Source organism: Grus americana, chromosome 5, assembly GCF_028858705.1.
Source record: "Grus americana isolate bGruAme1 chromosome 5, bGruAme1.mat, whole genome shotgun sequence".
In the NCBI taxonomy this organism is placed as follows: Eukaryota; Metazoa; Chordata; class Aves; order Gruiformes; family Gruidae; genus Grus; species Grus americana.
The window spans coordinates 38,241,042-38,529,399 of NC_072856.1; the positions used below are offsets into that span (position 1 = coordinate 38,241,042).

At 38.7% G+C, this 288,358-nt stretch overlaps 1 protein-coding gene across 2 annotated transcripts; it reads right to left on the minus strand.

The window, feature by feature from the left end:
* Nucleotides 1-22,599: 22,599 nt before the first annotated feature.
* Nucleotides 22,600-163,722, minus strand: STXBP6 (syntaxin binding protein 6). Of its 2 annotated transcripts, XM_054827905.1 has the most exons (6): nt 163,196-163,722; nt 121,084-121,269; nt 62,074-62,204; nt 60,189-60,354; nt 29,635-29,792; nt 22,600-25,760 (listed from the first exon to the last, which is right to left on the minus strand). In XM_054827905.1, the coding sequence occupies exons 2-6, from the start codon at nt 121,235-121,237 to the stop codon at nt 25,737-25,739; spliced, it is 633 nt and encodes a 210-aa protein (XP_054683880.1). In that variant the 5' UTR covers nt 121,238-121,269; nt 163,196-163,722; the 3' UTR covers nt 22,600-25,736. The 2 variants fall into 2 exon arrangements, with proteins under 2 accessions (XP_054683880.1, XP_054683881.1); XM_054827906.1 differs by lacking the exons at nt 60,189-60,354; nt 62,074-62,204.
* Nucleotides 163,723-288,358: the final 124,636 nt, after the last annotated feature.

Below are 288,358 nucleotides of genomic sequence, written 5' to 3' on the forward strand. Positions count from 1 at the left end.
TTATAGGTAGAGTGAAAAAAAAAAAAAAAGAAAAAAATTATTAGCTTTAGGTTCATGAACTGGAACATTTATTGGAACTGAATTTTTGGGCAGCCAAACGTTTTCTAACACCTGCTGTTGCTGAAGCACAGCTGTATCTGTATATACGTGGGCACCAGAAAGGAACACATCAGATGAAATAGGGACAGAATCCCACTCCCCAAGGAAACATTTACCTGCCTGTGCTCTACAGCCATCTTCTCTCATTCTCCAGCCACTATATTTAGAAGTGCAAAAAGATGAAAGCAAATTCCACAGAGTTGTTACCTCTGCGATACTATCATGCCTGGGATTAAGCCAGAGATCTGTGGAGAAAAAAAGTGTGTGACATAACTGCAAAATATCGAATCATGAACCCAAGAGAGTAAGTTTCCTGTTGATAGTACATAAACGGCCTGGCCCTTCCTAACTCTTAAATGTCTGATCTTCCAAATTTAGCGTATATACATATATATATACACATACACAAACATAATATACACATTATCTACATATTTATATCAAGCTTGCATATCCATAGAAGCATCTCAACCTTCACAACACAGACCCAAAGGATTTAACATAATTACCATTTGTTTACTGGCATAAACATCTTCTGTATAAAGACAGACAATGAAGAATATCACATCCAATTAAAATTGCAGAGAATTTTATCAGAGAATATGACTGTGGATTATGATCAAGCCTATTGAAGATGACAGTCTTGCTTGTCCAAAACGCACACTGGGATCCCAAATGACAAAAGTGGTCAGAACCTAGCTTGAACCTCCTACCTAAATGCTATGTAACTCACCATTACTATCTAGGACTACAGTGAAGTTATTTAAGTCATTGAATGGGAAAATCCTAAAAGAAACTGAGAGAGCAAGCAAAATAGTCATGTTGTTTATGCTTCATATTTGAACTATAACTTAAGGGGATGTATTCTTTCATTTCATTCATTTAATTTTCATTTGCTTCTTGGTCTATAACATATAAATTGCAATTTTATATAGAATACAACTGTAGAGTTTTCTTCTGCTTCTGCACACTCAGACAGCCAGCGAGGAGGATGATGTTCAATTAATCAAGATATCTTAAGCCAAATTCTCCCCTCATGTACATTAGTGCAAACACAGTTACTCCATCACTGAAGTTTATATGCAAGTGGGTTTAATGATGAACATAGTTAATTAAAAAGTGTGGGCTTAGTCCTATAAATACGGAGGTGATTTACGCCTTCAGAGTTGAATTACCACCTTCTTCTTAAAGGCAGGATCTGCTTTCTGAAAACAGCAGGTTACCACTGACAAGTAAAAATTCAGAATCCATGAACTCAATAAGTATTATTTGACCAAAATCACCCACCATCAGCTACAGAGCTGTATCAGGTAGAAATGTAACCCCTTAAGCATATTTCCAAAAATAGCTTTAAAGTGTTATCCTGTTAAATTTGAACCCCATTGGTAGAAAGGACACTTTTTTTTACTCCTGTTTCTCTTTGATACATCCTAACAGAAAGAAAAAATAGATTTCAGCAAATGTACCCACTGTTCCAATCACTTGCAAAACAGTAGGAGTTATTTTAATGGACATGATTTAAAGTAGACCTTTACCGAGCATGCCTTTCTATTTAAAACTGCAAAATATAATGAAGTAATTCTTACGTTAAAATATAGCTAAGTAAAATACAGAAAATAAAAGCACAGAGTTAAAATATTTAAACTTAAAAATAATTGTTTAATGCAATATTTTATCAGGCAATTAATCATGTTTTATTCAGTGAAAAAAACCCCACAATCACTAAATCCTTCATTTCTGAACGTTTATGTTTTTGTAAAATAAAGCTAACAGTAATTGGATAAATGTTTTGAATTTAATCTTTTGACATTCACTAACAACTCCATGTACTTCCATTCACAGGAGTTAAAAATATGCTGTATTTGATCACTGGTTAGAACCACATGTTTCATTGCAGGATTAATCTGTTTTAAACAGAAATATAACTGGAGGCATATGCTGGATCATCAACTAGATCTAAAGCTTGATAGAAAACACTGTAGGGAATTAACGTACGAGATACCTATCAATGGTTATAGGACTGAATTAAAATAATCAACAAACAAATACTCAGTAAAAATTATATATATGTGTGGCAGGTTGACCCTGGCTGGAGGCCAGGTGCCCACCAGAGCCGCTCTCTCACTGCCCTCCTTAACTAGACAGGGGAGAAAAGGTGTAACGAAAGGCTGGTGGGTCGGGATAAGGACAGGGAGAGATCACTCACTAATTATCGTCACGAGCAGAACAGACTGAACTTAGAGAGGGAATTCATCTAATTTATTACCAAGGAAAACAGAGTAGAGGAATGAGAAATAAAATCAACTCTTAAAACACCTCCCCCCACCCCTCCCATCTTCCCGGGCTCAACTTCACTCCCGGCTTCAACCTGCTCCCCCCTCAACGGCACAGGGGGACGGGGAATGGGGGTTACGGTCAGTTCATCTCACGGTGTTTCTGCTGCTTCTTCATCCTCAGGGGGAGGACTCCTCTCATTGTTCCCCTGCTCCAGTGTGGGGTGCCTCCCACGGGCTACAGTCCTTCATGAACTGCTCCAATGTGAGTCCTTCCCATGGGCTGCAGTCCTTCAGGAGCAGACTGCTCCAGCGTGGGGTCCCCCACGAGGTCACAAGTCCTGCCAGCAAACCTGCCCTGGCATGGGCTCCCCTCTTCATGGGTCCACAGGTCCTGCCAGGAACTTGCTCCAGCGTGGGCTTCCCACGGGACCACAGCCTCCTTCAGGTGCCTCCACCTGCTCCGGCATGGGGTCCTCCACGGGCTGCAGGTGGAATCTCTACACCCCCTCATCCTTCCTCCATGGGCTGCAGGGGGACAGCCTGCTTCACCATGGCCTTCACCACGGGCTGCAGGGGGATCTCTGCTCCGGCGCCTGGAGCACCTCCTGCCCCTCCTTCTGCACTGACCTTGGTGTCTGCAGAGTTTCTTACATCTTCTCACTCCTCTCTCTGGCTGCAAAAGTTCTCCCTAACTGTTTTTTTTTTTCCTTCTTAACTATGTTATCACAGAGGCGCTGATTGGCTTGGCCTTGGCCAGCGGCGGGTCCCTCTTGGAGCCGGCTGGCATTGGCTCTGTCAGACACAGGGGGAGCTTCTAGCAGCTTCTCACAGAAGCCACCCCTGTAGCCCCCCCGCCCCGCTACCCAAACCTTGCCACACAAACCCAACACAATGTGATTTAAGAAGTCTGAACCATATTAAAAAAAAAAAAAAAGGAAAAAAGAAATAATCCTAGTATTGATTAGAATGTAAACAAGTAATTTTAAATTACCATTTCATAGACTTCACAGAAACTATGGTAAAAAAGCCTCAAACGCCTGTAAAGCTTGCAGTTTCTTTTGTATATTTTCTTTAAAAAGTGACTAGGGCTGCTCATAGAGTATCAGATGTTCAGAAAGAAGTTAGTTTCTTTGGCTAAGGAGCAGATACATGATAGGCAATAGCAATGGAAGATTTTCTTATCTGTCCTGTACCTCAGCTCCTGAAGGCCTGTCAATGTTCTCAAGATCTTCACCTTACCTAAATTGGTTGAGATACTGTGGTCTCATATTGACAGAATAAAATACATCTGGGAGTGGGACAACACTTAGATCAAGGGATGTGATACTCCTTACCATCACTGGCTTCTGAAAAATTGCCATCAGAAAAACTCATGAACCAAAATGGCGAGCTCACTACTTTCAGCCCACTAGGCAATGTGATACACTGATTTGCACGAATTATATGTGAAACATCTAATTGAAACCAGAGTGCAAGAGCTATGGAATGTATTCCACTGCACATAGTTAAAGGTGTTTAATAGAAATGTATAAGTTTCACTCTTATCTCTGTCTTTTGCTTTTGATATTTTGAGATATAATCCAAAATACTAATTTATCACAACCTTCTACAAGTAGGTAGGAAAAATGTTCTTTTTTGGGAACTCCTACATTTGAAGTTTTTACATTCACACTTACTGTTAAATGTGAACAAAACAAGAAAGGAAACCAGAGAAAAATAAAATACTAATGCTGCTAGGCACAAAGTCATATCCATGGAATTGTTTTATTCTGTGTAGCTATGCAATGCTATTGGTCTTGGACTTTTGCAACATAGTTGTTCAGTTACACTCAGAAAGATCTTAAGAAGTCAGTTTTGATTAAAGGCAGCTGTGAACTTCAGACCCTGCTTACAGTGTTCAGTGACATAGTCCAAGATTATTCAGAAGTGTGACAAGCCAGTCAATTCTACTTTTTTTCCCTCGTCTTTGATCTTTATACTTCTCATTCCTCCTAATTTCCAAGGAGCCATAGAATTTCTCTGCAGAGAGATGTATTTCAGAGTAACCTCAATAGATTTTTCTACTGTGCAATGCACTGAACTGACACTTTAAAGCAGTCCTCAAGGAAAGGTCACTTACAATCTAATTTAATTCATGATGTAATGAGTACATTTGGGGAACCAGTGCAAAGATAATGATGATGTGAAATCCAGTTTGATTGAGTCTATTTAAGTGAACAGCTAATAGAAAAGAGATCAGAAGTCACAGAACCATAATGATATGGATGAAAAGGATATTGAGGTTAGCTGTCCCAAGAGAAGATAAATCATATCTCCATCATTTCTGGTCTTCAGAACTCTCGGTGATGCCCATTTAACCATATTTAGACCATTAAGAAATATTTTCTATTGTCTAACTTGTATCTGCTTTCCTGCAATTGTAATACCATTGCTTCTTAAGCTATTATGAAATGCTTTAATCCTCTTTAATCCTTTGTTCTTCATATTATCTTTTCATATATTTGAAAGTCATCACCATGTATTCTCTGTTTTCCTTTGCTACACTACATGACTTGAATGTATTCAGACGTTCCTCATTGCTTACCCTTCACTGATCATTTTTATTGCCCTTCAGTTCCAGTCTATTCTCCACTCGTGTCAGACCTCTCTGTGGAAGTCAACAAGAACGTAAGCAAAATTGAAATTTGTTATTTGTCCTCAACAGAAGTAGTAAAAGGTGTTTGGGACTGTGTGAACAATATTTTTTTTTTTTGTCTGGAAAGGTAAAGAGTGGAAAAAAAAAATCATAGGAACTTTACAGTTGATTTTGTAGCAAAAGAGAAATTATGAAGAGGAGAGTGCTGGGAACAGAAGGACGCCAAAAATGCATTAAGCAAAAAGAGATGGGAACAAGGATAAGGTAGCAGCACACTCTGACATTGATGTTTTAAATGTTCCATACATTTGGGTGTAAGAAACTGTCCCAGAAAAACTGAATTATTGTCAGAGAGAGGAAGTTGGTCAACTAAGATATCAGAAAAAGGAACAAGCAAAGCAGGTCAAAAATTAGCCAATGGAACTAATTTGAGAGAAAATGGTATCTATCTGAACAAATGTGTTGCTTTTTGCAGAAAAAAATCTATTTTTGTTTGAAGGTAAGAAATATCCCAAATGTTGGGGTTTTTTTCAGATTTGTTGTCATGGGGAGGCTTTAGCTACGGTGCTTCCTAGCCACGTTTTCTTCTGCAGATTAAGTACCTGAAGGAATTTTATAAAACACAAAGCTCAGCTTGGCCTCATTAAAAACAAACTTTCATGGCAAGCTCAAGAAATAACATTTGATGGACACAAGGTGGCCGTTTGGGTGAGTGTTAGAAAGGTGTTATTTTGAAGAGCTGATATGCTTCCAATATCTTGTACAAGATTCCCTGTTCAGTGTCTCAGGTCCTTCCATATGGCTACTATCAAAAATGAAAAGATTAACAACTTCACTAGCCACTCTGTCCTGGCTTACCAGACAACCTGCATGCATACGAAGGCTTCTTGGATCAAGACAACAGTAATCACAGCAATATTCCTGCATCCTCTGTACATTCAGCAAACTGCTGCACTTTGTATTTGCTGACACAGGAGAATCACCTTTCCCAGCAGTACAACACCAGGTGGTAAATGGCTTCTAACAACAGAGCAAACCACAGAGGTTTCCTGCTACTTAGCCTTGCTTTAACAGGTGGCAGCAGAAAGTTAGCCACCTGATAAATACTGTAAAGGGGCAAGAGTTAAAAAAAATAATGCAGGCTATAAGGGTATGATTGTCTACACACTAACATAGTGTTGGGGTTTCTTCAGTCATGGTATGACGATGATGCCAAGGGATAAATATCCCTGCAAGAAGCCCATGCAGCATTTTTCAGTTTGCAGATCTGTTTTCTGCAGCATATAAGAACTTAGATTCATTTCTAAAAACCAAGTGAAACAACATTGTGGTGGGTTGACCCTGGCTGGAGGCCAGGTGCCCACCAGAGCCGCTCTCTCACTCCCCTCATTCACTAGAGAGGGGAGAAAAGGTGTAACGAAAGGCTGGTGGGTCGGGATAAGGACAGGGAGAGATCACTCACTAATTATCGTCACGGGCAAACCAGGCTGAACTTAGAGAGGGAATTCATCTAATTTCTGACCAAGCAAAATAGAGTAGAGCAATGAAAAATAAAATCAACTCTTAAAACACCTCCCCCCAACCCTCCCATCTTCCCAGGCTCAACTTCACTCCCGGCTTCAACCTCCTCCCCCCTCAGCGGCACAGGGGGACGGGGAATGGGGGTTACGGTCAGTTCATCTCACGGTGTTTCTGCTGCTTCTTCATCCTCAGGGGGAGGACTCCTCTCATCGTTCCCCTGCTCCAGCATGGAGTCCCTCTCACGGGAGACAGTCGTCCACAAACTTCTCCAATGTGAGTCCTTCCCATGGGCTGCAGTTCTTCACGAACGGCTCCAACGTGGGTCCCCCACGGGGTCACAACTCCTGCCAGCAAACCTGCTCTGGCGTAGGTTCCTCTTTCCACAGGGCCACAGGACCTGCCAGGAGCTTGCTCCAGCGTGGGTTTCCCACGGGTCACAGCCTCCTTCAGGTGCCTCCACCTGCTCTGGCATGGGGTCCTCCATGGGCTGCAGGTGGATCTCTGCTCCACCATCATCCTCCATGGGCTGCAGGGGGACAGCCTGCTTCACCATGGTCTTCTCCAGGGGCTGCAGGGGGATCTCTGCTCCGGCGCCTGGAGCACCTGCTGTCCCTCTTGCTGCACTGGCCTTGGAGTCTGCAGAGTTTCTCACATCTTCTCACTCCTCTCTCTGGCTGCAAAAGCTCCCCTTATAGGTTGGTGGGGTTTTTTTTCCCTTTTTGAATCTGTTATCCCAGAGGCACTACCACTGTTGCTGATGGGCTTGGCCTTGGCCAGCGGCGGGTTCATCTTAGAGCCGGCTGGTGTTGGCTCTATCAGACACAGGGGAAGCTTCTAGCAGCTTCTCACAGAAACCACCCCTGTAGCCTCTCCCCGCTACCAAAACCTTGCCATGCAAACCCAATACACACATAAAGATTTATATGTAAATAACTTCAGTTCCAGTACACACATTTCTTGGAATCAGAGCTTAAATTCAAAAATTTGTAAAGATCAGGCACGTATCAGCTACTGTAGCATATAGTTCAAGACATCAAAGAAGTAAAGAAACTATTTTTTTTATATCGACAAGGAGGTGGTCTCCACTCTTAATTTCCCACATTGTTACTTGTACTTTTTTCCAGTTGTCTGTTCGGACCCGTAACAGTATCCTCCGAGCCTCACTTTTGAGCCTGTCTGATGCAGATACTCATCTAAGGATATCTACATCTCTCTCGTAGACACCAATGCCAAAGGCATCCAGTATTTACTAGTCACATGCAATAAAAGGACCAATATGGTCAGAAGTGGTTATTCCCTGGCATCACTAACAGTTCTCTAAAGAATTCTTCCAGTTTCAAAATGATGCCAGAGGTCATAGAATCACAGAATGGTTTGGGTTGGAAGGGACCTTAAAGATCATCTAGTTCCAAGCCCCCTGCCCTCAGAGTAAAGAATTTCTTCCTAATATATAATCCAAATCTACCCTCTTTCAGTTTAAAACCATTACCCCTCCTCAAAGAGGAGAAGAATCAGAATAGAGAAAAGATGATTTTCTCATCTGCAGGAGATTCCATATGAACAGCACAGAACAGGAAAAAACCCGATGTCTTTCTTCTCTTAAAGCAAGTTGGAGAGCTATAGCTGAGAATGAGACCTAAGCTGGAGTCACTTTCAGCCCAGAGTCACATGTTCTGCTGAATGTTAGACACTGCTCCCTTGCAAAGGACAGGGGGAAAATTATGTTAGGTTTTACTGTTGTTTCTCATCATAACACCATTTATTCTGTAGTCCACAAGACTGAAAGCAAGAATAATTAACATTGATGTAAAAACAACAACATCTAATATTGCCACTTAAATATATTTAGTAGATACTTAGGTTATATATAACAAGAAAAGTCAGCATAACCTTAAAACACAGTAAGCCAGTATCCAGGTCTTGCTTGCCAATATCCTGTCTTTTGCTCCCAGCTAGGTCTCAGCAATCTCAGAATCAGTGACTGAACCTTTTTTCTATTGTTTGCTATGCTGGCGCTTGCTGGAAGTCAAACACTATTACCATGCTTCTCCTTCACCAAAATGATAAAAAAAAAAAAAAAAAAAAATCTCTGAACCTCTCTGAACTTCCAAAGTCAAAATAGAAATTCTGAGCACACCAGTTCTAACATTTTGAAATCTTTAGAAGTCTAGGATACAATCACATCATATTGTAAGCAGGAAAATAGCTCAAGGACTTCTGGTTAAAATATTTTCTTTGTTCTTCTCTATGGATCTTGCATTATTTCAGTAATAGCAAGTCTAGCAAAACATACAATAAACGGATAGAAATGGTGCTAAATTTATCTTGGTCTAGTTTTGACCAGGGCGGAGTTTTTTGTCTTTTTTTTTTTCTTCTACCTTTTTATTTTTCCTTTCCCATATCTCCACTCTTGGTAGGGTGCTATAATCACCTGTTATCCTCCAAGTTACAGACCCAGATGGGAACATATCACTATATCCGAGAGAGTCCTCCTCGTTTTGTTTCCATACGGGAGTCTCAGCTGTCCAACCACTATCATTCTCTGCTGTCTTACGATGCGTACGACACAACATGGATACCATGATGCTTTCTAAAGGACAGTGCAGACAATCCTCTTCAAGGTTTTCTTCCTCAGTGTGACATACAGATCGAAGACACTCCCAAGATATTTTCAGGACACAGGTAACTAAACCACTTCCAATCAATTATTGCTCTTTCTCAATGACCACATTTTGATGGCATGTGAGGGTTGGCTGACAACTGTCAACTTAAATATCTCTACGTACATTCTCATTTTCTTTTGTGAGATATCCAGATATCGTTGAGCTCAATAAATACTACACTTGCTTTGACTGGTTTTTTTTCTATAACATTATTCAAGTCCTGCCCTTTATTTATGTTACTTGGATTTTTTTTTTTTTTTTGGCATTTTTCAACCTCTTTCACTCCCAAACACAATCTTAATATCTGTGGTTTTGAACCCAAAGTTATTTTGAGATTTATTATACTGAACATTCTTCCAAGAGACAATACCAATTCTATTTTCCTCTTTACTACTTTGTGTAAGTCAGTCAGGTGCCTTGTTTGCCAGAAGTGCAATACTGTCACATCAAGTTCATTATAACTTTGCCGATCTGTTGCATTGTATTCCTATATTATTTCTAGCAACTGCATTTTTCAAAAGAAGTTAAAATTCAAAGTTTCAAACTTCAGGTGCAGTTTTGGTTTTTGGGGTTTTTTTGTTTGGTTAGTTTTTTGGGGGATTGGGTTTTTATGGCTAGGCATAATTAACACTCCTTTGTAAAGTGTAAACTTTGATTTTGTAAAGCAAAGTGTAACTTTGCTGAGCATGTGTCTACAGAAACTTACATAAACACACATATAAATTTCTAAAGCTAGAGAAAATATCAATGTGATGACTTGGGTGATTAAATAACACATTTCACACAGCAGCTTGGATTGGCTTCTGAGTTGAAGGTCAGAGCTATCATCTCCTTAAAGTGCCTTCCACACATCCTGATCAATCTGTCAGAACTCTTGCATGTGCCCTTCAGTGCTGAACAGAAGCAGAATTTAACAGAGAGCAGGTAATCAATAGTATTTATGTACTGCAGCAAGGTGAGAAGACCCATTATTTGTCAAGGATGTTTAGGGAAAAATAGTTAATTATCTCCTGTATAGACCAGCTAGCTCAGTTTAAAGAACAATTAATACAACATTGTAGTTCAGAAATATATCTGAAAGAGGATATTAAATTCTGGTGGAGAAACTGCTCTATTTTTTCTACTATTTTTTTTCTTTATTAGCAATGCATTAACTGTATTTTAGTATTTCACATACTGTACTTAGAGTAAGACACTTTATTCAAAAACATGCAAAGATTTTAGAGCTTTTTCAATGAAACTTTATATCACTATAATAGGCAAAGAAAAATTATTTAATAGATGAGTACATGAACACGGCCCATTGTTTGAGAGTTAGAATTAACTAGCAAGAAAAGTCCCAGATTCCTCATGTTTCTTGACAAAAGAGCATCTGTTCCTGTTTTTTTTTTAAAAAAAAAAAAACAAACAATCATAGTAACAGAAAAAAATTAAAACCAGCCCAAGTAAAATTTGCAGAATATTATCAGAAGAACTGTAGAAAACAGTCCCTGTTATATGGAGAAGACAGCAGAGCATAAGCTAAACCAGAAGTGATAATATAAAGAATTGTATCTGAAGCAGAACCACCATGAAATAAGAGGTGATAGCTACAACAGTAAAGTTAGCTGGTACGGTCATTAAAATGGGAACCTGTTTAATTTTTTCTCCTTTTTTGCTACTAGTGACTTTCCTAATAGTTTGCACATTAAATATGGGACTCAAGAGATAAACTGCTTTTCCGGAAATGTATAATGGATAGCACAACTGTTTAACACAGCTTTGGTGATTTTTAAAAAGCCAAGATAATTATCACTGACAGCACAGTGTAGCTGTTTATCAGTTTTAATTGCTCTGAGAACTACATGTATAAATTCACATATACCACTGATTTAGGAAAAATAAAAAAGTATACTGCAGCAATATTACTTTTGGTTTTTCACTTGGATGATTGATGAGGATACTTCTTTCCTTCAGAGCGAATAGCCATGCTTGAATTCATGACAGAAAAGCACTATGAAGAAAAATGCCATGAATTGCTTTTTTCTTTTCTGTAAATTCAGTATAAATATGATATTGCTAACAACATATTTCAAAGACTATAATATCATAATCTCTACTCTGCAGCTCCAGATATTATTGGTACTATGCAGGAACAAGAATTAGTTGACAAAGGACTCTTTGCTCTTCTTCGAGTCACCATTTCTCAGACCAATTGTCAACTACGTGATTACTGATATTTATAACGAAAAGTGAATTCTAGAAATCTCTTCCCCCTGATGAATTAAAAAAAAAAAAAAAAAAGACAGGCTGGTATAGTTAGAAAACTATAGAAGGGGAAAAATGCATCCATTCAATCTGACCTCATCACTCAGTTCTAATTAGGGGAAGAATTTTCTAACATTTTCTAACACCAGTTGTGGTAGCACGTTCTTTATGTCTTGCTTCAGAAAATAATGGAATCTGAACTAATGGTTCAGCTCATGATAGTTAAGGATTTATTATCAAGTAGACAAATATCCTACTGTTTCAGAAATAATTTTCTAAGAAAATCTTTCATTTTTTGACAGTTTTCTAGTTCAGGTGACCTCATCTTTCATCTTACTGAAATAAAAAACTGGTATACAGGATACAAAAATCCTCAGAAAACAGAGGATTTTTATGTGAAAAATGAGTCATATTGTAGAGTCGTATTACAAATTAGAAACACGATGTATTGGGAGCATGTTTTGAGAATGTTGCATGTGTACATGGAACAGAATTTCTACATATTCATTTTGTGCATCTGTGAATTATTTTCCTCTCCATACAAAGCCATGAACATGTACTAGTTGGGTGTGAATGAGCCTTGTACAAGTTCACAGTCAATTCCAAGCTCCAGGGACAGTGCTTGAGAGAGAAATGTTTACACAAAAAACAGTTATTTTCATAGAAAACTTTGGATACACAACCAGGGAGATGGGGATAAAAACCTGTCTAAATCAAAACAAAACTAAACCCAAAACAGAGGCTCCCTCATGACAGTGTCATCGCAGCATTGTTTTGTTTGGAAATCAATAAAGATGTAATTTATTGTAAATTGAAACTGACTCCAGTGACAGCAGGGATTAATGATCATGACAAACTGAGCTAGAGGATGCATTGCCCTGTCTAACTCCATTGTCACCCAAAGTTACATTGACCAACAAATAAAATTTTTAATTCCGCTGATATTAAGTTGACTTTGGAATTCTAGCTTAAACAACCATTGCAGTTAAGAAAGTACGTTTCTTCATGTCTTTTCCTCAGGTGCTCCAGAAAGCCTGGTAAGTCTCTTTTTTTCTTTTACAACAAATATACACTGTGGTAATCCCTCATCTTTCAAATCTTGATCCTAGACCGTTCCTTCTTCCCTTCCTTGCCTACAGGTGGTAAGCCATTCTATGAGGCTCACAGAAGTAATCTATTTCTCAGGTCCTACTTTCTGTAATTCACACTTTGAGATGTAAAGAATATTAACCTTTTCCACCTTTTCAAAAGAGCTCTAAATGACTCAATTTATCATGTTGGGCAGAGGACTCAATCTCTTTGGTCTGCCAAGACTGAGGGAAAACGTGCTGTGCCACACATCCCACCTCCTCTTTTCCCCAGGTATCTCAAAAGGGCATCAAAATGTGTGGCTCATTTTCATCCTACATGGCCAGGTTTCGTTCTTTCAGAGGGAAAGCAAAAGAGGAGAGGGGAGGCTTGTTAGGCGACACAAGGCGTATATCCAAGCTAAAGTTCCACACCAGAAACTGAAATCGCTGATCCAGAGTTGGCCAAGGGTATCCCTGACCGTAAGTCAATTTTAACTATCGGGCTAAGAACACCTACAACAATAATACATTTCACCAGGGAATCTGTACTGTATTTGAAATTTATAAGGTTTAAGGGCCAAATTAATAAATTGAAAGTCAGTTTCTATATCATTGAATGTAATTTGCACCATTACATAAAGGACCCTCAGAATTCCATGTGCTTTAGCTATATAGTCCTTCAAGGCAGACCTCATGTGAAATTCACCACTTATTTGTGCCTTAATTATTAAAACATACACAGAAGATTGACAAATATGCCTAATACATGCAGAACAGCAGCAGAAAAAAATATATAATGAAGCACATACTGTAATAAATGAAAATATTTCAGAGAATTTATCTAAAACAAGTGTGACTGCTGAACGTGAGTGTTGTCAGGAGAAGTAGCAATGAGATTAGGATACTCCTTTTCAAAGAGAGTCTGAAAATATTTTAAAAAGTGTAATTGGTTATTGAAGAGGAAGACAACTTGTACTAATGCTGACACACATATGCTTGATGTTATATATTGTCACATAATGACAAATACTGGGATGATAAATTAGTACCTTGAAAAAGAGTGAGACTATTATCTTAACGCAAGTAAAAAAAAGTGGTAAAGAACATAGACAATTTCTTAGCATTGCAAAGTTTTTCACTTTCCCTTATACTTAAAGGGAATAATCAGCTGCTTTAGCAATTCCTCTCACATGAAAGAATTGTATCCTAGCATGCAGCTGCCTCAAATAACTTCTAACCTGTGATAAATTATAAACTTCTAAAACATCCCTCCCATACTTTCAGAAGTCAAAGTATACTTGCACCTTCTTTCAATACCAGTAAATGAAGGATTAATTTTTTCTGTAAACAGCAGTCCATGTAGGACATTAAAAGTCACTGTGGAAGTATGCTCTAAGTTTTCAAGTTAAGAGATTTAAATTCTTTTCTGACTCTCCTCTAGGATCCCATTGCCTACATAATAGACAGTAAACAAAGTGCACCATCATTATTGCCCATATTAATCAGCATGACAGAATTAACAAGAATTGTAAGAAATTGATTTTCCTTTTAGCTTTTGTAAATAGGCTAATTAACTCAGTAAGTGCCTTTTGACAGTAGAAATGGTTTCTCCTCACATTATTTTTTTTTTTTCAGTTCAGTTCAAACTTCCTGCACAGATCATTGTTCACATCATTCTTCAAAACCCATTTCTGAGAGGGTCTTGAAAAATCCACACAAATACTGGGCTTACATGGACAAATAGAGTTTACTGCAGCAAAACCAGCTACATGTTTATTTTGATTACATTTGTGGTACTAATGTCTGGAAAAAATATACAACTCCAGAAATCTGTTACCTGCACTTGCAGAGGGAGAACAGAAACACTGTATTGAGTGATGTCGTGGTTTAACCTGGCCAGCAGTTAAAACAACCACACAGCCATTCGTTCACTCCCCCCACAGTGGGAGAGGGGACAGAATTGAAAAGGAAAAAAAAAAACAACCCAAACCAACCAAACCAGCCCTGTGGGTTGAGATAAAGGCAGTTTAATAGGACAGAAAAAGAAGATGATAATAATAGTAAAAGTATATACAAAATGAGTGATGAACAGCACAATTTCTCACCACCCAAAGGTGATGCTCAGCTGGTTCACAAGCTGCCCAGCCCCCCAGTTATATATAGAGCATGATGTCATATGGTATGGAATATCCCTTTGGCCAGTTTGGGTCAGCTGTCCTTGCTGTGCTCCCTCCCAGCTTTTTGGGCGCCCCCCACCTTCTCATTGGCAGGGCAGTATGAGAAGCTGAAAAGTCCTTGACTGCTTGGAACAACTAAAACATCAGTGTGTTATCAGCATTATTCTCATCCTAAATCCAAACCACAGCACTACACCAGCTGCTAGGAAGAAAATTAACTCTGTCCCTGCTGAAATCAGGACAAGTGGAAATTCAGAAAAGGGAGAAAAAGAATGATAATGCAAACTACTTTAATTGCAATAACTAAAAGTTATGGCTATATGACTTCTGCCATACTGTGCCAAGCAATCTTAAATCACTAGTCAAGCTATGAAACCTGGCCAGGTAGATTCTCTTAGACTTCCTATTTGTGAAATAAACCATGCTCGCTTAAAACACAAAGGCTGGGTATCCACAAAAGTAGTTTAAACAAATTTGTTTTATTGGCCAAGTCTGAACCCAGTTAGTTGTCAGAATGTAACTGAGGAATTCATTAAACCCTGGTATCGGAATATGATGATTTGCCTACAACATTTTTCTAGGGATCAGCTACAGCTGATCAGATGAAAGCTATTGGACTTGCGTCTTCTTACTGGAATATGTTCTTCTGATTCATTTGAACATACGATTGCATTTTTATAATGAGTAGTTATTCCCTGGGTATGTCTGGCAAATAAGTATCTTCAGATACTAATGTGATTTTGCTAGCTTGCTCCCTTAAATAAGTTTTTAATACTTGACTCTACACATGTTCTAGTATTCATGAGGACGTGGTGTATTTGCATATTTTCTTTGTTTTAGATGTGTCATACGAAATCTTTGAAGGTTTTCTTGGACAGTATGCTGGTTTCTATACATCTCATTTAGAAATGCCTTAATGCATTGTGCTGAAACTCATAAAAATCTCAGCGCTAAAGCTAGGGCCCAAAAATTGTCTAGGGTGTCTATGATGATACAAACAAGCCTACATCTTGGCTTATACAAAACAACCCTTAACTATCACCACCTCCAAGAAAGCCTCTGCTCTGTCCTCTCTAGGGATTCCAGCCAGACCTTCTCTTCATTCCCTTTAATTTAAAAAAACAAACCACCTTATTACTACCATTCCCAAAACCTTTCCATCATTGTTTTAGATTGACTTTCTTAGCAAGAAAAATCCTGAAGCTATTTTGTTTGGAGGGATTTCTAGATTCCCCTGACACAAGTAGCTGCACTTGCAATCTGACTTGGGAGATCACTGCCTGTCTGGCAAAGTGCTGTTCTGTTGCTGTACAATCTGTGGAATGTCAAAAGTATGACAGATTTTAATACAATTTATATTGTATTAAAATATACTAAGACAGCAATTAATATTTACCAATCTAAAAAATTTGATTGGAACTTGGTAACACTAAAGTGGTTTGACAAGTCACTGCAGCTCATAGCATGAGCTGTCAGCCACTAATCCCACTATGATGCATTTCAGATAGAAAATATGTTGTAAAATACAAAATCGAGATAAAGGCTTTGTGTCATTTTAGTAGTAACATTTTTACAAGCCTCAGAACTGAAAAGTTCCAGATTTGAAGACAGCAGACACAAGTTTTCACTTAACCCCACTACAGGACAAGGGAACTTAGCAGAGCTGGTGAAATATTAAACTACCAACACTACAAAGATCTTTTTGTGTGAAAGAGATAGCCAAAGAACCGTTTATTGTATTTTTTGATCAGGTAGAAAGAAAATTAGGACATCTGTTTACCTTTCTTTTGGGTTAAACTAAGCCTTCTGACATTACATTAGCATTTGATTAGGAATGGAAAAGTTGCTTACAGCTTAGGGCATGAAACTTGAAAATGGTTGAGTTAAAGTCATTAGGAGCATACCTCAAAATGAAACCCTACGCTGTTCATTAGAGACAGCTAAACTATTTGATGTTAAAATCCGCCTGCTTTTCTATTTGTAAATTCTCCGCACGATCTTATGAAATTTAACTCTACATGACTGCCTTGCTTACCTCTGGCGTGACGACCACGTGTCACATCCTTTTCGCAGACTATCGCTTCTCCCCTGAAATGCCGACTTCTGTTGCCCTTTGAGGGTCAGGGTGGCACACTTGATCCTCACTTCTTTACTGTGACTTTTTGGTCTTTCTGTGCCTCCTGTGTTCACTGCACGACTTCCCTACTAGGTGTCAGGCATGGGTAGTGGGAAGTCTTGTTTCTAAAAGTACTTCTCATCCTATTCCATGTTGTTCTTTTGTAATACAGCCTCTATCACTTCAGCTCACAATCCCAATGCCTGATTTCTAAATTCCAAAAGCAGGGATGGGAAAAAATTTGACGAGCTTTATGATTTCATTCAGCTGAGTTAAAAAACCAGCTCAAGTTAGGCTACTTGAAATACTGTTTGCACTATGAGTTCCTATAGCAAATATCATTACACTATGGCAGAATATGAATATTTCTGATGCTTTATTAGGATTTATCATCTTTTCCTTGAATTAATTCTTCCATGCCTTTAGGAGTGAGGGTTCGTATCTTTCAAAAGGGCAGTTTAATGAGAGCTGACACTGACAAGGCGGTCTGCGCGGCTCCGACACAGAGATGCTTTTGTTCCTCACCCTAGACCAGAGAATGTCAGAGAACAGTTTGAGCACAAGACAACAGACATTTTTTCCTCACAGTTGCTGAAGCCTGTGACAAAAGGCACATATACACAGCATTCCCTCAAATACCTTAAACTGGGTTCTTTCATTGCATTGATAGAAACGCTTTCAGCCTGAAAGCTGACAGCTTCTTGCAGCGCTTGTAAAATCCAAGTAGAGAAGCAGTGAGATTTTATTGCCGCCTTTGCCCAGCTTTCCTTTGGTGTCTCTCTTTCTCCAGAATCAAGTTTGGGCTTTGCAGGTAGTGTATACTGCACACCATGAAAGACGCTACTTTTTTCCTTCCTGCTCTAACAATACAGTTGTGTTGGGTTTGCGTGGCAAGGTTTTGGTGGCGGGGGGGCTACAGGGGTGGCTTCTGTGAGAAGCTGCTAGAAGCTCCCCCTGTGTCTGACAGAGCCAATGCCAGCCGGCTCTAAGACGGGCCCGCCGCTGGCCAAGGCCAAGCCAATCAGCACCTCTGTGATAACATATTTAAGAAGGGGAAAAAACAGTTAGGGAGAGAGCTTTTGCAGCCGGAGAGAGGAGTGAGAAGATGTAAGAAACTCTGCAGACACCAAGATCAGTGCAGATGGAGGGGGAGGAGGAGCTCCAGGCGCCGGAGCAGAGATCCCTGTGCAGCCCGTGGTGAAGGCCATGGTGAAGCAGGCTGTCCCCCTGCAGCCCATGGAGGAAAGATGAGGGGGTGTAGAGATTCCACCTGCAGCCCATGGAGGACCCCACGCCAGAGCAGGTGGAGGCACCTGAAGGAGGCTGCGGCCCGTGGGAAGCCCACACTGGAGCAAGTTCCTGGCAGGACCTGTGGATCCGTGGAGAGAGGAGCCCACGCCAGGGCAGGTTTGCTGGCAGGACTTGTGACCCCGTGGGGGACCCATGCTGGAGCAGTTTGCTCCTGAAGGGCTGCACCCCGTGAGACGGACTCCATGCTGGAGCAGGGGAACGATGAGAGGAGTCCTCCCCCTGAGGATGAAGAAGCAGCAGAAACACCGTGAGATGAACTGACCGTAACCCCCACTCCCCGTCCCCCTGTGCCGCTGAGGGGGGAGCAGGTTGAAGCCGGGAGTGAAGTTGAGCCCGGGAAGATGGGAGGGGTGGGGGGAAGTGTTTTAAGATTTGATTTTATTTTCTCATTCCTCTACTCTGTTTTGCCTAGTAATAAATTAGATGAATTCCCTCTCTAAGTTCGGTCTGTTTTGCTCGTGACAACAATTAGTGAGTGATCTCTCCCTGTTCTTATCTCGACCTGCAAGCATTTCATTATGCCTTTTCTCCCCTGTCTGGTGAATGAGGGGAGTGAGAGAGCAGCTCTGGTGGGCACCTGGCCTCCAGCCAGGGTCAACCCACCACAACAGTCTTTGTCAGAAGCCTACTTGTTTCTGATGCTTTTAACAAAACAAGAAATTTAAAATGTTTCCATTATAATCCTGACGTTTTCTACTAGGAATAAGGAGATACGGAGTTTATGTTCTCAGATCTCCATTCTATTCCTGCCCATTAATTTACTGTAAATTACTTACTTCCATGCCTTAGTTTATACCTGTATGAAAGAAATTTTAGATTTCTCTTTGAATTCTTGTTAAAGAAGGGTGAAAAATACTACATTCAAGATAAATACCTTGTATTATTACAGCTTCAGCACAGACTTTGGAGAAAAACCTCTAGCAAGATTAAGGAAGAAGAACTAAATTGGTGATCTAACACTGTAAGTATCTGAATTTTATTAAATCTTGTCCTCAGTTCTTTCAGACGTGCTGAAACACCTTCACTACAACTTTGCCCTTGTGAAGTATCCTCATTTTACATGCAGTGCACGTCTACATCTCCATCTACAAACAGTAACAAACTGCAGTCAATAAATAACGCAACAGGAGCTGTTCAAACCCAAAGGGCAAGGGCTAAACATTGTACTTTATGTTGGCCTTAATAAAAGGTGAGAGTTTAGCTGTGGAGCCACCTCTTAGGATGAGGGACTTATAAGTGAGCTAATTAAGAGAAAAGCATGATACTGATTATAGACTGTACAAAAGTGGGAACTAGGAAAGACAGTTGGGGTAGTAAGAGAAGCCATAAATAACCTTGCACATTCACTGTGCCAGTGAGAGGAAGAGATCCTATGAAGCATACCCAGTCAACGAACACCAACACATAACCTCTTCCTTCCCACCTACTTTTCCTCTTCCAATGCCATTGCAGAGATTGCCACATAGAATAGAGACTTCAGAAAAAAAGGATTTAAATCTAACACCTACTAAATTGAGATAGTTAGCAAAATCTACCAGTTAATGATGCTTTCCTCATGACCGGAAGCTAAGAGTTACGAAACCTTGCCTGGCAGATAAATGGTACCTTTCTCAGCCATCTGTCTTACAAATGATCCTATATGTACAGCTGTTATTTCAGTCAGACACTGGCAGCTCTGCAATTGTTCACGGCCTCGGTGAAGAACAGTACCTGTCATGCAGTTTGAGCGCTTCGACTTTTAACAGACCTGTTTTCAGCTTGTCTGAAATGCTGAACTGCACATGGGGAAGCAAAAGAAAAGGCCAGGTAAGATAAACAAAAGTACTCACGTTTCTCTATACGTAGATTTACAATCCATCAGGACTGTCCTGAACAAATTTTGCTAGAACTCGCTGTGAAAATTGCAGGCAGTTCTTTACCCACCTGTGAGAAACCACTAATGGCAAGCTCTCCACCCCACTGCCCTCTTCCCCAGGAGCTGCATCATCCCAGGGCTCACCGGGCGGTGGAACTTCATCACCTCTTCTGACTTGCTCACGTGGTGAAGTCCCCAACCCTCCTCTCATCTTGCCCACCCTCCCCATAGAATTTAGCTGCTGTTCAGCTGCTGAAGAGCAATATTGGGATGCTTCTGACTGAGCTAAACTCTCTTACAAGCCTCAAACAAATGTAGCAATCTATTATTAAAGCTAAACGCCTTTTATCGGAGTGCCACCCATACCTACAACACTAAGGATCTCACAGCTTTCATAAATGTTTCCAGATGCTGTGTTTAATAAAACAGGTAAAGGTTTTGAAAAGAAGGATTCTCATTAAAATCTTAATATATCCCACATGCACTTTTTGTATAAATCCTTATCTCCTGATCATGCTAATCCAAAGGAAGCTTTACTATCTCTCGTTTCTGAAATTGGAAAAAACCCAACTCACTGATTTGCTGCAAACCAGCATGTTGATTAATGTTAGTTGCGCATGTTGAAGATTTCCTTTTTCATATAGGATGAAACACTTAAAATTTTCTAGTTTATTTTTATCACATTTACTTTCTGTTCTATCCAGAAGAGAACACTTCAGACAGAAGAAAACTCTTTGTCCTCCCATTTTTAGCAGCAACAGAATTTCAACACAATACAGGCCTGAACTTCAGTTCCTCTGCAAAAGTTATCACCATTTTAGCTACCAGAGACCTGTGAAATTGTTTAAAATAGCAATTAGTTTTGTTAGCCTATTCTCTACACTCCTAAAGCCATTCGACTTCCCTAGCTAACAAACCTACTTTTATACACTTTTATACCCCAAATACTTGGCTTTAACACTGAAGATCTGCCATACCACTATGCCTCCATGAAACAGTACCTTTACACTCAGTTTAGAGTTGCCGTCAAAATAAACAGTAAATTACTTTTTGCATCTGTAATCCCTAGCCAGTCCTTGCCAATGCTAGCCATCATCACATTAATTATCTATTAAAAAATGTAACCATAGTTCACAATTCAGATTGCTTGAGATGACAGCAGACAAAAAGACAGTAACTCAAATAATAAAAACCAGTATAATTGAAACATGTAATGCCCGAACAGCGCTTCCAGATGAGGCACAAAGCAAGCTGACATGACGTGCTATGAAGCGGATGCTGAGGTTTCAGAATCATTGGAAAAATTAGTGTCTGTAGAAGGTCATGTCATTATCCCACTGGTAGCTGACCACTTTCATGAGGGACTAATTTTGAAAAAAACTGAAAGCATTTTTAATCTGAGATGTTGCAATACTTAGTGAGTACTGGATAGGTCTACTGATCTGCACGCTACTTTAAGTTAGTTACTTCACTGATATTGTGACTTGCAGCTGAAGGTGACAGGCATCTTAGTTTGATTTTCTCAGTCAAATATTGTGCCTTCAGGAGTGTGGGAGCAACAACATTCTCCAACACACTCAACATACTAGCATATCTTTTACTTTTAGAAATCCTAATATTTTCAATCAGTAAACATTTATGCTTGACCCTCTTTCATGACCCAAAGGTAACAAATAAAACTCCATCATCTTTATCATAAATTACACACAGCAGCAGATCGGGCTGGTGATTTATGAAAATCATAAGATCAAGAAAAAAATGCCAATATGGTGAAATTGATCTAAAAAAATGCTCAGAAAATGAACCAAATATTTTCTTTTTCTATTCTTACAGGATAAATTTGCAATAATGATGGAAAACAACTGCCAAATTGTTATGTGTAAACTACAACAAAATGCTGTTCTGCTCAAGTTTGCTTCTGATCCACCAGAGAGCTATTTCTTTTACTAAAAGTTGCATATAGTTTGGGCACTGGGCAGGTATGGCATTTGACATCAGACAAATGACACGCATGCTAGCAAAATTTACCTATTTTATTTACCTAAAGTAACTAATTTAACCAGTTGATAATATTTGTCAACAGGACATTTTTTAGATTAGGATCTTAGGGACCACATTTAAGCCTGAAAAAAAAGAGAAGGCAGCAAAGCTGGTTCACATTCTTCTGCAAGTAGCTCTCATTTGAATATATGGGATTGCTTCTCTGTGTGTAGAAGAATTTGACCTTTATAGTTTCATTCCTTCAGGGCAGTTAAAATTGCTTTTGCCTTGATAAAAATTTATCAATAAAATTAGATGGCCAAAAGAAAACAATAACAATTTGAGAATAAGCATTTCATAGCAAATTGAAAGCAAATTAACACAGACGTTCTTTTTAACCTGTACAGCCTTTACGCAGGACGCTAACTTAAACCTGCCTTAACCATTGTCTGGAATCTACTTGGACATGAAATCCTCCAATTACTTCTTTTTTAATTACAGTATTCTTTCTAGAGAAAGTTTTCATCACTACAGTGGAAACTAATTTTTATTCAGTTTTGCTAGAGTGAAATATAGTTCTGCTAGAGTCAAATATAAAAGTCATTTACAAATAATTTATATTTTGAATAGACAAATAATCCAAGGACAGTTTTCTTTTCATCACAGTTAAAGTATTTAATGACAAAATCAGGGTTTCCAGTAATGACTCAAGAGAGCAGGTCCCACTTTTTTTTTTTTCCCAGAATGGCACAAAATAATTTCTACATCTTTGAGAACTTTCAAGGAATTGATTACAACAGACACCCAGCAAGTATTACAATTCTGGCATATCATAGCAAAACCTACCTACCTTTAAGATCACTTTTTAGAGAGCACATTTTTGTTAATATTTCACATAATGCACAACTTTTGCTAGACACAAAAGTAGCCTTTTAAGACAGAGTTTGCAGTACAGTAGTCAAGTCTAACAATACATTATTTTTATTCTTTGCAGAACTTTAAAAAGATAAAGAAACTATTGATGTTGCTACAATTTACAAATACATTCTTTCATATGAAACATCAACCTGAATTATAGTATATGTTATGTACATGACTATCTAATAATACTAAGTTGTATACACTACAAGCTAAGTTCCAGAAGGAAATTGCAATGCTGTAAGATTTACCTTTGGATAGACATTTATACACCTCTGATTTTTTTTCTAAAAACTACCAGATCTTGTAGTTTAATGAACAGCAAGAACAAAGTAAACACAGAGACAAACCGCTTTTCCTTCATTCAATAACACTAGGTTACTTAGAATTCCTATAGTAAATGGCTTTTGATGGTTGGATAGAAGTCCTGAGTTATGAGATGTAACACAATACACTTAACCGGAGGATATAAAAAAAATATGCTGAAAAACTGTCAGTGGGACTAAAGTAATGTTTTAGAACAGTTCAACTCACAAAAGGTCTGGAACTTAGCAGTAAAACTGTGACCTTGTCCTGTCCAGCTGATATTCGTGTAAGCACCTGAAAACCTATGCCTTTTTATCTGAATTCAGACAACTAATTCTTTTCAGGTTTATCTGATCTGGAGTTTAGACATTTCTTCTAAATTATTGACAAGCTTAGAAGACCAGCTAGATGGCAGCAGTTCAAAACCTATTCCTTCTTTCTCTCAAGAGAAAGACGTGAGGTTAGCAGCAGAATATAGTTAAAAAAGTAAGAGTGGAAAAGATGATGACCCAAGATAGCTATGTGGTCAAAAGTGTACTCCCTGACTGATTTCTAACAACGCGGCTATTTTTAAAAAACAGCCTAGCAATTTTGTCTCTAGCAGAAGTTTAATTTCTAATGAGGGACTGTTTTCCTGTTAATTTGCAGAAATACCCATAGTTGTTACAATAGTGCTCAGAAAGCTACTGACATTTCCAGGGCAAGCATTAATTGTACATAGCTCAACAGAGTGCTCAGAACTCATGTCGCTAATGAGCCTGTTCTGATTTATAACAGATGTGGCCAAATTCCTTTTCAGTTGACAGTGCTGGATGTAGTAAGTGTTAGAGCTGATGCTAAATAGATCTAAATGATCATATGGTATGACACAAATGACAAATTTACCCCTTCTCTCAATTCCCAGTGTGAAATTAAATAAAAAGCTTCAGACAAAACATTTTAAATTACAGGGAAAAAAACCCCCAAGATGTAAAGTTTGAATGCAATCAGTTAACTAGACAGTGTCCTTAGTTCAAATGAGAATATTTTCCTAAAGCCAAGCATCTTTTTACAAAATGGGCATTTCCAGGAGATTTTCAGTAATTAAAATATTCTCAATTACTACAGAAGCTTTTATCTCTCTTACAAGCACTGCTCTGAGGATTTTAGACTGTTTAAAGTGTCATTAATAATGAAAAATCTTATTCTACATTGAAAAGTAAAACTACAGTACATTCATATAATGCCAGTTTTCTGGCTCTCCGGTAAGATGAGGACAGAAATGAAGGGCAGGCATCTTCAGAAGATGAAGACTGAAACTTCTCTGCTAGGATTTCTGTTTCTAGCATACCGGATAAAGAAAAAAAAAAAGTGCAGCATCTTTTTTTTTTCTTCTTTTTTTCTTCATTCTAGAAGCATATTAGAACACCTTAAGAAAAAGTTAAGAAAAGAGCTGTGAAGAAAAAGAGTAACTTACTTATTTTTGTAAGAGAATACAGTGCATATATTGCATACAGTGAATACAGAATGCGGTAGGGAGTCACCCTTCCAGTGATAATATATACTGAAAACTGAGACCCAAACTAGAATTATGATTCTAATGTACCAAGACATGCTTTTTGAAAGACTATTTTAAAAATCAGATGACTAGCTACCACAAAAGTCATTCTAATCAGACAAATTTCTGAAGTGCTTGCAAAAATTCTTACTGTAGAACTTATGAAAATAGATGACTTGGAAAATGGTGCATTGTCATTTTCACAGGCCTCTGCATTCTCATTTACATAAGCCTTTAGCCACAGAATCACAGGTAAAAAGAAAATGAAATGTTATTTTATACCAGATTGCTAAATTCTAGATTGTGTTTGAGGCACAGCTATGTGTGTATAGATGTAAAAATTACTTTTTTCCTCAATTTTGAAACCTCAACCATACATTCTTAGGTTTCATCATACTATTCAAATAATCAATCTGGAAGGGAAAATAGAAATATTCAAAATGCAGCACTGGTAACAGATTCCCCTATGAAATTCAGATACGCACTTCTGAATGCTGGTGATGGCACATGCAAAACTCCTACATTGGCTAGAAGAAACAAGTTTTTCTGTTTCCCAGGACAAAGAAGTCTATTCTTCTCTATAGTTACAATCCCAGGTGTTTAATTCCAACATTCACATTCTGCTGATGCTACATAAAATGAAAAGTGTACCCCTTCTTTGGATTTTATTTCCTCACACATGTCCATAACCAGTTAAATAATTTTCTGTACATCTGGGGAAGCATATTACTATTTTAAGCCTGATCAGCTTGTCATTTGGTCCAGTTCCCCTGTTTGCTTTCACTCCTGTAACAACTGAAAAACAGGTAGAAAGCACTGCAGGACTGTGTAGCAATATTACAAAAGAGGAACAAAAGTAAGTCAAAAAGGTAGAAATGCAACACTTTTTCCTGCACAGAAACTGAAAGAATGCATCTCCGCTGAACTGGAAGAAAAAAGCACACAGTAGTCTGGATCTCCTGTAAGAACTGCTGAACGTAGCCTTTCCAGTTTCTCTCGAGAAGATTTCAACTTTGGGCAGTATCTCAGCATTTGTGCTTCATGGCAAGCTGAAAGAGAAAAAAAATGAATTAAAGAGAGATCATATGTAACGATAGCTGTATGAAGCTAACATGGCTACTCTGGATCAGAAGAGCTTGTAAACCGAGTTCTCCAAAAGATGCCTGAAATCTCTGCACACAGACATGCAGAGTTGTTCCCTTTGCTGTGACCGATACGCAGTGTCTCCCTTTGCCGTGCTGAGGAGGCAGGATTTATCTGCTTTCATAGCTGTGTTTCCCAATGCTCCACTATTTTGCTATCTGTGAGGAGCTAGAAACAAAGAGGTGCTTAAAAGAACGGTTGTTCAGACCTAATGGTTTGGACTGTTGAATACAATCAGGAATTCTAGACAAGTAATTCAAACCACACCCTTCAGCAGCTCTGCCACTACATAATGATGAAAAATTAAGGATTGATTGCCTTTCTACCTCTGTGATTACTGATTATTTCAATTTCAAATAATTCAAAAATGGACTTAAAACTGGGAACGAGAGGGAGAAGAAAGAGCTAAAGTGGGTTAAATCCTGTATAAAAAGCGTAGACAACCCGTCTTTGGCAAACCAAGCACAGAACTTAAGTTTTAGGCTCTGTGTAATAAAAAAAATTGATATCTGTAGATTATAGCATGCTACACAAAGCTGAGATGAGTGAACCCTCTAGGAAGTTACCTAGAAACCAGAACAGGTAGAGGCAGTTAAAATTTCCTTGTTTGCTACCAGTGAAATGCTGGCCAATAAATGACTCAAATGTAATGGACGTAAGCCTTTGATACTCAAGGACCTGGTCATAAATATGCCATTTGAAGAAAAACATTATTTGTAGAGATATGCTGGAAAGGCATTTCAGCATGAAAGAACTCAAATCAATGTTTTTTTCCCCCTCAAACAGTAATTTTTTTTCAGAAATATATGTCTTTAGCAGACAACCCCGACAGCAACTTTTTATTACACAGAATCCATAACTCTGAGCTCTCGTGCCTTACCAATAAAGGCAAGGAATTTTTAGAGGCAAACAAATAAAGCGAAGAAGGTGTCGTAAGGAGGATTTTATAGATATCCTGAGCTAAGTTCCAGTCTTTACACAACTAAATATAGATATGTGCTTTAATTCAACAAACTTTGATAGCCAAAAAAGAAGCACTCTGAATGCTATTGTTTCTGGTGCAAAGTAAGTGGTTTTTTATGGGGGTTTTTTGTTTGGTTTTTTTTCAGGTAAATAAGGTGTTTTTTAAAGATGCTATAGAGAGTATTCCTATGCTACGCATGTTCCCGTGTCTCCATTACGTGTTTTATACCTTAAAATAACCTGACATACAGCTGAAGTAATGTCCAGACATACAAATTAAGCTGTAAGAGAAATGTGTATCCAGTCATTATACTACAGTGGTGAAATTAATTACGGGCTGACAATAATTCAAAGTACTTTTACTGTTTTACTGAAGGCAACTATAAAGCAACCAAAATGGGAACCCTGCTTTGCTGCACAATGTGCTCACAAATACTAGTAGTGAGAATGGGTGCCTTTCTCTTCACTGTCACTGTTTGGCCAGAAAGTTGCAATTTTGCCATTTAAGCAACACTCAGTTAGACCTCGCTTTTCTGATTTCACCGGAGTAGTGTGCTTTCTTTTCTGTACAAACAACATCTAAGGTCTGAGTAGCAGCTGCCCCTCAAAGCCTTAACCAGCAGAACATTAACAAGAAACAATACTGTACTTATTCCTAAATGTTCCACCAAAACCCCAACAAAACTCTCTTGCAAATCAAAGCACACCACCATAAACCAAAATCTAAATTAGTCTCTAAATTAATACATTCCTGGGTGGCTGCCCTATGCATTTTTGTGAGATAACAGTAGAGGAACTGCAACACTACTGCACCTCTCAGATACAATTCACGACTTGGGGCACCAATACAGGAAATTTTGCAAGAAAAAAATGTTGTTAACCCCATTTTACTCAGATCATTAAGATGACAAGTGTTCACCTGCAGTCCTGTAAGAACTAAACTATATTTTGTTTTCTCCAAATGATGATGTTATTTTACAGTGATGTTATTTTCTTGTTAAAAAGACAAACCCCAAGCATTTATTACAAACCCTTAACTATCATTCACTGAAAGACTGTCACACTCCTGCTTCAGGCAGCTGGTAATTGGGATAGCTTCAACAGCACATGGCCTCACACTCAGATGAGGAAGACTGGTCATCTGCAGAATGACTGGGAGGAAGGTTTCATCAATCCCAGCCCAGCACACAGTCCAAATGGAGATTATCCTTTTCTATTCTGCATTACTTAAACATTTCCTGCAGAAACTGTTCTAGCTTACTCCCACAGAGAAATGTAAACTCTAATGACCAGTAAAAAAATCCTGACTGAGAATTTTCCCATATTTTTTTATTTGACAAAAAAATTAAAATACTTGCATTGCGGATGTTTTCAGCTTCTCCACCATTCCTGCTATGTCTCCCTCCAATTTTTATTTTGAATTATTAGATCAGGATTTTGTAAAGTTTTATTTTTAATGTGGTACATCACAGGCTATCTATCAAGGATGGTATTTTCATTACAATACTGCATACTTCAATCCTGAGATTTTTTAAAATAAGATTTCCCTAATAAAACCTGTCGAAAAGATTTATTTCTGCTTTCAGCATGTCTTTGTACGTGGTACTGCTGCTCTGCACATGTGGAAGATGAAAGGGCAGCACATGCTAGCGAAACCTATTTGAATCTTAATCAAGATTCACAGCGGCCCAACCGTCAGTGGCTCTCTTCATTTTTGAACTGCCTACCAAACAGCACTCTGCGCATTACTCTAAAGCAGCAAACCTGTTTGTTGCCCCCTATCCTAGAAGTGCTGGGAGCTGCCGTATAAGGTTGGTGTTCTGAGCTGGCATAGTTATCATCACTGCGGGGTGGGGCCGGGTAAGAAAAAAAGGTGGTATTAGAAGAAAAAAGAAGGCGGTGGTAGATGGAAGAGTCCAACAGCAGGCTTGTACCATACCCACGGCATTAAGCTGAACCATGCTAATCTAAATGGACCACTAAGTACAGGATTATCCTCGTAAATATTAAAATGGTTGCTTTGTGACATTTTCAAGACTATGTAAGACAGAGGCTTGTATAGAACTGCCAGATATCAAACCAGGATTTCTAGTGCTACTGCAGTAGCCAGGCACTGTTTGGCATAAGCATGATAAAGCCTAACGTATGTGCTAAGCAGCAAAACTGTCAAGCTTGAATGCTAAAATGGTTGCTCATGTGAGAAAACTTTTAACCTTTTTTTTTTTTGAAAAGCATTCTGTCTGCCGTCGATGTGTTACACAGCCACCGAATCAAATGCTGTGGATGCCTAGAGTTTCTGTCACAGAGGTGGAAGCTCAGCACCGTTATACAATGCAGAAGCAACAGGCACAGTACTATCAATACCTTCCACCAAGAATAGGGAATATCCATACATTCCTGAGACAAAATAATTCTTCAAAATCCTCATAAATAACTTTCCGACGTAAAAAGATACCTCTTCAGAAATACAGTCGCAGACCTATTACTGCTTATCAAAGGGGACTAACAACAAATTCACTATACTGCTGCACAAAGTATGAGGAATGGTTCCAAACAGTAGTGGGAAGATGGATTTGAAATATGCTTCAGTAAGGTGAAGATAGGTACTTTCAATTCAAGTGGGAACGCAGCAAACCTCAGATCTATGCATAGCAGAAGTCATATAGAAGAAAACCGCCGAGTGAGGAACGGTGTCAAGGAAAACAGCAAGCTGTTTGTAAACACCGACTGACGGCAGTTCTTTCTAGAGCTTCCTCTCCTCGCAATAAAGGAATGTGCGACTGACTTACCGAGAGCCTTGTTCCACCAAAATCTTACCTTGTGTGCAGTTTCTGCAAACTGCTGAGCACTGTTTTTCAGCTCCTCTGTCTTCTCTTCTGCTCGACCTAGCCTTTCACCACGCTCATTCAAAGCCTGACTTGCCTTCTGTACGGCACTTGTCACACTATCTGCTGCTGAATGGAGTATGCTGTTTCCTGCAATACCGAAAGAAACTATTAGAACATCCAAATATATATATATATGCTTTGTATTAAATACAATTATTTTAATTTATAATGTACTAGAGCTGATGTGTTATCTGCTAGTTTACCACCTAGAGGTATTCTGGATAATGGGATAAGTTACTGTTTTCTCACTCAAACCATATTATTAGCAAATTATAAACAAGTACCATATGGCAACATAATACTTGGGGACTATAAGGAAGCAGTAGACATAGCCATGTATTACTTTTTTAAGCCTTACGCTCATACATCATCTCAGGAAGCTACTTCAATAAAACCAATGAAACCGTTCACAAGTGCACACAGCTTCTTCACAACACTCTCATGTTAATATAGATTAACTTTCTTTGGAAGTTATACTATTTCCTTAGAGAATAAATGATTGACATCATGGAACACGTCTGTAGGAATTCACCATTTTTTCCTGTATTCTAATTATTAGAATAATACTTCATTTACAAGTGCACCCCAAACACTATCACTACAGTTATTTTACGCTGCTCGGATCTATCTACCTCTGACCCTTCTCCACATGGAGCATCGGCCATCTTTCATGTGACAACATACTTTATTTAAACCTCAGTATTTTAAGTCCCAGCAAGGCTCAGTATCTTCTAAGCCTTTAGCTTTACCATCCAAATCAACTCACCAGTTTCTCTGTTTCTTCTCTGGCACACAATGTTTCTTCAAGTTTTCAACAGAACTGCATTTCTCCTCTACATTTATCCCTTTTAAATGCTCGCTCTTTACACTACTCCTTTCTATACTGCTTCTCAACAGGTTTATCCTCTTTCTGGAATGAACTGCCAATGAACATTTATAATCTGAACCACAATACAAACTGAAAACTCTTCACAGTAAGTTACACGTTATCAATATGAACTGGTATGTATTAAAATACACGTAGGACAAAAGAATTATTTTGTCCTATCCTTTAGCCTTTTGAGCAAAAGGACTACTAAAATTCAGCTTTTCACAAGACAGTCCTCCCTTGGTGTCTTCCACAAGCTTTAAAACTTAATTACCTTACAGGGAATTTGTTACCTAGAAATTTGTTGCCTAGACATATACAACAGCACTGAGAGCACCAGAAAGCAGATACAGAGTATTAACCACTGCCCGTTTCCTAAACTGCCCCAAATATTGTCGTCACACAGAGCCTTTTTTCACAGCATTAAAAGCAAATATGTAATGCTTTTAAATGAATCATGCTGGTAAAGGTACGGAACTAGTTCAACACATGAAGCAGAACCGAGCACTAGAGCAAATCTCTGTTCTAACCAAGTCTGTTGCTCTTACGGACATACAGAGACAAGTGAAAATAAACACAAACCGACTGCTTTTATCGTTAATCTGAAAAGCGTATCTACCTCAAAAATATTGCCAGGTTAAAAAATAAAACCCAAACATTTAATCCAAAGGGTTATTTTCTTAAGGAAAAAGAACAAAAGACCCATTCAGACTCATTTTACAGATAATGCTCCTTTCCTTAGAAACCACAAACAAACAAGGAGTGAAACTGAAGGCTGACCCAAGCACCCTGTGGAACAACAGTACAAGCTGCAGAGCATGAACTCCTGAGACAAAAAAATTGCCTTAAAACTTTATTAAACTAAACCACAACTAGTCTCACTCTGGAGGTGGAGGAGGGACCCAAGAACCTACACACGGTGACTCACATATGATGAGTCAGTATGAGAAATATGAAGCAGAGAGCACCCTGGCCTCCTGTATATCAATATTGTTACATTTTTCACATCAGTAATTAAAAATAATGCATGTATAGGATGCGGAACAGTCACGGGCTTGTGTTTGGTTTTTTTTTCCCTATTGTTGCATGGAACAAAGAGGATGCATGTAGAGAAGGAAAATAACGATTGGCATTAATGTTGAAAAGATGAATATCTAAGAATATTGGGAGTTGGAATTTGCAGAGACAGAAATTAAACTTTATCTTTTCAAGTGGTGTCTTTCCTCAGACACTGAGGAGCCTGATAAAACCGAACAACTTGAAATATTGTACACCTTCTTACTTCAAGATTTTTCAGTCAATTGGTATCTTACTCATAATTTGCTCATTCAAAGCCAGTCTTTAGGAGATTATTTTGGCTTCCGTTCAGGTAACTTTTCCAATAAACATGTGTACTGGGCAACACTGCACTGGAAATAGTTTTCCTTTTTTGGTGGTGTGGTTTAAAGGCTTTAACCTCTTGTATAAATCAGTGCTAGTTTCCTGGAGAGTTTTAAAAGCTGTCAACAGTGGATTAACTCTGTTATTGCTTTACAAGATCACAAAGCTTCTGCTGAATTCAAGGGAAGCAGGGTACAGGGAGAGCTTTACAAAACTAAGCATCTTCTGAAGTCTCAAAATGTGTTTGGGACTAAAAGTTAACACAGGCTGCTGACCTTCTGTCAATATCAACAGGAAACTGCAGAATGAAAATATTCTGTATTTTCTATATTCCTGAAAATATCAAGATTTGTGGCCAAAGACTGATACCTGTTTTCAGCAGAGAATAAAGAACTTGGAAGTTTGACTCAATGATAATAATTATTTTTCTTTCTACCTAATACAGTATCATGTTCTCTCCAGGTAAGATCTGCGGTATTTTTCTACGGGCAGTGAAGCTGCTATTCTGAGACTGTTTTGGAGAACTACTTTTGAATAAACCCCATTAAAAAAATCCACTCTAATCTATGAACAACACAGAAACCCATGTGTCAGTAGCCTATTGAATTTCATCAGTGTATTTCTAGAGCATGTGTAGGTGGTTTCTGATATGACTGATTATGCCTTGTCCTTATATTAGTATCACTGCAAGAATAGCAATGCTTGTCCTGGATGTATTGGAACATCGTTCCTATGGACAAATCACCTATAACCTGCCAAATTTTTAAGCTGCCCAGGAGATAACTACTATGATTCAAGATCTTTAGAGAAGTTTGTTCCACGACTGAACAACAAAACTGCCTGAACTATACCCACTTAGGTGTAAACTTATGCCAACCACCTGCACTGAGCCACTGAAGAAAAAAATGTCACAGTCAACGTCTTTGAGTCTGGAGATCTTTGCTTAATTTTTACCAAAGACGTGACAACTGCTGTTAATCACGTCTTTTTTTTTTTTTTGGCTCTGTGAAGGGTCTGAGGGATTTCAGGACTTCTCATCTACTAGGTTAGAGATACAAGCTCCTCAATGGAAGACTTTTAAGAGCTTGTCACATACATCTTCTCAGGAAAGAGATTTTACAATACTTGCAAGATGAGATAAAATCCACCAAAATAAGGGTATGGGCCAGCTGATATTCTGAGTTGCTTTTTCTAGGAAAGCACTCACATTATTCCCAAGATGCTCAGCTCCAAGGGCCTGTGATCTCAAATTTTGCATGGCTACAGCCTTTACTGAGCAGAGTTGCCTGCTTGTGATGCTGCTTTTTCCAAGGTATACAGAGATGCTCCTTTTTTTGGAGCGCGTATATCTTTCTGTACTTCTGCAGAATAGATCCCAGCAGTTGAGACTACAGACTTTTCTCTTTCAAATAAACATGAAAGGAAAATAGAAAAGGTTACATATTTTGTCACTTTATTAAACAGCTTTTTGAAGTCTCTATTAAGGGCAAGCACACAGCTTTTCCCTATCTAACAGTATTTGCAGACTCACTGAGTAAGTAGAGCAAATATTGCCAGACAACATGGGGAAAACATGTATTTATACTGAGTTTAATATAAAGTATTAAGATAATATTAATTTCTAGTATCAGCAAAGAATGTATGTTTAGGCCAACTTCAGCTAAAAACTAAACAAATCAAGCTTAATTCAGTGGATTTCTTAGGTCTAATTTTGTTGTCTATAAAAGCACAGAAACATAGTGCTAATTTATTTTCAGTTACTCAAGTGGTTTAATAAGGTCACTTCTAATACAGCTATTTCTTCTATAATACTTTCTTGTCTTATTATCTGAAGTTGTCTACCCAGAGGAAAGGAACATGCAGATTTCCAAATCAATCAATAGCTACACAGCTGGGTAATCCAATTTGCTAAGCAAATTATACATTTTATTTTGAGCTTGCCGTAGTGAAATATAAACTATTGGAATTAAACTCCCCTCTCTCCTTAGAAAATTCAAGTAGTGACCTGCATAATTATACACAACCCTATTGAGGCCCAAAGGTGCAGAAATAGCAGAAGGGCAGTGGTCTTTGGATGAGTGCTTTAGGGCAGTGGTCCTAGAATTGTTCCTTGCTTATGGACATAAAAACTGAAGAAATAACACTTTGCAGGAAGCTCCTCTCAGACTCATTTTTAAATTTTTGGTTCTTATGATCACAAGCTATATCAGAGGGTCTTGCAACCCATGAAATCAGGTGACATTGCTTTAGGCCTTTTATTATGCACAAGAGAAAAGTGTATCCTTAACCCACCATAACCAACAGCTGAAAGATATAGAAATACTATCATCAATCACATGGGAATTGGTCTATTTGTTGAAGAAACTAATTGGCCTCTAGAGATACCATTATTTAGTTTGCATGATTTGTTTTAACACACATTCATGAAAGGTTCATGGAGTTCTCTATGAGCCACATCAAATGTATTTCAGTTCAATGCCGTGATTTATCCATACATTAGCGATAAGGCTTTACAGTGTCTGATTTGTAAATGCAAGCATTTACTTTTTAATTGTATATGCATTAACATAGCATTTAGCAACTACCTTCTTCTGAGAAGGAAATAAATGCAATTAGCTATGATAATTAAGAAGTTCCGTCTGTCACATGAAAACTTTTTATTTAAAGAAAAGAGATATCATGGTTCCCATTGAACTGCATAAAACCGGGCCTGTGTCACTGAATAAAGGTTAAAAGCATAATGACAATCAGTTCATTAACAAGACCACCTCTATCACAACATAATTATTCTATATGCCTACACATACTAAAAGTTCAACAGAAGTTTCAAAACAGTGATTGTAAATACAAAGAATGGGGTTTTTTCTCCTTCACTATTTTGTGTTTTGTTAACTTCCTGTGCACTCCTCATGTAAGAACTGAAAGCATTAACAATTAAAATAGCAATACAAAACTACAGGACTCTAAGAAGAAAAAGGTGCTGAACAACTAAGAATGAACATATCTTTGTGAAAGAAGGGAGCGTCACAGAGATGCTTTCTGTAAGTGGGAAAGTGGTCTGAAGAATGGAAGAGGCTGTATAGTATTGTGTTATTTCTCTTTCCAAATTACTTAAACACTGAAAAAATGGTTTAAATTGACAAAAGCAAAATATAAAAAAAAACAGTAAGAGGGGAAGAGATGAAGATAAATTCCGGGTTTCCTGACAAAGAATAGTGAAAAAAGCCTTGAAACTGTATTTCTATTTATAGCTAGGAATTAAGATTACTTTACAGTTTATCTCATCACTCCTTAAAAATGGAGGTGACAAAAACAGAATATAGCTTCAAAAACAAAAACAGAATATAGCTTCAAAAAGGAATTTTGTAAATAAATCACCTTTTTAATTTCCATCTAAAATTAATGGTGAATGATTTGACTTATATAACAGACCAGCTTTAAATGCTTTGTTTAGTTATAACAGCTTTCTAACCCTTCATACCAATTATTATTATTATTAGACTCTATATACATACATCAAATTTGACTAAATTATGAAGAAAATTACAAAGAAAAAAACCCCAGTTTGCTAATATTTTGATCTTGTGTCTGCATGTTTCAAATCTCTTACTGCCAAGTTACCTAAGCATGGGAAAAATGCTCAAGATAAACAGTAATTTCAGGTCAAGCAGTTCTGTGATTTTCAAAAATAATGCATCCATTTTTCAATGAACTTCAGAAATATAATAAATTTTCCCCTTAAAGAACCACAGTTAATTTCTTAGGTCTCTCATAGCATTTCATCCTGCCATCCAGGCTGTTAATAATAAATAGCACGGGCCTTGGTGCTGACATAAAAGGAATGCCAACAGTAACTGGCTACCATTTGCACTTTGAACTGCTGACCATTACCCTTGATGTCCACCCACCTTGTTGTTCACCTATCCAGTCTATATTTCCCCAGCTTTGCTATGATGATGCTAAAGGAAAATGTGTTGAATGCCTTGCTGAAGTCAAGGAAAAAGGCATCTGCTGTTCTCCCTTCATCCACCGAGCCAGTCACTTCATCATAGAAGACAAGCTGGTCGGGAGCAATTTGCTTTTAACAAATCTCTGGTGCCAGCACTCCTTGCCCTCTGTGTGTCTAGAAAAGTTTTTCACAAGGATTTGCTCAGTAGCTGTACAAAGGTAAAAAATGTCTTTCAAGTTAACTAGCAATTGAAGTTTTCAGCACAGAATTATTACCTGGTTCAAATAATTGTTAAATACTAAAGCTTCTCTATGCATGCAAACAGAATTCAAACTCATGAAAATCTCACTTAATCTTCAGCCCTACACATAATATGGCTATTCATGTTGGATGTTGTCTTAGTTGTCAATGTCAAGCATTCATTTTCAGATTCCAGGCTTGACAAAAATTACTAGTCATTTGCGTGTCTCCAAGTTGAAGTGGTTTGGGGTTTTTTTTTGTTTGCTTGGTTTTTTTCTTTTTGAATTGTCAAACCTTTTTTATCCACCTCAATCTTGGTTTTCGTAAAAAGTTTGGAAAAACACTTACTCATAATTACTGTACAGCAAAGATCCACAGCATTTCCTGGATACTAACCTCATTGACTACTACTTTAAAAAGTTGTAATAGACTGGAGAAAAAAAAAATATCAAATCTACCAGCAGGGCAGCTCATACCAGTCACAATGAGACTTTTTTTTACCTAATGCCCTTTTGTGTCTTTTTGTCAGTAAAACACTGCTATTTTAGCATTCTGTTTCTGGTAGTTATCTCTCTGGCAGAGATAATATTTGTTACGCTAAACCTGAAGGTAATGTGGATCAAGCAGCAAAAAATTGAGGGGGAAGAAATCCTCTAGTGTGGGTTGCTGTGTGGGAAGTTGTAGTTGTTCCAGCTAAATATCTCTACCAGCAGTGCTGATCGATAGCTTGCCCCTAACCAGGCTCTGCAGTCTGCAGCCCATGAACACCCCTGATGCAGGCTTCCCTAAACCTCCCCTAGATCTGCTAGATTACAAGCAGCTCCACTGCAAAACTTCTCTCCCTGTTCAAGGATGAGAGCTGGGATTTGCCCCACTGAAAAGCTAAAGTGTTTATGAACTTAGCAGAAATTGGATGATTCCTACATTACTTTGGACTCAAACCAGCTAGAACAAGCCACAGAAAGTCTCGATCCCAAGTTAGTTAGTAGTGCTTGCCAATAGTAACACATCTTATGCCCATATTATTTAATTTTACTTTCACTTTAATTAATCTAGCTACAGGCAGGAACCGTACTGAAGCCAGCTGTTTGATGACCTTCAGACAACCATGCTTTAACCTGTTTCAATGCTTTAAACCTTTACTTTAGAATGTGTATCCCCCCCTCTCCCCAAAAGCATTGGAAATTGGCAATTTTGTTTGGCAAATAATGAATTAAGATCGGTGCTATCAAAGACAAAATACTAGGCTAAATAGATTTTGGTCTGATCGGGTTTGAATGCTCATTATGTTCCAAGAAAACTCCTGAAGATATTGTTTAACAAAAATTGATGGACATTTAAGAAGATGCTTTGAAAAAAGTTTTAGAGCAAGGTAAATATATAGTGATACTTATCTAGTATATTTTCCAAGTCTCCAACTATTTGCGGCTTTGGGGATTTCATGAGAGAGTATCGTTGCATGTATCATCTTGATTGAATTATTTTCATACACTTCTCTAAGAAAAGAACTGACCCTACTTTTATACCTGGCCAAATATTATTATCTCCAGATATACCAAACACATGCATCTGAATGATTTCTGCTGTTTAACTCCCCTATTTCAGCATATCCTAACCAGAACCACATAAATTAAGAAAAAAATCACAGCAGACCAGAACCCGAAAGCAGCACATGAACAGAATGACTTCTGCAGAGCACAGGGAATGAAATTTAATCCAGTAGAAAAGATAAGGTCTTAAAAAAAACCCATGTCACCTTAAGGGTTCAACAGTTCAATATTTTTATTGCTAATAAGCAAGGTGTATCCAAATTTCTCAATGTGGCTTTCAAAATCTTAGATTTAGAAAGAGTTGTATTACATAAAGCCAACCCTTTTCATGGTTCTCCAAGGGACTATAAAAAGCCCTTCCATGGACAGCTGAGTAGGATAAACTTTCTTGCCACAGTTGAAAGAAAATGGAAGTATTATCTCTGATGCTAGTGCCCTTTTATTTTACATAGTGACATTAAACAACACAGGGGCCCATTAGAATTAAAAAAAAAAGATTTTTCATTGATGAGATCTCTTAATGAGAATACCTCCTGATCTACTGAGACTCTCTTCTGTTTTATTCAATCTGCTATAGCAATTATGTCAGGTAAATTATTCATACTTTTGAACAGCTGAGCCAATATAAATGCTTTTATAAGCACAGATTATTTGTGTTGACTGAAAAAATAAGTGTCCTTACAGATACTAAAAGAAAGCTATGTTGCATAGATGATACGTGAAATATTATGTTATCTAAAGCTTCACAAGCATTACTCTGTTGGGTCACCTAAGACAGATCAGATTTCTCCACAGAAAATCTGAAAAAGACCAAGAAAAGGAAGAAAAACTGCTTATGAAAGGTGTTTCTTAAGATTGCCTGCATTAGGCACAAAGATATTGATCTGATCAAATTACTGATTCAAATTTCAAACAGTAAAATTAGAAAAATTCATTTAACATATCTTTGCTTCAATTTATTGTAGGAATTTGTCTCCTATCTTTACTTTGCTCAAAATGTTAAGTTAATCTTTGAAGGCTGGGAAAGGGGATTATGCTGTTACTTTTGCTGTATTTTAAGCAAATATCTTCTTACAGATAAATCCTGGCATATTAGAATCAGTTTTAAATAACATTTAATGGCAATAGGTAATATTAGTGCTCATATTAATGATAAATAGTTAAAGTCAAGATTATTAACCCAGTACATCAAATACAGGCTATATACATAGAAATTTGCACTTTTGGGAAAAACTTCCTATCTGAAGATGCAAGCTGGAAAAGACTTTGAAAACCTTGCAGGAAGAAAGGAAACTGGAAATGGGATAACTTCCATGCGGATTTTTATTGACATTGATGTCATCATATAAAGAAAAAGTACGGGTTTTTGGGTTGAAACCTTTTAGCCTTTTCTGCCAGTAGGCAAAATCCTGTATTTCCTCCATTTCTTCATGACCACAAGCTGAAATATTCAATCAAATTCTAGTCAGAATCAGAGTATTTTTCTGTAAGGAATATTCAGAAAGAGGAAGCAGATTCCATATAGAATAAAAAGACAGTGACTACTATAAAGAATTACATTTAATATGAAAAAAAAAATCTATTTTGAATGAAAGCCTGTAGTGGGTTGAGCCTGGTTGGCTCCCACCCAGCTGCTTGCTTACTCCCACCCAGAGGGATGGGGGAAGAGAATCAGAAGCACAAAAGCAAGAAAACTCAAAGGTCGAGATAAAAACAGTTTAATAAGTGAAGGGGCGGGGGGAAGGAACCCAAAAAAGAAGTGATGCAAAAACACTCACTCACCGCCAGCTGCCCAATGCCCAGCCAGTCCCTGAGCAACAACCCCCCCACTCCCAGTTCTTGCTGCTGAGCTGTTCCATGGCACGGTGTGGCATGACCAACCGCTCAGTTTGGGTCAGCTTTCCTGGTTGTATCTCCTCCCAGCCTACTCGCCGGGGGCAGGCAGAATGAGAAACTGAAAAAGCTTTGACGCTGTGTAAGCACTGCTCGCCTAAAACACGGGTGTGTTATCAACACAGTTTTGGTCACAAATCTAAAATACAGCACTATACTGGCTGCTATGAAGAAAATGAGCTCCATCCCAGCCAAAACCAATACAAAGCCTAATTCACCTTTTCCCTGTCAAGGCAATCCAAAGGGTTTGCACATCTCCAGATGCAATTTTTTTGTTTTGTTTGAAATTTGATTCACCAAAGTATGAACATTTCTTTTAGGGTGGCAGAATCAGGTAGCAACATGCCCTGAAGATAAACCACAGGTTCTTCTAAACACAGGTACTGCTTATAGTCATTCTGTCAATACTACTGATTGATCTTCTGATTAAGTAGTGTTTATTATTATTGAGAAACATACTGCACTAACCTGGTATAATGGAGGAATGGAACACGGTATATTTATCAACAGATTCATACTTCTAAATCAAGTAGGTGACTGCATATTCTGTGTTTGCTACAAACTCAATCTGTATATTTACAAAAAAGACTATTTAAGTAAGTAGCATATTCAAAATCACCACCTTCTGTTACCACATAGGCTGAAATAAAGTTGTAGCTCATGAGTAAGAATGAAGAAGACTGAGTGAGAACTGGTCAAGGTCAGGATGAGTCAGTCAAGGGCAATGGTTTGAATGCATCAAACGGGAAAAATGCAGTGTCTGGCTTGAGACCGATTGCCTGTGCAAGAGCAGCTGCCCTCACGGAAAATGTGACCTGGTAGCCTAGGAGCTATACATTTAACGGCGATCTTTTAGCAGCTTCCCAGTCACTCAGGACTGGTATGGCTACGTTTATGTCTGAATGTTTTTTCTGCTAATTGTGCACATTTCTCCCATCTGTTTTGATCAGCTGCGGACAAATATCAACTCGAATGTAGCTTGTATCTGATTAGTCACTCCTTGTGAGCACCTTGGAAAAGCCACCTCCTCCCTCTACCCTCCAAACTGTTCTTAACTGCTGAAAACACCACTTCAGAAAAAAGAAAGCAAGCACAGGAAGCTCTTTACCTAGTATTTGTTCAAATGGGAATTCAACTCCCTAGAAAAGGAATTTTTTCCAAGGAAAAGGGGAAAGTGGAAGTCACATGTTTTCCTAATTTGAAAGTCTCCCTTGGGCTGTCAAGGCTAATACCACATATTAGCCAGATTCAGCAATCAAGATGATAAATTTTGTTAGGAAAAATTATTATGCTATAGAAAAAAATACATAGAAAAAAATAATTAAGAGCTGTTCATTACTGCAACACATTAGAGAAACTGAAGACATGAAGGAAAATTTCTTCATCCACTAAAACTGTCACGGAAAGTGTTCACAACAAGGAACAATGACCCACCAGAAACATCACAATAGTAATAAAAGACTAAGTGGACTCTAGGCTTCTAACTCAGGAAGCTTAGTTATTTCCAAATAAAAATATTTAGACTGATGAAGTTCCAACTGATGGTGGTACTTCACATTTCCATAAGCTGCCTCTCCTTACTGAGCATACTTGTTTTGCTAAAATCATCATTACCAGAGAGTTAGTTCCTAGACTACCATTAGCCCAAGGCTTTCTGTAAGTACCGTAATGTAACAGCTGATAATAAAGGTCGACAGGACGAACATGTTCTTCCCCTCCTTTTTTCATCCTTCTCACCTCCTGCCAAGTGACTGCTACACATCCTTTCATGTGTATCGGCACTGGCAGCCTTGTTGAGGAGCTCTTCTGAATTAAAGAAGAAACTGCTGCAATAAAGAACCAAACAGATAAAACGTTTCTGAACTCTCTTAAATAGCCATGTGGAAGCCTTATTAAACAGCTAGAGTTACTAAGTAGAAGATTACAGAAATAGTATTTCTGTGATTGTAATCCTATAATACCCTCTTACAACTTAATGAATTCCTGTATCACATGAATGGAATGTTCTCTAGATAATTTCAATATTTAAATTATCAGCCAGAAAGGATGACTAAGTGATCCGAAAGAAAGAACATTCATAGAAATTAGTATCTTTACTGGACTTATTAATTTAATTATAACTTTGAAATACTTGAGGCTTCAGATTTAAATCTGAACATCAATTTCTCAATTTATCTTTCAAGGATAACATCCTTCCCAACTTAAATTTGAGCCTTAAAATCTGGAAGTCTCCTAACTCAGTCTGAACAGGAGGATTTCCATGGACTGCCACCTTCTTTGAAAGTAAACAAAACACTTCTGTAGGTCTTTGCACCTGAATCTGGAAAGTTTATGACCTTCAAAAGAAGCATTAGTTACCAAAGTCTGGTAACTGTTAGCAAATATTGCCTATTATTTTGAAGCGGAGAGACTTATAGATTAAAAATCTATCTAATTCAGGATTTTGTCCAAAGCGTATAAAATAGAAAGAAAAAAGAAAAAACAACCAGTAGATTATAAGCACTCTTTAACTCTCTATAAACCTCTTCAAATATGACCCCATACTTTTCAGTCTTCCTGATCTGCAACATCTGAGACGTAGCCTATAACATTAATTCTAGTAATTTAGAGTATTTTATACTGTAACAACATGTTCTAATAGAACCCTAGCTTGTCACTTTATTGCTTTTGAATCTGTTATTTACATTTGCATACAATTTCTTTTTATATATCTGTAATCTTGTACTTTTAAGGCAAAAAAAAAAAGTTTAACATATCTCAGCATGTTTTATTGCTGCCACTAGTTAAGTAATATCTACACCCTAAGAGTTAAACAGATGCTTCCAAGTTATTTCTAACAATAGCAAAAAATTCCTTGCGAATCATAACATTACACTTTTAAAAGGGTCCTATTGATTATAAAGAACATAGGAGGCAAAATGATAATCCTAACTGCTCAGCTGCAAAACCTTCATCAACAAATAACAAAATAAGATAAGCTTTATTGACAACTGAGATCAGTTTTTACCTCTGCTCTCATTAGGCCTCTCAGCTCTTTAGATTTCCACAATACATTTTAAGTTCCACAAAAATATCTCAAAACACGCATACAGACAAAACCCCCACCAGTATAGTGGGTAACATCCCACTTTTTTTTAGCCCTATTTAGTGGAAAGAAAACTGAAAAAGGAAGCTATGTACTCTTTCTGGATTGACTGACTGAAGAATGTGTCTATATTTCAGAATCCTGCAGCGACTGCAGCCTACGTAGCCATTCCAGATCTGGACTGCTAGCTAGCCAGCGTCTTGCAAGTAATATCATCCCAGCTGCACAAAGCTCTGAAGAGGCTGGAAGGTCCACCTGAGGACCTGAGTAAACGCTCTGATTTCAAGACTGCTGTAACTAGACTACTGATAGTACTCTACTTACTAGTATGCTCAACTTATCTGCATGAGCGTTTTTTCTCAGTTTTGTGGAAATGTTCTAAATAAGACACGAAGGGAATAAAGTTTCTTCACTTTTGCACCACTACCAAACATGAACCACACGGAACAATCACAGTGTCCAGGTGCTCAACAGCTAAGTAACTTAGAGCTGAAGTTCATAGTGAATGAAGAGGAGTCTGCTATGGTTTCTGAAGGGGTGTAATGGAAGTCTGAAAGATACTAGTGACCTTTATTCAGCAGGAGTGGAAGGATATGCTACTAAAAACCTGTCCAGGTCAGAATAGCAACGACTCCTAACAGAAAGCATAAGTCAACCCTTGACAGAATTCTACCTTCTGTCCAAATACATAGCCAGCTTTAAAGCATCATTTCAGCACTAGTCCTTTAGAGGGTGGGGGGAGGAGAGGAGAAGGAAACAGAAGAAAGAACATCATTTATATAGGTGTACAAACTGAGGGTATGTACTGGTAAGCAGAAACAGCAACCAGCCAAGGTACTAATTTCATATTTTTGTCAAATGCAAATAAAAGCAAAGAGGGAAAGAAATCATTTGATGTTATATCCTGTTAGTGATCTGGTAGTGCAGAGAGAATGGAAAATATTACATAGATCCATCAACTATGTACTATTTTAATGAAGAAAAATTTCTAACAGAATGTATAGATGAGACAAATGTCTTCACAGAATTTGTTCACAGCCTGAATAGCAGCACAGGAACTATCATGATTAGCCAGTATAATCGGTCTTTCGGTAGCTTGGACCAGCTTCTAACCTTCAATAACAGAAAGTGATTTTAGGAATTGTCATTTCAGACTTGATTCCCCCCCTGGGAATCAAAGAAGTGGCACATCCATATCCAAGCCTCTTCTCCTCTGAAGATGTTCTACAGCTGCACAGATGTAATGCAATGCTTTAAAGTCTACAGCGAGTGAAGGTGATGTAGATCCAATCTGTTTTACATTTTATGAGTCAGTTTAAATACTGTGAAGAGAAAGATAGACAGAAAATTGATAAATTATATCCTTCAAAAATTACTATCAAGCCACAGTGGGCATTCTGAAACAATCCTTTTGTAAAAGAAGTATTTCTGAACAGCAAAAACCCAAACACTTTGGTCTAAGACATCATCAAGACTACATACAGTGTTCTATTTCTTAATGTTTTACATTAAACAATAATGCTAATCCATGAAAAAGAATCATAAAAATATTAAATCATTGTAACTAAATTTTATGGGTTATTTTTCAAATGGCTTGAGTAGCCTGGAAGATATTTTCCTATTTAATCTGCTACCTAGACTTATGGTCTACAACTCCGTACTTTAATTTACCTCTTCCAGGTTAGAAAACTAAACAGTTTAGAAACCTGGGTTAGGAGGAAGTTTTTGTATCTATGTTAATCTGGAGACCAGATGAAAGGTGCTAGACACCCAGAAACTAGCTTTTTCTTCCAGCCAAAGAACAGGGACTGACATTCTATTCAAGTGTGGACGCTGGATATATATAATTAAGGTAGGATGGAATGGCTGTTAAAATCACGGCGTGGAAAACAGAATTAGACAGAATTAGAATGGGCTATTTTATCCAACAGCATTGCCTGCAGACTCTTTCTTTTTTTTTTTTAAACAGTTACGTACACAGAATTGAAACAGAGAATAGATATGAAAACATGGAGGAAACGTTGTTCAGCAATAAAATACTTATTAGTATTTCTTTGTTGTAGATTTAGTTTTGCTGAACACAAAATTAACTATGCATTAACACATAAAGAAGCTATTTTAGTTGTTCTATTCCTTCATTCCTCTAATCAGCCTCCTGAATTTGGAAGTTCTACTCCAGGATTACATTTTATTACCTTGTGGAACAAAGGGACCACTTCCCAACATCCCAGGTGCTGAATAACTTTTTTTTAATCATTCTTCCCCTCAGTTCCTGGAAAGTCTAGAGCTAGAGAATGTAGTTTAACCAGTATCATTTGCTTCATCTTCACATAGATTTAGCATGGGCTTTTCCAACATGTAAATATTATTTTCCAATTCATTTTTTTGAAGCTCTGAACCTGGGAATGTCAGCCATATTCAAAGGCAGTGTGAGCTGCAAGAACATAAATTAGAGGGAAAACAATGCTGATTTTTTTCCACTGTATTGGTGTATTCAGAGTTCTGTGTTTTCGAACACCAGGTTTACAAGAAGGCAATATGTAAACCGTAGTCACTCATAAATAAATAAAACCCCCCCACAAAACACAAATGAAAAACAAAAAAAATACAGCCCATATACTATAGTTATTACAAATTAAAACACGGCTGTCAAATTAACATCGTATCTGAATGACCAGAAAGAGCAATTACATATTAGTAAATAAGACTATCCAAACAAGGTCTTCTACGCATTCTTATGTCAACATGGGAACTGCAAAAGATGATGGAGATGTTAAAATCCTTCAGAAGAGAAACGACCTGTGCTATCAAATCAGAAAGCAAGCCATTGCTGTGAAACCACACGGTGGGGATATATACACTGAACTGTTCCTATCTGTGTAACAGCAGAAGTACAGAAGACTGAAAATATCAACACTAATGAATTCCTGCTAGTTATGAAGGACTACACTGTACTAAATTTAGAATGATTTTTTGAATGGAAACAATACTGGACAACAAGGACAAGATAATTTACACTTCATATTTACTTCATTCGGATGTATAGTAATGTTATTGTCTTATGACTTTGACAGGGACCATTTAAGAAAAATATGGCATATAGGATTTTTACCCGAAAAATCAAGAAGTGATTCTGGAGGCAGATCAAATCCTATCCTTTCTGACCGAAACTGGAATGAATCAAAATTCAAAAAGATAACAAAAAGATACTCTGGGAAGGAAAAAAAAAAAAAAAAAGCTTTTAGCACCAGATGGTTCTGAGCACAGCATTTGAAATGAGCTAGCTGGCTGTGTGATTTTCAAACAAGATAAGGTCAAATGGTTGGAGCACTGTCATATTAAGAAAAAACTGTTATTTAATGCTTCATTTAAGTTTTCTTGTCTCAAGCAACTTAAAAATTTATACAAAATTCATTCTCAATGATTTAAGAAGCTCACAAATATTAAGAAATGGATTTGGATTCACACAAAAGCATGCCCCATAGAGGTATTTCAGTAGTTTATTTGCAGTTATTACTATTGATGCACCACTTGCATTTACTTTCCAGACTGGGAAAATGGCTGCATTAAATGAAGTAACAGTGACCTAAAGGAAAAAAAAACCATAAGAAACATTGGGTTGCAGGAACAGAAAAGGAGGATTTTAGTTTTTGAAACAGCTGGGCATTCAAATGGTGCAGTTTTCCTTCTCAAAGATTTCATTTAACCATCACCCACAGCTGCTTTTTTTTTTTTTTTTTTTTTTAAGGAATAAGAGAAACAATTCTGTTTTCCATTTCTAATAGTTCTGCAGTCATTATGAACATGGACGATCAACTTTCCATGTCAGAGTACAGGGAGATCAAAAAATGTTCCATTAAGGATGAAGAAATTCTGGTTGGTCTCGCATGGTTATTACACACAAAGGTGACCAGAAGACAGCTTTCACTGATCAATTAATGCACAGCACAATCAAAACAGAACAAGCATCCAGCTCATTTTAAGCACATACTGATCACCTCCTTATTTTCCATGTGCCTGAGCATAGTCTCCAGGAGGGTCTGCTCCGTAATCTTACCAGGCACAGAGGTGAGACTGACCAGCCTGTAGTTCCCTGGGCCTTCCCCCAGACTTGTACCTTCAAAACCTTGCCCAGGAACTAGCAGGGCTCATCAACAGAGCTTTAAACTAGGCTCAAAGGGGGAGGGGGATAACATCAGGCTTGCCAGCGACGTGTTATGGGATGATGTGCCCAGGTTGGAGGGACAGGGCGCTGGTGAGGGCCCTCAGCCTACTGCTCAGAGACGTGCTGGACGTACTACAACACACTCAAAGCCTAGAGGAGATGAGCCGGGGCTCTGGATGCAACAGGAACCAACAGGGTAACACTGGGAAGATACGTCAAAAGAATTCCAGCCACCCCAGCCAATAAGTCAACCTCAACAGGGGGCACAACTGAAATGCCTCTACGCAAATTCATGGAGCATGGGGAATAAACAAGAGGAGCTGGAGATGTGTGTGCGCCTGCAAGGCTATGACCTTATTGGCATCACAGAGACATGGTGGGATACCTCCTATGACTGGAGTGTAGGGATGGAAGGGTACAGGGTCTTTAGGAAGGACAGGCAGGGCAGGCGAGGAGGGGTTGTCGCCCTCTACGTCAATGACCAGCTGGAGTGCATGGACCTCCACCTGGGGATGGATGAGGAGCCGACCGAGAGCCTATGGGTCAGGATTAAAGGGAGCGCTGGGGCGGGGGACATCATAGTGGGGGTCTGCTACAGGCTACCTGACCAGTGGGACCGAGCAGATGAAGCCCTCTATAGGTAGATAGGAGCAGCCTCACATTCACAAGCCCTGGTCCTTATAGGGGACTTCAACCACCCAGACATCTGCTGGAGGGACAACGCAGCAGAGCACAAGCAATCCAGGAAGTTCCTGGAATGTGTTGATGACGACCTTCTCCTCCAAGTGATAGAGGAGCCAATGAGGAGAGGTGCTATGCTGGACCTTATTGTCACCAATAAGGAGGGCCTGGTAGGGGATGTCAAGCTCAAGGGCAGCCTTGGCTGCGGTGACCACGAAATGGTGGAATTCAGGATCCTCAGGGCAGTGAGGAGGGCGCACAGCAAGCTCACTACCCTGGACTTCAGGAGAGCAGACTTTGGCCTCTTCAGGGATCTGCTTGGTAGAATACCATGGGACAAGGCCCTGGAAGGAAGAGGCAGCCAAGACAGATGGCTAATATTCAAGCATCACCTCCTCCAAGCTCAGGAGCGATGCATCCCAACAAAGAGGAAGTCAAGCAAAAACACCAAGAGGCCCCCATGGAACAAGGAGCTCCTGGGCAAACTCGAACAAAAATAAGGAAGCCTACAGAGGGTGGAAGCAAGGGCAGGTAGCCTGGGAATAATACAGAGAAACTGTCCGAGCAGCCAGGGATCAGGTTAGGAAAGCCAAAGCCCTGACAGAAACTAGTCTGGCCAGGGATGTCAAGGACAAGAAAAGCTTCTATAGGTATGCTAGTGACAAAAGGAAGATGAGGGAAAGTGTGGGTCCCCTCCAGAACGAAACGGGTGACTTGGTTACCTGGGATATGGAGAAGGCTGAGGTACTCAACTCAGGGAGCACAAGTCCATGGGACCTGATGACATGCATCTGTGGGTCTTGAGGGAACTGGGGGATGAAGTGGCCAGGGACTCCCCATCATATTTGAGAAGTCCTGGCAGTCCAGTTAAGTTCCCACCGACTGGAAGAGGGGAAACATAACCCCCATTTTTAATAAGGGTAAAAAGGAAGACCCAGGGAACTACAGGCTGGTCAGTCTCACCTCCGTGCCTGGCAAGATAATGGAGCAGACCCTCCTGGAGACTATGCTCAGGCACATGGAAAATAAGGAGGTGATTGGTGACAGCCAACACAGCTTTACTAGGGGCAAATCATGCCTGACAAACTCGGTGGCCTTCTATGATGGGGTTACAGTGTTGGTGGATAAGGGAAGGGCAACTGATGTCATCTACCTGGACTTGTGCAAGGCATTTGACACTGTCCCACATGACAACCTTGTCTCTAAATTGGAGAGACATGGATTCGATGGATGGAGCACTCGGTGGGTAAGGAATTGGCTGAATGGTCGCACTCAAAGAGTTGTGATCAACTGCTCAATGTCCAAGTGGAGAATGGTGACAATTGGCATTCCTCGGGGGTTGGTACTGGCACTGTTCAACATCTTTGTTGGCAACATGGACAGAGGGATCGAGTGCACCCTCAGCAAGTTTGCCGATGACACCAAGCTGTGTGGTGTGGGCGACACACAGGAGGGAAGGGATGCCATCCAGAGGGACCTTGACAGGCTGGAGAGGTGGGCCCGTGCGAACTGCATGAAGTTCAACAAAGCCAAGTGCAAGGTCACACACATGGGTCAGCGCAATCCCGAGCATGACTATAGGCTGGGCGATGAATGGATTGAAAGCAGCCCTGAGGAGAAGGACTTGGGGGTATTGGTGGATGAGAAGCTCAACATGAGCCGGCAGTGTGCGCTTGCAGCCCAGAAAGCCAACCGTGTCCTGGGCAGCATCAAAAGAGGTGTGACCAGCAGGTCGAGGGAGGTGATCCTGCCCCTCTACTTGGCTCTTGTGAGACCCCACCTGGAGTGCTGCGTCCAGCTCTGGGGGCCCCAGTACAAGTGAGACATGGAGCTGTTGGAGCGAGTCCAGAGGAGGCCACGAAGCTGATCAGAGGGCTGGAGCACCTCTCCTATGAGGACAGGCTGAGAGAGTTGGGATTGTTCAGCCTGGAGAAAAGGCGGCTCCGGGGAGATCTAATTGTGGCCTTCCAGTACCTGAGGGGGCCTACAGGAAAGCTGGAAAGGGACTGTTTATCAGGGAGTGTAGTGACAGGACAAGGGGTAATGGGTTTAAGCTGGAGGAGGGTCGATTTAGATTAGAGGTTAGAAAGAAATTCTTTACTGTGAGAGTGGTGAGGTACTGGAACAGGTTGCCCAGAGAAGCTGTGGATGCCCCATCCCTGGAAGCATTTAAGACCAGGTTGGATGGGGCTTTGGGCAACGTGGTCTAGTGGAGGGTGTCCCTGCCCGTGGCAGGGGGGTTGGAACTAGATGATCTTTGAGGTCCCTTCCAACCCAAACCATTCTATGATTCTATGATAAAATCTATTAAAAACACTAAACTAATGAAGCTATGCAAGGTGAAACAGTAAAAGATATCTCAGTATAGCAAATCAGAGTGAAACTGGCAGTGAGTAGCTTTGCCACTATTATCACAAATCACATTCAAGATAAATTCCACCTCTGGGGTAAGAAGCACTTTAAGTAGTCCTTGAGGTGGGCTTACAGGACTGACAAACTGAGTAAATAATAACTCAGGTGTGCAAAGACCAATCAGTAAAGAAGAAAAACATTCACTTTTCTTCAGCTTACTTATCAGCAATTTTCTTTAGGGAAGCACAGCAAATACCAGCTACCTGCAGCGAGCATTTCCAAAACATTGCAAACTTCTTATCTATGTCATCATTAGTTTATGAGTCCAGGCAGTTACATTTAATCTGAAATATAGTGACCTTTATAGCTGGAGGATGTGATCTCTAGTGTTCACTGCAATGCAACAAGGGACCCACAAAAGCCTTTTCTTGTCATAGGTAGCACTGTAACACTGTGCTTTCTCCTGGAATCAGATTCCTGACCTGACTAACATGCAGAAACTTTTTCTATCGAGTATATTTTTACAGGCTGTTACTTTCTTCCACAAAAGCACTTTTTCAAGCAGAACTCTAATGCACCAAAAGTGACAGTACAGTAACTTGCAAGCTACAATAAACAATAGATTCAGTTTAAATGCAGTTTCCTAGGAAAATATTTACCAAGACACCCAGTGAAACAAAATACACACAAGCCTATGGCTCAAAGGTACTGGAAGGCACTACAGATAGGACAGCAGTTCAGCACAACTGCATTATAAAGCAATTGTATTTTATTTATAGAGGAGTGAAGTGAATAGAACTGCCACAGCAGATCAGATTAGCGGTCTGCCTAGCTGTATGCATTACCACCTTCTCAAAGGGATGTAATATTGCAGCAGGCTAACAGGAGTAGCTGTACAACAAAGACATTCCCTAAGCCTCAATAATTACTGGTTTGCTTGATGATCAGAAGAGCAAGAGAATAATCGATTACTGCCTGTCCTGGTTTTCAGCTAAGAGTTAATTTTCACAAGAAGCTGGGAGGGGACACAGCCAGGACAGGTGATCCAAACTAGCCAAAGGGGGTATTCCATACTATATGACATCATGCTCAGCATATGGGGAGGAATGGTGGCACGGGGATGGACTGGGTGTCCAGTCATAGGGTGAGTAAATTGCATTGTGTATCAGCAGCTTCGTACATTCTAAGTACTGCTGCTGTTGTTTTCCTCTTACTTTGCTGTCCCAGTAAACTGTCCCTATCCCAACCCAAGAGTTTTACCTTTTTCTTCCAATTCTCCCCATCCCACCAAGGGAGGAGGGGTGACCAAGTGGCTGCGTGGTGCTCAGCTGGTGGCTTGGGCTAAACCACGACACTTCTGATCTTTGCTTATTAATAAAATCATTATTATATTCATACCTTCAGACAGCTACTCTGTTAAATGTTTTTACATAGGCAGCACATTAAATAAGGATTTTCATAAGCTAAGCGCTTTTTATTTTCTTTCTGCCTTTGATCTTTTTGTCTTGATCTGGTTTTAGTGCTAATAAATGTTCTATTAAAGAAAAGGATAAGATATAATCCGTAATTTTTCAAGCCAATTACATTCACACACTTTGGTTTCTTCTAGGGTTCAACATCACCATATAGTTTGATGTCCCCACCCTCCTGCCACCAAAATACAGTACTGAAGCTTAAAGTGTAGTTGAAATTACAGAAATTAGGAACTGATAATTAAAATTTGGAGCATATATAGCACAAAGATTAAGAGCCAAATTGACAGGTCACAAATGTCTTTCAGAAAAAACCTTATCTTCTCTATTTCAACTCCTGTTGATGTTTTTAAATACTGGCATTGACACCAGGACAGGATGTTATTATATAGTGCGGATCGGCTATAAATTAAGGAAATATCCTAATTAGGATCCATTTTATATTATCACAACCTTTATGTTCTTCCAAACTGAGAAATTAAACTTGAAAACTTTAAAACTTTAATACATTTATAAAAATCAATACTAACTAACATTTATACTTAATAAAAAATCAATACTAACTAATATTTATACTTAATAAAAAAATCTAACCAACAAGGAACTTTCAGAACCAGTAATTACTACAAAAGCACAGAACTCCATTCTGGCTCGGTAAACACCAAAATCTGGGAATTTCGACACAATTTTTTTTCCTATTTCTATGACAAACAGTAATATTCTGCATCTTGATGATAACACCTCACTTATACCTTCATTCTTCAGAAAAGGCAAGAAAATATATTGCTTAATACTTTCTATATTATCTTGTCTCAGTTATACAGATCAAAAAGGAACCAACCTTTATAATGATATATGTCCTTTCTCATTTTATGTACCCCTACAGATTTTACAAGAACGTAATGTTCTTTTTGCCCAAGATTCCCATTTTAGAAAGCTAATTTAGAGCTCTGATTATATGCAATATTTCTGTGGAACAAGCACTCAACTATTCTTATCCATTCTGATCTCAACACATGGCTTTTATGCTTAAGATAACTAAAATCCATCCAGTTAAATAAAAAAATGGTAAAGCAGAATTAATCTTGATGTGAACATGCAGAGCATAAAAGCAAGCACCTGAAATGGTTTTTGGCAGCAGAAAATGTATTTCTAATATTTCAGTCTCTAGACTGACACTGGCCTTTAATTTCTCTAAAGCAAACAACTGAGTATTTGGTATACATTGGCCGGAAGTAACTTCGTCAAATGCAAAAAATTTCTTGTTCCTGCTTGGAAGCATTGCTAAGATTCATCTGATTGGTAATTTCAAAATGGCAAAACACTGCCAAAATAGCATGGTACATATTTCTTTTGTTCAAATTCATTAGCATCAGAATTAATTTACAAGTGAAACTCTGTAAGAATATGTTCAATTACACACTTTTTTCAGTGGCTATCAGGTAAGTTGAAACCAAAAAGTATCAGCTTCACATTCCCCACCAGCCCCTCCTTGTTGGTGAAAACAAGGTCCAGCACAATGCTTCTCCTCGTTTGGCTCCTCTGTCACTTGGAGAAGGAAGTTATCATTAACATATTCCAGGAACCCCCTGGACTGCTTATGCTCCACTGTGTTGTCCATCCAACAGACATCAGGGTGGTTGAAGTCCCCCATGAGGATCAGGACTTGCAATGTGAGGCTGCTTTTATGTCTGTCTACAGAGGGCCTCATCTGCTCAGTCCTCCTCGTCAGGTGGCCTGTAGCAGACCCCCACTGTAGTGTCACTGGTCCCTGCCCCCTCTTTAACTCTGACCCATAAGCTCTCGGTTGACTCCTCACCTATCCCCAGGCAGAGCTCCGCACACTCCAGCTCGTCATTGACATAGAGGGTGACACTGCCTCCTCATCTCCCCTGCCTGTCCTTCCTAAAGAGCCTGTATCCTTCCATTCCAACTGTGGTGGGTTGACCTTGACTGGATGCCAGGTGCTCACCAGGCCACTCTATCACTCCCCTCCTCAGCAGGGCAGGGAGGGGAGAAAATAAGATGGAAAAAAACACCTCGTGGGTTAAGATAAAGGCAGTTTAATAGAGCAAAAGCAAAAGGCCATGTGGAGAAGCAAAGAAAAAACCCAAAAGATTTATTCTCTACTTCCCATCAGCAGGCGATGTCCGGATGCTTCCCGGGAAGCAGGGCTTCAGTATGTGTACCAGTTGCTCCATAAGACAAACGTTGTAAATAACAAATACCCTACTTCCTCCTCCTTTCTCTCAGCTTTTTATTGCTGAGCAGACGTCATATGGTATGGAATACCCCTTTGGTCAGTTTGGGTCAGCCATCCTGGCTGTGTCCCCTCCCAAGATCTTACCCACCCCCAGCCTACTGGTGAGGGGGGTGGGGGAATGTTGGAGAGCCAGCCTCGGTGCTGTGCCAGCACTGCTCAGCAGGAGCCAAAACCCTGGTGTGTTACCAACACCAGCACAGCACTGTGGGGGATGCTATGGGGAAAATTAACTCCACCTCAGCCAGACCCAATACATGAACACTGTAGTCATAGGAGCCATCCCACTGAGTCTCTGTGATGCCAGTAAGATCATAGCCCTGCAGGCGCATGCACGTTTCTAACTCCTCTTGTTTATTCCCCATGCCACATGTGTTGGCATAGAGGCATTTCAGTTGGGCCCCGATGAAGCTGACTGACTGGCTGGAGTGGCTGGAATTCCTTTGTGCTGCCCTTCAGGTGCTCTCCTGCTGACCTGTGATCCTTCTCCCAGCTCTGGGCATCTATTGCTGGCACTGGCACCAAACTGGTAGGAATGGGATGGATTGAGGTTCCCTTCCCCCATCAACACTGCCTTGGCTGCACTGACCATGAACTGGTGGAGTTGAAGATCCTTAGGGCAATAAGGAGGGCACACAGCAAGCTCACTACTCTGGACTTCAAGACAGCAGACTCTGGCTTCTTCAGGTATTTTCTTGGTAGAATACCATGGGACAAAGCCCTGGAAGGAAGAGGGGCCCAAGATAGCTGGCTAGATTCAAGGATCACGTCCTCCAAGCTCAGGAGCGATGCATCCCAACAAAGAAAAAGTCAGGCAAAAATGCCCAGAGGCCTGTATGGATGAACAAGGAGCACCTGGGCAAAGTCAAGCAAAAAAAGGAAGCCTACAGAGGGTGGAAGCAAGGGCAGGTAACCTTGGAGGAATACAGAGAAATTGTCCAAGCAGCCAGGGGTCAGGTTAGAAAAGCTAAAGCCCTGATAGAATTAAATCTGGCCAGGGACATCAAGGGCAACAAGAAAAGCTTCTATAGGTACATCACTGATAAAAGGAAGACTAGGGAAAATGTGGGCCCCCTCCAGAAGGAAACAAGACACCTGGTTACCTGGGATATATGGAGAAGGCTGAGGTAGTCAACGACTTCTTTGCCTCAGTCTTCCTTCACTGGCAAGTGCTCTAGCCACTCCACCCAAGTCGCAGAAGGCAAAGGCAGGGACTGGGAGAGTGAAGAACTGCCCACTGTAGGAGAAGATCAGGTTTGAGACCATCTAAGAAGCCTGAAGATGCAAAAGTCCACAGGCCCTGACGAGATGCATCTGTGGGTCCTGAGGGAACCAGCAGTTGAAGTCGCCATGCCACTATCCATCATATTTGAGAAGTCATGGCAACTTCAGTGAAGTTCCCACTGACTGGAAAAGGGGAAACATAACCCTCATTTTTAAAAAGGGAAAAAAGAAAGACCTGGGGAACTACAAGCTGGTCAGTCTCACCTCTGCCCAGCAAGATCATGGAGCAGATCCTCCTGGAAACTATGCTCAGGCATATGGAAAATAAGGAGGTGATGGGTGACAGCCAGCATGGCTTCACTAAGGGCAAATCATGCCCAACAAATTTGGTGGCCTTCTATGACAGGGTTACAGCATTGGTGGATAAGGGAAGTGCAACTGATGTCATCCACCCGAACTTGTGCAAAGCATTTGATGATGTCCCACACAACATCCTTGCCTCTAAATTGGAGAGGCATGGATTTGACAGATGGACTGCTCAGTGGATAAGGAATTGGCTGGATGGTCACGCTGAAAGAGTTTCGTGATTTGACAGGAAGGAGGAGGAACAATTGTCTGTCTTCCCATCCTAATTCGAACAGCAAGATTTTGTTCATCTGCTTTAGTCATTAATGTTGCACAATAAGGTAAACACACCACTATATGCTCACTAGATCTGAAATGTGGTAAGCTAAGATGAGTCAATAGCTTATAAAAAAAGAAGTACTCATTACCGTTCTCCAACTAGCAATATATTCTTGGAGGAGAAAAAGAAAGATCCATTAATAACTCCTGCCAGATGTCCTTGCGAAAAGGTTACAGAGGCAAAGATGTCATTACTTTGGGCTTCTAAGAATATTTTAATTAATTCAGCAGAATGACTGTTAAAACCGAAGCACTGACATAGGACAAAGCTTAAAAGAAAAAAATAGCAAGATCTATCTTCCTTCAACCTGAGGTCTTGCTCCTTTCCAAGAATTATGCATTTTTAATATGTATCTAAAGGTGGCAGCAACTGTTTATTCTTATAAATAAGAATTAATCTTTGAAGAGCTTCAAATGTTGTATCACAGGGTTCTATCCAGAAAACAGTCAAATTCATCCTCAGTGTCAGCCTAATATTATGTCAAGAACTAAGTTGTTCTAATGAACAGAACCTGTAGATGACAAAATTTCTGCACACCACTCACCTCCAACTTTGTTTTTTACATTACTGCTGTAAAAGCAGTACAATCTGATTGGCCATTGAATAACAATTAACACAAAGAGGCTCCAAATTAGACACATTCCAGTATCAGAACCTGTATTTTAGAAATATACAAAAATGGAAAGTATTTCCTACTTCAGTCAAAAACCCCTCTACCCAAAATGCCTGCTTTGCCTTTCCTCTCCAAAATAACATCCAGAATGCACGTAAGCTATGGAGGGGTCTCTTCTAAACAAAAGACAAACTTGAAATGTTTAGTACAAGATACCAGTGGGAGGAATTTTGTTACAGTCTTCCCAAATTTGAATTTGTTCTTTGTTCTCAGAATTAACACCCACACCTTTAATCAGTTCTCATTATTGATGTAATTACTAATGTCATTAATCAAGTTACAGAAACACTTTAGCCTATTTAACTCTACAGACTGTATCCTTACATGATACTCAAATGAAAATGAAACAAAAAATGGTTCTGGAAAAGAAGAACTGGGGCAGGGCTCTGACCCATAGGGGAAGTGTGTGTGTATGAGAGGTAAAAGGTGGAAGGCAATGAAGAGGGTTCCACAGGGACACCTATATTTACTTATGGCTAAGCTGTCAAGCACTTCCTGCAGAAACAGGAACAGCATGAATTTCACTTTCTTCACTCCTATCCTTTAGGAAGGAATAAGGCTCAATAGGATAAGTAAGTTTGTAAACGAACCCTTTAAGTTCTTTCATCTTCAGTTGCACTTGGGAGGAGTGTTCTTTGGTGGCATTTTTTTGTTTGTTTTTTTTTAAAATATGCATTAGTTACAAGATACACATTACATATATGATATGCGCATCCATATCAGTACATACATAAGCATATATATGTGTGTGTATGTATTCTAACAGTTTATTAAAAAAATATTTGTAGGGTATTAGAAGTTAAACTGACTAACCATCCAAAAAGAGTATTACATTGAACATCCCCCAGAAAGTTCAAAAGAATATAACCTAAACCACAAAGGCTACCTTGGTAGAGGGGATGAAGTGACATGCTGCATGCATAATATGGTTGCACTAAAGTTTAAGAATTGTTTGAATATACTGCTTTGGCTAACTTGCAGGAAAAAAACCCCAAACCAACAAAAATAAAGCCTAAGCTGCAAATTCTGAACTGAATTTAATTAATTTCAAGATATATCTTCAGGTATATGTTCTTTGGTTTGCTTGGCTGCATTTGAACCCTACTTTTTCCAGTCAGGATGAATTTGAGATCCACAACACACTCCACTGTACTTTCCATAAAAACCTCTGATACTGCAGGTTTCAGACTACGTGGGTTCTGACATGCAGTTGGCCCACCCCTGGGCTTCAAACGAGGACTAGCAGAACTGTAGGTATTTCCCCAGTGTCTGAGCCAGCCAACTACCAACTCACAGAACAGCTTCTAAAGTCAATGAAAGGTGCTGCTTCTGGTCACTTAATTACTCCATTTGCCTCAGAGTAACAGACCATCTAACATAACCTGGTGACTGAACTAATTTCACAGTATTACATACTACTAAGGAGGCTTGCCTTTAATTGAAAGGTATTTCAAAGTTCTGTGATAAGTGTTCATTTATTTTTAACCAGTGGAAGAAGCATGCCTCCACTAAATAAATACACTGTAATACATTTAAATATAAAGCAAAAGCTTCTGAAGACAATGAAAAGATTACTGAAATATATTTCCCATGTATACTGGAACATTAGGAAATATGCTGAAAAACATAGCAAACTCAAGAATTTTTCCACAACTCAAAAAAAAATTTAGTTTGAAAAGCTAATTTCATCTATTTTTCATAATTCATTATCTGTATTTTCAAGAAGTATCAGCATGGGTGCTAGAACAATACTTTTGGAACTGAGTAAGAATTTGTCTGTATTTATGAACACACCAATAAAGCTTGTAATTATAGTATAGATATAGTAATACTGTAGAAAACCTAGCATTGCATTAAGAATATCGATCTGAATATTTAAAGGAACAGCAGATGTTTAAACAGAGTATTTCATCTTACATATTACAATTTCCAATTATATAATTGCATTGTCTTTTATAATAATTGATATAGCTTATGTGCTAATGAGGACTTTTTTTTTTCTCCTCAATTTTTGATAGACATCCTGTTGGTCAATGAGGCAGACACACAGAAGGGCACTGGAATTTAGGGTCAACTACTACTTGGTTTACAGTTATTATAGCTTCTGTCAAATTTAAAACTTATCCACAGGGAGTTTGTAACCCAGTGTGAGAAGAAAGTTGACAGCGTGAAGAACAGCAGAAGCACTGTATCCACAAGGAGATTTATTAGTCCCTGGCTCTGTACTGAATCCACAGTCTGTACTGTGTGTGTACACGCACAGACTGTGTCTGTGCACGCTCACTATGACAGGCAAGGAATATGGAAACAGTTACCACGTGGTATGGGAGGACGGTGGAAGCAGCCTATTTTAGCTATGAATTTGTAATAGAGAGAATATGGGTATGCTTCATGGGACATCAGAGGGTCTAGTGTGTGTTAAAAAAGTAAAAATCAAGCAGAAGCTTATGAATCTCAGTGGTAATTTGTTTTGTTTTGTTTAAGATAAAAGTTAATATTTGGGTCAGCTGAATCAGGAACTCAATTTTGGACAGGTCAAGCTTACGAGAATAATTTTGGAGTCTGTAATGTATGCTGGTTTATTAACACTGATTTATTAGCAGGAAGGACGGAAGTGAGCATCGTTAGCAACAGATGACAAAGGCTTGATAGGACATTTCTTCCATATGAACTGGAAAAATTGTAGAGGATATCTTCTCCCATCAGTACAGAAACTGCACCTCCCTCCTCCACCACACCAAAAAGAAAACAAAGGAAATCCTATTAATGTGAAGGGGGAAAAAACAAGAGAGGAAGTTTACAAGAAAGTTTTGTGCCTTTTTTCTTAGTTTGAGAAGATACTAAAAGAAAAGGATGATTGACAGAATAGTTATGACTTATGACCTTGAAGTTAGTGGTAGTCTCAGTGTCAGAAGCCAAAATGTAAACACCAAACTGGAGATGATTTCCCTCTTGCTCAACTTTACCTTTGGTGCTTTAGAGAAAAGGAATGCAAGACAAAAACAACAGCCAGAATAAAGAGCATATAAAGGTGGCTGCAAAGTATAGTTCTGATAATAGTGTACAGGAACATATTCTAGATTTATGAGAGAGGAGAATTAACAGAAAGAACTGAGTAAGGGTCTCCATATTTATAACTGATGTCTACTGGGGGGAAGAAAAAACAACTAAACAAAACCCCAAGCCAGCTTGCACTTCTCTTTTACAGTTTGGAGACATGAAGTGTTAGGAGACTCATTGAGAAAACCAATTTTTTATTCCAGCTGTGAACATGGGAGGTATAAGAGTTTTTAAGTGTTCTGTTTTAGAGCAGACAAAAAGGAGACTATTTTCAGAAGTTTCAGTCTAAGGGAACAACTAAAATTGTTTTTCCTAAAGAGTACTTGTGAAATATGTGAAAATCCTCCCCCACAAGTAGTTTTTTGTTGCTTGGGAAGTGGATGGTAAATACCAATTTCACATTTTAACCAGGCTTTTTTTTACCTAAGCAGACTTTTTTAGCTTAATCCTGGAAATTCACCTTAAAATATGTAATTTATGAAACACAACAAAACTCTAAACTAACTGATTTCTGTCAAGATCAAAGTAAATTCCAAAAAAACCATGGGAAGTTTAGTAATAACCACTTTTTAAACAGACTTGTGGGGAAATGGCAATGCAGAATAGACTTTTAGAGGGCAATGTTTCAGGCCAACCAGAAATGTTTCTGAACGAACAAAAGTAGAGAGACAAATCGAAATCAAGGTTGCTAAAAAGGAGGAGAACAACTTCTCACAAGGTGGGTAGGGGATGCTGTCTCTAGAACTGAAGACTAGGGAAACAAAGACAGCAGAACAGTGAAGTGGTGCTTGATGGAGAAATGCTGAAGCCTAGAAGTTTGCTACTGTGAAGTCAGCATATTCAGACCCATGATTTCAAGATGTAACTAGGCTGCAACGGAGAGTAACTCACATGCAAATCATTTCATGTCCAACTGTACAAAGTACTCCAGCTGCGATTGACTTACCTGCCATAATTTTAGATTGGCAGTTGATAAATTCTGGCTTCTTATCTGTAAGGTATCGCTGACAAGTGTGATGTAAAACCTGAAAGAATGTGCATTTTTCTGAAGCTGTGCTTGCTACCCATTGGTCAAAAGCATTTTCAAACAGTAAATCAAATTCTGGGGAATCCTAGAAGAAAAAGACACGCTACAATTATTCCAGTTTTATAAATGATTTGGAGAAAGATATAGAGCTATTACTTTTTAAAAGCTATTATGTTGGAAAAAGCAGAAAGGTCACGCAAAACAAGACCATCCTGGGATTATTTTTCTTTGCATGTTTTTGGATGCAAAAAAAAAAAAATGCAGGAAGTTTTTTTTTTTCCATGCAGGTATTTTTAATGAGGATTAATCAGCTATGACAAAAATACCTTAAAACAAAAATTAAGAGTTGGAATCTCATAAGAAATCCTTGTTATCTACAGACATATAGTTACTTATGTCTTCTATATTACACAAGGATTTGTGCCTCTCAGCACAAAACTCTACTTTCATACTACACTATCGAAGAGGTGGTTTTGCTCTCAATGCTCAACCAAAGAAGGAAAACAAATAGCAAGTGCTAGTTATTGTATTTAATGTATTATCATTAAGTGTTGCTTAGGGCTCTGGATAACATGAACAAAAGAGCATTTCTGGAACAACATCAAAGCCCAGCTCTATACTGTGCATCAACTGCCAAAAGAAATTGAAGAAGTATTGCTATATATTTAGAAATATTTGCTAAAAATAATTTTGTAATCTAATCTAGTAAATGCTGTTTTGAATTGATGACACTAGGAATCACAGGAAGACAAGTTTGAAAGGAACATATCTAAGATTAAGAACTTGATAGGACTTTCATTCTGAGAGTATCTGAAGTATCTGTTATTTACATAGCTGCATAGCAGATGCTGGGAAAGGGCCTAAAACTCATATCCCTTATCTATTGCTGTCACTGCTCTCATTTTCATTGTCTCTTTACCCAGAGAAAATATAATTCCACCCCTTGCATTTCATAGGGCAGTGGCCTAAGGGCTGCCTTTTTTTGTACAGAAGACTGTACTGGGTAGTAACAGAATTTGGTGCACCATTGCTAAGATGCTTAGGTGGCTGATCACAGCACAGCTTTGACAAACCAAGGGGGTTGCTCACAAACATATTTTGTTGTACAATCACTTTGTGATCACATAGTATGAGCCACATTTCCAACTTCCAATTCTGCTGGTTTACTAATGAGGATTTGTATTCACAAGCTTATTACATGTTAGTACAACTTTGTCTTGAGACAGCTCAAGGTGGGCTGTATATTCCACATCAAAGGAATTCCAGACCTATGTCGTGGAGGGTTGGTTTGTTTGTTGTGTTTATATCAGCATTCATGTGCCATTGGCAACTAAGCTGCCTCACCAGCCTTTGTAGGAAAAGATAAGAAATGTAGAAGGATCTGAGAAAAAACACAAGGTTTACAGTATTTCACAAACTTGAACCTCAGTAACCTCTCCTGTCCTTGCTTCTACTTACTGCTCTATCTTACAACACAGCTGCATGCCAAAACGGACCCCAAGAGACTTATATCTGAAGACAAGGCAAACAAGGCTCTTGTTTTTATCTTTACAAAGAAGAGAGAGAAGCAGCAAGAAAAGTAGGGAGAGACAGGAAGAAAAAACCCCAAATGATTATGAGCTTTGGCTTCCTCCCATCTTTCCCATTAAAATCTATTTCATATATTCTACTGAGTTATTTCTTTTTTGAGAATTTGCACTTAAACCTGCATCTTATCTTTCCAGATGCCTTTTGAATAGTGAAAGAATGCCTGATTCGTAAATCAGTTATAAAAAAAGCTCAGTTTTCATTTTCTAAAACTCACCCGATTAGGGTCTATACCATTGACCTGGCGAAGCTGCTCAAGCATCCACTGCGTTCTCCTCACAAAAGACGTAGAGCCTTCAAATTGCTTCACCTTCGTAATAGACGCTTGAGCTGGTTTCTTGTTTGTCACTGAACATATAAAAGAAAAAACATAGAACTGAAATGGACTTAATGTTTCAGGAGCGTGCTGATTAGCTCACTGTACCAGTAGCTGGTTTGCTGGTGTATTTACTATAATGCCCCACAAAGCAAATACATGTCACTGATTCTGACAGCAGAACGCTTTCCCTTTCCCAGATAACATACTGAAAAAGCACATTCCTTATTGTCAGAATGATGGTACAATGCCAAGCAAGCATTATACTACTCAAGAATGGATATATTTTTGCCATTATCAGCTTAAGTTGCCAACACCATGTAAAAACAGAACTAAAATGAAGGTCTTTCCACCTGCATTCTTACAACCACCTTACTGTTCTTTTTTCCCCACGCTAATTAGTAGAGGTTCCTCATACCCAGACTCTTATGCATTTCTTTCTCATGATTTTAGACAACAGAACACCAAAAAAAAAAAAAGAGAAAAAAAAGACACCTCCATGTAAGTATAAGTCTATTTATATACCTTTTTAAAAAAAAACAACAAACCAACTGCTATTTTAGACTGACTTTCATGCTGGTGATTGATTGAAAAAACAGGCTTCTCCAGTCTTTTCACAACATGTCACATGTAGGTCATGCTTGTATAACACCACCGCCATATGACATTCAATTTCCAATTTCCAGTCAGACTGAAATATATGTATTATGTACTTACTTATTTACTTACAGTATATGCACTTACTACATTGAGAAAGTAAACCTACCAAATCAGACAATAGTCTGAAAAATATAAGAATTAAGGAACTAAAGATTGCTTGACCTCCCAAAAAATATTAGGAACCACAAATAAAAACCATAAATAAGAATGATCTTACTTGTTATAAACAAAACACATGTTAAAAACTGCAAAGTCAGTCATGCAAGACAGCTGTGCTTTTGAAAAAAACCCAACCAAAACCAACAATATAAACCACTTCAATTAGTGTATCTTTAACCCAGCTCAGGTTTTCAAAGAGTACATTAAAGCTAACTTTTTAACAGCAGGAAAATTGACTCCTTGTATTAAGACTCTTTCTCTAAACAAATTTTCTTTTTCTCAGTATAACTTTTAGCCTCCATGAAAATTTTATAAGCAGTTTTGGCACTTTCTATAGTCATATCATGTATTTTATTTGCATGTTATTTATCTGTTGCTGTATGTTAAGTCACTTCCAATCACATTTCCACTTTCTGTGAAGAAATAATTTGTAGAATCATTGTACTGCACAATCTACTAAAGCTGGTGTGTCATTTATTTTTCTCCTTAAAATCTATTTCCAAAAAATCCTTTTATTCATATGGTCCTCCAAAAAGAACATTATTGGAAAAGTCACTTTTCTCTGCTTTTAGATGATGGCAGTTAAAGAAGGCTTTTAAAATATTCAAGACCTGAATGGTAAAGATTGCTTTTTTTGTGCACCCCCTTTACCCCAATAATCAGGAAAACTAACAGGCTTCCCACTCCAAAGATGCAGGCTGCATATGCTTCTGCACTCAGGGGCACAGTTATACAGTAAGTAAACATTCCTGTAATACCTCATCATTCCATAAAGTTAAAAAGTTAATACTGTTTCTTAGGATGAAAAAATTACCAATGCACAGATCGTTGTCTTGATGTTAAATGTACTTTGGAATAGATCAGCAAATTCAGATTAATACGTAACATTTTTTTCAGTATGCCACATTTACACATTTTCAGTTCAGTGTGTGTCTGTGTATGTGAAAGTCCAAGCACCCTTAGGAGAACTTAATTTGATAAACAGAAAATTCATTTCCAAGGAAATTTTAGAAGGTAAAAAAAAGTTTTTAAAAATCAGATACATAACATTCCAGATGGCGGATAATTGTTTTTAAGAAGTTACTTTGGAATAGAAAGCACAGACTCAATATTTTGACCAGACTATTGATAAGAATGTAATAAACAGATTGCCAGAAGTCTCTTAATCAGCAGCTGAAGCACTGAGAACCAAAACTGGTGCAATACGCGAGTCAGAGTTGCACATCAAATGGTACAGAATAGAGAAAATCAACGTAGTATCAGAAAAGTAGCAGCAAAACTAGATCAGAACAGCTACTGAAATGCAAAGACTAGATATTACTAAGAAGTCAGATTAGTATTAAACATTCATTGATTGCTCAATGGCCTACGCACCCAAACCTAACAATATCAATAAAGCAGAGATGACAGGCATCCTATCTATACTTACATAGTATGTACAGGTTCTGTTTTTATTCCAAGTTTACACACCACTGAGTGGGAAACAAATTCAGAAATTACATGGGCAGGAAGACTGCAAACTTATGTCCCTACCCTCTCTGAATTCACCCTTTCTCATATTCACTCGCATCTTTTTTGCCAACCCCAGTGATCACTTGGGCAGACTCTGCAGCACTCCACTGGACCGAGTTTCATATATTTTCTACAAATCAGTACTAATAGAAGGCTACCTAACAGTGGCTCAAGTTTTATGGTCTGTGGATTATTCCCTTTCCATGCAAAACAGGCAATAATCTACTGATGAATGAGCCATTCATCGAAAAGAAAAAATTGTGTATACTATACATAAGCCACATACAGAATTAACACTAGTAGCATTGCAAAACAAAGCATTCAAAACCAGGAAGTACTAGACAGAACAATTATGTCAAACACTATTTCTCCCCCCCCCCGCCCCCGAATCTCATGGATAATCAATTACAAGATGTATAGCCTTCAACTTTAATTCAGTAAACTTCCCACTGCTCTGAAGGCTTCTACATGATGTCGTTTCAAGGTCAAAATATGAAATTTTACAGATACGACAGGTGAACACTGAATGTCTAATCTCAACATCTCCATAAATTGTTTGGCTGATTTGACATATCCAAAATCTAATTCTCCACGCTTGTCTATACAGCACTTTTAATAATCAATGAACAGCAGCTTTGTCTTCCACTGGAGCTGTTAGTGCTCCGTACTTCAGCAAAAGAAGATCACATTAAGTGCCTAAACCTTGTAAGCCTATTAGTGATCAACTATAAAAACATCTTGATTAGAAGACTGTTTCCATATCATCTACCACACAGTAATTCTGGGAGCGCCTGACAGGCTCCTGTTCTATAGAAGGGCTTGTAAGGGTCTTGGGTATCTCATCTGTCTTAAGTAGAAATTCAGTCTCAGGTTCACTGGTGAGACTCTCTTGGAAAAACCACAGTTCTCCCTTTAGGTCTCACACTCATAATCATTGCGCACAGCCAAACAGATCTAGTTGCATTTCACCTTTCACGTCTTGGTATTTTAGGAAAAAGCTAGCATTTCTAGAACATTCAAAAAACCAGCTACCCACAAACCCACCAAACGTGCTTTAAAAAACCTTCATTTAGTCCATGACAGCTTGACAGAAGTATGGCAGTCGTTATGACTCTGCGAAACCCTGTGGCAGCTGGGGAAGCCATCCTCACTAGCTGCTCATTATGTTGCTCTGCAAACTCGAGCACTTCCACACAAACTACTGAGTGGGTGTTACCTTGCAAACATGTAAAAAGTCTTTTCTTGAATCTGAAAAAAATTGGAAGCAATTACATGCTCCTAGCCACATTCCCTCTCTAACAAGTCATTCAGATGTGTTTGCTAAAATCTTCCACAATCATTATCTACCTTAATAAAACAAAAGACAATATTTAAGTGATGCTTCAATTTTAGGTGGGTTTTTTTGTTTGCTTTGCTTGGTTTTTTTTGGTTTTGTTTTTTTTTTGTAATAGAACTTAACATTATACCTTCAAAATACGAAGCTGTAGTAGTGTGGATGAAGCACATTTATTTGGAACCCATCAATAGATGGTAGGCCATATGGTATTTCTGTGTGTCATCAGATGCAAATAAAAGAGCTTTTTACATTTTTATTTATTTTTTAAAGGAACATACAGTTATTGGCAAAGTAAGAAGGAATGTGTGAGGAGTCAGCTACAGCAATATATGATGGAAGACATTGTGAGCTTTTTTTTGTAAATGCTAGATTAACATATAACCAAAAGTTGCTGAGTCAGAAACAGCACTATTTCTTCTGGGATTGAAGACATTACTAACCATTTTCCATGGTAAATAAAAATAAGTTATAGTATTAAGTTTCAAAGAGGTTGTTAGAGTTTGAAAGGCACACATTAAAGTGAAATACTCTGTTTAAAAAGGAGATCAGAGAATATGAGGCAGAAATACTCAGATCAGAATTAGCTTTAGAGAGTGCTGTGACAGAGTCAGGAAAGTCACTGTTCTCATCATTTGGAACACACAGAAACAAATGGATTTGAATTCCAGACCTCAGCTAGAATCCAATACCACATGCATGTCTAGCATCTTAAGCAGAAAATCAATACAGCTCTTCACACAGAAAGCTAAGGGAGACTAAAATCACAGTTCAACTTCATCTCATCTGCAGTCCAGAATATATTTTATTTTTTTCAGCCTTCTAAAGTATCTTTACTTGAATGCAAAAGATAAAATAATGAAAAATGGTTAATTCCCTAAATACCTACCCCAAAATACCTGGCCTTGAGAAACAGTCTGAAAGCTCTAAACCACCAATATTATGAACATTTATCAGATTTGAAAAACATATTGAAAAAGCAGCATCTGTCGTTGAAGTCTTGATTCTGGCTATCTCTGTTTGGTTTGGATGTTCTTTAGATTTGGATCTGTGTATTTTAAAACTCAAACTCTAGGTAATTAGGAATCTTACAACAAATGGCATGATTGCCTCAAAGTTTCTGGTTATATTGCAGTGTATTTCTAAAGTGCCGAATGACTAAAATAACTACTGAAGGGAAAAATTAGAAAGTACAAAGTCTTGAAGCAGGCAGTGACTGTTGCAAGTGTTCACATTATAACATGAATTTTTTTTATCCGGGTACTGCACAGATTAATAAATTAAGCAGCCTTAACTTTTGTTGCTGTTTTGTCACTAGCTCTTGAGAAAAAAAAAGAAAGGAAATAGTGCAAATGAAGTAAGACCACTTAAAAAGTTACTGTCATCTATGAAATTATTTCATTTGTGAAAGTGACAGACTGAGACTCACTCCTGCAGAAGTCTACTGAAGGCATTGCCTGTCTCTGTAGTTCAACCCAAAACTATTCATCAATTTAATGTTAGATCAGTACAAACGATCTGTATGTCAAATCCTGTGCAGTAGATGCTCATCCCCAACTCACAAATAACCAATGATGAAAAGTTTGTCAAACTGGCTGTTAATAATTAATGATGAAAAAGGTCTTTAGACTGCATTCAGACAATCTAAAGCCTTTTAAAAAAAGACCTCTGATGAAAAAGTTGTTGAACTCAATACCATGGCAGTGTGATGTGATTTCGGGGTCACTGTATCTAGAATTTAATCATTCCTACCTTCTTGCAGAAACATTGCCCTAAAGCAAAACTCTTCTTTTCACAGTGAGACTAAGTCTAAAAACAGCCAGGAGTTTCCTAAACAGCTTTTAAGTCGGAATAAGAAGAGCAAATTTAAAAGCAGCAGCACATTTTAATTAAAAATATTATTTAATATCAGAGAGAGATTTTATTAGGAAATAGATACAATTATGTATTAGTATTTGTGGTAGAAATGCGATTTTTTTCCAAGCCGGTTCTTAAGGAAAAAAAGTAGGTTATGAACAGACTGTGACAGAGATAATTACTCCTTTATACTTTCCAGTTCTCCAGAGTTACATATTGAAAAGCTGTCTTCTCCCTCCAGACTTCTCTGTGTGCAATTAAATCTAACTCTCATTCCACAAGTCCCTTCGCTCCCAGCCACCAAGGAAACAACTACTTCATAAACTTGCAAAAGCTCATTGACTAAAATCCTGATAGCCAGGTACACAATCCGAGTAAGCTGTGACTACCAGTTAGGCTGACGATCTGTGGTTTCTAACAGTCAAAACAACAGTGACTTTTTTGTTTTCTTTGACCAATTGCTACTCAATTCCACAACATGTTTGAGTTTTTCTATTCAGAGGACAAAGCACGAGTAACTTGTGGAAATGCATCAGAAGTTTCAGGAAACCCAAGACAGATTTCTTTCTTGCAAATGTCATAAAGTACAAAGGCTCAAAGAAAAGACAACATCAACAAGATATCTATGAGGACTGACCCTCATTTGCTATTCTCACCTACATAATTCCAAAGCAAAAGTCAAGAAATGATTTATCTCTATTCCTCTCACATGAAGAACTCTTCCGTCAGAAGAACAATCTTACAATTTTCACACATATTTCAAAATCATACTCTCCGTGTTTTCTTCCCAGAGTGAGGAAATCGGGATGAGGCAGGGGAAAGGACACTAAATAACACATCCCTCAACCCTTATGACAGTAGAAGCTTGTATTATTGCTGTTATGCAACACTCCAAGATAAGGCTGAGCTACTACTGTTCAGCTCACATGGTCCTATAAGCAAAGTGTGGCCCTGGCAAGCAACTTCCAGAATTTCCTAAAGCAGCTTTCCTACAATACGAATGAAGCTGAGAATTAAGTAAGATGGAGCAAATGGGTACCTTCTGACCTATTTAGCTATTAAAGAATAAGGACTAGATACATGAAACTGTCTTAGTATACCACATGGATTTCAGGAAAACTATTTCCAGCTGCCCATCAACTCCAGCTTTGAGTTTGAACACCAAAATCTGTAGTATTTCATGTTTTCTCACAGCAGTTTCAACTAAACACTAATTTAATTCCAGAACTTTAAGCCTTCCCACTGTGACCATCCCACTGCTACCTCCTGCAACCTTCATATCTGCCATGGTTCTTAGACCTCGGCTATCTATTATACAAAGAGATGCTCTCAGAAGACAGTGCTAATAAGAACCCAGACTTACATTGTCCCTTCCAGGATTAATTTTAGGTACAGAAAAAAAAGGATATGTTTGCAGTGGAAAACTGTTAGCCTCACTGAAAATAAACAAAAGCAGCCAAAACTAGGCAGGTTTAAATCCCCATGTACTGGTCAAGGTTTGCCAGGTGTCAAAATGACTGATAAGTTGAGGCTTGATTTCTCAGAATTGCATTTCCTACTTTTGCCCATATTTCCTCTTTCCTTCCTTTGACAATGCTGCTCTCTCTCCATCTGGGATCTGAGGAACTGAAAGCAGGGAGAAGCTGCACAGTTCCCACCTTCTCCACTTGCCAAATAGGACAAGGGGATGTCAGTGGCCCTAAACACACAGCAGTTTAACCCAAAATTAATTCCACCTGTTTCTTTAGGCACATCCCCCATTTGTTCTGACATCAAATTCAAAAATACAAAGAGAAGCTTTCAGCCTCAGAGGTAAACTACTCATAAATCTAAACACATCGTGTATTTCCCAGGGCCCTTCCCAATAGTTCAAATAACAAACAATTTCCACATCTGTCTGCTTAAATCAACATCACTGTCCATAACAAGTTGCCAGCCTCACTCTCACTGCTTTCCAGATAAAAATGTACAAAGTATGTATCTCTTAATTAAGGTTTATTTATATATTATTCAAAATATAGTTTTGTTTACGTAATATTTTTTCTTTCTGCATGCAAGTTATCTTTATCTGCTGAATAGTAACAGAAAAATCAAATAGTAAAAAAATCAGTTACCCTGGAAATTCAGATTGTTAAGGTACGTGGTATCTTCCCAAAAAGAAAGACTAGACAAAACAGTTTTTGCTGTCTTCAAATAAAAAAAAAATTGCTTTGTGTGGCAATGAAAAAAATTTTGTTTTCATGTGCAAGACATCAAAAAGTGCTATAAGCCTGAAGTGAAAGCCTGTATGTTTTCCAAACATACCACTGAGTGTGCTAATAACAAACTGCTGCTTACAGGCAGAGTGCCTTGCCTTTCAGTTTTGCACCTATTTTTCCATTATATTTACTTTTCACAGAAGCATGTAAATACATGTCCTTAAAAATAGCTTTTATGCCTATTCAAACACTTTAGGCCCCCGTCATACCATATGCATTACAGTCTCTACAGTTTCTTGACAGACTTATTTTTCATTCCTATCAAATTTTTAAAGCTAGAAAGATAGAAGTATTGAAGTTATAAATCAATAGCTTGCTTAAATTATTCTTCATATACTACAGCAATATAGTTTAAGGTATTGAAACCAAAGCAACTGCTTTTCATATTGGCACGGTTATATAGACAGATGCAGTTAACAGTGGAAAGAATGGCAGACTTCATTTTGTAGCCAGAGAGAAAGCTTCTGCTTAACTGTAAATATTTGGAAAGGAATCTTATTAAACACATATTCACTTCCAGAATGATGACTGAACTTCCAGGTTTTGTTGGAATTGCCTTTTACTCTTCCATATTGCAAAGCAGCCAACTTTCAAACTTTTCCCACCTCCTTTTTCCTGCATACGGATAGTCAGCTGCATTTGAAGACTCTTGAGATATTTCTAGTCAAATATAGCAAATTTGAGTTGCGTATACACTTTTAGTTCAAACCTAGTTGAGAGGACCGGATGGTGCTCTGACAGATCTACTACCAAGGCACTGTTGCTGCAGAGGAAGATAACAGGTATTCCAGCCAGCTCCCAGGGAAGAGAGGTGACTTCCTCACAACCCCGGGACTAAAGTCTTCATCAGGGACCTCTCAGCCAGCGCAGAGCTCCTGCTGATCCTGGCCTAGAGCATTTCACATTAGCATTTCACCTTCTCCTGGGATGGTAGAGCCTCAGCTCTTAACTGGAAGGTATTTGGTGACTGAGAAGTTCAGCCCACCATAGCATGTGCATTACTCTGGATCATCTACAGCTTCAATCATCTTGGCTGTCTTTTCCTTGAAAGGAAGACAGCATCCTACACAGACTTTGCTGAACAGGATACTTTAAATAGCCTTGTAAGCATTTACGCACACTTCAGAAAATTCCACTTCAATCTAGTTTAGAAATCAAGGCTCAAGATACAGATCATAGTGACTATCTGTGTGGGTGGCTTGAGATATTCCTTCTACCACATTCTGGTCACTTCAGCACCTGCAACTATGGAGAACCAGTTAAAGTCAATACCATGAAAGTACTACTCTTAATAAGTGGAATTTGGCCTAATTCCCATACAAGTTAACAGATGTGCATCCGCATGCAGAGAGTACGCTAGGAATTACCTCACCAGCCTGAAAACAATGTTTGAACTTCACAGCAAGTGTCCTGAGGGGCAGGAAGAGGCTCTGGAAAGTTAAAGTTCAAATTTGTTATGCAGTAACTTGCACAAAAAGTATGGTATTAGGAAACAGTTCTCCATTTACAAGCTTGCTTGACAAGCTTCAGGTTCTGGAGCAAATTGGCCAATGACTAAAGATCCTGCAGTCTAAGAGGACCCTGTTGTAACCGGCTAGAGTGTTTACTGGAGCTTTTAAAGAACTGACTTAACAAAAATGTGCTCTTTTCTCGATTTTATACTGAATCAATCACCTCAAATAGAGTAGATGAGACTACCACTAAAGAAAATACCTTGTACACAGCAGATGCAAGAAAGGACTCTATTACACCTGTTCAATACAAATTCCCTAGCTTTTGCTATACAACAGCCTAAGTCAGAACAGCAGTGGGCAAATTATTCTATATTCTTATGACTCAAACTTTCAGATGGACACAATTCTACAAAAACCTTCACATTCACATGTGGCGTGATAACATCCAAGCCTCAATATAAGCAACTAAGAAAGGCTGGTAGACTCTGACCACTTCAGATTATGAAGAAATTAAACACACAAACCAAACCAAACCAACAAAACCCCCAGAAACACATCTGTGGGGATGTACAGGGGGTGACTAAAGGAGAGGTCAAGCAGGAAGAAAAACAAGCAAGTGGGCCAACCGCTGCAATCCCAGTTTTTCATGATACATTACTTTAACTGAAGCCAGTTATTTAAATCCTACCCATTCCACAACAACAAAACGCAGTATCTCAACCTATGAGGTACTCTACCCACAATACATTTACACAGCAGAAGCCAGATATCCAGCCTTTCTCGCATATCATTACTGGAAGTGCAATAATTACTATGAAGGGACATTTTTACATGCTGGCGATTTTTCCTGAGTTATTTTCTGCAGACAACTAAAACAAAATACAGCAAGCAACATGTACATTTCAGGTAGCACTTAGCCTGAGATGTAAAAGCAGGAAAAAAATAATCTCTAAAGTATGCATATTCTGAACTTGATTTAAGTTCATAAAAATAAGACTACCAGTACTACTGTTTTTAGATCTGGGAGAATGCTCACATTATGTGTCTCTTACTCAAATCCAAAGGATATTTTACATATCAGCAGGTCCCCCATCTTTATCCCACATATCCAGTAGTAGTCCAGAGTAATTTTTTTCATTTCATATATATATATATATATATGAATGAACATACTTCTGAAATGCAATCCTAACCTCCCAATTTTTTAACTGCTTTAAGAAAGTGTGAATGCATTAAACTCTCTTAAGGCAGTTTAGAGGTATGACCAAAAACTTCCACGGGACAGAATCCTGTGCAGTGTTTTATGTACAGCTGAGCAGACGACATCCTTGTCACACTTCCAATGCTGATCATGCTTCTGGAAATCAGTTCTCTGCCCATCTGCCACCAAGGTTTTTCAAAGCTTGCTCTTGCACACTGAGTTCAGTTGTTAAGTCCTCTTTCTCAATGGCATCAACCAACAAGAATTTTTGCGATAACCCACAAAATAAATAGACTTTCTTAAACCTTCACAAATATTCCCTGCAACTTCCATTATCTGAAGAGACACAGTCTGGTCTCTTGCCAAGGTGTTCACTACTGTTTCCATGTGCTGTTCAACAACAGCATTTCAGGGTCAGAAGTCACATCCACTTATTTTTATGCCAATTTGGTTTGCAAAGCACTTTGAGACCATGAGACAGAAGGTAATATGTGAGTAATATTTAAAATTTTCAAATCTTTAAGCATGTGAATAGTGATTTGAAAATAAGTGAAACTGAGATCCTAATGAGGCTAACTTAAAACGTGCTGAAAAAATTCATTTTACAGAAATAAGCATCTTGCTGAACTGAGACCCAACACTTAGCTTGTGTATTTACCCTCCATCCTTTTCCACTATACTTTATTCTCCTGCTCCATTTTAAATTTGTACTATGATAGCATTTCTCAAACTGCCTTTTTTTCTTTCAACTATTGATTTATTGCAGCTACCCACTGAGCTTGTTTCACTTCAAGAACAAGATGGAAGTAATTAAAGTGTCTAGAAACTAAAGTATATGTGTACTTTGGTACTGTTACTATACCAAGGCTTACTTACAGACTGACATCAAAAGGCCCTACCACAATAAATGGAGAGCAAACAGCTGCAGGCAACACCAGAAGGAGACATTGACAAACACTGAACAATTGGTTACAAATGTAAAAAATATGGGAAAATAAACATGAAGAAAAAACATGGTAGAGTATTTAAAGCAATAATTAGTTATATTTATTTCTCTTTAGACAGCAAAAACAGGGGGAAAAAAGTCTAATTCAGTTCCCCTCTCCCTGTCTCCCTGGCTGCACACTCCAAAATAATCAACATGATCCTGATCTCACTGATGCCACACGCATTAAGGTGGTGTGATTTTTGTGGGAAAGAAATAATTATCTGCTCTAAACCTACAAGAGTAGGTCAGTGAATCAGATGATGAACATATCTTCCACTGTCACACTAAAAGGTTATAAAGAAAGAGTGAAATTAAAGTATTTATGGTATGAACTGGGGAAAGGCAGCCTTGTACTGGTATGGAAACAAATAAAAAAGCCCCCACAGCAAACTCTGGAACTCTTGTGTATTTGTTATTTGTGTATTTGTTAATACACAGACAATTCTTGTTAAATATATATTCAAGAGTAATTTGAAATGGTTACTTCACGACACTTACTGAAATGAACCGCAAAGCAAATGTGTACTTCATGTTATGAGAAATAATTTTCAGAACTTCAGGATTATAGCACCTGAATGTATTTCAGCAGGACCATTTGAATGACTTCATTTTTAACACGGCAAGTATCAATTGCTGATTAATTAGGTTGGTATCCTCAGAAAAGCAAAACCAATGCAGAAAGACCTTTGGCAATATACTTTGACTGTGTAAACATATATAATTTCTCAAGCTTTGAACAGACACTCAAATCTGAGTATCTTGGCTTTACAGATTTTACCCATGTTATAAACAGCCACCCATTTTTCTCAATACTTGGATGCTAGGTATGCTCACAGATCAAACATATCCAGTAGGAACATATCCCTCACTAGACTCTGTAGAAACATGCTTGCACTGCAAGAGAGGTTTTCATTCTATATTCTACACTACAAAATTTCACATTTGTGGTGGACTAGATTTTATTTGAAGGTGTTATGTGCAGACAGCATTCAGTTACTGTATATAGTATCTTCAATGGTAATTTTAAAAGGTACTCCACCAAAGAAACGCCCATCAGGGAGCATTTTGTGTCAGGAGAGAATTGTGCACAGGTAGGTCTCACTTTGATATACAATTAAGGGACAGTTAAAGGACTTAACAGCTTCCACATCCCAGAACTTAGACTACATAACTAGCACAAGCTTAAGGTAAAGATCACCTCAATAAATTGGAAGTATACATAAGCCACATCTTGAAATCTTTACATAGAAGGCTAACTTTTCAAAGTCACATGGAGAAGTGGTTTATAATGAAATATTTGAAAATGTATTTTGAAAAGGTACATTCTCACACTGCTCAACTGAACAAAAGCTGAATATCTAAAATCATAGATACAAGACATCACAGTAAAATAAATTTTATGGAAATATCCAGTATGTTGTCAGAAAAGCCAAAATCTGCTGTGGCAGATGCATGGCTTTCTGCACCCTTCTTCCAAGAACTCTCAGCAAGTCGGTTACAACATGTATTTTTAAAGCGTCCGTATTTGTGCTTCCCCGTAACTAGTTACAAGAAACCTCAGAAAGTGCTTGCATTGTTTAATGTGGTTAGGTGTAGATTTAATCTAGTTTAGTAGATTTAATCTATGCTATTTAATATAGTGTTGTATAATGAATAGCAGGTGATCAAACTGGTATTCAGTCAATCTGCTATTTCCATTTCCTAAAGCATTCGCTGAAATAGGTAATTTCCATGCAGAAAAACACAATTTAAAAGATATTAAAGCATAAAGGTGACCTTATTTACCATGAAACATTTGGGTACATCTAACTGAACTACCATCCTCATGATGTTTGCGTGTGGGTATGCGTACAAAGGTAAGACTAAACACCTCAAGTACATGCCACCAAATTTTTTTCTCACCAGCTCTTTTTTCAGTTTGCATTCTTCTCCATTTGAAGGAAGCCTATTGATTTGTGTATCTTCAAATGCACAGTTCTTATGTTACAAGATTAATTACTGCTGCTTCATAGGCATACATCTTACAGGAATATACTCCAGGTAGTTCTTATAGGCCCCAAATTTTCTTCCCAATACTGTGGAAGACTGTGCTCTTCTAAATGAAATTTGGCTTCAGATTTAATCTCTCAGCTGTTAAGCTATGAAAACCTAACCTGAATGTGCCCCGGCTATTACTTAACACATGAAATTTCAAACCAAAGAAAAATCTGGAAACAAGTTTAAGATACAATTGATGACTCATGCTTAATGAGCAAAATAGATACCCTACATAGAAATGTCTCAAAAAAAAAATCTAGAAATAACTCTTACACATTTTAAATATAAAATAGTATCTTAAAAAGCGTTCAATGATTTACTCTGCTAATGTAGCATTACTTTTGAATTTGCAGCAATATTTTACTGCTTATAGTAGTGAAAATCCTTTGTGAAAATCTTTCCTCTGAAAATTACTCCAAAAAATGATCTATACTGCCATTGTGGCAAAAGGAATTTTCTTCATGAATTTATTTTAGAGCACAAAAGATGAGCAACTCAACCTTATTTCTTTGCACATTATAGATCCTGATAGCAAGAGGCCTTTGTAGCTGACCAGCTGTTTACCGATCTTATTTTTCTACCCTACTGTAGACATTGTATGGCACTATTATGAGAGACAACATCCTTGTCATTACATTTCATAAAACCAAACAAAAACAACTGTTAATATTCCACATGATCCCCCCCCCCCCAAAAAAAATGAGAAACTCATTACCACCTTGGAGACACATTACTAGACATAATTGAAAAAAAAGTTTCCAGTAATTGCAATGATCACTAGCAATGTCTTTACTAAACATTAAGATCATAATTTCCTTTACTTTTTTATCAAACAGGATTGTTAAAAACTATGTAATGTAAGTATGTTTCACAGCAATATTGTCACATTCTACATCCCACATGATTCAGTTGGGATGCGCCCACCATTTTACCTGCCTAAGGAGACAACTGCTTCCAAAGAAAAACAGAACACAGGAAACAGCCCACTGGCCAAAGTACTAAACCCACCTAAACAGATAAAAAAAGTCTCTTACACTTTTGTTATTTTACATACTACTGTCACTATCTTGCTCCTCCCTGTACTTTGTGCAAAAAAGCCCCAAACACAAAACCAACCCAACCCCCTCAAAAAAAAAAACCAAACCAAACTCACAAAAAACCCTAACCAAGCAACCACCAACAATTATTTTCTCCTCTTTAGCTTGGCTTGTAACTAAAATACTTTTCAGGTTAACAGACGCTCACTAAAGCCTTCTAAGCACTGTGATTCTACCCAGATAGATACAGAGCAGAGAAGGAATGCTAACAGACCTAAAAGGTCATGAAATAATTTTTGATACACGAAGTGATACATTCAGAAGCCAGACCTAAAGTCATAGCTGAAGTATGAAGTAAAGCCAAAAGAGAAAAGATATTTCAGTTTGGAAACATTTTCAAGTTTCATTTTGGGTCCCAGGTCAATACTGAAGAGTTATTTCACAATCTTTATTGATTGCACTAATGTCCATCATCTGCAAACGCCAACAACAGAAGCTACTACAGACATACATTCCAATTTCCCTCTATCAAAGGCACAAAACCTCCAAACTAACAAAAAAAGACAAAAAAATATCGTTAAAATATATGGACCCCCAGAAGCAAAAACCTCATTGATACTGTAAATAAGTTAAATAGAAACCCAGAGAACTGATGACAAAATGAAGTCAGAACTTTCAAGAAGTTGTTTTTATACTATACATTAGTGTTCACCATTCAATTCAAGATAAATAGGAGGCATTCAGTAGTATAGCACCCGAGTGTTACAGCATGCACTTCTTTAAAGTGCCAAAGACAATTTTGATACTGTCTAGTAGATTTCATTGATGTGTCATTTTTTCCTGACAGACTAAAAGCAGTGACTCTCTCCCTTCTCCAGTAAGGTACAACCACAGAAGTCCTTCTCTTCCTTCACAGGGCAAGAAATTAGCTAGTATTTTCAACACTTCCAATATATAGACTAAAATACAAGAACTTGGTTTTTTTAGAGGTTGAATGATGGAATCAGGAGATAATTAGCGACGTGTACATCTCAAAAGAGCAAAAGAAGACATCAACATCCATGATTTATGAACTGACTTGGCCTTTTGAAAGGTTATTAATCATCACCACAGAGGGCCAAATTGAGCTAATGACTCAGGTCCTCTCAGTTAAGCCCTATGGACAGGGAATGCATACTAATGCCTGGTTTGAAACACATCAGCAGATTAGTGTTTGAATAGTCTCTCATCTAAGCTTGGTCTGCTGTGGCACACTTCATAGAAAAACAGAAAAAGACAAAACCTTTTCCTCAGCAAAGTTTAAGACACACCAAAACTATTACACATCTAGCCCATGCATCCACTTTGCAAAACAACAAAAAAACAACACAAACCAAAAAACAAACAAGAAATAAACCCACGCCTGCTAAAAGCACTACTGCTTGTTTGTGGGTGGGGTTTTGTTTGTTTGTTTGTTTTACCATCTGAACAATAGGATTTTATCTGCCCAAGTAGATAACTATGAATTGTTTGGCTGGAAGTGTGTATTTTGCGTGACTGAATTGGATCAGTTTCCTACCAGAAAACAGCCAGTGAAAGTGTAAATGAATTGACAGTGCACAAAGGATAAGGCAAAGGAAACTCAAACATAGGGGAAAGAATATTTTCTTTATAGTAATATCCATAGTGTTCCCAGAGACAGTACACTAATAACAGTCTTTGAGAAGGGAAAACCAATTCTTTTCTTTTGCAAATTGTGGGTATGCGTAATGCATTTATATTTATAGCCAAATTAAAATCAAGTGGAAGGAAAAGAAATAAAATTGTTCCTCAGCTCCTGATTTCCTCTACCTTCAAAGGTTAAAACTAAAGGTATTTTGAAGCAGATAAATGCAACAGTTTGAAGGATCTTGAAAGGAGAAAAAAATATAATGAAAAGTACAAGCGTGAAACATGAAGAAAGTACAGATCACAGAAATCAAGGATCTTAAATATTTAAAATATTGTCACTATCTAGCAAAAGTTATACAACTAGGACACTCAATAGTTCGAACTTGTGCCAGCAGGTGTGCCCCCTCAGCTTACAGTCATGCCGTGATTGTTGGTATGAGATCTATAGTGGAGTGGAGCTACCTGCTGTCTTGGTGGGTGGGCGGTTGTACAGAGGACATTAGTGCTACTGCAATCAAATTAAAAAAAGAGTTATTTCCACAGTCACATATCAGGTGAGGAAAAATACAATGCTACAATAGCGCAAAAAAGCCCTAAGCCATGGTAGTATCTAGAGGACAAATAATTCCCCCAACCAGTAGATATACAGCAGGATCACTTTAAACTGAATAAAATAAAAATCCCAAAACCAAACACCCCCCCAAAAAAACCCTAAGAAAAAATGCAGATATGAAGAAATGCTGCAAAAAACCCCAATAACCTGCATTTCACCGACTGTCTCATTACACAAAAACAGTGTCTGAACATAGAGAACTGATACAATCACCACTGTAACTTCTTGCAGGTTTGTTCCTACTGCTGTCACTATGTATTCATTGCACAATGCAATGAGAAGGATTTATTTTAAAATGGATGAACTGCTCATTACGTCTCCCTGTACTTAATTCTTCTGCCTGATTTATAGCTTCTCCAGGGTAAGAAATGAGGTGCAGACCAGCATACAATCAGGCAAATTTAGTACTCAGCAAGGCTGTTAAGACATGAAAAAACACAACAAATTCCAGATGGTTTTCTGAAAGCATATATTTGAAATTATGATCTGTAAACTCAATGACCTCTAAAGAGATGCACAACCTGCACACTGAAATCTGACAGTGCAGCTTTCTCATCTGATGACTTGTACTGTCTCATGACCAATTTTTTCTGTCCTTCGGCACTGCATTGGAGGTAACAAGATGGATAACCTCTACCACGCTACATGTTTTACAAGAAACTCTGGAAACATGCTTGATATGGAAAATGCATTTGGTTTCTTTCAGCCAGACACTAGAAGAATTAAACAAGACCAGATGAAAAGAATTATTCTGACTTCTTTAAAATGGGAGTCCCCAAATAACATTACTTACTTTTTGTGTCTACAGTAATCTAGCAAGAAGGCTCAGCATGCTTGCTGCAGAAGTCATGAGAAAATGGGTAATTTGTGTTGTTTCATACATCTGTTGCAACACTTGCCTAAAGCAAAACACATTAGGTCCACCCATGCTGTGCTAAGGTACAGAAACACCCCAAATAAAACTATGTCCAACCAATAGTTACAGAATGAATACACAACAGCTACCATTGAAAAATAAAGTAAGCTTCAAATATCAACTTTCATAAATAAGACTTTACTGTGGAGTTTCCTCATGAGGGAATTTAATCTGGGAAGGTTAAAATCAAGTGCAATTTCCCTCACAGCATGACGTTACAATTTTGCCACACTTCACTGCTAAATTTTACAAAAGATAATCAGCAAACTTATGACTGAATAGTGATACTTTTGGCAATACTGACCAGGAGCAAGAATAAAATCAGTTTAGTTTTATCTTGATAGAAGCTTCCCTCTCTCACTAAATGCCTTGTATTTACCAGCATCCTAGTTCTCTGTAATGTACTTGTCATTAAAAGCAAAGTTAATTCAGGACTAAGAGTTCTCCAAACCCAATATTCAGGAAAAGAAATGTCCACTGATAACACTGACAGCCTTGGGAAGCACCCAGCATTGAATCACAGAATTGTTTTAATTGGAAAAGACCTTTAAGATGATAGTTTAATAATTTCCTCTTCCTCCAGAATTTTTTTTTTGCTTGTTCCAATGCCATTATGAAGCTTTAAAGAAGCTCCTGTTGTACACAGCACTCACATTTCCAAACATTTGTAATTTCTTGACAAGACTGGAATTACTTTGTCTAAACACGCTGTAGTTCCTCCACTGCTGCCTGCTCATTTATACAATTCAGGGTCACAGAACTGGAACAGACCTCTCAACCAGAAAGGTCATCTAGTCAAACCCCTGCTCCAAGCAGGGGCAAACATTCAGTAAGGTTGCTTAATGGCAAACCATAGTAAAACTAAGCGCATAACTTCACTTTCCCATAGTGATTTTAATATTTTTTTTTCTTTTCTTTTTCCTTTTAACCAATTGGGATTTCCCCAATTGTGACTTGACACCTGTGCCTCCTAGTTTTCTACTGTACACATCTAAGAAGAACCTAAGAGCTACCTTCTCTACAACCATGAAACGTTTAGGGAGTGGAAAGCTGCAATTAGGTCCCCTCCAGCCTTGTCTTGTCTTTTCATCTTTTCTAAACAAACCCACTTTCCTCAGTCTCTCCTCCTGTCATATGCTACAGCTTCCTAAATGCCTTAGTTGACTCTTGCTAGACTCTGAAGTTTAACAGTACGTGCCTTACACTAGGAGGCTGAAATCATGTTTCCAGATGCAGTCTCCTATGCCCAGCAGAGGAGAACAATCATTCCTGCCGATGATCTGCAGGCTACGCTCCTGCTAATGGAGCTCAACATGCAGTGGGTCTTCTCTACTGCAGGAGTGGTCCAATCATCACTGTCCAGCCCGACTTTCCCATGAGGCTGCTCCCGACTCAACCGGCCAGCCCCCAGCCCAAGCAGTGGATTATTCCAGCCCAGGTCCAGGATTTCGCATTTGTCTTGGCTGAACGTCATGGAGTTCCTGTCGTCCCATTCCCCCATCTAGAGTCAGCTTATTCAAAATCCTATCATCTCCCTCCCTGCATACCGACTGCTCCCCTCCAATGTGGCATCACCTGCACACATGAGGGAAACACAGCACATCCCGTCGTCCTGGTCACAGGCGGGGACGTGAACTAGGATTGGCTCCAGCAGCAGAGCACTGAAAGCTGTGCCACGCTTCTACAGGACTGCGTTCCCATACGATAACTGATACTAGATTTACTTGCGGATTCATAAATCCCATTACAAGCATCAATACATCAATTTACCGTTGTAATGCAAAACAGTGAGCTAGAGATCTTCTGTGTTTCGATGTCAGTTTTATATAATACATAATTTTTACCCTCACCAACATTCTATTTTAGCATTACTTAATTATAGAAAGCTCAGGGCCTAGCACTTGAAATCAGACCAATTATATAAACCAAACACAGGGTTTAAGGGCCTAGCACTGAGCAGATTTGCAAATGAAATTTGATTTGCAAATTTCCATTTAAGTAGTGTTTACATAAGCTTATAGTGAAAGCTTGAATGGACTCTAAACATACATAGAAATTACATACCTATTACTCAGAAATAATTCTATTATTCAACGTAACTACCCTCTTAGTTGGTGTCAGCATTTTCTTCTGATCAAATTCTATATTCTTAACATTTATGCTACAGTCATTATTAGGGTGCTGACTACTCTTTAAAAACTGCAAATACTTCAAAGTGACAGGATTAAGTAAAAAAACCAACCACAATATTCCTACCAAATTACCCATTCCTCTACTCCTCCCCACTCACATTTAAATTCATACCAAGAAGCAGAAGAGTTTCCAAACACCAGGACTAACAACTAGAATTTCAACATATAATTAACCAATTCCTATTTTTCTTGTATGAAAATGATTACTATGGAAGTTACACACATTTTTGCATTTGTATTTGCCTTTTTGGACTTTTTTTTTTGGCTTGGTGATGACTTTTTAGAGTTTCTTTCTTATTCTCTGCTTTACATACCCCTAAACCAGACAATTCCCATCCTGAAAGAAAAGCTCCTATGTCTAATCTGATATTATATGTATAATAGAGCATTTGCTTGATTTTCCTGTTCTCTAATACACAGTATTAATATATTCTGTTATTCTAAGCCTCATTGCTTGTAAATTTGCTGTTAATAGCTTCTTCTCACTGCATAGTTTAGAGCCAAAAATCACCATGAGGGCTGGCTTGTCTGCTGGCTCCTCTATGAAGGCTATCCTGCAATTACCCTGTTAGAGTCATCCATAAATACTCATTGATAAAACCAGTTAAATGGTGCAGCAAAGAAGAAAATATATCTGCTGTCCTTACTGTAAATTGCTTAGTTTAAATGTATCAGCGTGTTTCTCAAGGGCTTGAAACTATGCTGAAATTTGTTATTTAAGATGTGAAAAGAACGGCCTTGAACTTGAACTACAGTAGTGGCAGTAACAACTCCATAGCTTTTTCAGTTTTCTTAAGCCTTTACCCTATGTGAAGTAATGAAGTCCTTTTGAAGCTTGCTGAAAGTCTTAAGCACATTAAACACTTATAGTAGTAGCTAGAGAGACCAATAATTAGCCATGATCTTCTCAACAGACAATAGTTTGCCTTTTTAAAATAAAAAGGTCCAATATAAAATTACTTTATGAAAATTATAATAAAGATGCAGTTGTAGTTGTTAAATTAATAATAGACAAACCAAAAAAAGTGCGATTGTGTCCCGAATGATGCATTCACAAAGTGACTCGACATCACTGCAACACATGCACCTGTACTCAGCTTTGGCAATTCAGAGTAAATTCTGAACACTGAACAGAAGTTATATTAAAGTACCTCATTAAGATATTCCTCAAAGTATTTCTGTTTATACTACATAAATTAAGAATATATTTTAGAAGATACTTACAGATTTTACCACATATTGCCAAGTGTACAAACGTATAAAGTTTGTTATTCTCTCATCCAGTTTTTTAGACTTCCAACAGTCTAAAAATAGACTTTCCAACAGACAGCATCATGAAGTAAATCGTCACTACTTCCTTCATCTCCTGTTAGCAATACTACACATTTTCATTGCAGATGAGGAAAGATTTCCTGGCAAATCAATTAATAATACACATCTTAAGTTTGTGTAAGAAAAAAGTCACTGCACAAAATCCTTTGAAATTACATTTGCCATGTGGTATCAAGATGAACCAAGTACTTAAATCATAAAATTCAGAACATCATTTACAAGTATTGACTTATTAGTTTAAAAGCATTAAGAAAGAAAATGGTACACTTACAGATCAATGACAGGCATAGCCACATTTTTAATATAAATTCAGAAATTGTACAAGAGCTGACCAAGAAAATAAGGGTCAAATCTGCCTAAAGAAAATAATCCTCCCAAAAAATACCAGCTTTTGTCACTAAACTCAAGCTTCAAAAAGTTTGTCCGGTCATGTAAAGTGATTTACATGACCAAAATGACACCTCAAAAGTACTCATTTTAGTGAATAAAGCTTTTGTAACTCCACAAAACCAATATGACAGTCTTAACTCAGATTTACATTAAAGAATTAAAATACTGTGAAGCGATAAGCTTTTGGTATATCACTACACATCTATTAGAAGCAGAAGTGACTTACCAAAAGACACCCTATTCTACTGAGAACTTCATCACTTATTGAAGACAAAAGACATGAAGTCCCTCTCCATGGACTGTGGTATATCAAGCAGTCTGTCCAGTTGGTCAATAGGCTGTCAACAGGGCATAAGTCCCAGTCCAACTTCAATTTAAACATATGGTTTTTAAGACCACTCATCAGCTGATGCAAATAAATACAAATCCTTTGATGATGGTCTGTACTGAGGCCTTAAGATCAGATGTCTTACATTTAATAATAATTATTTATTTATTTAATTTATTTAATAAAGAAGAGGACAACCATAAAGTTCTGCCAAAGCAAGAAGAGAAGTGACTTCAGTATCACTAGTGGTTCCAGCTGGTGGTTTCTTATATTTATTCAGAATCCTCATTATTAAAAAAAAAAAAAAAGTGTCCTGCAGAACACTGTAACAGGACACTTAGCAAATAAATGTAAGCATTACAAGCAGAAAACATTTTCCATAAGAATCTATTTCTAGAGTTTTTAAATGCATAAATGCCACTTAGAGGTGAACCAGGACTTATTTCCATAAGAATAGCTACTTGATATGAAAGTCATAGAATGGTTATTTCTAATAAACAGATTTTAGACTGTTCTCCCCTTTACCCCAACCATCTCTATTTAGATGGGGGGTGTGTGTGTTAAGTTTTTTGTGAATATAGAGAATTTAAAATTTATTTATTTGCGCTTCCCCAACCCCATGGATGAAGAATTTATTAATTAGGACTGTTTTACCTCAGTTAGTCTTCTTTTCTCTGTACAACTTTATTAAGACCACTCTCATTTAGATTAAAAAAACCCTTTTTCTTAACTAATATTCTTGTATAATACCTTTTTCTCATGCAGAGACAATGTTAAAAAAAAAAAAAATCACAAGAGTGTTTCTTCTAGCTTGGAAGCTAGCTATGCTGCTGAATCTTCTCTGGACATTATTATTACCACAGCAATTAATCGATATAACTCCACTCAAAAAGTTCAAGTTTAGAAGTAAAACCAGATATACTAAACCCAATAAATGAAACAAAAGGTTTGTAAAGGCTGTGCTATCATCAGTTTTAAAAGGAATCATTGACCATTTCAACAAAATATAGTATTATCTGATAGGAAAAAGGAAAGAGAAATGCAAAATGGAGAAGAGATTTAATAACCATCATCTGACAAGATTTTATCTTAAATTAAACTTGTGGTAATAATGACCTATTTAAGTTCCAACTCACAAGAATAATTTTCCTAACTACATGTCTTATAACACAGTACTTGTTTCTATCTTACATATTATATAATTTGATTTAAATATATTTTACTTAAGATATTTACAACATAATTAAGATACCTATGTATGCATTGAATAGTACTGTAAGTGTACTTCCATATCATACAAGGTAAAGTAAATCCAGAAGCAATACAAAGTAACATAACAAGAATGATCAAAGATTGTGCAGGGAAATTTTGCAATGAGAAAATAAAAATATCATTTTTCAATCTAGAAAAAGAGCACTAAATGCTGGGAAGGGTGAAGGCTGCAGAGGAGTATAATGTAAGTAAGTCCTAACTTGAAGGATGGCATGAAGATGATGAATAGGGAATAACTATTCTGTTTTTCCCTCACAGTTTCTCACAGTAACTACAAGGTATTAAATTAAGTTAATCAAAAAAGGAAACACATGCAATTCAAAATTAAGACATGTAACTATTGTTATAAAACCCTAGAAAACGTAGATGAGTTTAAACATTGATTAGACACGCTTGCAAAAAAGGATCCTCAAAAAATTAAGTATAAAGATCCAGTATCAGGTTCAGTACATCTAAGATATAGGAAGGAGACAGAAAATACATAAGTATATTGACTTGTGTTCACCCTTTCCTTATCTTTGCTCTCCAAGTACTCATTAGCCAGTAGCAAAGAAAACAGGGCTAGATGGGTCCTTCTCAGTATCACTGCTACAGACTAACCACAGACAAACTAACTCTTCCTTACAGACAAGCACTGAGCCATTCAATCAAAACTCACTACAGAATAAAATCCAAACCTGTTGAATCATGTGTTTCTTTGCAAGTTACCAAATGCTTAGTTGACTTTGAGGGAAAACAAAAAAAATATTGTGAGAATTATTTCTCAGCTGCCTTCTGTGAAGTCCTTAAAGGACACAAAATGGTTAAAGCAAGATGCCGAGCAGTGAAAAAGCATACTGTAAAAGTCTAAAGCATAGTGGTATAAGCAAGTGAAAGTCTCTTTCATTTCAAATCAAAGGTTATTTACTTTACTGGGCTCAGCCATATGCAGTTTCAGGAAGTGGGGCAGGGAAATTCAGGATTGCAGCCCATATATCACTGTTTCTCAATGCTTAACTGAACCACACATTTGTATTACGGACCACTGCTGTCTGCAGAGTTCAGACTTGTAACACTCCCCTTTCCTATCAGAGCCCCGCGACAACAGCATGACAACCTTCTTAAGTCAAGATAAAAGGAGAACATGACAAGAAGCTTTGGCACAATCTATTTTCCCTCAGCAGTTTTCCACACCATTTCGCGGCCAGACGTCCCCAGCCATCAAGAGATAACTATATCCGAGCTCCACGTCTTTGGCTGATGTTTCAGGAGGAAAACAGTTCCAAGCCACTGTCTCACACACGTGGCCTAAGGCTAATATTTTTTTGGTTGGTTGTATAAATCGAGGAAGATTTCAACCATGCAGTGTCAAACTGTGTCCTGCTTCAGTAATAAATAACCGCTTTCATTTGCTCTGCCTGGAAGAACTCAGTACACTGTACCAAGACCTGTTTTATTATTGTGGTTAACAATTTGCAGTTAGTGTACTAATGCTAGGAATCATTTCTTGTACAAAAAAGCTCTAACCAATGAACTGCGTAAATGTTTTGTTTCCTTCAGGTAAGCACACATCGTGAGGAGACAGAGATAATTCAAAGCAAGTCAAACATGGTACATCTATAGCTGGCTTCTATCTCTGTCCTCCTGCACCCACCAGGGAGCTACAGTGCACTTCCATATCTTTTTCTTCTAGAAAAGTCAGAAATAGTATTTATTACATTCCTTTGAAATGAAAGAAGAGACAGAATCGTTGCTGAAGAATTTCCAGGGGGAGTGGAGATTAAAAACCTCATTAGTTTTTCACATAAGCAGTAAAAAAATAAAAAAAATAATTTTCACAGATCAGTCCCTGCAAACACAAACCCTACTCAACAAACCTTTATTTTACATAATAGAACCTTGTTGTGTAAATAAATTTAAATTTCAGAATAGTGTTATAAACTGGAAATGAACTGAAATGTAAAAAGTATTTGAAACAAAAAAGCAAAAACCTGGGTACTTAAAGAAGTTCTCTGAGCATTTAAGTTCAGTTGTCAGTTTCATATTAAAAAGAAAACAAACACACACGCACAGGGTTTGCTTCACACCATAAGGATTCAGTTCCACAACTTCAAAGAATTTACAATAACAGCATATTGTCAACAGCTACCGCAATTCCTGCTGGTCTGACCCTGCCTCCCATTCAAACTAAGTTGGAAAATCACTTTGGAAATTTACGAGTCCCAAACCTTTGCAAAAAATGAAAACAGAAAAAAGCTGTAATAAAGCCATCACATTATTTAAGCTGCTTTCAGAGTGAACTTCAAGAGAAAAAAACAGCACAGAAATCTCCTAGAAACACAAGTTTTAAAAATTTGCCAGCATTCATTAGCTTAATTACATATGGACACATTAATAGTAGCAGTTAGGCACAGAACCTTGGGGGGGCCGGGAAGGAAGGGGGGAACACCCTACCCTACAGTTTCTCTTAATGAGAAACGTTTCATTGTTTCACAGATGTCCATTGCCATTACCTTCTCCATCTAGTAATTACTCCTAGTTAGTGATCTGTTGCAAACACTACCCCTTTCAATTTATGTTCGCTCAGAACATACTTTTCTTTCAGAGCTCAGTCTCCATTGATGAAACAATAAATGGGACATCAGAATATCTGGGAATCAGTAATTAGTACCCATCATCTGACCTGCCTAACTACTGCAACAGCTGTTGATAACATCTGCTGGCAAAATCTCCCATTGCATCGCTGAGAGACAACCCCTGAACCCTTCCGTGCTTCTCCCAAGCTGGACAATACTGAAGTTGTTTGCTCTCACTTGAACTAGAATCTTGTGTACGTACGAACCTAAAAAAGTTTTTGCCAGCTAAAGCGAGCTCTGTAGAAGCAGTAAATTGCTGTATCAGTTGGTTTAACAGTTCTTAAGCAAACACATCTGCATCCCAGTTCCAGGTTTCCACAGACCTACTCCATCACAGCTGTGAATACGCTATTTGAAACTAAAAGAAATGAGCACTATCCTAGAAAATTTATACTGCGTAGGGACAGGTATTCAGACACTTAATTCTCTGGCACTGCCAGAAGTGCAGGGATGTGTCCCTATTAGCGTGTCAGGACAGAAACTGATGGTAATGAGGCCTTCAAAAGGCTCTTCAGAAGTCAATTTAGCCTTGTCAGAGATTTCCTGAATGCGGTGTAATTGCGAAGACTGCCAACACAAAAAGTTTAATGTGATCCAGAATAGCTATAGAAACCACAACATCAGGGAAAGAAAGCCAAGGCATTCAGACTGAAAGGATGCAAGGACTAAAATTACAGGGGAAGGGAGCAGAGCAGCCCTATCCCATTCGAAGGATTTTATCTCAATGTCTCACTCTCCCTACTCAAACTCAACAGCACGAAGCATAACAGCAAGTACAGTACTGATGAACAGACTGGTTAAAGAAGCTTCCCAATAGTTTACAAATGCTCAGAGATTACTGGACAATACCATGGGAATAGTAAGGCTTTTTGGGTTTAATTATATTTTAAAGGGAAGTCTGATTCAGTTGTATTTTATTTGCTGAGTTAGGCCAGACCATTCTCAGAGCAACAGGTATTGAATATGACCAGCAAGGTTGTAAGAAACTAACTAGGATCAGATTACTTTAAAGCAAATAACTGAACCACATCAATTTCTCTTAAGAAGAGCTGAAATGCATCATCAACCAAGTGATGTTTCACAGCTACATCACCCACACACATTAGGCATTACAGGAGTGATCTAAAAAAAGGGCAGAAACTTTTCCACCCTTCTGTGTTTGTCAAATTATCCAGACATAAGAGCTATTAATTTCATTTTAAACAGACCTTGCGGAAAGGTCATCCATGCAGTAATAAAATACCTTCAAGCTACATAGCTTTCTTTCCTACCCATGGAGCACAAACACATTAGCATCATACTTCCATAAAAAACCCAGGAAAAGGGATGCTATCTGATGCAACACTTTTGCTTAAGGAGGAAGCAGTTCTTTACTTATATCCCACCACGAGATACTCACAAGGATTAGAATGTGACAGGAAAAATGATACTGCCATACGTTCTCCCTAACCCACCTGATATTGCCAATCAGAAACATTTGTCCTGAGAAAGATGAGGATGGAGATATTACACAGCTACTTTTGCATTAAAATAACATTAAGTTCATTAATTCATTGCAATAAATATAAAAACAAAGATTCGAGACCATCTACAATGTTGACGCTTACTAAGTCTTCAGTTAGTGGCAAAAAAAGAACAATACTCCGAGGAAATAAATCACATATTTCACATAAATCTGGTAGAGATAAATGCCTATAACACAGCTATCATCTTTACAGTGGGACACAAAGAGCCATCTTTGAGAGGCTTGGGTGACAGAGCTGGAACACTTATTTGGGTTATGAGCTGCCATTCTGTGGCTGAGTGTGCTGAGCAGCTCGCTAACATCTCCTTTATGTAATGGGCTGTTGTGCCCCTAGCTTCCTCTGAACGCATATCTTAGTAGACATGGCTCAGCGGGAGGCTGTGCAAACTACTGTTCTAGGCTTTGGACAAAAAGCACATTTGAAGTAAGTATTAAGGTAACAGTAATAGCTACTGCTTAGGAAAACCCTTGATAATACCTCAGCCTTGTGAATTTCACTTTGTTCCCATTTTGATTATTTACACACAGTATTTTTATTTTACTTTTGATAAATGCATAACTTGTTCATTAAGATCTCACAAAGCTCAAATACAGCTTTGCACAAATGCATGGAATCGGTTTGTTCAAGATCTGTACCAGCACCAAACAAGAGCTGCAGAGTGCAGTGCAGGCTATGGTTAGAAGCTTGGTACCTCTACAGCTTAAATCAGGTACTGCTGCCAGCTACCTACTCCCATTGCCTTGGCTCTCACTATGTCCCATGCTGTGGGTTTCACAGTCACACAAAGAACCAGACTGCAAAGTGAGCAGGCTGAAAAAGAATACAGGAAAAGTCTTCTTTTCCTAATTTCAGTTGAATCAGCTCCTGACCTGAGTCAGTACAGGACCGCACAAACTGCAGTGTCTTTGGAGAGTGAGAGAATGGCAACTCCGTAAACTGCCACCAAAATGTTAAGGGTGAAGAATTGTGCTGAAGAACCTGTTTTGCAGACTCCTTTCAGACCTGTGGGTTTTGGGTTTGGTTTTGTTGTGGTTTTTCCTTTTTTTTTTTTTCCCCTCCCCATATTCTGACACATCCCCCAGTACATTATTGAGCTAATTCCACATCTTCCATAACCAGGACTGTGTCGGTGCCCCACTACACTGGATAAGAGTTGACTAAATACCAATTCAACCTCAATTTGCTAGACAGTATTCTTTCTGTGCTACAGGACAGGTGAGACTAGAGATTAAAGATTGGGTTTCTATGTTTTCTAAGTTCTCGTTTAAGCTATGGCCTTCCTGTTGATTTAATGTTTGGTTGAAACTCTTTCAAAAAAACAAAAATAAAACAACTAAAACTCTGCAGCTTGAGACAGAAGCCATGAAATTGTCAAAAATTAAACCACAGTAATTCACTTACGTGAAGGAAACGGACCCTACTGACTAGTTTAAAACAGTTTCTTGACCTGTTTCCTATTATACTTTTCAAGCTAGTATATATGACTTGAACTATATCTTACAAGATTTAATTAATTTAAATATTTTACCTAATGACTTTATCTGAAATTATGGCAGCACTCGCAGTTCATCTAACACACTTCAGAACTTGCAATGTGTGCACTTTCACACGTATTTTTATGGAAATCCCACGTAGAAACACAGGAATTCTGCTTAAGATTGCCTGGAGTCCTCCAAATACCACAGAAACCTCACTCAAGTACTCCTTCACTGAGAAAGAGAGCTATCAGAGTTGTATATACTTCTCTCAATGGAACAAGTAAACATTGATTCAAAAACCCATGGCCTGGAATGAGATCAGCTAGTTCAAGTACCTGGAGTAAAAACAAACGGATAGATACTTAGCTGACTTTCTTTCCCCACTACCTCCCTGCTTGTAGCTGTTGGAGAAAAATCAACCATCTCAACATCTACTTAAAGTTCCTGTAATTCCTTAGCCTTCTACACATGCAGTGCAGACCAGCTCTCAGAAAGGGTCATATCTCAAGAAACTGGAAAATGCACTCTTATAGGTAGGGTTTTGCAGGGCGGTGGCTCTTTTGTTTAGATTTTCTATGAACAAATAATAAATCCTAACACCCAGTATTAATAATATTTGGATTTTTTAATGGTTGATTTTTAAACCAGAATTTCATGCTGTACTTACCACCATTGTCCTCAGATTAATATCACTGAGAGCTTTCTTTTGCCAATACAGTATACTAATCAGTTAGCTTTAACAGGAATCCCAGCCTTTTACTAATTCATTCTACCATACTATGAAGCTCAGCCTTAAATTTTAGAAATTATACATCACATTCACAGTAGATTCGTGGTATATTAATGATGCTGAACTTTAAAAATAAACACAGCACACTGCACAATACTACCCAAATTGCAATTACATAACCCCAGACCGCAGTAAATTCTCTTGGCATTGTTATTTAACCTATTTGTATTTATCCTTCCATGTGAAAAGGATTTAGTAACATAAGAAGCAGCTGCATCTTGAAAGCTTACACAAATGTTACCAGCAGAGATCCCGTGGAATACATAATAAAGACAAGACACAGCCAAGAGTGATTATCATGTGGATGACCCTGCAGAGTTAAAAAATACAGCAATGCACGAGTAGGAAATTATTAAATTTTATTACTGCATTATGATAAACAATGCTAATCTGTAGACTGAGGTTACAGATTACATAAGAGATCTTGCTGATGAATGATTTAACATTATGGGACCACAAATATGGTATTGGTATCACAGGTGGAGGTTCCGGCTAACAGGATTTGGGGTTTGGTTTTTTAATGTTTATATATTATCTACAACGGAAAGTAAAGAGTTCTGAAATTACAGTCATATAGGAATCAGAATAGCAGGACCTTAGAGGACAACCACCTTTCAGTCTTCAAAGCAAGATTTTCCAGACAGTATGTCAGAGTACATTGAATAACCAAGTATTTGGGTACAGCGGTGGTCCAGTATTCTTGGGACTAGGAATTACTGCTGTGAAAATGTAAACTACTGTTCTTCTGGAGTGCATCAAAACATTTCTATGAATGAGAGGTCAGTTTTCTAGAACAATAAATACAAATTTAATCTAATAAGTGTGTGATTATCCCTGTTAGCACTTCTGTGGAACACTAATAACCAAGTTCAAATGCAATCCAACAGCAGGTCAGGCACAACAGACACCTAACCAACTGTGTAATAACGTTAATGATGTTCTGAACAAATGCAGACACCATATCACATATAAAATATGACTTGGTTGAACAGGATATGGTAATATCCACCTAATTTTATAGATCAGCTGTACTGTCAAAAGGATACACTGGCTGTAGATAGAACTATAGCTCTTTTCTCTATCTCCACCTGCCCTTGCGTGGGTTATGCTTCCTGATACTTCACCAACTTCCTTGGACAGTGCATCTCAAACAACTAACACACTGAACCTGGAAGAAAACAATGTTAAATTCTTTAGAAGTTATCGATACCATTATCAACCGTATAGCAAGCACTTACTGGTACAACACATAAGATAGGAGAAGACAACAAAGTCATTTTAGAACATTCTCTGCATTTCAGAGCAGCAAAACAAACCCAAAGGTGCACAGGTGGAAAGGGACAACACACATCACTTAGCATTGGCTTTGAGAGCACATGCAATTTTTTGAGATGTCCATAAGAATCACCTTTTACTGCTCAAATATTATGACCCCCTCCAGATTCTAGATCCTATCAAGACAGAGTTTGCACGTATTGACATACATCAGCTTAGTAAATGAATCTCCTTTTACCTGCCTCAGTCTGCTCACTCAATTCATTATGGTCAACACCAAAGGGAATGCAAGCTAATTCATTACTTCTATCATTTGTTCTTTTCATACTGTATTATAGCAGTGAAGAAAATCCTGCAAATCCTCATGGTATTTGAACTATCCAGAAATAATATCTTGATGTCTTGCTTAATTGCATTTTGGACATTCCACAGCCATCATCTTTCCCAGTGAAATTATTTTCTTTGTGGTTCATTTTAATTTACACCTGCTACTCCCTTAATCCAGATTCAATTTCAATAAAATAACTACGAACAGCATTAGCTAAAATACCAGATCTATGAAAATGTGCCCCAGAGGCTCTGAGCCTCACTCTCCTGTGGCTGGTGAAACTGCCAGCCAGCTGATGCGAGCAGAGCAGTTGCACAGCGGCACCCTCCTCACCGTGGAGGCTGCACACCGTACTGTGCACAGCTTGCACAGGGTAGTATCACTGGTCCCCTGAGACTCCCTCTCCTCTGCACCTCAAAGATCCTGCTTCCGTTTGCTTTAAAAATCAAAACAAAGCAGCGGCCAACATTTTGGGTAATCAGGTAATAGCATTCCTTGTCGAAAGGTAATCCTGCAATCAGCTACATTATGATTCAGGGGTTCTTCTAACAGATTCAGTAAGACAAAACTAATTTCTGTACAAGTTGCAGCCACATCAGTGTGAAAGAACTGAAAAGTTAGACAAGAATTCTTAGAATACTAGAAGCATCAGAAGTGGGCAGTCTATCCCTTTTCCTTACGCCACTACCCCTTATGCAAGCTTATAGTCACTTAGCAACTTGGTGGTAACTGCCTTTGTTTCAAGAATATTGATAACTAGATTATGAAACTACTGGTTCAGTAAAAATAACATCTTAAAATAAAGGACATGTCAGTCAAGTTATTCCTATTCTAGGAAATTCTATGTGTACTCTGAGTCAGATTGCTTTGACAGATAAAAACCACATAGTCAAGACATAGCTTGACAGAGTTGCATGTGCATATATTAAGTTTCCAGAATTTATTAAATATCAATTCCATCTAGTTCTTGAGATATTTGTATTATGCTGAAAATGAAACAAAATCCATCCTTTCAAAACCATTTCTATACTTAGGAAAAACAAATTTAAAATCAGTCCTCAAATTGATGCATTCCTGTTATGATTTAAGAGAAATTGTCTGCTTAGGCAGCACTTCAAGGTGCAAAGAATTTGCATTTCTTTTATTCTATATTCTATGTACATACAAATGTTTGACGAACTGTGTTATTAACATGTCACACTATCAGAGATAAAGCATTTTATGAAAAAAAAAACCTTAAGTCACCATATTACTCAACTTTTATCTGCACTCTTTTCCAAGAAAAGCTGTGAGACTACTTATAACAAATAGAGAAACTAGGTCTAAAGCTAATTTTAAAACATAGGAGCTTGGATGTGTTGAAAAAGATAAATTCGTATTCCTCTCTCTTCATTGAAGCCTCAACATATGGAAAATGTAATATATTATTTTATACATATATGTGATAGTATTTATGGAGAACACTGTGCAAAAAGAAGGGAAGAAGGTGTAAATTCTCTCCCTGTGGAGATTAATACGCAAAGGAGAATGAAGTATGAGCAACAGTGAAGCCAAAAGGTTCTGCTTCAGGGAAGGAGTAGTATGCTTTAACAGGTGAAGAGGAAGCCAGAACACAACTAGCTAAAGCAGAACTTTACAGCTGAAACTCAAACACTAAGAGAATGCAACACAGCTGTTTCCAATGATCCATCCCAGAACCGCATCCTAATGACCATTCACAGTCAAAAATACAGATCTGCAAAGCTGCTCTAATAGTCATTGTTTCTTGGCTGTTCTGTGCACTTCTTATTTTTCCAAATGGTTTTAAAATCAGTCTCTGTGGCAAAAAAAAAAACCTCAAACCATTTTTTAGAAACAATTTCTCTGCCTTTCTGCTACGTGACCCCCTGACAAGAGAGCTGACAAGGAAGTGCTAGGACTGCTTTAATCAAATATTACACAAATCAGCTGAATGATACCTTTTGATCTCCCAGCAGACACTCACTAACAAAGCATGGAGTTCACAAAACCCAACAGAAACAGCAAACATTCAACTGGAGGCAAAGCATGAAGGGAGAATAAGAAATAGGAATTCTGCACTCCAAATGATTCCTCCTGAGCAGGGAACGAAGCCAAGTGATAGGATATCAAATTTTCACGGAAATGGCGTAACAGAAGGTTTACAGCTGTAGCAGGATTCTAGAAACAAAGGGAAAGAGAAAAAGAAGTAAAGCCAAACAAAAATGTGGTCCAACAGAGCAGATGAGGCATTGAGAATTAAAGAGCTTGACTGTAAGACAGAAAAGTCAGAAGAGCGGACTGCTTAAAAAGAGCAAGAAGGTAAAAGGAGATGGGATAATCATGGGAGGTTAAAAGACAATCAGCAACATTACTAGTCTGTGTTAGGAACAGAAGAGTTGGCATAAGTTATGGTTAACAAAGGAAGAATAGTGTTATGTTTCATTTGTTTAAAAAAAGGGTAGATTCTTGCGTAGAGCTGGACAGCTGGAAATTGAATTAAGCAGAAATAGCGGCACGTTGACAATGGCTTGTTACTAGTGAATATTCACATTCAGGAAGGAAGTGCGCAAAATTAAAACAAGAATTAACTTGAAGTGAAGGAACTACGTTTAGTGACTGAAATTTCTGCAAGAAGGTGGTGTAGCCCAAGAGAATGGCAGAGACAATCAGCTGACAGAAAACAGTTGATATGGAAAGAAGCAATACAAATGGCTGCGGAAAGAATCCAATTAATTAACCATTAAAGGAGTATTTTAAAAGTAATGAACAGAAATCTTGCCAAAGTAAAACTTCCACAAATAAGACTAAAAGAAGCTGTCCACAATAGGTTTGTTTTAAAATAGGAGCTACTTACAGAGAAAGGACATTTTGAACATTTTTTCCAGCATTGCATATTAGATATGCAAAAACAGAAAAGACATCATGAAAACAAATTGATTTCCCAAATCATGTAGGGTTTTTTTTTTTTTCAAAAAAGAGCAAATTGAAAGAATTAATGTTTGAATGGGTCCACAGTAAGCAGAGAGGTGAGCACAGTCTTTACGAAATCCATTAAGTGACCAAGACTGAGCTGAAACTGTCCAAAACCGTAGGTTGAGGGTAAATGCTTACAAAAAGCAGAGCTGTAGAAAGTCACAATACAAGTAACGCTTATGAGATTTTCTCCACTTCATTAAATTTTGAGTCCAGAGTGATACAAAGCAATAGTACACCTCAAGTCTTTGAGACTGTGCTATCTAAATGAATAGTTAATTCAATTCTTGACAATAATTCTACTGTTTAGACTACTGCTCTGAATAATTCTAGCAGATTGCCTGAATGACACCCCTGTCTCACTACACGCTAGTTTTTTGAATACACTCTTAACAAGTAAAGGTTGGACCAGATGATCTTTCAAGGTCCCTTCCAACCTGGGCTGTTCTGCCATTCAATGAGTAGTGTAACATAAGGGCTGAAATATGACTTAAACAAAAAGACATTTTTGTCATATTTAAAAGGCAATTAGAGCCTTTAATGAAATCCATGTTATTTCTCATTACCTGGCTCACAAAAAACCCACTACCACTGGAAGTTAATGATAAAGCACTTTAGTCCTCACAGTATCTCAGTATGGATTGAAAGACTCGTCTTGCCAAATGGCAACATCATGCTGCAATACATCATTAGAGTCAAGAGAAGCCTGTAGTTCTATTAGCTTGCGTAGTCACACACATTGATTCTTTCCATTCTGCTCTTCCCCTCCTGACCCTTTCCCCTGATCAAGAAAAGAAGCTATTTGACATTAGCACAAAAATATTTTATTAGGCTACAGCAGTTTCTAGCTAGGAAACAAACAAACCTCACCTTTGGTGAAAACTGCTACACATTGCTGGATACAAATCTGCTATGAACACAGATTAGTACTTCAAGAAGTTGACACATCCAAAGGCAAGCTTGGTTATGTTGGTGTTTTGGTTTTTTGAGGGGTTTTTGGTTTGGTTTTTCAGGCAGGGGTTTTGGGGGCTGGGGGAGGCAGGGGGCAGGACATAACAGGAAAACATGTTTTAAAATTTAAATTTATATAAAAAAATGGACTTGATTTGAGAGTCTAACCGAATAAAACATTAATACCTCACGGCTTTATCAGTTAACACACACAGTGGTCTATCAGTTTACAATCTTTTAAATACCACAGTACAAACCATGGCTTTTTCCAATTTCTGACAAATTTCAAAGCATCCCTTCAAGTCCTTTCCAATTTTGTGATTTCCATAGTTAAGGACGACTTTTGTCTTTTGCTTCCCACAACCTTCCATTACAGAATGAACACTGGCTAAACAACCAGCATTCTCTCAGGCAGATGGTGCAGCTGAAGGATGGTTTGTGTGTATTTGTATGCTAAATTTCTGTGGCCTAAACTTAAGAAAGCTACTTTTTAAAGAAACCGTGATATCTGAATATAAAAATAAAACAGAACACAAATTCCAGAACTTTTTAAAAAGTTCTCTGCTTAGCTCTTGTTGTTTTCCTTTTAAGTAATTTTAACAAATTTCAGCTGTTAAGAATGTTATCGGATAGTATTTTACACAACTTTAGACAATCCCAGATACTTGAATAGTCAAGCTTTCTTTAGGAATCTGTCATCAATGCAGGTGAACAAACAATGACTGGAGGTTGAAAGCTTTTGGTTATTTAAGCTTTCAATTTTCACGTCACTCAGAAAAAGCATATTTTGTGTAACTGCTTCTCTTGCTACAAGTAAGAGACTATTCTTTTAATAGCTCTGTTCTCTTCCAAGTCATTGATCCAGTCACAGAAAACTGCTCTTGCCATTACTACTATATTCCACAAAGAGTGACAAGAGGCAGAGATTTAAGAAAACTAACACAGCAGGGGCTGATACATTATCCATGAAAAGTATTTACTAGTTATTTCATCCAGCAAGAAGCTTATGTTGCAGCTTCCCTTCCAGCTGAGCCTGTCCTCTGAAAACATGTCTGAGGAGACAATACAGAAGGACAATTACATGCTTAAAGCATTTTTCCAACAGCCATCTAGATTGAGGGGATAAAATTGCCTAAGAAACTTCACTGCCTGAGATGCGTATGTTCCACAACATTATAAAGCCACCTCAGACCCACTCCCTAAAATTTCACGTAAATGAAGTTTTCTTCAAAACACTAATGTTAGAGAATTTGAGCTGCAGTACGGTTTTAACTCCATCATTCCCTCAGGCTACCGAATGTTATCGTGGGCTGCAGAGCTCTAATGAACACAGCAACAGAGCAGCTGACAGGGTGTGCCAGACTTTCTCTATGAAGTTGTTCCAGCTAAACAGTTACTAGAGACTGTTTTAACTTGGACTTATGGGTAGGCTCCTCCCTGATACAAGGCCAACAAAACTGCATAGTTTATATTCTCCCAGCCTCCCCACCCTTCATATGTTGTTTTTTCCTTCTTGTTAGGATATGCATAATCAGACTACAAAAACCGAGTTACGTAAAAATCTTAATGTAAGTAGGCTGGAGGAAAAACACTGCCTGCTATAAATGCAGAACAGTTGTTTGTGGTAGCATGTACACAGGCATACATGAGGACCATGAGCTTGTTTTTATTGCTACAGTCTGAAATGTTCAGACATTACACCAGTGAGGGAGAATTGGACAGGATTAGTTCAAAATTCCCTCCCTATTGTATTTTATAGGTGGCATGCTATTTGATTGGTATCTGAGCTCCCGTGGCAGCAGTTTGGATAAAGTGGGGGATGCAGGCAAATCACAGCAGATCACGCATCAACTCTGATCTGTTCTTCTATTTAACTTGCTTTTAAAAGATTATTTATAGATTAAAGTCACAAACAGACAATATTTAGAGATTGGGACTGCATTATTCATCTTCTTTGTCACGGCAACAAGAAAACCTACCTAATCATAGAGAAGCTTGATGTAATATTCTAATCAGCTTAGCAATTCTTTTGTTAAGTACTTCTTACATGCTGCTCTGCACTGAAAATTATTTCATAATACAGTCTTCAAAGGTCAGAAGTGTGATGAAAACTTACAGGATTTGACTCCTACAGCTTGGACTACTATAAAAGGATAAGATTTTAATCTGATATTTATCTACTAAGAGTATGTAATATGCCAACCACTGGTCAGGCAGAAAGAGAACTTTTTTCTTCACAAGCTGATAAAACTACTAAGAGCAAAGCTACACAGCAATTGACAGAAATGCTTTCTGAAGTGCAATGGCAAGGGAACAATCCAGATGTTTTCTGCCCAGTATGATTCAAGTTCAAAAATCCACAATGCAGTGAGTCAGGGTATTATAAATACCATTCTCCAGTACCATAAAAACTAAGAAAATCATCCAAAATGAGTCCTACCTCAAAGGAAAACACACCAGTTTTAACTGTTATGGTACAAGAGTGTTTTCCACCAAAGCCAGCAATTAGGGGATACTCACGCAGGTCTTAGGTGCACAGTTGCTTTACTTCAACTTGAAGGAATAGTTACCATGCAATGCTGTTTAGCATATCCTTACTTCTAGCTCTGCATTTTTATCACATGTAAGATAGCACCAAGCCCTGCCAAAAGCCTCACTTGGACAATGTACAAACAAACTGCTTCCAAAGACAGCATGACATTCAAACACTTTAACCTGGCATTAAACTTGATGCAAGCATCTGCCATGTTCTGGGCAAAACACTGCAGTGAAATATGCTACACTCACTGAAGGAAGTTACTGCCAGCTCTTGAGGAAGTATCCAGCACAAGTAATCCCAGCAACTGAACAAAGCACTACAGAGCCAGCATCCTCTTCTTAACACGAGGGGAGAAAGGGAGTCTGCAACCTAACTACATTGTGTCAGCCTTCACAATAATATTTAGATGCCTCCATGGAAAAGGCTACAAACTCCAACTAAGAGTAACCTCATCAAGCTTCCTTGAAGATGAATGGGGCAACATACAGCTTCCAATGTACAACTTCCAACATACAGCTTTCCAAACAACTTGTTTTATGAATAAAAACTTATTGCATCAATACAGGCTTCATATTTATGAATATGAAACCTATCCCTTTTGATTACTGCAAAATTACATCTGACTAAATAAACAGATCTGATGCCTCGCTTTTCGTATCAAGTTTACTATGGGGTTTTTTTTGCTCATGTTTTTTTCTTTCTTATTTTTCCAAGATAATCTCATTTGGGATTTTGGAAATCATTCCAAGGAGTCCATGTATGCTTGAGGTGGCAGGAAAAGCAATTCCAAAAGCTCAATTCTGAATAAAACCGAAGGCAACATTAGTAACACAAGTTCCCTGCATCGACACATCATTTTATAAAACTGAAAGTGATGCACAAGAGTTAGCTGTTAAGCTTTATCAATCTGCTACAATTCTATTCTGGAAAAAAAGAAAAAAAGAAAAAAGAGCTGAACAGCAGAGACTAACTGCACACCTTCAGCTTGCAGTTTAGAAAGTATTTCCTGCATGCCAATTAAATCAAGTAGTGTGTTGGGAGGATGCACTGCAGGACATATACGTTCTTTCTCCAGTTTAAGAAAAGAATAAAAACCACAGCACTAATCTTAGACCAGATGCTTCCAAATACACAATTCTGTAGCTTTGCTATAACAACACAAAATTCTTGTGAAAAAGGACTGTATACATTAAGTTGAACAACTCTGAGTCAAGACAGATCAGAGCATCAACATGTATTAAGGGTATTATTATGAATACAATCAATACGTATAGGCTACCTGCCAAAGTTGTTCACCATTTCCCCTCTTCTATTTCAATAAATACAGAAAGATCAATAATGAAGAACAGAAGGTTAATCTGGCTCTCATCCGAAAGCCACCGGTTTTTCACTTCTCCAATTCGATCACTGGTAAAGTTTTTGAAAGACACTTAACATGACTTCAGGTTTTTAAATTCCTTTTATAAAATGGAATTTGGCATTTATTATCATTGAAAGCAAGTGATAGTTGAACTTCTAAAACTCCTTTTGGGAACAGAGTTAATATATCAGAAATACCTAGCAAAGACAAACCAACAAGGAAGCTGTTTTCGAGGCAAGCATTGCCCTTGTCTGTGCTGCCAGTCTTCCAAGCCACACCAGGAGCTATCTCTGAGCACAGCCAGTTACAACCAGCCAGCGTTACTGGAAACAACTGCTTCCACCCTTTTTGCAAGCCCTGAGGCTAGCAGCTCGCAGCAGATGGCAACTTCATAGATATGCATACATTTAATATATGTTTCTTTAGACACACAGTACACTACACCAATGTAACCCTGTTGTAATAAGTAATTGGAGGTAATTTGGTGATCAAAATGGGTTAGATGAGAAAAAGCAATCTTTCTGCACCATGCTGCACCAGAGAACATCCTGTTTGGCGAGGCTTAACCAAAATGTTGCAAATTGCAGTGCTATGTTACTATGACAACTTGTATCTCTGTAACAAACTACCCAGACTTGGAGGAGCCACCATAACCAAAGAAGCAGAAAGGCGCGAAAATCAACCTATAAAGGGGGCTGCTTAGCTTGTTTGAATTTGCGAGCCCTTGGCGGAGCCGCGGCTCCCCGGCCGCCCAGCGCTGCTTTTGCTTTTCTACCTGGCGAGCCTTTGGTGGAGCTGCGACTCCCCGGCCGCCCAGCGCTGCTTTTGCTTTCCTACCTTAATAAATACAGATTGAATTTACTTTGGACTCTGTTTGTCTCAATTCAACTATAACACTGTTAAGCAACAAGTAAAAAAAATAATCAGTGCTCTCCTTTACCCAACTTAATGGTCAATTCAGAGCACTGAATATGGGCCGTTGAGCACATAGCAAGAGGAGCTAGACCTTCACTTGCCCTACAGGTACCTGAGTGATTAAACCTTCATTTTAAAGAAACCATTACCAATATGAGACAGTGATGCTTACGAACTTTACCCTTGGAAGAAGTGGAAGGAAGAGAAGCTTGTTTGGTTTTTCCCCCCTGCTCGGGAGTATGAAAAAAAAAATTTGCATTTTTGCCACAAAACACACTACAAAACTTAGGTTGTTACTGTTGTTTAAAACAAAACACACACACAAAAAACCATCTAACACCTGAACCCAGAGCAACACACATGCATGGTTAGAGGCTCATGGTAGGGAAGACAAGGACTGAAGCATCTCTTGGACTTTATTTATTTTCTAGTTCTCTTACAACAGAAAACATCAAGGTTGTAACAGGCCTTCATTCACTCCACAGAAAGGCTAATGATAACATTATGCCTCTGCATATGGGGGGGTTTTGCACAGTATTTAATGAATTTTTTGAATTTGCTATCATCACTGCAAAATCACTTTGCTAAGCAATAAATACAAGCACCAGCCTAACACACACTCAGTGGTAAAGGAAAGAGTGATCTGCCATGTACACAGCCCCCATGAAGGCATTATCTCATTCAGAAATCAAGCAGATAAGCATTCCAATGCTTAATTTTTTTATTTTTTTAATTTTTTTAAAATTTACGGAGCAAGGCAAAGAAGAAATTGGAATGAGCCTGTTCCACCCTCCAAACAGTGAATTTCACTAAGAGCTTACGTGTTTCAGCTTGTTTCCTGGAAAGATTCTTCGGTGAATGAAGTACTTCCCCAGAGGAAGAAAGCTGTTTTTTCAAGATTGAACCATGGCTAGGACTAAAACTAAGTATTCAAATGCCTTCTACAAGCTCCAGTTATCATGCAAGTATTAGACAGTATGCTTTGCACACCCGGAAAATTGTTTCCCTAACCTGAAAACACAAACAAAGAAATGGAAATGCAGAAACAAGATACAGCATATCTGACATGGCATATAAAGGCTGACAACACCTGTGTGTATTTAGTTGCTTTCTGGTGGTGAAACAATTACTGTATGAAGACTGAACAAAAGTAAAAGCATTGAGTATGACTGCATTTTTACACATCGTGACGTGGCTCAGCCCCAGCCGGCAGCCGAGCACCTCGCGGCCGCTCGCTCACCCCCCCACCCCTGGCGGGAAAAACAAAGGCAAAACCCTGTGGGTCGGGGTAATGCATGGGGCACAACAACAACCACCACAACAACAGTACTGATAACAAAACACACAACAAGAGAGGTGATAAACACCAGGCAACTTAGCGACCTGACAAAACTACTCCGTCTGTATTTTTCACTTATTCTTCAAAAGTATGTGGTGGCAATGGTTAAACTAGATAATGAAATTTTGCCTAGAGTTCAAGATTGCATTCCCTCCAGCTGCATGCTAAAACTTAGCATCATCCCCAGTGTTAACACTGCAGCACAGAATGGCAGTTACTGCAGAGTTCAAATTCCTCTAGTTTGGTTAATATATACCTCTACATAGACATATGTACATATGCAGATATTAACGTACTTTTCCCTTTGGAAAAGTCTCACCTAAGTACTTTTACCAGGAAAAGATTGCAGTTTGGATAGGACAGATGATACTAAGTCTACACTAAAGATGCGCTGATCTGGGAAGATGCACATAAGGACTGTCTAGCCAAATAGACTCAGCAGATTCGGAAAGAATGAGAGCTTCTATCTAGCACTAAACAAACAGAAGTACCAATCCCACAAACTTTATCGATGAGAATAAAAGAATAAAGGCTTCATGCCAACTTTGCAACTGCTAAAATGCCCATCCCCATGAGCAAGGTAGGAAATATATGACCAACCTGGTTCATTAGTTCTTATTGGATGTTACATGCCTGTGTAAGGTTTTAGTGATCTTGGGTCCGGTTTAGTGGCTTGCAGTGAAAAACAGGTTTCGAGATGCCACCACTGCTCCCCGTGTGTTGGAGGAAAAGAGCGTCACAATGGTAAAGTGCCCACTACAAAGGCTGTTGGAACTTCAGCAATATGCAGTACTGCTCAATTAGAGCATGGCACCAGTAAAACTCAGGTTGTCACCCACTGACATTTTGTTCAACACAAAACTGAAAGTAGCAGTGTCTGCCCTCTTAGTTGCTCATGCATCAATGATTTATAGGTTTACAAAAAGCAAGCATAGTGTAAGAATAGACAAATACATATGTTCAAGAACTCCATCACCTGCAGAAGCAGCTGGGTATTCTTAAAATTAATTTGTGTGGCAAGGTTTTGGTAGCAGGGGGCTACAGGGGTGGCTTCTGCAAGAAGCTGCTAGAAGCTTCCCCTGTGTCTGATAGAGCCAACACCAGCCGGCTCCAAGAGGGACCCACCGCTGGCCAAGGCCAAGCCCATCAGCAACAGTGGTAGTGCCTCTGGGATAACAGATTCAAGAAGGGAAAAAAAAAAAAACCCAGCCTACAAGGGGAGCTTTTGCAGCCGGAGAGAGGAGTGAGAAGATGTAAGAAACTCTGCAGACACCAAGGCCAGTGCAGAAGGAGGGGCAGGAGGTGCTCCAGGCGCCGGAGCAGAGATCCCCCTGCAGCCCCTGGAGAAGACCATGGTGAGGCAGGCTGTCCCCCTGCAGCCCATGGAGGATGATGGTGGAGCAGAGATCCACCTGCAGCCCATGGAGGACCCCATGCCAGAGCAGGTGGAGACACCTGAAGGAGGCTGTGACCCTGTGGGAAGCCCACACTGGAGCAGGCTGCTCCTGGCAGGACCTGTGGCCCTGTGGAGAGAGAAGCCCATGCCAGAGCAGGTTTGCTGGCAGGACTTGTGGCCCTGTGGGAGAGACCCACGCTGGAGCAATTTGTGAAGAACTGCAGCCCATAGGAAGGACTCACATTGGAGAAGTTCGTGGAGGACTGTCTCCCATGAGAGGGACCCCACACTGGAGCAGGGGAAGAGTGTGAAGAGTCCTCCCCCTGAGGATGAAGAAGTGGCAGAAACACCTTGTGATGAACTGACCGTAACCCCCACTCCCCGTCCCCCTGTGCCCCTGGGGGGGGGGCAGAGGTAGAAATCAGGAGTGAAGTTAAGCCTGGGAAGAAGGAAGGTGGTTTAAGATTTGATTTTATTTCTCATTGCTCCACTCTGTTTTGCTTGGTAAGAAATTAGATTAATTTCTCTCTAAGTTCAGTCTGGTTTGCCCGTGACGATAACTGGCAAGGGATCTCTCCCTGTCCTTATCCCGACCCACCAGCCTTTCGTTACACCTTTTCTCCCCTGTCTAGTTAAGGAGGGCAGTGAGAGAGCAGCTCTGGTGGGCACCTGGCCCCCAGCCAAGGTCAACCCACCACAACAGAATAATTCAGTGACTGATGAGCACCTCAAAACATTCCTGGAAACCTTCCTTTCCCCTTTCATTGATGACTTCTAATGGAAAATGACCTCTCTGAGATCCATCAGACAGATTTACTATGCCCTACCCGCACTTTACCTTCATGGATATTTTTATGCTATGTGCCAAGAATCCCTCAAAGCTGGTTACAATTATGTAAAGTCTTTGTATAATCATACCTTTTAACTAAGCAAACAATTAAAACAATTATTTGCAAGCTTCTTATGCAGCATCTTCAAATTACTATTTGCTACCTTCTAAATCACTTCTCTGCTCATTCTTATTTTGCCTAAGACTGATGTGAAGATTATGTGACATATCACACCCATTCTCAGTTTTGACACAAAATTATGCCTCTTCTAGGCTGCCAAAATTTCCTAACCATTCGAGAATTCATTTTAAAAAAATCAAGAAATATTTGGTCTCGATGGAAGCATCTCAGTAAGAAATGCCTTTCAGAAAGAGGGGTAGTGGATAAAAGGCGGAAAAGGTGTCTAGCTTCCCTCACACACCAGTTCGGGGGTCAATAGCACAGAGATTAGCCCAGGTGACTTCACACCAGTCAGCTGGGAGCAAGAGAAGGAACTACCATCAGGTTTGACCCCCAGTGACACCTAAAAGCAGGGGACAGGTAGGAGTAGAATGCAGCAGGATTTGCAAAGTGTGTGGTTGCTGTTACCTGTGTCCACAGGTTGTGGGACACCTTAGAGAGAGACCAAAGGGACAGATGTGAACAGCAAATGCAAAAGTATATAAACAGGGGAAAGTCCAAACTGCATGGAGGGTAAAGGGGGCTTGGGGAGGGTGGTTGGCAGAGGTGCTGCCTAGGAGGTCTGCAGCCCTGGGTTTGGGAGACTGTACTCCTGGACAGTCACTGGGGTGGTGTGAGGTGACCTTGGCTGGCTGCCGGACACCAGCCAAGCTGCTCTTTCACTCCCTCTCCTCAACAGGACAGGGGGAGAAAGTAATATAGAAAAGCTCCTGCATCAAGATAAAGACAGGGAGATCACTTACTAGTTAGCATCACAAGCAAAACAGACTTGCCTTAGAGAAAATTACTTTAATCTATTGCCAATTAAAAACAGAGTAGGATGATGAGAAAGAAAAACAAACAAAACCACCTTCCCCTCACCCCACCCCTCTTCCCAGGCTCAACTTCACTCCTTCATTCCCAAGTCTTCTACCTCCTTCCACCCCAAGCAGCATGGGGGGGTGGAGACTGGGGGACTAGGGTCAGTTTGTAACAGCTTGTCTCTGCCACACGTTCCTCCTTACACTTTCCCCCCCTTGCTCCAGCTCCTTCACAAACTGCTCCAGCATGAGTCCTTCTCCACATGCTAGAGTCCTTCTGCCGCTCCTGCCAGAAAACACCATCCTGCATGGGCTCATCTCCACAGGCTGTAGTCCCTGCTGGAAGACAGCTCCAGTGTGGGCTCACCATGGGCTGCAGCTTCCTTCAGGGTATAGGCACCTGTTCTAACGTGGGGTCTTCCAGGGACTGGAGTGTGGATATATGCTCTCCATGGGCTGCAGGAAGACAACCTGCTTCACCATGGTCTTCTCCACAGGCTGCAGAGGAATCTGCTCCAGTACCTGAAGCACTTCCTCCCCCTCCTTCTTCACTGACCTTGGTATCTACAGGGCTATTTCCTCACATATTTCTTACTCCTCTCTCTCACAACTGCTGCACAGCATTTTTTACCCTATCTTAAATATGTTAACACGGAGGCACGACCAGCATCACCGATGGGGTCATCTTTGGCCAGCAATGGGGGTGGTTTTGGAGTCAGCTGGAACTGGCTGTCTCTAACATGGGGGCAGAGCCTGGTCTCTTCTCACAGAGGCCACCCTCTCTGCAGCAGCCCCCCTGCTACCAAAACCTTGCCATGTAAACCAAATACAGCTGGAGATATTTGGAACTCTTCCACCAGCAGCACCAGCAGCACCAATGATAACAAAACACACAAGGGAGGTGATAACACCAAGCAGCTTACCAACCCGACGACCAACGGGACTCTCAGCCCACACTCCTCCCGTGCCCCTGCCCGAATGGCCCCTTTTATAGTCACAGCGTGGCCTCACATGCTATGGAGTAGCCCCGGGCCGGCTCCGCTCACCTGTCCTGGCTCCGTGTGAAATTAACTCTGTCCTAGCCAGAACCAGGGCACACAGGTATATACCAACACACTTATATCTAAGCACATCAAAAGGTATCCAGCAGTAGAATGGGGAAAAAAAATCAGTAGCTTATTCATCAGAAAATAGTAATACTATTGATTTTTTCTTTGTGCTGAAGCTACTCTGAAAAAACTAATCTATGTAATAACGTATAAAAAATTAAAAATCTATCTAGAAGTAAACCCAAGTGATCTCTCAGAGCATCTTCTTATCCTAAAGGCAAAACCAGTCACTTTTAATGCCATTCCTGACACACTTCCACAGCTTCTTCCCAAAGGTCTCCAATGACATACTACATAACTTTTCAAAGCTTGCTATACCAAAGACTTGCTATTCTTACTGTTAAAAAATTTTAGTCTTAATGGTTTCATATGAGAGAAAGTCAACTGAAGTTTTTCATGTTTGTCATGGCCAGAGATTCTTGCTCACAGATTTGCAGCAGTTCAGCTGCATGAGCACTGGTAACAAGCTTCAGTGAGCTGCTATGGTCAGCTCACTCTACAGACACATGAACATCAGCATAGGCACTAGGAAGGCAGGCAGAGGCATCAGCCCACGAAGTCCAGGAATAAAGATGAAGTTGCCATTAAACTCGAACCTAACTACATCTGGGTGGAAACCACAGAATGTTACATCAGCGAACTCTACCACACCAGCAAATTGTATCACTTTGACTTAGTCACCATGAATACAAAATTTGCACAAAATCTGTGTAGGGCAGATCGCTGAGTAAATGGAACCAAAACAACCACTGACTCTGCACAATGGGAAGGTTTCAGAGGGATCAGTAGCCAAGGACAGTCTTCAATGTGGCTGTGCTTTGACATTAAAAAAGCCAATAAAGAAGGAATAGTACAATTATTTTCTGGATTTTCTGCGTTGCAGAGTCCTGTCCATTGAATTCTGGAATAGTTTCTCCATTGGCCATCAGAAAGTTATCAGGTATCTTCAGATAAAATGCAAAAGTGTTAGGCAGAGAACTGGTGATGGCAGCCATACTTTTTATACTGATGGCTGGTACTCAAGGAACTCATCCAAGACATAAGAATATTTAACATGCCTCTTCTGAGGGACAGAATGAGTTACAGATTCACAGATTGGTAGGGGTTGGAAGGGACCCCTGAAGATCATCTAGTCCAGCCCCTCTGCTAAAGCACAATCACTTAGAGCATGTTGCACAGGATTGCATCCAGGCAGGTTCTGAGTATCTCCAGAGAGCGAGACTCCACAACCTCTCTGGGCAGCCTGTTCCAGTGCTCTGTCATTCTCACAGTGAAGAAATTTTTCCTCATATTCAGATGCAACCTCCTGTGTTCCAGTTTGTGCCCATTGCCGCTTGTCCTCTCACTGGGCACCACTGAGAAGAGTCTGGCCCCTTCCTCTAGACATCCACCCTTTAGATATTTATAAGCATTAATAAGATCCCCTCTGAGTCTTCTCCAGGCTAAACAGACCCAGCTCTCTCAGCCCTTCCTCATACGAGAGATGCTCCAGTCCCTTAATCATCTTTGTAGCCCTTCGCTGGACTCTCTCCAGTAGTTCCCTGTCATTCTTGAACTGGGGAGCCCAGAACTGGGCACAATATTCCAGATGTGGCCTCACCAGGGCAGAGTAGAGGGGGAGGATAACCTCCCTCGACCTCCTGGCCACGCTCCTCTTAATACACCCCAGGATACCATTGGCCTTCTTGGCCACAAAGGCACATTGCTGACTCATGGAGAGCTTGTTGTCCACCAGGACTCCCAGGTCCTTCTCCACAGTGCTGCCTCCCAGCAGGTCAACCCCTAATCTGTACTGGTGCTTGGGGTTGTTCTTCCCTAGGTGCAGGACCCTACAGTTGCCCTTATTGAATTTCATATGGCTCCCCTTTGACCAGTTCTCTAGTCTGTCCACATCTTGCTGAATGGCAGTGCAGCCTTCTGGTGTATCAGCCACTCCTCCCAGCTTAGTACCATCAGCGAATTTGCTGAGGGTACACTCTGTCCCCTCGTCCAGGTCATTGATGAGTATGTTGAATAGGACCAGACAAAGCACTGACCCCTGGGGCACACCACTAGATACAGGCCTCCAGCTAGACTCTGTGCCACTTATCACAACTCTCTGGACTCTGCCATTCAGCCAGTTCTCTACCCACCTCACTGACCCCTCATCCAACCCACACTTCCTAAGCTTGCTAACAAGGATGTTATGAGAGACAGTATCAAAAGCCTTGCTGAAGTCAACGTAGACAACATCCACTGCTCTCCCCTCATCTACCCAGCCAGTCATGCCATCATAGAAGGCTATCAGGTTGGTCAAGAATTATTTCCCCTTCGTGAATCCATGTTTACCACTTCCCAACCTTCTCCTCCACATGCTTATTGATAGCCCTCAGAATAAGTTGTTCCATCACCGTTCCAGGGATGGAGGTGAGGCTGACTGGTCTGTAGTTTCCTGGGTCCTCCTTCTTGCCCTTTTTGAAGACCGGAGTGACGTTGGCTTTCCTCCAGTCCTCAGGCACCTCTCCTGTTCTCCATGACCTTTCAAAGATGAGGGAGAACGGCCTAGCAATAACATCTGCCAGCTCCCTGAGTACTCGTGGGTGCATCTCATCTGGGTCCATGGATTTGTGGGTGTCGAGTTTGCCTAGATGTTCTCTAACCCGATCCTCTTCGACCAAGGCAAGGTCTTCCTTTCTCCAGACTTTTGCTCCTACCTCCAGGGTCTGGTTTTCCTGAGGGCCAACCTTAGCAGTAAAGACTGAAGCAAAGAAGGCATTCAGTAACTCTGCCTTCTCTGTATCCTCCATCAGCAAGGCACCCGCCTTATTCAGCAGCAGGCCCACATTTACCCTGGTCTTCCTTTTACTGCTGATGTATTTGAAAAAGCCCTTCTTGTCCTTGACTTCCCCTGCCAGTTTTAATTCCAGCTGGGCCTTAGCCTTCCTTGTTGCATCCCTACACACTCTGACTACATTCTTATATTCCTCCCAAGTGGCCATTCCCTTTTTCCACATACTGTAAACTTCTTTCTTCCCTTTGAGTTCTTCCAGCAGCTCCTTACTTATCTGTGTAGGTCTCCTTCCTCCTTTGCTCGTCTTCCTGTTCTTTGGGATGCACTGATCTTGAGCTCGGAGGAAGTGGTGCTTGAATACTGACCAGCTCTCTTGGGCCCCCTTACCTTCTAGAACCTTAATCGATGGGATTCCCCCAAGCAGGTCTTTGAAAAGGCCAAAGTTAGCTCTCCTGAAGTCCAGGGTTGTAATCCTATTTACTGCCCTGCTCCTTCCATATAGGATCCTGAACTCCACCATCTCATGGTCACTGCAGCCAAGACCGCCCCCAACCTTCAGATCTTCAACCAGTCGTTCTTTGTTTGTTAGTACAAGGTCCAGCAGCACCCCTTTCCTCATGGGCTCCTCTACCAGCTGTGTCAAAAAGTTGTCACCAATGCCCTGCAGGAACCTCCTGGACTGTGCATGCTGGGCCGTGTTGCTTTTCCAGCAAATATCACGGTGGTTGAAATCCCCCATGAGGGCCAGGGACTTTGAGTCTTTATGTTAAAGCTACCATCTGCAACACATAGTCCTTTCGTTAAGTACCAGAAATATTTCCACTGATCTCCTATAGAACATACCCAGATGTTCAGCCTGCTGTGCCAATCTGGGTCCATGGGGCTAAGGAAAGCACCACACCTGGTCTGTAGTTGTCTTCAAATGGCTGTCCAGGTCACAGCAGAAGACTGGGCCACCAGTCAGACTCAAAATGAATGCCCTATGTCTGACCATGAACTTCTTAATACAACACTTAAACATAGGGGAAATGCACCCCTCCCCCCCAATGCAGTAATACCTCAATACACCCTGTGAGGAGGTGATTACAGCATTCTCCTGGAAAATCAGTGGAAAATGAAGTTTACTTTGGTTTCTCATGTTCTGAGAAGGAACCATGAGAATCCTTTGCACTATAAGCTCCTGAAAATGGGATGTTTTCTTCAACAAGAAAATACAGAAAATAAATTGGGAAATTGTCACTCACAGTACAGTAGCAAAACTCAAACAGAAAATGAGAACACATTAGGACAAAACTGAATTATTTTAATATGAAGTTCCTTCTCACTACTTTCCAATTTTCAGTTCAGCTACCATGCTGAAAACTCAATTGTACTTAACTTGCCCTTGAACTCCTCATGAAATTATGGCCAATTTCTGCCAGCCATGTCAAATGACCTTCAAAGGAGCAAGAGATATAGGTCATTCCTGGATAATATCCTATTCCATGACCAGCCAGTATGGGAGGAACAACAAATTCATGTTTGGAAAAACAACTTCACGGCACCATTGGCTCTAGAGGCAAAAATACACAGCTTATGTTGGAAGTGTAACCAAGTGTTGTGGTTAGATATCTGCTGAAGTAAGTGTGCTGAAAGAGCACAAACGAGAGTATTCATAGAACTACTTAAGCTAGTAAGGCAAGCCTCTGTCTCTCTGTATGTTTAGAAATAGAAGAAGAAAAAAAACCATATCAAAACGCAAAACCTTCTGGGGTAACTGCAAATACCTTTCTAAGCTATTTACTGCCTGTTTTTGAAGTCTGTGACTTGGTCAAAAAGGTTAAATCTTAAAGAAGGAAGAAAAATCCAGCACACTCTCCCCCTGCATGTACATCTTGGTTTTGTATATTATTTCCTTGCATTTCCTTTTGGTTTTTCTAACGCCACTCTTGATAGATTGTACTTTTGCATAAAAGCCACCCAAGAAAACCCCTGAACTGACAATATGTTAATAACACTATTCCAGTCATAATCACGGGGGGGAAAAAGTTCCACTTTTAAACAATTTTAGCTTCACAGTCAAATCCCAAGCTTTTCAGCTGAAAAACTAGAAAGAGAGGTGCAGCTAAGCCGAGAGTGTTATGACACCCAGGAATTCAGGTTCAAAAGGAACCATCTGGTTCCTTCAGTTCATTGCAAGTGCAATAGATTTCTAGTCCTGAAAGGTCAATGCCACATCCATATGTACAAACTGGAACACTTCCAATGCACTATAATAAATTAAAAACCTTTTCAAATATTAGAATTTACTTAGAAAACGTAATGATAGGGTGTCAAAGGAAATAACACACACAGAATTGTGCACAAGCAAGCAGGAAAGATCGCCAGTGTCCTCTATTTCTGAAGTGACCTTTTAAGTATTTTATACTTAATTCAGAATTCTAAATAAGACAAAGAACTATTTAAAAAAAATGTTTCAATTATATAAGACAATGATGACAAAATTTAAACTTAAATCTGATCCAATAACTGTCACTAGTTCTGCTAGTGTGGAGGAGGTGACAAATATCCACTCTCGGCTCTGAATTTCTTGTCTTTTCTCTGTTAAATCCTCTTCTAACATTCAAGAATTAAAAAAAAATAAAAAAAAAAATCCTAGTTTTCATCTTCTCTGTTCTGCCTACAGCCACCCCACCTCTGTGTTTCCCATCTGTCTACTCCTTTCTTGCTGTTCTTCAACTGAGTATCTCCCAGAAGATCTCTCTTGGCTCTGCTTGCCAGTCTAACTTGGCCAGCCCCACCACTACAGCAGGCTAGAAGGTTGTAGGTAACCCAGCTGCTCAGTTTCTACCAGTCCAGCAAGCAGTCTTGCTGCAGCTTTCTTACCTTAACCTGTCTCTGGTTTCAGACGACAGGCTTCAGCTATACCTTTTTGGAGCACTAATGAATATTTCCCTCTAACCAATTCAGTATTTAGTATTGTCAAATAAAAAAATCCAGCACATACTTCAAATACAAATTTTAAGGAATAATCTCCCTTACTCTCCCACCTTGCTCTGTTCAGTATTTGTTTCTTTTAATGCTTCACTATCCCATCTCTTTGAGGCCTAAGGGCATTCTCCCTCCTCAGCATCTCTATCCAGGCTTAGAAAATTGCAGATAGACAACAAGTATGATATAATGTATCTTCAATTCAACATAGAAAGGAAAACATTTAACTGATCATAACAATTCGTGCAATTACTCAGTTACAAACTCAGCAGTAAATAAAAGTAGCTATCACAATGGCTGATGTTTAATTTTTTGTATCCTATCTTGAATGAAACTACAACTAGGCAGGATATTTTATATCCCCAAATATTTGTAAGTCCCTTAACAAGTCAGTTTCTGTATGTATTCTTTTAACTTACAAATTCACTTCTAAATAGTAACTTAACAAATTCCTTTTAGCAAAGGCCAAACTGAATTAGTTCAGGGAAACTAAGACACAAAGATATTCCAGTCACTATGTTTAGCTAATACACAGAGAAAACCTGGGAAAAATGAGACAGGAGTCTGTCATGGTTTAGCCCCAGCCGGCAGCTGAGCACCATGTGGCTGCTCACTCAGTCCTCCTGCCCTCCTGGTGGGATGCGGAGGAGAATCCGAAGAAAAAGGTAAAACTCGTGGGTTGGGATAAGGACAGCTTACTAGGACAGCAAAGGAAGAGGAAAATAACAACAGTACTTATAACAATATACCAAGCAAGTTGTATACAATACAATTTGCTCACTGCCTGGAAACTGATGCCCAACCCGTCCCAGAGCAGCGATCCCTCCTCCCTGGCCAGTTCCTGCCCTTATATACTAAGCATGACATCATATGGTATGGATGGCTAGTTCGGGTAAGCTATTCTGGCTGTGTCTCCTCCCAGATTCTTGTGAAAATTAACTCTATCCCAGCTGAAAACAGGACAGAGTCAAAGGCCGATAAAGGTGTTTCCAAGATAGATGTTGCAACAGTCAGCACTAAAGGACGCACCACCTGAAACAGAAACTAAAATCCAGAGGTAGCCACCACTGTGTCTCATTCATTGTACCAAACTGGAAGGTCATCAAGTACATTCTGTTATCCCAAGATATAGTTCATCTTGGACCTTTTGGGGATACAGCTAAACTGCCACCTGTGCATTTACTTACCCTTACTAAAGGAAAACTTTTTATTTGCAACACAACTTTTTTCTGCAACTGAAACAATTACTGCTTCACAGCCATCAGGAACAGCAAACCCCACGGTTTATCCTTGTCACAATTTCCTTTAACCACAGTGGCAGAAACAGTTGTTCCCTACCCCTTAGTTTTGTGCTATTGTTTATTCCCACCTAAATAACTAATTGCACTTGACCCTATTGAATTGCATCATCTTTCTGATCAGACTCGAACTCTAATATTGCCCTCAAACAGGCAGTCCTCTCCCTAGTTACTTCGTTGTCTGCTGAAATTACCAATCATACTGTACATTCCATAATGTAAACTATAAATGTATATGAAACAACTGGTCTCAGATCCCTGCAAAACCCCAGTAATAGCGTGCCATGCGTAAGGGCTCTCCCAATACAATTATGCAGCTTTTCCATGCCCACCATACAGTAACTTTATTTAGATTCTGAATGCTTCTCCTTGTCATCAGTTAGAAACTCTGCTGAAGTCAGGACATCTGCTGTTTCTTCCTTACTTATGTTATCCTGTTGCAGAAAGACATTAGATGCATCTAAGATCATTCGCTCTCTTAAAATCCGTGTTGGCTGCTACACATCAACATGGGAGTGGAGGAGCTGAAGGAGGGCTAGGTTCCCCAGAATGGCAATTAAAAAAAAATTTAAAAAAAATCTACTGAATGGAGTTAGCATACAGAAAATTATAAGCACAGATCACACCTCTAACCTTTCTTCAAGAACGTGTGCTGGTTTTGGCTGGGATAGAGTTAGTTTTCTTCACAGTAGTTAGCATGGGGCTGTGTTTTGTATTTGTGCTGAAAACAGTGTTGATAATACAGAGATGCTTTTGCTATTGCTGAGCAGTGCTTACACAGAGCCAAGGCCTTTTCTGCTTCTCACAGCGCCCCACCGGCGAGTAGGCTGGGGGTGCACAAGGAGTTGGGAGGGGGCACAGCCGGGACAGCTGACCCCAACCGACCAAAGAGATATTCCATACCATATGATGTCATGCTCAGCATATAAAGCTGGGGGAAGAAGAAGGAAGGGGGAAACGTTCAGAGGGATGTCATTCATCTTCCCAAGTAACTGTTTTGTGCGATGGAGCCCTGCTTTCCTGGAGATAGATGAACACCTGCCTGCTGATGGGAAGTAGCAAACTAATTCATTGTTTTGCTTTGCTTGCGCGGCTTTTGTTTTACCTATTAAACTGTCATTATCTCAACCCTAGAGTTTTCTCTTTTACCCTTCCAATTCTCTCCCCCATCCAACTGGGGAGGGGGAAGCGAGCAGCTGTGTGGTGCTCAGTTGCTGGCTGGAGTTAAACCACGACAACATGGGTATCAAACACCTGGGTATTCCAAAACTGACTCCGCAGCCCTAGAACAGGATTGTTCTTTAAAATAAGATGATGAAAAAAAATTGACTGCCAAAACAAGAAGAGTTGAGCTTTGCTTCAAAAGGTTAGTGATTTGGACATTTCTTTAAAAGATAGGAGACCTAGATTCAGTTTCCTCTGCAACTTGAGACAATTGAAACCTGCAGTCCTTACATCCAAAAAAGTGTATCCCAACCACAAGTCTAGGGAACAGCCTCAGGAAGCCAATTTTTAAATCCTTCCTTGAAGCTCTGTATGTGGGGAAAATAACAAGCAGAACACTCAGCTGGAAATGAGAAGTCTTCTGTTTTGTCTCACTGTCCTCAGTATGTGTGTCTCACTGTCCTCAGTATGTGTGTGCATATATCCTGCAGCTTATATTTTAACATAAGCATTTGTACATATGCATACAAATAACATTTCATTCAATAAAATTCAATAAATGTATACGTTGTGTGCATGTGTGTGATGTCTTATATCAGTAGTAGAGTCACTGGGTTTTTTCTTCTTATGTTTTGAAAGTTTTAACATAGTTTTCAGTGGAAAAAAAAATTGAGAGTTCACAAAACACTATTTTCCATGTAATCCAAAAATAATTGCAGTCTTCTGAGATTTCATTGAGCACTTCTTGCTTTTCCATGTGGGTGGAAATGAAGCAGTAATGCATAGTCCAAGGGCAATCAAAAGAGATCTCAGGGCCTCATGACACTTGGTAAAGGAATCTGGAGCACAGGTTGTATTTTCTTCTGCCGGTTGTGGACAACAATACTGGAAGAAACAGATGGACTCGGACTATTAATACATGGCTCCATGGCTGGCATTACCGCCACAAATTTGGGGTTTTGATAATGGGATGGTCTACATGGCACCAGGTCTACTGACATTGGATGGCATTCACCTTTCTCAAAGGGGGAAGAGTGCCTTTGCTCACGAGCTAGTGGGGCTCATTGACAGAGCTTTAACCTAGACTTGAAAGAGGAGGGGGTTAATATGAGGCTCGCCCATGACAAGCTGTGAGATGACACGCCAAGGTTAGATTGGGTGCTAGCGAGGGCCTTCAGCCTGTTGGTCTGAGATGTGCTGGATACACTGCAGTGCACTTGAAGTCTTATGGAGATGAGCCAGGGGCTCCAGAGGTAATAGGAGCCAACAGGGAAACACTGGTGCAGTACCTCAAAGGTGTGTTCCTCTAAGAAGGTGACATGACCAACAGCCCAGCTGAAGTGCCTCTACAGCAATGCATGCAGCAAGGGCAACAAACAGAAGAAGCTGGAAACCACTGTGCTGCTAGAAAGCTATGACCTAGTTGCCATTACTGAAACCTGGTGGGACGAGTCCAATGACTGCAGTGCAGCTATTAATGGCTACATGCTGTTCAGAAGGGACAGGCAAGGAAGGAGGGGAAGAGGAGTTGCCCTCTACATCAAGAAATGTATAGATTGTGAAGAGCTGTCTCTGAAGAATAGCCACGAGCAGGTTGAAAGCTTATGGGTAAGAATTAGAGACCGAGGCAACAAAGGGAACCCTGTGGTTGGTGTTTATTACAGGTCGCCTGATCAAGGGGAGCCTATTGACAAAGCTTCTTACTCCAGCTACAGGATGTATTGAGCTCACAGGCTCTCATCCTGCTGGGGGACTTCAACCACCCCAACATCTGCTGGAAAAGTAGCATGGTGAGCTGCAGGCAATGCAGGAGGCTCCTGGAGTGCATGGAGGATATAGCTTCTTAAGCCAATTAGTATACAGCCCTACCAGAGGGGATGTGATACTGGACCAGATGGTCACCAATGCAAGCGAACTAATCGGTGACATCAAGATTGGAGGCAGCCTGGGCTGCAGTAATTGTGCACTGGTGGAGTTCGCAGTCCTGAGGGATAAGGGTCAGGCAAAGACCTGAATTTTAGGAAAGCAAACTTCCAGCTGTTCAAGGAGTTAGTCAATAGGACCCCCTGGGAAACTACCCTCAAGCACAAGGGAGCAGAACAGAGATGGCAGATCTTTAAGGATGCTTTCCATAGAGTGTCCCCAGGTGTAAGAAATCAGGAAAGAAAGGCAAGAGAGCAACATGGATGAGTGGAGACCTGCTGGTCAAACTAAAGGGCAAGAAGGAAATGCACAGGCAGTGGAAACAGGGACAGGTATCCTGGGAAGTGTGTAAGGATGCTGCCTGGTTATGTAGGGATGGGGTCAGTAAGGCCAAAGCACAACCGGAGCTGAACTTGGCAAGGGACACAAAGAATAATAAGAAGGGCTTCTACAGGTATGCCAGCCAGAAAAGGTAGGTCAAAGAAAGCATATCGCCCCCTGCCATGAACACAACTGGCAAACTGGTAACAATGGACAAGGAGAAAGCTGAGGTACTCAACTTTTTTGCCTCAGTCTTCACTGGTAATCTCTTTTCCCATATCCCTCGAGTAGATTGACTGCAAGACAGGGACTGAGGGAGAAAAGTGCTCCCACTGTAAGAGATCAGATTTGTGACCACTTGAGGAACCTGAATATACATAATTCTATGAGGCCTGACAAGATGCATCCCAGAGTCCTGAGGGAATTGGCTAATGTAGTTGCCAAGCCACTCTCCATGATATTTGAAAAGTCATGGCAGTCAGGTGAAGTCCCTGGTGACTAGAAAAAGGGAAACATTGCACCCATTTTTAAAAAGAGTAGAAAGGAGGATCCTGGGAACTACCAACCTGTCAGCCTGACCTCTGTTCCTGGGAGGATCATGGAACAGATCCTCCTAGAAGCTACGCTAAGGCACATGTAGGATAGGGAAATGATTTGAGACAGCCAGCATGGCTTCACCAAGGGCAAGTCTTGCCTGATCAACCAAGTGGCCTTCTATAATGGAGTAACTACATCAATGGACAAGGGAAGAGCTATGGATGTCATCTTAACGGACTTCTGTAAGGTCTTTGACATGGTCCCCCACAACATCCTTCTCTCTAAATTGGAGAGATATGGATTTGATGGGTGGACTGTTCGGTGGATGAGGAATTGGTTGGATGGTCGCATCCAGAGGGTAGTGGTCAACAGCTCAACATCCAGATGGAGACTGGTGACAAGTGGTGTCCCTCAGGGGTTCATACTGGGACCAGTACTGTTTAAGATCTTCATCAATGACACGGACAGTGGGATCAAGTGCAGCCTCAGCAAATTTGCAGACAACTGCAAGCTGAGTTGTGCGGTTGACATGCCTGAAGGACAGGATGCCATCCAGAGGGACCTGGACAAGCTCAAGAAGTGGGGCCATATGAACCTCATGAGCTTCAACAATACCAAGTGCAAGGTCCTGCACATGGGTCGGGATGACCTCTGGTATCAAATAAAGACTGGGGGATGAACGGATTGAGAGTAGCCCTGAGGAGGAAGACTTAGGGGTACCAGTGGATGAAAAGCTGGACATGACCTGGCAATGTGCATTTGCAGCCCAGAAAGTCAACCGTGTCCTGGGCTGCATCAAAAGAAGCATGGCCAGCAGGTCAAGGGAGGTGATCCTGCCCCTCTGCTCTCGTGAGACCCCACCTGGAGTACTGCATCCAGCTCTGGAGTCCTCAGCACAGAAAAGACATGGACCTGTTGGAGTGAGTCCAGAGGAGGGCCACAAAAATGATCAGAGCGATGGAACACCTCTCCTATGAGAAAAGGCTGAGAGAGTTGGGGTTGTTCAGCCTGGAGAAGAGAAGGCTCCAGGGAGACCTTATTGTGGCCTTTCAATACTTAAAGTGGGCTTATAAGAAAGATGGGGACAGACCTTTTAGCAGGGCTTGTAGCGATTGGACAAAGGGTTGTAGTTTTAAACTAAAAGAGGGTAGGCTCAGACTAGATATAAGGAGGAAAAGTTTTACAGTGTGGGTGGTGATCCACTGTGGGCAACCTGTTCCAGTGTTTGTAGATGCCCCATCCCTGGAAACATTCAAGGTGAGGTTGGACAGGGTCCTGAGCAACCTGATCTAGTTGAAGATGTCTGTGAACTGAAAATATCTGCCTGAAAGTTGTATATGTAAGTACTCAATGAACTGGTAACACACAGAGGCAAATACGAAAGAAGAGGAAAGCATATTTGCTTCAAAGAAAAAATTTCAGGTCATTAAAAGGAAATACATTGTAAAGTTTATCCCTCCAAGAAAGATCTTGACCTCAATAAGCAACGACTGTGTCCTGTCTTTGGCCGGGATAGAGTTAATTTTCTTCCTAGCAGCTGGCATAGTGCTGTGTTTTGGATTTAGGACAAGAATGATATTGATAACACACTAATATTTTAGTTGTTGCCAAGCAGTCAAGGACTTTTCAGCTTTTCAAACCAGCGTGCCAATGAGAAGGCAGGGGGCACCCAAGTGGCTGGGAGCCAGGACAGCTGACCCAAACTGGCCAAAGGGATACTCCGTACCATGTGATGTCATGCTCCGTATGTAACCGGGGGATTGACCGGGGGGATTGACCGGGAGGCAGCGTGGCTCAAGAGCTAATTGAGCATCAGCTTTGGGTGGTGAGAAGTTGTGCTGGGCATCACTTGTTTTGTATATTCTTTTATTATCATCATCATTATTATTATTCTCTTCCTTTTCTGTTCTATTAAACTGTCTTTATCTCAATTCACGAGTTTTCCTTTTTTTTTTTCTTTGCCATCTTCTCCCCCATCCCACTGTGGTGGTGAGGGAATGAGCAAAGGGCTGTGTGGTTGTTTTAGCTGCCTGCCAGGTTAAACAATGACAGACTGTTACCAAATATTCTATTTGTTCATACTCTGTAGCTATGCTGTGAGACAACACCTAATTTTTTTAAACAATGAAACCACCTGTTCAATTTATTATATGGCATAAATAATAATAGCCTTGAGCATGTGGTTTCTCAAGGTTAAAGATACAAGTGCCATGATGCTCTGGTTACATTATTAAGATTCGAGTCACCCAGCTCCTTATGGCTACAGATAACATCTAATCAGTTAATCAAAGATAAACCAAAACAGATAACTGGATGTCAAAATCATTAATCTTACCTGACAGGCAGATGTAAGTTAAATATTCACCCTGACCTCCAGTAGCTAGGAAAGGAATCTTTTTTTTTGTTCTTCTTTTAACTTGGACAGCTCCCAGCATCCTTTCATCGTGTGGGGCAAAAATTTCTTTGCTGATTGCAGATTTGGCATTCATTGTAGATCACAGATATAGCAGACTGCTGCTCTCTAAAAATAGAATCATAAATAAAAGAAAAAATTAGAAACTCCTAAGTTATGTGAAAGTCCAGCTAACTTACATGGGTATTAGCAGCTCTGACCTTCAAATAAAGTTTTTAATGATTGAAAGAATTTAGAAGATGACTTCATGCACTTAGAGGAAGAATTTTCAAAGTATCTAAGAGTATTCACTTAAGTTCTCCACACTTCTTAAATTCTCTTAAACTAGCTTAGTTTATTTTGGGCAGAAGCTAGTGTTCACACTAGCACTTCACTATGATGCAAAAAGTCTTCTCAGAGGGACACCCTGTAACTTCCGGCTGCATAAAAGCTTCATTAATTCCCTCTCTGGTAACTGGAGGGAAGCTCATCTGTGCCACAGACAGGGAAAGCACTGCAAGGGCATAGGGAAGAAGAAGCACTGTTGAGTTCATCAGTGTCCTCTCTGAGCTTGGTTGTGCTGGCAGGCAAGAAGTCACCTTCACAGAAGATACAGAAAGCTTCAGACTCAGTAAAATTGTTCCTTCAGGAGCTCTGCTCTTGGTGACAATACTTGATTAAGCAGCTCCTGCATCTCTTGCAGCTTCAGCACCTCATCCTCTCAACTCCTCTGTAATTACCAACTGGGCAACTGCACAGAAACAGTGTCACAGAAACCAAACGGGTTCATGCAGACAAAACCACAACTCCTCTTTTCTGCTAAGTCATTTTGAGACAGGTCAGTTCCTCAATGTGGTGCATAAGAAAACAGCACCGTCAACTTTTGGAAGAGAAAAAAAAAAAAGTAGAGAACAGGGAGGGAGAAGGAGGGAAGCTGCTTATTCAGGTGTGTGCAGCAAAAGAAATGTCGATCTGACCACAGCTCAGAGGAGCCTAGCTAAAGGAGAGAGAACTCAGTTACAGAGGGGACATTAACAGGCTCTTCATGTAGACAGCATCACAATTATAACTCCAATTAGTTCTGCACTGAAATCTGTTAGTAAGTATATAGGACCCACTGATAGAGACTGCAGAATGCCCCTTTAAATTGTTCAAATACAATGATGCTCCAATACACATACATTAAATTCCACATCTCCATATTATTAAGACTTTGAAGTCCACAGATCTTTTTTGACATCCTTAGCTTTTTGACTATGACTAAGATCATATTCAGGTCTCAACTACTGAAGCCAGAAATTCTGCCTGTGGGATCACTTGATATTTGCCACAATTTAACTATTAGAAAACATAGATAAATCCCAGACAAATTAGATTATGAAGCCAATAGAGTCATGGATCCATTATTTTTAGTGTGCATACTACCAGCAAAGTAATTGTCTTAACACCTTCAATCTTAACATCTTGTTGGCACTTATTTATGGTATTCCCTTATCATAAAAAAAAAGAAAAAAAAAAAGAAAAACAGAAAGAAAGAGCAAGCAAGCTGTATTCATCGAGGTGTGAGAGAGCACAACTTAGTCCAAATCAAATTCAGCACCTACTTCTTTTGGGTATCTATGCAAATATAATCCTTTGCCAAAATAATCTGTAATAGTATACCTCAGTTAACCAATATAGAGGCAATGCTAAAACTTGTCAGAATTTGCCTAAGTCATTTAACACACACCTTTACAAAAGTCAATTGCATTTATAAAATGGCCCCATCAAAACAAAAATCCAGATCAATTTCAAAGGAAGAAAGAATCTGCAGCTCCTGAAAAGATGTGATTTCTTAACTCCTGCCGTATAGGTTATCTATCCTTTAACAACAAATATATCAACAACAAAAAAAAAAAACCCCAACCAAAAACAAAAGAATAAGTTTACCTGCTAGTTACTTAGAAAAGAATGTTTTCACATTCATGTTCATTACACCATAATTTTCTTCTGCTCTGTGTTATGAAAATATTTGCAGTATATCTTACACCAGCATGTGAGCTGTTGGCACATTATAACTAGGTTTTGGGTTGATTTAAAAAAAAATAATTCAAGGCCACTGTCAATGACTATGGGTTTAATCACAGAGACCTCCTTCTGACTGAGATAGAGACTGATAAACTTTGCAAAAATAACTTCAGTCTCAGACCTTCACATGCTTAAAGAATTTTCAATAAATAGCTTAATGAGAAAACGTACACAAACGCTGTCAAGTAACAATATGCTTGAGTTACATACAACTGGAAAAGTGCTCTCCAGCTTGCAATGATCTGATGCTGTTAATTCTGCAACTGAGTGGTTGAATAGATGTTCTCAGACATTTTCTTGAGGTTCACACACTGCAAAATAAAGTGTGATTTCAAATATATACTCAGTGATGTAAAGGCTTCCTGGATTAAGAGAGGATGTAAGTTTCCCTTACCTACAGTTGATTATAGCAGAAAATGTTATTGGTTTATAGCTGCAAAACTTTCACACAGTACTTCAAGATTTACTTTAAGGATATTACAAGCAATAGATCGCACTGTATATAGCTGGATTTGATAAGGCTCTGCTGCAAGCCAAACAAACAAGAGACACTATCCAAATCCTATTTCATAGATTTCCCAAATCATTTTGCTTCATACGTGTACTGCAACTTAGAGCATGAAATCTGAATGATTGCCACATACACAGTAACCCAAAATAAATGCAAAACCTAGGAGATTTAATTAACATATCTATGTAGACATATTCTATATCTCTCAATGCAAGTGCTTTTATGCATGAACAATATACAAATCCAACTTTAAATAAAGGCCAGATCAACTCAGTATCCCAAGACAGAATAGATCTCCTCTTTTAGTACAGGTACAGAAGAAAATAACATAGAACAATCAAATATTGCATTTATTGCTGCATGGTGTTATTTGCTTTGCAATTAAGCTGTTTTCATATACATCCACGAGAAGCTGTACATAGACAGACACAGTAGACACCAAACGTTGTAACTAGAACCTCCGACTAAAGTGTGTGCTCACTGCCTAGGAGGTTGTGATCTTTCCGTCCCCAATACTTGGTTTACAACAGCCTCAGATGCGAGAATTAAGCTATAAATCTAATGCAGCATACTTGATGTGATTGCTGAAGCTAACATGGAAACTGACACTAGCACAAACCACAAAAGCCTATTTATTTAAAAAAGAAAACAATTAAATGTGCCTGTGTGCAAACAGACTTCTGAGACTGAGCTGTCAGTATAGTTTGGATGAAGTTGTTTCCCCTAAGTTAAAAAAAAGGAAAGCAAAGGTTATATTAAAGTCTTATGTAAGCAAAACACTCCAGCACTCCTCTTTTTCAAAAGCAGGCGTAATGCGATCTTTTTATTAGCCTTACTAAAAAATATGGAAGACTTGCTCAAGGAACATGAATAAGTCCCTTTTTTTCCCATTCTCCAACAAAACCAGCTCTTTTCATCTAAAAAAAGAGATGCTGGCTGTACACGCAAAACTTCATGGAGTACATGCAGATTCCCTTACACAGTAATGCTTGTTCTCGGCACACATTCCAGGATGAATTCAAACCACCAGCAGTTTCCATTCATGGCCCATGCAGACTCACACACATTGGAATGCAAACAGTTCCCCCCATGCTTCAATACAAAATGCCATAAAGAAGAAACTTTTATTGGAGGATCTCATGGCACTCCAAGACGGTGCATTACTGCTCACAACGTTTACCCCTCTGTGGCAAGAGGGATTTAAATGTTTCAGTAAATGTAAGAGTCTTTAAAGAGAGCCCACATTTGCTGCCTGACATGCTTTCCTTTTTCCATGTACTTAATTCCGTTCAAATTATTATAATGATGCTTTTGGCTGAACGAAGAAAATTCCATTTTCCTCCCGTAGATTTTTATTCCAGCCATCTTAGCCTTATGGAAGAGGATGTCAACATTTACACTGTGCCCCCAGCACTCAACAGAAACACCTGAGAGTGAAGATTTCCCCTGTGGATTTGAACTAGTGTCTGCAATCCACTACCCATTTGCATCTTCTCAAATCTTTATCTGCTCCAATTCTTCTCACTGATATTTCTATCACTAAAAACTCCTCCTAGGAACAGCTGACCATTCCTCTACATGTGCGTGTGAGGGGATGGGGATTAAAGGTAATTTCTAAAAAAAACATTTAAATAAAACCAAGATATTTAAGCTGATGACTTTACAGATCCCACACATTTAGTAACAAAAAATTTGGACTGTTTTCTGGTCAGCCACAATTTGATTGTTTTTGGGCAGACAGCCACTGAGCAGCTGACTTATCTTTACATCCAGATGTTTTATAGCACCATGCAAGTAAGTGGAAAAAAGGAGATTTACAGTATCTTTGTTGAGGTACTGGTACAGAGAAGGAACTGGGGAAACTAATCCTCAGCATGCAGAATTTAAATAGCAGTAAATTAGCAAGGAAAAATGAAATAAGAAGCAAAAGAAGGAAGAACAAGTAATGTTTTCCAAAAAAAGAAAAAAAACATTCAGTACGTTAAGTCTTGCTGTTTTCATGGATCTTTAGTTTAATCACAAACAGGGATGGGCTCATAGGAGAGGCTAACCACTGAAATGCTGCTTGCAGTGTGAAATCTCAGCAACCAACTATTGCTGGACTGCACTGATAGCTCTAGCAAGCACTCAAATCTGCTCTTAATAAAGCCACCATCCTGACAGAAGACCTCTACTTTAGGAAATCATTGCAAAACACCATTATTAAAAGCCCAGCTTCCACTATTGTGATATTTGTCCGGTATTTACTTGCTGAAAGTGCTGAGACTACATATTTGATCATTACCATTCATCAAAATTTTGTATTTGTTGTTGTCTCAAACAAATAGCTAGCAGAACTCTAGAGAAGTACAAAATCATTGTTAAACCAAGACAAATAGCAAAAAACAAATATTAGAACATACAATTTCTAGAGTTGGTTTGCAAGAGATTTATTAAGCTTAACTCTATCCTAAAAGCTTAACACCAAGTTTAATTAGCTCTGCAAACAAGCAGATCAACCTTACTTAAAACAGTTGAGGTAAAAATCTTCAAAAGGCTTGAACGTAACAGAAAGATCGGAGTATTTTCTCTCATTGTTCTGTTTGAGAAATCTATTTTTGCTTGAGAGATTTTTATTTATTTAAATTGGGACAGTACCAGAAACCACTGTACAGGCGAGAAAAATTCCACTACAGCCTACTAGCATGAGTTCATGATTTTTCTAAGTATTTACTGTGTGTGTGTGGGGGGGGGAAATCTTTCCAGAGTTATTTGTAGGCAGTGACATTTCCAATTCACTTTTTCAAATAAGCTTTCTGTGATAACTGATTCATTTGAATAAAATATTAATTCTAAAATATGAAAATTATGAAATCATAAATGTATCTGTGGCAACTTAAAATAGAAACAAGAAACATTGGTTTAATTACATATATAATTACAAAGTAAACTGCCCAATCAAGCTGAACTGGACATAAGCAGACTTTAGGGAGCAGTGGCTCCTAATTCTAAGACTTGAGTGTCTTTCTTGCAATAAAATGACTTTTTTTATTTCTTTTAAGTGGACCCCACAGAGACTTTATACTGTAGCCCACCTGATCCAAGAACAATGTTTGGCAGAATGTACTGCAAGTTAGAAATACAAACCTTCTTAACTTTTTTTTTTTAAACAAGCGAAGAGGTCTAGTTACAAGGGATTTAATAGTGTTTCAGCATTATTTACTGACCCATTATAGCCGCCTGGTTTGAATGATCTAAGAATCTCTCAAAAGAGTCCTAGAACAAGGAAAAGGAATGGGCAAGGATATACTGGGTACCATACTTTGTGGTCTTAGAACATGTGATGTTTTCATCAAGAAAAAAAAAGAAATAAAGAGGAGGACCAAAGTGCAGAGCAGTAATATGTTAAAGTCAGGCAAAAGTAGTTAGTTAGTGCCTAAATATTGATGTTTCACATGTTTCTTCGCCTGAGGCAAGCAGCCTAAGGCCTTAGGCAATTCCTACAACCTTTCACCCCAAAGGAAAGTGGTCTGAGTTCTGTGCAAGTTGTATGGACCTGTGGATCTAAAGGGATCAAATGCATCAAGAGCTCTGAATGGAATATGTATTTATAAAGAAGCATGAAAAGAGGTATGCAGAACAGAAAGGTACCTTTGAGTTTATATCATCCAGTGCCTCAGTCTGGCAGACCATAACACAATCATTTTAAAAAATGAACAAGGTTCACCTAGAAGTTTTGTTTACTTCCCTCCATCACCCCCAAAAAATCCCAAACATCTACTTACAATGACAGATTATCAAGGACGTCACAGAAATCCCACAAGTGGGTAAATGAGAACCAGCCCCACTTTCACGTAGAAGACAAAGCAGCTGTTTTCATTCCTGCACTCTGCTCTAGAGTGAGAGAGTGAGAGGCATACATTATCATCATAACCAATACCCTTACTTCCTCAAGCCAGATGGTAGCAAAAGCAGAAGATGCAACATCACTTGATTCTTTTGAGACTCTGTGTCCCCAAACTCTCCCCAAGAGATACAATGAAGTAGGAAGTGGTACAAGAAGGCACCAAAGAGGCACACTGATGGATGGGTTACTGTATATTCTAGGTCAAACAATTTTTTCTTGTTCTGACAAGAAAATAACAACTCCAGATCTAGCAGCTAATGTCCTAGTAAAGAGTATGGTGGGTCCCAGCTAAACTATGCTTACAAGAGGATGTTAATTCTGAGGTGAACCTACAGTATTCCAAGCTGAAAAAATCCAACTCAAATATAAGACGCATAACATTTCTGTACCGGAATTCTGTGTATGAACAGCTGCAGACAGTTACTAAACAGGCATGCAAGAAAACAACCATACATTCAAGAACTGCAGCAAATTAAAATGAATTGCTGCTCATGTCTTCTTAGTATTTTGGATCAAGACTATACTTATAAGAAGTTGATAAAATAATAATGCAAGAATTGATGGACATCATGGACATGCATTCTCTCAGCATTTTCTCTACAGCCAAGAGCAGCAGTGTTCCCTAAACGTGCTTTCCCCGGGACCCCATATGGACAGCTGGGGGTGCTTCTGAGGGATGCCCCAGGGAGGGAAAGGCACCTCAGCAGAAGGTGGTACAGCCCTGTCAGGGCCTCTCCGAGTGAAGAGCAATGGCTGGGGACCCACTCAGAGAGCTGCTTATTACAAGAGTCCCTAAATCTGAAAGTCATCATTGTTTGGGAACATATGAATTTGAAAATAATGATGGATAACGTCACATTAAGTGGCACCATCCACACAACGAAATTGTTTGCCATAAGGTAACCGAGAACTGCTTGGGAAGACTGCTGTTGGAGTCATCTTGCTGAAACGGAAATGTTTTGAATCTCACAAACAGATTCACAGAGAAACTTAGGAACTGCCAGATGTTATAACAAAGCCCCAGAGACACCACATTTGCATTTGTGGGAAGTTGTATTTATTACTTCAGGACACTGGGACATTCATAGCAGTAAGAACTACTACTTCCACATAGCAACATATGAAAATCATAGTCTTAAGAGGTCAGCTTAATTCTTATGACCTTTTAGATATTTTTAGATGTTAAGACCAGTTATTACATCTGCCCTTAGACTTTTATTTGCAGGCTGAACTATCACAGTTTCTTCTGTCATTCCTCACAGATTTCTTGTTCCAGACACCTCACCTCTCTAGACTTTTTCCCATGGGCCTACATTTTTTTTGAAATGCAATCCTCAAACCTGGACTCACAGCTTCATTTATGGTACTGGGAGTCAGCTGGAAGAACTACTTGGTCGGTCACTGGAACAGGATCCCCAGGGAAGTGGTCATGATGCCAAGCCTGTCAGAGTTCAAGGAGCATCTGGATGACGCTCTTGATCATATGGTTTAGTCCTAGGTAGTCCTGCGAGGAGCAGGGAGTTGGACTTAATGATCCTCATGGGTCCCTTTCAACTCAAGACAGTCTATGATACTTTATAGACCTTACAGTGAACGCTGTAGCTTATAGAGCTACTGCCATACATGGATCTTTTGCAACTGGTCTTTTGCTGACGAGAACTTTAGTTGAACATCTACCATGTTCTTCAATCCTTTTCTGAAAAAAAAGACATCTGACATCTGAGTAACTAATTATTTCCAGTAAACTGGGGATTTTTGTACTTACTACTTTCAGGCTATTTCACCAATACCGTAAGGTCATTTTAAATTCCAGTCCTGTCTTTCATCACTTGCAGGTCTCTCGATTGACACCCATCAAAAGTCAGGATGTACATTCTGCGTGCCATCACTATAGTCAGTTAAAACTGTTTGAGACATAAGACAGCATCTCTTCACTCCTCCAGTTAGAACTAGAAAGATCCTAACTCCTTTGAATACACTTCTACAATCGTTTGTGTGTTCCTACATCTTATGCTACTTCCATGTAAACTTAATTTCCTCAGTTCACTCATGACTAATGTCACATGAGACAGTATCAAAGGCACCACTGAAGTTTAGATATATCTGCTAGTTTCAACTTACTCATATGGCCTAATACTTTATCACAGAAACAAATCAATTGGTTTGAATTATTTTATTTAGTCCTCTCTCCATTTGTTCCATTGTTTGTCCAATATTTTGGCAAAGAAAAATAATTTAAAAAAAGAAATTAAAGAATCTTGGTGAGAATTGTGCGGCCCACATCGCACAGGGAATGAGGAACTGAACTGAAGGACTGCCGTTTGGAGCATGCAGAGTTTATTTCAGCAATTCGTGTTGTTTCACATTTAATTTATGCCCACCTCGTGTATTTGTGCTGGCAGAAATTATTTATTTCACTGTGCACTTTTCTTCCTTATCACAGCACAAGTGCTTATGTGGTAGTGCAGTGAAGTAGACAAGAGAATTAATCCAGGTTTAATCCAGTTTACAAGAAGAAAAATAGTGATTAGTTTTGGTTTTACTCATACCAGCTCCCTGACTCAAGACTGCTGCAGCTGTGTGTCAGCACATGGGAAGGAAGAGCAGGGGTAAGGTTAGGGTTGCCTTAGGCACCAGCAGCATTAGATTACAAGGATCATGAAACTGTGGTTTAGAGACAGAACCTGAAATGTCAGGAGCTTTCATCAAATAGAGAAATTGGCTGACTGAAGACATGGCACAGAGCCAATCTAGACAAAACTTGCAACAAAGAACCAAACTGAACAAAGTGGTAAAACAGAGGAGTTCATATGGGGCTTCTTGATAAGAACAAACGTGTCTCAAGATAGGAGCAAATTTCTTGGTATACAGACTCCATTATTCATTGGGATAAACAGAGGCATAGCAAAAAGGCAGGCTGAAAGTTAGGCTCTGTTAGCATGCAGTGTGATTTCTGCACTAAATCAGAACCTGCTGCATATAGGAATATACACAAATATTATGCAATGCTATTCCTGCAGTATATCCTACATAACTAGAACACACTAAGTCACGGCAGCTACTCTGGCAAGGCATCTCATAGGAACGTGATTTTGCCTTATTAGCATGAACAACCACAGATGCTCAATAAGGACAAACTGCAAGTACTAAGCACTGATCACTGAAAAATCAGATGTTAAACGGATTCCTAATTCAGTGTACAGGTTGCCAGAGAGATAGGGTATTACTACAGTATTAGTTGAAGATGTTTTAAAGAAAAAACAAAACCCAACAAACTGTTTCAATTAACAGCTAGCATATAGTACTCTTGCCACTGGCTTACTCCAACTAGAATACCTCAGTACACTCTTAAAACATGTTTTTCAAATCCTCACGGTTCCATTTCCAGTCCTCCTCACATAATTGGTATTGGTACAAACTGCAAATTTCTGCACATTACAAGCATCTATTAGATGGAATATTCCAAGAGAAGCAGGGAACAAACCTGCAACACCCACAGCTGAAAAAAGAGATGTAAGCTCTCTACCACTATGTTCCTTTATATTACTTTAATGCTGGGGAAGAGTACAAAAGCAGAGTAATATAATGGGATAAGATGAAACATCAAGGGATTAAAGTGTTCTATTTCATCCATCCAAGGTGAATCAACTTTCTCTGATAAGTATGAATTTTTTTTTTAATCACTCCAAATGTGTGAGCAAAATCACTTACTAGCAAAATGCGTAATTCTTTTAAGAATGGAATATATCAGGTTCTAAGGATGTCAGAATCTCTGTAAGGGCAGAGAGACCTCTGTAAAGCATTACGCCAATGTTTTACTTGAGAGAAAACAAGAACTTGTAGTAAACCATCTGTTGGCAGTGTCCAGACATTTTCTAGCAGTTAACTAAATACAGGTTTTTTTCTGGCAAATAACACAAGCTGAACATATTTCTGACATGCTGCATACTTCTTCCCGGGAATCCTCCAACAGTAAGCATCACCCATTTCAAAACAGGTGACCCAATAAAGTTTGCAAAACTGTGAAGAGTCCCGCAAGCTGAAGAAATTATGAAAAACTGGTCTGCTCCAGTTCAAGGGATATTATCATCTCAGGAATTATTAAAAATGCCTGTGTTGGGTTTGCGTAGCAGGGTTTGGTAGCGGGGGGGGCTACAGGGGTGGCTTCTGTGAGAAGCTGCTAGAAGCTCCCCCTGTGTCTGACAGAGCCAATGCCAGCCGGCTCCAAGAGGGACCCGCCACTGGCCAAGGCCGAGCCCATCAGCGCCTCTGTGATAACATATTTAAGAAGGGGAAAAAAAAACAGTTAGGGAGAGCTTTTGCAGCCAGAGAGAGGAGTGAGAAGATGTAAGAAACTCTGCAGACACCAAGGTCAGAGCAGAAGGAGGGGCAGGAGGTGCTCCAGACACCAGAGCAGAGATCCCCCTGCAGCCCGTGGTGAAGGCCATGGTGAAGCAGGCTGTCCCCCTGCAGCCCATGAAGGAAGGATGAGGAGGTGTAGAGATTCCACCTGCAGCCCGTGGAGGACCCCATGCTGGAGCAGGTGGAGGCACCTGAAGGAGGCTGTGGCCCATGGGAAGCCCACGCTGGAGCAAGCTCTTGGCAGGACCTGTGGATCCGTGGAGAGAGGAGCCCACACCAGAGCAGGTTTGCTGGCAGGACTTGTGACCCCGTGGGGGACCCCATGCCGGAGCAGTCTGCTCCTGAAGGTCTGCACCCCGTGAGAGAGACCCACTCTGGAGCAGTTCATGAAGGACTGCAGCCCGTGGGAGAGACTCACGTTGGAGAAGTTCGTGAAGGACTGCAGCCCGTGGGAGAGACTCACGTTGGAGAAGTTCATGGAGGACTGTCTCCCGTGAGAGGGACTCCATGCTGGAGCAGGGGAACGATGAGAGGAGTCCTCCCCCTGAGGATGAAGAGGCAGCAGAAACAACATGTGATGAACTGACTGTAACCCCCATTCCCCGTCCCCCTGTGCCGCTGAGGGGGGGAAGGTTGAAGCCGGGAGTGAAGTTGAGCCCGGGAAGATGGGAGGGGTGGGGGGAGGTGTTTTAAGATTTGATTTTATTTCTCATTGCTCTACTCTGTTTTGCTTAGTTATAAATTAGATGAATTCCCTCTCTCAGTTCGGTCTGTTTTGCTCGTGATGATAATTAGTGAGTGATCTCTCCCTGTCCTTATCTCGACCCACCAGCCTTTCCTTACACCTTTTCTCCCCTGCCTAGTGAATGAGGGCAGTGAGAGAGCGGCTCTGGTGGGCACCTGGCCTCCAGCCAGGGTCAACCCACCACAATGCAATTCATGGCTTTTATCCCCCCCTCTATGTTTGATTGCTTAGCTCTGTGCTCCTGACAGAATTCAGGGCAGGGGTGGGGGGAACCAAACCAAAACCGACAAAGAACCCCAAACAACACCACCCCCACTGCAAACAGATCTTGTATGAAGTCTGTCTGGGTGTGAGCTGACTGCCCTTGTTGATACAAGTTCTGGTGATCTGGTGGACTTGATGATCTTAAAGGTCTTTTCCAACCTAAACAATTCTATGATTCTATGTTTGCAGACTTTTTTTTTTTTTTTAAATGCATGGCTCATTGTTTAGTCTCACAGAAATGTAAGAAAAACCAGAATGTAAACTACTGGCTTTTTCCTCTCCCTTGATGCTTTCATAGTAATTTGCAATCAGTGGTAGAAGTATTCCATTTTAACAAGTAGAAAATTTTCATTAAACATCTAGGTGGTGGGGAGAAATCATCTTGTCAAGTGACAGCCTGTTAGGCACAAGACATTCTTCTTTTAAAGTAAAAAAAAAAGAAGATACCACTTCCCCATCTGCACTCCTTTCAATGACCAAGAAGTGACTTCTTGAGGATGTGAAAGCTCTCATCAGGTTTATGAATCTGGACAAACCAATAAGTTTTCGATTAAAATCTCTCACAGATCAGTGTGGTATTAATCAATGTATGGGATACCTGTAAAACACATAGTAATATCTTATAGTTCTACACTAAATTCCGAGACAAATAGTATAACAGCACAGTGAGAGATGAAAGAGGGGAACCTAGATAGCCAAAACAAACAAAAATCATCCCTCTCTAGTTCTTTCTATTATGTGTTTCTACATTTTCCCAAAAGAGATACATATTGGAATACCTTTCTCAATGTTTTCACTTCAAATAATTATGTGTGTTTTGCACACCAACTGAGGCAATACAACATGGAGGCATAAGAAGGTGGACCAAACAGTGGCACCTAAGCTTGTGTGAGAAACATCCTATCCAAGGAGGGGGCGTTGGACAGGATGATACAATGCAATCCCCCCGCCCCATCACATTCATTTCATAAATTTGGGAGTGATTCTATGTTTCTTGCACACAGAACTTACATTTATAACCCTTAGGCATTACCTATTTCATGTCTCAAAGTAGGAGGGCTATTAAAAAAAAAACCCAAAACATACAATGAACATCTTTCATCAGACTGATCCCAAAAGATACCAGCTCAATTAGTGTATCAGATGTCCTTTCAATCTTAATTTCACTTGCAACTTTACTGTGAATAATTTTCTCTAAGCAGCAGGCACAGCTATGGACACTGAAATAACATCATCTCTCAATATACCTTCACACAAAGACAATTATAGGACCAAATGTACACTGAATTTAGAAATATACATTTTCAAATGGACTAAGAATTTAAATCTTCCCCCTATCAAATTCAGAAGTATAATAATTGATGTCCACAGCAACAAATTCTCTGCAATGATTCTGTGCCAAAATCAACTTAATGCATCCCACATCTAGTGCTGAGCTGTAAACATTGATATTACAAACAAAATGACACCTCCAACCTTCAAACTGCTTGCTGCCAGAAACCATCTAAAAAAATACAAAAAGATATTTCACATGGCAACACTCTTAGATAAAATGGCATCCAACTGAAAGAACAAGCACATATCCCATACAGTCTTATGATTTTTATCCCACAAATACTTTCTGCAAGAGCAACAGGAAGAAATAGATTGCGTCTTTAACTAAGACATCTGAATACAACGTAAGAGAAAACAACTGCCAGCCACGCATTCCCAGTTGTGGTGTGCAGCTTAGAAAAGGAATCCATGTAGATACACATCTGGTTTTCTCAAATGTAATATTCTTTTCCCAGCATAAACAGCCTCATGAAAACCCTCCACATGTGCAAAACCAAACCACCACTATACAATAGTAGTGACCCATACACTTGCTCAAGGACAAAAATATCCAGTTACAGGTAGGAAAACTGTTTCACAAAGAAATCAATCTAGTCCTGTCCTCAGCCAAAAGCAGTTTTTCAGCACCAGCTTACGTCAGTTTAACTGCGGGATGCTACCAAATAAAGTGGTCAACATCCTTCACCTCCCAACTTTTTGCCAATTCATCAGAACACTAATCCGATACTAAAATGTGCAGCTGCACATCATTAGTATCAACACAGCGAAACTGGTGGGAATATGCACTACTTTTGGCAATAATGTACAGTTCACTGTGTTAATTCATTCTTGAAACCTTACCCTCACCTCTGCAAATGCCTTTAGAAACAAGCCTGAAAATGACATTCTTAAACTTGATTATTATTGAATCCTAAACTGATGTCTCAGAGACAATGACGTGACGTGGCCTGTTACAATGAACCTATAGACTCCTCTCCACAGCTTGCATCTTTTTCTTTCCTTACTCAACAGAACGTGTAACCTCTACTCATCCTAACACCATGCTTTACTCAAAACTATTAAACTATGCCTTTCAAGTCATCTAACAATCATCATAACTAGTTAAAAGCAATTAGGTTCAGTCAGTAATTATCACACCCTGCATCCAGAAAACTTTACAAGCATATCTTATGTTAGACCAAGTGATGTCTTTGTTATAGGCTTTTCCTTTCACATATTCTGCGGACATAGAAGAACAATGCAAAACAAAAAATTCATAAAGGTATCAGTAACATTATCTCCAGACTCCTGAAAACCACCCACCTACAAAATCAGCTACATTAAAAGAAAATGGTTAATTTAATAATATGAATGATCCTTCACTTTACCTTTTACTTTACTTTTTATTTCACACAGTCAGTATGCAAATAAATATGGCTTCAGAACCAGATACTTGTCCATTCATTCAACTAAATCACTACAACAATTTACCTCAAACACGTTCATTTCATAGTGGATAACAAGATTTAGCAAAGAAGCTTGAGAACTTACACAGATGGCTTAAATTCACAATACACATTTACAACTTCTACCACCTAAGGCTATGCTTGCATGTTTAAGGTAACTCATAATACATATAATTACAAAAGAATGACTTGTGAAGACAAACAACATACCGAAAAACTTTAAGAAAATGACAATAAGGCTCATTTCTGTGCCAGGTTCATCCACACTGAAAACAGCACTTGGGCAACATTAAGTGCATAATAAAGAAAAAGCTCGCTACATCCGCGTTAACAGACTTGCAATCTAGATGGTAGCCAGCAGTTACCCTGCACACACTTACAAGGAAGAAAAGATATAGGTGAAACAAATGTATGTTTGTCAATACAGTATGGATGCAGTCAGGAAATTTACAGAAGAGACGAATCCCAGCTTCCTCCAGTGAAGAAGGGAAGGGATACATAGAGAACATTCATTGAAATACCAGTAAAAAATTAAACAAGTACAATAACCAAGTGCAAGAGGCCCTTGATTTAGAAGCTCTTGGCAGGTGGCACATTTTGCCACAAAAGATTAAAAAAATATGTTCTCCACATTCCAGATGAAAAGGTAAAATTTGTTTCTTCAACCCATGTAACATCATCATCTCCTAGCAGGAGAGCAGAGAGAACCCAAAAATCTACCACGAGAAACAAACTGAGTATGAGCTATGCAAAAAACAAGGCAGGGGGGTCGGGAAGTCTCACTTCTCAAAGCACTGTGATGACATCAGAAGAGGAATAAATAAATTGCATTTTAAAATGAGAAGCCTTTCTATCCAACAGTCTGGGAACTCTGCTTCTGTCTGATACAACATGTTGCAGTTTCTGCAATCAGTATTTATCCTCAGAGTTTATTCTGCGAGCAAGAGGTGAAACAGCTAATGCTGATATCCAATGCTGTTTGGACAACAATGCTAGATAGAGTTCAGGATGTAAGTTTGTGTACAGTCATTACACTATTTTGTTTCATAAATAGTAATTTGCCATTTCCGGTTAACAGTGGCTGCAAAGTGGAGAACTTCACTGAGGGCTATCCTCACTCAGTGACTTCTCAGTGAAAAAGTAAACCCATTGTTTCAAAGCTATTGACTTCAAATGGATTCTGCCCTGAAATATCTCTTTTGGACAGGGAAAAGGAAAAGCATCCCCACTTCTTTGCTTTCCATCCAAGTACAAGATATGAAAGTAATTCTTTTCTTCTCCTTCTACCTGACCCCCCAGGCTGAGACAATATGTGAAGAGGTACAATTCTCCCATCAGAGTGCAATCATACATGCTCAGAGCCAGGAAAAGAGGGCTCCTCCTAAGGACTTGAACAAAACACACCAGTTTTGAAGATCCCAGCCCAGCCAGGAAGAAGAGACACTTCATTCTTCTCTGGCAATGAATATGAAATGGGGTTGTAGAAGAAGGTAGCAGGATCCCTGACTAGATTTCAGATATCTGAAAGGATACTGGGGAAAAAGGCTGCTCCCTCTCCAACACTGAACTGAACTTATAAAACACCAAACCTTGATTTTCAGAGCCTAGGAATTATTTTATTTTTGAAACCTGCAGTGTCTAAATAAAACCACGCCATTGATCCAGGAGCTGAATTGCTCATTTCCTTTACTGGAGAAACCTAGGTGCTAGTGGAGGCCAAGCCTCCACGCAGAACTGAAGGCGCTCCACAAGGTCATATTACGGAGTGTGGTTAGGGTATGGTGAAATCCAGGCTTGGGCTTTACCAACCTGGACTACAGCTATGCCAGGAGCTGGCTAGACAAGGGGACCACTCAGATAGACATGGGAAGCCATTCAGTGATAGACTGTTGTGCCCTAATGGTCTTGCCAAGTACAAAAGTAATTTGTTCATGCTTTAAGAGTCTTAGGATAAGCCTCCTTCCTCAATTTATGTGCAGCTGTTTCTTAACACATTAATGTAAATAAAAGAAACTTTGAAAATTAAAACTCCCACAGAAAATCAGACCCTGAAGAGGAAATAAGACCATGGGTGGGACTATGACTAATAGCTGGAGTACAGGATCCCACTGCTTAATGAGATTGCCAGACAGAGAATCTGAATGTGGGAACATATGCAAGAGACCCAGAGACAGGGCCACTGACCACGGTGGTAGCAAAAGATCTCAGGAAGCACGTGGGATCCAGCAGCTGAGGTATGAAACAAATGAGATTCTTTGAAGGGACTAGGACTGGATCAGTTTCCATATAAATCAAATTTAGAGATTTTATAAAGTGACAGAAAGAAGAGCTCAATGCAAGGTGATGACGCTAACCCAACTATGTACATTTCTGCCAACACAATAGTTGCTGTTCTCACCTTATGAACTACAGCACCAAATCAGAATACAGTTACACAATATCCTTGCTAGACAGTATTTCAAAACCTACACTACATCTCCTACAAAAGTCTGAAAGAATGGACTGAAGCACTGAAAGAGTCACCTCAATTTCTTCTTGCAAATTGATCATAAAAATAAACTAATAGTTCACAAATAAAACCTCAGAAAAAAGCAAGTGCAGAACAGAACAGCTTCTTTTTCAACAACCATTTTCCATCTACTAGTGCCATAATACTGCTTTTCAAGTAGTTTGTGTTTAAAATCTGATTTTTTTTGAAACATTTCTGTACTACTTTTTGCAGGCCACTCAAAGTTTTTTCCCTCAGTGATGGTATTTACCCATATATAAATTTAGGCCAAAACTCAACTGGTAGCAATATGCTGTTCCTCACCACTCTTGCCATATTGTTCATTCCCTCTCATTGTATTCAGATTCTTTCTTTTACTAGTATAGAAAATTTTGTCCGGGTCCTTTCAATCCATTTAATGGGGAAGAAAAGGAAACTGCTGTCCTGGAGGAGAGTTTCTAGTATCATAAAGGCTCAAAAGTAGAAGGCCATTTGCAAGTGCAGAAAGAAGGTAAGTTTTACCCACTTCACAATATAATTTTTCTTTCTGGAAAGCACAATGAAAACCCTTAAGTGTTCTGGTGATCACATTGCACTGAGACCAGCACAGTTCCCAAACCCATGAGTCATTCTGATCTCAGCAAAAAAAATTGCTGGGGAGACAGATGTTTTGTTTATGATGAATTCCTTCAGCACGTCTCACTCATAAAAGTATGAGGCTTCACTTTGCATGCGGAAGATAAAGCACGACAGTCATGCTCCTGCCTTACTCTTTTCTAAATGCTGTTATGTGAAAACTGAAATGGCAGTGGATGCTGCCAATGCTTGAACAACTTATTTAGGAAAAACAGTCTTGCCAATAAAGATTTAATTTCCCAGTTATGATCTGTAAAAATTTATAACTTCTAAATATTCAGGTTTCTGGCTTTAAAGTTTACTTCCATAGGTGTTATGCAACACAATCTATTATTATTTATTTCTTATGACATAAACTATGGTCCAAGTACACTTTATTAACAGATAACAAAATTGAAAGAAAACTTTCAGCACTGTTCAGTCTGACATAAAACTCAAAACAGTAGTGTTTTCATTTAGGAAGTTTTGTTAGTTAACCAATTTTTTAAAAGTCCTTCTCACTACACACTTGAATAACATCAGTGGAGTTACACTAATTTAAGAGAAGTAACCACTACATAATGTTTACCTCTTCCACCTGTAAACAAAATATTTATTTTTGTCTACCCCTAAAATGCCCAGAATCCCAATATCAACCAGTTCAACAGAGATAAATTTACTTACGATGCACATTTGTGTTCTCCTCCCCCACTCTCTATAATCACCCTATCCTCCCTTGCACATGGCTCATTGTTTTCTAACATAATACTTCCTCCTTCCTATCCGGTTTCTTTTGTAACACTACTCTAAGGTGTATCTAATTTGCATCCTAGTGAAGAAAGCGTGGCACTTCAGAACATTAATGGAAGCTAAGTATTCATACCTTAGTGAAATCCATTGGACTGGAAACCAGCTCCAAACACACTGGAAGAAACTCCTCACTTCAAATTAATTTATTTATGCTTAAATATATTACATTTCACTTGCATTTAAGGGGATCTCTGGTCTTTATTCAAAGCCCTAGATACAGCTCAATACTGCAGAAGAAAGATCTTTCTCGCAGCTTTCATACCAAATGCAAGAAGAGACCTGCATCCATGCAGCTGAAATGTTAACAATCTGGAAAAACCCTACGGCAATTAACCAGCACGCGTATCCCTTTACCCATCCGGGCTACAGATGTAGCCCAAACTAAGACTAATAACTCTAAGAAACAGACATAACTTGAGCTGGTGATGTAAGATGACTGTATGATGCATGTAACCAGCTCCTTAGTAAACTGTATGCTTATTGTGATATGAAAAATACAAACCCAAAAAACTACTATAATCACCACCTCCCTACCATCCTTGATTTTCTACTTTTGCAGCAAAGCAATCAACATGCAACTGTTAGATTCAGGTCTATTAAGAGCATTGTCAGCTATCTGATAAACATACAAAAGTACAGAACATAATAGCTAGAAGTCAGTTGTATCATAACAAGTTCAGTACACCAACCTGTCCATCAGCTGGTCACTGCCTGATAGCCAGAGAACTGCTGGGTTTACAGAAGTCATTTTGTCACACTCCCACTGCATTCTTCCCAGTAAATCTGAGATTAATCTAGTTTCAGAGCTATGAAAAGCAATATCAGAATTATCTCACTTTTCATCTACCTTCTACCTTAAACAATATAAATCAGCAAGCAAATTTCTCCCAAATAGAACTGGTAGTTGTGGTATATCAGAGAAAATACTCACACAATTTGTTTTACATAGTGCCTGTAATAAGATAAATATATTGTGCTACTAACTTCATTTATTTATGTACAGCCAACAGCAAAAACCAGATCTTATTATGCCACAAAATAAAATGAGCGCGGAAAAACTCTTGGACTTTTTGTTGTTACTGCAAACCACATGAACTTTGGCACATCAATTAGATGGACAAAGTTCTTCACATACTAATTCTTATTTAGCATAAAGGAGAAAGAAAAGACATAGATAGAGAAGGGAATAGTGGAAGTAATCCTCTTTTCTCAGCCAAGGTTTATATGTAGACTACAATTTTGCAAGAAGACATCTGCAAACAAGCTATGACAAGCTTTTCTGTAACATTCAATCTGACCAAAAAACAAAATTGTACTTTGAAAGTATCATCAAGGGTGCTTGAGTAGAAATATTAAAACTGTACAGCACCTCTTATTGTTATAGAGACGAAATTTACAATAAGCATGTCAAAGAAATAGCTAGTCAGATTTTTAAAAGCTATGTTTTATGGTGTCAAAAAAGATTGTCAGTATGTTCACAATCTTTTTGTTCTAGAAAATATCCTCAGTCCAAACTTCTGCACATCAGACAACCACCAGTGCTTCTGCTACATTTTACTCTTTTCTTGTAAAAACCCCTCATATTAAATAGGCATTTTAAACTGTTCTACTAGGTATTTTAATTTTACATCTAAAACCTTGTATAGGTTTTGTCAGGACCATGACAGGTCTTACTGGCCCTGCCTAGTCCCCCAGAGCTCCCCCACCTTGCTCACAGCCCAGGACCCCACATCAGCCCCTTGGGGCTCCCCCCACCCTGCCCAGGGCCCAGGACCCCATGTCAGCTCCATGGGGCTCCCCCCAACCTGCCCATGGCCCAGGACCCCACATCAGCCCCATGGGGCTCCCCCTACCCTGCCCAGGACCCCACATCAGCTCCATGGGGCTCCCCCTACCCTGCCCAGGGCCCAGGACCCCACGTCAGCGCCATGGGGCTCCACCTACCCTGCCCAGGACCCCCTGTCAGCCCCATGGGGCTCCCCCCACCCTGTCCATGCTCAGGACCCCACGTCAGCCCCTGCCCCAGTGATGCCACAGCAGGGCCAGTCTCCAGCTCACCACAGCCCTGCCCTGCCCAGCCATGGGCGTCACCAAGCCAGGCCCACCCGTGGGCCCACATCCTGGCCCGGCCCTACGGCCCTGTCTGACCACGGTTCCCCTCAATGGACCTGATCCTGCCCAAATCTGTTGGTGGACTGATGTCCCGCCTGGCCTCAGCTTGTCCTCATCCCCAGGGAGGTGCCCAGTGCCCCGGGTTGGGGCAGGGTTGGGGTTGCCCCCTGCCCTGACCACAAGCCACTGGGGAGCCCCTGGCCACAGGGAGCCAGCAGCCCCTAGGGCACCTGGGCAGGTTTAACCAACACGAGAAATAAAAGAGCAACTCAAAACCATGAGCAGCTGTTTGCACAAGGAACTTTAACAACAGCTTGAGTAAACTAAGCACCAGGCAGGATCCAAAGCCCGTACTGACTCAAACCTTTTGCTATCACAGAGTTATTTCAAGTCTCACTGTGACAGGGAAAGGGAAAGACAAAGGAATCGAGCAAACAAAATTGATTTTTACTTGCTTTCAGAAGGTTTTAAGTAATGGACTGCAGAGCACGAGAGAGACTACTGCAGAAGCTACCATGAAGGACGGCCAAGCCTTGAGAGCCGAGAAGCAGAAGGAAGGAACCAGAAACACCTAACCATTGCTTGCACACAGTAGCATCTCCAATTTAGCAGCACTAGCCATCCTGAGCTATTTTTCTTTTTCAAAGAAAAGGTAATTATGCAAGAGATTGCCCAGCACAGCAGCTGAGCGGCGCGAAGGAAGACAGCATTCATCTGAAAGCTATACCACTGAATCAAAACCTTTGTGGTTAGCAAGGGCAGCAAGGACTTCAGAACTGCAAATGGAAATCTTCAGAGGGAGAAACTTCTGCAGAACTGCAGTAGCAGCCTGACTTGACTTTGACCTAGAAAGGCTACACCATCCCCCTTAGTCACCGTGCCTCCGGTAGGCAAGCCTCAATGCACAGAGCCCAAGTGACTGATGATGTTCTGCAAAACGTTCACCAGCATCACAAGAACGTGCTTAGGCCTTCTGACAAACTCTGAGCTGAGATTTAATGGGAAGGAAAAACAATCCAAGCCATTCTAGTCTAATAACAGCACATTAAAAAAGTGGTTTGGTGACATTGGTAAGAAATTCAAATTAGGTAGGAGGCAAAGGCCCTGCCAAGCCTCGCCAGTTCTTCCACTCTAAGTCAAGATGATGAGATGATAACCACTTTTAACAACAGTATGATAACTAGAGAGCTCAACACATCATACCAATGTCAATAAAAATTCCTTCTTATTCAAACACATAAAAAGTAACTGCTCAGACTGCAACTGATCTTTACCAATATTTATCAACATCCTGGGCCATAGTCCCATTCTAGTGAGATGATAAACGGAGCAGGCCAGAAAGGAGAATTATGCATGAAATGTTCTCGTTCCATGGTTCAATATGGTTCCCTTTTTATACAGGTCAGCAAAAGGCAATCTTCTGAATGTCAGGGAGACTCTAGTCCATAAACTTGAAGAAATTAAAAAAGAAATCCTTGAACCTATAAGCATGTCTTAACAGGAGAAAAAAGTTCAAATAGCTAGCATTGTTATTGTACAAGTGAAACAGTGAAATTAACATTTTAAATCAGATTTTTGAGCAATTTGTACAGTTGCTGTGAAAGAGTTTCACAGATCACTAGTATGTGTAACTATTGATAAGACATTTGCAACAAACCTTTAATTAACTTTAATTAATTCTACCTCTCAAAGTACTGGCTATATATAAAATAAGAGACTGCAACTTTTTCCTGAGCAGTTAAAAGAAATTTTGAGGTCATATTTCATAATAACCCTTGGTGAATTTCAAAGGTTTCATTATTTCCCATAGGTTTTCTCCACTTTTGGTCAGTGGATGTATGAAATGAAGAGCACAACTGCCCATTGTAAACAAGCACTGTTATACACACTTACTGATAAACTGATTCTTCCCAGCCTTCTCTGTTGCATAAGGAGGCAACGTTTTGAGGTTTGAAACAGAAAATAGCAATAAATCATAAATAAACTAGAACCACTGCCAGGCAAACTACCAGTTAAGAATTACTGACAGTAGAACACCAAAAACAACAGATCAACTTATTTCTGGGGACAGAACTAGAGTGGGGAAATAGATCTGGAAAGCATGTCAAAAGATCCAATCCCTCCTGGTGACAGCTCCAGCACGCATTTACAACTGGTATTTCTCTAAGCAGTTTTTAATGCCACCCCAAGCTAACCTCCTTCTAGAGGTATTTTTCCCCCAGGAGATGAAATCAGGAAATGTCATTCCTAAATCTGTCTAACCAAAGGAAACCCATCACTTCATGAATACCAGACATAAAAAAACCCAAAGGGAACAAGCTATTCCTTGGCTTGTTTTAATATCCTTTAACCCTACTTACTACTAATGTCATTTATACCACTCAAGTCTCAACTGGTTCTGCATAACAGTTCAAACACTGCCAAAGTGTGTATCTTAAAAAGTAGTAATAAAACTAGTAATCTGACTTTTTAAGACCAGAAACTATTATCCATGTGTTGACGTAGAAAATTAGTTTGAACAGCATTAGAAGAAATACACATCTCAATCTTCTAAACTCAAATTTAAAACAGAAAAAAATTAAGTTTTTTATTTAGTACTTGATAATCTTTATAATATTTGACAGATAAAACACTAGACATCTGTCCATCCGAAAGACGACCTTTTATTTGTACTATTTTCAGAAGACACAGCTCATGTTTGACAGATACACGTCCTGTTTGCACCACACTTAATTACATCGCTCCAACAAGTGTTCCTCTATTACATGAGCATTGTGTATTACACACCAGGTTTGTGCCCATGCTTGTGACACATAAGCATGAGGTAATTGCAGTGCTTATGCATAGGATAAAGGTACGCAACAGACTCATAGGTCACATGTGTCCATGCTAGAATAGCTCAGCACTTTAGCAGCAAGCAGTAGATGGTATGCTGTATGAACTATAAATGGTGATGCTGACAAGTGTTACAAGACAGACTCCTTTCCAGCTGCTAAAGAGATCCCACAAACCCATTAAAAACAGTGCAAGGGGATTAATGCAATCTACAAGCAATTGGACAAAATTCATGTCAATTTAAAAGTGGATTTGAAAACCGTAATTTATACTGAAGTTGTCATTTTCACTTAACTAAAAATCCACAGTGAGAGCCATCAAGCACCCAAAAGGAGAAGGAGACCAGAGACATGGTTTGAGCATATTCATAAAGATAGGTCAGATGAAGCATTAAATGAATCCAGTCACTCTCCAGTGACAGTTGAAATCAAATGAAAAATGTAAGATTCCAACTCATATTAATTTCTTCCTAATTTCTCCGAACACAAATTACACGTATACCTTCAGTTACAAAGTTTCTGCCCCGTAGCAAGGAAGTTCCAGACAGAAACAGCCAACTTTCCTTCTTTTCCAAAATTAGGCTTAGACTGAATAGAATTTCCAGTTTGATGAAACATGCCTACTAAGCACTGCCAAAAGAGAACAAGCCATGTAATATTCCATGTAACTGCCTTTCAATTTCTTGTGAATTACTGAATATGTTAATTAGTTACCTTGAAGAACAGCAAAGGAAATTAATTAAAAAGCATTTCATACAGTTTAAGTATGAAAAAGCAAGGTGCCAGTTACCACCTTCTAGCACAATCACGCAAAACAAAAAAAGTCATCTATAAGCAGAGAGCACACCTCTTCATTTAAGACAAAGAAGCAAAAGATATTATGAATTTCACTGACAGTAATATTTTAGGCTAACAAGTGGTTTAATAATACAAAGTGCTCCAAAATAAAAGAGAGAGGAGAGAGGAGGAGAGAGGAGGAGAGAGGAGGAGAGAGGAGGAGAGGAGGAGAGAGGAGGAGAGAGGAGGAGAGAGGAGGAGAGAGGAGGAGAGAGGAGGAGAGAGGAGGAGAGAGGAGGAGAGGAGGAGAGAGGAGGAGAGAGGAGGAGAGGAGGAGGAGGAGAGGAGGAGAGAGGAGGAGAAAAGAAAGAAAAGGAAAGGAAAAAAGTGAAAAGGTCAAAGTAATTAGTGGGTAACTCTGTTGCAAGTAAATAAACAGATGCAAACTGAAAACATACTGAGACGAAACACCAGATTTGGAAGTTCATGTTCATAATTAGTATCTTTCTGCTGTCCCACACATGTTTCCTTCTTCCCATTTTTCTTCTGAGACAGCATTTCCACATATGATGGCAGAAAGGTTACATGGCTTGTCTCCAGTATACTAACACATATTAAACCAACAAGAAAAAAAAAGGGGAAAAAAGAAAACCCGTATGCAAAGGCGAGACTTCCAAGCTGTTCTCACCTGGGCATCGTGACGATATCCATCGGGGAAGATTCCCTTTCTCCTCCTGCTCTATTTCAAAATGGTCTTTCTTTGATTACCTTCATAAACTTGTTTTGCCAAATTGGAAATATCTAGGAACAATGCTGTGGCCACTGGCAGAAAATGGTAGGCAAATGGACCTTCTTCAGTTACTCTGAAACTAGGATATGGAAAATAACGCAGAAAAGAGGCTCCCTTCTGTTTCCAGAAGATGCTGTGAAGTATCTGCACTACCAGCGAAGTCTAGAATTTAGAGTAACTCATAGAAATAATCTGCATTAAGCAACCAGCATTGGCATCATACAAACCAGTATGACATCAATGCTCTTCTTTTAAAACTTAAACAATCATAAGCTCAAATCACTAAACAGGAGGGATGCCTATTGACTTGTACATTAAAAAAAACTGCTTGCAATGAAGCATTCAGTTGCCTGAAGAGATTGCATTTTTAGAGAACCTTTTCCTGGCAGTCTCGCTGTTGCACACATTAACAGAAAATCTCAGAAATATTGTATGAAAGGAACCACCACCTCCACCTCAGAAAGGAAAAAAAAAAACCCAAAATCATGCAACTATCTTTATCAATATAGTCATAATTCTAGTGTCTGCCAAGAACTATCTGTCTTTTAGAAGTTACTGCAATGTTTCTTTTTATTAAGCAGCTTAAGAAAAAAGTTCTTCTCCATGCTAAATCAGTACCACCATCCTTTATCTTTTAACATTATTATGATAATCCAGACAAAGGAAAATACTGGGTTTTTCGCCACTGTACTGCATTCTGTTCAGCACCTCTACTGCAACTCAGTTGAGCCATAACTCCTGTCCTGCGCTTACTCTTTGGATATACTTTTGAAGAATGTCCAGAGCAATTCAAATCCCCAAATTTCATTCCACAACCTGAATACACAGAAAAGAAGAAATCATGCTCTTCGCTGATACAGGAGATTAAATCATTTATCAAATTCCCCAATTTATGGATCTTCAGTACATAACTTTTTTATTTTTGGTGGAGAGGAGGGGGTGGCAGCACTATACAGGTGGTATAGAAGAAAAGGAATTGGGAGCAAAGCATTGGATCTGAATGCCATAACCTTGGACCATTACCCACTCTGATCCACACAAATCTGCATTTATTGGCTTTTTGGGTGTGCTCCCTGAAGGAGGAGAGGTAACAGAAGTGACTGACTGCCACTTCTTACATAACTTTAGTTCCAAAAAAATGCTTAAACTAACCAGATCTTTGAGCCTATTTCTTCCAATTCAAATATATTAGTAGACCACATTTTTGAATATGTCATAAAATAAGAAGCATAAATCCATTTTGTTTGAAGAACAGTATTTTGATGAGAGAGCAATCTAGGACAGTTTTACATTTTTAATAAAATGCTCTCATTGCTATTACTCAACAACACACTTTCAGGGAGAACAGTAATTACCTTCTTTTCCTTACCTTTATTTAAGGAGTGAGGACAAAGGGAAACCTACAACACTGCAATCAGACCTGACTGAAGTTGGGGATACAATGCTGGTGTAACTTCAAAATATGAATGGAGGGGGTGTAGGTGAAAGGGAGAACAAAGGCTCTATGTGAAACAAACAGCCACAACTTCTTCAAGTCACCGGCATTTCATAAACAAACTGGTGTGTTTCTACCTCTGTAGGGGCTTTTAAACTGCACAGTTTACTTGAACTCAACAGGCTATTCTGGCTACTACTGCTGTCCTTGGTGAGGATGAAATCAGATGAATTTCATCTTCCTTTCAAGCCTGTGTAATGCATTTTTCATTCTCATGTTTGTCGACGCCCCAAACAGATTAAGAGTAGACTTCAAGCCCTACTCCCTGGCTACACCATGACTCTGCCAGCAATTACAGGATTGTTCATACAATGCTCTCAAACCTCATCAGTGTGGGCTCTGAAGCTCCCACAGGAAGGTTGCCCCAGTCTCTTCTCCTCCCTTGTACTGCAAAGACGATGCAGTTTCACATCCAGAGAGACAGAACTAGGTCCTTCAAAGACCACCAGGTTTTCTCTGCCTTCTCTTAGGAGGACTTGCCCTTCTCAGAATCTTATTTCCCGGTAGTCAAGAAGCCAGCTCTTACAGCTGTATTCACACTGAGGAGACATGTTTTCAGTGTACCAGCACATTAGGTGCCTTGTAAGTTTATTCTGACACCTGTGAGCTTACCTAAAATAAAAGGCGAATGTTTACTGAGCATTCAGGTGTATGCAGTATTCCTTCTGGCTTTTGCAAATATGTGAACTGCTTCAAGGTATCTGACATGCAGTAAACCCAAGGTACAAACACCTGAGGAAAGCATACATGGAAACTCAAATTGCTACTCACCTTAGAATTGCCACAAGTTCCTGCTCTTCTACTCTAAAATCAGGTAGCCTTGTTAAATAAACTATGTAAATCAGATTCAAGATCAAACCCAAATGTTTACTGTCCTTTAGTTGTCTTTGCTGCTACACAATAGAATTATTTACTGCTCTGATGCCTTTTCACAACTGCAATGAGAACAATTCAGATCTAGTATTTCCTTGTACGCAGCTCTAGAGCTGTCTTCACCAGAAACACAATTCTCTCCTCTGTTCATTTCTGAAAGGAAAGAAAAATGGCTCAACTAAAGGTTTTTGAGCCGTGTTAGGATACAGTGGGAAGGGCAGAGAGCTGTGAGAATGTATGCTGAAGTCAAAAGGAAACTATTTTTAAACGAATTTTCATCAACTAGAAACTTGTCCTGCAATTGTTAAAATATTATTCAGACTACTGTTATTAATATCCTGTTGTGATCAGTACTCTTCATTGCAATGTGCACGGCATTCTACACCTTGGTAAACATCAAGGTTTTGTACATTTTTGCTGGTAGCTTAACACTTTTTTCTTTCTTTAAAGTCTTCTCCTCTCAATATTTTCACACTAATCATGCTGTAACCTGAGTAGACATCCTGCTGCAACTACAGTCTTTTTAACCACTGGTACCCAAGTGAAATTTGGTGAAGGGAGGGAACAGAAGATAAAAGAAAAGCAATCAAAGTACATGACACCAGGATAAGGAGAAGGAAAATTGAGAAGGAGGAAAGAAGAGAAGGAAAGGAAGGAAGTCCTATTAATTTTCATAGGAAGACAAGCCTGCAACAGGGACAGGACAGACTTACAAGAAAGGAGAAATTTCTTCCTCCGAGAGAAAGAAAACCCATAAATGTCATGCATTCAATGGAGAGCCAGGATCCTGTTCTACACATGAAGTGTCTTTAAAGTTAATGATGTTCTGTGCTCATTATGTTCAACAACTGGAGAAATCTCTGAGAAAGATCTTCAGGACAAGTAGTTAAAGCCTCACAGGTAACTCTTGATAATTAACAGCTCTTCCAGCAGCTCCCCCATTATGCAAGGAGGATTCAGCCATGCATTTTATCATAGATGTTATCACCAATATAATGCATTAAACACAGTATAAACAAAAGACAAAAGCAAAGAAGCCCAACCAAACAAAAAAATTATCCATACCTCGCAAAGACAACAAGGCAGAACCATTCCATTTTGCACATATTTGCTTTGCAAATAACATTTTCATCCTTACTCTGGTAAGGATCAGTTATTGTGTTACCATCACAACACTAACTTTCTGAGATTTGAATATGGCAAGCTTTAGTCTTTAAAAGAGACTACCGGGCTTACAGAATTCTTCCATCTTCATCAACACCTGACGTCAAAGCAGGACCCACATTCCTCACTGCAGTTTCACAACTGATTCCTGAACTACAGCAAAAAAAAAACAAACAACAAAACCCAAAACCAGAAACTCAAAAGTCTGAATTCAAGCCTTAGCAGATATGATAAATATTAAAATGCGTTTTATGTGCAATGCAGATATACAGCATGTATTTGAGGAGTGATGCTGAGCCAAAATATAAACTAGCAGGTTATATCCAGCATAACAGGTACAGCGAGGCCACCAATGAATCATAATACATACAGATAGGCAAAGAAGTTTCAAAAAAGAGAACCACTAAACATGTATCATCCTTAGAAGGGTCTGATGACACAGTGGGTACATGCACATATCTGCATGTGCTTTCTTCTGGTCCTTCTCCACTACAGTAGCTGAACCTAGTTTTTCACAAGTTCAGACGTTTTCATCAAGATTCCAATAGTACTGAATGCTTTTAAAAGACTGGGATACTATCAGAGTTGCAGTACTTAAAAATCTTTATTATTCCTGTTTCTATGTTAGAAACATTTCAAAGAAGAAAAATGGGAGTCAACTAAATTTTCAGTTATCTCCTAAAATGCTTGGGGGGCAGGGGGAAGCGTAAGATTTTTTTTTCCTTAAAAAAACCAACAACAACAAAACACGCAAAAAAAACCCCAAACAAACAAACAAGCCCAGAAATCCCCCACGTTACTCCATTTGCCTGAAGAATGAAATAAGCATTTGCAAAGTATACATGTCTTAAGGGCTACTGGATCTATTATTATTTGAGAACCTTCTGTCTCTCCAGGAAAATTCCATACAGGAAGTACTGCAAGAACAGACAGGCAACTCTGGAAAAATCAGCATTTATAATGCAAGAGCCATGAGTGTAGGCACACGGCATGATACAAATGTTGTTCTCACAAATTCTTAAAAGGCTTTAATTTCATTTTTACAAGGATGCCAATTTGTCAAAAGATACATCATTATGAGAGCTGCTTCTAAATCCATGAGACAGAGATTTTGAGATTGAGAAGGACACAGTTAAGTGCATTCTGTGCTTTTAGCTACTATGCCTAGTGATGTTTCATTCTTTCTTCAAAAAGCAATCTTTTGTATGGCCATCTGCACAGCAAGTGAAGCAAGCTAGAGATGTTTTTCAACTAAGGAGGATGATATCAGAAAAGTGTGGGTATAGCCCTAATAGCCAGATGCATACTTTGAATTTTTTGTAACTCATTATTTTTAGTTGCTCGCTCAGCTTGACAATTCTAGCATCATTTATATATTTGAGAGAAACTATTTGCTTACTGTAGGGAGGAACAATTTCATAGGAACCCCAAAGAGAATTAAAAGATTTCCATCTGGAATCAAGCAAGAATCTACTGTCAATAAACTTTCCAAAAATCTTCCAAGAAATGCTTTTTGCCTCAGCTGTCCATTCAATCCAAAGACAAAAAAAAAAAAAAAAGTATTTATTCTATCAACACAGCAGACCAATCAAATAAATCATCTACCAGGATTTATATTATCAATCCAAAACATAATAATGCTTAGGCTACTTCCATTCTAAGGTCTTCTGCGTACTGGTAATAAAATGAAGCTCTGCAAACAGACCATTGGTTTTATTCAGCTTCATAGTCTATATAAGAGCAGATTTTGAGAGATACCTGAAGTTAAGACGATTCATATTTGATTTAAATCCCACTTTTCAAACTAATATCAAACACCAAACAAAAAACTGTACACGATGGATATGCAAAAATACAAGTTCACCTCTTAAAAAGCAGAGGTCTCAGATATAAATATCTAATTAATTTACAAATTATGTATACTAAAGTTAACTCTTAACAAATAACTTTAAAGAAGCACAATAGGAAATTCAGAAGTATGATAGATATTACCAGTATTTAAAGTGCTTAGACTTTTTGGAACAAAGAAAAACACTAACCAGAAGAGGAGGTAGCCCTTCAATGTCCTGTATCTTGTTATATAGGTAATCCTACTCTGAAATCAATTGCTCCTTTCAATGAAAGATTAAAAGATAACTAACATCTACTTCTCTTGCTTTTGAATGTACATTGCTCCAATTTAAAGCTTTATTACATACAGAATATTCTGCAAAGTATTAAAATATACATACTAGACTTGCCAGCACCCTACTCTGAGGCAAACCACCACCCACCATCTTAAATTGGTCTTTTTCTTATTTTTAGTGACCATTCAGCACTGGCACAGCATCAGCTTCTTTTGCTCCACTATAGCATAAGGACCAAACCTTTTAGTTACCTAATATAACTCCAGGGCCCTCCCTCTATTCAACTCCTTATTCTATCCATACTTTCTCCAGCTTTTTGTTTTAGGATTTTCTGGAACAAGTTATCCAGCTCTGCTAATTTAAAAGCATTTATTCCTAACAGCTATTATTTACTCAATGTGTGTGAAATATTTCACATCTTCCTGTCACAGAGTGTAATAACATATCTGGAAAGACCCAGAACATACCACAGTGGCATTTACGGAACACTTACTTTTTATCCCTTATCATCAGCAACTTTATTGTTTCATTTAAGGCAACTCTCACAAGAACGAGAAGAAACTTTGTGAAGGGGAGGAAAAATTGAAAGTAGAGAGAAATGGAAGCTAGAAAAGAAATGTCACATCTTACTGTCCCCAGAAGATACGTTGCTTTCAAGGTAAGCTGGAAAAGCTTGATTATTTAGATAAGGAAAAAAGAAAATGAAGAAAGGGGAGAACTAACCTGTCAATGGAGGAAATCAATTTCTAGTCAGATTTTTTTGTCCAAAGATGCAGAAGTTAATGTTTAAGGTGAGGCATGACAGGGAAATACACACCTACTAAGTCCCTTAAGAAGTCCCAGGGACTGCTAAATAAGGTTTGAAAGAGAGCACTCTGATGATTAAAGACACATACAAAAGACACGAAGATGAGAGATGATGAGAAATGCTGAAAGAGTAGACAAAATAATAAAGGCAGAAAATCTAAAGAGTGAGATTAGACAGAGTAACACACAGCTGAGACCAGGTCATGGGAATAATCCTTGTCTGAGGAGGACAGCTGAACCAGTGCTACTGGTTCATTAATCAGATAAATACATCCAACAGCTTCCACACCTCGGTGTTATGAAGGCCACTCATTGCACATCTCCGTGTTTCAGTGGTACTGAAGTCTCACTTCCTCCCATCTCAGACATGTCTATAGGTGAACTGCTGCACTTCTCAAAAGTCCTATAGTATCTCTTTTCCATTTTCAGAAGAGTTTATTCAGAACAGCTTATTACAATACATAACACCACAGTCAGGGTTCCACTTTTCTGATTCCTACTACCCCCTGCCCCAGGGTAACTCACTGCATGAAATAAAAAGGGTATTTCTTTTACTGCCAGCAAAATTATTATTTACCCCCCTTTCAGAAGAACAAAGTTCCCATTCAAAGCCATACCGGGTATAAATTGTCACCTCTATCTCCTATTACCCTTCTGGAAGGAGGGGGGAGGATGTTGAAACAATAAGGGAAAAATTAATATAAGCACTGACATCAAAGCTGGGCACATCTTGAGGTTCAAACAAGCCTATGTTGTAAGCACATGAAATAAATCCACATAGTGGAGGGAACATACAGAAAACTAACTCTGGATTTACTGCTTTGTTACCAGCAGGAAGTGAGCAAATCCACTCGTGTAACTCTGGCCACCAAACCAGGTCCCTACGAAACACGCAGGCATTACACTTTCACATGGGTGACTTTTATTGCTCCACCTGTGAAATTACATTTCCTTCTGGTGCAGAGACAGGGTACATGTACAAACTATGTCAGACTACAGAGCATGACACAACAGATGCAAAAAGAAAGAGACAGAAAATATAACAGTCCATACACACCTATTTTACTCTGGAAACCTAAACTGGAAAGAGGAAGAAGTTTGTGTTATGAACTGGGCAAGATTCTCCATGGCATAAATCCACAAATTCAAATATCAAGGGACTTCAAATGCAAACTGAGTTTTTCAGTCTTTAATTGAATTGCTTAAAGGATAAAAATAAAGTCTGATACACTGGCAATCTATAAAAATGAAAAGAGAAAGATGGATTATTATCACAACTTTACCACATGACCTTAAACAACTCTCATCAGGTCATTTACTTCAGCAGCACAGGAGGGCTCACCATACCCAGCTCACGGAGGTATGGGAGAGCTCAGCATCAGGCAAGCACTTGTGGGACCGCGGGTGCCAGGTGCCGCCCAACACCAGGTCGGTGCTACAGGGTTGCACAGCTGCATTCCTCAGCCCCATCACTTCTCTCAGAGGGGGCTGTAAGGAAGCCTCACTTCACACTCAAAGTGGTACCTGGGTTACCAGCTAAGACAACCCAGTCCTGCACTTTGCCCAGTAATTAAATGGAATACAAAGAATTAATCCCAAAGTGCACCAGTTAGCTTTTGAATGAATAACAAGACTACTTTCACACAAAAAAACAGTCAATATTTAAAGTTACTCCAAGGTTTCAGATATACAGTTTGAAAACATCAGCTGTTACTGTTTGAAACAAGCACCTAATCACAAGCTATTTCAGCATCTTGACTATACACTGCTTCACAAGCTTTCAGAGGGGAAAAAACACAAAATAAACAAGTGTCTAATACCACTGGAGAATTCCCAGTTTTATTTATCCAAACATGCAGAAAACTGAGTCAGCTCCCTAATAAACTAGTGGCAGGTAAGAGGAAGCAGAGTCACAAACATGTTCTTATCATCCCCCTGATAGCAATGTAGAAGCACTGTTACTGCACTCTAAGGACGACAGGATCAAGGCTTACCTCAGCCCAGACCTGCAGACTCTCATGCATAAGCAGTCATTTCCGTAAGAAGAATGAATTAGAAAATTTATACCCGAGTAACCAGAAGTAGGATTGGACCCACAGACATCTGGAACTATGACAAAGGTGTTTACAAGGCCCATCATAAGCACTTATTCTCCCATTCCAAAACATTCCTGTCTCTTTCACAAGAATAACCACCACAAAAAAAGAAAAAAAAGTTTTATTTTACATGACATGACTAAGTCCAATATGTATGTGCGAGCACACATTATAAAAATATATATGTACACATACATGCACTTTTTCTTTTATGAAAAAAGTAAATAGAATCAAGATATTTCTTAGCTGGCAGAGCTTATCTTTGAAGTTTTCTTTTTTAGGAGGTTAAGATGCATGATTTTAAAAAAAAGTTTAAAAGCTACTACAGTCTAAAATATTTTAACTGCTACTTCTTGTCCTCTAAATTGAAACATTGTCTAGCAACTCAACAGAGCCTGAAACTAGTTTTCTTTTATGTAATTCTTTTGAGGATCTGAAGGTGCCCTATACATTGCTCACATCTACTAGATTCCTTAATGAAGGTACAGACAAATTTGTTTTCTTACTCGTTTAAGGGCTGGCATATTAATCTTCTGTCAGAAAGGGCTTTGACTTAAAATATCATAGCGGACACAGAGGTTTTACTTTTATTTTAAGATGTTAAATGTCACATTTGGGATCCCATCAAGGCATTAAAAATAAGTTACAGGTCTTGACTTCATCCTGAGAATGAATTCTCTTATTTTTGCAAAGCTTTCTCAAGTGACACCCCCATGCAACTGATGCCCTGGGCTGGGGACAAGAGCTACCCACAATTCAGCATTACCTTGGTAAGGTGGGGCATGCAGGGACGGCGATGTGCTAAGATGTGTAAATGGGATGTTACCCAACAGACATAGCTAGCATCATCTAACGTGGTACAGTCACAAAATTGTATTGCCTTATTCCCAACTCACATAAAAGCTATTTCTGTTCATGCTTTCCCATACTGCTTACTGAAGTAACACCATTGCTATTTTGTGAAACACTACAATGCTCCGACTCGTGCCCTCAGGGCTTCAAACTCCTTCCACTGACTAGACAGGAAACGTGGACACTGCAGGTCAGGGGATAGTCAGGTGCCTGAAGTAGACAGTGTCAACTCACGAGAGTCAACGCAAGGCCTGACATAAAAGACTCTAGTTTTAAGCACAGGCTAAAGCACAAATGCAATTTGTGTCTAACTGCAGGTTAATTAACAGCTTTGTAAGATACAACTAGTCACCATGAGAAAAATTCTTAATCTTAGATTTGGGTATTTCAAGAATAGATTATATACTTAGCATCTGAGAAACGTATAGTCACCTAGTCCCATAGTTAAATATTTAAGAAATGTCTGAAACCTACCTAAGTACATAGAAGATAGAAAAGTAAAGCAACTCCAGGAACAAAGCACGCCTAGTTGCTCTGTTCGAGTCCAAGTGAAGTCAACTACAGCCTTTTCTTTAATTTCCATAGGAGTTAAATTAAGTCAGAATCTTCAAAACCCACACTTCAATCATTAATTTCTGTATGCATATTTCAGGCCCTGGTAAATTGAAAGTGATCCGAATACCCTACCTTAAAGCAACCTCAGTCTGCTAACATAACATAGTCAAACTAGTTTGTCATGCAGAAAAATTATTAAAAACATGTAAATATTCAGTCTTGGTTGCATGCTTCAAATACAAATCTTACTACCTTGCCAGCGATGTGGGAAGTATCCAGCACTTCATACGCTAGTGAATCAGTCTTTGCTCCTCTGACAGTCACTTCTGAACAGCTGCAGATGCATACAGGCTACAGTAAAACTAATGTTTTCAAAATTTAAATGAACAACTGACCATGATTTCAACTCTCTTAAGTTGGAGTTTTATTAAAACCAGTCTAGAGTAATCCTTCCCCAAAGAAGGTACTGAAAATACTTTTATACTGAAACTGAACTTCCATACTGATCAAGACAAAAACAGATAGTTTGGGCACAATTTTAATTTCTTCAGGTCTAGTAACTAAGAACTCTATTGCTTCTGTCTAGAAACGGAACCATCTTTCCACCATTTCTAATACAGTATGGGCTGTTAATGCAACCTGCTAACAACAGGAGAGCAAAGCACTAAGGTCAGAAGCCACAGGGAAACAGGAAGGAAGGAACATGAACATTTCTGACAGGTGCTTATGGATTACTGAAAGGTCCCAATTTAAGATGGGGATGTAAGGTAGGAACATTTCAGGTCTAGAAAACAAGAACTCCATTCCACCTGCGAATGCCTCCCTGACCTCACTCGGATACCTGCTTACCAAACAAAGGGAAAAGAATAAAACAAAACCTCCTGAGTTAGATATTCTGCCTTAACTAGTGGAACATTTGAATTTACAAGCAGCAATTTCCTTTCTACATCTTCCAAAACAAACAATAAGCTAATCTTAACATAGGGTTTTTTTCTAAAGAGACAGGTATGATAGATCTGCAAAAAATCTGCAAAAATCCTTAGCTGTTCTGTGATCTTCTGGGGTTTTTGTATTTTTAAGTCAGATTGTTTTCTTCATGCAATCACTTTTGTGTAGATATAGACTTTAAAATGACAAAATTGAGTTGTGAATTCTGAGTTTCAACACCTACCTCTAAATCTGTCTTTAAGACACTAAGGGAAGCTGAATGTAAATTCTTTTGCTGGTCTTTCCCAATGGAAAGATGTATAGTGACACCAGACACTTTTTTTGGCTCCCTGCATCTCATAACTTGAATTCCATGAAGGAAAGTGGCAAAGGTACACAGCAACTGCAGTAGCTGCACACCGGCAAGGAACTGATGGCATCAGGAAGCCAGTAAGAAGTCCCTTTGCATTTCCAGGCACAAGTGGAGCACATTTCTGAGCATGCATCCCTTCTCCAGCGCATGCTGCCTGAAAAGCTAATGACTCAACACCGAGTCCTACAGAATAGCAAAGTGAACACTGTTAGAGGGTAGAGCTGTTCATTAACCAACACTGAACAAATCCCCACTTGATATAAAAGTCACAAAGGTGCTAACAGACTAGTCACTAACCTCTGGGCATATCAGAACATTTGGACACTTTTTATTACAGTGTCAGAAACCTGCCATACAAGCTCAAGAAAATAAATGAGCTAACAGGAACTCACTCTAACAGAGTAATACCAATCTGTCAATAATTGATCGTAGTCTTTCTTTCTATATATGACTAATGATGATGACCCGAACATTGTGTCTCTAAGTGAAGACAGAAAGTTGACATGCTCAGATAATGGCCCACAAAGGCAAACAATTCAAGAGGAAGCTTGGGAACATCCTAGAACTTCTATTAATTGCCAAGAGGGAGTTTCCAAGCATGGACTGCATATGGCAAGTGTTTGTTCTTCCCCTCCTCCAAAATACACCAGCAGGTGGAAAGGTAGAAATGGAATTGAAACACTTTCCAATTTTGCACTTCAACAAATAGGAAAAAAACTGCAAGCAAACTTAGGGAATTACAGCGTAGGTTCTATGAGCAAGTAATTGCAAGATACAAGAGAGTATTTTCTAAAACAGCCTGCACGCATACCACAGAACTGCCTGTGAAAAGGAGACCCAAAACCAAAATGCATAAATAACAAACTTGTTGGCCAGCGCAGTTACCAAGAAGAAATGGTAAGTATTTACAAGATCTTTTTTGCAGATGAATTGCAATCAAGCACCAAATTTTATACATTACCGATTTTACCGTGTGGTGATGCTTCAAGCAAAGGAAATTGTTTCCACAGTGGTACAATTTTATTCATGATTTAACCAGGTTTATTTTAGTTCAGTTTAACTGGAGTAGGAGTAAGTTAATTTCTTGTACTGAAAACTAATTCAAAACAAGTTTATTATTTATTACTGATACAGGTTGAACTGAACTGGTTTACGCAGAAACAAGACAAACTGAACCTACCCAGAAACCTGTTTTGCAGTCTCTCCATCTGAAGTGTTTGTTCATACAGATATATATAATTTGGGATTTTCCCCTATTATTAACAGATATGGCTGTAATTACACCCCGAGTTTTATGCTACTTGGAAACTTCACAGATCTAAAAATCACACATAATGTCCAAGAAAAGAAAATGAATAGAAAGTATCTGAAGTTTGCCACACATTACAATTGGCGGGGCGGGGGTGGAGGGGGGCAGGAAGAGACTCTTGGAGCTGGCACTGCTCTCATGTCTACAGTGAGACTAAAACCAAGTTTAAAGGGCAAGAAAGAGTAAGTTTAGCTTTCAGTGCTGGACTTTAATCCAGATCAGCTCACGACATTAAAACTTTTAATACCTCGTGTTTGTAACCATTGGTAAAAATTCTGCACAGCTGAGCAATCGTAAACGCTCATAATGCTCCTCTTTTATTAAGGAAATTAAAATGTTACAGATCAGAAATGTCTAGATTTTTTTCCCTTGGGTCTACTGTAATTGCATTACCACTAACTGTGATCTACACATAAAAGTCAGGAGCTCACAACATTAAATACACACACATATAAATGTGGGCCTTCCAAGCATCAACAATCCAATGTAAGTGCTATCTGGTAAAGAACACAGCCCGCCCTTCCAGGAACATTACGGTCCAAACTGCTCCCAGACCTGCAGCACTCCAGCACAGCCGGAAATACTTTCCTAACACTATCTGCCAAAGAAAAATTATGAAAGGTGAAGTAGGAACACGTAATACTATTGAGCTAACCTACAGCCACACAATCCCATTTTCAAAGGAATTAGTATCTTTTATACTTATGACAAAGAAGCCCCACAGCATCATCTGTGTCAAAGACCTCAGGTGCAGAGGATGTCTGCCTAAGCTTAAGATGGAAAAAACCCACACCTTAATCTTCAACTATGAGCTCTCGGGTGTCACAATGAACAACACGTGCCAAACGTCAACTGGGCCTCCAGAAAATGCATGCTGGGGAAAAAAAAAGGACTACCAGAAAAAGATTTTTCAGGATGGAAGGAGGGTACTGGCAGTTTTGAAAGAGTTTGAATACAATGACTTTGTAAAATGGTCTCGTCTCTTTTCTCCCCTGAATTACCCACTGAGTATATTTCATGAGTTTATTTCTGCTATATATAGGCTTAGAAATGCATTTGCTTCCTGAGAAACCATCATTCACTTCTGTGATAGCAGCTTACTCAGAGGAGGGGAGGAAAAAAAAAAAACAAACCAGTAAGAGGCAATGTCCTTCCCTGCACCCCTTTAAAACCACAGTTCCCCCCTTCACATCACAGCCTAAATGTTCACTGACATCATTTGGATAGGAAAACCAATAGTCCCTTCTCTTGTTAACTTATTTCTTGGTTTGAATTGTTGTTACTATCTTGCTCTCCTTTTCTCAAAGTCCAAAAAATTTGTCTGGGATACAAAAAACTGGTTTAGTTGTTCCCTATTAAAAATTTGTATAATCAAGGAATGCTACACAAGAAGCAACCAGGAACAATCAGGTGATGTTTACTAGCACCAGATACTAGATTTACCCTAGTTTGTGTGTCCTGACTCAGAACAACAAGAAATAGTCAAACCAAAAGCCGAAACCCTAAATTTAAACATGCTTCTATACAGTTAACACAGCACTGCTTGCTGCAGTCATATGCAAAAGCGTATTAATGAATTCACTGGCATATCTGGCAACAATACAAATTAATGCCAAGGCTTTTTAGTTCATCCATTTTTCAAATCCTCAACATCACTAGAGACTGCCAATCAAGGACTAAGCAAATTAAGTGTTCTCTTGAAGGGCTTGATTTGTCTCTGTATACATATTAGCTATAGCATTCCAGTTTGGTTAAAAACAGGAGGAATCAATTTGTCTTATCATCACGTTATTCAAACATAGGCTTCCAAAACTGTGATTAAAACACTTTTGTACAACCTTGGCAATGTTAACTTACCAGCTGTACACTGGAAAGGAACATTTAAGTTACAAAGAAAGAAAAGAGAAAGAAAGAACAAAAAGCACTATTATTTAGACAGCATACCTCCCCCCAAACCAGACCAACAGCTACTATTTTCCAGAGTCAGCATTTCACAGAATTCTATTCATAATAAAACAGAAGTCATCTTCTCCCATAGTTTTAAAAACTTCATTTTTTTAAAAAAGGTATTTTTAAGTTTTCTAAAATGCACACTTTAATCTACTAACAACAGTACAAACACAAGAAGTATCTACTGATGAATTCATCTTATTTAAGAAATGAACTTCCAGTATAGGTAGCCTGAAGTAATATAATGAAAAAAATATTCAACTAGGAGGGAAAAAAACCCCAACTTCATAGTGAGGATTTTATAAATAGCTTATTTTCATATTACCCTCACTGTCTAAAAATAACACATGCACACAAGAGTGAGGTGATGTGAACATACATCTGGAAGAAAAAACATAAAATATTTTTGGGGGGCCTTCTACAGCACACGTTATTATGTTTCTGTCACAATTCCATGGCTCTAGATGTTCAGATCCAGACCACGTCTAGAGAGACACTCAGAAACATGAAGATAAATGAAATGGAGATGAGAAGTCAATGTGCAAGTTAAGGCAACCTCCTTCCCCACGGCAAACACTCTACTCAGGGCTAAAGCACCCCTTACTTTCCACAGCACAATTCTTCACAGACTTTTTTCCACCTGGAAATTCCTTCCCCTGGGGAAGCTATCACAAAATGGTGATTGGGAGGTGCCATCCAACTTTTAAGGCATATTCTTAAAGAAAATCAAGAGTATGCACAAGGGAAATTAGCACGGCATGACTACACAGTAACTGCATTCCCCCAGGCAGAAAGGCCCTAAAACATTTCATTGAAAGAGACCTTTTTCAAGTAATCTATCAAGCAGACGACCATCAGCCCCAGAGGGGATCATTCTTCCTAGGGGCAAGAAACTGTAAAATTTTATTTCACAGATGGTGGGGGGCGGGGAAATCTCAACTCATCGTCATGACTATTCACACTCACAAACTACCCCAAGTATTTATTTTGTGTTTATTACCTCAAAAAGCATCATGTCTGGATTTTTAAGGCCTCATTAAAATAACTAACTACACTTACAGAAATATTCAGGAGTCAAAGGGTGCATGAAAACTACAGATGTGGAAAAGAAACCTATGACTTGCTAGCTCAATGCAAGGCACAATGTCCCTGCCCTCTGCTTATTCCTCTCATCAAAGAGATGGCAGGTCAGAGACCTCCTCTACCGTTAGATACTGCAGCTTTGATTAGATGTCGTAATCAAAAGAGAATCAAGATACCACATTGCTATCTTCCAGTATTTCAGTATGGCAAAGGATAAGGTCCTGTTCGCTTCAGTAAGAAGCACAAAGAGCTCCCAGATGATCCCCATGACATCAGCAACAACTCTTAAAACTCTTAAGAGAGGTGTCATGGGTCTGTGGAGCCTGTTCAAGCAATGAAAAGCAGTAACACTAGTTCTGACTCACAAAAGGAAAACAGCCAAGGTGAAGACATCCTAAAAGACGGCTTATATTTAGAGAAAGATAGAGGGATTTGCAAAGTGATGTAATTCCTAAGACACAAACTCCGCTGTTTGACAGAGGGCAAAATAAGATGAAAAAAGAATAACACATTTCTCTAAATAATGGTAAATATTTCCTTGAACTTCAGACTTTAGCAGCAGCAGTGCAACACAAGAGCATACAGAAGACAGATGATGTAAGTTTTACTTTTCCATTAGCAAACCTAGTTCAAACAGAAGGCAGGGAAGGCAGTGGTGGCCCTTTCATTTGGACTGTCAAGGTTACGCCTAAAACATTCCGTTGGAAGGAGACCTCTAGATCTGCTTAACGTTTGCTGCCCGGTTTGTGCCGCTCTTCACCACCAAAAGAATTTCCCCAGGAGGAACGCCGGGGGAACGACCACTGCCGGGCTGCACAGCGGCTCCCGGCAGCGCCCAGGCTTTTGGGCCGGTGTCAGAGCAAAGCCTCCGGCTGGGGGCGGGGGGGGGTGACTGCAGGGCCGGGACCCACCCCGACTCCCCGCTCCGACAGCCTCCGACGGCGGGGGATGGCTGCGCTGCCAGACGCACCTCTCGCCTCGCCTCAGCCGCCCGGCGGACGGCGCTCCGCGGCCGCGGAACTCCGCGGGCTCCGGCAACGGCCGCCCCCGCCCCGCCGCGCGGCCGCGGAATAGCCGCGTCCCTCGAGGGTGCGGACTCGGCTGACCCGGCCCGGCCCGGCACCCCCGGGGCGCCCACGGCGCTCCCGGAGCCGGTGTCGAGGAGGGGAACGCCGCTGGGGAGTTAATCGTTAACTCTCTGCCCCGCTTCCTCAGAGAGCTCCTCCCGCCGGCGCCGTGGCAGCCACCAGCCCCAGAGGGGCGGGCGCGGCGCCCCCACCGAGGGACCCCCGCACCGAGGGACCCCCCACCGCATCCCACGGCTCCGCCGCGGGCGGCACAGCCCCCCGCCCGCTCAACAGCGACCGCGACCCGCAGCACGGGGGCTACCTCCCCCACATCTACCTTCCCGCCGGCTCGGCTCGGCTTCTCTCCTCGCCGCAGCGGCACGGGCGATGCGCGGAGACCCGCGCGAAGTGCGGTGCCGTGCCGTGGCCCGCGGCAGCGGCCGCCGCGCTGCCAGCACCGAGGCGTGAGGGCGGCCCCACGTGCGCCGGCTGCGCCAATCGGGGCCGCCCGCGGGCCGCCCCCCGCCCCCGCCGCCGCCACCGTCCCGGGCCGCCCGCGAACCGGCGGCGGGGCGGGCGCGGAGAGGCCGGCGGGCGGGGAGAAGCGGTGGCAGCGAGGGCAGGAAGCTGGTTTGGGAGGCAGGAGGAAATAAGCGCGTTGGGACGGGAGTTTGGGATCGCTGGAGGGGAGGGAACAAAGAAAGCCCAAACGCTGCTGATCGCGGGATCGCGCCTCTTCCGCGCCCGCGGGGCCGCCGCGTAGCCGGACTGGCGGCGGCGCCAGCGCCGCACTGTGGGAGCGCACCGTGGGAGCGCACCGCGGGAGCGGACCGCGGGAGCGGACCGCGGCGGCGGCCGGGGGAGGCCCCGTGGGGCTGGATTTCCCTGCGGCGCTGGAGCGGGCGCTGGGCGGGCGGAGGCGCCTGGGTTAAACGAGCTCAGAGGGACGAACCTCCAAAATGAATTGGTAACGCATCCTTTTAGCTCTCTCACGAGTTTTGCAGCGCTAAACGTGCTGAGGGAAACAGAAAGCCGTTCACACCTTGTCACAGAAAGCCAGCAGCGTGGGACTCGGGTCTGACTCGTCTGAACGGCCCGAAGGGAAAGCAGCGCTGAAGAAGGGCTGGGCAGCCCCAGGTCCCTCAGGTGGGGGAATGCCGTGGGCTTCCTGAAAGGCGTTACGTTCTGCGAAAGCATCAGGCTTCAAACAAGTAATGCCAGAGGGCCGTTAATCCACGCTCAGAGGGTATGGCTGGAAGGGAATTCTGCTACTGGACTTTCTACTTTGGGTATTAGTGAGATGTCCAGCTTCTGCGCCACGTTGCTGGAATTGCTGTGCGTTCACTGTGGCAATACTGGGAATGTAATGCTTGAAAACAATAGGCTGGTTAGTACGAAAATAAACATTCCTAACATAGCAAAATATTTTTGTACTTTATTTTGCAATGTTTAATATATAACACTGCATTTTTGTGTGATTGTCAAGGTGAACTGTGTTTAGTATAATTTCCGTTAGTTAATGGCAATGTAAGTTGATTGTTTGCTTGGGGGGGGTGTGTGTATTTTAATCCCATCATTTAATCTAATGGTTGTTGATGTTACACACTGGCAGTTGTTCACTACCATGTCAGTTTTTCAGTCCATTACACTCAGTTCTATTGCTGCGCCTTTAGATCTCTCTTAAAAATGCTCTGAAATCCATTCAATGACTCATATTCATTTCAATAAATTTTGCATTGGTGTCATGGAAAAAGCCAATCTACTTTTGTTGCAGGCAACAGCCTCCCACAAATGCCTTACTGCCTCCCCATCATATATAAAGAAGTTCAGCCCCCAGTGGCCTTCAGTTTCCCCTGTATATTAAAAATAAATTTCCAAAAGATAGATCCCTTTTTTGTGTGAGTCTGGTTGCCAATAGAGTTCAATGTCTCCAGGATCCAATGCACAGCCATGAAAAGAAAACAGGGAAGACAGGCCACAGTTCTGAAAGGCAAAGTTGGAAGCAAGGTTACTTTTTCATGTAGTAGTCGGGGAATCTGAGCATTGAGACCTCCAAAGAGTTCATCATTACCTTTTTTAGAAAGATAAACTTGGGAACATCCAGATATGTGATCCATTTTTATGTACTATCTAAATACCATGTTTTTAAAAATGTCACTTTCTAACTTCTCTGCAACCATACAGACTAGTAACACTGAAGCTGAGATGGTCATTTAATTACCTGATCCAGAAACCAAGAAGCAAAAAGGCTGAATATGCATTTGGGACCACTAAAAATTACACTTTTCAGCCCTTCAACCTTTTTTCTCTTTTTTTCTTCTTTTAGTGAGGTTTCATTGTTTGGCAGGTTCCCCCCACCCCCCCAAGGGTCTCTGCAGCAATATATTTCAGATAAGAGTAGAACCTGAAGTCTGGCTTTTATTTTTGCATCTACTTAAGCCTTTCAAATGTGTCTCCTGTTTGCATCTTTTGAGCCGATTGTATGTAATTTTGTTAAGTTGATTGTTGCTTCTAGAAATGCTAAATTATGTTCATGGCCTTTATATTTAAGCATAGCCTGTCATTTGCAATGACTTGTACTGTTCTTGTAAAATGTCTTCTTCACTGTCCTTGGGCTTGTCAGACTGAGTGGCATGCTTGTGCTCAGCCATTGTTCTCCTCCTATGACTGGATAAATTTATTAGTTAGACAGATTTAGCACACCAAAACTGTCCAGCAGACTTCAGCCTTCATGCCAAACAGATCTAGGCAAGCAAGCAGGTTTACACATGTAAGTAGCCATAAACAACTCAAAAAAGATCTGTCAGACAACCATGTAAAATTATTTGAGTGCCTAAGGGTTCTGACAAGTAATATCTGGTGGATTTAAATGAATAAATTTGAGAGATTAATGCCCACAGAAGAAGGCTTACCGTCTTCATAGTAGGACAGGACATATGTTTGTATCTCTCCTACCCCAATTCATAGTCTGTTATCTCAGTACAAACTAACCTCACCTCTAGCCTAAACATTCCTTGCAGCAATCTCTGGCCAGGAGGCAGAGCTTAAACCTGGGAAGCAATACTGTCTTAAACCATTTTAACTAATTCTACCAAAGCACATCTCTGAGACCCAAAAAAGAAGCTCTGAGCTTGCCTGTATTTTCTGTAATCCCATGGGATCAGGAGGGAGGTCCAGATTTGGAAAGGTTCACACTCCATCAGTCCCACCAGAATAGAGATTAAATAGTATTCAAAAGCAAAACTTAGCCTTTGCTCCAGGAGCATGAGACAGGAAATGGCTTGTGTGCAAGATACTTAAAATTACATTTCAGCAGCCCTGAGGAGAAGGACTTGGGGGTGTTGGTGGACAAGAAGCTCAACATGATCCAGCAATGTGCACCTGCAGCCCTGAAAGCCAACTGTGTCCTGGGCTGCATCAAAAGAAGTGTGACCAGTGGGTCGAGGGAGGGGATTCTGCCCCTCTACTCGGCTCTTGTGAGACCCCACCTGGAGTGCTGCATCCAGCTCTGGGGGCCCCAGTACAGGAGAGACATGGAGCTGTTGGAGAGAGTCCAGAGGAGGCCATGAAGCTGATCAGAGGGCTGGAGCACCTCTCCTATGAGGACAGGCTGAGAGAGTTGGGGTTGTTCACCCTGGAGAAGAGAAGGTGGCTCTGGGGAGATCTAATTGCAGCCTTCCAGTACCTGAAGGGTCCTACAGGAAAGCTGGAGAGGGACTGTTTATCAGGGAGTGCAGTGATAGGACAAGGGATAAAGGGTTTAAACTGAAAGAAGGTAGATTTAGATTAGATATTAGGAAGAAATTCTTCACTGTGAGGGTGGTGAGGCACTGGAACAGGTTGCCCAGAGAGGTTGTGGATGCCTCATCTCTGGAAGTGTTCAAGGCCAGGTTGGATGAGGCTTTGGGCAACCTCTTCTAGTGGAGGGTGTCCCTGCCCCTGGCAGGGGGGTTGGAACTAGATGATCTTTAGGGTCCCTTCCAACCCAAACCATTCTATGGTTTTGTGATGATTCTGTGATAATAAACTGCTTCTGAGAAATATGACCTCAGAATTTAGGCTAAAGAAATGTCATGCAGGCGTGGAGAGCAGGAAATCCATTATAGGTATGTAGTTGAACCACCAGAGTGCCTAGGAGTGTCACTGATAAACAGCTTGATAAAGGAGTAATTAGCAGGATGTCTGTAGTCCATCACGGCATTAACAGGACTATGCAGGACACCTGCAGTATAATATGAGAAATTAATGTTCAAACATAACTTTTAAAGATAGGTAACAGAAACTGAATGCATGAAGCTGCTGATGACAAGTGCTGTTGTTCATGCTTAGTGCATACCTAAACTCATTAACCAATTTAAATGCTTGACAGATGCAAGACAGAGATAATAACTCATAAGAAAGTGCATGATAACAGCGTATTGATTAGCTATATGGAGGGGGGAGCTGTGTCCTGGACTTTTGGATTTCTCAGGCTGCAGTGCTATGGGAGCCAGAACTGTGTTCTGCTGTCACCTGCATACGGTGCTCCTCTTGCTAATTGCCCTAGCCCTCAGATCAGAAACCCCCACGTAGCAAATCCAAGCCTGTGATTAAAAGTAATGGGGTTGCAGCAGCAGGCTCTAGAGCAGCCCACGTTCCTGTCGCCTAGTGGGACGGCAGCCAGCCTCCAAGAGTCAAGAGGTGGGGTCTGTGGAGAGCTGACAGCAGGAGGGGCAGAACCTGGTGTGACATAGGCTAAAGTAGAAACTAGGCATCAGTGACAAACAGCATGTATACTGCAAAACTACAGCACATCCCCCATGGGTTGTTTGAAGGATCATAGCTCTGTTTCTCTTTTTGCTTCTGAATGAAACAAGCAGTATTGCTTTTTCTAATGATGAAAGAATGCATCCATATGTAAGAAAATATATTGACAGATTTGCATCTCTATTTTTTAAAAGGTACAAATAAGTTTTTAACAGAAAAGTATACTTCCTGTCACCCTTGCTGAGTCATATTTTCTTCTGGAAGTACTCAGAATTAGCAAGTGTTGCCTAACAAAAAGAAAACTGGAACCATCTGAAGCACAGAATTAATAGGATTTACTAATGTTTGCAAGAAAAGCAGTATGCATCTATGCACTGCAAAGTTGGTAAGTCTGTGTTAATAGATACAGACTTCTGGATGATAAGAAGGTCATTTAACAAATTGCTCCCGCTGCTTTGTTACCCATGGAGGGAGCATTCAGGAATTCTGCACTTCTTCAGCAGCAGAAAGTATTGGCAGATAGCAAAGGAGGCATTCCTCCTCTCTGTTGGACTCTTCCTCTCCTACGTAATAAAGAACCCCCTAAATACCTTCTTGAAAGTATTCATTCTATGAGGTTGAAAGAACAACCAAAAGATTGAGGCTGGGAAGCAAATCAGACAACGGTTTATAGAAAACAGCACAGATATGGGATATTCCACAGCAGGATCTATAGGACATGTAAAGCAAAGCAAGTATTTCGTTGAGGGACTCTCATCTGACAGAACCATAAAACAAGGGCAGGAAATTTCAATACTTCAAAATATCAATAAAAGTCCAGCATATGGAGGATGCTGTTCTACAGGATTGTTTTATCTTTCTTTAAGACAGACTAAATGAAGCACTGCAAAAAGTTGAATAATATTTCATCATAATTTTTCTGTTCACTCTGTTTCTGCACTGATGTCATCTGATATTTATTAATTTCCTGTTTACATTAAAATAATATCCCTAACTGCAAACTCAGGTCTCCTCTAAGCCTCATCTCCAATTGAAAATTAAAATGTTTAATGAAGTATAAACACTGTCCAAAAGAAATAGCCCTTAATTAAATTATAATTAATATAACATATATATATATATGTATATGTTTGTGTGTGGAAAGCCCAAATTCCAAATTACCAGGATACATTAGAACTGTCCAGCTTCCTCAAATGAGGTTATTGGAGCTTGTTGTCACAGAACATGCATGGACCACTTTAAAAATAGCCATGTAAGAATGAGATGAAGAATTGTTGCCCATGACTGGTGATATCTCAGAAAGCTTTCAGACAGACAGCAAGGCAGTGGGGAGCACAAGTGAACCTCAAATATCCTGGAATTCTTAGTGACGTTTTCCTAAATTTTCTGAAAAGGTGCACTTTTCTGAAAAGACATACAGTGGGTTAGGCAGCAGTGGGAGCTTTAAAGGGCTTTGATTAGTGCTTGCTTATAGGACTTGGAAGACCCTAGCATTTTATTAGATCTGGTTGGCTTAGTCACTAATTACAGGTTTCTCTTGAACAGCAGATAAAATCTCTGTATAATGTTTATGATTACCAGGGGAGTGACGTCACATGCTGCCTGGCCTAACAAAGTGTATGACTTGACCACAGAAATTCTAGTGTGATTCGTAATATGGTATGGGTAATGCAACATAAAATTATATATCATTTGCATGGCATGCCTTTCTGTTTATCATCACTGAATGGTTAATATCATAGCCATGTGGAGACTAGTGTTAAAGATCATGGGGCTGAGTATGAAATTCAAGGATTTTAGAAAGGTTAGAAACATACTTTCATAACAGTTAATTCAAAAATTTTTACAATTGGGGATTTTTTTGCTTTGGAGTCAAGAGTACTTACAAAGTTCATAGCAATTTTTTGGAAAATGCCCTTCATGGTAAAGTGGAGAAAAAGCAGACAGCACTAGATGATTTACTGTGATGCCTCTACAAAGCACTTCTGTAATGTTTTATTGGCTCTGTAGTATTCTTTCCTAAATCATGTCCCAGATTAGCTAATACAAATATGTTCGTTCCTTAGAAACAAATTTCTTTTTCAATTCAACTTGTAGCTGTGAATGAACAAAAAGGAAAAATCTTATTGTTTGGGGAAAGTTTTGTTCTCCCAGAAAACCATTCAGTTTATTTTTTATTATTGCATTGATTATAGACCCTAATTTTGTTTAAGGTTTAAATCATTGTGTAGTTTTATATTTGAAATATAAAATGTACACAAAATATATTTTCCTCAAGTTAAATATTGTATTTGAAACAGCTTGATAATAATGAGGAGGAGGATGTTTAAAGACCATATAGATAGATAACTGAAGATAAGCGTATGGAAGGAAGCATTGAAAATAGATTTTTGAAAACTGTGGTATTTTTATCAATATTATGATATTGGCTTCACAGTTGTTTATGAAGATGCAAAGTTTTCAAAAGCTCCTCAATCTGACTTCTATTTTTGCATATGCAAATGGCAAAACTAAGGTCAAACTACCTTGCCTTTCAGTTGACTGAAAGATAGCTGAATGCTGTCACTTGTGTGTGCAGTTGTCTGGATCCATAACTAATCACAGACGTGCACACACGTACACATGCACACACCCTAAATTCCAGTTTTCTGAAAGAAATTGTTAGCCAGAGTCTTACAACCAGTTTGAAGAAAAGTGTAATCCTATGAGAGAGTCAAGGCTATGAACAGAAATCCTTGCAGCAAATTGGCAATGCGATGGAATCCATATCTTATAACTCATTGTAACTGAAAAGAAAGCATGACGTACTTCATGCCTGATTGATTACAACTCAGAAATAGGACAGGACCTTCTACTTCCTAAAGTTGCAACAATAACAGTCTTGCTGATATAAGTGGAGCTCTGGATGAGATCTGTGAACAACATAGGTTCCAGGGTCGTGATGGGCACTTTTGAAGATGAAAAGAGTGCTTTTCATGGAGATCCACAGGTAATGACAGTTTAAATTCAACATTCTAAACCAATAAACAGAACTATACAGATCGTGGCGATTAACATGCATAATACTCTATGAAGTATATTCTAATGTTTCAAGTGAAGAAGTGAGGTCTAGAGATACCAAAAGCTGCATCTTCAAAAGGGATCTCAAACTTCTTGGTGTCTCAGTCTTGAAGAACTATTTAAAGTGCCCAAAATAATATAAATGAGAGAGAAATATAAAAATAGAAATCATTTTTAAAAGTGTGACCATGATTGCACAGCAGCTGATAGGCTTGGAACAGAAGAGGCTTTGGCCTGTATCTTTGTGCTTTTTTAAAAAGGGGCTGCTTTTCTTAACAGGTCTTACTGATGTAACTGTAATAATTTTGTCACAACTACAGTACTGTATATAGATACAACTGGAAGGAAATTCTTGGTGATAAGAGTGATAATACACAGGGAGAGGTTGCTCAGAGGGGCAGTGGAATAGCCATCATTGGGAAGGCCAAATCTGTCTTTGAAGTTATCCCTGCTTTGAGCTTGGGCAAAATGACCTCTAAAGGTCCCAACCTAATTAAATTTTCCTGTGATTCCATGACCGAGTTAGATGAAGAACTGGGAGAAGGCTCTGTCTGAGGACAGCACAGAAATTCAAAACCTGCCGGAGAAGGTTTTATCCGGACATGGCACTGGGGGGTGTGTGAGGAGGTGGACCAGGACTGTGGCAAGCTCTGCAAAGCTCTCCTCTGTCCTCGTGCTGGTCAGATCGCTGGTAGGACAGAGAATGTTTCTTGTAACCTGCCATATCAAATTCTTCAAGGAACTGCTATTGTACTGTCTTTTCTAACTAATTTGTGTATTGCTGAATCTTCAAAGTGGAAATAAGGAGTAAAAAAAATTGCAAGGAGGTATTTTATTGTAAAAAAAAAAAGTGAAACTTCTGCTTATAAAAACTCATCATAAGCAGGATGTGATAAGGCATGCTTTTGAAATGGACACTGAAAAATGAAAAAAATTTCACTCACCAACATTGCTGCTTATATCTTCTTTTTTTTTTTTATAAGAATCATCAAATAAAACCATAAAAATCAGAAAATCCATATCTGCAGAGCAGTTGATTCAGCATCAGTCAAAAATTGGAAGAACATAAATCTTAGAGAAGCTTCAAGATATTGCCAGACTTTGTTCTTTGGAACTCAGATATGTCGTTCTAATGATTATGTTTACCTTTGTTTCTGTAACCAGTCTTGACAAAGATACAAGAAAGCAGACACAAAAACCTGTCCCAGAAATAATTGTGCGCCACTGCTCCTTGAATTGTTTTGATGAAGTTTTTTTCCTAACATGAATCTGTAACATTAAAATAGATTTCCTGTGGGATTTTTTTTCTTTATTTTTCTACCTCTGGCCATATGTCTGCCTTTTGTGAGAACACATCAAATTGAAAACAGTTTCCAAGTTCTTTGCATCATAGACTTAATATGTGAAATAGTGTTAAATTCAGGGCTAGACTTGAGTCTGCCTCTCGTAAAATCAGCCACAGGCTCTGTTAAGGAGTTGACACTGAAAGAGGTTCACTGATTGGCAATGCTAGAGGTTGTACTGAAATTATATTACACACAATTTGTATGGACAGGTTGTTTGGATAGGATCGTATGCATATGAGCGAGTATGTTTTTTAGGAATAGTAAGGATTATTAGGTAAGATTCAGTTACAACCTGAAAGCTGTAGGATACGTTGCCCACGTCAACGACAATAAATTAAATATTGTCTTCAGAGGCAGAAAGAATCAAATCAATGGTCTTAAGAAAGAAATTAATAGGCTATTTAATGAACATATATTTTTTAATGTTTTTATGTATATCTGCATCTATAGCCTATACATACGCATATAGATAGATATGTATGTTTCTGTGGAGATACTGTTTAACATTACCACCCTGCTGAAATAATCCCAGTTCTCAAAGACACAGTACAAGTGCCCTGAGAATTTCTGCAGGTGAAATAGCCTTGTGCAGTGAGGTCTAAATAATGCAAAGCTGTGCACTTACTCATGGCATGGGCTCTCTGTTGCCTACCAAGCCTGCAAGGAGCAACAGGGCTTAGAATCCTTACTTAGAGAGAAAAGCCTCGGAGTTCAGTCAGCGCCAGCACAGTGAACATCTCAAACTTTCAGAGGGTCTCACTGCATACAGCAAAGCACAGGAGCAAGCATGCATACTTAATAACTTTTGTGTTTCATTTTGTATTTAAGAAAATCAATTTTCAACTCATACATAACATAGGGCCCAGCCTCTCCAATCATTTAAAAAATCAGCTAGGTGAAATGGCTTTGTGTATTCTGACAATGAATTAAATGCCCAAAGGACAATTTTGCACTCATGATTAGCTGATTAATGGCTCCATTCCCTGAGGGAGCTAGTCAAACCATGCTTGTCAAAATAAGCAGCTATGCATCTATCTATCTATCTACCTATCTATCTATCCATTCATCCGTCCATCCATCCATCCATCCATCCACACACATACATATATGCACAGAAAGATAAAGCAATAGATGTTTGGTTTGTTTATTTCTTTCAAAACTGGAGTCTAATCAATACAGGGTCTTTTGACTGAAATTGCTTACCAAATAATACAATTGATAGCACTGTCGGGTTTCTTTAAATACTAAAAATGCTAATTCAATAGCTGTAGTCAATACACAGAGACATAATAATTTTGGGGGTGGGGGAAGTTAATGTATTTATAATACAGCATTTGAAGGATTTGAGCATATGTAATGCAAAGTTGCTTTAAAAATTAATAGTCTTGAGGATTTAAAAAAGAATGAGTGCTTTTCCTTCATATTAGAAAATGAATTCCACTACACACCGATATATGGCCAGTGCTGTTAACTTCCGAAGAGGGATTATAAACTTCCCAAGTACTTGAAGTTTGCTCTTCTGAATACCCAGAGTTTAATTTTAAAGTGCAGTTCATTCTGAAAAGCTTTCATTCTCTGAATAACCATAACAATAGTCGAACTAACTTCCATTCATGTCATTATGACTGTTCATTATAAACATTTCTTAGGATAAATTGGGCAGACCCTCTTTGCAACATGAGCTTTGTCTTCATTAGGTTTATTATTAACACTTCTGATAACGATCTAAAAATCTAAAAAAAATGGATTCTAGATTGGTTTCTCTTAGATACTTTTTACTTTCTGCAAACTAAGGGAAGAAAAACCATAGTAAGCATTCTCTGTCTATGAAAGATAAGAGATAACTAAATATGAAAACCAACCAGTCTCTTGAATAAATTCAGTTCTCAAAGTACATTCAGTACTGTTAGTATAAAAGTTTCCTGTCACACATTTAAACTAATGATACAGAAAATATTAAAGTTGCCTTTTGTTGTTAATCTATTAAAGTGAAATTATGGTGAATACAGTCAATGAATAAAATCCAGAATTTGTTTCCAACAAAGCAATCACTCTCAACTGCTGAAACACCAATGTCAGATCTAGTAGTGTATCTCCAACTTGAAGTTAACACTGCATTGTTAACTATTCTCCTTTCAAGTATTATACTATACTGTAGGATAATTGAGAAAAGAAAATTTGTGTAGAAAATGAGAGCATATGAGAAGAAGATATTGTACATATAGTTCATTTCTATTCCATTTCTATGCTATTTAGTTGTCATCTGGCAGACTGTCATCATGTGTTTTGTTTCACTACCATGCTATTTTTAACCTGCATATCTCTGGCAAAGAGTTACGATAAATTCTTTTCTTTGTAAGCACTTTAGTGTCTAGATGAGCGGTACTAAAATCAGCTTTCATTGATACTATCTTGCCTAAGTGAAAAGGTTTTGGATATTTGTTGTATTTGCTCAATTTTGTGATTAAAGGTAAACTTTTTTAACTTTTTTTTTAATATTAGAACAAAAAGAAAGAAAATATCCCTGCTATGCAACTTCTGTCTCTTAAGACTTGATTCCCTGTAAGAGGAAGGAAAGTAGGCCAAAAATTCCTAAAATAAAAAGGACAGTTGAAGAAGAGAAAATCATGAAATGATATGCTCTTGTTAATATCCAAATGCTAGTTTTAAAAGTTAGTGTTCTGTGAGTGAGAATTTTACTGCAGCTAACTTGTGTTTTCCCATTGCATGATCGATGTTAATGATAAATATTCTGCAGGGTGTGCTGGTCCTGCTCTGAAATGTGCACTTTGACTTCACTGTGTTCTTGTAGCTGGCTAATTTCAATGAGGTTACTTCTCTTTTCATCTTGTAATCTTTCCAAAATTTTCTATTCATTTTCTTTTCAATGAAGTAAATGTTTTTCTTGTGTACCGGTGAAAAATATTTCTAAGACTGGAAAAACATTTTTTTTGTTCAGCTCAAGGTTTTCACACATACACAGGATTAAAAATAACAAAAACTCCCCTACTGCTTACAGCCTGTAGACCAAATCCAAAAGACATTTTTTCTTTTCAACTGTCATCTTTTATCTGGATGTCTTTAATATTTTTTCTGTGCAACAGTGAAGATGCAAGTACTTATGATGGTAAAGGCTTCTCCCCAAGATAATAGAGAGTACACTGCAACAATACATAGCATGTTATACAGATAACCACACTGTGTCCTTTAAGAGGTGAAGGCAGTTTAAATGAAGTAAATTGAAAACTTCATGGATTTCAGTGTATTTTTCAGAACATATTTGATTTCAAAATACTCAGTAATCTGTGATTTTGTTCTCAGGTGTTAATAATGAGAACTCTGAATCAGGGAATTATAGCTAGAATGAGTGTTTAACATAACAGAAAGCTAAATTAAACTAGGGAAAAGCTTTTAGGTGAGAAAGGGTTCTGTTTGTACCTAAGACCATGCATCCATGTTCATTTAAAGGGGATCCCTGTGGCCTCAGATCACTAAAGTAGTGCAGATTTGAATAGGACCAGGTATGAATAATGAGAGCACATACTATGGCATTTACATCTGCATGCTCCGTGGGCACGTGGGCTGCTATTCCAGATTGCGTGGTGTTTTTCCTCTGCTTATCTGCATGGCACACTGAGGAGGCTTTTGGCAGCTGGTTCCTGGGCTCTCCTGTTTCTGAGCTCAGCCTTGCAAAAAGCCCTTGATAAAGAACCACATCACTATCAGGACACCATTACCTTTCAGCTCAGTCATTTCCAGAGTGCTTTTCAGAAGCCTTTCTGGTCTGCAACCTGACAGCAGCCCGACATTGGGAATGGAGCTGTGCGGTCACTGAACGGTGAGCACTCTTTCCTGCTGTCCAAAAACTGCTGAGCGGTAGGCAGGGAGCAGAGCTGGCAGTGCAACCAGTGCATCTGACTGCCAGATGTCTGTCTCATAAACATCCGGACACCTACACCAGATAGTATCTGGACACTGAGGAAGATACTGGCTGAGCACTGTAGAGCAACCAGCAGCGAAGGGACAGCTTCCAGATGAAAAAGTCAATGCCCATGCATGTAAGCCTGTGCTGAGTTCACCCTTTAGCTGCTGAAGTAGACAACTGACCTTAGAGAACCACAGGCTGTTGAAGAGACATTTCTGGAAGCCGGTAAGCTTGCCATTGACTATCATCTGATAAAATAATTGAGGAGGTGGCATTCACCAGTTCAGAAGCTCTTGCCCATCATCTTTGTGACTGGCGGATACAAAAGGGGTCATCCCTTGTGCTTTCTCCCCCTGGCAGTATCTGGGTTATGTACATGATGCTGCCCATGATATCTGTTCTTAATTCTCAATTCTTCACCAATCAGCACCCAGAAGGGGGGGAATCACTTACTCAAAAACTAACAACTTACTCAGACAATAACTGGCCTAACCCAAATGTTCTGGTGTTTGTCATAATTCTCCCAAGTCTCTTGAAGAGTTATTTATCCTGACATCCTGAAGCAAAGCGACATTAAAATCACTCAATATTTATTGGGCTTTCTATGTTCAAGATGTTAGTTAAGAGGAGTCACTAAATTTTCCTATGGCCCTATAGTCAAACTTAAGGTTTTACTTAATATTTATACAGATTTCAGTGATGAGTGAGGAGATTTTCAGTACATAAGGATTGGTTAAAAAAAAGTGCAAGATGTCCCAACAACTCTGGGACTCTACTGAGATTATGCAAAACCCACAACTGATCAGCTAAGACAAGTGTTGGAAATTGAAACCAAGCTGAATAAAGACAGTATATTGAATTGACATAGTAGCTAGTAAATATTAGAAAAGTATGTTCTCTTAAGTTAAAATTATCAAAGTCCTTTACATAAATGGTACTGATACTGATGCCAGTGCTTTTGGATAATCACTAGAAGAAATAAGAAAGAAAAATACCTCGTTGATTTTAATGTAATTTTTATTTACAGGACTTTGCAGGCAGGATATATGACAAAGGACAATAGGTATATTTCCTTAAAAATATACTATCGCTTTGTAGTGTGCACAAAATATTTAAAAAATCAAGAGTGAAGACTGTGAAGGTTTCAAGGTAGGCACTTATTTTTAGGTGAAAACTCCACACAAGAAATATATTAAATTGAATAGCACTTAAAATTACTCATAAAATTATGTTTTCAGTAATGTCATTGCAGAGGAAAAAATACTTAAAATACAAACATAGCAGTCATGTTTTTAACAGTTGGGAATTGACATTTTGTGTTATCGCAAGTCAACTAGGAAGAAACATTGTGTAGAGAAAATAAATGTTATTATATAATGTGATTTTTATTTTAATGAGCATATCAAAATCATGTTTAAAATTATGTTTCTGCTAAGATGCCACATTTGATTCTCATGTGCAGAATAATTAATTCCATTAGAACCCAATTTTGCTGACTGGGCTGAGAAAATACTTGTTGACATTACCTTGTATATGAAAACCCCTTCTCAAATGTTAAAAATACGATTTGGTTAATGTGCATACAAGAGGACTAAACCCTGAGTTTTGCATTGCTTCAGAAATGTGGAAACCTGCAAATAAAATGCAATTGCTTTAAAAACACATTGTGTTTACAATAAACATACACTTTCATGAGCAAATGAAGGATGGAACAGGAACTCAAACTCTCAATTTTCAGTGGTAGACAAGTCTAAGAATAGAATATCTCACATGATTTTAAAATCACAGCACAAAAAGCTAAACTTCCATACTTGAATAAATGAAGAGAATTTTAAACCAGAACTGTGTTTGTTGGTTTTGTTTTTTTTTAAAATGTCTTCACAGGCTATCGTGTCTGAGACAGAAGTAATTTCAATACGTGGTCATACTTTGAAAACATTCCTTGCATTGCCTTAGATGATGACAGAGGACTATGGAGGCGTATTTTTATGTCCAGTGAGAAAGCTTAGATGCCTGTCTTTTAGGTAGCTGAACTCCACGCTGCAGGTTTGTGAAGGAGACAGCATGGTTATGCTAGCTGTTCCTCTAGAGAAGGAAAGGCTAAGAAACGTAAGCAAAGGGGAAGGGGAGAGGAAAGGTCTGCTTTCTCTTCTCTTGGTCTAGGACAATCTGCTAATCTGTTGTGTCTGTCCTAGTGAGAGAGAACGGTGAGCTCTGCACAAGCTCCTTGCTGACTCTTGCCGTCGTGGAAACTAGCATGGACATTGGAAATCAGCGTCTGTACCTGCACCGTGTGCTTTGCATGCTTCTGTTCCTCAGGCGGACTGAGCCATCATGCGTATCACTTGCTACTTGGGAATTTTTCAATTGTTTTACATTTTTACAGGCTTCCATGCTACCCAAAGTCGCTTCTGCATGTTAAATCCCTCTCCATAGGGCAGGAGTTCCACTGCGGGCCAGCAGTGTGGAGAAGCCATGAGAGAGATTGCTGAAGTATTGCTCTCAACCTGTCCCCAACACACTGTCCTACTTTTGGTGAAAAATATAGGTGAATTCTTCCTTGGGGAATTTGCTGCCAAATTTGGAGATGTGTCTTGGCCATTCTGGAAGTGGGAAAGAGGGAAGAGAGATTTGGAGAATAACGTGAAAAGCCCTGTGGGATTGACAAGGGGACAGAGAAACAAACCCAAGTTCTGTAGAGCGTGTTCTCACACCACCACGTACATCAAACATCAGAGCCCTTGGATTATGTTTTGCATCTGCAGTCCCTGCACAGAGCAGATTGCTACTGTGTACAGTTCAGGTTTTGGTGAAAGGTGGAGAGAAAGTATGGTGTTGATCAAGGTATCTGTGGGGACTGGCTAAGAAATTTTTGTATGCCAAATATTCCCATATAGGTGTACGATGCAGGCATTCATAGCCTGAGTAAAAAAGCCTGTGCATGTCAATCAGTTGCTAGATACCTGAAACATGGGGTTTGCCTCAGAAAGGAGAGGGTTGTTTTCCATCCTGCTCCTGGGTGGCTTTTTTGGTGCATGTAAGGGTAGCTGGGACTGAAGTGGAGAGGGGAGGGTCATGAGGAGGTCATGAGGCTTTGGGGATACTTCTGCAGAAAGCAGGTCTTGTTGTCAGATGGATACTACTAACACCGGGGAAACAGACTAATGAGCACGTTTGAGCCTCTGATAGTATGGTAGAGTAAGACATAGCTATTGAAGAAGACAGCAAAATTACCACTGATTTGACTAAACCAAATTTTCTCTTAATGCTCCAGACTAACAATACATGGACACGTTTTTTGCAGAAATAAGCTAAGCCGTCTCTTCGCCGCTCTGCCAAGCCCAGTGTTTACAGAATGGCAAGGGTGGAGAGAGAGCCTGTTCACAGCGATTGTCTCTGCTTCAGCAATGAGAACCACAATTCCTCACACTCACTCTGCTACAGTGCTATAATTATCCCTCAGTACTTGATGACTAATTTGAAGCCAAGCACTCTTAGAGGCTGCCCAAGTAATATTTTAAGAATATTTTTAGAATACATGGTTTTTTGGTTGGAAACAAAATTAATGAAACTCTGGTAGCTCTTACTATCTACCCCGATACACACTATGGATACAAATGCAGCATCACTTGATTCCAGCTTAAGTTTATGAAAAATGTTTTATTCTGGCTATGTAGGCTGCAATTTCTATAATCGGTAAGGGCGCTTTTCATTTCAGTTGTATATTAATCTGAATAATTCCAAAGCATGTTGCTAATAAATCTCTGCCTAGAGCCTCTGTAAGAATAAATAGGCTGTTTCCTAAAGAGCTTAGATTAAGGCATAAAGGTACAAAATGGGAAGAGAACTCTGAATTCTTTGAGTCAGCTAGTGTACAACCCTTTTCCTTTTGTGCGCTTTGCAGACAGTGAGGTGTGAAATACTAGCTTACAAGGTATTTTGCTTTCTAAATCCAACTAAAGTAAAAATAACAGTTTGTAACAAAAACCTGAAGAATTTATGGTGTACAGCACAGTGTAGCAAGTCACAAATAACCTTCCACAGTTTCTAAAAGCATCAGCGTAATACTTCCCAGCGGCAGAGGCAGGACCTTTGTTTTCCCAGTGTATAGATTTTTTCCCCAGAGGATATCTAGGACTTCGGTATTCCTCTGCGAATGCAAAGGAGCCAGAGTTCTTTCTGAAAGCAGGCTGCGGGCGTGCAGCCTTTAGCAGTTTACGCTCCACCAAGAGCAAAATCCTGAATCTTGTGTTCCTTGAAAGCAGTTGCTCTTCTGTGACCCAGAAGCAGGCCTTCTGTGGTCAGAAGAAATTTATATCCGGATTTTGAGCCCTGCCAAGAGCCCATTTTGGACTATAGAAATAGCTTTTTACATATCAGTTCTTCTAGGTGCTTTGACATTGCTTGATGGATTCACAGCTTCTGGGGCTGTTCTTTTAGGGAATTGTACAGTCATCTTGATTCAGTCTCTAATATAAAGGCTTAAGGGTAAAGTGCTATAAGTAAAAAATACACACAAATCTTTTTCATATATTAAAAGACAATAGGAGAAGGTAAGTTTTGGAAGATGGTTCCACCGATAGCTATTAGACCTAAAATTTTGCTTTTAAACCTCCAGCTTAAGTGATCTGCCAGAATCCAAAAGAGGAAGGATCATATAAATGCCCCGGTTCTTGTACTCTTCTTCCCTTATGCATGTGCTATCAGCCACTGCAAGGATTAGATAGACCTTTACACTAAACCTACGTAACATTCCTTATATTTCAATTTTCAGCTCCTGCATGAAAAATCAAGTGAAACACACAATATGAAAAGTCACAATAAGGACAAGTAAAATTAATAAATTATTTCAAGACTAATGGTATACAAAACTGGAAAAATGATGAAGAATTTTAAAAAGAAATTAGATTTTTTTTTTTTAAATTCTATATTAAAGATGTAATGCAAAAGTGGCAGGCTAACAGAAAGTAAGTTTTCTTTCTTAATATCTTGAAATAATTCTGTAGAGGCATATATTATTGTGCAGGATTAACTTGCTTAATTTCAAGATAATCATATTCCATTTCCTTTCAATCAAATGAAAGTATTTTTTGCATGCCACTTTTAATGAAGGTCAGAGTCTGGATCATAAGTTGTATGAAACAATTTCTGTGAGATACTTGTACTGTGAATCTTCAAATGCCATAAAGTACTGGAGACCTCAACATACTGACATAAAGCTATTTATTTTGGCTAGCATTTATTTTACCTACATATACTCTGGAGGAGCTTACAAGCCAGCTAAAGGCTGTATCATGATACACTATAATCTGGAAGTATATATATTTGTGTATATGTTATATATATTGCTATATGGTATATATTATATTTTTATATATAGTACATATATGTCTATATAAATATCTAGGCAAATTCAGAGATGGGAACGCAACAGACTGCCTAGAAAATTAAACTAAAGTAAATTAAAATTAAATCCAGACATATTCAAATGAATGGAAATACTTCAGCATGGTCAGGGATTTCACTTCAATTGTTCCCAAATAGGACTGGAAGGAACCACGTGTAATCTAGTTCGTCTTCCTACAGTGATGGCCAGCCAGGCAGCAAAATTTTAGTTCAGAGTTCCACAACTGCTCCACAAACCTGCTCCACAAACCCCCATATGCTTCCATATACCCCACCTCTACCTGCTGCCACCAGAAGTGTTGCATAGCTGCTTAGCTAGGATTTGCAGAGAGCAGATATATCCACATTCTTATGCACAAACTATTAAAGGAAATTTGGTTTTTAATCTTATATATTTCATTATCACATGTTCATTTTTTTTTCCATGCTCTTTCCTTACCTTTTGCTTTTCAAATACATTTGGGAAATATAGAAATCGAGTGGCTTGTAGTCTAAAGCTTAGCTTTTAAGCTTTCAACCTGGCTTCCTTTCCATCTCCTCCATTATCCGCAAATGTGCAAAATGGAAAGTATGATTTATACAAACTAACTGCTGTATTTATTTAAGTCCAGTTCATTTCAGGATAAGCAGCACAGTCAGATGTGAAGCAAGCGAGCAGACAAGTATTGACCTGAAGCTAAAGGGCTACCTAGTTAGACACCTGTGCAGTGTCATCTAATATCCATATCTGGAAAATCACAACCTCATGCTTGCAAGCTCAAAAAGGAACTCAGCATATTAAAAGCTATGTGAAATCTTAAAAAATTAAGTGAAACAAAGTAAAAAGTGCATTCCGTGTGGCCCTTGTACAGGGCCATTTGATGCCTGAAAACACATTAGGTGACTGAATTTTAAAAACAAGCAAGTAAGCTGTATCTTAAGATTCATATTTCTATACCAGAGAAACATTTCATACATGGAAGGTACAGGAAAATTAGGTTCAAATGAAACACCTAATAATGCAAGTCTTCATGCAAAGTAATTTATTCATGGACAAGGATCTCAGATGTTATTCATCTGATATATTTACAATTACAGATGATCTGGGTGTCAGTTAGAAATATTTTTAAATGATTAACCCCCCCTCAAATGCTGTTAAACTCCGGAAAGGTAAAATATACAACCTGGTTTGTCCAATATTCATTTTCTCAAGACTTGCTAGATAGATTTTTGTCATTGCACAAGTATGGAAATTTTTCTTTCCCACTCATTTCTCTTTCCCACCTGTCAGATTTACAAACTCCATCTGGAATCTGAAAAAAGCAAGCTGTTCATTCCCTCCACTCCCCTTTCTAATGAGGATTCTGCAGACAGAGCTAAGCTGACAATTTGGATGATATAGAAGGAAAGCTGCAGTCCAGCTCATTCTTCCATAACTGTATTGATACTATAACACAGAAGTGAGGGGGGAAAAAAGTCTTTGTCATTAAAGTAAGTATATTTGATTCCATCGCATTCAAGGATATAGATTCAGAGTATTAGGACATCACTCTTTACAACGTCATTTTTCCTGAACATATCCTCTGCGGGTTGGTTTATCAGTGAATCTTATTTTATCACATTCTAAAGATGCCTACAGGTAACAAACTAGCATGTATTTATTTTTTTGTATCAAGAAGAAAATGTTTCTGTACAGCTTCAACATCAATACAAGACTACTTTAGAAGAATAAGAATGTCTTTTTTCCAGGAAAAATATACCCTTCTTAATTTGTCCATATAGCATTGTTGAAACATTTATCTGACGATTGAGCTGTGCTGTGAGTAGAAATATTGAGCTCTGCTGTGAGTACAAATACCACACTCAGTATTTAACAGTGAAAAAAAAATCTGATTTATGAAATCACAAACTAAATAGGAAAGAAAAGATGGCTGTCATCCTAAATGACAAGCTCATAGCAGCTAGGCTCTTTTGGGAAACTGCCAAACATCAGTTACCTCCCACATACGTGACTGCAGTTCTAACATTAAAAAACAGACATTAAAATCATGTAAATATAACCAACTTTCTGAGATACAACAAGTATTAACAGTTTCACATTCATTCATTTAAAAGCATATTGGAAAAATAAATCCAATCTGCACTGACATCTGTTATTTTTACAGTTTTTCAGTTAATGCATTGCAGCTAGAAAGTGGATTATTTTACCTTTCTGAAAACTACTGAAAACTGTAAATATTCTTTCATCTATTAAAAAAAGCAATAGCAAAATAGTTTACAGAGATGACATAAAAGGTAATTAGGAGATACTCTCTTTTCTGTCTTTGATGTATATTTGTGGGTGGAATGAACATAACAGACCAGATCAGAAATGCCTGACCGTATTCATAATGAAATTCTATAGTCTGTATTCCCATAATGTGAACAGAGGTGATTTTACATACGATAAGCACAGAGAGGCAGGTAAGAGACATAATTGGAATGGTAATAGGGTATTACTTGACTCATATCAGTAAGTGATAAGCAAAGCATTAACATACATTTTATTTTTCCATTTCCTTGTCATATACATTAATGGATGTGGACGGAATTCATAAAACTTCCTTACATGACAGCTGTGCCCTGTGCCTGTACACCACACTAGCATTTAAACTCAACAGGGGGAACAGTGCCACCTTCTGAACCACCATCTTCACTTTCAACACCTGTCTCTCATATCTGGTGTTTTCTTTAAAAAAAAAAAAAAAAAGGGAATGTCATTCTTTTTCATGGTCTGCCAAGATTCCTTGATTTGGCTGTAAAACGAAAGCTTTTTCCATTTCAAGTTGCTAAAGATAAAAATTCCTATTAAAAATTATTCATATAGGAAACAAGGTTTTTCCACCTTAGGAAAATGGGAAAAAAACAACCAACCAACCAAAAAACTCCAGGTAGAATAAAAAAAAAAATCAACTCTTTTTTTTTTTTTCCCTAGCACTGCAGGATTTTTTCATTATCTATTTTTGTTTATTTTTCTCTTTCTTCTGGGGAAAACTTGTATATACGTGTATGTAGACAAGCTTGTATGCTGTTTACTTTTTAAATTTTAAAAACCCCACAAAATATTGGCTGTAGAGTTTCATTCTTAAATCTATTTTTTCAGTCTATTTTGTATACAGAAGAGGAGAGGCCTGAAACAGAAATTTTGGAAGCTTTGGTCACTGCCTAAATCTGCTCCTTTGTATTGTTAACTTTGTCAATAATACATAATGGATGCATCACAGGTATCTGAACTAGCAAGATTCCCAAACAAATTGCATTTTATCCTCTCGCATCATGTCAGCTCCCTGTATCAGTGGATATAAACACCTTTCAGTTATACATACTTCAATATTATCTTCCATGAACAAGGATTAATATATTATTAGCTGACTTCTAATAATCATTAAGTAGTAATTCATCAGTTGTAAATTGCTGATACTTGCTATTAGTTCTCTGAAGATTTCTTTCGTAGCATATAGCCTATTACACAGACAAAAATAATTCATAAAAAGGACATTTTAAGAAATGATTTTCCATTAATTTCAGTGTAAGTGCCATTCACTTCTTAGGTGCCATGGCAATTAACACATGGGGAAGGCAACAATAGACTAATAGGCTAAATCAGATTCTGAAGATACTTCCTTTGGTTTTATTGAATTTCTAAAAAGCCAGTCCCCTTGGGGGATTAAACTTGATTTGTTCAGACAAAAAATTATTCTAATATTCCATATAATTTAAGGGCTTATTTCATCAATTGAGCAACTTTGTCATACTATAAATTACCTTTTTCAGCTCACAACTTTTTAGGATAGGTGATAATAAAAGATCAAAAGCAGAAGAAACAACTATTTGCGAACTATCATGTTAGATATGTATTGTAAATGAGTATTATTTATTTAATCATTTGGATTCTGTTATCCGATGAAATAGTTTTAATTCAGAAATATTTTAATAAAAATATTATTTGCTGGAGAAATTAATAGCATTATTTCATAAATATTTATACTTTCATTCCAAGCGACATTATAAATTTAAATGTAGTCTGCACAATTTTAAAAATAGTTTTACAACTAGTCCTCCTTCCTTGTATACACAAAAATGCCTTTCTTCAAATGTAATATAAAGCTCATTCAAAAATCTTTATTTTAAAATATTTTTTTCACTCATATTTTTTCTAGTTAAAAAAATCAAGCCTTATTTTTTCTAGTTGCAGCTCATCTATCACTGTAAGATCAACCCAAATTTATCTGTGTTTAGAAAAATTCTCGGACAAATGTTTAGAATTTAGCGAAGCTTAAAAATATGCACAATTTTTCCATTCTGGCCCCACCTTTTTTTTTTAATCAGAAAATTTTTTGTCAGTTCAGGGAATGCTGTAATTTCACTTACTTGTGCCTAACTGCCAGGGGACCAAGTTCTTATTATTCTCACCCCAAAATAAATGCCAGGTTTGATATAAAATTTCAAAGCCATTAGTTCTGTTGTGAGAGCAGGATGAATTAGCAATACACCCGATTCACTCTCCTTCTTATGCATTCAAGCACCTTTTTGTCTGATCAAGCTATGGGCAGGACAGAGAGAGCTGCGAAGGCTGGCAGGGCTGGCTGGAGGATGTGATCTACTGGGAGGAACACAAAGAATTGGGTTTGTTCAGCCTGGAGAAGAGAAGGGCTCTGAGGAGACCTTACTGCTGCCTACAAACCCCCCACGGGAGGATGGAGAGAAGATGTAGTCAGACTTTTCTTGGAGGTGCACAGCAGTGGGATGAGGGGTAACAGGCACAGACTGGAACATGGAAAACTCCAATTAGATATAAAGAAACTTTTTTACCAAGAGGAACACGTTGCACCCAGAGATTGTGGACTCCCTACCTTCAGGGTGTTCAGGAGCTGACTGGACTTGGCCTGGAAACCTGGTAAAATTAGACCTGCTCTGAGCAGAGGGTTGAGAGAGATGGTAATGGAGGCCTTTTAACCTAAAATATTCTGTGGTTCGATGTGAGAAATGGCCAAATGACAGCAGTCAGAACAGGGTGGAGGGGTGCTTCCCTGGCTGGCAAGGAAACACCTGGATGAACAGGTCAGGTGTTCTGGTATCAGAGTGCCAGTGCCATTCCAGCAGCTACGCATTACTTGTAACAAATATAAACATGGCCCGTGCAAGCCGCATGAAGTTCAACAAGGCCAAGTGCCAGGTCCTGCATGTAGGCCGGCACAATCCCAAGCACAACTATAGGCTAGGTGAGGAATGGATTGAAAGCAGCCCTGAGGAGAAAGACTTGGGGGTATTGGTGGATGAGAAGCTCAACATGAGCCGGCAGTGTGCGCTTGCAGCCCAAAAAGCCAACCGTGTCCTGGGCTGCATCAAAAGAGGTGTGACCAGCAGGTCGAGGGAGGGGATTCTGCCCCTCTACTCTGCTCTTGTGAGACCCCACCTGGAGTACTGTGTCCAGCTCTGGGGGGCACCAGTACAGGAGAGACATGGAGCTGTTGGAGACAGTCCAGAGGAGGCCACGAAGCTGATCAGAGGGCTGGAGCACCTCTCCTATGAGGACAGGCTGAGAGAGTTGGGGTTGTTCAGCCTGGAGAAGAGAAGGCGGCTCTGGGGAGATCTAATTGCAGCTTACCAGTACCTGAAGGGGCCTACAGGAAAGCTGGTGAGGGACTGTTTATCAGGGAGTGTAGTGACAGGACAAGGGGTAATGGGTTTAAGCTGGAGGAGGGTCGATTTAGATTAGATGTTAGAAAGAAATTCTTTACTGTGAGGGTGGTGAGGTACTGGAACAGGTTGCCCAGAGAAGCTGTGGATGCCTCATCCCTGGAAGTGTTCAAGGCCAGGTTGGATGAGGCTTTGGGCAACCTCTTCTAGTGGAGGGTGTCCCTCCCCATGGCAGGGGGGTTGGAACTAGATGATCTTTAGGGTCCCTTCCAACCCAAACCATTCTATGATTCTATGAAAATACGCATGAATCAGACACAGTTTCATGAAGTTGTCATTATTTCTTTCTATTAAAATGTGATTAATGAGAAATTATCAGGGCTTTAATTTTCCAGAATATGAAAGACAATTCCTGTGACAGATTGGAAATTTTGTTTGCAAGCCCTAGATACTTGTTTCTTTTAATTGCAAGCACCAAATTGTCTGTACCCTACCTTGAAAATTACTCCTGCTCTGCTTTAGCATATCTATGCTTCAGCGCTTTTAGTCTCTATCTCAAACCAGTACAATCTATGTCGGAGCTGATATGGCTGTCTCTAAGACCAGCAGATAACCCACAGGACTCCTGAGGGGCCAAGCTGCAGCTGTCCTTGTACAGATGTTAATGCAGAACAGCAAAGGACACAAAAACCACTCCTCACTTGCTACACACTATGCAGACTCATAGGCATTATAGTCTTGAAATATGAGAGTGTCACAACATGGTGCTCTGCTGCCAGAAAGTGCAGATTCCATTCTCTCGGCTTCATACGGTATCAGAGAACAAGCTGTATAGGGAGAAGCACACCCCCTCTTCTTAAAGGACTATGTTGCATTTTTGAGCGTGTTTTCCTCTTAATATGTGGATGGCAATTGTTCTATAAGGGGAGGCCTTGTGCTTAATTCGGTTAGAAGATATTTTGATTTTTAGCCTAAGCCTGAAAGATGTTGAAAGGAGTCTCCAACAGTACAGAAGCACAGTTTTATATTTTGAAGTATTTTGAATCATAGAATCATAGAATGGTTAGGGTTGGAAGGGACCTCAAAGATCATCTAGTTCCAAACCCCCTGCTGCGGGCAGGGACACCCTCCACTAGACCACATTGCCCAAAGCCTCATAGTTTCATTAACTATAAAAATAGTTTAAAATAGTTTCATTTCTGTTAAAAAACACTCTTAAAACACAGCATCTATAAAAAGTGGAATAGTACATCCTGTGTGACTTCTTAAGAACAGGAAACTGAAACTCAGCTTTTATTTGAAATCCTCTTTTAAAATCTCCTGAAGAGCCATTCTACCAGTGGTAAAACCAGACTTAAAGAAGCACTTCAGTGCCAGGAAGCCCCACAGCAAATGGTAGCATTCTTCATGTAACAGAATGAACTAAAACGTGCTTAGCCTGGGCTGACCCACGTCTCAGTACAGGAAGCCTAAGATAACAGCTCACTTATTCCTTTTCTCTGTGTGACCAGATGTACATCCTAACCTGGGACCACAGAGGTCCCACAAAATCAAACTGTCCTATAATTGTGTGGCAGAGGGCAGAAGACTACAGAGGAGACCTGACCACCTTCTTTGCATATTTTGCCCACTTTTCCAAAAATAAATTTGATGATATTTGGAGAACTCTGATGTGTACTAATTGTTCATAAGCCATTTTCTGGCCTGTGAAGTTCCACATTGCACCTTGTTTGCCAGCATACACAGCAGCAAGGATACCAAATCAGTTTTAGTGTGAAACTAGATAGCCACTTCCCAGTTCTGTTCTCATGTACAAAAGACAAGAGCCAGCTATGGTGAAGTTCAACAATATCTTTCTGACTCTTCAGTGCCACAGGAAATCTGAGCGGGTATGTTTTATTGTGATCAGTTACTGGCATGTAAGAATGAAAATATACTTGGTTTCATTTCTTCATACAATGTTTTAGTCAATAAAGGAGGTGATCAACAGTATGAAATTGCTGTCTGAAGAGAAAATATTTCTCTTCCTAAAGGAAGCTTTATGCCAGACTAAAGTAGCAAAAGAAAAAAAATGAAGGTTTCAGTTAAAAATTTTTTATAGATTGTGCATTGGGCTGTAGGAATTGTATTTTGCTGTTGGAGCTGACACTGCTAGAAAGAAGAATCTCCTGCAGAAAATGTTATCATGAAAGAAGAGAGGAAAAGGAAAAGACGATCTGTTTCTTCCTAGACAGAAGCAATGACCTGTATTTGGCAGCTACACACAGAGTGCAAATTGGCATCATGATACATTCTTCTAGCTTCTGCAACGGCCAGAAATAAGTCAGGTCAAAAAATTAACATAAGATTGTTGCCTGCTCAACAATCCAGTAAGAACCACTAGAAAACAAACATTAGTTTTCATTTGATACGTATCTGTTGAAGAGGTTTCACTATAGCTCATTACTCACAACACTGGACTCTGAACAAATGTATAAAAGGTAAATAATTGTCATGACCAACACGATGCCTGGATTCATCAGCTGACCAGGCTGGGTAACCTGCATATAGCTGAGGAGGTTAATAGAAGATCTTAAATCCTAAAGTATAATTGAATAGATGAAAATGATGCAATTCAAGCTAAAGTGCAAGAGAGAAACATGTAACATAGCAGAAAAAACACCTAACAGTAAGATAAAAAAAAGTTTATTGTAGCTTATACTTTCTGATCCTTCCTGGATGTTTGTTTGTTTTACTTCCTTAGCTAATCCTGCTACAAAAAAATACTGCTAATAAAAAGTCAACCTGTCAATTTTTTTTAGAAAATATTTGAACCAGCAGAGTAAGCTCATACCACAGTCTGAATCTGGCGCTTCTCTGACTGGAATTTCTCAGCAGCCACTTCACCTCAGGAAGTCCAGCTCACTCCTCACCTACGTGCTACCTGCTCTCAAGGCTCAGTTGTGTCAGAAAATTGTTCATGTGTCAAAGTAGTGAATTGGATGCAGGATCTGATCTGACAGAAAATGATTGCTCCCTCTTCCTCCTTTCCATTTTTATCTGCTCAGCTCTCTGACCCAGTTCACTGTATAAACACACACAATCCTTTGTGCTGGTATAAGGGATGGGAGGAATGAGGATAGGAGCACGTTTTTAGTGGTGACCAGGAATGCTTTTTCCAATATCTGTGCCAGTTTATGCTTACTGAAAATGCTTGTTGAACAACCTAGGTGATTCTAAGAAATTTGATCTAAAATTTAATTAGTGCTTTTACTTTGTGCTCATATACATTTTCAGTGATGTTTTGATCAAAAGATTTACAAATTATAGAAGTTGCCAAATGGATTAAATATTATTGATATATTGTATCTAAAGATATAGCATATCATAGAATCACATGAATCATGGAATGGTTTGGGTTGGAAGGGACCTTAAAGATCATCTAGTTCCAACACCTCTTCCATGGGGAGGGACATCTTCCACTAGACCAGGTTGCCCAAAGCCCCATCCAACCTGGCCTTGAACACTTCCAGGGATGGGGCATCCACAACCTCTCTGGGCAACCTGTTCCAGTGCCTCACCACCCTCACAGTAAAGAATTTCTTTCTAACCTCTAATCTAAATTGACCCTCCTTCAGCTTAAACCCATTACCCCTTGTCCTGTCACTACACTCCCTGATAAACAGTCCCTCACCAGCTTTCCTGTAGGCCCCCCTTTAAGTACTGGAAGGCTGCAATTAGATCTCCCCGGAGCTGCCTTCTCTTCTCCAGGCTGAACAATCCCAACTCTCTCAGCCTGTCCTCATAGGAGAGGTGCTCCAGCCCTCTGATCAGCTTTGTGGTCCTTCTCTGGACTCGCTCCAGCAGCTCAATGTCTCTCCTGTACTGGTGCCCCCAGAGCTGGATGCAGCACTCCAGGTGGGGTCTCACAAGAGCCGAGTAGAGGGGCAGGATCCCCTCCCTCGACCTGCTGGTCACACCTCTTTTGATGCAGCCCAGGACACAGTTGGCTTTTTGGGCTGCAAGCACACACTGCCGGCTCATGTTGAGTTTCTGATCAACCAATACCCCCAAGTCCTTCTCCTCAGGGCTGCTTTCAATCCATTCATCGCCCAGCCTATAGTTGTGCTTGGGATTGCGCTGGCCTACGTGCAGGACCTGGCACTTGGCCTTGTTGAACTTCATGCGGTTCACACAGGCCCACCTCTCCAGTCTGTCAAGGTCCCTCTGAATGGCATCCCTTCCATCCAGCATGTAGACCGCACCACACAGCTTGGTGTCGTTGGCAAACTTGCTGAGGGTGCACTTGATCCCACTGTCTATATTGTTGACAAAGATGTTAAACAGCAATGATCCCAATACTGACCCCTGAGGAACGCCACTTGTCACTGTTCTCCACTTGGACATTGAGCCGTTGACTGCAACTCTTTGACTGTGACCATCCAGCCAATTGCTTATCCACTGAGCAGTCCATCCATCAAATCCAATTTAGACACAAGGATGTCATATGGGATAGTGTCAAATGGTTTGCACAAGTCCAGATAGATGATGTTAATTTCTCTTCCCTTAGCCACCAACGCTGTAACCCTGTCATAGAAGGCCACCAAAGCTGACAGGCATGATTTGCCCTTAGTGAAGCCATGTTGGCTGTCACCCATCACCTCCTTATTTTCCATGTGCCTGAGCATAGTTTTCAGGATGATCTGTTCCATGATCTTACCAGGCACATAGGTGATACTGACCAGCCTATAGTTGCCCAAGTCTTCCTTTTTTTAGCTTTTTAAAAATGGGGGTTATATTTCCCCTTTTCCGTTCAGTGGGAACTTCACTGAAGTTGCCATGACTTCTCAAATATGATGGAGAGTGGCTTGGCAACTTCAACTGCCAGTTCCCTCAGGACCCACAGATGCTTCTCATCAGGTCCCATGGGCTTTTGCACCTTCATGTTGCTTAGATGGTCTCAAACCTGATCTTCCTCTACAATGGGAGGTTCGTCATTCTCCCAGTCCCTGCCTTTGCCTTCTGCAACTTGGGTGGTGTGGCTAGACCACTTGCCAGTGAAGACTGAGGCAAAAAAGTCATTGAGTACCTCACTTTCTCCATAAATCCCAGGTAACCAGGTGTCTTGTTTCCTTCTGGGGAGGGCCCACATTTTCCCTAGTCTTCCTTTTATCAGTGACGTACCTATAGAAACTTTTCTTGTTGCCCTTGATGTCCTTGACCAGATTGAATTCTATCAGGGCTTTAGCTTTCCTAACCTGATCCCTGGCTACTTGGACAATTTCTCTGTATTCCTCCCAGGCTGCCTGCCCTTGCTTCCACCCTCTGTAGGTGGAAGGAAGTGTTTTAATGTACAATTGACTTCAGAGGAAAATATGTGACACATAATTTGCCCCATTTTGCAATAGCAACCAATTTCATCCTACTTCCAGGGCTTTTATTCTCTTCTTTGAAAAAATTCTTTCTTTTCTGTCTGACATTACCTGCTGAACCTCCTCAGAGAATAACTGTTCTGGAGAGACGTCTCTTACTCATCTTTTCAAGCATTCACCCTTCTCAATTTCTGCTCTGCAAGCACCATTATTTCACTTAAAGTCTTGAATGACTATTCAAGTTACAGAAGTGCCCTTTTCTACGTTACACATGTCTTACTTCAGTCAAAGTCATAACTTCTCCCCCAAACAAGGAAAAAAATAAAATACAAAACAACAGTTGTGGCTGTGGAAGCTTGAATCTAGCATTGGCAATCCCAAAGCTTTCTAAAGCTACTAAATTGGCTTACAAATCAGTTTGGGTTCCAGATCTTCCTTTTTTTATTTAGATTTTATGGAGTTGTTCTCTGAAGTTTTTCACTGAAGCAATGAGAACAAGAATCCTACTTTTTATGCCATAAAAACTGAGTTTCCTAGTTAACATAGATGCTAATTGCTGTAGAATTGAAAAAAAAAAAAAAAGCCTGCTAGATAATGTAGATGTCAATGTAAATCACAAAACTGTAATTTTACTAACATATTGCTATTATTATACGTAGGAAAACACTGTGAAATTGCTAGTAACCAGCAGAATGAATATAGAATTTCAGATACCATCTGGACTGTAGCTTAATAGTTCTGCCTTCTCAGTAACTCTATTTAGAGTGCTACAAACAGTGTCCATTTACTACAGCTACAGTTATGCACCTGAATTTCAAATTTATGAAACTCCTTAAAGCTTGATCAAGTCTGGAAAAATACCATCCTGGAATGGGGGAAAACTAAAGGTAACCCTAAGATGAAGGTCATGTGATAGAGAAAAAGTTAACTAAACATATGTAATAAACACAAGATGAGTTATTAGCATTACAGAACAAAGATTCCTTCTTTGAACTGAGTTGCTTTAAATTTTCCACAGCTCAGAGCAAAGGAGTAAAGTTGAGCATGGGAAAGTGGGGAGGAAAGGTGTTGGTTTAATATTTGTCTGAGTTTCTCACTACCTGAACCTATTTTAATGGGCAATAAATTAAATTAATTTTCTTCAAGTCACTAATTGGTAAGAGATGTCCCTGTCTTTATCTTGAATCACAGTCTTTCTTATCCTGTTTTCTCCTCGTGTCCTGCTGAGTAGGGGGAGCAAGTGAGCAGCTAAGTGGGAGTTTGGCCCTTAGCCAAGCCACAGTAAAAACAATTAAACGTACAATTTTCAACTTTTATAAGAGTTCTAACTTTTGAACAAATGTATCAGAGCATTAGAAATAAAACTCCAGGTTGTTGCACAGCCTCATTACAGTTTTCCCCAGAGTACTTATTGACATACTAAATATGTTGATTAATAAACTGCAACAGATAGAGCTAGAAAAAAAGATTCAAAGATTGATAACCTCATTTTTTCATCACTGAACCCTTCCTTAAAGAATTTCTTTTGTAGAGACAATGGAAAGAGAGTTTTATGTATTGAGCTATGCTGATTGTATATTATAGCGAGAATTCACACGTGATATTATTGCACATGCTTTTGATGACTTTCTCCTGCATACACAAATAGATGCTTTATTTTAGAGAAATATGGTCAGTTCTGTGGAGAAACTGCTTGAAGAGGAAGCTGAGTGAAAAAGGCTTTATATTCTGCTTTAGTTTCTGAGCACAGGCAATTCTTGAGAAAGAATTTCTGTAGGCATTGAATATTGAAGCTGATTTGAGATATCTCAGGAAATGATTGTTTATGTGATGGTTGATCACATAGGTTGGAAGTGTGGTTTGTGCATGTAAACAAAGTAAGATTATACTTGGAATCAATTACTGAAATCTGGGTATTGCCTTTTTAAAAAGCAATTTGTTATGTGCAGATATCTATGACCAATAAGGGAAGAACTGACTTTTGTTTTAGAATGAGAAGTGAAGAAGAGAAAAAGTATTTACATTTCTAGAGAAAATTCATTTATCTAGAAATAAAAGTATTTGGATTTCTCTTTTCTTTTTGTACCTGACATAGGAAAGCATGTCGTGTAAGATAGCACTGGTCATATCTGTTGTATGATACTAACCAAGACACCTTGCCTCTCTGTGCTCTACTACGTAGTTGGATAAAAAGTGTTTTGACATTTATTTCTAAAAAGACCTATATGAATTAGCTGCTGTTATTAAAAACTTACTCTTACCTTTTATGTGCAAATTGAACTGTGTATTAATGACAGACTACAGATCTGCAAGGAAGTGATAATGAAATGAAAGTTCTGTCTTGTTCTTGAACAGAATTCCTGTTTATTTGCATTATTTCAACAAGGCAAGGGACATACCCACAAAAAGCAATACATCAAGGAAACCTTTTCTTCGGCATATTGGTAAGTATACCGCATGATCAATTCTCCTTATCCAAGCCTCATACTTAGGGATGAGATATATGAATATTTAATTGTCTAGCGATGAACCAATAAACTAGCTGGTGAGAAAAAGATCAAAGGAAAAACAGGCGTAGTGCTTAGAAATCTGCGGCAGCAAGTTCAGGCGCTGGGTTACCTTGTGTATGCGTCACAGTGGAGTCCTCCAGCTATTGATTATGGGCTCTGGGGACAGATCCATTCAGCCCACCACCTTTACAGCTGCTGCTTCACACTGGAACCACGTATGGGGGAAATTAATAGTTACTGACAGGACATGAGATCTAGAAATTGTTTATCCCATTTTACACACATAACTATACCTAAAGTGTAATGACAAGCTATCACGTGAGAAGAAATTGCTACATGAGAATCTGGTGACACGGCTGGACAGTTGCTGCTCCAAGTAATAGAAAGCACTAGGATGATAAAGGTTTCATCAAAGTTCTAAAGAGTTCTTTGGGTCCTCCTAAAATATTTATCCCACCGCTTAGATCATCCTGATTTATTTAATACTATTGGTTCTTAGACCTTATGAAAATGAGAGACTGAACACAGAATTCTGTATGAACTGTGTAAATATACAAGCAACCTTCTCTGTGGCCCAGCTGCAGCACTTGAATTTTAATTTATAAAACATTGCTGCATTCTTGTCTGTTAAAAGTAGATGTAGAGGCTAATGCCAAATTGGGTGGTTCCCTGATGTGAGTTGTAAGTGTAGTTTCAGTAACTCATTAGGAAACAACTCAAGGAAGTTAGAGTAATTTAAGATGTAATTTAAATTATTTTTTCCACAGGGTAGGTCTCTAAAAGAAACAATTTAATCTGTACCAGTTAGTCCTGATTATTTTCTTAGAAGAGACTTATGCTTTATTTCCTGCAGGTTTGGTGCAGTAATGCAGTGGAAATAGTCTAGTATGAGCAACACCACTCCTTTGGTGATGACTTTTGAAGAAAGTCTTATTGTGGAAAATCTATTCTGCCAAATAAAAACATTTCTGCTCTGGGTCACTTTTCTTGGTAGCAGAGATGTGTTATTATCCAATAAAAATATTTTTCATGTTTGGCAATATACTGAAAGTAATACACAGAAAAGTCATTACATTCCACACTTTTAAATGCTCATTGAAGTAGGAGATTAATGTTCTCAACCTCTAATATTAACAGCGTCTGCAATCAAGTCAAGCAAATCCATTTGTGGTCATTAGTTTCACTAATCACCATTAAAATTTGGGGAATGCTGAATGTGTTTAAAATATGAGATGTATACTGAAGTTATTGATACTATTTTTCAGATGGAAATTAGGAAGCCTGTATAATTGTGCTCCTGGGCAATGTCCAAAAATGTCTCTTAGATAAATCTCTGCTTAAAGAAATGTCCAAGGAACAGAAAGAAAAATCTATTGTCCAAATTGCTGCTTACAATTACTGCTGCTGAGCATGGGAATTTTGCTAACGCTGCAGCTTCTCAAGGCAAGTTCCTCAGAAAGAGATCGAGTCTATATTTTTCTGACAAAGAATAGCATAAAGTTACATTCTGTGTCTCCAATTGAACGTCTCTCTCCTTTTTCCAAAACGTAACATTCAAAGATGCCTTTCAAATCCCTGAGAAACTCCATTGCAAGGAAATCTGCAACCGCAACCACACTTGCAATGCCTTGAATTAGACTCTTTTTTTCCCATCCTTCTCCAATTCCCTTTACTTATATCAGAAGTCCTTTCTTCGGATATAAATGAAAATAATACAGATATTTATTTCCCAAGCATTAAGTTGATTTGATCAGATAAGGGTCTGCTCCTTAAACGTGTATGACTGCAGACTTGACAAGCATAGGTCATGTTGAAGACAGTAGATTTCTGAGGTGAGGGACTGTCGTTATGGCAGGTTTACACACATTGCCAGCGGAACAGAACTGTGACTTTTCTCTGGGGTTTCTAAGGAATAACAATAAAAAGCCAGTGCTCACAAGATGTCTAAAGTGACATTTAAAGGTTTAACTGTTTAAACACCCAGGCTCCCATCATACTTGTCATTGTCCACAGATGCTGAGGATAAGTTTTTTAGTTTTTTAGTTTTTCACTATAAAACATTTCAGAGTGAAAGAAAAATTGCCTCTACTTACCTCAGAGCTGAGAAAGACTCACAACAAAGTAAAAACCTTGTGGCTATTATATCCAGCTGTCTCCCAGAACATTTTTCTCCACTTACACCAAAATATAACTGCAAACACCTGCAAAATCACCAGTCCCTCACATTTTCCCTCCCACCCTCTAAGTTTATTTGTCCTTACTTTTTACTTAACAGAATGTGGGTTTTGGGGTTTTTTTTCAACCCTTGTGTAAAACTTAAACTGATTCTGGTAATTTTTTTAAATTAAGTCTAGCAATTATCAAGAAGTCTAAGGAGGTCAAAGCTTTTACTACTGAATTTTACTGAGGAATAATGGTACATCTAGGAAACTTAATTAGATACTTGAGCAGTTGCAGTATGCAAGGTAGATTTTAAGGAGAAATGTTTTACGGATCTTTTAAAAAACAAAAAAGTATTAAGCTACAAATCTTTCTTCTGCAAATGTATTTGAAACAGGCACAAATGGTTCTCTTAGCCTTAGAACTGAAAATAATTTGCAGAATAAACGTTCCAGAGTATAGAAATATAGAATATAGAATTTGCAGGATATGGATATTCTGGAAGTGAAAATTCACCAGTTTTGAGTCCACCTTGGCTTATATTTCAGTGAGTGAGACTTTTGAAAATGGAAAAAAGGCAAGTTTTCTCTTGAAGGATGTTCAAGTTAAGATAGTACAAATACTGCATAAGTGAACAAACACAAAATGCCTACTAGCTTGAAAAAATCATTCAGACAGCTGATAAATATTACTCATTTCTGCTCTTTTTATCTTCCTTTAGTGTTTTCCTCACATGAATACAAAGTTCCTTTTCAGAAACTGTAAGATTCCTGTCTGGTACAAACATTAACTATGGAGAAGAAACAGGCAGTGAGTCCACATGTGCGAAGTTTTAAATTGAAACAGAAGTTTAACAACATTTGCAGCATTAGTGCTTTCAAAATGTCTAATTCTCTGCATGTTCCTGTTATGCTTGAAAATGCGCTGCCATTACAAAAAGAAGAAAAACAAAACACAAGGGTTTTTAACATCAGATGTAGTAAGTTTGCAGCTTACAGGCACACTGCAGTGCCTGCCCAAGGCCTGCTAAAATTCAGTGGGATTTGTTTCTGAATTATTTAAGGACATATATTCTCTTAGTCACATTTAAAAATAGTAATGAAATTGAATTAATGATCTACAGAACCATGAATTTGCACCTCAGATCTTAAAAACATTTTCACATACTTACATATTTAGGAGGAGAGCACCACATTTTACACTATAATGCTTGTGCAAGACTATTTAAGTGGTATGACTTTGAGTTGTAATAAATTTCACTTTAGCAGTTGCAAGATTGTGAGGTATTTTCTGTTAATTGGAACAGAAAAAAATGGCATGTTGCTGACATTTTCTGAGACACTCCTTTGTATGTAATGTGACATAAGCGATGTTCTGGGTTATTATCTGGGATTCTGAGAAGTTTTCGCGTTGCTTTATTTCAGTCCCTTTTATTACAAAATAATTCAAACTCCAATCAGTTGTACAAGCTCACAACCAAGAAAGCTTTGTCAAAACCCAAAAGTTTACCAAAACAGACTCTTGTTGTGTTGTCTTAAAAAATCCTAGGAACATAAGGATTAAAATCCCCACTAACCTGCTGAGATATTCTTTCATACTTAATGGCAATAGATAATCCTTTGGCTAAAGAAATATAGGTGACAACTTTGACTGCTGGCAGGTCTTTTGGGTGAGATTTAAATGTGTAAACTAAAAGGCTGATGGGTTCCTGGTCAAATCGCCTGCAGCCGAGAGGCTACAGAACACAAATCTGACTTTCTAGATAGCTTTTTTTATCTAATAAGCAAGCACATAAAAGGAAAGCAATGTCCCCTCTTCCCCTTCTCTGGAAATTGTTTTACAAGGAAAAAGTCAGATACTCCTGTGCAAAAGAGAGCCCATGTAAAAAAGCAGTTTCATGATGCGGAATGCAATCTCACACATATACTAAACTCAGAGCTTCATGCGCCTAATATATCAAAAACATTTCAGAGAAAACCCTCTCTTAAGGGTTCATTTGAAGATTACACATCTGCTCCAAAGCATGTGTTTCCTGGGAATCCCAAACCTAGTCAGTTAATTATCCCTCTTCAGTCTGTGGTGAACTCAGATTCTCACCTTAAGTGTTGCTGAAGTCAGATATCTGAAAGTAGGTAGATGGTTGTGAAGTTTGACTGCAAGGTTTAGCTGTAGAAAGTTAAGGATAGTGTTAATCCTACCCAGCTATAGAAGTTAGCTGTGTAAATATGTCCATCTCAACTACTCACTCTGTCACATTTCTCATGCCAGGTCCTTCAGCGGATTATGTCTGATACTCCCTTGATTGTTTAACATGGAAGACTTTTTGCCTCAAACCATATGAATTCAGTCCTTCAAGTTATGATTCCTATTATCTAACTTTAGCCATCTAGAAAATACCTTCTAGGCTAACCTAGCTGTCAAAACTGTCTATCATCAATGAGGAAAGTCAAGTAACTCCAAATAATAGTTTATTTCACCTGTCCTAGTCACTCTTTTAATCTGAGATAACAGATAACTGTTAGAAATGCTCCTCCTCCACTGATACAGATGAACCCTATAAAATAAAAACTTCTACAGAAAACGAACCGTATTATTGACTTCTGATGCTAGATGAGATATTGACTAAACAAGTAAATACATTTGAGCCTGATTTCACAGAATCACGGAACAGTTGAGGTCGGAAGGGACCTCTGGAGGTCATCTGGTCAAACCCGTGCCCTGCTCAAGCAGGATCACCTATAGCAGGTTGCCCATTACTATCTCCAAACAGCTTTCGAGTATTTCCAAGAATTTAGCTTTCAAGAGGTATATTACATGTATTAGTTTCATTTCTAAATGGTAGTTGTAAGAGATACTAGATTTGTTTGCTCTTTGGAGAATGAACTTTGCCATCATTCTGTATTTCTATCAACAAAATGCATTTTTCTTCTAAGATGGACATATATAATTTGAATTGCTCTTAGGAACAAACACATTACTCTTGCTAGAAAAAAAACTGTCAAATAATGGTGGTGACTTGTTGCCATTGATTGGATTAAATAAATAATAAAAAAAGGAGATAAAGAGTTCATGGTCTCGAAAATTTTTTCTTGCTTTTCTTGTCTGAAGAAATCATTATGAAATCTTCTTTTATCTGTTCTTCTTATATGATTCTTGTAAATTTTTCACTTAGAATTATGTGACATACCATTGGGACTATTTGTCAAGAAAAGAATGTTCTTTAAAAAATGAGTAGTTTAGTCTAATAGAAATAAAACATAAGAAGTAATTATGCTGACAGAATGTTAATGCTGTGATGCTGAGAAAGGTATCTAACAGCCTCTTTAAACAGATGCTTTGTTAGGGATTAAAAGCATTGCACTTATTAACTAGTTAGGATTGAAGATCTCTGTGAATATCAGAATAATGTGTGCTGTAGTTTACATGTGAAAAATCAGAATAGATTGATTAGATTTCTGTGCCACTTCTTCCCATTTGAATTCACTGAAGAGTATAGGGTTTTGATATAATCAAATAAATGAATATCATTTATATAACAATACAATATTATGATAATATTTAGGCTTAAATATTTGCCACTTTATTTGTTTTATGGATCCTGAACTTTCCCTCTTTTAAGTAGGTTGCAAAACATATTCTTCGAATCCAATGAAATAAAAAAATTGTGATTACTAGTTAACATTTATATAGCAGTTTGAATCAATTAGGCCTTAATAGCTGGGCACTCACTTTCTTGATTCAAATTCTTCCTGATAAACAGAGGATTTGGCGAGCAAATGACCTGCCATTCTGAAGTGGAAAAGTCTTATTCATGGTTCAGAACAGTAGCTTGAACATTTGTCTATATTTTGCATATGAAAAGATATACATTAGATGGGATAGAGAGCTTGTTCAAGGCTTCTGGTCCTTCATTATTAGAATGAAAGTTGAGAAACTACTTCATTACGTATTGTTTTGTTGATCAGCTAGAGGAACTAATTCTTTCAGAAGCAATTACATACTTGCAAAAACAGGGAGACAGTTCCAGTGCAGAGTCAATACGTGATTATGTCTCGTCATTACATGAAAGCCCAGCATTACTTTCCCAGCAAGTACCTAGTTAAGCTACAGCTTGATGTTTTTTGAAGTCTCCCAAAGCGTAAGGAAACAAAGTAGTAGAAAATCATAAAATAGCATTAGAAGTAGCCCACAGCACAGATTGCAATTAGTTTTCACTGAACTGCTTCACAGAATTAATTATTAGCACATCAGCAGCAAAATTATTACTCAGTCTGAGAATAGTTTCTTAATGCCAATGGCTATTTTGTGTTGCTGGAAAAAAAAAAAAAGAAAAAAGACAGCGTAAGAAGAAAATGCACAGATGTAGAATAATATAAGTATATGTAAAAAGGGCTTTCCTAAATGTTCTGCCCTTGACCTTGGCTTTTTCATGACCTACCCTTTTGTTAGCACATCAACTTTCAGTCCCATCACTGTCACCTATTTCATGTGATGTTTCCCACAGAATTGAGCAAATACAATAATTTCAAAATCATTAATACAATACCATTTTACCTAGGCGAAGGGCTAGTCTCCTATGGGATTCTGATTTTTGTTCAGTCTGTTTCTGCTGCTGTTAATTCAAGCGTTGCTTCGGTCCTCACTTAGGTTCACACAGAAGGACTCCCTGTGCCTTCAGCCCAGACTAGCTGTCAAGCCTGGAAGTGGATGTGTTTGACCTCAGCGTTACTGTTCGCTCACATTAACAGATCATCCTCTTTACAGTGAAGACACAGGTTTTGTCACTTCATTGTTGCTAATCACTCAGTGTCCTCCCACAGTTTCCTCCCACCCTCTGACTAGGAGACCTCTCTTATCTGCCTTACTTTAATGCATTAGGAATCCACATCAAAGTTTCCACTAGACAGCTTTCTGATCACGTTTACAAAAAGGCAAGTAAGATACTTGAACAAATTAGCAGCTGACATGAATAGACAGATTCCAGCATCTTTAGACCAGTTTGAAGGGATTGTTTTAATCAGAATGGCTCAGTTCTGAACAGTACAGCAGTTTACTTACTTCAAAGTCCTTACAGTCAGGCAAACTTGAGCAGCTGGTTATTACTTGAGGTTCAGGCAAGTCTAAGGCTGAAAGGGAAAGATTATAGCCAGCAGCAGCAGTTCTCCTTGCTCTCTTATAGAACATATCAAACATATTAAAATATGTTCTGTAATTGCAATGCAGTTGTGTGGTTTGGTTTGTTTTGTTTTGTTTTAGCAACAGCATCTGATATGAAGCGATGAAGGGTGTGGTTGTGAACTCTTTTTCCCATTTCAATCTTACAAACCAATGATATTTTTACTACAGATGTTCTAAACCCTTCACATAGGGCAATATCATATCTCACATAGAGACAAACATATGAAAAGTTAAAAGGCTTTTAAGAGAGAAGTATATGCAATACTGTGTGGACAGTACATGGCATTCCATTTTTTCCCTCCATACAATTCAGCTAAAACAGGAAATTAAAGAGTCAGTATACCTAGGACCATGCTTGTGATGCTGATTACAGAGAACACACATCTTTGATTGCTTCCTATGTGACAGGAATAGTGACTGAAAATACAACTGCCAAGAAAGTATGTTACATCGATACTTCAGTCCTGCTCTCAATGAGTGACATACGCTTATAAAAGAAAGTTCTTGGCTACATTTGCATTTTTTCTACTCAAATATCTGCAAATCAGTTTAAAAACATCTGTAAGGTTTTGCTTTGATCAATTATCTTTACTCCAAGGTTCAGAAGATTAAGATGTGGAATATCACTCCAGACAGATATCAGCATTATCATCTGGAAAAAGAGTAGAGCATGAAACTGGTTATTATAAGACACTAAGTTAATGAAAACAGAATCGTTGTCAATACTTTTTCTCCTGAGAAACTAACAGCACAGGCCACCAGAGCAGAATATAGCCTGACATTACAGAGTTTAGTCATGTGGACTGTAACTCTGCTGAGATATTACATAGAACACAGAGGCGTATGGAAAACTGACAATTTTTGCCCTTAAAGAAAAAAGACATTTTTTCCCTTAAAGGAAAAGACCCCAGCTGCTTAGCAACAGAGAGATCAAGCTGGCTACAGAACAGGAGACTTGAACATGTGGGACCCAGACTTGCTCAGGGGCTCAACAAAAGAACCTAACTTTGGTGGCAAAACACCCTCTTCTAGAAAATGAATTGAAATTCTCCGAAGGAGAGAAAAGACAATATGACAAATATTAATTCAATTCTACTGTAAAGACTAGAATATTATTTCTGGTAGTTTTGGGGTGGGAATCAAGACTGGAATGTCAATATTGAAGTACACCTCAAGATAACCTGTCACATTGCTGAAATTGCCAGCCCTGCATTAATGCTTTGTACAGGAAATGCATTTGGGCTTTTTACAATCAATATGAACTATTTATTTTAGATTCATAAAGGAAGACAGATGCATGTGTTTTGATTAAAAAAAAATAAAAAAAATCAAAGATTAAAAGCAAACCTGATTTTCAAAAATAGATTTGCAAGTTCCAGAGGATGAGTGACCAAACTAAAAGTTAGAAACCTCCTTTGCAGAGTCGTTCCCGTTGCTGTGGGGGAAGGCTGAGCTCATGCCTCCCTGTAGCCAGGATGCAGGTCTGGCAGGCTTTCTGGCCAGCTGGCAGCTTGCTTGATGTGATCCCTCTGTATATGGGGCTGGACATGCCCTCTTTGCCCTTTGGGACCAGGGCTGCCCTGTAATGCAGAGCCTGGTTGGCATGGCAGAGATGGAGCCCCCTCGGTCATGGCTTTCCATGCCCAGCCAAATGTGCCCAGAGTGCCAGTGCTGGTGCCGCCAGCGTGAAAATAATGAAATAAAAGAAATGCAAACATTTAATTAGACTCAAATATTTTCTATTTTATGTACTGTTTTTAACTTCTTTCATTTGGATTGTTTTGGAAAAGAAGCCTCATTTTCTTTTATATCTTCAGAAGTAATCCAGTGTCAATGCACTGAACCCTTCTACATGAAAACATCCTGACAGATCTGTTGTAGAATCAAGTCTTAATATTAGAAATTGCTAGTGGGAAAGCCAGTTGATGTTTTACTTAATAAAATAGCTAGCATTATACAAATAGAAAGTAATGACCAGGATATGAAGTAATTTAGCAGTGAAAACCAGGAGGAAACTATTCCTGATAGAATAATTAAAAGAAAAAGTTGGTTTTGATTGCTTGGATTATTTTTATTTGTCTACGCTATATAGACAAAAGCTTTGAATTTTTTTGCTACAGCATGTATGATAAGCAAAGACAGCATCTGCTGTAGAGAAAGAGAGTAGACCCGTCTGTATATTGTAAGTACTATATATTAGCTATGGAGGGGAGCAACTGAAAAACTCAAAGGCTTTTGTATGTCTGCTCAGTGTGTACTGTAGGCCCAACTTTCATGGCAGCCTGTGAAGGAGTAACCCTTTATGTAAAAAAGTGAGTGAACCAAGCTGTTTGATGCCAACAAGAGGTAAATTCTGTATTACTTAAATCAGATAAGGTAAACAATTATACAATAAATCCATCAAAGTCCAATGAAAAAAGGTCAGTTTGGGATCAGGCCAAGAACAGGGTTGCAGTCTTCATTCTGTAATGAAGAACTTTTAGGCACAGTATATACAAATTAATATAGCTAGCTACAGCTCCTGGCCTATGAGCATAGGACTGGCACATATGTTTCTTCTCTTATCATCACAATATTCATCTTTGTGTGCATGGATGCACAACAACCCTATAAGGAATTTAAGAGTTGGTTTCAAATAAAGGAATCACACTTGTTACATAATATTTATTTATTACATGCTGCTTTCATTGCATTATATCCACTGCAGGTCATTGAACTCAGAACAGCAAAGAAAGATGAAGGGAATACCAGTGTGGATGGACTCCACCCTCAAGAGCAGGAGTTGCCTCTGCCATGATGACAAGTGCCTGTGTTCACATACTAAAAGAAAACAAATGCTGGGTGGGCATTCTTTACTGTGAGGGTGGTGAGGCGCTGGAACAGGTTGCCCAGAGAAGCTGTGGATGCCCCATCCCTGGAAGTGTTCAAGGCCAGGCTGGACGGTGCTTTGAGCAATCTGGTCTAGTGAAAGATGCCCCTGCCCACAGCAGAGGGGTAGGAACTAGAGGATCTTTAAAGATCCCTTCCAACCCAAACCACACTGTGATTCCATTCTATGACATTGTGACTGAAAGGGGTTTATGTTAGTGATAAGCTTATATTTTCATTTCATAAGCTGCTGTATGTAATTGGTTATCTGATCATTTGAGCCAACTCATTTTCTAATTTATCAGGTTTACCCAGGATATGACCGCTGCTATGCTTCATTTTTAGTTATTGTAATATATCTTTCTCAATAATATCTGTTATAAAAAAAAAAATTACTACCCAGCACTGTTTCATCAGATCATAAAATAGGTCACAAGTTATTAAGCAACAATAAGTTCAAATCCATTTACCTCAACTTAAATTTATTAATACAAATGCGCCTGATGGGTTTTTAGAGGAGTTTCAAGACAAGAAATATTAACAGAGACAAAAAGTGTTGCAAAGTCAGACTTGCAACCTTCCTACATGTCTTCCAATTAGCAGTGAAGAAATTAGTGAGCATCTTCCCTTATGTATATCTACACAGGATCCTTTCAGGGGAAATACCTACAAACCTCACATCATATGTTGTTCCTGAATATGTAGCAAATCCAAGAATTGGTCAGTGCAGAGGAGGGCCACAAAAGTGACCAGAAGGGTGGAACACGTCTCCTGTGAGGAAAGGCTGAGAGAGTTGGGGTTGTTCAGCCTGGAGAAGAGAAGGCTCCAGGGAGACCTTATTGCAGCCTTTCAATACTTAAAGGGGGCTTATAAGAAAGACGGGGACAAGTTTTTTATTAGGGCTTTTTGTGATAGGACAAAGGGTAATGGTTTTGAACTCAAGCAGAGTAGATTCAGACTAGATATAAGGAAGAAAAGTTTTATGATAAGAGTGGTGCAACACTGAAACAGGTTGCCCAGAGAACTGGTAGATGACCCATCCCTGGAAGATGTCCCTGCTCATTGCAGGGGGGTGGGACTAGATGACCTTTAAAGGTCCCTTCCAACCCAAACTATTCTATGATTCTATATAAACAATGACACCAAAGTCAGAAATAGTTCACATTTACTCCGCTAAACAACATTTGTGTGAGGATTCTGCTCTAAAGCAGTCTTAATTTTTCATACAGTTTGGAATGTGGGTCTTGCAACATGTTAACAGCAATGACTGGTTCCTCGTTCACAAAACTTCTGAAGGCAAGACACTTGTAAACAGGCTGAATGGTGTAGACAGGAAAACAACATGAACGTTGACATGTTTTCAAGTGTTTAGTGTTACACAAAATCTTTATTTGATCAAGGGAAAGGATACAAAACAAGTATGACCAGTAGAATTCACTGCTGCTTGTAACAAGCACCATTAAAAACTAAAAGGTGATTAATTTTTTTATTTATTTATTTTATTTTATTGGTGCTAATGTTTCAAAAGCTTTAAGCTCAACAAACTCCAGGTTTTAGGTCTGTCTATCATGGAGATATAACAACTGCTGTGGTGTAGGCCTGGCATGCTTTCTCTCTGCCACAAGATTCTTATCTCCCTTCCTGCATACCCAGAATTATATGCAAGATCATGCTTCAGTAGAAAAGAAAATAAAATATTAATAAACTCTTATTAATAAACAGCTCTTGGTTAAAATCACAATGAATCAACAGATCAAGGACTGTGAACTGGAACCAGTTTAACAATTTCAGCACTACCTGCTTTTACATCACTTTTGTTCACAACTGATAGAAAATTCTCTTGTGGTGCTTTAAACCATGTTCTTTCTGCTTCTCCTAGAGACACACCAAAACTTGGAAAAAATTGAAGGGCTGTATCAAAACTTTCCATTATTCCACTCTGTAGAGGCATTTTTAATAAGACTATATGCTTTCTGTAGTGTCCCAACCAATGGTGAAACAGTTCAGTCATTAAGGAATTCACAGCAGAAGCTAGCATGAATGTCAACAGCCCGGAAGGTGTATTCCAGTTTATACAATTTTTTTTCTACAATTTAGTGTAAATATGGTGAAGGCTTATATATTTACAAATTGATGACTAGTATCTCTAGTCTCACCTCACTTCCATACATTTTTCCCTTTTTGTCCCAATATTCTCCTAGCATCTTTTCCCACACTTTAGATTCTTTTCCAGGGAGTTAATTACAGGGACAGGGAGAAGGAACCTGCTTTATCAAATATGAAAATTGGTCTCTAAGTATTTTTCTTTGGATGAAAATGAGTTAGAATTTCTTCATTTAGGATCAGAAATACCTATTGTAAAGGGATTTCTGCTATAAGATGCATTTTTATTTTTTTTTCTATTTTAGGTCATGGTTAGGAAACACCCCTTTTTACGTAACCATGCCCCATTCTGTCTGTGCTATTCCAATGATTCCTCTCCAAGAAGCTTACTACTCTTATGTGGATTCTATTAAAGAAGTCCACTGAAGAAGTAGAAGAGAAACTGCATGGGGATAACATTCCTCTCTTCTAGCGTGTTTGGTTAAGCAATATGTAAACTTGCATGATCAATGTGTTAGGAAATTCCATGTGCTGTGGTAGAAGAAGTGGGGCATTCCTGGACACCTGTGTACCTGTGTCATGGTTTTACCCCAGCCGGCAGCTGAGCACCACGCAGCCGCTCACTCACTCCCCCCACATCGGGATGGGGGAGAGAATTGGAAAAGTTAAAGTGAGAAAACCCATGGGTTGAGACAAAGACAGTTTAACAGGTAAAGCAAAAGCCGCGTGCACAAGCAAAGCAAAGCTAGGAATTCATTCCCCACTTCCCATGGGCAGGCAGGTGTTCAGCTGTGGTGGGTTGACCCTGGCTGGAGGCCAGGTGCCCACCAGAGCCGCTCTCTCACTCCCCTCGTTCACTAAACAGGGGAGAAAAGGCATAACGAAATGCTTGTAGGTCGAGATAAGGACAGGGAGAGATCACTCACTAATTATCGTCACGAGCAAAACAGACCGAACTTAGAGAGGGAATTCATCTAATTTATTACTAGGCAAAACAGAGTAGAGGAATGAGAAAATAAAATCAACTCTTAAAACACTTCCCCCCACCCCTCCCATCTTCCCGGGCTGAACTTCACTCCCGGCTTCAACCTTCCCCCCCCCCTCAGCAGCACAGGGGGACGGGGAATGGGGGTTACGGTCAGTTCATCTCACGGTGTTTCTGCTGCTTCTTCATCCTCAGGGGGAGGACTCCTCTCATCGTTCCCCTGCTCCAGCATGGAGTCCCTCTCACAGGGTGCAGACCTTCAGGAGCAAACTGCTCCAGCGTGGGGTCCCCCACGGGGTCACAAGTCCTGCCAGCAAACCTGCTCTGGCGTGGGCTCCTCTCTCCACGGATCCACAGGTCCTGCCAGGAACTTGCTCCAGCGTGGGCTTCCCATGGGCTGCAGCCTCCTTCAGGTGCCTCCACCTGCTCTGGCGTGGGGTCCTCCACGGGCTGCAGGTGGAATCTCTACACCCCCTCATCCTTCCTCCATGGGCTGCAGGGGGACAGCCTGCTTCACCATGGCCTTCACCACGGGCTGCAGGGGGATCTCTGCTCCGGCGTCTGGAGCTCCTCCTCCCCCTCCACCTGCACTGACCTTGGTGTCTGCAGAGTTTCTTACATCTTCTCACTCCTCTCTCTGGCTGCAAAAGCTCTCTCTCTGTAAGTGTTTTTCTTCTTCTTAAATATGTTATCACAGAGGCGCTGATGGGCTCAGCCTTGGCCAGCGGCGGGCCCGTCTTAGAGCCGGCTGGTGTTGGCTCTGTCAGACACAGGGGGAGCTTCTAGCAGCTTCTCACAGAAGCCACCCCTGTAGCCCCCCCGCTACCAAAACCTTGCCATGCAAACCCAACACATCAGCCATCCCCGGGACAGCAGGGCTCCATCACACATAACGGTTACTTGGGAAGACAAACGCCGTCACTCCGAACGCCGCCGCCCCCCCCGCCTCTTCCCCCAAGCTCCTTATAAACAGAGCATGACGTCATATGGTATGGAATATCCCTTTGGTCAGTTTGGGTCACCTGTCCTGTCTGTGCCCTCTCCCAACTCCTTGTGCACCCTGAGCCATCCCACTGGCAGGGCAGTGCAAGAAGCAGAAAAGGCCTTGGCTCTGTATAAGCACTGCTCAACAATAGGTCCATAGAACAGAAACATCTCTGTGTTATCAACGCTGTCTCCAGCACAAATCCAAAACATATCCCCACACTAGCTACTATGAAGAAAATCAACCCGCTCAGCTGAAACCAGGACAACTTGGTTCCTCTGAGATAAGATGGGCTGTGATCACTCACACCCCTTGTCCAAAAGATTTAAGAATATTGACATATCATGATGATTTTATGGTGCTTCCTAGAAAAAGAATTCTGTAGTGCTCTAGAAAGTTTAAATAGAGGTATGGGAAAGAAATTCAGATAAATTTTCATGGGTAATAGCAAGAGCTGTACTGCTATCATGTATTTTATAGAGAAGATCCAGTTGTCCTCATATGAAATGTTACTTTTAGACTGACTAGTGTACCTTCCAAAGAGTTAAAATTAAGACCCTATAAAGGACCTCAAAGAAATTTCTGGAAACAACAGATATGACCCAATTAACCTTTTCATTTCAGCTCACATGCTTTCTGCTTCAATGACTTATGGATAGATGTATATAGAAATGTTGGAGACATTAGAAGTGTACAAGGAATAACAGGCAAGATTCTTTTTTTTGATCCAGTATCAATGGTCTTTTACATTTCCATATTCAGGAATGGGAGATTGATTGGTCTTTGCAATCTCAGGATAGTGAAATTTAATATTGCCGCCCTTGCTTTTGTACTGGCAGTGGCACTTCATTAGGAGTGGTTGTGGTCCAAGAATCAGAAGGATAATTTCATGAGAAGCAGGAAGAAACTCAAGGCTGAAATTCCAAAACCTGCATGTTAATTTACAAAGTCAGTGTGGGTATGGAAAAGTGATTAAATAAGATTTTTTTAAAAAGGAAATCTAATGGTATATTTTTAGACTGCTGGTTCAGCTCTATTGACTTTATTTTCTTTGTAAATCAAATAGGGAATAACACCACTGTATAACAAATCAGTTCCAGAAAAGAGTCAAGAAAACAATACACAAGAAAGCTTCCCTCACAGCAGGGATTGCATTTGCTGCTGTTGTATCCTTTGAGTAAAGGGTTAGCTGGCTCTTGTTATTTTCTGCTGCTGTTGCTGTTTCTCAAATTAAGCTGACAGCTCAGTTTCCACAGTCTACATCTTTTCATGCTGAGAAGCTCAGTAAAATGGTCTAAAAATTGTACTGCCCGTGCAATAGGTCAAAAGTTATCTATAAGTATTTGATCTTAAAAACATGAACAAAATGGAACGCCAATTGTATTTCTCCAGCCCAGAAAAGTCACTGAAGACAAGTAAACAGAAAGACAACCACAGAAGAGTCTAAAAAGATCTGTGAAAAATAATTTTGCAATTTAATGGCCTTTAATAACAAAGCAAGACTTCTGACAGGAACAAGAAAAAAACTGACCTTAAAGCACTTTAACAAAATGTTCTCTGCTTTCGCCTTTGAAACCCTGCTCTGTGGCTTGGAGACCCTAACAGAAGGGAAAGATACATTATTCTGTGCTATTTCTACTAACCAGTGTCTGAAAGAATCAACCTAAGAACTGTGTTACCACCAGCCTTCATCTACCATTCTCATTTTCACAGAGGGACTCTCTTTTATTGACATTTCCATAGTAGGTGTACGGTACTCAAAGTACCACATAAATTGGTATCCTGTGAATAGCTCATAGACACTTTTCAAAACTTGACAACTATTAGGCAGCTTAATGTAATGCCCATCATGCTGACATGGTGATCGTCATTCTCACCTTTGCTGTTCCCATTTGCCTCTTATGCTCAAGATTGAAAACGTGATCAGGAAGGAACCAGTGCTGATTATGCAGTTATGCAGTGTCTGGCACACTCTGTATTGTATGGTTGTGACAGATGATGACACCAAGCGATTTCTCCTCCACGTTGATTATGAGGTGATGAATTCTCAAATGTTGGTCTTTCATAAAACCCTTAGAGGCTCTGTCTTAAGACCTCCATCATATTCTAGGTGGTATGTATCCTAGGTGCTACATTAACACTTGCTGAATGCCTTACGGCTGCTTGATGGCAACCACAACGTGGCTCTAAACAAACAATCATTCTTAATTGACTGCTCATTTCAGATGTCTGGTGGACGAGCAGGGGATAGCGCCATGGTTTTTTTAAAGCATTCATTCTACTCTCTCCTGTCACCTAGCTAATTCAAATTCACTTCAGTCTCGCTTTGGTAACCTTTGCTGCACAGAAACTAACTTTAATTTCCAGATATTTTGATTCATTACTGTAATCTGAAAATATCCCTGATGAAGCCCAACGGTTGAAGCTGTGTTGACATTGGCTCTCTACTTCCCTCTTCTGTTTAAATATGGGAATCTCAGTTTGTTAAGTTTAATGTGGATTTGTTTTTCTATTTTCCCAAGGAGTTTAGTCTTTCCATGAACAAGTTGTTTGTAGAATGCTGTGTAAACATCTTATTTGCCCTCAGAGGTGACATTGAATAAAACATGGTCTGTAACGTATTTTAGGCAGATGTGTTGCATTACAGTGTTAATTTTCAGTGGGACAAGATTTTCAAGATGAGACAATTAAATATGAGCTAAAAGGGAGTATTCCTGAAGTTTTGATTTTACTCTGTTCTGCACTCTTGAAAACTAAGCATAAAAAATATGGGCTCAAACTTCTGGCTTGGCTATTCAAATACTGCATAAGGTTCTACTTCCATGCTACATTATTTTAGACTTGCATTTAAACTGAAGCTTATATCTTCTTATGTCCGTGGTAATTATGGAAGGATAGACACTTGGGCTTGACTCCAGAATAAGCCAGATGGCTCCTGGGGTTTTCAGAGCTGCAGCTGATTCCCTGATTTAGGGAATCAATGCAACCTCTGAGCCCACTGTCTTTTTCTGTTGTTTTTTTTTTTCTTCCAGAATTTTTCCTTTTCATGAAGCCAAACTGTAGACTGAAAAGGTGTGCAGATCATTGTTCCCCCCCTGCCCAAAAAAAGAAGCAGAAGACTCCTGTGGGGAAAAAAAAAAAATCCGCATATTCATAGCAAAATAAAATCCAAAGATGTGACCAGAATGAGGTTATAACTTGATATTGTGCAACAACTGATAGTTTCATGTATGGGTTGACTACTAATGAATATAATGTCAGGTCAAATGATGATATAATGCCACAGAGTGAAGGTGATGAGTTATTAATGCTGTTTATATTGTAACTTCTTTGCTTCACATTAGTTCTACTTCTTATGATGAAGTCCAAACATTTTTTTTGCTGTAGTAAAAATTACATAATAAAAGTCAAATAATACAGTTGAAATAATTTCAAACTTGCTAAACTGAATAATTTGATATAGTGGGAGTGTTCACAAAATCAGTTGAAATATTTAGATATTTTTAAATTAACAGTTTTCAATGGAAAAATTGAGAAATCTTTATATGAAATATTTTAAGCAGCTGCATTACAGAACTTGTGCCAAAGCCTATAAACTGATTCCCTGTAAAATTTGGTACATCTTAGTGATCCAAACATGTTAGAGTTGTCTTCCAGTTTTGCTGTTGATTACCAGCTGAACTCCAGTACTATTAAGAATATTTAGCTATTTCTATCATCTTTAGGATTAATTAGTTGTCAGGAATTATGACAGTGGTTTCATTGCTTACTTGTTTAGTGCATAGCCTGGAGACCATGGAGAAAGGGTAAGAACATGGCAATTGCAAGTAATGGCTCCCCAGAAAATTCTCCTGCATTTTACAGCTCAGAGACTCTGAAGCCAGAAGGGGATCCTTTTCACTCAGTAGTACTTAAAATTATTTTTTCTTCCATGGATGCAACCTTTGGCTTTTTTGACTCTTGTAAACTTTTAGCATCTACAGTTGCTTGTGACAACTTAATTACATATTGTGTGAAGAACCAGTTCCTTTCATGTGTTTGGAGTGACACCCCATAGTTGCCCTCAAAGCCCCCTCGTACACTCTTCTTGTAAATGTCATATACCTTATTAAGTTGACAGTGTGCAATGCACTGATAAAGTAAAGGGAATTAGAATTTTTCCCTGGTTACATATGAAATCAAAACTAACCCAGGTTGTCAAGTAAGTGACTGTAAGTCAAAGTTGGGATCTGTAAAAAAAAATTAGTGCTTACAGCTCAAACAAAAAGTTCTGCTGCAGACCTACTTAAATGAACTTGAAATTCGCTTTGATAATCAATGAAGCAATACTTCTGAAAAATCTTATCAGTGAAGACAGAGGCTAAATAGGCAGAGAGACTAACAAGAAGGGTCCAAACAAGACCATGGTGTCAACATCTTTTGATGTTGCAGACCAGCACTAGCAGAATGTGCTAGTCCCTGCTCAACAAGTGTAAAACCTCTTACTGCTTCGGAAAACTTAATGGAAATGAAAAATTCGTATGGAGCAACAGGAATTTATGGAGCAGGAAAAAGAGCAAGGAACCCATTTCTTTAGAGTAACAAAGAATGAGCTGTGAGAAAACAATATAAGACAACAAATTCCTCACAAAGCATTTTGGCCGTAATATATAGATTGCCTAGAAACTAGCAACAGTATTAGCGTTAAGGGGCTGAGACAATATTTTTTGTAGACTTCTTTTATCAGTCATGCCTGATAAGTAAATGCAATAAACTCACTAATTTAGAAATTCCATCTTTTTAATCTCTTTTCCTTGTTTTACACAGTTGTGTATTTCTTACCTCTCCTATTGTTTCTGTGCTATATATGCTTCGCTACAATTTTTTTCATTCTTTCCTTTTCATTTTCCATTCTTCATACTTAGAAAAATATTTTTCCCTTGTCCTTTTCAGCATTCGTCTTTGACTCATACTTATATTTCTTCAGTACCTTTTGTTCTCTTTACCTCCTTTTTCCCTGGCTAGTTGCTGTTATCAGTTTCATCTGTCTCTAATAATTAACATATATATAGTGCTTTATAATAGTGAAAATACCCATTTTCTTGCCTGGAAGAGTGGAAAAATTTAATCAATCTACAGAAATAACAGGGGTCAGAACTGTAGGCACTGGAGATTCGTGCTGCCAAATCAGTCATTACTGGGTTTTTTTCCATGTCTGCAGAGACGTCCTTCTTTGTAGCAAGAAATACTACCAGCTTTTGAGAACAGGACTTGGCTGATATGCAGACAGCTGTCTAAGAGCTGAGAGGAGGCTTGTCCTGAGTCCTGTCAATGGCAACTGAGTCACCCAGTGCAATTCATTGCCCTGGATTTTCCTCATATTTTGAAGAAACCAGCCACACAGCAACCTGATATGGGTGACTACAGAAATTCAAGACCTATGAAAAGTCTCTGAATTTGGAAAAAAAAAATTCATGGTGATTAGTCTGCTGGACCTACAGTCAGTTTTCATTAACAAAGGCATTGCATAAGTAAAGAACACTCACTGGCCACTTAAAAAAAACAAAAACAAAAACAAAACAAAAAAACAACCAAGAAAATGATATTGAGAATGTCTGGTCCTCTGTTTCTCAAAGAAACACTCTACTGATCTGATTCACTTTCCTGAATCAAAGTAAACTTCTTTAATCTTTTAACAGGTGGTGAAAGGAGTTTGGCACTTTCCCTAATAATACCTAGTACTACAGTGGGGAAAGTATACAGGCAAATACAATCCATTTTATTAAAAATAAAGATTAAAATATTCAGTAACAGGCATGTTTTAGGCAGGATGAGTTTAAAGTGTTTATAATGTAATGTGTTCGTACTGCAGTGTAGCTATATACATGAGTAACCTCCAGTATCTCTGGCCCAGGGGAATGCTAGAAAAATTTGTTAATGCAGTGATGATGTTTTCTGAAGAAGTCTTGGGGTTCAGACTTTTATCATAATTTCATGTTCAACAGAGAAGAATGTGAGTTTTCAGGACATGCTTTACAATAACATGGGTAACATCTTTGATGGGGAATAGGAAACTAAATTAGAGGTAGGAGTTTACACTGCAAGTACCTACGTTTGATCAAATGAGTCTCACACAAAATGTCTTCACCACTGGGAAGCAGTGGTCCTTCCTTTGTATTTGTTACCATATCATCTTATCTGTCACTTTGTTGTCAGTCATTAGGTGTTATCAGTGCAACACTTCAATGTCAATGTAAAATTGATTAACCTGAATAATTTCATATCAGCAGCAAAAATTATCACTTTGCTATTCCAAATATTTTGTGAATATGTTGAACTATGAGGAAGATCTCGTTCCTTTGAACTCTCAAGGCAATTCCTTAGAGTACAAGAACTTAAACATAACTTCCACAGCTGACATAACTGAAATTGTTAGGGAAACTTGCGGTCTGAGGGTTTTGGTCACAAGGACAGTCTTTCAGATTTTGAAGGATCTATACTACCCATTACACAAGGGTAATTATATTTAAAAAGAATAAGTCTTTCCCTACAGTCAATGCTTAAATGAATAATAAATGTCACGTTCATCTTCACAAACTAGTTCCTCAGATGTAATGTTAAGAAACAGTCCTTGAAGTATACCTTCGGGGAAGTCTAGCTGAGTTTCTGTTCATACATAGGTAGCTATTAATAATGCACATGCTGCTGTGTATTATTCAGTACTTCATAAATGGCATAACAGCTTTTAAACTATTTTGCAATTGTAAAGGATAGCAATAAACCATTGGTTTTCACTCAGGAACTTCTCATTTAGAATGTTTCCTCTTTAATTGAGGTCAGATCAACTAACTTGTACATTTCAACAAACATGGCTACAGTTGTAGCAATTGTGATTAAAGTATTGAACAGGCTACCAGACAATTCATCGTCTATCAGTTCTGATTCATCCAGGCATGGAAGCATGAGGAAATAAAGATGGCTTATCTGCGTTTGGACTAATGTCTGAATTTAATGGTGAAACAGCAAAACTGTCTTTATGTGCTCCACAACACACAATACCCAAACTCCAAACATACAGAAATTCTGTAGCACCTTCATGAACCATGTGTGTGGCCTCAAGATAAGCATATGTTGACTGGTCTGTAGAATTACAGTGGGATAAGCTGGCACTGCAGTGGATGGAGTGCTACTAATATGAGTTAAACGTGAAAGAACTGCAGCAGTGGCTCGAAGGAAAATGCTACCTACATTGCAGCACATCATCTCATTCTACATTGCTGTATAAACAAGACTTTCATTTACCCCTTCATGGTTCCACGTGAAGGCTATGTATTTGGGCCTTACGTGGCTCAAGTGGAGTTCCCATCTCATGAAAATATTATAAAGGAGACAAAAAATGAAAATCAGCTTTTGCTTGAAACAATAGCTAAACATTTAGGACTATATCACAAATGAGTGTCACAAACCACTCTGTCCCAGCCCTACTCCGTCTAATCTAGTTTCTGCCAATTCTATCCACTGCATACAGGTTCTTTGTACATAACAGGTTCGAACACAGATATGACACTGAAATAACAGCAGTCAAATGAAGATACACCTTGGCATGCTATGCTGCAGTGTTATGATCTTTAAAGGAAAAATCTTTGAGAATACCGTGTTCGCCAAAATTATTCTGCAGCCAGCCCACATAACCTAAGCAAGGGTATGGTTTTCCTTTGTGGTTCCTAAAGCAGGTCCCTTCAATACCATCACTCGGCTAAGGCAAATATGTCCCCTTCATGATATTTCTGCTGTATGACTTTATGGGAACTTTGTTATCACGCTGTTACTCTGCTTAAATCTTAGCTGCAAATAAGAGTTTAGGTGAGAGTTAGTTAAGCACAATAACGTTAGTGTTCCCTACTACAGTGAATTTCACTGTTAGTGAAGAAGGAAAGCTACATGCCTTATTGCCGGAAGTATTTAAAAACTTTAAAATATAAATTGCTTGTTTTTTTACCTCAAGTTCTATATTCCTAACTTGTAAAGGTGTGCAGAACTGTAAACCACTATCTACATTTTTTACAGTCTTGCATTCCAAATTGTCTAGTATCATCAGTGCTATCACAAAATTGCATGATTTGAGTTTGCTCAAAACGTCATTTGTTTGAATGAATTGCTCTACAGTGTATGCAAAGAACCATATAGTAATTGCTATACCTGTTTAGTTTCAAATAAACATATTTGCATGTGATTTATTAGGTGAACAGGATTTCTATTTTTCAAAGCAAACTTTTTAACTTTCTTTATCTCTTTTTGTCTTTTCTGTTTTGGAAATTAGGGTTAGCCTGTCATCTTGTTCTTCTTGTATTTCTTGTAGATAATTCAATTTAGATAAGAGAAAGAAAAAATAAGCATCAATGATTAAGCATTTCTTACAAGGATGTGGAGGCTGTGGAGGCAGATGGGGGAGTGAGGAATGCAAGTAAAAAGAAGTGGCTGGGGAGGAAGAAAATTAGATGAGGTCATAGGATACAGCCAGGAAATGTAACGTAGAAGTACGACGCTGTTATCACTTCCACCCAGTGGCTTCATGACTGTTTTCTGCCTCAAGATAAATGCCATGAGGGGATATACTTAACAATTTGTGAAGCAGTGGCTAAGAGATATTGTAAGTTTTCCTTCAATACCTAGAAGTTAATGAGATGTAGCTTTGGCTTATACAGGTGTCGGTAAGAAAATTAAACTAAAATGGAAAAACCCCAAAATCCCAACACTGATGTAAAAAAATGAGATGTTTTACATGTCCCAGCAAGTCTGAGAACAATCTCGGGTAATATAATTTAGATATTGAAGCAATGAATTATTGGTGGGTATTTCCATTGACACCAGCTCTGTTTGTTTCACTTGTGTGCTGGTTTTGGCTGGGATAGAGTAAATTTTCTTCATAGTAGCTAGTATGGGGCTGTGTTTTGGATTTGTGCTGAAAACAGTGTTGATAACACAGGGATGTTTCCCTGCTGAGCAGTGCTTACACAGAGCCAAGGCCTTTTCTGCTCCTCACACCACCCCACCAGTGAGTAGGCTGGGGGTGCACAAGGAGTTGGGAGGGGACACAGCTGGGACAGCTGACCCCAACTGACCAAAGGGATATTCCATACCATATGATGTCATGCTCAGTATATAAAGCTGGGGGAAGAAGAAGGAAGGGGAGGACACATTGGGCGTGATGGTGTTTGTGTTCCCAAGTCACCATTAGGCGTGATGGAGCCCTGCTTTCCTGGGGATGGCTGAACACCTGCCTGCCCATGGGAAGTGGGGAATGAATTCCTGGTTTTGCTTTGCCTGCACGTGTGGCTTTTGCTTTACCTATTGGGTTGTCTTTGTCTCAACCCACAAGTTTTCTCTCTCTTACCCTTCTGATTCTCTCCCCCATGCTGCCGGGGGGTGGCGAATGAGCGAGCGACTGTGTGGTGCTTTGTTGCCAGCTGAGGTTAAAGCACTGCAACTTGGTTTTCAATGTCTACTGTTATTGCAGTAAAGGTACCCCAGCAAGGTGGGGTATTTGAGCAGGAGATTACTTCAGGCAAAAGATTGTCTCGGACATAATATCTCAAGGCTGACAGAACACAAAGAAAGTGATACATACCATATTACATACAGTGTAGAAAGGCATGTTAACCACAGTTTAGTTCTGTTTGTCTATTATTCTCCCAGCAATTCCCTGCTCAGTTTTATATGCTCCAGTACACTAAAATATAATGTCTCTCTACCACATCTACCAAAGAAGTCTATGCTTTTCATCTCTCCTTGCAGCTTATATATTAACCATAAACCTCTCACCCAAATGACAGCACCTCTTGGATTAAAAAAGACAAATGCATTCATTGCACACAGAAGACCAAAAGCTATGGAAAAAAATGTACTTTAACTCACAGTTTCATCAGCACCCTGAGAGTTTGGCCACCTTTACGTGTTACAAAGTAAGGTGCTCAAATTAGGTTAAAGATGTCTTTCAAAATCAGTAGAACTCATAGGTATCCACAGCTGGTTTTAATTATTCCCTCACCATTATTAATCTCTGTAATTTAAGATAACATCTGCCAAAGTCTGTTTGCTTTGTAGTACACTGTGATGTGTACTAAAGCAGGTGATCCTGCTTTAGTAGGGGGGTTGGACTAGATGATCTCCAGAGGTCCCTTCCAACCCCTGCCTTTCTGTGATTCTGTGGTTCTGTGTTTGGGAAAAAAAAAAATATTTTGGGAAAGCTATGGTTTCAGCACTCCAGAGGAATCACCTGTATTTTTAATATAATCACTGCTCTCCACTATGCTTCCAAGCACTACTGATGCGATCAGACAGTGACAGTAATGGAAACTTAAAGAAACAATTCTGTTGTCTCTTTACATCATAGTTTCTTTGCTTGTAGATCAGGAAGGCTGTCACTACAAGATCAGAGTATGAAAACTTACAAGCTTATTTAATAAACAATTTACCACATGAACTCATGTATGTTCTTGGTTTTATATTCTATTGATGACAATAAAGTATCAACGATTTTTCTAGAAATGTTTCTTAAATGAAACACATTATGTACAAACATTCCATATTTTCTATATTAAATGACTTTGAGAGGTAAGTAGGTTTTTTATAAATATTTTTCTATGTTCTGTGCTGCTTGAAGCATAAAATCCTTAGTACATCTTTCTTAGCCACTGAAAGGCTCAAAGCACTGTTTAAGCCATAAAAAAGTTATTATATGCTAATATTAATACTACGAGCAATAATAAATTCCAGACTGTATATCTACAAGGCAAATATTTATTTTAAAATACAGGGATAAGTGGAATAAAACTGCTGAGCCATCACACAAGAGTAATCTTTATTTACTGAGATATTTAATGGCAACCCACAGTAGGAAAATCCTGCCCCCCCCCCCCCCCCCCGGGATTTTCTCAGGGCAAAATTTTACCTTTTTTCTTCATGTTGAGAATACTTTATATGGGAAGGACTTCTTTGTAATTTTAATGGGACTTTTTACCATATATGAAAGTGGAGGCAGTGGGTTATGAAGATAGATGCATTCTGCAGCTTTGGTGGAAAGCTGAGGCAACATCGTCTCTGGTTTTTATGCTATGAGCTACAAGGGCTTGCAATGTACTAGGGAATGCCCAATGTATTTGCCCCTGACTTTACACTCCAATGGCTGTACATGGTATAAAATACGTTATTTACTGAGACTGTAAAGACAGTTAAAAAAATTTCTTCAGGGTTATGACTTCACAGAAAAAAAAAAAAGATGGTTTTGTTGCACAGTGAAATTGCATTAGAATTCCAGTATGGAGATTTTTCTCCATGGTGAGGGTAGATAACTCAGAACAGATTAGGTTTTTAACTATTTACATGGAGGAAAAATGTCTTTAGGCTTTTCTCCACTAGGATTTTACATGGAAAGAAGCTAGTTGTATATAAAAATCTATTGTGATTTGTGGAAAGAACACACTACTAGACAGCCACTACAAAGAAAACATCATTGGGCACTGAATGGGAAACAAGGTATGAAAACTGTCTTCCCAAGATTTTTTTTTCCTTCAGTGAAGAAGGGAAGAATTTTTCAAGGATAGAGAAAGCACTTAAAATCTGCAAATATTTTGGATTTCAACAGCCTTCTAATATAAGGTGGCTTCCTTCCTCAACCAGTGCCAATGTTAGGAATGCTTTTGCATTTGTATGCCTGTGGGTTGGTATGGCTAGTAAGGGTGCCAGATTTTATTCATTTTTTTTCTGAGAATTACTTGTATATAAGCTTTTATCTAAATATTCATGTTAGATTCTCTTATCTGAGCACCTAGGAGAAGTCTTTAGTTTTGTCTTGGAGAATTGACAAAGGTTGATGACTGACACTCTGGGTCTGAAGGTCACGCTTCTCTCTCCTCTACTGATTCCTACGTTAAAAGAAGAATAGTTGCCTTCTCCACTGGCTTCTTGTTTTCACGTTGCTGAACGTGCAGTGTAAGCGGCAGGAGACTGTCTTGGAGGCTATGCTGCATCACTGAGGTCGTGCTGGAGGGGAAGGAGAGAAGGGAAGACCTTGAAGGATCAGTCAGGATGCTTGGCAGGACCAGTGGCAATTTTTAGCCCATGTGGACTCTGGACTGACACAGGCTTGGGAGTGTGAGGCTCTGGAGAGTTGGTGGGAATTTTCCATCTCCATCCAGAGTTATCACTGTTGTGATGGGTTAGCTGCAGATGAGCTGGAAGAGAAAAAGAGGGTTGGATCCAACCATTACACAGAAACAGTAGCTGCTAACAGAAAGTATTACAGCTTCTAGCTGTTCATATAGGGTGGCACTTTTGAAGTCTTACTTCTCAAAAAAATGAACTTATCTGTAATTGTTAAATTACTTAAAAAGAGATTCCAAAGATTAAAAAGGCACGTTCATAGAGCCAGCTACCCTCTAATGCCTCAGAGACTGTTTCTCAGGCTACTTAGACAGACTTATTCTGAATATTTTCTGTTTCTAAATGAAGAACTTTAGACTCTGCAAATTCCAGATAAGCAATAAAAAATCAGAATGTCTGTAAAGAACAAATTAGCAATCATAGTATAGCTAGTTTCAGCTAGGATTCAGGGACTATGCACCATAGGGTATAACATTGATAGTGGATGAATGGGAAGAGGATGTCTTAAAAATAAATATGGGCAAGTGCATTAGGATGACTGAAACCCACCCAAGACACTAGTGTCGTTGGCAAGACTGTCTGAGAGTGCCCAGTGGAGTGAGCACTGACAAGAAATGCAAGTGACGCACGTCTCCAGTTACATATGCTATGAAAGGGACTTCCTCAGCTCTACAAGACTCCTGCTCTACGTGATTTCTGATCCATGCACAGGCAGGACACTGATGCAAGCTTTCTCATACAAAAGAGCCAAGCAGTTGGGGTTTGAGAGCAGAAGGTAGATCAGGGTTAGGCTCCAAGGTGTCCAGCTGGGAAACATGCTCTTTCTAGGGCATGTCACCTCTAAAATCAGGTGCCTGGAAGCACCTATTGCATGACCCACTGTGTGTATATCTCTCATGCAAGTAGTTTCGTATACAGTGTTCGGTCGTTCCCCTTATGAGAGATGTGCCTTTGTCTTCTTTCGTTATGCTTTACTTGTTTAGTCTGTGATTTCTCTTACTTTTCAGTGTTTTCTGCTGTTTGCAACTTTCAAAGGTTAATGCATTAAGTAATAACGTCTTTCAGACTGTTGTCATACTTTATAGAAATGGATAGAGCAATTTCAAGTGAAAATCCATAGCTCCCAGAGAATCATTAGCAATTACTAAGCCTTTTCACAGGGAGCAGTAAGGTCAGAGCAGATGAATTAGTGATCCTATATGTGGTTTGGTCTGAGCAAACCAAATATTTTTTCCTAATATTATTCCAGCATTTGAAGTTCACCTTCAAGTACAGCATTGTGAAAAATTATACTGCCTCGCATAACTGCAATAGCTCTGAAAACTCTGTACTGCTTAAATCCTTTTCTAGCCACTCAAGGAACAATAATCTAGAAAAATCAACTTTTGACATAGAAAACCATCACAGCAATATTGTTTTGCTAGTACCTTGACTAGCTACAGAAGGCACCTAATTTATCAACTACCATTCGACTTGCTGATCAGATATAAGATGTGTATATACATACAGAAACCTCATATATGTTCACACATACACAAGTCATTATTTACATTTTCAGCTAGTAGATATTTATTTCTCAAGCAAATGGTTTCCATTTTCAAATAGTCACTGAAAAAAATCACCACATTTGAATTGTGTAATAGCAATACCGATACAAAAAGCTGAAGCTTAACTTTTATGCAGTGTCTCATCTCAGTATTGCTTCCTGCCTTTGGGATGCTTAATGCTTAGTTTAAAAATATTACACTGCAATAAATTTTTGCTTTGTAATATGATCAACATTATGTTTGCATTTACTCTACTGTTGGAGGGAAGAAGAGGAAATTAAGATGTTGGAGAAAACAAACACATCCTGCTTTACTCATGACTTCTACCATGATTAAAATGTCCCAGTGCAGCTCTGAGATTGTCTACAGAGACCCCAGGCCAGGTGCTAAGGAAGTGGATCCCACAGATTTTCCCAGAATTGGATCTACGGAGGTGACTCAAAGCATCTTGATTCCAAGGAAGCAAGACATGGTGCTGGATATTTGGTATCTACTTAACTCATTGAAAGTTAATGCCTGGGAAAAAAATATTCTTATAGTTATTTTTATGAATATAGATTTTGTAAAATGCATTGTAGTTAACATGCTTGAAATGAACATTGAGATAGGCTCAGCATTCAACTCCTGCTTTTTAAATTTACACTGCTTAGATTAAGATTGTGAGAGTAGAAGCACATAAACACAGATTTTTAAGAAGCTGGTAGCAGTGCTAGTGATTGGCAGAAAGATCAGATAACAACCATACAATGGTAATGATTTCACTTCTTGTTTATGAAGTCCATATGCATGTATGTCTGAGAAATGAGAAGAATGAGAAGACAGTTAACATTAATAGATATTACTGGCATTTTGTTCAGTCTCATTAGTGTGTCTCAAATAACTGTTTCTTAAGGATCAATGATTTAATGATCAGTTTGATTTTTTGGTTTGCAGTCAGGATTCAGTTCCAGTTATCTGATGTGCAGTCCTGAGCAACACAGACTTTGTACTCAACTGCTATGTTAGAAAAAAAGTTTTATATTATTTATATACAGGAAGAGACTTTTCTCTTTACATTGCAGAACCAGAGATTTGATCTGTGGTCTAGCTCTCAATTTTTAATTACACAGTAAAAAAATCAGTTTATTAGCTCAAAGGCAAGAAGGTTAAGGTCACTTAATTAGTTCATAATTACTTTGAGAGTAGAAGGTATCCAGTACTATAAAGCTTTTTTTGTAGTAATCGAAAGCATTTACAGATTTGATGGCCAAAAATGAAATTCTTTAAAGTTGAACTAGAAAGAAAATTCAAATTATTAACAGAACACAGTTGACAGGGATACTGTAAAAGGTATATCATCTGAACTCAATCAACAGTCTATCTCTTCCTAAAATGGAAGCTTCAACTTAAAAAGAAATGTTGAGCAAGCTGGAGAAGTCACTTGGTAAAATTTGATTGTCTGTATTTTTCAGATCAGATTAACTAATTAAAAATACCCTTTTAGTCTTTAAAAGTTATTGAATACTTGAATCTCTCAATTTAAGCAAAGACAAAAATCATAAGAGACAACGAGACAAAGTTATGAGAAGAAATCCAAAATAATACACCTCAAATAGGTAGGTAATTTGTATCTTGATAGTTATTCTTTAATTTAAGATAATGCAGAGGTGTGAATATGAAAATAATAATGGACAACGGATTCAAATTATTTAGAAGAAATATTAAAGAAAGTGGAAGGAAACAAAGGACTCTAGGTAGGAAGATGTTTGGTTGTGTCTGGCAGAAATGAACGGCTTAGATTTGGAATGAACTAGTAGGGCAGTAACAGGATGATCTGTAAAAAGATTAGAAAAGGTGTTACAGTCAGAGCTTGTCTTAACTGACAAGTCAATGGCTAGATAATGTAATACATATGGCTATGTTCATAAGAATACAGGCAAGGTCAATGGCAAGCAGGAATTCTGTTGCTGACTTCACTTAGTCACTGACATCTATGCTTGCAACAGCTTGTCTTGCTCTAGCAATTTAACAGCAGGATAATTTTGCCTTATGAAGCTTATCAAGCCTGACCTTCTAAAAAGTGAAAGAAAGATTTTCCTAGCTGCAGATTTAGCAGAGTTCTGAAAGACAGACTTAGTAATAGTGCTTACCTCAGAGACCCATCCTGCGTCTTAATAAGTTTTTTGTAAAAAATGTAGAAATAGGTAAATTTAAATCATATCTTTTAATTGGCAGGTAGCTTGTAACTATGGATTTTGTTCTTGCAATGTGACAGCACATAGAATAGTGCAGCAAGATGAAATTTTTCCTAGTACTCCTAGCTTAAACCAAAAAAGCACCAAAGGGCAGCAAGGGAGGTCTCAGTCTCACACAACATGTTTTTCAAGAGATGGAATGAAAAGAAACAAGCTAGAATTCTCTTCGAACATGGTGCCTGTTTGCTAGTGGTGAATGTATGTCACACTTCAAATCAACTCATCAACTTAAAAAATAGTCATCACTATAAGACTGTTTACATATGAACATAAATCTTATTTCCAGCTATAGGTTGTTTTTTCTTTATTCCCTCCAAATATAAGAACATTCTAATGAATATTTTTAAAAATCTTGTGTCTACCATGACAGAATGCCATGAAAACCTTTTGTGCTTTCCTGTGCTCCTTTATATTTTGATTTAAATGAGGAAAAATTTTTATATAATAATCTGTTAAATGTATATGATAGTGTAATTCTCAATTTTCTTTACAATTTCTGGCACAGGTTAGGATATATATTTCAAATCTATGCATTGATTTTTATGAAAGAGATAGATAAACGTGCAACAGACATCTAACAAACATCTTACAGATTTGTTCTCCATTTGAAAATGCCCACTCTTATAGTATCTTTTTATTTATCTTCCATTGTCTATAGAAATTTTATCGTGCTTATTCATCTTCCTTAAGTTACAGTACAACATCATTTCTTCCTTGGTATGGCTCCTCAGGAATCCAGAAATTGAGAATGTCCCCTTAAACTTGCACTAACCAAACTTCAAACCCAGTTCTTCTCATCAGATTACAGTACCAGTCAAAATGGATCTGGTAAGTGTAGCAAAAATCATTGCATATGCACAGGGAAATTTTGGCAGGAGGTTTAAGGGAGAGAAACCACTAATTCCCTTATTTCTTCTCGAGTCTTTCACAAGCCAAGGAAGATGACTTTGTTCACTTCTCTCCTCTGGGAGTGCTGCTAGAGCTTGCTTCCAGAGCTGTTGTAGTCACATACAGAAAGTGCCCCAACACTATTATGGACCTGGCTCTGGGCACTGCCCTATACTTCTACCGTAGTGGCTCCATGGACCTTCATGGGTAGTGCAGGAGAATCTCATTTCTGCATCCAAGCAGATGCAAATTGTTTTCTGCATGATAATAAACTTATTCATGTAAATAAAGATACTCACAGATATGTGTCTTCTTATAATGTAATGTGTCATAGAATTATAGAATGGTTTGGGTTGGAAGGGACCTTAAAGATCATCTAGTTCCAACCCCCCTGCCAGAGGCAGGGACACCCTCCACTAGACCAGGTTTCCCAAAGCCCCGTCCAACCTGGCCTTGAACACTTCCAGGGATGAGGCATCCACAGCTTCTCTGGGCAACCTGTTCCAGTGCCTCACCACTCTCACAGTAAAGAATGTCTTTCTAACATCTAATCTAAATCGATCCTCCTTCAGCTTGAACCCATTACCCCTTGTCCTATCACTGCACTCCCTGATAAACAGTCCCTCACCAGCTTTCCTGTAGGCCCCTTCAGGTACTGGAAGGCTGCAATTAGATCTCCCCAGAGCCGCCTTCTCTTCTCCAGGCTGAACAACCCCAACTCTCTCAGCCTGTCCTCATAGGAGAGGTGCTCCAGCCCTCTGATCAGCTTTGTGGCCTCCTCTGGACTTGCTCCAACAGAGCAGATCCTGCAGATCACAATCATACCACAAAAATGGTGGATGTAATGGACTTCAGCAGTTTCACTCTGTTCCTTCTTGCTGTCATTAACAGCACATTCCGTCTTTGTTAATGTTTGTTTACTCCATAGTTACACAGGTAACTGCACCACACATCCTGGCTGATTTCAGTCTGGATCAAAAATACACAGTTTAAATGTCTGCACTCTTTGGATATTCCAATTTATTCCAGACATTAAATTTTAATGAACGCTACAAAATACAATGAATGAATATCTCAGGTAACAGGAGAAAGGCACAATTGGTACTTGTGCTACTAAATTAATTCCAAACAGAGCTTGCTTTATAAAACAGATGAAGGTTTCAAGTCATTTGGGAACACTCACAAAGGAGTGTTATAAAGCACAAAATACAATGACATTGAGAGGACAGCAGCATTATTTGTTTCTAGAATGCAGAATTTTTCTGAGTGATTTCAGAAATCACTGAGATTTTAATTATGTAGATAACAATTTTTGCTAAATTATCTTTCGAGTTGAAATTTGAGAAAATATGCACGGAAAACAGTTGTTATGTCACTATTATGTCAACCTCCATACTTCACTTTCCTGAAGCTTCAGAATACTACTAAGATCCTTGTGAGATTGTCTTTTTTCCCTGCATTTTGTAGTGCATTAAACTTGAGAAAGACGACTCTTTAAGGGAATTAGCTGTTATAAATTACTAGTGTAAAGAATTAATACAGAGCTGAATTTTAATTTCCTGACTTCACAAATTGCCTTCAATAAGACTACTCACAATGAAAAATATTCAGGATCTGGAAGGCTATCACAATGAACTCCTAAATGTTCTGCTTGTACAGTATGTTCTATTTTATATGGTGTATGAAATGTGATTTTTGTTTCCTGCCATGTACTACAGACAAGAAATTAAAAATATAGGTAATACAGGGTGTTCACTGCAGAATGGCACTATTTTTAGCTCTGAGCAAATAGAACATGTTATGCTGCCCTGAAAAAACCTTTCTGCATTGAATGGCACTATGAACTCAACAGTTTCTGTAAGACAAGCTACTTAAAAATGCTGCTTTTTTCTGACCAAGTGGTCACAGTAGAACAATAACAAAAGTCAAATCAACCTTTTGCTAGTTTGAAAAGTTTATATTAGAGTTTTTGCTTTTTGAGTTGTATAACATTTTAACAAGTAACCTTTTTTTTTTAAAAAAATCATCTACAGTACATCCACACACTTTGGACACATACTAGAGTATCGTAATAGAATATTTATGTAATTTATTTTTGAATGAAATTTTGATGGCATTCATTAATTCTCCAGACAACTAGAGTAATTTCCTCTTTGGTGTTCTACTCACAAGGGCAAAAAAAAATCAATAGTATGCACCCCTAGATCTTGTGACTTTAATAATTCGTAAAAGATTGCAGCTATTGCAGTTTAGCAGATTATCTGTTCTTATGATGTCCTTCAATAGATGAAGAAATATTCTGACTTCTGAATTACTGAGATTTTGAAAGATGATCAGTAGCTTTTATTGCTTGTTCTTTTGGACAGGCACTGTCCTGTCAAACTCCTCTTGGTCTGAACTGTTTCTTGACCCTTATTCTATGCATACAGCAAAATAGGGTGTAATATTTTGTCAAAATCTTTAAAATCAATGGTAATGTCAGATCATTTAAGCCAGTACAGATACATTAGAAACAGCACAGAGGATAAGCTCTGATCTGTGAATTGCAAGACAAGGTAATAATGAATATAAACCTATGTTTAGCATATATAGAGAAGCTATGTGTGCTTAGAACAGATTTACAGAGAAGCTAAACACACTGTGGTCTGAAGTTGTTCAGCTGGGACAACTTTTCTGGCTTTTTAAATTGACCTTCCTGCATTTGAAACCATTACCTTCACTTATTCCTCTCCAGTATCTCCCGTACCTGATCTCCCAGTCAACAAAGTTTTTAAATGCATGAATAGCAAAATGCATTTGAAGTTTCAGTGATTGGAATGAAATGTCAATTTGACTTAGCTGTATAATTATCAGGTGAAATAAATGCAGAAAGCCAGTGGTGGAAATGTTTAACAGCTTATTTGACCTGTATTTAAAGGTAGACACTTGCTTAGACTTTTGTTGAATTGAACCTGATGATTGTATCACCTTAAGGAAAGTTAGAGGCAGATTGTTTCACGTGAAATAGCTTGATTTTCTGTAGTAAGCAGTTTCAATCCAGTAGTCTGGGAATAAAATGAAAAGCCCGCAATTCAAAAAAGCTGTGCAAGTTAAAAGAAGTTGATATTGTTCCTATTTTGCAAAAAAGTATCTGTAAAAGTGATATTTTGAAAATTAAGTATCCATTGTTCCCCCTGGATAGACTCTCAGAAAACTTTCTTTTTTCCTTTTTAGACATTTTCTTCTGTATTGCTATTTCTATCACTGGCTTTGGCTTTTCAGCAGGTGCTTCACCTTTCCCTGCGTATTGATCCTGCCTGGAAGACCATTGCACATCGAGGAGTTAGTGACCCACATAAAAGTTATCCTGAGTATGCCCAGGCCAGCGTGGCCGTCAGGACTGTGTGGTGCAGCACAAATCCCTTCTCTGCAGGATGACCTCAGCCGGCTCCCACTTGATGTCAGTGATTACACCACCTGCGTGGCCTTGCTTTTATCTAAAAGTGCAGCAAGAAGTTCTTATGCGAACATCACTTCTGTTTGACTATAGAAATGATAGGTCGAGTCATTTCCTTGCAAGATAATCCAATAATAGCTCAAATGACCAAAAGAGGAAACGGGATCTGCATTGCATGCTGCACGTGGGTTCCCAGTAATCAAGGGGCCCTAAGATTATCTATGCTATTCTCTCCTTATATTTTTGGCTCTAATAAATCGCATTTAAAATGATACCATACAGAGTCTGAATGTCTTTCTTATGGGGACCGTAATGGACCAGCCCCTCCAGTTGCAGAACACCCTGTAAGACAATAATTCTATTTGCTCTTTTTCCCAAGATTACCTTAAAGGATTAAACTATAAACAATTATTTTAAAGATAAACATAGTTGGAATGCGCCGACTTTGAAGAAATCACTTAAGGGGAAAGTTAAGAGATTAGAAATTTTAGTAAGACAGACAGTAAGGAAGAAGGAGATCCCACACCACCCCTATTGAAATGGAATTGATTCAAGCCTCAAGACACAGAAGTTACTCAACTATGTAACGTATTTCCACAAATACAAGGAGAAAACTGTGTGATAACACCTGGCTATATTTCATGTCTTCCTGTATAAGTACTGTGAAATACTGAGGAATTTCCCGGATTTGGGCTGTTCTTGTAAGAAGCTAACTCAGCCAACAGAGATTGTTACAGCCTACTTTAACTCTTCTACTTGAGGAAACCGTGTCAAATGCCCCTGGAAGGGAAAGTCTGGGCTTCCACACTTGTACCAATTACATGAACGACTAGAAATTAGTTCCTTCCCAGGCCAGCAGTAAAGTCCATTACATACCTATTCCCCATGGGGTTCTGCTGTGAACTTGTAATTCCATGCTTAGGCCACAACTTGTCCTCCTCTACCCTCTAGTAACTCTCAAAAGTTGTCTTTTCTTACTAACAGCCAGTCTAGGGGTTTTTGTTTGCTTCTTCACTTAGTGACTTTGAGGGAAAAAATGAGTAGAGATCATCTTTAAATAAAATGTGGTAATTGTGCATAGTTGGCAACCTTTTAATAACATGCAAAGTGGATTTCCCATCCATATTTACACCCTTCTAGTGTCAAAAAAGGACAAAGCAGGCACAGCTGAAGTTATTTTTAGATCTGCAGCAGGCCTTGTAGAGTGTTCTGTAGAGCCGAGACTGCCTCAAACTGAAGAATAATTACAATCAAGCTCATGAAATTTTAACACAGAAGTGGCTGCATTATTTAGAACATTAATGTGGTTTCAGGAAAAAAGTAATTACTGGTTATCTATTGCCAGAGACATCGCTTGCTGTCTAACTCCAGGGGTGCTGTTTATGTAGGAATTAATGCAAATCGTTTCAAATATTTTAAGTAAGTCTACAGTAAATATTTTTTTGTGTGCTTCAACTGCCTTTGGTTGAAGAAACTGGACTGGTACCAAACAGAATACATGTAATTTCTCCCTAATTATGGTGAATCATATTTCTTTCAGTCTTCTAGAGTGATTTACATTGCAGAATTTTCCCCTTTATAACAAATTCCTCCCCAACTCTGTTAGCGTGCCAGGCTGAGAAAAATCTTGGGCTGCTCAATACATGAGGGTGCCTGTATCAAGAATAAGAAAAAAAATTAATTGATAACTACTGCCACTTGCAAATTATGACCACTCAAAAGATGAAGAAAATATGTCCTTTCTCATATTGTTGTGTGTTACAGCAACATTCAAAGCACAGCAAGAGATTTAAAAGTTTGGAAGATACGGAGTTAGTCTATGTGTTCTGTACGAGGGTGGTGGATGAGAGAGGGAGAAAGAGGTGGTGCAGGGTTCTTTCTTTATCTCGAGAAGAAAGATCCAAACAAAAAAGGTGTAATAAAATAGCCGTTTTAATAGGATAGAATACAAATATAGCTAGTGAGTAAATCTTACCTCACCTCAGATGCTGGGAGCCCTGTGGTCATGTAGCATCAGATGCACCCCGGATGGCTTTCCCACACCATGCTGTACAGATCCTCTGCATTGAAAGAAGCTCCTCCTTTTTGGTCATTCAAACTATTATATAATTTTTACTCAAGAAAACAATTCTATTCATAAAGGATGTTTGCATGAGAACCTCTTACTGCATTTTTAAATAAAAACAAGGCCATGCCTGTTCAGGTCCTCATGTTTATATTCAAACTATTTCAAGAACCTAGAAGTTAAAAGAAGAAATGTGAAGTCATTGTTTGACTTACATCCTTGCTTGAGTTGTCAGCTGAGACCACAAGGGAACCCTCCCATGTGTGTGGCAGTGAGCACGCTTCCCAGGGAACTATTCCCAACACCCACAGAATAGCCACTGGACGGAAGAGCTGCTGGACCAGGCTTCTGCAAGGCAAAACTCTAAGCCATTGCATCACTGCTAGATTCAGCTTAAACACCACAAAATTATGTTTTGTATTTTTAGTAAACACCTATCTAGATGTGTGCCTGACCCAGCTAGAAGTACTGTACTGCAGTTTCTGTTCTATGCTAGAAAGTTGGCAGATTGTGATCTAGACCTTTCTTATCTTTCTTTTTTCTATAAAAAAATTTCTTCATTAACATTATTTATAATCTAATGAAAAGAATGAAGAATTATGATGTCAAGAAAATAAACAAAACTCACACAATGCTGGCTAGAGCTGGTTGGAAACATTACATTGGAAAGGTTTCTGTTAGAAATTGCTGATTTATTAAACAAAATCATTCCAAGGGAACATGTCAATTCAGATAAAGTCAGAAGTAAATCAAACTGATTGTCTGTTGGAAACACATTTTGATTCCTGATTAGTTCTAATGTAATGTAAATAACATCCTGGCTTTCTTAAATTATGCATTACTTGATTTTTATAGTGGCCTAACTGAGCTTGTTTTATTATTGCAGGTGGCTTTTATTAACATCAGATAGCATATACTAAATGAGGGTAGTGAAGCAGTTCATAGAGAATTTCCAGCTTTCCGCCCCTTATTCCAGAAGTGTCCTACCATTTTCTTTTTAATTTCCCATTGAAAGGAATTTTTTTTTTTTTCTTAATACTAGTTCAGCTGTATTGGTCTCCATTGAATAGATCTGTAATCTCACAATAGCAAAACTGTGAAAAATCTCTGCTTTTCAGTAGAAATAATTTTGTATATGTTTTGATTTTTAGCAACAATTTGTCTTCTTGAAATTTGATAGGCAAAAATTTTTGACTGAAATGTATCTTCCACTCTGGCTTCTGATGCTAAGTTTTAGAGATCCAAACAAGAACGGTAATGTTCTTGAGCCAAAAAGTTAGTTCATGTTGAACATTCTCTGTGCAGCCAGATGCCAGTGTTTGTCCTCTTTTATTTTTAAAATAGTTTACTGTTGGAAGGTAAAGCAGACATTAAAGATGATATAAAGTTGTAGAGAATATAAACAAAAAAGTAGAAAAAAGTGGATCAGAAAGAAGATGTGAAGACTGAAATGCATTATTCAGCTTCACTTCATGTATGCTCTGTAAAGTGACCTGCATTATGTAAAGCTGCTATACAATTTAACAGATGATAGTTTCGTAGAGTTCCTCAGTGAGTTTAAGTGTACAGTTGCTTACTAAAAGGAAGTATAAATGATGAGATGAAAGTTCATCACTAACTGTTCATCAGATTACAGCATTAATATGTCATATAACTAATAGCACATAAAAATTTAAACTTGCCTATAATGATTTAGAGTAGCTACAGATTCACCAGCAGAACTGATTAAGCCCCTGTCAAGCATTACTTGCATCACGCATGTCATTGTGCTAACACATCAGTTTTTAACAACTGTATCATGAAAAGTCAGGGAACTTTTATGTTTGAAAAATAACTGTTTTGGTTTTGGCTGAGATTGAGTCAATTTTATTTTAATTTTAATTTAGTTTAATTTTCTGTTTACCAGCCAAGGTCTATACTTTTCACTGACACCTGAGATGAAAACCACTTTTACCATTCTCATTGAATTTATCCACAAAGAATTAAATGTTTTCAAACATTTGCCATGCAGAGAGGTGAAAGTGATTCCAGCCAGCCAAACTCATTCCTTTTGTCACACCTGCAAAGGTGGTGCTGTTTCACTATTGAGCCAAGTAAAACTAAGTGAAAACAAAACACCCAGAAACTCTAAATATGTAGTCCTAAAGGAAAAAATTAATTTCTTGTTTCTTTTCTGTTCTTCTTTCACTTCACTGTCTTCTACAGATCAAGTTAATTTGTAACTGTAGAGACATTTTTAGATCCTCTCAGATTTTCTAAGCTTTCAGAAACATTACCACATCTTTAGTTAAGCGTGCAGTAATTAATGCAGACTGAGGCTACAGCTACATCAGTGATTTTTGATCTCTCTCCTTTGTCCATATTTTTGAGGGACACTTCCGTGGAGTATGAACAGTGAAACCCCACCCCGCCATGAATATATCTATATGGGCCTGAAGACAATATTGTACTATTTTGGGTTTAGACTAGTTACACCTAAAACAAGTTTTGGAAGAGCCATGATACTGTTTCCAAGAATGGAACGGGGATTCACTCAAGAGGATACGAGAGAAATAAAAGAAATAGGCGTTCTGTTGCATAATTAAATTATAACTGGAAACCAATTATTTCAAGTACTCCTGCGCACTACTATTGTTTAGAGTTGCCCGATAGGACAGCCCTGTTCCAGAACTCCTCCAAAGTCTTCCGCGCAGATGGATAAGTAGTGCGCGTCTATCTGAAGGTATGATATTTACTTCCATTGTATTCTGACAGCTACCCATATGATTATGCATTATGATTATTCAGTCTCTCAAAGCTGTTATCAGCCACTGCAGTTTTCCCCCAGTCGTTGCTTTCAGGTCTCTTGCCTGTAATTCTGTTTTCCCCAAACAGTAAATGCAGCCAAACAAATCCGTTCTGTTCCTTGGCATTTTGGTTTTCTGGCAGAGCTACTGAGTTATTTAAAAACAGAAATAGAGCCCTGAATGATAAAAACAAATGGGATGCAAAAATAAGAAAGAACACTACAATTTCACTTACAAACCAGGTGAATGGTAAAATCTCAGGGAAAAATATTCCTTGTTTACCTAGCAGTCGTCAACTATGGTGCAATTCCCGTCTTGGTAAGCGTCTTGAAGGGCATCCAAGGAAATGCTATCGTAGTATTTTCTGTGCTAGGCTCCTGAGCAATTGAATTGTGAACCAATCGCTTCTCAATGGACTGGTTTCCAGCTGGGAAAATCACTTTGAATGACAACCCAGCCAATGGCGGGGATGGGGATGTGAATTGCCTCCTATCCTACTGCTATGAGACATGCTCTAATGTAGATTATTCTATTTGCAATAAATACCTGAGTAATTTTGTAGCACACACCGACCGTTGTCATGTTTTCCTGTAATGAAGACATGACCTTCTGCAGTCCCATGGATTACCCTGGTATGTCTTACAAAGGGCACAGAGAAAGTAAGTAAAAAGTTTGTCCTGTTTTTGGCTGGGATAAAGACAATTTTCTTTCTATTGGCTGGTATAGCGCTGTGCTTCGGATTTAGTGTGAGAATAATGTTGATAACACACTGATGTATGTAGTTGTTGCTGGGTAGTTGTGGTGCCTACACTAAGTCAAGGACTTTTCAGCTTCCCACGCCCTGGCAGGTGCCCAAGAAGCTGGGAGAGCACAGCCAGGACAGCTGACCCAGGGTGGCCAGAGGGAGATTCCCTACCACAGAACATCACGCTCCACATGTAACTGGGGAGACCTGCCGGGAGGCGGCATTGCTGCTCGGAAACAGGCTGGGCATTGGGTTGGTTTTTCCCTTCTCTTTGGCAAGCAATTGCATTTGTGCATCATTTGTTTTATTAAAATTTAAATTTTAAATTATTATTATTGTTATTAATATTATTGTTATCTTCCTTTGTTACCCTATTAAACTGCCTTTATCTCACCCACGAGGTTTTTTTCCCGTTCTCCTCCTCATCCACTTGGTGGGGAGGGGTGTGTAAGTGGCTGTGTGGTGTGTGGTCACCAGCTGGGGTTAAACCACAACAATAATACTATGGAAAAAAAAAAAAAGGAAAGAAAGTAATTTTTCTCATTTTATTTACCATGAGGTCTTACAAATGGTTCCAGAAAAACAGAGGAAATTGGGATTGATGAAACCAGCTTTTCTGCTCCCCGCCCTCCACATGTCTGCAGCCTTAGAGTAGAAATATTCTGTCATAGGATTTGACTGCAACACAACTCTTCTTCACTTCTGACCTTGCATTGTGAACTCTCATATTCTTATCACCTGTCTTATGAGTTTTAAAACACCCCTTGGATTCATTTAACCAGTTCTGAACTTTCCTTTATTAAAAAGAGATTTTCTCAGTTCTCATGGCTTTAGAAAAATTAAGCTTAACTGAACGATACTGAATCCTAAAAATAAAAGACTATTCAAAAACTCCTTGAAAACTGATTTGGTATTTCTGGACACTTAGAGCTGGCAATACTGCTGATGCTCATATGTGGGTGAACAGTTAGGTCAAAGCTATTTTATGGACTGGCTTTTATGACAGCTTTATACCACCTGGAGAGTTTCTGCCAACTGCTCATTGACAGCGCAACTTGACAGGAACAAAGAATTAAAGTCTCATTCTTCATTTCAGCCAGTTTAACCAAAAAACTGCCACAGCATCTTCACTGAATGGAAAACTCCTCTGTGAGGTTCTCTCTAATAAAAAGATGTTGGTTTATTTTTTTTCTTTAAAGTAGAATGCTAATGAAGTGCAATGACATTTGCAATGTATCAAGGTTTTCTCATCCTTCTGTTGTATGAAAAAAGCAATAGGTAACCCAGTTATTTTGGAAATTGAGTCTTCTGTGAACTCTAAAGAAGAAATGACTACATTGATAGTAATTCCAATAAACAGGCTTAAAGACTTCATGTAAGTTACTAATCAATGTAACCAAAATGATGCTTGTGACAATTTGTGCTGTTTAATTGTATTACTGGCTGTGTATACCCAACAGTATTTTGAAGATTTTGGTTGCAATTTCATAGCAAAATGTATTATCAGTCTTTATCCTTGTGTTTTATGTTTCAATTTAGTCCTAAATCATTCTTTTGAACTGTAAATGGTGACATCTGGTATCTTTTGTAAAGGTGAGTCAATAAGATTTTCAGACCTCAAGTATATGGTGCTCCAACAGATCAGAAGCAGAGCAGTGTCTTAGAAACATTTTTCCTGAAGCCATTGAAGATGAAGTGATATCACCACCCTTTTGAACAAAGAAGGCTAGTAGGGCAGACAAATGAATGTTGACATAGGAGAGAATGAAAAAAGAAATGGTTTTGAAAAAGGAAAAGAAAAATATTTAAATATCTGAGATGAAACTGTCAAAGGCTGTAGAAGACACCCTCTCTGTACCTCGTATTACCTGGTCTCATGCTGAGTTGATGTTCTGTAGTCATAGAAGACTGACAGTCTTTCAGAAAATGCTCAAGAACTGTGAAGAAATTATACATATAATATTGATTTTGTTTACATCTCTATACCATACTTGTAGGAAAGAACACTCCAGCCATGCTTTCATATTATGATTTTGACCTCTACACATAGGACTTTAAAATATCTAATATCTGGACTAACACACAATTAAGCAAATCCACACAAAAATTTTTTTTTCATAGTCTCATGTACAGACTTGAAGTTGGCTGGATGAGTGTGATCTGCAATCTGAAGGCCTTGTACCCACTTAACATGGATAGCTGACAGCTAACAATGTTAGAAAGGAACTTCTGACATCATGTGCCAAGCAACACAGGGCACAGCAGAGGCTGGGCTTCATGAAAGACAGGAAAGCTGAAAGCAGATGGAGTTCATTGGATGGAACTCAAATGCTACAGATGATTGAGTGCCTAAAAATGAGTCTTTGGCCAGGGCTTTGACAAATTTGCAGACAATTTTTCACGGAATAGCTTATTTTGATCCCTGCCATTTTATCTTTCTTAAAGGATTGCGTGTTTTTACGCTTAGCAACACTAACACTTTATCTTCTTTTGTAAGATTCAGGAAGTATAGACTAAAAATTGTTTGCATGGAAAAACCCACACTCTTCTGTTAAAATCAAAAGCAAGTTTGTATGCATTTTGACTTCTAATGAAAAACATATTCTAGAATATAAACAAACTGCTTGAGAAATTGTCATATGCTAGTGTAGTAGGCATTTTCAACGATTTCCAAAAGTGAAGTACTATGTTCCTACAGCTATAAGCTATAATATTCTCCTCTGTCAAAGGAAAAACATTTGGCAGTTAGAAGATAATATTTTATGTTAAATTCATGTTTACAGAAGAAAAACTGCTTTATTCATCCAAGTTGCTATATAAGGATTCATTCTGTTCACATCTCGTGACCTTCTGGATCTTTGGAAGACTTTCTGAGGCAGTTGAAAATGAGAGATTTGTTGTAAAAGGAGTGGCAAAATGAAGAAGCGGGAAGGAATTCTGTGACATGTCTCAAATGGGTGCTTTCAGGAGGTATTGAATTATGCTAAAGATACCCATCCATATGCTGTATGCACATTTCTAAATAAAGTACTGGAGGATACACTGTTTTTCTACAGAATAAATGTATTTTACACTTATGGCATGCTGCTCCTTAACTGATTTTGCCTCGTAGCATTGTTGATTAATGTATTATTTGTCACCTTTGACTCCATGGGAAAGATTTGAGCATTTATAGACGCTGTTTTGCTGTTCAGGTGATAGGAAATATCTGACAAAAGAAATGTGTCATCTTTCTTATTAAAGGTTTATGAATAAAAGAGTACTGAATGACTGAGATATATGAAGCACATTGTAGAAAACTGTAGCAGATTATAAAGCATTTATAAGTATAAAAGTAGAGGGTTTTACAAATATTAAAAGCCAAAGGGCATTGATAGATTACGTATGAAGAATTCCAGATATGTTACATAAACTGGCTCGTTCAGTAATGTTTTCAGTATCTTTAGATGACACTGCACTCTGCTAAGTTAGTGTACGTTTGAACCTTCTCAGACTCAGAGATGCGGATACATGTGTAGAACATTTTGTTTGGGGTATTAGATGGTCCTTTAACCCTGCCTTGTAGATGTATTACAAAGAATTGGTTCAGAACATACATCAGGCTTCAGCTTGTTTTAGGCCTCAGCAATAGTCTCAAAAAGACTTGGACATCCCCCTGGCTATGCTTCTTTTCCTAGCAGCTGGACAAAGGTATGGTTAAATAACCTTGTGCTGTAGACTAAAACTATATATATTTGAATACGGTTCTCATTACTGTAGTTAGAAATGCAAATTGAGACACTATAATTATGGTTATCGTATGACATAGGTTTCCATTAATGATAATTTTAGGGGGTTGTTTTTATTGAATTAATATTAATAAACCATGGCTTAGTCTTTCCGGGAATATTATGTATCAAATAGTTGCTTTTGGTACCATTATATTCTGCTGCAATGATTTACAACTAAAAATCAAATGTCCCATCTGCCCCCTCCCTAGATCTGGTTTCCAGCATCTCTAAGTAGCTAGATATTGACTAGAGTTAACCTTAGCAGTGACGCTGAAATGAAGCTATGCTTTCCAGAGTCATTATGGTGCTGTGTCTTGTGGCACTCCTTACTTGGCAGTACAAACTCTACATTGCATACCCAGACTGGCTTGACTGATGCTGGATGAAGGAAGAGTTCCAGGAAGCCTCAGGTTTGCACTATACCCGTGATTCCTTCTTGCTGCTTTTAATGTAGTTGATTAAACTGGCAGAGTAATTTTACAGAGGATCTGGCATATTGACAATAACTCATTTCAATGAAGAAGGACTCCTCTCACGATGAATTTACATTATAGTAACTTTTATTATTACAATTTTATGTCACTGCAGGTTAAGGCTAGAAATATTTTGGATCTGGTAGAGAATTCTGCTTTTTTTTTTGTTTGGCTGGTTTTCTTGGGTTTTTTTGTGTTTTGTGTTTTTTTTCTTTTTTTTTTCCCTGATGCTGTTAGTTGAACAATCACTAAGGAGATAAGTAACTTAAGTAGAAGACCAACAGGTAAATGGGTTATTGAGTGTGGTGTTAAATATAAGCTCTCAAAGACTGCCTTAATAACTGTCATATGTTTGTCTCACTGTTTTCACTATTTTCCAGCTGCTTTTCTATGGCTGTCTAGACTAGATGGTTGCTGTAGAGGCTGGAATGAATGACTCAAACCATCTCTGCATAGCTCATTTCAACTAACAGCATTATTGGTGACAATGGAAAGAAAGACTGAAGAACGTTTGAAACAAAAATGCAGATTAATCTTATTTTTTTTAGCTATGTATGCATAAAGACCTTAGTACAAATAATAAAATGCATTTATCTTCTTCATGCTAAACCTTTTCTGATCCAGTTATGTTATCTCTTCATAGAAGAGACTTTTTAAAAAAAAAAAAAAAGTTTCTAAATATTTGAGCTGAAACTTTAGTTAAGATGACTACGGAATTAACACAACCTTTATGAATATAGGAAATCAGAGTGAGCAACACCAAGGAGAGAAAATGAGTTATTTTAAAATCATGGAAAATTGTCTTGATGAATAGACTGTAAACTATGTAAATGACTGTAAACTTAATAATTTCTCTGGAAATGAAAGGTTTAAAATCTCTAATGAAGTGTCAGAATTTGAACACAGATGAACAGGAAACAGGTTTTGGCTTGACTGTGGAGTTATTCTTTGATACATGAAAAAAGCTGTGAATCAGAAAACTCATCATAGAATGGTTACATGAGTATCTTCTTCCATGACAAAAAGAAGACAGAAACACGATCAATCAGGTCAGTCCCGTTTGTCTGACTGTTCTTAGGCTTCTTCTGAATTCAACAAAATTGCTTATTAGTTATTACACACTTGACTTAGTAGACATTTCAATATGTATTGGGTAATAACCCACATATTGGGTAATAAGCTCTCTACAGTTATGAAGGTATGCAATAAACTTATTTTTATATAACATACTAGAGCTCTAAATCTTGTCTGTGAAGAAAGACACTTTGCAAAGTTACTAGTGTTTGGAAAAGCACTGCAAATGTTTTGACTTTGAAATTTATCTATTAAAAAATACACAATCCACTTCATCCATTTCCTGGTACAATGAAAACTGCTACACCATGATATAGTCCCAATCTTTCTCTCATTGAATTTCACCTGAAATGACAACACAATTGAACCTCAGATAAAAAGGAAGTTTAAAATCTAAGATTTCTGTGCAACATAGAACAGATTCAGGTAGCACCCTCCTTCCTCTTGGACAAGTTTGAAAATACCCCAAGAGAGTTACAGGTCTTTCACTTATGAAAATAATAAGAAAAAAAATTTAATCTGGAGGTCCCAGAGGGTAATATCAAAGGGGACAGTATAAAACAAGGCTGTGGTATGTTAAAATAGGTTGTGATTTAAACATCAGAAAAAGAATATGCTGGTATCGATCATAGCTTGGAAAAAATGTATTTAAATGTAAATACTGACTTCCTTGGAAGTTCCAAATAAAGCAGAAGAACTTTGATGAGTCCTGTTAGAAAAGTCTTGGATTGAAATTTAATTGAAAAAATAGCAGTGTTTCAGCTTTTACAAGTTTTATGGAATTAATATTTCAATTAATTCTTCATTTCTAAGGACAAATATTCCATAGAAAAAAATCCCAGCCTTTTCTGATGAAATAAATAAAAAACACACAGACTGCAGTCTAGCTTGAGGAAAAAAACTTACTTCATTCCCTTCCCATGTTGCTCTAATCAGGGCTTTTGGGGGGATTGTGGTTGGGGGGGAGGAAGTTTAATACATGTATTGAAAGTTCTTCCAAAGTTAGGCTGCTGCTATGGTATCATAATGCCATAGTTCAAAATTCCTGATTGGTTTAAAAAGGTGAGGAGAAGAATTTCAGTCTGATATAGTAAAATAAAAGTGCTCTTTTGCTAGGAATGTAATTAATACATTACTTTTGTCACAAATAGTAAAGGCAATTCTCTTGAATGAGTAACGGAAAGAAATAAATGAAGCTAAACCTTTCCGTTTCTTTCATGTGAAACATGTCAAATTAAATCGTGCTAAGGAAGACTAGAAAACTAACTTTACCCCCCCCCCCCCGCAAAAAAAAAAACCCAAACCAAACAAAAAAACCAAAACCAAACCAAAAAATATTTAACAGGATAGAAATAAGTTGATGAAATGCTTTTAGGAATGCTTTCTACCGAAGTCGCTATTGATCTCTGTTGATATCTGTGAGATTTTGCACTGATGAGATCTAAAGGACATTTCCAGATTTGGGAGTAGCATTTTGGGTTGCCTACTCATGCTTTAGTTAGTCTTCTAATCTTGAGAGACACTCGTGAAGGCTTTAAGAAATGTCAACGTAACTGTATTTTTCTATTGTTTGGACTAGATATTGCAGCTAACAAAGTAAATTCTTTTCCAAGAAATGTATATTATTCATATAATAACAATGCAAAAATGAAGGTATTTTGCTTCTTTATATATTTTGGAGTTGATTTTTTTTGTTTTGCTTCGTATTAGTTCACTAAATGGGAAAAAATGAGGACTATTAGAAGAGAGATTGTGTTTCTTTTTATGCAGGCTTGTAATTCTCAATATCAAATACCTTACTAAAACAGTTCTGAAATCAACGTTATCTCTAAATAAGCCCAACTTGGAGATCTGTGTTTTTGAAGAGTCACTTTCACTGTAAAATATGCATGTTCCTTTCTACCAGAGGAAAGATATATTCTTAACAGTCAGCAGATATTCTCTCGGTACTCTCAGACTGAGTATTTAGTACTCAGTCCCTTTTCTGCTGAAATGGGATTCTAAGTAATTTTGCATTCGGTGTTTCCTTTATTGGATTTGATCAATTTATCACTGCCTCTTCTCGTTGTAGTGCAAACAGCTTTTAGCTGCATACTGGCCTTGCTGTGATTATCAGTAGCAACCATTAGACCAACCATTATACTAATTTAAAAAAATAGAAAAGCTTACAGAATTTTCATTGAACTTTCATTTTTGGCAAAACTTATTTTTTAAAAAAAGTATTCTTTGAAATAACTCTATTGCAAGAGATATCTAGAAACTTGTTTAGGAAGGTTTTGTTGCAGAAAAAAAACCAACGTGTACTTGAAAATTACATTCTTTGGATAGGTATTTTGTTATTCTATGTGACTGTTAGTATTTTTCCATTTTTTTCATGATGTCTTTGTTGTAAATGCATATAGTAAATGTTATGTCACATTTTACCCTATGATACATTATGTGAGGACAATGAAAAATAACTTAAATATTCTAGTTTCTTTTGTGTCTACTTAATTTAAAAAAGAAGGGCAGATGTCACATAGAACAGGTCAACATATTTTTTCAGAAGTATCATGTTGGGTACAAATTCAGAATCAAACTATTTCAAAACATGAATATTTCCCACAAATAGAAACTCTCAGTCTCACTTAAGTCTAATTACAAGTGTAATAGTGCATTCAATATTTTTTTTCTTTTGCAGGGTATAAAATCAGATAACAATGCATAATTAATAATGGACACCCATCTCCTACACTGCATAAAACATTGTAGTTGTATATACCTAAGAAGGAGGAGAAAGGTAATTTCTGCTTGCATAGGGAGAAAGATGATGCGGAAATATTGGGGAAGCTTCTGAGGATAACAGAATTGCAAAATCTAGAATTGAGCTTATCGGACTGCTGAGGTTGGACTGTTAATGTACGCTTCTGTATCCACACCTCTACATTCCTTTCTTTTTTTTCCAAACAACACGTACCCAACAGAAAGTGTACTTTAAATAAGATTTCTATTCCACTGCATTTTTTGTTCACTTTGCCTGGTTTCACATCTTCAGCACTGTATCTGTTACTTTCATTCTGCTACCCATGGCCTTGCATGAGCATACAAACCTTCCAGCTGTTTCCCTGGGCTTCATCTGATTTTCTAACCTGACAGAGTACTGATTCACTCAGCATGTTTTCTGCCTTATTACTTCTCTCAACAGCATTACTTACTTATGTTCCCCATACAACTATTATTTTTTCCTTACTAGATCCGTTTTAATTTTCTTTAAACCAGGATGTAAATTATAGAAATACCTCTTCCTCCCCTTTTCCAGATTTCTTACTGTCAGTTGTGTCAACCTCTATTCCAAGTATGAACCCAGGTGATACGGTTCCAATTAATCCTGGTGACAATATCCATAAAGATGAGATCCTTTTTCCCGCTTGTTTCCCAAATAGGTCCTTAAAGCTTTCTCAGAGAATCAACTTTTCACGCTAGTCTTCATATTCGTGCAATGTTTTTTTCATTTTTTTTTCTTTAGGGAAAGAAGGCATCAAATAAAAATAATTCTTCTCTTCTAGTCCTTCATCTGGTCAAGTAGGAGTCCAGTAGTGTTTTGCACAAACGTAAGGGAAAATCAGTAGATATTTTTCCAGGTCCTAATATGATTTTTAAAAGACTCATGGCTATACCTGCAACTGTTCCTGTGGTCACCCACCACGTATTCCCTTTCAGGAGCTTCAAATGTTAATAATTTTTATTAAGTTCCCACTAGCATATTTTGAGATCTCTTATTATTTTATCCTTTGTTCTTCCTCATGAGAACAGTAACAGTGCCTGTGTAATTATTAAAATGTTTGAATGCAGGAGCAAATAACCAAAGAGCTGACAGAATTAGACATTTAAAACTCATCAGAGTAGTGCAGAAGAATGCACCTCAGCATCTTGACTCCCTACGTTCTGCACTGGGGGTGAGTGAGAGAGACGTTGCGGGGCTCTTACTAGATCTCAACAAGAAAAGCATGGCAACAAATGGCATAACAAAATCCCCATTCTAATAAGAGAGAATAAAAAGAGGAATATAGGTAGCAAATAAATCTTATGTCCTGTCAGATGCTGGGAATCCTGCATTTGTGCAGCATCACATAGACCCTAGATGATTTTTCCATGGCACACTGTGCAGATCCCATCCGTGGAGAGGTTCCTCCTTCCTCCTGTGCTGTGGCACCTTTTATTTTGCGCAACAAACAAAACCATATGCCATCTCTGCTATACCAGCCACCCGTGTGCAGCGCAGGCCCACACGGGGTGTTCATTATACGGGGCTCCCTTAGAGCATCTGCTCACGCTAACGGGCTTCTCAAGCCTTAAGTACAAGGCCCTGTAGAGCAGGCACGGTTTGCTCAACATCACTAACTCCTCGAATGCAGTGTATTCCACAAGGCTCCATATATGAAATTTTCATTTTATAGGCCATTTTGTAATAAATGCTTTCTCAACTTATTGTTTTTTCTTTCTATGATGAAATCAAAGCAGAACTCAATCATTTTGTGCAAATTTAATATGATAGCAATGGGTTTTCGTAGCTCTTTTTTTCAGACAATTAGTTGAACTAGCACTGAATAAAACTATTAAAGGCATAGGACAATTGATATGCTTGGTTCTATTAGAAATTTTTTCTGTTGACTATATTCACTTTGACTTTTTCATTTCACTGTTGTCTTAGTGGTATGAATAAGTGTTTAGTACACTGGAATAAATAAGTGGTACATTATATTTGTACATGTTTCTATAAATTTTAATGGTCTAAGCAGTATTCAGAGAGAAAACAGGAGAAAATCATTTGGGACAAGAGCTCATTAACTTCCTTTCTTCTTTCCAGAAATTGCTTTAAGGAAGTTGTATGCTCAGATACACCTAAGAAAAGCAGGAAATTCAATGGAATTAAGTATTCTGGGCTACTTAATTAGTTTGTAAGTGCAGGAGTTGTGTATTCAATTTAAATGAGTCACACTGGCAGGCTGATAGACTTCTTTAGAAATGGGGGAAAGAACTTTGAAATACATGAACGCATATACATGAAACTGGGAGGATGTGAAAATTATGTGGGGTTTTTTCTTTTGTTTTGGGTTTGTTTGGTTTTTTTTTTCCCTACCAGACAGGATATTTGGAGTGAAAAAATGGAACTAATGTTTTAAAATGTGGAAGGACGAGAAGAAACCGTGAATGCAAAATATCTTGCTGAGTTATACGTTGCATTTTTTATTTATTTATTTATTTTTTAAGAACAGTGTCAGCTTTGTTAGCCTTTAAAAAAATCTGAAAAGGACAAGGATAGGATAAGTATAAAAGCACATCTAAATATTATAGTAGGAATTCAGAATAACTTTTAAAGGAAATAATAAGAAATTCCACAGAGGTAGTTGGAGAAAGGACTAAACTGAAGTTGGACCTTATTAAAGCAGAAATCCATGGAAACAATGTCAGGCACGCAAGATAGTAGAATAAATCAGGTTGTACTGAAAAGGGAGTTGAGTAGAAGGTTACTTCTGGGAACCATTATACAACTTTCACTAATCACATTGGCAGAAAACCTGGGATCTTATCAGTTAGAAATGACAGATAATCTAATTATCCTAAATGTGCCAGCACTGATGGCAGAGATTAGTGATAAAGAAAAAAAAGGTTTACCATGGGGGACTTGTGAGGAAAGTAAATTAATTTAAAAACTCTAGATGAACAAAGCATCAAAGAATACATTTATCTTTAGACAAAGAAATAGGTCCTATCTGAAGTTAAATCTTTAATTAAGTAGTTTGTTAAATAGTCCTAATAAGACATAAGTAGGAAGGACTTGACAGAGCTGTGCACATTAGTAAAGGGGAAAAAATCTGTACCAGCTCCATAAAGGTTCTGAGTGCATGGACTACGTTCCTTCTGTGGTAAAAGAGCCTCAACTGTCTCACTGATGATGTAAGTAGTCCTCTTCTCAATATAACAAGAACAGTTTAAAGCCACCCCCCACCCCCTTAACTTTCCCTATGTCTGTTGATACTCTGTGCACTTTGTATGCAAAATCTGTTTTGAATTCTGAATGTAATTATTTGTTGTCAGCACAAATTTTCTGTATACTTACTGGGTTTATCAATATAACATATTTTAAAACAAGAGTCTGAAAACATAATTGGATGATGAACTGATCTCTCAAAACATATACTTGATACTTGATTTCAAATTGCAATTGAGAGCCTGGACTGAAATCTTAACTGCCTTCAGGGAACACTACTTTTTTTTTTTTTCAGTTTGGGTTACCATATATAGATGACACTCATTATTTATTAGCTGTTATTAATTGCTGTGTATTTCAGTTCAGAGATCCCTGGAAGTGGGGATTTTTAGTTCAGCATTTATTAGACATGACAGACACTTGCTAGAGATATTAACCATTAATATTTCAGGAAATCTACTGCTAATGACTCTGCAATTATAACACACCATATTGCGGAAAATTTTACTTATAAAAAAGCAGGAAACCTCTGCAACATGGTGATGTATTAGTCACTAACAAAGAATGAAGATCCGCTCTATACTTTAAGATTTAGAAATTGTAGCTTGCTCATAAGACTTCAACTGTTATGTGTTGTAAAATGTTTAAACTTTTGATTATCCCCTCTCCTTTCTATTTTTATTAAACAGATTATCAAGAGATTAAGTTTTGATATTTTTGTTCTTATTTTTATATAAGAACAAAATAATGAAGCTTAAAAGATTTAGAGTTTGTGATTGTGGAAATCTGTACAGGTACATTTGTAAATATGTATAAACGGAGAAACAGTCTTTTCCATAGTATGTTCACCGTCAGCTTTCCTATCTCTGCAAACTTGCTTTCTTCCTGCTAGGCTATGTGCTAAAAGCTGTTAGCACACCCGCAGAGGAGCACAGAGAGACAATGGCAGGGGGGAGCCCAAGTAGCACCTTGTCCTTGCTCCTCCCAGGCTGACCAGAGGAGCCACCAGCCACTCAAGGTCCATCTCCACAAGCCCAGAGGAGCACATTTACATTGGACCTCAGGCCATGCATTAGGGAAAATGTCCATACCATAGTTAAATATGACATAAACCAGATTACTAAACCCCAGACTTAGATCAAAGGTTATGAGCAATGTAAAAAAATCGGTGTTGCAGTGTCAGAAGCAGAACCCATCCTCAACAAGCATTTTAAGGAGCCCGAGACACAAGGCCCCAATAGCTCCTTGACCTTAATATGAAGCTGATAAAATTCTGCTGCCAGTGTTCAAGTCCCACTCTGTACTTGTGCTCCTGACCAGGTGTACCAGAGTATCTATGTCTTATTCCTCTTTGCTGGAGTTTGTGATTTTACTTTCTATTAGCTACTCTACTCAATTGCCAACTTTTGCTGTACCTAAGACCAGTCCTATTATAACCAGTACCTAAGTAATGTAAGTAAGCTGGATGATTTAAATAACACATCCAATGTCCCAAAGCTACGAGTGGAACCAATGACCATGTGAATCTTAGTCAAGTGCTTCAACCACATCATTGTATTTCTACAAGTTTTCAAAACAATATTGAAGTTAACATCATATTAATAATATCCTTGGAGGCTATTATATAATTTCATTTACATAGGAAACAAAACTTAACTCTGAGCTTCTTTGCTTTCTGTGGTTTATAACAACCTATTAGTTGAGTGGTACAAGTTTGCTCAGAAAATAAATAAATTCATTGAATAAAAAAAATAAATTGGCTTACTTCATCTAAGATCTTATAGTAGAGTGGATAAGTCTATTCTTTTGATGTAAAAGCTTTGAAAATTCCATCTCATATGCTTTTCAGCTTCTGAATATTTGAACTATAATAATCAGCACGTAGGATGAAAAGAGTAACAGCAGAATTTTTCAGAAGAGGAGAGAAACTGTGTAAATTAGAAAGGCACTGTAAATAACAGCATTCTGAAGAGGATGATTATGACATGAGAAAAAAGAGGTAATATTGTTTTAATAATATACTGAAAGTACAAAAATGTCATTATTAATGACATTTCAGCCAAAAGCCATCCTAAGGAGCAATATTTCATTGCTTAGCTGTACCAGTAGTTGTACATAAGAATATGCAGTCCAAATATGATCTGTAAAAAGGACTACATGTTTCATAACTGTGTTGGGTTTGCATAGCAAGGTTTTGGTAGCGGGGGGGTACTACAGAGGTGGCTTCTGTGAGAAGCTGCTAGAACCTTCCCCTGTATCTGATAGAGCCAACACCAGCCGGCTCCAAGATGGACCCGCCACTGGCCAAGGCCAAGCCAATCAGCACCTCTGTGATAACATGTTTAAGAAGAAAAAAAAACAAGCTAGAGAGAGCTTTTGTAGCTGGAGAGAGGAGTGAGAAGATGTAAGAAACTCTGCAGACACCAAGGTCAGTGCAGAAGGAGGGGCAGGAGGTGCTCCAGGCGCCGGAGCAGAGATCCCCCTGCAGCCCGTGGTGAAGGCCATGGTGAAGCAGGCTGTCCCCCTGCAGCCCATGGAGGAAGGATGAGGGGGTGTAGAGATTCCACCTGCAGCCCGTGGAGGACCCCATGCCGGAGCAGGTGGAGGCACCTGAAGGAGGCTGTGGCCTGCGGGAAGCCCACACTGGAGCAAGCTCCTGGCCGGACCTGTGGACCTGTGGAGGGAGGACCCCACGCCAGGGCAGGTTTGCTGGCAGGACTTGTGACCCCATGGGGGACCCATGCTGGAGCAGTCTGCTCCTGAAGGTCTGCACCCCATGGGAGAGACTCACGTTGGAGAAGTTTGTGAAGGACTGTCTCCCGTGAGAGGGACTCCATGCTGGAGCAGGGGAACGATGAGAGGAGTCCTCCCCCTGAGGATGAAGAAGTGGCAGAAACACCGTGAGATGAACTGACCGTAACCCCCATTCCCCGTCCCCCTGTGCCGCTGAGGGGGGAGCAGGTTGAAGCCGGGAGTGAAGTTGAGCCTGGGAAGATGGGAGGGGTGGGGGGAGGTGTTTTAAGATTTGATTTTATTTCTCATTGCTCTACTCTGTTTTGCTTAGTAATGAATTAGATGAATTCCCTCTCTCAGTTCAGTCTGTTTTGCTCGTGATGATAATTAGTGAGTGATCTCTCCCTGTCCTTATCCCGACCCACCACCCTTTCGTTATGCCTTTTCTCCCCCATCTAGTTAAGGAGGGCAGTGAGAGAGCAGGTCTGGTGGGCACCTGGCCTCCAGCCAGGGTCAACCCACCACAATAACACGCTAATGTGATTGTATTCAGGCACAGAACAAATGCAAAATGTATTCATCAAAACCAGCAGGTGACTGGCACAGGGTGAACGCTTGGAAGCCACATAAGTTGCATCAAATGGCATAAAGGATCCAAAATCCTCTCTGCGTACTGCAGGATCCACCATTATCACTATATGTCCTTGTTTATTATGGACTTGACTCAAAGTATGTCAGCATTTGCCAATGTCTTGGCCCTAATTTCAGTTACCATCAGAAGAATTACTAAATCAGGTGGTGGTTGTAATGGATCTTGGTGAAAACAACAAGAACAACAACGACAGTCATAAAGCACTAGCAGAAAAGAAAGAAGTTGTTGCTGGAAATTTGTCTTTAAGCATCTGTCCATTGAGAACCAAAACTTGCTCTATAAGAATGGGAACCAGTCAGATTTTTACTCCTGGTGAAGGTGCATTCACTAGAAGAGTGTGACAACAGCTATAGCTTGATTAGGAGTCACACGATAGGGTGAAAAGTAGCAATATATTGCTGCCTAAGAGCCTTAAGAGCACCTCTTTGTTGTTGTGGGGCATGGCTCTAAGACCACTGAAAGGGCAGTGATGTATAAATTGACCATCATGACTGTGTTTGGGTTCACTGTCTGTGCTCTTAGCGTTAGCTATGTTTTATAAGATATAACCCTTTATTCTGGATATGCTGACAAATACGTGCCTACAGTAAGGAGAAAGTGGATACATCTGCACTGCATCTTAGAGACGTCACTAAGGCAGTCCTCAGGATCAGGATCATGTGCCGTACAGTTGATAAGCCTATAAGCATGGTTCCAGGCATGGCTAGAGGCTACTTTTCAGAGCAAACAAGACTCCATATATATAAAAGATGAATACTCTAAGAGGCAGCAAGTAGGTGGGTTTCGAAGTATATTCCACATATAACTCCTTCTTCCTGCCAATCAAATGCTGTGTAGGTACACTTTGGAGTGCCTAATTTTTCCATCCAGGATGTTGGCAAAATTTGTTCAGCAATTCATGTTGTCTTAATAATAACAACCAAGTTGTCCAATTGTTTGGTTTTCTTTTCTCTTCTCCCTAGCAGGTATTATATATTTTAGCACTGCAGTCACCATTGTATTAAATAATTTACAATTGGATACAATTTCTTTTCAGAATTGGTAGTATCTGTAAAACAGTGAGAGTAATTAATCACTGGCACAGTCAAGTTCTTCATTACTTGGTGACTTTAATTAAACCTGGATTTCCTCCTAGAAGTAATGAAGTACTTTTTTCAACACACTTACAGCGCTTAGACTCCTGATTTCCACTTTTGAAACTCTTGTGCACTCTAGTGGGGGGAATATCAAATGGTTTGACAGCACTGCAGACAGCCTGATTGATTGCTGCCAATCAGAAAAAAGTGCCAAGCTGCTTTAAGTGATTGCTGTTACTGTCAGCTGAACAGGGAAACAGACTGTAACATCAACGTAAAACTGAATGTCCAGATATGTACTTGACTCCTGGACCGTTCTTCGATGTCACATCTTGTATTGTGAAATTAGACTTGAAATTATGAACATTAAGTGACACTCTCTGAAGATGCTTAAAACAGCTAAATTTAGAGACGCGAACTGCCTCATTTATCTCAATCAGGGACGTGATATCTTGTTTACTAGCCAAGTTTTTCTGTCCAGCTGGTATAAGCATCAATTACGAGTAAGCATATTTTATTTCTCTCAGCTGCAAGAGTCCAAGCGCATAACCTTTGCCAAGGCTCAAAAGCCCCCTTTCTGTGAATGACAAAAGGAAGTTTCTGGCATGTTTCAATGACTCCTACAGGACAGATATGACTACATTTCTTCAACCTTTAAGTCTGGACGGCAGAAATAAGTTGTGTTAAATGCCGAACTGTGTTTAACACTTGATAGTTATTTATTCCCAGTAGTTTCCACATGTAACCACAGAAGGGATGAGGTTAAAAGGGACACCTGGAGATCCTGTAGTCCAACCCAACCAGCTCAACCAGTGTCAGCTATAGGAGATTGCCCAGGACCATATCCAGCTGAGTTTTGAACATCTCAAAAGATGAAGACTCCACAACCTCTCTGGGCAACCTGTTCCAGTGTTTGACCACCTTTACAGTGTGGTTTTTTGGGGTTTTTTTTTGTTGTTTGTTTGGGTTTGGTTTTTTTTTTTTTAAATGTTTAAATGGGATTTCTGTGTTTCCATTTGTACTCATTGCCTCTTGTCCTTTCACTGTGTACCACTGAAAAGAATCTGGCTGCACCACTTTTTCTCAGTGCCTTCAGGCACTTACTTACACACATTGATAAGTGCCTCCCCCTACCCTGACATGTCTTCTCTCCAGGTTAAAAAAATCCCAGTTCTTTCAGCCTCTCCTTATATGACAGTTGCTCCAATCCCCTAATCATCTGAGTGTCTCTATGTGTATGTGCTTTCTTCTGCAATGCCTCTGCCTTTTTCCCTCACAGTAGCTGTTAATTTTTTACGATAACTTTTGAAGAGAAAGATGATGTTCTCAGTCAATAAATCATTTGTGTGCCCAAGAATGGTTCAAGGCATTGTTTTCACACAACCTGCATCTCTATTAATTTCGAACTATTTTCACAAAGGATTGACCCTTAAGTAAAAAGCCTCTATGAATTATTTATTTCTGTACTTTCAGAGAAAGTTGAGATGGACTATTGACACATTGTAAATAATGGAGAAATGCACTGATGTATAGAATTCATGTAATTTCTGTTGTAGGATTAGAAGCTTCTGATGTATAACTTGTGAGATTTAATTACACCAAAAATAAGTCCTGATTTAAAAGATTTTTTAAAAAATCTTTAGCCTTCTGAAGCATGGATATCTTTCATATATGTACCCACATGCAGAATCACAGTCATTACTAATGCTCAAGAAGTGCACTGCATCAGAAAGGAGCTTCAGATTCAAAACTTGGATATCAAAAGATAATTGGAACTATGTCATTGTGGCTTCCAAGGACTTATTTTATTTTTCAGCTGAAACTTGTATTATCTTTTTGTCTGTTTGTTTAAGTAAAGGTGGTAGACTAGTTTTAAAAATATTTGGATTTTTTTTTTAAACATCTCACAAGCAACTGAATCCTAAAGTATTCAGGGTAAAACCATTTCTTCCTCAGTCATATTTTCAATATCTTTTACAGACAGTGTTGTGTCAGGAAATTCTACTTTTGCAAAGATAACTATCATTGTACATCTTGAAAGATACTCTTCCAATCAAATTGATGTTACCAAGCAACCTGCCATTACCTGACAGTTTCCCCCCATGTCTCATAAAGCCTTAGTTATAAATTTTTAACAAAAATAGAACCCCACCAAAATGCTTTGAAAGCAAATTCTTACCAGTATATGTTTTTGAAGTTCAAATGATTTAATTAAAAAAGTTTAAGTTTATATATTTAATTTGGAATAAAGATAATGGCATATAATACAATTCTGGCTTTCTTTTTCAAATATTTTGATTCTATTCTGGGTTGAAATGTTTGAATCTCACACATATATTTTTCTGTTATCAATATGTGCATTCTTTAACTCATTTTCCTAAATTCTTCATGTAATCTTTATGTTGAGAAACTCTTTTTACTTAATGACTATCAAGAAGCTTTTTATATTAAACTTCCTTAGAGGTAAAGCATGGCTATTTGTCTTGTTGGCAGAAAACAGTACCTGTTATCATTTTCTAGTACAGAAATTAACTGCTCATTTGAAAGGGTAAGATCTCACCAGATTGTATTCTGAAATGGATGGATGGAAATACCTCAGGTGCTCATCGTGCAAACACTAATTATCATAAACAGTGGTATGTTTTATGTTATGTTTAACCAATAAAGTCTGCAGGTGCTAGTGAATAAAATATCATATAGAAAACACAGTGCCAGGTCTGGAAATGAAGAGCTGAATCTGCTAAGATGTGATCCTCCTGCCCTATTTCTTGCTCTGAAAGGTCAAACATACCAAGGAGTCACCACATCCCATGGACGCAAAGAAGTGTTGAAGGGATAGTGTTCAAAGGAAGATGAACATGAAGCATTCCAGAGTCAAAGGATGTCCTCTGTAGCTGTACTGATTTCCTGTATCTACATGCATCTTGGTGCACTTCTTGCTGAAGATAGTGAGACCCTGTGAGACACATCAAATAAATCTACTGTGAGATGCAAAGCTGTTTGACCTGCAGTCACTGTTGCAACACTGCACAATGGTCACGGTGTAAGAATTTAAATGAACCCCCTGTTCAACTTCCTGTGCTCTCCTCTTCATAACCTACTGCAAGTGTACCTTCAAACAGTGGGCCACAATGGGCTTTCACTGCAATCAGTGACATGTCATTGTTGGCAAGGCTCTAAAATTAGCCCCTGCTCTGCTATGAGACAGGAAGGCTTTATCCATACAGGAGAATTACCACCAGAGAGAATGGTGTCTTTGAGGAACATGACAGTATAGTTACAATATTTCATTTCCTTCTGTCATACGTGTAGTTCAGACTGACAACCATTCAGAACAAGGAGGATGAAAACTTTGCTCCTGCCTATTAATTTACAGGAGTTTTCTTCATTCCCCTTCATCCCATTTTAGCTTCTTAGCTATAATGAAGCCCCATCCCAGGTAAGAAGAGAAGAACTGTCAGTAATAACACAACTTAAAAAAGGGGAAGGAGAAGAAAAATTAAAAACTGAAGCAGAAACTCCAGCAATAGCAGATGATCTGCTGGCTGTGTATCCTCTATCTGGATTCAATTTAGAAAAGAAAAAAATTTGGAGTAACATTGATGTTGCACCATTGCACCAATGTTATAGCTGAAAACACAATGAGGACTTTTTATGTAGACCCCTAGTAGCTTAGTTTAACTCCCTGAATATTGCAACCAGTATTTATTTTCTTTTCATGCACTCAATTACAACATTAATTAGATTTTTCTTTAATTTTGTGAATTTTGACATTACTGTTGGAAGTATAGTGTAGTTTGAGTTGCCTTCTCATATTGAAAGACATTGTGTAATAACCAAATTCTCCTTGAAGACTGAGTTGATATCACAGTTGAATAATTACTCCAATGGTTATCATTAACTGCTGTGGAACGGACCTGCTGTTTTTTGGAAAAGAATTTCCAGAGGTCATTAAACAAATAATTGGGTTTCCAGTATGCTATGTAACTCTTGAGGCAAGAAGCAATACTAATAGGAAAGACAAAACCATATCTCCTGTAAATGGTCGATTAGAATATAAATCTACACTTATCTGAAACATCTTTGGAGTTCCTCTGCATGAAGGCCAGACAATATTTCCCCATTTTTCCATTTTCCCAGAAAAAATCAAGTTTTTAATCCTACCAAACAAAAGATTTTTTTAAAGTTCAATGATTTTTTTCTTTTGTTTCTGTTAAGGCTCATGAAGTTGGCCCATCAGTCTCTGGCAATATTGCACAGCATAAGAAAGATATTAGAACAGGTCCTGATTTGGCTCTAATATTACATGTTTACTTTGAATCACAGTGAACAGAGACCAACCACTGTGGTATGTTCTTCATCTATGTTCTTTGTCTCCTCTATCTTCCAGCTCCATGTATTTGGCTTTTTCTCTCTCTGAGAGGATCTGAGCAATATGTGGTAGATTTCTTGCATATCAGCTCTGTACTGAAGATATTTTCTAAGCAGGGAGCTATTTTTGCACTTGTCCAGACTCCTTTACACCATTCAACTATAAAAGAACAATAACATAACAGAATTAGCTCTTAGGTCTTTTGATGTAAACAGGTAGATATGTAAGTGATCAGATATGGATAAAATAAAAATTGGTGCTGACTTGCACTTTGGATATGGTTCAAATCGGACCCTTGAGATTAAATAAAGGCTGCTGCACTTTTCAAAAAAGAAAAAAATCCCAAACCCCCCAAAAACACAACACCAAAAAAACCCCCAAAACCAAACAAACCAACACAAATGCACAAAAAACCAACCCATAAAACCCCCCAAAACCACCTTTGGTTTTGGCTGAAATCAGGATATGAAATTTTAGGGGAATCCTGACCCATATTCTCAACTTGATCCAAAGCCAATATGTACTGCAGCATCTGTAATAAGCCTCTCTTTGTGGGATTATAAACCTATTTTTAAGTGTAAGTATACAAGATCTATTTCCAGAACTGTTGAGTTTTGTCCATAAGCTCTTGTATCCAGGATTTAAAAAAGAAGAAAATAGACCGGTCTCCTTGTTCAATGTGAGAAAAATATGCGTGATAAAATTGCCAGACTGTAAGACACAACGGAGCAAAGAAAACCTTTTGCTTGGTTTTGCCTTTGAACAAAGAGTTCATTACCATATGCTCTGAATTAACAGAGTTATTGACAAGGTTTATTCTGGTGTAATAAAAGGATAGCTTTGGAATTAAATATGATTCATTACATTTTATTCAGTTTAATTACTTTAACCTTTCTTGAATCTGTCTGAAAATATAGATAATTATAACAGTTGACACCAAAAAGAAAATTCTGGAGGAACATAGGAGTTCAGGAAATATAAGAAATTTTGACCAGTATTTTCTGCAAAGGTAGGTCTTTGGGTACAGCAAACTCCATTCAGACTTCTGGTCATTGGTTCATTCTTTACTATATACTTTTTATTTTGATTTGTAACCCGAAACAGAAATTGGTTATTTCCAGAAATTAGACATTACTCTTGTCTTTTCCAAACTTAAATCTTGAAGATTTGTGATCGTTAGCTGATCCTCTTTTCATCATAAGCCTTAATCAATGCATCTCATCAGCTGGTGAAAGAAAAGAAAAAGATCTCTTGAAACAAATTAAGGATCTCAAAATTGCAGTATCCAATTGAGTTCATAATTTCACACAATGTAAAGTTCTCCTGAGAAATTTCAGCTTAGAATATTGCACTATGACACAAAAGATATCTTTTCCATCTATCCAACTTCTATTAAAACAACACAGAAATCATTTGTGTTTTGGAAATTGACTCTTCTGCAATCAGTGATATGAGTGATGGACTGTATGAATGAGCTGTAACTGCATGGAGTCATCAAGTAATCACTGATTGCAAATGGAGGATGGAGAAGCAATCCAATTAGCTTCAGAGAAGTTAAACATTAAAGTTTGTATTAGCAGCTTCTTTGGCCAATAAAGTGTGGCAGCACTCTTAGGTAGTAGCTTAAGAGATTCCTGTGTGACACCTTATAAATAGAGTGATTATTATAAAAATGAATGAGAAAAAAATTATCATGTAGAAAATCTATGTGAACCCTCACTGTTGGCTGGGCTGAGACTAATAGCAAGTGCTTCAAACCAGAAACCTGTTAAATCTGTTAAATTGAAAGCGTGTGTTCTAGAAACACAAGAGTGACACGTGTTACTCCATCCTGGTGAATCTATTATACATGCTAGCATAACATTTCAATCAGAGCATCCATCAGGAAATGGGCATACGAGCATCGTTGATCTTATCCCAAATTCGCATAGCAGGGACCACAGCGGGGATAGATGTACTTCATGCCTCACTACAGCCATGAGTAGGTGGCATCACTTTTTGCCAGAAATGACTCTGTAAGCTGGGGAAGGTTCTCAGCAGGAGCTGAGCAGTGGTGCAGAGAAGTGATGTAGCATTAGGAATAGAATTGCTCTGGTACTGCTCATCTTAAGCATTCCAGAGTCATGACTAAGGCCGCATAGAAATCATGAGAAGGTATAAAATAATCAGATACAAATAAACAAGCGAACAGTTTGTAGATGTGGATGGAGTTTTAATTAGCCCCCTGCCTGGGAATGTTTCAGGTTCACTGAGGTCATGCATTCTAGCTTATCTTGGCAGCTGCAGAATCTAGAAACACTTTTTCTAAATGAAAGCTTATGTATTCATACACACAGCAACTGCCTTGAGGGATTCAGCCTTAAGTAATACACAAGCACTAAAAAAACTTTACAAGGAATAATAACACTTTTTCTTACTCTAGTATTTTCTTCGTTCAGTATTGAAGAAAAATACTCTTGTTTTTCTCTTTTTTTCTCACAGCTGATGTTGGCAAAGAATGTCTTTACATTTTTAAAAAGGAGTGGCAATTACCTTTAAATGAGCATTCTGAATAGCTCTGGTCATCTTCTGGCTGTCTCTGTCCTCCACAGGCAGATTCCTTTAGGCATCCATCGCCTGGGTGTGAACGAAGCAGCACTTGCTTCTGTCTCTCTAAATAGTGCATTGCTGTATTTCGAAAAGTACAAAGAGCTGCTGAATTATAAGTTACTGGAAATGTTTCTCCTTATGTTGGTTTAAAATGAATAATAATAATAAAAATGAGTAGTTTGTTTTTCTAGATGCAGATGAAAACATGACTGGAAACTGCTGAAAGGTTACTTGGTTTCCTTTTTTTTTAATAATTTCTTTATACTGTTTTGTATTTTCAAGTGTTCACATACTCTAATGAAAAATTCAGGTATGTACCAATTTACTGTGTATCACAGAATCACAGAATGGTAGGGCTTGGAAAAGACCTCTGGAGATCATCTAGTCCAACCCCCCTGCTAGAGCAGGATCACTTGGAGCAGGTTGCACAGGATCGTGTCCAGGCAGGTTTTGAATATCTCCAGAGAAGGAGACTCCACAACCTCTCTGGGCAGCCTGTTCCAGTGCTCGGTCACCCTTAAAGAAATTTTTCCTCATGTTCAGATGGAACCTCCTGTGCTCCAGTTTGTGCCCATTGCCCCTTGTCCTGTCACTGGGCACCACTGAGAAGAGTCTGGCCCCTTCCTCTAGACAAACACCCTTTAGATATTTATAAGCATTGATGAGATCCCCTCTGAGTCTTCTCCAGGCTGAACAGCCCCAGCTCTCTCAGCCTTTCCTCATACGAGAGATGCTCCAGTCCCTTAATCATCTTTGTAGCCCTCCACTGGACTCTCTCCAGTAGTTCCCTGTCTTTCTTGAACTGGGGAGCCCAGAACTGGACACAACCCTCCACATATGGCCTCACCAGGGCAGAGCAGTGGGGGAGGATAACCTCCCTTGACCTGCTGGCCACATTCTTCTTAATGCACCCACAGCTACCATCACAAAATGGGAAAATCTGTTTCTATTGCACAATAGAGGGTTTTCTAAAAAAAAAAAAAAAAAAACCACCAAAAAAAACCCCACCCCAAAACAACCAAAACCAAAACCAACCCCCCCCCCCCAAAACCCCACAAACAAACAGAGCAAAACAAACCCCCCAAAAACCCCAAACCCAGGAAAAATTAAAAGAAATTTTCCCAATGCTTTGCAAATAAATGATGATTTTAACAAATGAGAAGAATTACACGAGATGAACTGAAAATATTCAAATCCCTATTATCCCTTCTCCCCCTTTACTGAAGTATATTACTAATACTTTGAGTCTTTTGTCAGTGTCTTACTGCTTAGGTAAGTGGGTTTCTGCCTTCTTTATTTTCTATAAATTTCAGTTCTATAAATGATACTTACTTTTTTTTGTGTGTGTGTTTAGATAAATCAAGTCTGAGTGCTTTACTTCCAGTTTCAGAGGAGGCTGTGATTAAGAACCTACTTACTGTCTCTGAGAATGAACAAGGTGTAGGACTGATCATCTCTTTTTTGTCATCAGCTCTTCTTTACTCCTTGCTCCTAGCAATCACTTTGGCTAGTTACCCATTCATTCAGACTATAACTCTGTAATTGTAGTTTCTCACTCATTCAGACTATAACTCTGTAATTTCAGTTCCTTGGCAGAAATATCATCATATGGACCACATCCATGTAGTCCTTGCATTAAGAGGAACTCACTGCCAGTGAAATTTTGTTGATCCTGCATTGACTAGAAGCTCTCCAAGGTTAAAATGACTCTTTCTTCCTTCCTTCCTTCCTTCCTTCCTTCCTTCCATCCATCCATCCATCCATCCATCTTTTTTCAGGTAATTAGAGTATTTAGGACTAACATTTTGATGCAAACTTACGCTGGATGGAAATTATGTAGACATAATTCTCATACCATAAGACTTTATCTATAATATCTGATGTTTAAATAAGGCCTGAGTTTTTAAGGTACTAGGGCTCTTGATTTCCTTGTGATGAATGTCATCATTTCAGTGGTAGCTTCCGTAATAATAAATATGACAGTGTGTATTATGACACCAGTGAATTTCATTGTGAGAAGCAAGTCAAAATTCCTTGGAGCAAAGAACATTCAGGGCAAAGCCCAATAATATAGTTTGGACATACAGACCCTGGTGCACGTAGTGAAAGAGTCCTGCAGCGAAGCGTCAGGAGCTGCTCTTCCTTTCTTCCATTGCACAACGGTTGCTTCAGAGGAGCTGCATCTCTTTCACTGCTGTGCATTTTGCTTGCATTCGCTTTGTACTCAAGGTGCCGTTCTGAGCAGATTCAGTGAGCTCTGTATTGTACATTGCTTCATTAGAATGACAGCCCAATAATAATTTTCTTAGTGCCTTGTAAGTAGATTCTCTTTTGAAGGAGGTGTTTTATCTCATCTCATATTTAGTTAAAACCATCTTATCCAAATGTGTTGCTGACCAGTATTTGTTATTTTTTAGCAAATGTTCTTCATTAAGTGATTTAATGAGCACATGGAAGCAAGAAATTCAATACAAAGGAGTAACAAATCTTGGATAAACTCATTTTTTGCCTAGCCTCCATCAATTTTAAACTGAAATTTTTAAAACTCAGTACGTGTGGACTGGCCTAGCGCCTTTTACTTCAAGCTTCCTAGGTGTTTGGTTTTTTTTTCCCTGTAAATAACTGAATTCAGTGTCTGTACTTTGACATTTCTGCAGTACTATTTATAATGGAACTTGTACTGAATTAAACAAGGCTAGGCCCAGGTTAAAAGGGTGAGGTGCAACACCTGTTTTAAAAGTATGTTTGCAGAACACTCAATGCAGAATAATGAAATTATATTGGATAAATAATCAGGAGGCATCCTACTTTCTGGTAACTGCACTTGAATATTTTGGGGAACCATTTACAAACCATAAGTAATTGTTTCTCAGCATTTACATTAGAAATCACCATATTCAAGTGTTTATATCTGGTCATAAAAATGCACAATAGGCTTGAAACACAAGGTCATATCATGAAAGTGAATTTATTATTACATGGCAGAAGTACTTTTATAAATCAGCTTTCTATAACCTTGCAACAGCAAACTAATTTGAACACTGATCAGACCAGGCTGAAGATTATTTCTGAGCATCAGTTCACTTTAAGAAGAGTCTATAACTTCATGCTGGATTCACAAAGCACGCATTCTAATTCCTGCAGAAATAACAGAATTACTCTCAGACATTCAAGCTTAGATACTCAAAGGCACTAAGGGCACCAGTGGAAGTCAGTCACCTAAAAATCTTTGAGGATATGAATAGAATAGAATAGAATAGAATAGAATAGAATAGAATAGAATAGAATAGAATAATTTCAGTTGGAAGGGACCTACAATGATAATCTAGTCCAACTGCCTGACCACTTCAGGGCTGACCAAAAATTAAAGCATATTATTAAGGGCATTGTTCAAATAAATGTTCAGTAATAAATAATGCTTATTTAGCATATTTTTCTAAATGTGCATGTTGACTCAGCCACCCCGGTGTCCTTAAACTGACTGATGATATAGATCCAGCCAGTAGCTTCAAGAAAGTACAAACTGGTACAAATTGCAGTGTTAGAGAGATCAAAGCCCCTTCACACCATTATATTCCTGACTGAGTAGGAAGGCTCCATAACCCTTCTGTCCAATGAAAAAATAACATGAAGAGTAATAAAAGAAGCAGTAAAATAATAATAGAAGGAGGAATTTATCATGACTCTAACCACATCTAACTCTATGTCACAGCCAAGAGCTCATGGGTCTCCAGTCACTTTTTAGACAGATTGTCTCTGAAATAGTTTAAGTGTTTTGCTTTTATTTTCACACTGATGAAACATTATTCATATTAATTTTTACCTTGATGAAACATTATAAAACAATGGCAATTCTGTGAGAAATTGTGATTCTTTATTATTTGGTTAATTAATATCAGAAGTTCTGAAATAAGATTTGAATTTTCTTTATTTTTTGAGGGAATAAAACTGCTTTCAGTAATTGCTGCAGTTTTCACCCCTTACCACGTGCTCAACAGCTGTCTAAGCTCAGAGGAGTTAAGCAAGGTTTTCTTAGCAGATTTTTGGTCCTGAGTGTTTTAAAAATATCTAATGATTATATAAGGATAGACTCAGAGGTCCTCATTAAAAAATATATATATAAATAAAATCAGGAATATACTACATCAGAAAAAACTCTCTCAGTCACAACAATCTCATGTCCTGCTGCTTTCACCTGAGGAGGAGCTGGTCACTTCTCTGACTTTCTATTCCTCTTGTATCTCATAAAGGGACCAGCTAAATGATAAAATATTAATAAATGAGAAAGTTTACCTTGGCATCTGGTATGCCTAGGTTTCAGACCTCTGATGAAGAAAACGTACTGCTCAGGACCTAGTAAGGAGTATTAGCTCCCTCTTGTGGAAAAAATGCCTTTGTTTCTCCAACCTGTGATGTGATACTGAAAGCATATACATTATATCAAACAACGTAGATGTCAGCAGAATATGTATACAAAAAGATGACAAAAAATTAAGCATAGTATAATTTTACAAGACTATCTGTCAGCAATCATTATATATATCCAACTAACACTAACTTAGAGCTTGAGTATCTGCTTGTGTGTATGAGCAGGAATGCATTTCAGTCGTGGTTTTTTTCAGTCCTTAAAAAAAAAATCCTACTGTGCTGCTAACTGCCTGGAGCTGATGGAACCACTGGTGGTAATTATCCCTTCAGAGTTTTTTTGAAAAGAATTCAGGTTTTAGAAGAGATGGCTTGAAATATTAAAAGGGAATGGGAATCATGTTTTATTAAAATAATTAGGATGTTTATTTTCTGTTTATTATAAAAATCTACTGATTAGGTGGAACTAAATTTGAAGTTTGAGATGTTTCTGCCAATAACACTAAATAAAATTTATTTTAATGAAAAAGACTACATTGCATTAAAATACACAGTGTAATACCATTTACTGAACAGGTATTTAATCTAAGATTCAGAGGAGAGCGTAAGGACCTTTTAAAAGTTCACTCTTGGTTGCATTGGCATGGAAAAATGCTTGTGGTACTCTGTTTGACAGTCATCTGATATAATGAGGTAATAAGGATTTCAGACACTGGACTTCATATTTTACAATCAAAGAATGTAAACTAACATGCTAACAGTTTACTTTGGGAGCAGCCCAATCTTAATTGATTGCATTGCATAATTAGCCATATTTCTGTGAGATATAATTTTGCAAAACTCAGCTGAACTGCAGTGAACATGTCATTAAAAAGCACAATGTAAAATGTAGTCCAACAGATGGTTCTGTGTTAAATATATGAACTTAAATAGTTCCTACCCTGAATGTTTTCTCTTTTGTGTATTTACAGAAATATACCTCTACTCAGTAATTTGTGAGCTGAACAACTTTTTGTATGGTAAGGTCATAATTTTGGTGATCATTACAGAGGTCCCTACTTATACAGTGCATTACTGTTCTTTTGTAAATAATATGACTGAGATGATTGGCAAATTATATTTGCCTTTGTAATACTGGTTTCATATTGACAGCTCACAGCCATTGTGAGATCAGATGGCACAGTCAGATTTTTCTCCTTTATAGTGCTTCTACTAAGTTTCAAGGTTATAGAAGGTTTTTTTTTTATTCATCCCCAAGTACACAGCCTTGTATTTCAGTTCACACTGTAAATTTCTATGCTCTTGTCTCCAGCTCTAAACTCTCACAAATCAAACTCATACTTCACTCAAATTTAGGAAGGTATTAAGATCTGTTTCAAAACAGATAACTTCCCTGTCACTGATACTTTCTTTTATAACATCATCTATTCCGATTTCTGTTGGCTGACTGTCTTTCTTACAAACTGAGCATTCACCTACTAATCTCTGTTTCCCATACTTAATTTATGGTGTCTTATTATGCTAATTATATTACTAACATAACAGATACAGAATCTTACTTCAATAGAGCTATACATTGCATAATGAGAAAAGTTCATCTGAGACATACCTGTGCAATATCCCACTGAACTGAAGGAGACATTTCATAAGCAGAGCAGAAAAGAAAATGTAACACAGCTAAGACTACAAGAGAGGACTGATACGGATTACGTGGTAGAGCAATAACATGATGGGGATTTCTGTTTTATTTTCAGTTTGCAAACATATTGTATGTCAAAGAACATTTCTGTTTATAGCAAAACATGAGTAATTTGATTATATGGACACACATGAATACACTTCCCCTTCATAAACATGCATTCCGATCACATATTAACAATGACCTACACATTCTGTCGCATATAGAATAAGATATCCAAAGTATTGCAAGTCTCTTTTCCTTGTTGACTTTCAGCTTTTTTTTTTTTTTTTTTGGTTTTTTTTCCAGCACAATACTAGAAAAAAGACTTAGGCGAATACTTAGCATTATTAAGTTAGGTAAATGAAATTGCAGAGTTAAATGGTGTCTATAAATGTGCATAGCCCTGGGTTCTTCATTTGTTTTGGAAAGACTAGCACTGAGGAAGCATTTTTTTTATTTTATTTTTTATTTTTATTCACCTGTTTGTATATTTCTACAATTTTAAAGTGTATTTCCACAGTTACAACTGTGGAAAAACACATCCAGAAGAACATTTCAGGCATTGCCTGTATCATTCACCCCGTATTGCAGAAACATTTCCATAACCTGCCTCTAGTGGGCAAAGCGTAAAGCTCCTAAACCATCCCTGGGTTTGTTCTAAGAAATGACACAAAAAATAAGCAAAAAAACTCCCACAAAACCCCTAAACCCACAAAACCCTGTAAGCAAAGCTGAGCAGGTAATAGGACATATTTTTTATGTATTTAAATCACTAAAAGCTAACTTTTAAGTGTTACTTCTCATCTAAATATAGGAGATCCACAACTTGTTTTCATAAGCAAATATTTTAGGATTAAGAAATAATTGTGATGGTATAAAAAAAACCCCTTGCTTTGAGAGAGAATAAACATATTCTAGTTAAGCATACAATAAATACTTTTTCTTATTCTGCCTTTACTCCACATAACATTTTACTGAAGAAAGCTTAAAGAATAAATACTTCTTTTTTTTTTTTTCATTTTTTCCCCCCTGAATCATCAAGAAGACTAGTGTGTTGGGTTGTCTGAATGATACCACTGCCAATATGTGTTTTGAGAGTTATGACTCCAGCCGTGAAAGACAACTGCTTTTGCGGATCTAGCCATTTGCCGGATGGCAGCTGCTCTATTTTGCAAGAAAAAAATTTATACAGAACCTAACTGATGTTATTGGACACAACAGCCCACCCATGCAAAGCTGATTGTAAGTCAGATTGTGATTTAGAACTTAAGGACAGTCATGGTCAGGGAAACAGTTCTTCTAAGTCTACAACTGGCCAATAAGAAATAGGTAGGAAAGAACTGTGAGAACGGGGCTACCAAAATAATCTCTTGATCTACAGTTCAGTGCTTTACTGAGACAGAGATGGTGTCTTTATCTTTAATAGCTCTTTATAGGCACATTTTTGACTTACACAGTCTATAATTACATTTTCTGCTTTGTTCTCTACTAGTCTTCCTAACATTCAGATTGCCTTTTTGACTTGTCACTGAGAATTGAACCAATATTCTTGTAGAGTCGTAATAATTCTAAATTCTCTTATCTGACTGGCAATAACTTGTTCAGAGCTCATCTTTGCAAGTATACAGCTAGGTCGTTTTTCCCGCATGCATAACACATTTATATAAATTAAACTCCATCTCCCATTTTGTCATTCATACACGCAGCATTGCAATTTCTTTCTGCAAGTCTCCATGGTCAGTTTTCTGTATAACATACTGGTGCATTTTTTTCCCATTTGCCTTTAAATTTGAATCAGTGTGAAAATGAATCCCGATACCATATCATATCACTGACAAATGGTGACAAATTTTGGATTAAAAAAGACAACAAATGCATGTTTGGCCTGTAACAGGTTGCTGGCTAGAGCCTCACATAAATGAAATTATGACATTGAGCTTGACATTTGGTGTCATATTTTAAAATAATGATTGTTCCCTCTGTTCTTCAATGACATTTGATGATTTTAAGATAATTATAGTAGGAAACACACTATAAATATAAATGGCTGTATTTTGAACTTAGAAGACACCGACTGAAAACACACATTGAGAGGAAAGAAATCAAAACAAAATCCAGATTAAAAAAACCCACAACCTCCTCACCCTGCCAAACAGGGAAACCCCAAGCTTTCAGGTGTTTAATGAATCTTTAGTCACCCCACATAAGAACCCACTGCGATCCGCACAATGATCCTAGACTATTATGCTCCTCTATGTGCTTTTTGGTTGCGCATATTTTGCATTTAGTTTACACGGTCTTCCCATTTTTCATCTGAAGAAATATTTCTGAAGAAGACTGAAATGTTGGGTCTTTTTCTGTGGAAAATGTTGGGTTTCCTGGGAAGACCAAACTGTCCAATTCCTAGCATATTTGGGAAGTGTTGCTGTAGGCCCGTAGTGGCCTTATGACTACATTTTTCTCTGTGCCTCCCCCTCCCTTTCTTTATTGTCAAGGACTCCTAGGATTCACCATCTCTCCACAGAGGAGGAGACACTACACAACACTGTGTGACATGGAACGTTCCTGCTGACAAGAACTGGAGGAATGTGACACTGAACTACAGCATTTTCCAGTAAAAATCCTATTTGGCTGAATGTTTATGAACCAAGGTCTATACTTTTCACTGACACCTGAGATGAAAACCACTTTTACCATTCTCATTGAATTTATCCACAAAGAATTAAATGTTTTCAAACATTTGCCATGCAGAGAGGTGAAAGTGATTCCAGCCAGCCAAACTCATTCCTTTTGTCACACCTGCAAAGGTGGTGCTGTTTCACTATTGAGCCAAGTAAAACTAAGTGAAAACAAAACACCCAGAAACTCTAAATATGTAGTCCTAAAGGAAAAAATTTATTTCTTGTTTCTTTTCTGTTCTTCTTTCACTTCACTGTCTTCTACAGATCAAGTTAATTTGTAACTGTAGAGACATTTTTAGATCCTCTCAGATTTTCTAAGCTTTCAGAAACATTACCACATCTTTAGTTAAGCGTGCAGTAATTAATGCAGACTGAGGCTACAGCTACATCAGTGATTTTTGATCTCTCTCCTTTGTCCATATTTTTGAGGGACACTTCCGTGGAGTATGAACAGTGAAACCCCACCCCACCATGAATATATCTATATGGGCCTGAAGACAATATTGTACTATTTTGGGTTTAGACTAGTTACACCTAAAACAAGTTTTGGAAGAGCCATGATACTGTTTCCAAGAATGGAACGGGGATTCACTCAAGAGGATACGAGAGAAATAAAAGAAATAGGCGTTCTGTTGCATAATTAAATTATAACTGGAAACCAATTATTTCAAGTACTCCTGTGCACTACTATTGTTTAGAGTTGCCCGATAGGACAGCCCTGTTCCAGAACTCCTCCAAAGTCTTCCGCGCAGATGGATAAGTAGTGCGCATCTATCTGAAGGTATGATATTTACTTCCATTGTATTCTGACAGCTACCCATATGATTATGCATTATGATTATTCAGTCTCTCAAAGCTGTTATCAGCCACTGCAGTTTTCCCCCAGTCGTTGCTTTCAGGTCTCTTGCCTGTAATTCTGTTTTCCCCAAACAGTAAATGCAGCCAAACAAATCCGTTCTATTCCTTGGCATTCTGGTTTTTTGGCAGAGCTACTGAGTTATTTAAAAACAGAAATAGAGCCCTGAATGATAAAAACAAATGGGATGCAAAAATAAGAAAGAACACTACAATTTCACTTACAAACCAGGTGAATGGTAAAATCTCAGGGAAAAATATTCCTTGTTTACCTAGCAGTCGTCAACTATGGTGCAATTCCCGTCTTGGTAAGCGTCTTGAAGGGCATCCAAGGAAATGCTATCGTAGTATTTTCTGTGCTAGGCTCCTGAGCAATTGAATTGTGAACCAATCGCTTCTCAATGGACTGGTTTCCAGCTGGGAAAATCACTTTGAATGACAACCCAGCCAATGGCGGGGATGGGGATGTGAATTGCCTCCTATCCTACTGCTATGAGACATGCTCTAATGTAGATTATTCTATTTGCAATAAATACCTGAGTAATTTTGTAGCACACCCCGACCGTTGTCATGTTTTCCTGTAATGAAGACATGACCTCTGCAGTCCCATGGATTACCCTGGTATGTCTTACAAAGGGCACAGAGAAAGTAAGTAAAAAGTTTGTCCTGTTTTTGGCTGGGATAAAGACAATTTTCTTTCTATTGGCTGGTATAGCGCTGTGCTTCGGATTTAGTGTGAGAATAATGTTGATAACACACTGATGTATGTAGTTGTTGCTGGGTAGTTGTGGTGCCTACACTAAGTCAAGGACTTTTCAGCTTCCCACGCCCTGGCAGGTGCCCAAGAAGCTGGGAGAGCACAGCCAGGACAGCTGACCCAGGGTGGCCAGAGGGAGATTCCCTACCACAGAACATCACGCTCCACATGTAACTGGGGAGACCTGCCGGGAGGTGGCATTGCTGCTCGGAAACAGGGTGGGCATCAGGTTGGTTTTTTTCCACAGGTGGTGAGCAATTGCATTTGTGTACCACTTGTTTTATATTATTGTTGTTATTATTAATATTGTTATTATCATGATTGCTATTATTACTATTATTCTCTTCCTTTGTTATACTATTAAACTGTCTTTATCTCAACCCACAAGGTTGTTTCCATTCTCCTCCCCACCCACTTGGGGGAGAGGCGAGGGGGTGTGTAAATGGATGTGTGGTGCGCGGTTACCAACTGGGGTCAAACGACAATGAAATTATTACCTGTCTTTTCTTTACAACGTGTAGAGATTATCCTACTGAACAGAATACATGTTTTTTTTTTCACAGTAGTAATTTTTTACACTATTAAATTACAAAACTCATTAATAGTGGATGAACTCAAAAGTATTGCTGAGTGCAAAAATTGACTTATTTCCCTATTTTGAAATGGAATCAGTACTCAATCAGTGTCTGTGAAACAAAATGTTCCAAATTTAACCTCCAGGACAGGGAACATCTACAGTGGTGTTTGCAAGAGCCTGGGAGAGTATACTAGAGAAAAGGAAAATCTAGGTATTCCTGGTTTCCTATATGTCTTTTCCCTAAGCACCTGTTATTGGGCACTACTGAAAAGAGGATGCAGGACAGGAAGAACCTTTGGTTTGACCCTGTTCTTGTCTTCCTATTTTATCTGCTGTATGCTGTTAAATAACCATCTTAGTAAAAAGCGTGTCTGAAGCAGCAGAGCTCATTTATTTTATCTCACTGTAGGGGTGCTGACAGAATGGCTGTCTCCTCCTCGTAAATTAGATACAGACACCAAAGGATTATAGTATGCTTTGAGAGAGGGAAAATACTGGCAGCAGATTGACAGTGTCTCAGAAAGTTACCATAAAGGACCTAGATTGCAATGTATACAAAAGCATGCTGTTGCTGTCCAATACTGCTGATGTAATGTATGTCACTGGGCATCAGAGAAAGTAAAATGATTAGCTGACATTTTTAATACCCTTGAAATCTCAGTTACTGAAATACTTGTTTCCCTATAAATTAACCTTTGGACATTTCTGATGCTGATTTTATAAAGGTACCCAAGTGAAAATGAGGATTTGTGAGAGTATTCACTCTAGTATGCAGTATATTAGGTCTATGAATGCTAGGTGTCGTAATTATATGAATTTTTTAATTGGCTTAAAAGCACGGTCTGATGTAGCCTAAATTTAATGAAGTCAAAAAAGAAAGCTTTTTTCATACACAGCAGCTTGGGTACTTTTCACTTGAAGAACTAATTATTTTCCAACTTTCAGAAACATCTCTCTTGCACACATTTCTACCTACAGGATTGAGGAATGACTCAACATTTTACTTCAGCCACCTTCAGATACTGGAGAATTTCTATAGGTAGATTTTTTTTCCCCGACTTATACTGTAGATAAAAATGCTAACAAAACTAAAGCTTCAAAATCTAGATCTCAAGTGCATATAGGTTCACTGGATATTTTGACTGAGAAAGGATTGCACCACTAAAAAATAATGGTCATGTACTGAATTTTACCTTCAGTATGAATTGTGAGCACACCCATCAGTGCTGCACTCCTTTAGGCATACCCTCCCCGGGGTTCCAAAAGGACCTGGCTTAGATGGAGCACACTCAGGGCTAGCAGAGTGGCTTTGCATCCCAGACTTTGTAAGCTTTTCCACCCCTCTTAAGATCATCTGTTCTCTTTGTTGTTCTACAAAGCCTTGAAAGGCTCAGGTTACTCTTGCAGAGCCTCAGGAACTCATGACCCCTTTTATGTTCTGATGTTTTTCAACATTTTCCTTGCTGTTATTTCAGCTCAGAAGTAGCATTCAGCAGTTGTCACAGTCCTGCCTTATTCCCTAGAGTGTTTGCACCTATAGACTACCCTAGTGTACCTTTAAAAAACAAATTCTAGAAGGTGCTTTTCAGACTCATCAGGTTTTTAATGTCTCCTGAATTTATATCCATTTGAAACTCACATTCCTCTGTCTGAATCCTAATCCTATCTGCTAAGCTCTGTCAGTTCATTGAAATGATCCTGTTCTCTGTTAATAAATATAAATACATGCAATTCTTATTTAGTAAAATCCCCATCCCTGGAAGTGTTTAAGACCAGGTTGGATGAGGCTTTGGGCAACCTGGTCTAGTGGAGGGTGTCCCTGCCCGCAGCAGGGGGGGTTGGAACTAGATGGTCTTTGAGGTCCCTTCCAACCCTAACCATTCTATGATTCTATGATTAAAATAAAAAAATAAATTTCTGTCAATATTTTTTCTGTACCTTCTCAGAGCCACTTGACTTCATTCTACTGATTCCTCTTCTAAATCCTTTATGTAATTTAAAGAAGAAAAATCAAATACCTTGCATCGTATTTCTCTGACAAATTCTTTGCTTTTATTCCCACACCTGCCATAATATCTCAGTACTTACCTACATTTAAACTATGCTTTAAATGAAACAAATATGTTCTGGAATTGAAACGGGATGAGCTGTGCTTGTCAGGTTGGAAGAGTTTGTGCATGCTATAGTAGTAAAGCAAACTGTCAGAAACTGTCCTTAGTAAAGTTATTTCTGTTTTATTTCATTCTATTAATGAATAGGTCTCCATTTACAACGACATTTAAGTAGTTAAAGGACAGAAACTTTTACTTTATGTTGTATTTCATGTGTGCTTGCTTGGCTGTAGTTAAATCTGTAAGTTGAGCTGATTTGTACCGACCAAGCTTTTTTATGAATTTTATTTTATCAGCTGACTGCTTCAATTCAATTGCATTGTTTCTGCTAAGTACAGTGGGCTCACTGTGATTGCTTTGTTTTTGAAGCTGAGATATCTGAATTTAAGATATGAGCTCTTTTCTCAATAGGTGGTTAAAGTTTTGGAACTTATCAAGAAGAAAGCAGTGTCCTCATGGGTAAAATAAAACTATGCATTCTCAAGCACTAAAAATCTATTTTATCTTGCATTTAATATTTCAGAAAGCCGTTACCCACTGCGATATCACACAGTAACAAACAAAAGGACAGAGCCCAGACTTACATAGCAGAGACTTATCTTTTAGTCTCTCTCTCTCTTCCCCCCCCCCACCTTGCTGATTATTCAGCAAATTTGTATTTGTTTTTTCAAATGAGTGTAGTTCCCTGTCATTTATTCCCCCTTCTTAGTTACCTACTTAAGACAAGAAGTTCTCATCCAACTTTAGTATTTGAAGGCTGAAAAAGAAGTAACACTTTGATTAGTGTACTGGAGATTTGTTTAGCATATTTGTTCATAGGTCAGATGAAGAAAGGAACAGAGAAGTGTTGCTACCTTAGAGCCCCAGTAGCACAGAAAGGATGACCATTACTAGTGGGTAAAGGTCTTGGGACTGATCTTTTCCATAGAAAAATCCAGTGGAGGGAGGCAAACATGGAAAAAAAGATGAGATTTGTTCTGAAGTTTTTCAACAAGCAGAAGTTTGTTTTCTATGAAACAAAGTTTGTTCTACAGGAAGAGAGAGATAAAAGACGTGTGCCTTCTAACTCTGCAAAGGAAGAGAAGTACTCTGTTGTGAGTTTTCTTTTTGGAGAGACTCCTCCAAAGAGACAATGATGTTCAACTACTGTAAATCCTCCCCTCTGCCCCTCCAGCTCCATATCCAGGTGTGCACAGACATACATGCACACATGCACCCGCTGTCAGTAAGACTTGCAGATTGCCAGTCTGAGATACATGTCCCTCATTCTCTATTTCTTATCTTCATCTGTCCTCTTTTTCATCTCAGAGAGACTGTGGGACAACTATACCTGAGCATTTTCAATACTTGTCTTGACAAGGCTCTGAACAAACTGATTTCGTATCAAAGTTAGTCCTGCTTTCAACAAGGACTTGGACTTCATGACATCCAGAGATCCCTTCCAACATAACTTATTCCATATTTCTTAGGTCTGAGATGTTTTTTCTCTTGTATGTTATGATACATGTCACTTCATTGTATGATTCTTGTCCTAGTTTTGGCTGAGAGAATTTTCATTCTAGTAGCTGCTATAGTGCTGTGTTTCGGATTTAGGATGAGAATAATGTTGATAACACACTGATATATTTAGTTGTTGCTAGGTGGTTGTAGTGCCTACACTAAGTCAAGGACTTTTCAGCTTCCCAAGCCCTGACAGGTGCCCAAGAAGCTGGGAGAGCACAGGCAGGACAGCTGACCCAGGGTGGCCAAAGGGAGATTCCCTACCACAGAACGTCATGCTACGTGTGTAACTGTTGGAAGTGAGCCGGGAGGTGGGATCACTCCTCAGAAACAGACTGGGCATCACGTTTTTTTTTTTTCTGTGGGTGGTGAGCAATTGCATTTATGCATCACTTGTAGTATTATCATTGTTGTTATTATTATTGTTGTTGTTGTTGTCATTGACTTCCTTTGTTATCCTATCAAATTGTCTTTATCACAACCCACAAGGTTTTTTTCCATTTTCCTCACCATCCCCTTGGGTGGGAGGGGTGAGCGAGTGGCTGCATGGTGCTCGGTTACCGGCTGGAGTTAAACGACGACAGTTCTACAGCATATAACAGAATCACCTGCCAGAATCACTTCTCTTGCAGTCTGCCCTTGTTGGAACTGATTTTCATTTCTAAATATGAGCACAACCAGGAATAGTTGTCTTGCAGAAAAGAAAATTAAGTCAGTCTCTTTGGTGTAAGAGATCAGCTTCAACCGCTGTTCATTGTCTGTTCAAAGTAAGAGGAGTACTGGAATGGTACAGGAAAGAATCTGACTAGACAGATAACTCATCCTTAGACCATTTCACTTCTATGTATTTTCCATGTTCATTTTTGTATCTTACCGTTCCTTGCTCTTGGGCACTTGGTTCACTGTGACATTAATTTTTATTCAGTTAGCAATAAAAAGGCATTTAATTGCATTTCCAGATACAAGTTCATTACATACAAGACATAGTATGGAAAAACCTTTCATGAGCAGTCATAGAAGAAAATTACAGATGTGATTGCCTTACATAGTGGGAGAGTGGGCTTGATATTCAGAGTTGGGACTTAGGCTTTCTCTGTAAAGACAATGAGAGTTTTGAAGCTAATGGAAATGGAGTTAATCCATAATGAATATTTTTGCTTCTCAATTAAAATCTTCACTGAAAGTCTTGCTGCGATTTTACTGGCAGGGTCTGCCCTGATGCGATGCAGTGCTGATACATGCTGCCATCTAGTGCAGCCGATACGGGAAAGCAATGGGCTCCTCAGTGTAGGATTTTCAGGGATGCTGAAAGAATAGTAAGTCTTGCTCTTTACTGCTACGAGGTCTGTCTTATTGCCTCAGTTTTAACCTTGTAATTAACCTTATGGAAATTTGCCTTTTTATAAGGACAAAACTCTGTCGGGAATAAGTACAAGCGTGCACTGGAAGGGGTTGGGGACAAGGGACGGGAGCCGGGGGAAGGGGAGAGAACAAACAAGCAATAAACAAGGCTGCAGGCAGTAACCAGACAAAAAAAATACACTGATTATGTTTGCAGCTACCTTGCTACTCAAAGAATCAGAACAAGTGCAGTGGAGTGGCCATGTGAACCAGAATAAATACAGCAAGGAATATGAGTGGAGAGTATCGTGACCTTGAGGGCAATAGCAAAGGCATGTAGAGAGAAAAGATGAGGGAGAAGTGTTTGTACACTCACAGAAGGGTTTGTGATTTAGCTGGCAGCTTAATGTTGGCTAAATGATACAAATAATTAATATTGTCCAATTAGTGCTTTAATAAATAAATATGCATACATTGATACAAATAAATATCACGAAGTCATTCAAGAATGCTCTCTCAACTAACCTCACATCTTCAAAATGATTAGATTCCCCCAAACAGTCAGAGATCTCAACCACAGGAAAGAGTCAGGCACATGAGAGACCATTCAAAATAACTATATGGTGCATAGTAAGGGTCTCCTAAAGCATGCTGCATATCAATATAAACATACCATAACTCATTATACTTAATTACAATAAATATAAGAAAAAGACTTTGAATTCTGATAGCAAAATACAAACACAGGTGTATGATTACTTTTCCCTTCTTCAAAAAACCTGAGAAGAAGAGCATTCAAAAGAAAATGGCTATGCATTTGCATATACATTCTCATTTGAAATATAATTTTAAAGGACTTCTATTCTTCCCCAAAATTAAGAGTATAATTTTGATAAAGCAATCTTTCAACATGCATACAACTGTACAATTCTTCCCGGCAATTTGCTGTTCATTAAAATTACTACTTAAACAATAGCAGTGTTTTTTATGAGCTGTCCTTACTTAGAAAAATGAATAATAATATTGGGTTTTAACTGAATTTTTTTCTTGAGTTGCAAAACGAAAACTATGCCTTTCTTTTTAGATATTTAGATCTAGAAATATACTTGTAATTACTTCTTTTATTGAATCTAAAATAATATGCAGACAAAGCAACATATGGCACCCTAAGCAGTTTCAGAATATTCAAAAATTTGTTATTTCCCTCCACAGACAGGCAGCAGACAGGCACATGCACACCATAAATAGAGACTTGTCTAAAGTGAAAATTAAAATTCTCAGGCAATAGAAAAAAGCCTATATCGGAAAAGCCAATATTTTTCTCAGAATCTAATTACACAGTGCCAAAAATGTATCATTGTCAATCATTTTATTAGAGAGGACTTTAAAATACCAGTTGGAGGTTATAAATGCAGCACATATTCCTTCAAATAAGCAGATTACACTTCAATACTGCCTTACTGATATAAAATGTTTCTACCAAACTGAAATTGTTTTCAAATGGACCAAAAAAGTACCTACTGAGCTATAAATATTAGATAAAGTTTAGCAGTATTCACAAAGAAATTAAAGAAATAAAGGTAATTTTTCTTTAGAAGTTTTAAGAACTATGGTCCTGTTTGAGAAACTTCTTCCTTCTTCACACGTCTTGGGAATATATCAACAAATAACTGTATATATCATATAATTTTCTTACCTATGCCATTTTTCAGGAGATGCCACGTATTGTGTATCTGCTTTTTGTGTTGCAGAAATGGGTCAGAATTGTTTTAAGCTGTCCCCTGCAAAGGTAATTGTTGTTTTATCCAACTGTGCAGACCTCAACAGGAATGACAAAACCTCCAAAAACATGAGCTTTCTTATACTGAGAGATGTCATGAATCAGAACGGTGAGAGCCAAAGAGGGTGCTGGCTCTCACCTGGAACAGCCAGACGAAAACTGAAAAGTTAATGGGAGCTTTGCCTGTGGCAAGCTGTTAGCATGCAAGGACTTGATCGTCCTTTTCCACCCTCTGAGGCTGCGTTTGCGTTAGCAGCCTTGGTGCAACTGATCGGATACATAACTCATGCCTGGAAAAAACAGGCTGTAAAATAACATATATTCATGTCCCCTCTTTGTGTGAGAGGTGTTGTTTACAGAGACAGTTATTGTTTCTGAAACCACCTGAGATTTGTTATTGTCGTGTTACTGTTTTTGCCTTGGACCTTTTTTATCCTTTGTGCACAGAAGATAACATTTCTTGGTTGAAAGCTAACCAGAACTATCAGGGAATAAACATGACTAACAGTTTTGAGAACCACCTGAATGCCAAGCCATGTCTAGCTGAGACAAATTTAATTCATTATGGAAACAATTCTGATTACCTTCCAAATTTATCTTACCAGTAAATAAGAATCCAAACAAAACATCCTAACTGCTGCCCCAGTATTAGTAAAGTTAGTTTTCCAGTAGATGTTGGCACCAATCACTTCTTAAAAGCCAGGGTAGCAATCAAATCCCCATGACTCGGCTCTTACCAACGGTTAGCATTCAAAATCATCGGCTGAACCATAAATATCTTTAGCTTTCCATGTTGAACAATATTGTCATAAAAGTCTTGACAATGAATTTGTAATTAGCAAAGAGTTTTGACAGACGTAATGAAAAGGTCATATGAATAATTTGCTCATAATCTGTGTTAGAACAATCAAAAGGTAAAGACAGCATCACAATGATGATAAGTTAGCTATGTAGCATGCATTTTAGATGGGAATATGATTCTCAATAGTGCAAGTAGTAAAGAAAAAGGAGCATAAAAATGAAGATGATTCTGTAGTTTTAAAAATTGAGTGGTACTACTCAACGGGAGTGAGTAAAGATGCCAGAATCTGCCTGGAGCTAGAATCCTATACAGTTGTATTCTTTTTAGAACTGAATGTTTCTATGCCTATCTGTTCATATTAATTGCAATTCTATGGACTGCTGAAGGCACTATACAAAACAGAGTGAATAAAGCTTGAAAACTTATCTTCCTCACAGACATATCCTCTCTAGACCCAATACTAAAGTCATGTGGAATTTGGACACAATTTTGAGAATGATTGTTTTGTTCTCATTTTAAGGATTTGTTTAGCCCAGGCAGAGTGCAGACAGTCTCCTGGTTCCTGATCCAAGGTTACAGAATTCACTGCAACTTCTCCCTTTTATGGGAGCTAGTGCTTTTACTTCTCATTAGACTTTTACATTACTGCTCATAAGAGTGTAAGTAGTCTAGCTTGGATGATGACTGCCAGAGAACTTCCTGCCTCCAAGTCAATGCGTAAGACATTGCTGCCCTGACTCTGTTGACATTGAGATGTCACGGTGATGTTGACACAAAGATGTCAAGGTAATGTTGAACAGATCGGGTTCACATATACCACTACTAAAATAATAAAGATTATTTTTTTCTAGCATGTCATAGATGAAGCTAGTAGTATCCCCAATCTTGGCCATTATTTCAGGTACTCCAGAGAACAGTTATTCACTTGTGAAGACATGGAATAGACTATTTTATATGGTTTTCCATGTTGTTTGGTTTCTTGATTCATTTTGAACCATCAGAAAAGACCTCTGTTAACAGTGCAAATCTCGAGCTTCTCAGCTTTAGTCTTACCAGGTAGCAGATACTGAATGTTTTGTACTAAGTAAGTTTGGAAAAATACTGGGAAGAAATAGTAATTTTATTCTTCAGAACAATTGTTTTTGCATGTACGTGCATCTCTTTCTATTAGGTTGTTGGGGTTTTTTTTCTCATTCTAGAAATCATTTTACTAGCAAGAATACATTGGAACAGAAAGTTTTATGTATATATTGCAAAAAGCTTACAGACTTTCAAACCGCATTTGTACGTACACATAGAGCCTTCAGAGTCAAATGTATGTCTTCGGCTGTATGTCTTACTGTACAACTGGTTGGGGGCCTGGTTGGGATTCTCTTGGCACTACTTGAATTTTAGCAGTTATGCTCACCCACATAGGGAGCAGACACATCTTTAACCAAGGAATTTAAATGTATAATTCTTCCGAGTAATTGCTCATGAATGAGTTACAGATCAAGAATAATTCACAAACCCTATTCCACAGATAATGATAAATTCTAGAAAATTGCAGTCAAATCACATATAATTCCTGAATGGGAAAAGAACTGAAACAAATCAGTGAACCAATTTGTTGTGATTACTTTCTCCTCTTCCTAACACATCTGAAATCTCTTATTGAATGTTATTATGCAACATTCTGATACAGCCACATAAAGACTGCATCCAGTATTTGAAAGATATCTTTAGTAATGGTTACATTTAACATCCATATCCTACACAGCTGGAGGATTTAATATAGCACAGAAAACTGTGGTCCTTGGCATAGTGAAGATAATTGCTTAACTTTTCTGCTTCTTAAAGTTACCTACGCTGGCAAGGAAACAAGATAATGATCTGGTCTGTATGACAGCAAGTTGAGGATTTAGCCCACTGTCTTACCTCTCCCTGTAACAGACTACCTTTCAGCAGCTTCAGTTTGCTAGTCAGGCTGAAAATACATAGCATGACCACGGTATTGTTTCTCAATAAAATTACTTTCAGTAAAATTAGCAAAAGGCTTACAGACCAAATTCAAACAACCCCACTAAGCTGACGTAAGGCTTCTTTTCTTTCTAAAAGTTCTCAATGGACAGAATACCCTTTGAATTCCACGGTCATCTCGCAGACCTTTGCATAGTAAGACATTTTTCACACAAGATGTCTGGCTATTTGGATACAATTCAAAAAGAGGCTTACGCTTCAAAGAGCAGGAAAGCTGACTTAAGCTTTAGAGTAAATACCAAAATCTCTTATCTTTCCATATTTGTCATATGTTATAATCCTTGCAAGAGTGGCCTCTGCAATAATAGGAAAAAAATTCTTAAGATTGGCTTGACAGACTAACAAAGGCATTATACATAAATGCTGGCTAGGGAACAATTATGGGGGTTTTAAGCTTTAGAAATGATAAATGCTCATTTATATTAAACTGTACATGAATTTCCAGTGGGAATGTTTCATGATACATAAAAGTCCTACTTCTGAGGACTGATTTATTCTCTAGCATATATGAAGAAGAAAGTCCTCCCTGGGTACTACCAGGGCAAGGACAGAGAGTGCCTGTGTCCAAGAATATTTTTTGTCGTTTTTTTTTTTTTTATTTTAGATACTATTTTTATGGCAAAACCTGTACTTGATGGACGCATAACTCTAAACAAGCTAATCCTCCTTCCGAATTTTGTCTTGTCAAAGAAATGGCCACTGACTATTCTCTGAATGTAATACTAGGGAGATATTTCATACTGATTCTGTAGTTTGGCTATAGTACCATTAAACTATAGCCTTTTTTTCTTCCTATTACCTGAATTAGTTTAGTTTCCACTTTAAAACACTAATACTTTAAAACAGATTTGTATTTTCCTAAGAGAAACTATTATTTATTTTAAAGGAAACATTTGAAAGTGATTCAGTTTAGGAAATCCCTCCCTTGAAAAACCACACCCTTAAAATATCAATTATACAAACTCACTTGAACTGCCTCTGATTCCCATGCTAATTTCCGTAACAGAACACTTTTCATACGTGTCACTGATTCATAAAGAACTGCTGCTTTTGTACAGCATAACTAAATATAACTCCTTGAGGTATTCTCCAAACAGATATCTCTACCTTAACGTCTTCCCTCTAAATCCTAGAATTATGCAGCCTTGAGGCTGACCTGCAGAGGCAGCTGAGAAGCCCTAGGAAATTCATGATCCCTGTGAGAAAGCAAGGTGTGCACTCCCTCTTCCCAGCACCGTCCTTACTTGCCTTTGCTTTTCTCTGCAAATAAAAAGGATGCAGACAATTTAGCCAGTGAGGAATTGAGTCAGTGATAGAAATGAACTTAAGTAAATATAACTTCTATGTTACCATACTTATGTATGTAGTTGCGTTTAGGAAAATTTTCATACAATAATATTTAGGTAGTTTCATCCTGATCGTAGCAGACGTGATTTGCAACAGCTTTTGAATTAGTTGTAGTAAGTTTTCTTAAAACTTTATCATTATTATTATTTCTAAAATGAAAATGCAATTATGTATACTTACGATACGATATAGATTAAATACATATTGTTCATCAATTTTCAAGTGCTAGGATACACTCTACAGATTGCCAAGAGAAATTATAGAAAAAGAGCACAGGAAGGATGGTAGAGCTGTCCCTTTTTTCTGCACATTACTACTCATCCATCAATTATCACTTCTTTAATAATTAATACTAATATTTTTCTAGCAATTTTTGTTTTCTTTGTTTTTAAGGTTGCTATCTGCAGTTGTATACGAAACACATTTTTCCTATGATGTTTTCTTTTCATAAGTAACATCTCACCAATATACCACAAAGAGGTGCTCTAAACCCACAGTAGCTATTGAGAGCAACTCTACCAAGAACAGATAAGACTGCTGTAAGCTCTCCTCAAGGTAGGGGTTTCTGATTTTAGTACTCTGTTTTTCTAAAAAAATAAATTTCTCATGGCAGTCATTGCGATAAAACTTGTGTCCAGCAGTCAGAACTTAAAATAATGAGATTCATAGCTGTCACCACATTAACAAGTCAGGTGAGATTTATTCCATGGAATAGATTCAGGCAGAATACTCAGCTATCCATCATCTTTTTTCATAAGTAATCTATTCAGTTGAATAGAATGTCTTTTTCCCTACAGTAATAACTATGTAACAAGTGAATTGTTTGGCACTATTTTACAGAGGTTTCTGTCCTGACAACTGTGGTGCATGTGTTTAAAATACCATTTTTGTGAATTATTCTGTTGACTGCAGCTGGTTTATTTGCACAAGTAAAGATGAGCATACGTACAAGTCTTCGTGCAATCAGGGCTGGAGAAATAAATTTCCCTTGAGAGCTAATTTCTAAATCTTCCTTTAATCCAATTGAAATTAGTTTTGTAATCCCAGATTAGTTTTAACAATTTTTCTGAATCCCAGCACCGTTCTGATTGTCAGAGAGGACAAGTGTGGCTGAGGCACAGAACTCGGAACACTGCGTTATTCCTCATCTGCATTACTTCATACTAAAACAGATGGGAATGAAACTTGATTGCAGTCTCTGCAAGAAGTATATAGCTTTGACCTATTCAACCAAAAGAAGATCTACCTGCTGTAATGGCATCATCTGGGGGGTCTTCATGTAGGTCTACGATTGCATGGAAGCCACTGGAGAGGAAAAAAAATGAAATTCTGATTCTTCTTGAAAACTTTACCTATACATATCACTGAAGAAGGATTTTTTTTTTTTCCATTTTGAGTTTGGGGAAGTCTGACTCTGAATCAAGATGAAAGTTTATGCTTATTTGGAAACACTACTTGAACAGCTCCATTTTTTAGTCTTCATTTCTGAATATAATTTAGAAAGCTATTTACTTAATACAGTGTATGTTACCTTCTGATCTGTGTTCATTTTGTCTTATATAGGCTAAACTTTATTTCTTTATTGGATTGATAACAGTTCTCCCTAAAACCCTCTTTACTTATGAAGAGATATGTTTCATTCTCAAGATGCCTGAATTTGAGCTTCAAAATTTAGCTCTGTATTTGTATTCCAATGTGAAAATATTTGGATGCTTTGGAGCATTTCAATTTGAAAGATTTCAGAGGTGATTTGCATTGTGGTTCCATATCATTTATAGTGTAAAGAATCAATTCTGTATTTTGAAAGTGAACTGTCTGCAGTAATCAATATTTATAAATGTTTAAGAAAGAAAGAAAGAACTTCCAAAATGGTGTTCCTGCCAATATGATCTATATTTAATAAATGACTTTTCAAGCAGGTTTGATTTTTACTTCAGCAGGCTCTGCCCATCTATAATTGAAATATCACTTCTGCTTGTCAAGGTCTGCATGGTGCTATAATTGTTTTTAGAGCTATACAGCACTGGAACATGCAATTTGCTTTGGGACTGCTAGATAAGTAGGTAATTCAATTCGAATTCTTCAATCTAAAATATACAGACTTACTGTGCAGGTTCCAGCTAAACACAGGATAGATGAAGCACAATTGTTTCGAGAGAAGAACGGTAAGATTAGAGATACTGAAACAAATTTTGTAATTGAAGATAAACATTAACCTTAGATATAGATTTCAGAGTGTACCTATGCCTCGAATATATGAATGATCATGCTGTGTTAGTATTTTTGCCTTGTTACCTTCATCAGGTCTCTTTTTAAGTGCTTATTAAGTATTTTCTTGCATTATCTTTTATGTCTAGATGCTTGCTAATTGGCGGTTCTTTAAAAGCAGTGGTGAATACTCTCTGACTATAGAAAGCTTAGGCTGCTATCATCAGGAGTACCGCATTGCCCGAAGTTGCATTAAGCAGAGCCTCATCAGCATTCAGCACCACTGCCATAGCGTAAAGCCTAGAAGAAGTGGGAAAAATACATACTGAAACATAAGAAGAGAAGATGAAAAGAGGCCAGCGAGCAGAGAGAAAAGCTCCTTATGTCTGCTCTGAAGCTTCTTTTTCTAATGAATCCCCCTCCCAAGCAATGTTGCGAGTGACAGGTGATGTGTTCTGCAAATAGATCAGCAATGTCACTTCTAAAATTGCACTTTTTTGGCATTCGGGTGTTAAAGCCAGCCAGCTGGTAGCCAGGCTTTACCCAAGGCTGTATTATAGAAAAAGAGTATATGTTATATCATCTAGCAGCAATTACAGTAAAACACCTCTGGCTTGAGCCAAAATCACTGTTACTGTTGCTTCCTGCAGTGAATTCTGTCACTCTCATATTTGCTTCCTTTTTCACTCCCAGGTGTCAGACGTATTTGGCTGGAATTATTTTGCTGGGTTGAGTTGTTCCACAACTTCTCCAGAAACTGAAATGATTGTTAGCTCTCCAACAGTTCTCAAAAACTGAGATCTTAGTGAAAAATTGTAAAGATATATATCAGATTATATTTTGAAAGGTATTGCAAAATGCATTAAATAAATGATGAGATATCCATTGTTAGACCTGCTCTAGTCACAGATGTAATATTTTTCTTTTTCCTTTTTTCCTTTCACCATAATAATCACTGCAGCAAGTTGTGAATGCAATGAAACCCCCTGCTATCTATGATGGAGAGACAACAGCAACTGATTTATGATACTGTACTGTGCAAAGTTCAGGTGCAGTCATAAAATCTTGCTAGTTTCAGAAGTCTCTAGAAAGAAAGAAGAAAGGAAGAATAAAAAGAAAGAATCAAAGGAAGAAAGAATATAAAGAGAAAGAAAGAAAACCAGAATATTCTCTGTCTCACATGTAAAAAGTATGAGGGAAATTTGTATGTGCACAGATACTGTAATGGAATATTCAGTTGTAATTATCAGTTTGTATTATCCTTGCTCATTACATTAATTACCTAAGATATTCGTATACTACTGTTACTGCCAGTTATGGTTAATGCCTGTGTATATTCCATGTGTTGTAGGTATTAATGTTCAGCTGTACCTTAAGCTTTGTGCAGCTTCATGAATTGTTTTTCACAGGCTTTCTGAAGAACAGAAACGCTGTGAGGAAAACCTACTCTTCTTCCATGAAGTCTTCCCCCATGGTATCCTTCAAGGGCTTCAAGAGCTGGGAAACAGAGCTGCTGTCTTGGGAGAAATGTGGGGCAATAGTTGAAGCACAGATAAAGTTGTTACAAGGTGAGTAGATCATGTGCAGAGGTTGAGTGGCGGTGTGAAGGCGTGCAGCGGCAGCAGAGAGAGATCGACGAAGTGTAGAACGAAATGGGTTTGTTAAGAAAAGTAGGAAGAAGGGATAATGACAATATTCATGCAAAATGGGAAAAGAAATGAGGAGTCCTCTAGGCCTTTTCCTCTCTCTCGTCCTTTAGGCCGAATCACTGTCTTGATTTCATAGCTATAATGACATCTCTGTTTCTGATGGCAGAGCGATGGAAGACAGAGTTCCTTTGCTCTTGTCTATATCTTCATTCCACAAAGGTCTGACATTGCTTAGAAGGCAGAGAGCAGCCTCGTTGATCCAGACAAGCTGCCTTTCATATCTGTAAGAAAAGCATATTAGTATTCTCTGATTTCTTATTCTGTCAGCTAGTGTAAAATGCTATAGGGATCTCCAGGTCAGCTCCTCATAAGGTACAGTGTGGTTGCCTACAGTCTTCCAAAAATCCAAAGGAACTACCGACAGAATTCCAGGTGAATTAATTACAAGATTGTTCTGTTAGTTCACTGGGGTCTTTGAAGGGTTGGTTCAGTGCTAGCAGCAGTGATAAAGCTTTATTCCAAAAGAAAGATCAGTCTGAGAACAGGTTTTATGCTGGAGCTTTGTGATTTTTATTTTGTGTTTTTTCTTTTCCCATTTAAATAACTGATGCAAATAGACATCATTTTTCTAGTTCAGGTTCGTCCTTGCCCTTTTACTATCAAAATGTAATTTTTAAGCTTGGTTCAGGCTCTAGCCACTTGCACTTTGAAGAATGAAAAAGACCGTAGTCATCATGCTGGCAAACTTTCAACTGGGAATATGAAGGAAACTTTTCCCTCCCCTTTCCCTTTCAGAATCATCTTTCTTATCTGTATCAGAACCAGGGACCTGCTTTTTCAATAAGTAGTTGTCAGTATTATAAAGACGTTTTCCCCTGGTCTGTGCTCACTTGATCCATCTCAATAGCTCTCTGTTGGTAGAGGGATAGAAGAAGAAAACCCATACTGAAGTGTTGGTTATCGAAGCCAAGATTAAAGCATGTTTAGGAAAAAAAAAAGTGCAGGTTTACTCTAAACCATACAAAATGCAAACAACTTAATGACTTTTTTGAAAAGTGTCTTTTTATTCCATGTTCCATGTGTCTTTTTTTTTTAACAGAAGCATTATTTTCTCAGACACCAAAGTGTTATTTATGCAATTTTTAAATTGAATAAAATCCAACAACCAACCAATCAACTATCAGTACCTGATTACCCCAAGTTGGTTTGATTTCATATTTCAACACCTAGCTTATATATATTTACCTTTTCACTTCCTGCGGCAATTTGTATGTAATTATTTTTAAAATTAATTTAAATTAGGTATGGAATAAAAAAGAATAGGACTAAGAACTGTAAACTGAAAAAGCTTTAAAGCTGATAGTTTGAGTTTAGCAAAGCTTTAATGCGTGATAGTTTGAACATGACTTCTTGTGTGGTCTGGAGTCTCGTATGCATAGGAGAACACCACATGTGAAGGGTCTACAATTCAGTCAGAATCTATGAGGCACTGATGCAGGAATGAAATTTCAGTATAGGAGCCATGCACAATGAGGGCTGTTCAGATTAAAAGTGGATAAAAATGAAATCTAAACCAGTTTTTGATTCACTCAGAAACTGCATTTTAATTACTGATAACAGTAATTCTTTGATCAGGGATGACATATCCTTTCTTATGAGGTTATTCTCTGACTGGTTGGATGATACAAGAAGATTGTTCCCTTAACCAAACCGAATGCTGCTTTTTAACACTATTGCGTTAAGCAATTTATTTCTACTGAACCAAGATCCATTAGAGAAAATTATTAAATCTACATGCATCATTTGACACAACAGAAATGAAATCCCAGCAGTAGAACACTTTCTTAGTAGCAATGTTTCTCAGTGTGCCTCAACATTTATTTTCATTAGGTGTCTGGCACCTCTCTGCCTATGTTTTTTTTAACAACAAGCTACAACCATCCTATGACAATGTCTTAAACTCATCCAGCTTTTCCTGTGAATTTTAAAATACATTTATTACTAAACATACTAGTAGCAAGATGTGACCCGCTAAATAACTGAAGATGACCAACACATTTTCACTTTCACCAATATGTGAATCTAACTAGATATTGATACCACTGATGAAAATTCCCACTCTCTATTCAGAAGTTGTTTATGCTTCAACAGGTCTGAGGTAATTGAGGGCACAGGAAGGATAATATGTTCTTTATAATGCCTTTCCAGTTAGTTGAGTCAGTACACTGTAAATGGGACTGGTGCCTCCATGGTAGTTTTCAGAGTGTTTTTATCTAGCTCAGATAGAGAAGTAGAGTGAATCATTCAACCTCATTTCAAATCATTGATATGTATATTAGAGCTGACTACTACCACTCGCTGAATCCTCCAGGACTACAATTAACTTAGACTATTCCTTCCTGAATGTACCATCTGGGAATGCTGATAGGGAAGGGAAATTGACATCAAGGTTCAGTCCTCCATGATGAAGCCATATTACAGCTTCAAAGACGGGCCTAGAAAATGACTTTCTTTACAGGACAATAAAATATGAGTTTCTACATGCATTTTCTATTCTGTTTTTGTTTGTTTGTTTGTTTGTTTGTTTACACTTATCAATATTGCACTTTAGTGTCTTCTAGGAAAGTACTAAACAATAGGACTAACATCTGTCACTTGACAAAATAATATTCCTGCCTCTTGCTGCTAAGTGAGTTTGGGTTTTTTCCTCTACCATTGTACAACACCATAGATATGATTCAGTGTCTCTTTGAAAACAGTGATTTTTATTTTTATGTGTGAATTAGTAACTTCACCCACTTCACCAGCTTGCAGTCCTAAGCAAAGAAAAAAGCAAATCACATAGCTGTGTGCCAGCTGCTAGGACCTGATGCACCACTTCAGCATTCAGCATAAAATACGGTCTATTTGCAGTTAATCTGAACTTAATATGTGATATGAGTGAGTCAGCAGCACCTTCTTTACAAAGCAAAGTAGTGAGGCAACCAGTTTTTGAAAGTTGCAAAACATTCTAATGGTTTTAATAATTTCTAAAATAAAAACCATGCTCTTTTCAATTATTACAAATAAATGGAGAAAGTGAGATGAAGGGAAGGAGAAAGAGTTTAAGATCCCACATTTTTCACTCCTGTCCAGTCTTGCCTAAACAAGGTTCTGATAATCCCTTTGGAATACTGGTATAATCTGAGAACCTGCTCTTGGCTTTGAAGGTACAAGGACACTGCACTGCGTATCCTATGCGTATGACTTCAAATGCCATAGCAGATTAAAAAAGGCAAGTGGCAAAGCAGACTCATGTATCTGAGGAGTGGGCTGAACTCTTACAGTAACTCAAGTATACTAAGTTTTACATAGAAGTTTAGATCACTACTGTGAGATAAGATTAATTGCCAGGTCGAAATAACAAATGGGATAATGTTAATGAAGAAATAATAGGACTATGATGTTACAAGGCATCACAATGTGTTTAAATGAAAAGCTTTGAATACTTAATTCTGTATTAATTTGAATATGTCTTCTGTTGAGACAACCAAGGCCTGTGGAACTGGACTGCAGCCAGGAAATGCCTGTACTGATGGTGTGCTTAAATGCTGCTTTTTTTAAAATATTGCTATATCTAGTGAAATTAAACCATGTAGTGTCTATTTTTTCTCACCTAACACTGAAGTCTCATTTTAATAAAATGAGCAGAATCCAGGATCTTATCTACTGAGGATCTAAGTGATCGTGTGCTGATGTAGAAACAGGATAGGCAAAGTAATGAGGATACTCCAAGCAATCTCCATTCCATTAAGAGAAGGTAAGGTGTCATTGCTTCATTCCACTTTGTCACTTGCTTAGGTAAGTGTGTGTGATATTAAAGGGTAATATGCATAGCAGAGGAACTACGTATCTGCACTTCATGAAGGGAGAAACGTTCTTGAGAGATAATGCATAGGATGTAGAAATTAAAAATTCAAAACAAGAAAATTCCAGAAGTCAATTAAAAATTTCCTTTAAACTGTAGAGGGGTGTTTTGTTTTGGTTTTGGTTTTGTTTTGTTTTGTTTTTGGTTGGTTGGTTGGTTTGTTGGTTGGGGGTTTTTTTTGGTATCAGTGCAGTCTATGTGTTTTTAAGACTTTTTTTCTCTCTTACTTTTTTTCTTTTTCCACAAAATATCTCATGTGACATACATAAGGCAGATTATTTCTCATCCTTTCATATTCTTACTATTAATTAATATATTGGGAAATATCAGAAAGCAGATTTTCAGGAAGCCCCAGAACCAGTGTAAATCTGGGCAGAGTGTGTCTCTGATGTATGTGGAGATCCAGAGGATAAATTTCTGAATTGATACTGAATAACTGTCTCTAAGTGCCAGGAACAGTGTAACTGCAGTGGGGGGAAGCTTCGGATGAGGCATTTTGCTTTTCAGAACTGTCAATTCAATGCTGTGGAGTGTACAGCACCTAAACTGCTCCAACACTCATGTTGGCACATTTTCAGTGACAATGGTATCTATGTCTGCACTGCATTGCAGTAAAGAGTGTAAACTTTAGGTTGAAATGCAAGTAAAGGGGATATGAGCTACCTGAGAGTTGCCTAAATCAAGAGAATTTCCCTTCATGTCCCTAGCTGCAGTGGTGAATGCTATCCCCATAATGCAAAGTGATTGGCATAGGAACTACCCTGACTAGGTTTAAGTCAACAAGTTCACCTCTGTTGGGAAAAATACAACATGGTTGCATTCACTGTCAAACTCAGCGGAGGAATCACAAGTTTGATCCCCTCTGTCCTTTGGTATTATACGTTACCCAGTGTTTACTTTCTGGGTTATTTATTTATTTTCCTTTTCTCAAGAGAATTACAGAATCACAGAATGATAGAGGTTGGAAGGGACCTCTGGAGATCATCTAGTCCAACCCTCCTGCTAAAGCAGGATCACCTAGATTTATAAGCATGGATGAGATCCCCTCTCAGTCTTCTCTTCTCCAGGCTAAACAGACCCAGCTCTC

What these genes read in the sequence shown, in the direction of transcription:
- STXBP6 (XM_054827905.1), bottom strand. Translation starts at nt 121,237, where the DNA reads ATGAATGCCAAATCTGCAATCAGCAAAGAAATTTTTGCCCCACACGAT. An exon ending in AACTTACATCTGCCTGTCAG is followed by an intron (nt 62,205 to 121,083) that starts GTAAGATTAATG and finishes TTATATGTTCAG; the next exon opens with TGACAAACAAGAAACCAGCT. An exon ending in ATGGTATAGACCCTAATCGG is followed by an intron (nt 60,355 to 62,073) that starts GTGAGTTTTAGA and finishes TTTTTCTTCTAG; the next exon opens with GATTCCCCAGAATTTGATTT.